Source organism: Stylophora pistillata, chromosome 13 (genome assembly GCF_964205215.1).
Source record: "Stylophora pistillata chromosome 13, jaStyPist1.2, whole genome shotgun sequence".
In the NCBI taxonomy this organism is placed as follows: Eukaryota; Metazoa; Cnidaria; class Anthozoa; order Scleractinia; family Pocilloporidae; genus Stylophora; species Stylophora pistillata.
Window position 1 is genome coordinate 2,843,423 of NC_142531.1, and position 278,902 is coordinate 3,122,324.

Consider the following 278,902-nt stretch of genomic DNA (forward strand, 5'->3'; position numbering starts at 1 on the left):
AAAAACAAACTTAAAACGTTTCTTTTTAAAAAAGCGTTTTTCTAATTTTACAATTGTGTCAATCTTGTTAAGCGCTTTTGAACTTTGAGGAAACTAGCGCTATATGAATACTTTATTATCATTATTTTCGCAGAGAAATCAACTGAATGCTACATTCTAATCAGGCAGCACAGGGCGAAAACTGTAACCTGTGAGCCATGGAGTAAAAAATAAATGTACATTAACTAATCCTAAAAAGCTTTTCTGTTATGTCTACGGTCCTCCTTCTAACAGGAACTCAAACTGCCACCTTGAAAGTCCGGGCAATATTCAGCGTGCCCGAGAACACTGCCCTCTGCATCTTTCGCAGTACGTTTGTGCTTCTGCCTCCCACCAGCTCGCGCATCATGACATCCAGCTCCCGTGACCACCCCCCGAGGGCATCCATAATGATGTTATATTGCTTCACCTCGTAGCCTGAGAACTGCTGCCTTAGTTCGCAGCGAAGGGGTCCATACTTCAGTGTCTTCTCTTCATCCTTTCTTGTCCGATTGTTGACCCATGGGCAGCTCATTTCCAGCGTCACAACTCTCTTGCAAATATGATTTACAATGCGTGCATCCACCCTATTGCATCTGACCTCTTGTTGATCAGCATCATAGTTAGTATGTCAGCATATATAGGGACATCCCAATAAGCTTTAACATTCTCTGACTCTTACACGGGCTTCGGCTTGTCGGGTGAGTACCAGGGTGGTATCTCGTCTATAAATCCCTTATCATACAACAGTTCGTAAAACAGTACCTTCAGTGCTGCGTCGTGTCTAGAGAGATACTTGCTCTGGGCCAGCGCACTGCATCCTGACAAGATATGAGCCACACTCTCTGGAGCCTTGCCGCATAATCTGCACCTATTATTATTATTATTATTATTATTATTATTATTATTATTATTATTATTATTATGGACAAGTGTAAGGAAAATGTTCGTCAGAATTCAATTTTTTAATCTTTCATCGGATGTTTCAGTGCGACGTTTCTTGCGTGCTATGTTAATGTTATAGTTCAGCCACAATGCTCGAAGACTTTGAGTGAAGATTTTGTTGCACACACAAAATGTTCACGTTTGTTATCTATTGATATTTTCTAAGACCTTGAGCAGAGTACGTCTGACGGCAAAGAAATCCTGGTGAATCAAAAGATTCAAGAGGCAAAACAATAGCTCCGCGCGTGTTTAAGACTCAAACGTGAAATAAAAGCATTTTGCACGTTCAAATGACGAGAACCCCAACACGGCACTACCACCGCGTGCCCCCCCCCCCCCCTGTTGATCGGAGAAAATCTGAAACTGGCGTCTTTGTTGGTGTTGCCGTCACGATTACTTAAGCTTACTGAATTATCCTCTTTGGAGGCACTTGTGTACTATTTCATCTCTAGCTATGGGAGGCAACTCATTCTTTTCCTTGCAAAATCTGATGAGAGTTGTAATATATTCCGTATAGCTAAAAGCGGACCAGGAGATCTTTAAAAGAATTAGTTGTATCGGGCATTTTCGGGCAAGATTAAAACGGGATGTTCCTGAGAATAGAGACCCTATACCCGGTCTCCTTCTTCCGCTTCCTCCTTCTCTTTGTCGGGAGGATCGAAGACCGGACCCGAGAAATTGGCGGAAATAAGGAACTGCGTCGCTAACTACCCAATGAAAACGCTGAGGGAAACTACTTTTAAGAGCAAATCCGTGCTAGAATCAAACAAATCGCAAATCTTTGGCAAAGCTTTTCTTTTGCATATAGATAGCCTTTTCAATTTTCTGTTGCATATAGATAGCCTTTAGTGAGCATATGAATGCCATGCAGTTTTTTCCTTGAATTATCTGTTAATTCTTGAGAAAAACGATAGAAGCTTTTTTCAGCTTAGGCACAATTTGGCGATCCCAAAAACGTGCAAACAGGAGGAAAATTAGTCATGATTCACTTGACTCGCTTGTCAAAACTGCTTCGCCAGAAAAAGCCGTCATAGTTCCACTTTACGTATGATGCACGATCCTTCGCAGTAGATAGCGCTATTTATGCGATAGCGAAAATCAGACCTGAAAAAAATCAGGCCTTTACGGGATTCGAACCACTGACCTCTGCGATACTAGTGCAGCGCTCTACCAATTGAGCTAACAAGCCAACTGGGAGCAAGCCGTTAAGTTGATTCGTAATAAACCCGTGATGATAAATCAGATACAATGAATATATGAAGTTCATATATTTTGAACTTCATAATATTCATTGTATCTGCGATACTAGTGCGCTGCACTAGTATCGCAGAGGTCAGTGGTTCGAATCCCGTACAGGCCTGATTTTTTGCAGGTCTGATTTTCGCTATTGCATAAATGGCGCTATCTACTGCGAAGGATCGTGCATCATACGTATTTAATACCGCAGTTCAAAATATATGAACTTCATATATTCATTGTATAGTTCCACTTTGTTGTATAACTTGCCATGGTCTAAACACCACGATTTCATAAGCATTAGATTTATCTGAGTATTCAAGAGAAGTAAATAAGTTATGGCTCTCCAGTTCTTCGTAAAACGGTAGGCGAAAAATAACGATAATTTTGAAACTGTGCCTTTGTTTAGAATTTCGCAAGATTAAGAATGAAAATACCCGAGTTAACGATCTTTCAAAATATGTAAAGTTTACTTTGGTGAAATGAATGTGGGATTTTTAAGAATTTGTTGAAAATCGTCAACGAAATACCTTAAATCACGCCATGTTGTGTCTGCGTGACCATTAACTAAAACAATATCGTTTTTGCTTTAGAAATCATGGCAACTCTAAAAGCGTAAAGAACAATGCAAATATACTGACCCCAACGAGGTCTCGATGGTTTGCAATCAACTGAACTACCCTACGTTATTTGCATAGCGCGACAATATAATATGATAAATTTGCGAACGAGAACTATACTCCCGAAAGAGCAAAAACATCCATCATTTCCCCAAGGCAGGAATACGCAAAGTATAGTCTTTCTTAAATTTAGAATTTTTATTTAGTTCACGAGAGAAATAAACATACACTAATGAGGTTGATTTAATTACATAAAATTGAGGGGAACAAGGAAGATAAATTCTTGGTAAAATAGTTTCTTAGCGATGTAAAGAGAAATCTGCTACCCCAAAGTAACGCATTATAGAGAGAGACCACATACCTCCTTCTCCCCCACCCCTCCCCCCCCCCGATTCCATGAACAACTGTCACGCAACTGTCACGCAAGCTCGTTCGGCCTCTATGCAAATCTGTCAGACAGATAACTGATGAACAGGATCGATGGCAGAAAACTCTGAACATAAGCTTTAAATGGTCGGCTCGATCAGTTTTTTAATCAATTTTGTCGCTAAGAACACCAACGTGTTGTATCAAGCACACAAGCCGGAACACAAATTGCAAAGTTTAGACGTTTTTAATAGCAGCCGTTTTAATCGAGCCGCGACATAAAGCGACGGTACAGATGTCAAACTTACGGAGACCGCAGAATGGAGAAACGGCAAAACAGAAGAACGCTGGACTCATACGAACAGCTAAGAATATAATATTTGAGTTAGGGTTATTATATTTACTTTGCTATATGCATCGGAGTCGTGTTAATTTTTATTCTATCAATTTCTTGATGGTCACATGTACACAACAGGATTGCGTAATATCTTTCTTCACGATTTTCAAAAAGTTTTGAAAAATTCCAAATTCCTTTCCCCAAGCTGAGCTTTACATATTCTGAAAGATGATCAACTCTAGTATTATCGTTCGTAATCTTACGAAATTCTGAGCAAAGGCACATGCTCAAAATTATCGTTGTTTCGCCTACCGTTTAACGCAACACGGGAGAGCCCTAAGCTTTTGACTTCTCTTGAATACTGGAATTAATCTAATCTTTATGAAATCACGGTGTTTAGACTATGAAAAGTTGTACAACAATTGGAACTATGATAGCTTTTTCGAGCGCAGCTTTTTTGATACGCGAGTCGAGTGAATCATGACCTATTTAAAACCTGTTCGGTGTCGCCAAATCGATCTCGGGACTGAAAACGAAACGTTTTCGTTTTTTCGGAAGCAAATAATTTTTTCGAGGAAAAAACTGCACAGCAATTGTATACTTCCTAAAGGGTACTTGTATGCAAAAGAACAGCGAATTTTAATTTTTTTAACTTTGCCGTGCAATGTTTGATTCTTGCACGGATTTGCTCCTAAGTGTCCCTTCGTTATCCACAATCTGAGACATTCATTCCAATAAACTAACCACCTGTTCGATTGAAACGTTTGATACACTTAAAGTGCAATCGCTGACCTGCAGAAATAAGAAGAGGATTCTTGCACTGCGTGCTCAATAGAGTTCGTTACCAAAATAAGAAGAGGATTCTTGCACTGCGTGCCCAATAGAGTTCGTTACCAAAAGGGAAATGACTGAATATCCCATGAAAAATTTTACCTTTCTCAGTTACACAGGTTCATATTGACATCATGATAAAAACCGACTATATCTTGAGATGTTTCTCAAAGTTAAAAAAGTTGGTGAAATGTCAAAATTTGGGGAACCGTTAAAAAAAGCTTTTGACTAGCCAAGTGTGCCTTTCGTCCACACGTACACGGATAGCCGCATGATAGGTGCGAACGTTAGGAAACTTGTCGAAGTTTCTCGTTGGGAGCAAAAACAATAACGAAAACAGCACGAGCTAGGGTAGACATTTAAACACTGTATCTACCAGCCGTTTAACTTCTAATAACAATATCGATACATTATCAAGGAAAAACAATAAGGAGAATAGACAAATTCATCATCAAAAGGGTGTCATCTTGATTAATTTACCAGGAAACGAAGCCATATGTGAGAGTCAGAACTCATCCAGCACTTTGAATTGTTTAAAATCTGTATTCCAAAAGCTGCGTTTCGCGTAACAGCTGATTTGTGATTCTTCGTAAAACTCGATTTGTCCTGTAATGTGAACACTGATATGATATTCTGCACTAATTCCGCTCAAATTATTTTGGTTGTTAAAGAAAACAACTCCTTAGGGTGCCGTGTTGTCTATAGTTGTAAATAATGATTGGAAGACTGAACAAGGTAAATGACGCGTGAATACTCTGCGATAAAAGACGTCGACGTGAATCAGTTTATCGCATTTCTCTTTGCACCTCCGGCTCCACTTCGGACACAAGGAGCGGAACACCAAAAAGAGTTCTTTTTCAAGGTAAAACTCTAATTTCTTAGCAATTTATCGATAGGAAGTGAGTAATTCTATAGGTTAGTGACATTTAATCATTAGCCTGCGTAGCTGACGATGCTGCTCGATTTGAAAATTAGAGTGAACTCTACAGGTATCTGTTCGCATTTGGCTGAAAAGCCGTTGTTCAACTCTTAAAGCTAATGGCAAACACCGAAGAGTAAGCCTTCCAAGTTTAACAGCCTCCCGACTCTGTTTGAAAAACCTAAGTCAAAATCATTTTTATTCGCTGTTTAGAGGCTCCTAGACGATGCCTCATGTTACGGAACACACGTGGCTACATGACTCGCTATTTAAATATGTTAATCGGTGCAGTGATCAGTCATACAACAAGAAAAGCTGGTGCCTGCAGAATCAGTACAAAAAAGTAAAAGGCAAGAGTATCGATTGTGCTTTAGTTTCGCCCCTCAAATCGAAACTGCATGCACATCACCGGATCTTAGTTCTAAGTTTCGAATCACTTGAGCATCCAAAAGAGTTAGTTTCCAATCTTTGCTCACTTATGGTTGGAAATTGTGTCACCAGATATGACTGTCCCACAGCTTTTTATTTCAATTAAATAATTTTCCACCGACGACAGCATAAAAATCGAACCAAGCAATATCTTCGAAAATCGATAAAAATAGATATAATTTTTCAAGAAAAGTTTTGAAACAATTTACTCTCCTAGAGAGATTCGAAACTTTAAGTTTAGTTCTTAAAATCACTCGCTCTTTTATTAAAGATTTTTTTCAGGTGAAGCTAACTATGAACAGTTTTCTGCTGCCTGTTTTCATTTGTGTCAGCTGGATGGCTCTAAGTGTTTTCGCGACCGCAAGTGAGTAAAAACAAATTCCTCTCCATTGGGCCGGTTTCAATTTGAAATTAAATTGAAGGAAAGTGTATGAGAATGAGCTGATAGAAGAATATCCGAACTTAATTGTGCTTTACATTATTCTCTCGAAGTAAAACTTTAAACGTCATTTGTGAAGCCTCGGCTGCTTGTGCTTCTCAAAGCACCACCATATTAAAGTAGCACTCGTCCAACCACGTTACAAGGTCAATACCTAATTTGTAATTTATTCAATTCAAGTGATTTATGATATTTTCATTATATTTCATAGATTCGTGGTCTTATAATGTGACATCCCAAGATGGTAATACTTTTAACATATTCCAAATGACTATAACATTAATTTGTCTAAAAGATTGTATTGCTTCTATACTATATTTCGTCCACTCCAGCGTTATCGCGACTCCTTTTATTTCTGTTCAGAATGATTGTTATTTCACATGAAAATGTCGTCTTTGCAGTCTAAACGCAATTGATGTATTATAGGTCCAAAAAACTGGAAAGGTATCTGCAAATCTGGAACGGAGCAATCGCCCATCAACATAAAAATCTCTGATACTAAGTATGAGAAGATGACCGATTTCATACTCACGAACTACGAAAATCAACCCTCTGAAACTAACTTTACAGCTGTAAACAATGGCAATATTGGTACAATTGTATTTAAATTCAAACCGAAAATCTACTCCGTTCGCGGCGGAGGACTGGATGGTGTTTTCACCACTGTTCAATTCCACTTTCACTGGGGGTCGGATAAAACAAAAGGATCAGAACACACTTTGGACGGAAAGGCGTACGCCGCTGAGGTAAGTAGATGAAGAACGTATTCCTTATGTTACCAATGAGCACATATTTTTCTGTTGTTACGAGGAAGCCTGAGCGAGGTGTGAGCGCGGAGAGAAAACGATTTGGTGTGGTACGTGAGCTGGCTTCTTACATACCACCTCAGCGTGCTTCTCGTCGTTATTGGCTAGCGTCTTGCTCACCAGTGATTCTTTTCAGAGCATTTCAATATGGACTGTGAGCATAAAAATACTGTACTCCAACCAAAACACTGAGTACCATGCTGTTTTACGACTCTGCATGAAATTTTAAACGTATTCTGTTACACCACAGTCCTTCAAAAAATTGGTTCTGGAAAGCCCTTCCTTTGGGGAACATTTAAGACAACTATGGCGGCGATATAAAACTTTTATAACCGAATTTACCGACTTCCGAGGGAGTTTTCCAAACTTAAAGAGGGCCATAGCCCGTTGAATGTTGATCTTTGATCTGTCCCTAAAGTCCTTTAAACAAAAAAGGAAAGCTCCACAACAAGGAAAGTTTTAAACTTACTGATCCAAGTAAGCTCTGGGTCCAATAGCGCTTTACTTCACTGATCTGACGTGCGAGAAGAAATGAACGGGTACCCGGCTTAAAGGATTGGATAACTATACACATTCTCAAAATTGACTGACGTGAAGTTTTCGTTTTGCATGAAAAGTTGCACTTCGTCAGCTACAACACCAGGTACTCAGGATTTGACGTAGCAAAAAACAAATCAGACGGGCTTGCCGTGCTTGGAGTGTTCATCGAGGTAAGGCGAAAAGATCTCCAATTTTATCTGAGTGTATTTTACATTATTGCATTACGATGAAAAGTTATCTCTGTGTTATTTCTTGTTTCAGGTTGGTGGTGAAACCAATCAAGCATTTTCATTTCTGACTGAATATGCCACAAAACTCGCGAACAGTAGTACGTTTTTGTTGTTGTTTTCTTGGTTTGTGCAACAATTAGTTAACTTTAGTCAATACACCAAAAAATCGTTGGAAATTAAACTCTTAACGTGCGACTCCGTCTTATCGGCTGCTCAGAGGTGAAAAGAAAGTACCTGCTAATCATTTCCCAGCTTGCCAATCACCTGTGTGGCGTAAACCAAATGGGGGCCAATCTCACAAGTACAAGCTACTGTTAGGAAACATCAGAAACTTTCGAACTCCCACATGAAGAACTCAGAGACTAATGAGGGGAGGGGAGGGGAGGGAGTTTTGATAAGCATTTGACCACCTCCTTGGCAAACAAATGTGAATAATTTTTCCTAACTACTGAACACGCATTGTAAAGCCAGTACAATGCTAGCGTAGAACCCTTCTTGAAAATCTTGCCTACTGCAAACCCTCTGTACAGTGTTATTCAATTCATTCTCAGTCAAGCTTAACATTCGATCATATTTCCAAGAAAATCCTTCGCACGCTTTAGCGGGAAGCAACGTGAGAGACATTTGTTGGTAGGAGAACAAACACTACTAAATCAACTTTCAGGCTTATTTGTTCGCAATGATATACTTCATGTCTCCCCTGGCGTGTCTTATCTCAATTTCACAGGCTCGTCATGGAGCAACATTCGTCCGTTTGGTCTGGCACCCATGCTGCCCTGGACCACACTTCAAAAGTACTTCCGGTATCATGGCTCATTAACAATTCCTGGCTGTCAAGAGAGTGTCACTTGGACACTTTTCAAGGAGTCCGTAAAGATATCGAGTGAGCAGGTAGATAAGATGGGTCATCTAATCGAATATAAATAGAATACAGCCCACATTCTCTACACTTTTTAAGATGGAAAACTTGAGATGGTTCTCTCTTTGCAGGAGCGAAAACAAAAAATTTCAGGTTCTCCGTCAGTGATGAAACTACTACCTAAGCTATGAGCATGTTGTCAAGTAAATAATTATTGAAAAGGCGTAATAACTAGGTTCTTCATTACAGATGAAAAGTTTACGCAACCTCACAAACGCATCGGGCAAGCAACTGGTTAACAACTATCGTCCAGTCCAGCCGCTCAACAAAAGGACCGTGAAGAACAGTTTTCTACCGCCCTCTTGCCCAGTAATACGTTCTACCAGCATCATCATCGATATAAACGCTGGCCTCTTCTCACTAATGTTGCTCTCTGCACTCTTTGGACACTGATTGTGTTCGCAGTGAACATTTTTTATATGGCCCCATTTTCAAAGAAGCTTAGTTACACAAATGGAGTAGTTTACACGTACGTAAACCATGAAGCCTGATGTATAGTTACCAAATTCTGTCGAAGAACACTCAGACGCAGACATCCATAGTTTCAGCGGAAGATAATCACGCAACTAGAGTTTTTCCTAAATATTTTAAAGTTTTGTTTCCTACTTATGTTAAAGTAAAGAGAAAATAACTCAACAAAAAGCTTTTGCCATCTTAAATAAAGACGTCTTTTGCACTTGCATAATGAAGACAAAAGTGTGATCACTGAAGGGTGGTGTGGGAAGAAGCCTAACAAGAAAGAACATTCACTAGTTTCTATTTATTAAAAACTGTGAAAACTGTTATTTCCGCTGAAGAAAAAAACAAAAAACAAGAACAAAGAAAACAAAAAAAGTCTAAAAAAAAAGGCAATTATCACTGCTACTTTCGCCGTAGTATACTAAGTTTACTTCTATTCATAGCGTCCGCAAGCACAGGACGCTATATCCTGAAACTTTACCAACCCTACCGGTGATATCACAAAAGAAAAAAAAAAAACACTAACACATGGAAGTAACTTTCCCCTTGTCCCTTCATAAAGTGGACATCTATTTCCAAACTGACCAAAAGAAGCCACTTTTGGACAAAAAGTCTTCTTCACAATTCTTAGAAGCGAGGCAGTCATCTACACAATTAACTGCAGTGGTCTTAATGAGGGGAGCATTATCGTCAACTACAAACCGCAAAACCATAGAAAATATTATTCAAGAGCGCAAAACCGCTAAAAAATTCGATCGAAACCGAAAACCCCATGCAAAACCGTACAGTAGTGACAAGTGGAGCATGGAAGAGAAACCGGAACCCAAACCCGAAAACCACATCGGATACCAACTCTGAAAACCCGTTAGTATTTTTAACGAAAACCAAAAACTAAATGCTAAATAACGGAAAATCCTCAAAACGCAATGAACACCAAAACCGAAAAACCGAAGTTTTTCGGCACAGAAACCGAAAAACCCAATACTCCTCCTCCTTAATATTAAAACCCAATCGAGTATTAACTAGAAAGGAAATAAACAAGAATAATTCTCATGGATTTTTCGAGCTGCTATTGGTCAGCTTGTAATTAACTGACTTGTTGTCTGCCCTGTCACTTCTACTGGGTATCCAAGCCCCCTGGGAGAGGTGCAGTGGAAAGGTGTTCAAACCCCGGAGGGGGTTCAGAAATGTTTGTGGATCGCACGCATTCTCCTTCATCGGTCTTCAAATTCTCAAAACCTGGGGGTGGTTTGCAAACTTTGTCTTTGTTGTTTGTCCGTTTTCGTTTGTGGCTTGGATTTTCCTTGACTGGCTTGTGAAGGCTTTTTTTCTCGGGTATAGCCTTGCTGCTTTCCGATGGTGCAGCGTCTTCAGATAGTTTCCCAACCTCTTCTCCGCAAGAGGTCCTATCTGTATCCGCAACCCTTCCACCCTCCGTAGTTCCGTGGGTACTGGCAGTGGAAGACCTGCCTCTATTAACCTTTCCTTTTCCTCGCCTGACAGACCTTGAATTTTCTCCACGGAAATTCTGTGAGGAGCCAATATTTCTGCTCTTGTCACTGACGTCCGTTACAGCACTCTCCAGATTGTCTACTGGGGGGTTTATCTCCGTTTCGAGTCGGGTTTGAGAACTCTCTGATTTATCTTCGCTCCAAAGAGCGAAATCCCCCTCTAGATTTTCAGATGGTTTTACAGATTCTTTTTTGTTTAGCCTCTGTCCGGCAGTGTTAGGTCTATTATTAGTTGATTGGCGTTTTTTCTCGTTTCTTTTTCTGTCGTAATAGTCAGATTTACCTTCGCCCAATCGATTTCTAGTTTTTCGGTCGGAGCGCTGACGAGTCCGAGTGGGTCCTGAGTGCTTCAAGAACTCTTTTTTATCTTCTGATCTGTCTTTACAGATAACGTTATCTAATTGGCTGGTTTCTCTAGCTACGCCTCCCCGCTCGGGAGAATTGGTTTGAGTGAATTCCGCTGAGGAGGTATTTACTTTGTCTGCGGTCTCGGGCCCTGCACAAGGCTCGTTTTCATGTACTGCCTCCTCCTGACGAACCTGCCGACCAAGAGCAATGATAAGCATGAATAACAAGGTTCTTGGAAAAGGAGACATTTCAAGAAATCTTCCCGTAAAGATCTCGATACTCTAAAAGAAAAATTAGCAAGCAGTATTGCTAAATAACCGTGTTACCTCAAAGGCAACCACCACGCTCGACCAATTTAGGGTCATTGATTAGTCTTCATTTAAGGAGGTAGTTAACCCTTATTTTAAGAAAAAAGTCGAACATTTCATAAAAACTTCTTCAAGCCCCCCTATGACCCTTATCTATTCAATTTTTATAATCCACTTTTATTTTTTGAAAAATTTGAAAATCCCGCCTAAAACGGCTAATTAATTGGGAAGAGGTCAATTATTTATGCATAGCAACCGTTTGTTTACACTTTGTTTATTTTGGTTGTCATGGGACTTTCTGCTCCGCGTTGGGTCAAAAGTCCCCTAAAAGTCGTTTCCACAGTCCTTAAAAGCCAAATTTCACAGTGTCCAGTCCAGATTTTCATTTGCAGTAACCATGATGCAGCGCGGTTGTCGAAGATTCGAAGTTGTGATTTTCTCAAAAGCGTGGTGTGGCGAATTTGGATTGTTTTTTCGAATATTTTTACTTGTTGTGCTTCATGAGATGGTCGAACATGGAAAAAGGAAATTTAGATCGGTAAGAAGAAAAAAAAGAAAAGGATTTTGTGGCCACAATGGGGCAAACAAACGGCCAAAGCTGACAAAGAAAGCGCTAGCAGATCAAGATGGCGGCGGCGAAGGTGAAGCCAGAGACGAAAGTGACCTCAGCGAAACCAAAGATTTGCCAGTGAGAGTCAATGTTTCCGCCTCAAAACTTCAAAATTCTTCGTTTTCGAGTTTTGAAGAGCAAGAAGGTACCCTGACCCGAAAGAAGTCGATAAGCGTTGGACTCAGAGTCGCATCAGCAGATGTTGACCAAGTTGCAAGCGGGTTTAAATTGCAAGATGCCACTCTGTTGAGTGAAGGTATTGCCTCAGCTGCAATTTGCAGCTCTTGTCGCAAACCCCAGTCAACTCTCAAACTCTATCAGCGAGATTATCAGAGGGAAGGACTTGCTGAATGTCTTTTTCTGAAATGCTCAATTTGTAATCATGAGACTGACTTGAAAACAAGCAAGAAACTTGGAGGTGTGGGTGGAGGGGCACATGAAGTCAACAGGAGGTCAGTGTTGGCTTCCCAGAAACTTGGCCAGGCTGGATTAACAGATTTTTGTGCCAGGATGAATCTGCCCCCACCAGTAACCAAGAAATCTTTCAATGAACACTTGATTCAAATTGAAAAGGCTGCTGTAGAACATGCTAAAGTTCAAATGCAAGATGCTGCTAGGAGACTGTTTGCAGTTACTAAGGATCGACACCCTGATAGAATTGAAGACGAAAATGCCAAAGCAATGGCCAAGGTAGCAGTAACAGTTGATGGAACATGGCAGAAAAGGGGCCATTCCTCAAAGATCGGTGTTGTGTTTGTGATTTCAGTGGCTACTGGAGAGATTCTTGATTATGAGGTAAAGTCTCTTATTTGCCACGAGTGTCGAGCTCGTGCGAATATGGACAAAGACACCGAAGAATTTAAAGCTTGGAAAGCTGGCCATACAAATTGCCAAATTAACCATTCCACCAGCTCTGAGGACATGGAGGCTTCTGCAGCAGTTGAAATGTTTGGTAGAAGTAAAGAAAACTACAGCCTGAAGTATACAACCTTTGTGGGTGATGGTGACAGTAGTTGTTTTGGCCGCGTGCGAGAGGCCATGGCTGCAAAATATGGAGACAAGTACACTGTAGTCAAGGAGGAGTGTGTTGGACATGTCCAAAAGAGAATGGGCACAGCTCTTCGGAAGTATAAAAAGGACATGAAGGGAAGAAAACTAGCTGACGGAAAAGGTGTTGCTGGAAAAGGGCGGCTAACAGACAAACTTATTGACCGCATTCAGAACTATTATGGCAATGCTATAAGAGAAAATTCAGGCAACCTTCAAGGAATGAGAGAGAGTATCAAGGCCATTCAGTGCCACATGATAGAGGATACGAGCATGCCTCTGGAAAAGCAGCATAGACACTGCCCAAAGGGGAAAAGCACTTGGTGTAAATTCTGGGCAGACAAGCAAAACAAGACAAACACTTACGACAACAGCAAGCGTCTACCAGAAGTTTTCATGAAAGAGTTAGATCCCATTTTTGAGAGATTGTCTGATGAATCTCTTTTGACAAGGTGCCTCCAGGGACTCACTCAAAATCAGAATGAGAGTGTTAATGCTCAGTTGTGGTCCAAGTGTTCAAAAACAACCTTTGTTGGTGTGCGAAGAGTACGAATAGCTGTTTGCGAAACTGTGGCTGTGTTTAACACTGGGACAGCTAATAAAGCAGTCATTATGGATCTTTCTGGAGTGAATCCTGGTGCAAGCATGCTGAAAGCTTTGAGGGAACAAGACAAAAAAAGGATAAAAAGTGCAGGACAAAAAGTTTCATTGAAATATAGGAAACAAAGGAAAAATTTGCGTGCAAAGCGGAAGTCGAAAGGAGAGGAATCATACTCTTCAGGGGCCTTTGGCCTTGATTCAAAGCCTGAAACAACAGTAAAGCAAGGAAAGAAAGTTGAGTCCAGGAAAGACATTCAGGTGTTACCATCCACAAGCAGAGAGGAACATGTGGAGATCACAGTTGCAGAATCCACAAGCAGAGAGGAACATGTGGAGATCACATTCGCAGAACCTATTTTTGAAGTTGTGGCCCCTTCAAAAGAGCAGCGTATTCATGAAGAGAACTAAACTAAACTGACTTTTTTTTGCCATCCAGCCATGTACTTTGGCTGGAGAAAAACTTTTCAGTTATACTTAATGTTCTCAGTTGATAAAAACTAAAAAAGCCTCTTGACTGCCAAAATGGAAGGGAATTACGGTGAACTACATTCACAGCTCATGTCTTAAATTTTCAAAGCATTTTTCTTAAAATCTCATTTACACACTTGTGGCAGTTATATCTTTGCCAATTTTCAATGGATTTTTACCATTTTTTCACAGGATGTGTAGTTTTAGTAGTATTGTGCAATGAGTGAAATAGTTTTAGCCCTTTACGGCAGCTTAGTTGGTTGCTATGGAAACATGCTACTTTAATCAAGTGCAACTTCGAATTGGCGACACTCAAAAACTATTTCACTCATTGCACAATTTGCATCCATATAAGTGTCCTTGTAGAGTTTCATTGCTTCATTGTATGTATTTGCTAAGATAGGTTTGCCATAAAATAGAGAGTGAACCGCAGTTTTCTGAGGTTGCCATGGCAACTGGTGGGCGTGGCACCTTATATGTCATGTCAATCTTTCGAACTCAATAAGTTCTATCTTCTGTCCAAATTTCATGGAGTTTGGTTGAATCATTAAAAAAATATGCCACTGTTTTATTGAATACCAAATAAGGGTTAACTACCTCCTTAAGCCGCAGATCAGAAATCATCTTATCAGAAAGAGACATAACACATTCAGCACAAGACAAAAATCGTTCAAATACTTTTCATGCCGACGTAATCTTTGAAGCCTTAGTAAATAAGGTTGATGATGTCAATGCTGATGAAAAAGGCGATAGTTATGACAATGACAACAATTAGAACAGTTTTCAGTTAAGCATCGAAAGCGATCCTGGATTGTTTTGGTTTCGTTCGGATTAGTCGTTGTGATTACTGGGTTGGGGGTTTTCAACACTCATCTGAAAACTGCTCTACGATAATAATGACGGCTAAAACCGATGGGGGAAAAGAGTGGTGCGAACTGAGTCCACTTGTCCACTGTGGCAATTGCAATACATACCGACGTTATATCGATCAAATATCTGTTTCTTTCTTTATCCAAGTCAATCACTCCTCCTTTTCTCTTCTGTTTTTCATAAAGGGAGGTCATTTCTTTCTGGAGTTTCTTAATTTCTTCACTGGGTTTGTAAACAAACTAAAAAAAAAATAAACTTTAAGAAAGCTTCGTATCATCTATCTTTTCACTGGTTATGTTATCGGGGAGGAAAGTGTTTGGAGATTTGTCATTCCAGTTATCTCTTGACTGAGGGGGAATCAGTTTAAAAAAGGCACAACAAAACTACCTTCTGCAGAAAATGGTTTGAACCTGGGGGTAAATAAGAGAAAGCGTAGAGCGATCGTCCGGACGATTGCTGTACACTTTCAAAAAACTACCTTAGCATGTGAAACATGAAAAGAAAGATAGAATTGGTCAAAGGGATCTAATCTTATCACTGAATCACTCAGAACGACAAAGGTGTTTACAGTTCTATAACTGAATTATGAAAATCAAATGGAATTGCTACATTAAATAAGGATACATGAATTTGGAGATAAAAAGTTGGACAAAATACAATCTACAGTTTGATGACCAATGATATGACAGAGTAATTGGTTACTGTCAACAAACCTCCTCATCCACGTCATCAGAAGCAAAAGCCTCCAGTTCATCAAGGTTGAAAGCAATCTCCATGCGGCACATAGGACATTCTACCTACATATTTGACAATACATTTACCAATTTGTTGTTTACCTGACTAGTGTAACAATGAGCAATAATTGGAAGAGGATGAGCCTGATATCATGAATTATCAATACCAAGGTCTGAGTTATCTACTGAGGCAAAAGGCTAAGGCTGATAACACACTCAGATATTTATTTGTCTTTGCAAACATGGTCTCTAAGAGGATACAGAACATTGACCTGTTCTGCTGCAGTGTACTCTTAATTAAAATATTATTGACACACACTTGTGGGATATTTTGTCACCTATAAGGCCCGCTAGTACTTTGAGTACTTGTGGCCACATACGTAACTGGAGAGTTGTTAAGTTTTTGCTTGTGTTAAGTCATTGGAAAACTTTGGACAGCACCACTTGGAGTAACAAATGAGCTAAGTTTCTTTCACATGAATTATCCCAAATGCTGTATTAAATAATTTGTGAGATACACAACAATCACCTTGAATACTTAGATTATTTGCTACCTTTCTATAACATCAAGAAATGGTTAGATATTCTAGTCTTCTCGGATAGGGACGAATAAATGGAGGTCCCGTCTCCTGCAGGGTTGGGGTAGGAGACGTTAATTTCCCACACACGAGATTACTGTGTGATGGATGTCCTCCCCTGGGGTGGGATGGGTGGGATATAGGGCGCACTTAATTTGGAGCCTCGCTCTGTTGTGCGACCCTCACCACACTCTGGTGAAAGTGATTAAATAAATAAATTTTCCTTCCGTAAGTTGCTACAAGTTATTACTTTAAGTTGCTTCAAGCACAAGCTAACGGGTCTGCTCATTGTATGCAAATTGCCCAAAAAAATGGACCCTCCATGGCCTGAGCTCCAGTAAGTGAACACCACCTATAAGCAACCACCTGGACTTGACATTTTGGGTGCTGGCTTACGGGAGGTTCAACTGTATTTAAAAATATAATAATTTGATAAACTCACCTTTGTGTCATCTTCAGTTTCCTTTTCTAGTTGGAGAGAAAATTTGATGTATCTTGCTAAACAGCCACTGTGAAAGTAATGGTAACACTCTGTCTTTGTAAATTCATGTGTATCCTGTATACATTGAGGAAGGAAAATAAAAATGTTAAAAGTGTTGTCACTGTGATCAAACTTCAGTATGAAAGCTACCTTAAAAGTGACAAAGACCAGGAGAGTCTTCAACACTGACCAAAACAGACAGATGGAAAATAACAGAGATTTTACACACACACTCCATACTCTTGCATCTGCTGAAATTCTGCTTGAGTTTCAGCTTAGTGATTAAATAAAGTTGTCCAACGTGATATTGGATGAATGTAAACATTGTTAGCAGAGCAAAATTGGATGGGGCTTTTTATGTTATTTCAACCATTTTAATGCAACAAACAAAAAAATGGCATTTTTGAGTGCTAAAGTAGATTGTCTTATCTAGAGAACACTTAAATTGTTCTATTTGGTGACCAGGACTTAGGGAATTCTTTTTTACATATTTCCAAGCTGGGGTTGGGGAAGTAGCTTTACTTCCTTCCTCTAATAAATGATTTATGAATAACCTTTGACATCACAATTGGAACCAAAGATTTATGGACAACTGTTAATTAAGGTTTCAGTTTTACAAATATATTCCCCTAAACTCACCTGAAAATGGCAGAGACAAATGGCACAAGCACAGCTAGGCATGTTATTGTCCGTTAAACTGTCCTTAGCATACTACAAAAGAGTTCATGCACAGAAAACTGTTACTTCTCTCTACTTCATGGTGATGACCAAAGTAATTTGTACTTTGTATCAACCACTTCACTAAAACCTAAGCCAAATGACCATTTCAGTTGAATTTACCTCAATAAGTTCATACAACATAGGTCTTCCAAGACAACCCTCTGCAAGTTCCCTAAGGTTGGCCAAAATGCTACAAAATGCACAAAGTAACACATTAGAGTCATTCAATTTTAAAGTAAGAAGTGTGGAATTCACTTACCTACTATGCTACCTTCCAAGTTAAAGACTTGGACAAACACTTGTTCAAGTATATGAATTTAACCTGTTTTCCATCCACGCTTCCAGAAATTGGCATAAAATTAACATGTACTCTCAATTCACAAAAATATTCATACATTTGTGTATTTAGGGTTCCAAAAATGAAAAAAGGGCTTCTTTGATTATCAAAAGGAATTGGTCATCAAATGCTCTTGTATCATGCCTCAAAGGAACTTGAACTAATGATCATTGATTGTCAGCATGCCCTACATTTCTTATAAAGTTTAAGAGCTAAACAACAATTAAATTTTGCTACCTATCAACATGGGCTTCAGATAATCCTCTAGGTGTCTTGATGTGAATGGAAGGTAATTCACATAGATACTGCAAAACATGAAAAGAAATGTCACAGCAAGGTTGACATAAAATTGACTTTTGGATACAACAATTACAGCAAAGAATGTATACGAGGTAAAATAAGAGATAAAATATGTTTGTATAAGAGGTAAAATAAGCAAGAATAAATAAAGGGAAATTTTGAGGTTTGTAAGGTGGAAGGGAAAACTTTACCACAGTTTCAAACTATGGAAAATACAAAGATTTGGGTAAAAAAAAAAGAAAAAAAAAAGAAAATGGGAGGGTATACCATAACCCTCCTGTAAAAATCTGCAAGATAAAACTTGACTGAGTCAGTAAGTGATATTCTACACTATAAAGTTACATACCTTTTTGGGAAGGTGAATAAGTAATGTTAGACATACAAAACGCTTGTCCTCTTCATCTCCTGTGCTTGGATGAAGCAAAACACTAACAGCTGTGGGTCTGAAACAGGGACAACCAACTGAAATAGTATTTTGGACAATTCTTGGCTTTTAGGGTAGAGAAACCAGTCTTCGCTTTACGCTCCACATCATGATAGTATTCATGAGTAAGAGTGCTTGAGAAGAAAAACTAATGGACAACAGGATAATATAATATTTATTACTTCTATTGCGCCTACAGCTACAGTATGAGCAAACTAATAAGGAAAGAGTTAAAAGGAAAATCACTGACCGTTACATTTGATGTTAAGTATTACGAGGCAGGCTTGGTAGACTTGTTTGGAAAAATAATAACACACAAAGATACAACCATGCTCAGTGCGCGCTATTACCAGTATCTAGTAAATAAGAAGAATGCAGGTGTGCCATGCCCCCTTCAGAACTGTGATACTACGCGTATCGTACAGTTATGTTGAGTTTATAGTACTCTCTAACCCTATGCACAGACACAAGTAGCGAAAACTACCTTCTGCTTCCGTAACTATCTATAATTCATCTGCTGCTTACCTCTCCTTTTCTCTTTCCACTGTTAACTCGTGAATGTAAATAGCTGATAATAATTCAATCTCTTCTTCAAGAGAATAGCTGTAAATTTATGGAACAGACTTTAGGCTAATATAAACCATATATAAGGTAAAGGCAGTTATTAAACAGATAAACATATTTTAAACTAGAAATGTCTTCACGTACATTCCATCTCCATCCTCATCGGCAGCCATGTTGCATCACCAGTGTGTTTTCGTACATGATGGGCTACATGACGAACCACCTAATGGTCTCTATATGTGCGGGCTCAGAATTCCCACGAGGGAAGGGCACTGATGAGATCCACTGAGGAAAGTTTTCAAAGTTCAAAAATGTGAGTTTAATTTCGTTTCCTTCTCTTTATCCTTGGTTCTTCCCTTTCTCTCTTCACTGTTTGCCTTGCCTTTCCCTTTCCTTCTTTTGTTCGCATGAATTTTCTACCATATCGCTTTCGTCTTTTGAGAGAGATTCAAAAATTAGCCCGTACACCAATCTAACCGCAATAGCTAAGAACGAGACAGCATCTGGCATAAATTGACTATGCATTATTTTCACTAAGCATATGAGCATTAAACAGCCACAACTTCTGTGCTTTAAAATGTTGAGACTTTTCGATCTTGAAATTGATGAACCTTTACGGGATAAAAACTGTACCTGCGACATGACACGCTACGTTCGCGTTTTAATGATGGTACTGGTGTTTCGACTAAAATCCAGAGTGCAATAACTGAAGTGGACACAATGCCAAAAGATAATCATCTCTAAACGTATGGAAAGTCTTTACATCCAGTCCCAGGGGCTTACCTAGGATTTTTCCAAGGGTACACATAATTTTCCAAAGTCCCCACCCTCGACCCCCCAGTCCCAAATCTTTTCCAGGTGATTTCATGGATTGAAGGCGAGTTTACGCTGTAAGCCTAGCGTTTTTACTGTACATAAAAAAAAGCTCTAATTGGCAGAACAATAGCTCAGCACGTGCGTTTTAAAACTTCGCATATTTCTTAGCCGACCTTTGCAAAACAAACTTGAAATCACGAAAATTTTCGTCGTCTGCGAACGGAAACCGCGACGGCAAATTATTTTAATTTCCATTTTGGGACTACGTTGACACGTTATGCTGAAGTTGAGGCGTGGCGCCGTATGAGACGGTAAACACATGCAGCCACTTTCGAAACTCTAATTAAAAGTAGAAACTCATTTTTCAATCGATATTTTCCTTGGCTTTGCCGTCCTGCCGGATTGCGTTGCCGAGGTGTAGTTCACTATTTCCACAAAGCTCATTATGGGATACAAGCTATGAACACCGCAGTCGGTGGCATGATTAATTATGAAGTACAGAATTTTCTTTCTTCGATTTTTTTTTTTTTTTGGATCGTTTAGATGATAACCATATCTCAGGAACAGCTACACAGTTTTGGCTTTTTCAGTGTTTGGTAGAGCTCGGTTCCTTTTTTTTGTGTGTATCTTTGAAAGTGTGTGTCGGAAAGACAGAAAAATCTTGTGATTAGAGGAATATTAACAGGTTCATTGCAGAGCAGATAAGCCAGTGATTAAGCAATCAATTCTGAAGTTGTTCTTGGGGGAAAACCGCAGGTGTCCGTTGTAATGCAAATCAAAATTCCAAAGTAATTATGCAGACTGTGCGGTTTGCAGAGTCGGGAATGTTTTATGACGGCGCAGAAGCTGCGAAAGTTTTAACGAACCCTCGGGTCGACTCAGCTTCAACTTTTGAGACTCTCAGAGGAAATTCAAAGAATGCTTCATTTTTAAAACTGATCAAATATGCTCCAATGACATAGTTGATTAACTGACGGAATTATTTGTCAATAAACAGGTACTAGTTGACTTGAGTAGGGATTACGCCAAGTAATAATTTGGCATTATTCATTAATCTACCAGTTATACACAAATTATCGGCGAGTTTGAGACAGCTGCAGTGTTGAACGGGAGACTCCACAAAACTACTCAATTTTCTCTTAGCGCCTTTGGCCGCAACACAGAAATGAGTGAGACCGACAATGCCATAAAATTTGAGCCAAAATCGCTGTTGATCAAAATAGTCATCTGTATTCTCGTCTTGCTGGTTGGAGCCGCAGTTTTCATGGAATTAGAGCGAACAAAAGGGGACCAAACTTCGGAAAAATCCGAAGCGACGAAACTAAAGGAGAGCTTAGCAGAAAAATACAATATAAGTGAAACAGATTTGAAACGACTAGAGACTGCCATCGGGCAGGAGGTGGCCGAGAAGGAAGACAGAGAAGGGCCAAGTCGCTGGACTTACAGCAACTCAGTGTTCTTTGCATTTACAATTATGACAACGATTGGTGAGTGCATATTGTCAGGGTTAGAAAATGACTCTACATGTAAGACTACCAGATAAGTTACAATTCATTGAAAGCGATTGTTTAAGCGTTGCAATCGATAAAGATTATCTATAAGACTTAATTGATCTAGATTTATCTCAGTGTTTAGTTTCACATTTCAAATGATATGAATAAAAATACAAGTATCTTTTGTCAACAGAGAGGTGTTTAAAATGCTACCCGTATAACGGGCTGAATAATACTGTCAAACTTCGGAGCTCATTAATCATCGTTCTTCTTTTGCCTGTTGGTAATAGTCCCTATCGAAAACGATGACAATAGTTTTATCGTTCTTTCTTTCAGGCTACGGTCACATGTCCCCACAAACATGGCAGGGTCAGTTATTCTGTATCTTCTACAGCCTCATAGCCATTCCAGTCGCTGGCATCATGTTACTCAGCGTTGGAAACCACGTAAGCTTGGCCATCCGGGTCTTCATCCGCTTTCTGGAGAGAACTTGCCTCAGTAGCGTGAAATCAGGGCGTGCAGAATTGAAAAGCTTCCTTGTCACTTTCCTGCTCATGGTACTGATGATCATTTTTGGCGCCATTCTGACGTCACATACCGATGGCTGGACTTTCATCGAAGGATGTTATTTCACATTTATCAGTGTGTCTACCATCGGGTTTGGGGATTATGTTGTCAATGACGGTGAGCTCAAATCTACAAACCATGCTAAGACGTTTGCTGTTAATTTTACGATTGTGTTGATTACCCTGGGACTGTGCGTTGTTTCGAGTGTCCTTTGCTCGGTCAGTGCTATTATTGAAGAGAGGCAGAAGCGAATGCGAATCCAGTTGCCTGATTCTGCAACCAATGCATTGAACGCCGCTAACCTAGCCTTGAATACAGTCACAAGTAATCTTCCGTTGAGGCTATCTACCAAGACTAAATAAGCGGTTGATGCTACTGTTGTTGAAAAAAGGAACGGAGAAATATAAGTTCATATAAGTCATAAGCTATTTGCTCCTTTCAAGTCACCAACTTTAGTGAATGCATGAGAATACAAAGGCGATGCAGAAAAGTTTATCTGGCGCAGAATTACTTGTTTTCATACTATCAAAATATGAAGGTTTCCTGCTCGAATGACGGCTATTCTCCAGCAGTTTGTCTCAAAATGTATTCACTGAGTTAACTAGTCAGTAAAATTCTCTGTGCTGCCGAAACTAGAGCAAATGGCAACTTTGCCTTGAACATAAAATGAAGAGCAGAAAAATATCAGAATGACAATAGAAAGGAAAGGGACTGGAAGAAGAGGAAGTTTAGAAGAAATGGAGATAAAGTTAGGTTCGTTTGCAGCGCCATTAAATCGCTACGTTAAGTTAATCATTATTAAATCTTATTAATTAAAGCTTGTCCCTGAACATTAACTTTCTCGCCTAAGCCGTGTTGCCCTTTAGTTCATGGTGTACCTCAATTTCACCGGCTCCTGATCGGACCTCCCGTGGTTTGTGTAGTTCAGTTTGCCGTTCCTGTGGTTCTTAAAGTTTCCGTGGTTGTTATCCTATAGTTCCCAATTACCTCACAGTTGCAGTTGGTGGGCTTGGATCGTCGTGCGTTTTTAGCAACCTCTAAATATTCTCACTTTTGTATGAGTATTGTACCCTCTCTAAGCAAAGTCGTAGTTCAAGCGAATCGTACAGTCTACTTTTTATTGTCTTTTGCTAAAGTTCATGCAGTTAAAGGTACCATATGAGAGATACCTCGATATCAGAAAACGTAAGCCACACTGAGTAAAACGAATACTTTGTAGAAAAACGTAGTTACCGCAAGAATATTAATAAATGCCAAAAGAAAATGAGGACCTTTAGAAACTTCAACAAAGAAGACAAAAGACCTGTTTGCGTGATCATATTAAAAGGCTGCTTAATTTACTAGACAAGTAGATTCAAAAAAATTTCATTCTCTTTGCAATACATTTATCTCAAACAAGTTTTATGTTCGTGACAGATGATCAAACCACCAATATGATCCGGCGTTCTTTCATCGTTCCTCACAAACAATATAGCGTAGGTAAGGTCTCGTGAGAACCATCCTTTGTACGATTGTATGTATCTGAATGGTTGTCGTGAGACATCCGCTTTTAAAAAGGCCGAGACTGTCGTCTTTTGTACACAAAAGCAAAGTTATCGACTCCATTGTACATGAAATTTGTTCGCAAAATAAATTTTTGATACAGCTATAGCTCTCTCGTTTTTGTCGGTATCAACAGTATTGTTTATCTTTAAGGACTCTGAAAAATGTAACCCTAAAGCAATACGCAGTGTGACATTCCAAAAACAAACAAACTGATTGCTAATCTTTCACTGTTGAGCGTTTTATACTCCACATCACGAACGAAGAGTAATAAATAACTGATGACAATGATCGAGTTAGAATAATGCGGCGCGTCTCTCGTGAACACAGACACATCTTTGTCATTAATTACCCTTCCATTCACAAGTCATACATTCGCTCTACATTACGTACGAGTCTCCCAATACAATGGCATAGAATTGAACACAATATAACTCGAACTCCTTTCCACATCCTTCGTGTTATAGAAACACATTATTCTGTTCTGCAATTTTAAGACACAAGAAAAACACTGATTTGTGAACTTTTCTCTGTCATGTATTTGTTACTAATCTAAGATCAGAAATTAAGAAATAAAAATAAGCATTTGACTCGTTGGTCTATTTAAGGTGCGTGACGTGTGTAAATAAGTGTGAAACCAATATAAGAGGACACACAAAAAAAGAATTTCTTTTCATTGAGACGGTGGGGTAAGTCCATTGACAAACTCATTTAGAGTTGTTAAACATTATTGATTCATTCATAGATTTTATCCTAGATTGAAAAGGGAACAATTAGCAGTAGTCACGAAGCTAGAGACTGTCAATAAAGACATACCTCAAGCGCCGAAAAAGGAATTTACCGAATTGGTTGAAAGCAGTGATGCAGCAACGAGTCGAACAAAGAATGTAGTGGTTTTGCATAGATAATTGATTTAGGAGTTCGTGATGAAAAGAGTGACAGGGAAGTCAAACTGACACATACCTCAAGGAAGTCTTACTTCAAATCAAAGGTTTAGATTTTAAGTTTTACGAATAATTAACGTAGCAGGGTGGATATAATCGAGATACAATTTGCTGAAAAGATCCTCAAAAGAATCCGGCACAGATCAACGTGACTTAGGTAAGCTCTCTTTCCTATTTCCGACCAAACTTGATTTGTACCTACTGTATGTTTAAACGCCTTTAAATGAGGCAAAAAGTCCGATAACTGCAGAAGACTTGAACATAAACAAGAACGACTGAAATTTTCTAAAATCTGCTCAACTTTTTCAGCGAATCGGATAAACGGTTTCCTACGGTTTAGTTTGATATTAAGTCAACAGCATGAAGCAACGAGTTATACTCGCGAACTTGTCCGAAGAGTTAGCACTCTGTGCTGGTCTGACATAGAAAATGAAGACTTTTGAAACTATGAAGTAGAAACTATAGGAATAACAAAAGCGTCTGTATCCTGGGGTTCGACTTAAAAAGGAAGGACTGTGCGTTATGACTAGGAATGAACTAAAGGACACCACTGACATGAAATAACGAATTTACTTCTCCTAATTTATACAAAAAAAGCCGTTAAAACTCATCACCATCTCAGAAAAATCATGCCCGCACTACATGAATAAACGGTGCAAACAAAAAAAAAACCAAATATCGCAAACGTCACAACAAAACACAGGAATTACGTAACGATAGCCGAAAAGCCTCACGTGTGGACTAGATGACTGCGTTCAACGTGGACTTTAATCAGTCTAAGCAGGGGTCTTAATAAATTTTTCCATGTGCAGCTGTGCCCGGAAAAGGAGCCAAAGAGGCCCTTACGTCAAGGGAGGCTGAGGGTATCTCTTACAGTTTAAAATTTTGAAATCTTGAAAGTCGGAAAAATAATTTTCAGCATCAAAAAGAGTGCTATCTACAAACACTTTTTATGACACCCCTGAAATTTGCCAGTCATTCCTGACTGGGCAGAATACAAGTAATTCGTTTGCGGATAAACGCAGGAATTTCGAAAATCAATCGCTAACGGAGAGACTCTCCTTTCAAGACCACATTGCCGGATCGTAGCACATTCGTGCAAAAGCCAACGTGAAACTCAAGCACGAGAGCCTGTTCCCTTGCCAAAAAGACGGCGGCAAGAAGTCCTATAGGCGGAGGTAGACCGCCGGAGACGGGCTTTTATTGAAACTTCTGCGTTGATGGTTGTTTTCATGAACAGTATTATGGACAGTTCCAAAATAATATCGTAGAAATGGAATCAATCAATCAAATTTGTATTCAACCTTCTCATACAGCCACTTAAATTCTTTAGACCTCACAGCAAATTAGTGCAATACATGCGACAAAAACCAAAATGGCTTCTAACTCTGTAACCGAAAAAAAAAATGGCCATAGAAATTAAAAGAAAAAGGAGAAAGGAGAAAACAAGTTTTGAAAAACGTTAGTTTGTACAAAATAGATCAATTAGAGTCAATCAGCGAAAAATGATAGTTAACTCGAAGTTTGTGTTTTTGTATCGACTACGAAACTGCAATATTTCCTTCACTAATTCATTGTAACGGGAAAGGCATGACTTGTATAGTATTGTATAACTTTAAGGGAAATATCAATTGTAAAGTTTCTGAAAGGCCCTGAGGACATAGGTGTTGCCGTCTTTGACGCACTATTATAACACTCTGATAACAACTGACGTCGTTAAAATTACTCGGGCAAAACTTTTATTCATCTAGGCTAGATTTAGTAGCACCCCCGGTCACAAGCCTTATGAACGATAGAATACAGGACGGCTTTATTGAGACCAACAGAGTTCACATTGATACAGACTTTCGGATATTCGGTTTGGCCTCCATTAATGCAAATGGTTAACAAAATATTGTGACAGTCAAGAAGAATACCGCTATTATGTTGAAATCATAATTCAAATCTTGCTCCTCCAGAAATCAATAGATATGGGGCTGGTAACACTTTTGATTGGCAAAACACGCTCATCAAACAGTCATTGGTTTGGAATATCTTTTGTCTCATGGACAAGCAAACCCCCGGCTCTGATCATAGATAATTTTCTGCTCATCTTTGTTTTTTTTGTTACCTCCATTTTTAAGCATCGAGGTTAAAAACCCTTTAGTGTAACTGAATGATCTCTTACGCCGCCAATCCGCCATTGTTCTTTCACTCGATTTGCCCGCTCTCTCCACCCTTATCTTACGAAGACAACTTTAATGCGTCTGGAGAGTACCAAATTTCGGCTTTAGATTGTCAATTTTATGCCTGTACAGCTCAAATGACGTTGATCCCTGAGGTGATTCAATGCATTGGAAACGATCAGCGAAGCATGCAAACACCTACGTAAACTTGGAGTCAGGCTTGTACTCATGTACATTCATACGTCTCTATCACAGTTTAGCAATTCCGGGTGTATTAGAGACATCGATTCTATGCAAACCTTCCAAATATCAAACCAAAGACTGTCCAAACTGCGATACATTTAGTCTTCACCGAAAAACATTCGCGCCTTAGTCATTCCTTACTCCGCGCGGCCCAAACGTCATAAGTGGCGGGTCAAGTATTTTGAGAGACATTTCCTGTTTTGATTTGACAGTCTCGGGTAGGTTATGCAACAAACCATGACAACTCGCCTACGCATTCCACCCACTCACGCGTCATCACATTAGGCCAAAGAATTCTTGTCTATTCAAACCCTTCTGTTCAAGATATATATATACTGAAGCACTTGAAGTTTTACAAAGAGCCAATTCAATTTACCAATGCTATAATCACATTCTGGATAAACGCTCTGAAGGCGATTTGAGGTAGGGATGAATTGGATAATGTATTGATTAGAATTGCATACTTTTAAAGACGTATTGTAGATGGCTTTAGTTTTCCCGCCAACTGAAGAAAACGTGAAATTCCGACGAGCTACTGTTATAAACAGGCAAAGTTCCTGCGAAAAAATAGAAAATACCGAATTAGGAAGTACGAATTAGGAAGGCACCTTTCAAGCAAGGTCTCTCCAAAAATAACAGGACCGAACTTTTTGCAGTCTGTTTCTTAATCAAATTTTGTTTTCAAATTGATTTATCCTTAAGAAAAATACTTAAGGATAAATCAATTTGAAAACAAAATTTGATTAAGAAACAGACTGCAAAAAGTTCGGTCCTGTTATTTTTGGAGAGACCTTGCTTGAAAGGTGCCTTCCTAATTCGTCCGAGGAGCATTTGGAAAGTTTTAATTTGCGGTGCAAAATTTATTTTGAGAATTGATGCCTGTACTCCAAGAATTGAGGGAGTCTATATCAGCAAGAAAACGATTGATTGAAGTGATTCAACGGGTTAAAAAGAATATTTGGTGTTGCATTAGAAAGACAAGTGATAGTAAATCTAATTCAGTTCGTTTCATAAAATATTGAGGAATTCAAGTTGAAAAAAACAATGAAAAGGATGAGAATTTTTGTGAGATCTCCTTTAGTTACCTCGTTTTTAAAACAATTTATTGTCAGAACAATGTCCCGTACCAATGACTGTTTCATTCATATTTGCAACAAGATCTTAAGATCGTTAAGCCAGCCAAACGCCGACAGAACAAGGTAACAAGTCCCCATAATATATCTAAGAGATAACCAACAATACACTGCATGTATGAGCCATTTCTCAATCGGTAAGAAACTTTAAATTCATCGATTATTATCACTTTTAATTATAGCAGTACATCTAGACCAATAACCTAACGACAGTCTTTTCTGACAGATTATAGTCACAACTGAACACAAAAATCAGTCCACAGGTAAAACAGATGTGTCAAATGAGAAAACTTATTAGGTGTATAAATTTATTGAAGAGACGGAACTATTTTGTCCGACTTTGAGTACGTGGGTGACTATTTAGGTTGAGAAAGAAACTATGTAAATTGTAGTGCATATCAATGAGTAAACAAGTTTAATCGAGAGCTGTTTCTGTCCCAAATTCCAATTTGTGACTCCACAAAGGTTTATATGAAAGGGAGAAGCTGGAATTTTATCGTCTGCTAGAAACAGCTGACGAAGAGTGAGACAAAAGTGATTTTCGTAAAATACATCTTCACTACGTATTATTTAAATTCTTTCGTCATTTCAGTTACCGAATCAGACGTCGAACGATCTCGAAATTTTTCATTCATGAAAACAATAATTTATATTCTCTTTATTGAAAAGCCGAAGAAGTCAAGAATTACTATTCATACATCCTCGTGAATTACAAGATGTGTAATTTGAAGAAAGATAGTGAATCATTGAGGACAGATTTCGTTTTTAGCCTTTCACTTCTAAAAATTTCGAAGACAATCTATACGTATTTACTCTGTCCTCCTACAAATATAAGACGTTACATAAGTACTTAAAAGAAACAGGAAAACCGAACTTACTGAAGCATTGTTTTAATTGGTACAATTTTTTTCTAGAAAAACTTGGTTTGCAGTCAGCCCTCAGAGATTTCCTAACTAGGTTTATTCTGCGACACACTTCAAACTGTGCTTCATACTGCCTCGAGTATTGCTGTAAACTAAGAAAAATCATATCTGTTTATGATATAAGTAAATCCCTACATGTTTAATATCACGCTCATTGTTGAGAGCAACAGAATAAATAACAGATTAAGTGCAGCCCTCAAACAAATATAATCACATTGGCGTTACCTAGAACATTTCGCATGGTGCTTTCCGTGTTAAAATTAATATTTAGAAAGTTGAGACAGTTTCAACGTTCTTACCTTAACGCATCTCTTTACCCTTGGGGATAACTTCTCTCAAATACATACTCCTAATTTTCAACTGCTGAAGATGGCTGAACACAGTTTTCGCGTGCACTTTTGCTGATGCAATTCAGCGCGCGTACAAGGATTGCAAAAAAACAAACATGCCGTCAACAGCACGGTCATTTCATTTTCCCAACACGTTCCCGCACTATCTGTGCTATTTTTCTCTATAGTTGGCGCAGTGTATAGAGGGCTGTAATCTTTTATTACAAAGATATGTTGGAAAAGTCAACGGTGCAAAGAACCCAGCAATTCTCAGCTTTTTCGTCGTTACCGAAAAAAACACCAGTTAAGTGCAGCGCATGCATAGTAAGTAAAAAAATTGCGATTGAATGAAAAATTGCTTTCTCGGAAATATGCCTATTCTTTGAGAACCACTCATTAGAATTTCACGAAATTTGGCACATAAATACTTTAGGAAATAAGTGACTGGAGTATAGAAAAAATATGATTTTAAACAAAGGAAATTCTAGAAAATCGAGTGAACCTTCAACAAGGGATAATCAAAGATCTCTCTGTTAAATTGTTAGCAAAATGGTGTTAACTTGTGAGTATCGTTACAAGCTCGTTGCATGCAAATTATAGAGAAAATCTAATGACTAGATTTTCTTCAAAGAAACAAAGCCAATTTTAATTGCCTATTTATAGCTCTTCATATCGCCATGGCAACGGCACATACGTCAGCTTAACTATCGAAAAACCAAAGTTTGTGTTGTAGACTTGCTTGGTGCCAATTTTGGTGACCGAGAGAGTAAGGATTATAGAGAAAATAGTGAAGGAAACAAAGGTATCAAAAACTGTGTTCAGCCACCTTAATATTTCATGCACAAAGCCACTGGTTAAAGGTCGTTTAAACGAAACGAACTGGGACAGAGACATTGATGCAACCGCGTTTCATTTTAGCACCAAAGTCTGAACGATCTCCATTCAGCCAATCAAATTTTCTCATTTGCGGAAGCAGCCCGGATACCGGGATTTATATAACTTGGGAGGGTGGGGTCGGGTTGGGGAAGACATTAAAAGTGGTTAGCGTTGATCAGTGGGAAGTTCAGTTTGATTTTCGTTTGAAACTCTTCATATCTATTAGTTTAAAATATGTTTTATGGAATATTTTCTCAACACCTTCTCCCACTCAGTTTGCAGCCAGATTCGTGTCCCTTTGATCTTAACTAGGTCAATTCTTTATTGTCCCGGTGGGTTAAATTGTCTATCTAACATTGCTGTAATATCTCTTTCTTACAGACAAGTGTTTGAAAAAAATTACCTATGGCTGATGAGCCTTGGGGCGTCAAGATGCCATCTAGCGAAACACCGGCTGCTGCTGAGCCCATCCCAGACTGGGACCCTGCTCTGCAAACCTGGAAATGGGCCTGGGGCTTACACTGGATTGGTTTTGGTTCCCTTTTTACCCTGTTCGCTGTATACTCTTTGATTACTTTGATTGAAGTTATCGCTACATATAGACGAACAAAACGAGGGAAACTGTCGCTTGTTATCACAAGTCTCTTGGTCATCTTTGGCTCAGTGCGTGGTTTATTTTTGTTTATCAATCCATACGAGACTAAACAATGCAACTTACTTCCGACGTGCCCGACAATAGTGTCTCGGATTTTGTTCGGAATCGCGCTGCCGTGCATTACGGCGTCGTTTTCACTTGTTCACTTCGCGTTCCTTCAAGTGATAAAGCTCAAGCTTTACCCAGAAAGACTTCAGAGTGGAAAATTCCTCACTGGCGTCATTGTGTTCCATTTCAGCCTCGCTATCTTCGCGGAGACAATGGTTTCCCTTTTTGCGGACTGGAAGGCACTTGGCATCTTTTGCCAATCATTTTATATCGTTTTCTACTTCTGCCTGTCTTTTAGCTTCATATACAGTGGTGGAAGGATTGTCAAGTACGTGCAAAGGAACCACGCCCACGTGAACCGTCTTGGTGAAACAAGCTTCCGCGCAGGCACGGATGGAAAGGCAGCAGTCTATCGGCCCAACGTGTCAAAACTCGTCAAGATTACTTACCTCACGGTTTTCTTGGGATTTGCCAGCTGTGCACTACAGCTGTACTCGATTATAGGTGTCAACAACTTGTACTTGGACAAAGCTAAGCCCCCAGAACCTTGGCCTTGGTTGATATTTCAAACATTATATCGAGCAGTGGAGTTCGCCGCAGCTTGTACTTTGGCTTATGTGGGCCCGAGACAAGAAGCCCAAAAACGTTTCCAGCTCATACGCTGTCCTGTTTTCAACCGGCCCAAAGAGAATCTGAAGTCATCAACTGGCTCCAACAGTAGCAATCAGAAGTACTTAACTCATCTTGTAAGTGGAAATGGTTCTTTACCAGTGTAACAGTTTCCCAATGGGCGTCAAAGAAAAGTGGATTTTCTTCGATTTGCCGGCCACACTCTGGCCTTTACGTTGTACTTTTACCCCACTATTAGCATTGCATCCCTGATGATATCTTGCTGTGAGCAACTTTCTCTTCGTGATTTCAAAAGAAAAGCGCCCCCTTGTAATGGAATTACGAAAACACTATAGCTGACTCATCTAGGAGAGAGACAACATATTTGAAAGGGTCCGTTAACAAATCAAATAGGAGAATATACATATAGATTCACAAACGATAAAATATATGAAGAGGATTTTACAACTCTTAGAATATAATAATGAAATAACTCAACTCAGTCTGGAGTAACGCAAGTTTTCAGCTATTATTTTTAATTTTTTTTCAATAAAACCCCCATTAAAGGGATAAAATTCACTCATAACTTTATGTAGCATAAGTGGTGAACTTTCTAGAGAGATGTCTTCTTTGAACTACAGGAACAAAATATTTGAAACACAACGGTCTTGCTCTTAACTTTCCAAGGTAGTCCTCAGTGACTCATGCCAATTATTTTCATCCTTAACTATCCCTTCAAGGACGATTAAGGATGAAGCCTGAGAAAAATGGCATTAGTGGCCGATGAAAAACTTAGGAACGGTTCATTTTCTGCAAATGCTTAGCCCCTTCAGCGTTTGTTCTTCCTGCAGCCCTTTACGTCAGTTTCAATGATTTTAATTCAGAATATGTTGCAGCTACTTTAAGTAAATTGTTTTGCGATCATTTTTTTCTGTAAGACATCTGTTCAAGAGCGTCACTCATATAGAGTAACGTCGCTTTTAGTTGTCACCACCGTCCTTTTTGCTGCGCATATATCGTTCACGGTGCGGTAGGTGACTTACGATGGAACATGAATAGCCCCTCAGTCGTCTAAAATGAGTTACACAGTAGGACCACTCACTAGTCCACATCGGATACGTCCAAACGCGATTAAGTTCTCAACAGCGCAGCATTTTGGTTGTGCGACGAGGCTTTGTAAAAACAGTCGCGCCGTTACGAGAGGGAAGTTTAGCCTCGACAAAGTGTACTCGACCCAGTTTTCGGCGCAGACGCCCTAACATTTTGGGAAATCACTCTATCCCGAAGAGAGACAACAATCTCACTGGACGAGAAAACCTTTCTCTTCTCGGAAAACCAATCTCTCCCGAAGAGGCGTCTAATGCGCAGATATCAACGAGGACTTCGTAGACCTTATCACTCGATGATAAGTTTAAGTTTCATTTGCACATGTTATGATCTGTTCAGCTGTTCTGTTCTGTACAGCTGTTTAAGTTTCATTTGCACATGTTATGATCTGTACAGCTGTTCTGCTAGTAACGAAGGATAATCAGCCTCCAGGAAATCTTCGGCATCACCTGGTCGCCACCATAACGAGTCCTCGGCCATCCAAGTCTCCTCATCGTCAACAATGTTATGAAAATGTTCATGTTCTTCTTCATCATCATCATCGAACTCATCGTCAAATTCATCAAACTCTTCATCGTCTTCTTCGCGTAAGAAAGCTCCTGAGAACAGACCAAAAAGATATTGGCTTGTCGCTAGAGAAAGAAAGGGAGGTCTCTTTCCACTTCTTTCCCCTCTTGCCTAAATTCCCCACCTCGGTAGAATCATTTTCTTCTCCCCAACCTTCCCCTAATCCTAAAATATTACAAGATGATGGCCAAACTTTTGATGATGTAATACTGATCGTTGGCTCACCTAAATGATTACGCTGACACTAAAAGCTAGTCATACCTGAACCATGAGATGGGACAGCATCAATCCTTGTGCTGATGGAATAGTCATTGTAAAACAAAGCGCATCCACAAGATATCTCTCGAAATCGAGTTACTGCTTTTTCGTCTATGGCTGTACCTAGAGGTTTCATTTAACAACTTTAGTGAGTCTTCAGCGTGAAGGGACAAAGAATTGAATACTCCTTTAAGAACCGAAAGTACAACGGAATTGTATCGGTCTTTGTTGACTTAACTTTGTTATTGAACTAGAAAAATTTCCCCATAATTTCAACCGATTAGATTCAAAGCTTAAAAACCAATCCCGACTCGGTCGCTTAGGTTTCAGTGCTTCCGCTGGTTTGTTTGTTTTTGCATTGAGTTCTCATTGGCTCTGCGTTACGATTTTCTCTGAACTGATTGGCCGATGCGATTAGTTTGGTTTTGACCTTAACAACAATTAAAATGCGCGATATTTCACTTTTTGGTGGCTCAGTATCCATCTCCCGCCCTTGGAATGCAGCAATGCAGAGAGTTGGTCGAAAGAGGAGACGAAAACTTTCTACTGCTTTGAACACTTTGCCTTGAAGACGGATTCCTTGGGGTCCATCACAATTGCAGCTTGAGAGTTCAACACAGCTGTACATCATATATTCCACACACCTGTCTGGCAAACCATAATGCTCAAGTTTGCTACCAATGATTTGAGCTTTGTCAATTTGAATACCTCCAGGTTCGAGGCTAGCTCTACTATTTCCGAATTTGAATTTTTAATCCAACAGTCAAAACAAACAAACAAACAAACACACTAGAAAAAAAAAAAAAAACTCACAGCCACAATGCTACCACAATCCTCAATCCTCACCTCCAACAGTGCAGTTGAGAACTGGTCGGTCGTCTGATGTGCACTGCTGACCCAACAGCTCAAGAGAGGCGTTGGTGATTCTACTACAGCCACAAACGTCCAGAAGAGTCAATTGGCCACAGTGCTGTAACAGACTCTCGATGGCTGTGAAAACAAAAAACCAAAAAAAAAAAACCAAAATGAAAAAAACAGAGGAAAACGTGTTACATAAACTGCAAAACATTTACACTAATTTAACATCTTTACCCTTGCTACAAAGTTTTCGATTTCGAATGGTTCTGCACCATTCTGCGGATGTGCATTCACAATTCGCCAATAACAGTTTTCTGTCATTTTGTACTTGTTATTAGTCACCTGGCTCTAAGAGACTTCGAGTCAATTAAGGTACTATATCAGTTTAATCATCGAATGGGAGTCAAACTTATGGTATAAAACAAGAAAGGTGAAATGTTAGAATGAAGACCAAGTGGACCCTGTGTTAATAGAACAAAAGGTTAATTGAAAAACGTTCACGATTTCTTAGTCAAAGCTGGGCGGCCTAAGATGATCTTGGATATACAGAAGCCTCAAAACTGACAAAACCCAACTCCAAATATTTTTATGTGGCCATACTGTAGGTGATGTTCAAGGCGCCATTAGTTACTCGATTTCGATCATTTTGGAATCTTTTATTCTGGTTTTCTAATTGTGATCTTCGCTTTCTCTCTACGTAAAAATCGTTCTCAAAGCCCATATCTATTTACATTTGTCAGTGAGTCCTGTACATGCTCTAGCCACCAGCTTCTCGAGAGTTCCATTAAAGGCCAAGCGTATTACACTCTCGTCAGTAATCTAAAGAGGAAAATAACTAAATCAGCTAAAAAATAAGGTTATTTTAATGTTTGTTTAAATAGTTTCATGCCAGAGTGTAATTGTACAACTTCTTTGTCTGGCTGATACACACTTCCACAGAGAAGCACTTCTTGTTATCTTAGGGTAGGTTTAAATTGTCAAACACCATGACAAAAGTCGGAATCAACCTACATCACATATCTCACAACACAACTGAAAATACTGGAGTTATGAGCAAAATTAATGCTCATGATACCCATTAATGGTATACTATTTTTCTCCCACGTTAGGCAGCTTGTGTCACAGGGAAACTTACCCGGGGTAGGTATACTATTTTTCTCCCACGTTAGGCAGCTTGTGTCACAGGGAAACTTACCCGGGGTAGGTATACTATTTTTCTCCCACGTTAGGCAGCTTGTGTCACGGGGAAACTTACCCGGGGTAGGTATACTATTTTTCTCCCACGTTAGGCAGCTTGTGTCACGGGGAAACTTACCCGGGGTAGGTATACTATTTTTCTCCCACGTTAGGCAGCTTGTGTCACAGGGAAACTTACCCGGGGTAGGTATACTATTTTTCTCCCCCGTTAGGCAGCTTGTGTCACAGGGAAACTTACCCGGGGTAGGTATACTATTTTTCTCCCATGTTAGGCAGCTTGTGTCACAGGGAAACTTACCCGGGGTAGGTATACTATTTTTCTCCCATGTTAGGCAGCTTGTGTCACAGGGAAACTTACCCGGGGTAGGTATACTATTTTTCTCCCATGTTAGGCAGCTTGTGTCACAGGGAAACTTACCCGGGGTAGGTATACTATTTTTCTCCCGTGTTAGGCAGCTTGTGTCGCAGGGAAACTTACCCGGGGTAGGTATACTACTTTTCTCCCATGTTAGGCAGCTTGTGTCACGGGGAAACTTACCCGGGGTAGGTATACTATTTTTCTCCCATGTTAGGCAGCTTGTGTCACGGGAAAACTTACCCGGGGTAGGTATACTATTTTTCTCCCATGTTAGGCAGCTTGTGTCACGGGGAAACTTACCCAGGGTAGGTATACTATTTTTCTCCCATGTTAGGCAGCTTGTGTCACGGGGAAACTTACCCGGGGTGGGTATACTATTTTTCTCCCATGTTAGGCAGCTTGTGTCACTGGGAAACGTACCCGGGGTAGGTATACTATTTTTCTCCCATATTAGGCAGCTTGTGTCTCGGGGAAACTTACCCGGGGTAGGTAACTGATGACAAGAGAAGACAGCTGATAACAAGAGACTAAGCACTGCAATCCTGCATCCGTAATGTCTCCTTCACAGGAGTCCAAGTTGAGAAACCTGTAAACAAAACAATCAGAACTGCTGCTTGGCAACTGGCACTCTCTGATACAGACAACTCAAGGACAACTCAAGAATCTGGATGGTGACACAGTGCCAGGCACAAATACAATTGAGTGCTGATTGTAATATGAGATTGCACTGAGTTTGCTTTAACAAGCTCTTTCATTGACTAGTTCACTCGTGCCATCATCCTCTCGACCAATCAAAAACCAAGCCTGTCCTGGTCAAGCGCGTTTTCCCGAGTTCTTATTGGCTCATTATAACATTCATCTTTGTTCAGATTGGCTGTTGTGATAAGTTTGCTCATTCCAGTGATACTCAATCTTCAGCTCCCTGCTACGCTGTTATCATACCTACTGACATTTACCATACAAACTTTTCACATCAAAGGAAAACAAGAACACTTACTTTAAATGAATGCAACTTCTTCCAATGCTAAATAGCAACTCATCATTGACAACAGTATTCTTTGATAGATCCAACTCTTTCTGAAAGAATTAAACAACATGATGATTCTAGGGGGTATGCATCTTCATAAAATTTGGCACCAACTGTTGGCAACAGCTTGTACATAATAAGGGAAAATGTGGATTGCATAAAGCGGTAAAGTAAAAACTCTGATGGTAGACAATAATGTTTGATTTTTTAACCATTGACTGAAGTTTAAGATTTAGTTGAGTAAAAAAAATATCAGGGGTAGTTCTACATCACTGCTTATCATCTTCCAAACTTACCAGCAATGACAAATTAGCAATATTCTGCAGCCCTTGACTAGTCACTGTTTAAAGCAAAAATATAATTGGAGTGCATTAGTTAAACCTTTTTGAGGTGGTTGTGGAAATCACCTTCAATCCAAACTTTTTCAAGTAACATGGCCATGAGAAGTCAGAGTCCCTTAGAAAGAAATAGATAATTGAAAGTCACTGTTAAAAAAAAAAAAAAAAAAAAAAAAAAAAAAAACAACAACAACAACAACAACAACAACTTCTGGACAATTTACTTAACCTTCAAATTATATTGCAGCAGAATCTCCACCTGAGGTCACGAGTAATACTATCACCTCTTTGTATGACCACAGCAAAATAAATGAAGAACAGCAGAGACAGAAATACGTCTTTGTCACTTACCATTGTGTCCAGCTTTTGAGAAAACTAATGACTCAGTCATACAACAGTGCTGCAAAAAATATCATATAACACAGTACTTAGTCGAATAAAATAAAACAAGAGAACTTCTAAGCAACAAATCCTATCTGTCACTCTGTGCACTTAGCCTGCAAATAGGCTCTAGTTGGTACTGTTGTACAAGTGCCTGTAGGAGAGCAAGTGCAAGACCACTGGCTGGCTTGTCTCCTAAGGCTTGGTTGGTCACACTACAGTGCCAAAATTAGAGATTGCTTGTAGGCTATAATGTAACTGATAATTGTCAGTGCAAAGGTACAAAGAGGAATGAAAAAATATTCTCTGTTGTATACATCTATAATTGATTAATGAGGAAATAACCTGTGTCAGCTGAAGGATGCCCTCATCAGTCAGAGTGATACAGCCTGATATACTGATACTTCTCAAGTTTTTACATTTATCTCCAATGTAAATCATTCCTTTGTCTGTCAACTACCAAGATATAAAAACACACACCTTAAGTCCTACACAGAATGTACACTCTGGTATAACCTGTTCCCATACACATGTAATAACTAAACAAAAGATTATAATAAGCAGCCATATTATCCAACTACACTACAAATAGCACGCAGTATTTGTACTCCAGTGAACCAGTTCGTTAGACAGGTTTTCTCACATCGTGCAAGTGAAGAATTGGATTGAAGTTACAAAAAAAAAAAAAAAATGGTGGACAATTTGAATCATATTTCTGACAACAAAGAGTCAGAATGGCTGGCAAATTAAATATAGATACATGTACAAGTCTATTGGACAGATTGAACAAAGGAAAATAACTAGATAACCAGGAAATTTCTTCATTTATTGAAGAAAATAAAAACAACACAACAACCCATCAATTCTGTTCCGCTTTGCATACTTCTGTCACGCACTCCTCGTAAATAAATACCCATGAAATTTGCCTGCACTGAAACTGAACAATTTGGCGTGTTGGTTAATAAATAGCTTATTAGACATTTTGTTGCGTTGTATCACTGAGTATTTTAACTCGTTATTTGTATTTTGACTCGCCCTACCCTACTTGTAAAAATACTCAGTGATACTACACAAAAAAACGTCTAATAAGATATATGTATCTAGAAAAATAAAAAAGTTGATAATTAAGAGAATCTACAATTTTCTTAAGAGAACTAAACCTGTTGCTTAAGATGATACAAATGTTTAATGGATTAAAAAATGAGCATCATTCAGTACTTTACCTGGGTACAATCCTCAAGATACAAATTTTCACAAGATGGTGGTAGCATAAAGAAACACTACGGAAAGAAAGAATAATCATAGTTGTTTTGATACTCCAAGAATCACCTGCCCCTGTTTGCTGTAACTAATTACCAAACATTTACCTGTCCCCTCACACTTTTGCTTCCTTCCAAATTGACATGACGTAGTTTTTGACAATTCTTGAAGAGCCACCAGAGTCTGAAATATGAGAAAAATGCACTGAGAATGTTCACTGTACAATTGATTGTGTCCTTATGCAACAATGCTACATTTTGAAGCCTACAGATTAAGTACAAAAATGAAAAACATGACACAGCCAAGACTTGAGCCAGGACCTCTTATTTGATAATTATTCTGAAGGGAAAATTCCCCACTGTTGAGCCATTACATCTACCACCCAGCAGACAGGAAAATAGAACAAAGAAAATCAATGACTAGCTTCTTGACAGAAACATTTGAAAATTTTAGCTGATACTCAAATTTCTTCTTGCAATTGCTTGTTTGTGAAGACACTTATTTTCAATGATACCTAGTATACATTTGCATATAAAAAATTATACCACCAAATATGAGTGCTCGCTATATAGGCAAGCTAAGAAACAAGACAAGAAAATTATATTAATAATGAAATGGCAAACAAATGCCGACAAAGCCAAGACTACATTCTGTTCCCTGTTTCATTCAATCAAACTCCTTTGCTGATCTAAGAGATTGTATTCTTGCTAGGTAACAGACGTGAAATTTAGACATCACATTTTAGGAGACTTACGCTTTTTCGCCAACTCTGTGACACCTATGAAGGGTAATTTTCTGGAGGTAAAAGCTTTCTATAAGTTACAGCAATACCGTCATTTAATTTAATAATCAGCCCATAAAAACTGTATGGTGTCGAGTGAGTAACTAAATTACAAAAAAAAGCTGACAGAAAGCAAGTGATCAAATAATTTGATTAACTTAATAATTGGTTGATTGATTACTTGATTAATCAATTTCAAAACCAATTGAAAACCCGCATGAATTGTTTTTAATATGACAGCAGGATAGTCAAAATCTATGAAAAAGTAATGATCTTTGTTATGTGACAAGACAAGACAGTCTTCACCAAAAGGATATATCCAGAAAATAACAAATTCAAATAAACAAGAGAATATGAGGAATGAGTTTATGTACCTCCAATTGTTTACAGCTTTGGGACAAGTTCTTTAGTGATGATGTACTAACTTTAACTCCACTTAAATCAAGTTCTTTCAACAACTTGCATTGTTTGCCTGTTTGGTAAAATAAACAAATAAATAGATACTTACTAGATAAATTACTGTGGATAAATAAAGAAAAAGCATTACCCACCAGCATCTTTGCTGATTTAGGCAATATATATAGTTATGTTGTTTTTGCTCAGGCTTTTGAAAGTATCAATTAGTTATTTGCCTGCAGCAAGATTTGAAGAATGCTTACAACTGAATATGAAAAACAATCTGCCTTTGCAGTCATTTGGTTTTGCTTTATTTTGCTTTGTGATTGGTATGGCACACTACAAAGGAGATGTGGTGGCCAATGGTAAGTGGCTGAATCCTACATTGAAAGGTCTAAGTCTAAACCCTTGTGGGGTTATTGTACAAAGGTTTGGGACAAAGGTTTGTTGCCAAGAAATTAGGCTGCCAGCTGAGATTTCAAGTGAGGTGGCTCAAAGGTAGTGAATGATTGTAAGATTGTAACCTCAGAAGTGCCTATTGTACTTTACCAAGCGATTACCAGCCAAAAGTCCAGCCAGCAATCACTGCATTTAGGCACTTAACAAAAACCCAGAGGACATGCAGAAAAATACCAGGCAAAGAAACTCTTGCTTTCCTGAAGTAAATGAGAACTGTGGGAGGAGGATATCATGGCACCTACCAATACAAAGCACTGCAAATTCTGTCAAGAAGTGGGGTGATTGGGACAAATCAAGAGATGTAATATTCTGGCATCCTCGTCTTAAAATGGACCACAGAACTTCATCAGTAAGGCCTGAAAAACATAGTGCACCAGCAATCAATGAACAAAGGACAGATGAGTTGAAAACAACATGCTGGTGAGTTAAAAACAACAAGAAAATGAGAGAGAGCCTAATAGTTGTACCTCCTACACCTTTAAATGATGTGAATACTCCTTGAAAGTCCAGATGGGTTATACGATGCCATGACTTAATAGCCAGTAACCTCCATCTTCTGCATACTGAAATACGGCAAGACATAAACAAATGGAAACTACCTGAAAATACTGAACTAGTCTACTTCTTTGTCAGTAACCTTGATGATGGCCTACAGAATTTCATTTTATTGCTTGACAAGTCTTTTGGTCCACTAAGTCTTGGACATTTCCAATCCAATTTGCCCTTGGCTATCCTTTTCCTTGTATCACCATAGCCCTCAGGAATACAGTCATAATTAGCCAATTACAGGGTGTCCAATGTAATTTTCTTTTACATTAAAAGTGTATCTGAGTGAGTAAGTGAGTCAGACTGGACCTTTGCATGATTTGGGACCATGAATAGGGTTAGACTGGCTCACACAGATACAACATTCCACACCCTTCTTCATTCAAAACTTCCAAGGTATGGCTAGGGAGAAATAAAGAATTCTATGATAACAAATCACAAGAAAGGGGTAGAAGCCCATGGCCAATATCAAGAGAACAGCTACTTGTTCCTAATGGCTGAGTGAGAAGCTATCAACAATTCAACAGCTACAAGTACCATAAATCTTGACTGAAAAACAAAACTGAACATATAAACAGTATTGGGACTGATCTTAAGCAGGGCAAGATCTTTGATTTACTGTAGGTAGATACCTCTTTCAACCCTGATCCTATCCTTAGGACTTAAATATAAGAAGATGTGGAGCATGGTGTACTCATTCAATTGGAAGATTTCTGGCCTGTGGAAGAAAGACAAAAACTTCTTCAATCTGTTAGAGATGACCTTGCAGGGATCGACACCAACTTTTCAACTTACTGGCCAAGTGGCTATATAGTGACATCTTAGATGTTACGACAATTTCAGTTTGTTTACTACGCAAACTGGCCAGTGGAAATCAAAAACCATTAGCCAAAACTGAATTTCTACTGGTCTGTGACCAGTTAACTACCATTAGTGTTGAACCCCGCCTCGTAACCCTCATGGCAGTTTGATATAAACTGTGTCGTGATATATCATTCTGTTATTTCCACTTTTTCAATCATTATTTTAATAACTAAAAAGTGAATTTTCTACTAAGAATGCTACTTTTGGAGGGTTCCTATTTATAACTTTTACTTTTCAGATACCTACATTAAATTAAGAAATATTACTACAGTAACTGCTCTCCCAGAACGGATTCTAATCAGGACTTGTTACCTAAAAACCTTAAACTTTTAACTCCTAGGAGAAACCAAGACAGAATTTCGTGTTACAAAGTCAATATTCAACATTAAGGAGACACGTGATGAGAATAAAGAAAAATATTATCAAGGGGATTATAAGTTGTTGCCATACCAAATTCCCCCAATTAGCATCATAAAAATAATATGGCAGTCAGTAAGGAGAATTGCTAAATTAATCAGATCTTGGGTGTGAAAGGATTAATAGTTATTATTAAAAGTTAAGGACAAATTTTTTTTTTACATACAAAAATTGGGGTTCTTTAGATCCAAAGGTATTGCATCCGCAAGATACCATTGCCTCTTCACTGGCTTCATTTGTGTTGTTTCCATTCTCACGATAACATTCCAGTGCCTCCTTGAAACAAAGTCACAGATCAAGTGTCATTTCTACAGAAACCTGCTCTGTCAATAATCTCACACTACAAAGCACACAAAGAATGAAATACAAATGGAAAATTAAATCCAGAATTGATGCACACCCTCAGCAAGACAACCTCCAGTTCCCATTATCTAACAGGATTCTTACATCAAAAAAGGTTTTTTTCTGGGCTCTTGCATTTCCCTTTCTCTCCAAAAATCAGCATTCCACATGCTTATTCCAAATGTTATCTTTAAATATAAGTACGTCTAGACAGATTTTTAAGTAATTAGCCTGCCAATAACACATCATGCTATAAATACAGAAACCAAGATAAGCAACTTCTACCTTGAACAGCAGTTTTTGTGAGTCTGTCTCACTAGAAGAATTTACCACATATTAAAGATGTTAAATGGTCATTAAAATGAACACATATTCTCACCTCAATAGTGCTTTCTTGAATAAAATTTTTGGAACCTGCCACAAGAAAATGGGCCGAAGAAAAATTTTAACACATAGCAGGGCTTGACACTAACTTTTCAACTTACTAGCCAAGTGGCTGGTGTAATCTTAGATGGTACGACAATTTCAGTTTTTTTACTAGCCAAACCGAAAATCAATCAAAGACCACTAGCCAAAACCGAATTTCTACTAGTCTGTGGCTAGTGGGCTACTGTTAGTGTCGAGCCCTGACATAGAGATTCTTATTGTGTAGCATTTCAGTGTAATCTATTCACATTCCATCTAGATTATAAACACATTATTTTCTACATCTATAAAGAGTAACCAAAAATAGTGTTATAACTTACTTCTTTTCACAAAGGAGCAGTGTAGTCTATTAAATTCAAAGCCCCATAAAACACAATTACTGAATACTTTAAATTTATAAACACTTACTATTTATCAAATAATTCAAGGGTGACCTTGATAGTGTTTTTATTTGATAAAATGGCCTGGCTAATTATTAAATTTTTGGACCTTGAGAGTGAGCACTTACTCAATCCTTGCCATTTTCAGCAAGAATATATGAATATAAGCAAAGTAAAATTATCATGCAACAAAACAATAAATAATAACAAAACTGTCATAGACTATGAATTCATAGATTGCTAAATTGTAACTGGTAAAGAAATTATAATCAACAATTAATCTATCGCGTATTCGTGATAGCTTTTCTCTACTGCACCTAAACATTTATAGCCTACAATGTAATGCTAGTAAATTAACAGTTCTTTTGTTAAACATGAATTTAAAATTCTCTTTAATTGGTATTTCTGAAACTTGGTTAAATGATTCATCGCCATCAGTTGACATTGACGGTTACAGTTTTGTTCATAACGGTAGGGAAAGTAGATCTGGTGGTGGAGTTGGTTTGTACGTTTCTAGTAATTTGAATTTTAAATTTCGTTGCGATCTTTATTTCTCAGAGCCAAGCATCACAGAATCTTTTTTTATTGAAATTACTCAGCCCCAGGGAAAGAACATTGTTACTGGTGTGACTTACAGGCCGCCAAATCAAAATGTTGTTGAATTTCTAACAATGACCAATGAGCTATTAAGTAAGATTTCAAACAAAAAAAAGATATGTTATTTAATGGGTGACTTTAATTTAAATCTAATGAACCACCAAAGTCATTCTGTTACTGGTGAATTTTTAGATGCGCTATATTCAAATATGTTCTTCCCATTGATTACACGCCCAACAAGAATAACTTGTCAATTGGCATCTTTAATTGACAACATTTTCGTCAATTAATTTTTTGATAGATCTAGAAGTGGTCTGTTCTTCACTGATATTTCTGACCATCTGCCTATTTTTCCTATTCATTTCGACACACGTGCGAAATTTGCAAGAGGGTATCGCGCTTCATACATTCCTCATACAACACACCTAGTCGGTATATTTCAGACAATACCGACGACAATCTTCCCAAACAAGTGAAAATGTGTGAAATGCAGACTTTCTTGTTCTCGATTTGACGTCAAATTACCCGCTAGAGCCATTCCTCTTTAAACTCGGTCCTGGGGCAAGATGGCGGCTGATTTTCCGTAATTTGACTGGGCACAGAAAATTAAAGATTTGAGCAAATTAAATAATTTTTGAACAGAAATACTCCAAAAAATAAGCTTATTTCATTGAGCAAAAAAAATTTTTGGGTTTGGGTGCACAAGGTGGATGCTTTTTTTAAGTTGGGTACTCAATCAAATAAACACGTGTGGTGTATAACATTTAATAATAAAAAACATCATCCATTAATATAATTTCTAAAATAAGAACAATCTATTAGCATAAAACATTTCCAAAAACGATTCTACACCCACCTTTCTTCCTTCGCTCTGGAGCGCAAACTTTCATGACTCTAAAGCCATACAAAAAAACATGCAGACAATCATTATTATAAGTAGGAGAGAATAATTACTGATTTGTGACTGATTTATGACTAATACACTAAGAAGATATCCCAAAAGAAGCATTTGAGCTGATTGTTCAGCAGGACAGTAATATTATGTAGATATCAGAGACACTCAAAACAAAAAAAAAGACAACACACTTTGTTGATAATCTATGCAATAAATAATGGCACTCTTATGGGCATAATATAAAAACTCCTTATTAAGCCGATTGTAATTGTTCTATGTGGCTAGAAATGTGTGTTTCTGATAGATGTTGACCTTTTGTAGCCACTTCTCTTATTACATCAAAATCAGTACTGTCAGTAATACCTTCCTTCTAAAGTTCTCTCATCATCTGAGGAATCTTTAGCTTTCTGTGCTTCCCATTCATTACTAAAGGTCACAAATCCAAACCTAAACAAACAAACAAACAAACAATAAGAAACTGAACAAACAAACCAATTAACATCAAAAAGAAAAAACCTTCAGTTGGGAAATATTTGAATACAGTTTACAATTTAGTCTTTGAAATAATTGTTCTTCTGTTCTATCATAAAGTTATGCATGAGAAGCAGAGTAATGATCATTTCAGGATAGTTGCAATTTTAGCAGTGGCAGAAAAGAAGCCTGAGACAATTCAGGTCACAAAAGGATTCAAACCTGTGCCTTCCAGATAATAGATTGGCACCACTACCAACTGTGCAACATATACCTTGGGAGCAAGGTAAATTTTAGAGGGTTCTTCTTTCAGATAATAGATGCATTTTGTATTAATGCCTTCCAGATAATAGATCGGCACCACTACAAACTGTGCAACATATACCTTGGAAGCAAGGTAAATTTTAGAGGGTTTTTCTTTCCCATCAAGGAATCTGATCACAACTGTTAATAATAAAATTTCATCCGACCTGCCCATGATATTCAAGTAAAGCAATGATTCTTGCAGGTGAGTGGCAACAATAGCAGTTGTAGAAAAGAAGCCTTATGGTGTTTCTTTATTAGCTTGTCATGGGAATTTGATGTTCCAGATAATACCCAGACAATAATGCCCCAATAGTTTGTGCAAGTTACAACATAAGTAACAGAATTGTAAAAATACAGATCACTCTTGTGATTTAAGGGGTTCGTAAGATTTATCAAACATGGAATTGCATCTTAATGAAACATTGAATTCTCTGACCAGCCAGCAAGCAAATGTAAAATAACCAAATAACAGTTAATAAAATAACAAATAACACAAACAACCAAAAAATTAAACAAATAAAACAAAAATTAAAAAAAAACCTAATTATCCTGCCCTCCTTAGAGGGTCATTTGTTAGGGTGAACAATTTAAGTCAATTCCTCACCCTCGAGAACGTTTTTTCATACGATCCGTGATGATTTGTGCACAAATAACTTTACCAAAAGAGGTGAAAAATTCCTTCAGTTCTCTTGATTTTACTCTGTAGCTAACGTTACCAACAAAAACCTTGCACTTGTTGGCAACTACACGGGTTTTTCTGCAGAATTCCTCGGCTTTTTGTATCAACGTTGCTGAACTTGTAGGTTTTGTGTCTTTTTTCGGTATTACTTGGTCTGAGCTATCTAGTAAAGAGGAGACATTAGCCACAACAGCTATTTCCGATAAACCACAGTTAAGTTTCTCGTGATGAAGAAGTTTGAGTTTTTGTACGTTTGAAGATTGTTTGCTCATCTGCGTATTTGTCACTTTTCATCGAGAAGAACTGTCTATCAGTGAAATTCGAGTGTACAACCTCGTAATTCCTCATGAGATTGTTCGGAGCTACAAAATTACCAAGAAGTATCCTTGCGTGCCCTTGAGGTTTCTGGCAAGCAGTGCAAAGATGAGCAATTGGTACGTCATATATAGTTAACACGCAAAGTCATTCGAAGATGAGAGATTAATTTACTTATTTTCAGCTTTTAAAAGTTTGTGTTCCTTAGCAGAAAAATCGTATTTTCTAAGATCGTTTCCACATATTTGTATTTAATAAAAATCCTTTTGATTGATTCTCCGACTGGATGCAGATATTGATTAGTTTTCAAGAGCACAGGAAAAGTAGGCTACTTCCGGTTGCGAAAGGCGTGAAAACGAGGTAGAACGAGCGAAAATTTTCACCGAGTATGCGTGAGAACTCGAAAAGTTTTGAGAGATCCACTTGCATTGCTGTCTCATTCTCGTTCTGACCATCTAAATGAACTCAGACCAAGGTTCCCTTCTTCTCAAAAAACAGCTTGCAGGTATACGATCTATTTTAGTTCTTGCCCTCAAAACCCCGGCCTTTTAGTTTGATGTTTCTACCAATCCAATTGTACATGGCGTCGTTTCCTCCCTGTAGACCTCACGAAGAACCCGTCAGAGGGATTTTCTGCTGGCCTTATAGATGACGAGAATCTGTTCAAATGGGAAGTATTGGTGGTAGGACCCCCTGATACTTTCTAGTAAGTCTTAGTTTTATAATTCTGGAACTTTTGATGTGGGATACATACATTTTGTTGGTCAACACGCAATTACCGATTCATCATCTCCATAATGTGATGCGTAAAACTAAAATTTGTCGTTTTGTTTACTGTTTATTGTAGCGAGGGAGGTCTGTTCAAGGCACATTTGTATTTTCCTAAAGAATATCCACAAAAACCGCCAAAAATGAGATTTATATCAGAATTCTGGCACCCAAATGGTAAGAACGTAGGTAGGCTAGGTACGAATTGAAGTACGACTTCCAGGGACACGTTGTTTTGCTCTTTGTTTTGTGTTGTAATATTGTTTGTGAAAGCCTTCTTGTCATCGTCATATTGAAAATAATTTCTTAAGGTGAGGTAGTGACAGAGGAAGCTTTTTGATGGTAAATACCAACAACGGAGGGCTTCACCTTGGGTAGAATCAACTTGATTGAGCAATGACGACACAATGCTCTTCAACTTGAAAGTTTTCTCTTATCTTTGATTTAGTCTTTTCTATCTTTATTATTGAAGAAGATCAGGAGAGAGATTCATACGTTAATCACAAGTTTTCTCACGTCATTTCTCCTTAGAAGTAGCTCCAATTTACGTTTTGTACTTAATAATTCCCCACATCAGTAGAGAAGAACTGACAAAATTAGTTAATAACTTCAAGAAGAACAATCTTATTGATTAACAAGAATTGGACATTAAAATGCGAATTGAAATGCAGTAACCTGTAATTTTTTTCTCTTTGTAGTTCACAAGGATGGTGAAGTTTGCATTTCTATTCTTCATGAACCTGGTGAAGACAAGTATGGCTATGAGAGGGCATCAGAACGTTGGCTTCCAGTCCATACTGTTGAAACAATCTTGATAAGTGTTATTTCCATGATTTCAGAGCCTAATGATGAATCTCCTGCAAATGTAGATGCTGCAGTAAGTATTACTCCTTCATCTGTTCTCAAATTGTAGCTTTTATTGTGGACTTTGTTATAGTATGTGTTTTTTTTTTGAAAAAGATAATCGATAGGCAATTGAAATTATAACATTATGAGGTTAGGAAAGGCTGGCAGTTTCCTGCATTAAATTATGTGGGTTATTCCCTGGGCTCCATCACTTTCAGGGCTCCTAAGCAATTTTTTTTTTCACATTGCTGATTGTGACCATTTGTGAAAAACATTTTGCTCCCATCCCTCCCCTCTATTAAGGTCATAATTTCTTTAATTTTTGTATCACTGAGTGTGATGGTGCCTGCCGAGGGTCATTCAGAAAGTTTTTATGGTTATCCTTTGCACTTGGAACATCTATAGGCACTTTTAATCAGGGATATTCCCCACAAGCATTTAAAGTTGATGAGTTCTAATTCTGTATGATGGTTTATCATAGTAGATTACCACTATGAAAGACATTGTCTTCATACTTAAAATTTTCTATGTTATTTGTCTGCCACTGAGTCATTTTACTAAATGAAGTAATAAGAGTGTGCAAAATATGCCACAATTTTACTCTATAAAAAAGGGCAAAAATGCAGAGCAACAAAATGGCTACACTGAATAGGGCTTGACTTTTAAAGAAAATTCAGGCACAACAAATTTTTTATTGGTCACAAATAACACTTAATGGTGTCATTTGTGTTGTTTTTGTCTTTCATGTACTTTGCATGTGGCTAATGGGATGTACAGATCAGGTCATAGGATGTACTAAAAATTAATGTGAAATAATAGTGGAATAGTAAATCCCTTTTTCAATGGTTTATCATTTACTATGAGCAGACATTTTGCTCATTGCTTAGAAAATATCACGCAACCAGAAAAATATCTGCATGTATTTTATGTGAAACCACTGAATAAAGTGGATATATTTAATCATACTCGTACAATTCTTTGAATTAAGGTTAGACCATCAACACCTTTTTGGCCTGTATCCCACACTCAGACTGTTTAGATAAAAATGTTAGCTGTAACCTACCCCAGAGGACATGCCACACTCCTGATTTATAGGGAAGCAAACCTTGAAGTTTTCCATAGAAAGCAAGCAAGTTCAGGTTTAAAACTTAGAGTGCTACAGTGTAGTAATGTTTTTGCTGATGTCTGCTTGGAAGTTTTATTCTGTCTCTATTGTATTTTGCAGAAAGATTGGAGGGAAGATTATAATGGAGTTTTCAAAAAGAAAGTGAAACTGTGTGTACGGAAAAGTCAAGAAGAATGTTGACTTTTGAAGAGTTTTTAGTATGTTATCGCTTCTGGAGACAACTCAAAAATAGATTAGTTATTCCAATATTATCTGTTAAAGTACAAGTTAGCAGTACTTTAACATTACCAGGGTTTTAAATGGCCACATATCTACAAGCACTCTTGCAAGCTCATTATTGCTGTTAAAAAAATTGAAAAATATCTTGAATTTGATAAGAAATTTATGATAAGGCATTAAGTTTGTAACTCTCCTGTAAATTTATTTACCATGGGGTGTGGATCAGAGGTTATGCAGTATTAATGTTTGCATGTACATTGTATCTGTTGCATGTTGATATACATTTTTTCCTGCTCATTGTATATTCATTGTCATGAAGAGGCCAGAACATGTAGCACACCAGCTTGGGACTTGTTTACAGCATATCATGATGCAAACAAGTGATCCATATTCACACCTCCAGACCTATAGTAACAAGATGGTGAAGCTACATGAATAAATAACCCCTAAAATTTTGTATTGATCTAAATTTAAACAATATAATGTTAACTGTGGAATATAATGACATGGGAAGGCTTGATTCCATTCTGCGTCATGTTCACTATTTCATATTTATTTTGTTTTTGCAAGATCAACCTGGCTTTATGTTTAGAAGGATAGAAATTGTGGGGATATATTGAAATTAGATTGAAGCCAAAAATCAAGCAAAAATTTAGGACACTGTTAACAAAAAGAACCTTGACACCAATGACATCTACTACTTGGTGCCCCCTTTTTTACAATCTGTAAAATAACCTTTTTCAAATGTTAATATAATGATCCACAACACAGTTCTTGCAATAAACAAAGAATAGTAGGGCAACTTAACTTAAACTCTTAAACATAATATTGATTTGTTAGCCACTTCTAACAAAAACTTGTAGCCCTTTTGACTTTTCCTACAAGTGATCTGACTATTGCAAAGATATTATATTACAAAATTTGATTAACTTGAATTCAGTTTCAGAATAATACTACAATGTAATTAAAAATAAGTGTTTTTTTTGTAAGGTTGATATGTATATTTTAAATGAAGCTTTATTGTTGTCGTACAAATCCAAGTACTTAGTTATTTACAAGTTTTGTCTGTGCTGTTGTGATTATTATTATTTTTGAATCTGTGGCTGGTTTTCCATAGTGATAGCTCAGCTCAGCTCACATTTTCTTATTTCATATCATTTTTTTTTATTCAATTTGTTTTTGGTATACCATATAAATGACTTTTTTCTGCAAGTTTGATGCATTGCTTAAACTTTCCAGTGAAGTAAAAACTCTTGAGACAGCTTTGCAAAAACTGTTAAAAAAACCCTTCCTTATGTGAAGTCACCAGCTTCACTTTCTATGCTTATCTGAACACAAATTTATGAAATCTGAGTTAAGCTTTCTAGGAGGTGTAACCTGGTCTGCAGGGTGGGTATTCTTGATTTTTAAAACTGCTTCACTTTAATATACTGGTAGTACTCACAACTGTACTGCTCCCATACTCCCTTGATGGAAAAAAGTATTCCTTTAACATACCTACTATGAAACACCATTGAAATTGCTTTAACATCTTCATCTTGTATCAGGACCAAAGAAGTGTTGCTTTAAAGCACAGCAACAGATGTACTCTCTTTACTAGTGTAACTGCCAGTAGACTTTATATTAAGGGTGTCCCTTTTCCTTTTCCCTACCTGGTTTTATATGTCAACATTATACCAGTCTTCTTTTAATAAACTCTCATCTAAATATGATTCCTACTTCAACTTGCATCCTTATACTTTCTTTCTTTGCTATTAAGAATAGTCATAATAAGGGCTAACCTTGTAGCCACTTTATTCACAGTATAACTAAGCAGAGATGATTTCTTGTTATATAGTACTGTAAATGGGTTATTGCTATCACTGGTAGAAAACTTACAGTCCATTTACTGATTCCAGGACTACCCAGACAATGAAATATAATTGGAAAGTAGAACAGTAACAACAATTGTCCAACTTTTCAAAACTAGTGGATAGATTGTACAAAATGTCCACATTTGGTATCAGTAAAGGAGCTGTAATAATAGTGTTCAGGTGAGTCTGCACCAGAAACAGCCTAAGCTAGATGGCTGTATATTTGATTTTCTTATGCTGAAATGCAGAGTATGTCTGCCGCACAAATAAAGAAATTTATAGGGAAATGCTGGTTGATGTTTGCTTATAAAGGTAAATGTGTTTTTGTCTGAAATAAGATGTAGGGAAATAAATAACAGATGTAGGGTAACCTACATCAGTATGCATTATTCTCCAAACTTTTCATTATACATTTCCTATGGTGCTTACAAGGAGAATATGTTTAACAATCAGGAGCTTTTTTACTTGGTGCTCATCGACATTTTCTCACGACCTAAGTGTTTGATTCAGGGGTGATAATGTAAGGAGAATTTAGATGTTAGTCACCCTTGGGAGTCAAAGTATACTTCGTTGTAATATTGTTTCTCTTTTCCCTCTGTGAACAAAAACCTCAAAATAAAAACACTGGTTACAGCTATAAAGCTTTTGGAAGATGGTTATATCATGGTAATGCAATACATGTTCAAAATTCATTAAAGCTGGGCAAGGGTTCAAAGGAAAAGCAATGACACACTGAGTTTTTCAAGTTTAAAGCCTTGGTGCATTCTTGGGTCAAGTTTTTGTTGATCAAAGTTACTTGTTCAAGAATAATTGCAGTAAACAATGGGAATTACATAGATTTAGAACTTTTGACAAAAATCTTTAGGCCATAAGGGAATAATTCTTTAAATAATCATATATAAGTATGAGACATCAAAGTGGCAGAAGTAGCTTTTAATTAGCAAATTGATAATGTGAACGAAAGAGAAACAATTGTATGTTTAAAAATATAAGTTTAGGAAATGCACTGTTTGATCAATGATGTTCACTTGTAATTTCTCTTCTTGTCCTATCAACAGGCCAGTGATGACTGAGAGCTGTGTTCATTCATATTAAATTTGAAAGATTAACATTGAAATATTAAATTTTTTCTGCATAATAAAAAGTTTTGCTTTCAATTAGTCACTGTCACTGCCACTGCTGAGGAACAGCACCTTCTTTGGTTGTTTCCTCCTCCTGATAGCAGGAGAGATTTTGACTTTGACAGGACTCTTCTGTTGTAATTTACCTTCTGTTCTAGTTGCATCACTCTGATAGTCAGTTATTTCATGTCTATGTCGTGTCTGATTTTGTGAATGTGGTAGTCTATTAGTAATAACATCCAGGTTATTAAATGATGTACTGGGAGACCTGTGTTGCCTTCTGGTGAATATTGATCGTTTTACTACAGGTTGAGGAGTGGGGTGTACAAATGTAACATCTGAATAATCTTCGTCATCAACAGAGTTGATTTTGCTTTTATCATCATGTGTCATATTGGATGATGGTGTTAAAACAGAAGGGATGGATTCCCGCTGTGGTTTTGGCCTGGAGTGCAACTTGTTGGTCTGTTTGTTCTTGACATGCTTTATTCTTGACACCATGCCATCATGAGCTGCACTTTTAGCTTTTCTTTTATGCCAGTCATTCCTAGAAGTCTTCATTTTCTTTCGTTTGTTGATTTGAGTACTCAAAATCTCATCCTCAGAATCACTGCTACTGTCACACACCTCACTGTTATTTGAGTTATCTTCATTTTTGATGACCTTCTTTCCTTTGCAAGTCCTTTTCCTGCAAGATAAAAATTCAAATAGATTTCAGAATACATAAACAGTTATTAATAGTTATGATAAAAATCCCATGACTTTTCAGGTTTAAGATGATCTGTACAAAGTACAAGAAAGTTATGTCTACATATCAGCTTTTCAAAATTTTGTTCAAAATCATCTTTTTCTTTTAAATGTATCCTTCAGAGTAGTTTTCCCACATTTTAAGTGGAGATGTACTGTAATCAATCTTTGCCTTACTTAGGAGTCCTCAGATTAGTTGACAATGAGGATGAAGGAAGCCGTCCTCCATTTCTTGTGGCCATGCTGATCCAGCCTTCCACAGAATGCTGGCCAGGTTCTCCATGACTTGAAGATGTCCTTTCATTCCCAGTTGTATATGGCTGTTAAATAAAATAAAGTGGAAATACTGACATTTGTTGGCACACTTTCAAAACATAGTAACACCACCTGTTGGCACCCTGCAAAATGTCAAATGCAACATTTGGGCAAGCACTTCAAGGAAAAAAGGATAACTGAAAGCAAAAATGCAATGATAAATCTTCCTTTCCCCTGCATGGTATATTTCGAAGCCAGTTCATCTAAAATAAGTGTACTGAGAATAATACTAGCCACTACTTACAACATACAAAGGTGTCTATTTGGTCCCACTGCCAAAGGTAAGATTATGACAAGCCAGTCAATTGATAAGTGCAGTAAAGTTGCACCCAGTAACATTTCAGGTACAGATAAATGCTTATGATTGACTATCAAGATAACTGGTCTCTAATCATGTCTATTCCCAATTGTTAGAGGAGAAGTTGTGTGAATTTGTTTAAATAGAACTTGTGGGATTTAAAGACTTAAATTGCCATTGGATGTTCACTATTTTGGGAAAACAAACATTGCTATAGTACTGTCCTAACCTGTTTTTCCTTTTTATCACTGCTATGTTTCTGCTTGTGGCCTTTTTGTTTCTTGGGGCTTTTTGCTCTGGACTTCCTTGAGCTTCTTGTTCTCTTGGGACAGCATTCCTTTGCTTTCACCTTGTCAGACTTGCCTTTAGTCCTTGAATTTTTTCCATTATTTCTAAATGGTACCCAGTCACTGTCCAGCTCATCTAACCAAAAAGAAAAAATTAAAGTACAATCAAATCACTAAATAAACATGATAGAAAATGTTTCATGGTCTAATTTTAAATAATGGTTGTCAACAATGGCCAGAAACAAAACAATGCAGCTGCAGCAAAGTAATCCTTATCACCACCCTTTTTAACAAAAGAACAAGTTGCAAATTGATGCGAAAATGATATGGGAAAAGGATCTATCCAAAACTACTGAGACTGAAATATTAAATATTTTTCTTTTACATACATGAAAATATTGCTTTATTGATTCTAATGACTGTAAACTTAGCAATTATTGTTTCTGACACTTAATGGATCAAAAAATAAAGTAATCTCCTCCCTCCACCTGTGGGGGAGAGAAGCTTGTCAAGAGCAGGGGTTTCATTAAGGGCCAGGCACTGAGCAAATTGACCGGTGGTGTGAGGATGGTTTTGCCCACCTGGTTTGACAATGTGGAGGAAAGTTGATCTTATACAGAAGTTCACTTCAAAAAGTTTTGCCCGCCTATGAAAACCAGTTGCCCTCCTAGGCCTGCTGAAAACGAGATCATCTGCCTTACTCTATCTCCAAAAAGGAACCACATTAAACAATGCAGATCCTAACAGTATACAGGATAATTTCTAAATGAATCAACGCGTATGACCTAATTGGCTCATTCATCGCCATAACTTAGTTAAGAGATTGCCTGATGATGACTAAGGTTCTATAACTTGTAGGGATACATTTTTTTTCTGTGTTGTACCCCAAAAGGAAACCTTGATATCTCAAAGGGGAAGCTCTAATAGAGTTAGAGCAGCTTTAGAGGAGGTCAAGCAAAGACAATTTTTCATACTTATTACTTTGGTGTGCACTTACTTTGTGAATCATCATCGCTGACTAGAAAACTTTGGAGACTTGCTTGGGATGAACATGCCTCTTCAATTTCGGGAAAACTTAAGATGTAAACATTATTTTGAAACAGTTAGGTGTACTATGACACATATTTTGATGAAATAAAAATAAAATTACATAAAAGAGTATGGATGGTTAAACAGAAAATCAATCCAGCTTCTTGTCATGGATCTGAAAATTGCCTGATCTGTTTCTTGGGTATATTTGAAAACATTTAATGCATTGTGAACAAAAAGGTTTGAAATGTAATTAACTCCTTCATGAATTTCAAAATAATCTTATGGGTAATTGTAAAAGTATGACAATAATTATTGAGGTCTGACAAAGCTAAATGTTGTGAACTCTTCACCTAACAAGGAACAGCTTTTTGTAGCTCTCAGACAAATATATCACACTTTAATACCTGCTAATAATGTTATTTGTATTTCTTGAAAATCTTGTTCTAAGATTGTGCCTGTTTTGGAACTGATGTGGGCTGGTTCTTTCAGATTCTGTTGATGAACTTGTAACATTGCTCTCTTCAGAATCACTATTATTGGTGGCTTTCAAGGATTTTCTGTCATATACTTCAATCAGGGGCTCGTCATCATCAAAGTCATCATTTATAAAGGAATCTTCCAAGTCATACTCATCAAGATGCAGCTGATGTGAAGTCAATACACTAATTCCTCCTGCATTCTGTATATTAGTATTCATATTAGAGCCACAAATGAAGAGAAATTTAACAAATCTAATAAGCTGGTTCATAAACAGAAATTCTGCTTTATTACCTTAATTTTACATCAGAACTCTCAAAAGTTGAAGTTTAACATTTAAAATGCAACTTTCAGTAATCACTGTTCAAATAAATTTATTTAATTTCATGGCATAACAGATATTGCCAGAGAGAGAAAATTAAATCAGCTCCATCATTTAAAATTTAAAATGTCAACTTCAGGCAATTAGGCGGAAACATCTGTCAAATCAAGCAAATGACAGAATGAAGTATCAATTTCTCTTGAAGGTATCATGTTTACAAACCTGTCGCCTGGATTGTCTTGTCCAAGGGTTATGGAAGTGAGAAGAAGGTTCATAATCATCATCAAAATCATCTGAATCAACTGCCCCAAGAATATCTTCCTCTACTAACTCATCATCATCATTCCAAACTCTTTGATCCTTGTCTCCTATGCGGACCTTCGTTGGTGGAGATCTGAAAGGGCTCAGATGAACCTGAAATGCATTATGAAACATTTTAGTGTGATGCAATTTTTAGCAAATCCTCTTTTTAAGAGTTAACTATGAACAAACCCAAGGATTATGTCTAACTACAGTTGTGGTAACAAAATGGTGTCGGCTAAAACCTCAAAAAAAAAAGCATTGCTCCTAAAAATTCCAGTATTTTTTTTATAATGAATATATTCACAAGCAAAAGTGGCACTTCTAGCATCTGCTCGCTTCAAAACTCATTTAATATACATAAGCTTTTCGCTTTGGGATTAATTTTCCATCACATTTTAATTGGCAACAAAAAGGAAAGTGTTTAAAAGCATGCGCTTACAACAAGCAACGGCTTTGACCACTAATAATCACGGAAATCTTAAGTCCACGTCAAAGTAAAATACTAAACTTGAGATATTAATGGCTTTTGAAGTAAAACTGACTCAAAGGTATTCCCACTAATTAACTATATGCTCTCATTTCAATCATTCCCTGTGGGTAACACCTGCATCGGCCCACATCTGTTACAGATCTTAAATCGCTTCTTCGACACGTTCGTCATTAGTGTTAACTTATCAGAACAACTACCTCGTTCACACAAGAAACAAAATGCCCTAACAAATTTCCATTACGTGCCGCAAGCTTAATGCGATTTAAAAGATCCGATCGAAAAGCCGTTTGCTCCTGGATCACGATAACTTCACCATTGTGTACAATCTTGATAGAACAAACATTTATTTTTAATCGAATCATGATTCTTGCATGTCCAGTGGTATTACCTTTGTTATGCATCGAAATCGGGCCTTGCATATCGGACAGGTATTTGTATTCTAGAAATAAAAACATACTCGGCATCAGCAAAAGCTTAAATAATTGATTTGCATTTATCCATGAATCCAATAACTCAGATATCATTCTCCGGACATTTCAGAGCATCACAATGAATAAATTTAAAGACCTCTGACCACTCCAGTATGCATGGAAAACAGAACCAGTGATTACAAACGCTTAATTTTCCGCGACAGACAACTTTCTCCAAACAAATTATACAATTAGATGGCTCATCAGTGTGTTTGGAGTCTTCATTTGCAGTTTCCGCGTTTCTCCAGGCCTTCGAAGGACGAGACATCACGTATTATACGAATTTGTCTTTTCAAAATTGCGCGTTTTTCGTGCGAGCAAAATGGCTGGCTATTGCTTTCGTAAATCATCGCTTCTCATTGGTTAATATTCTCGCGCAATTTTAAGCCAATCACAATCTTTGCAGCGAACAGATGTGCGGGCCTGGAACGAGACATTTTTGTTGTTATTACCCGCTGACTCGAGAAACTGCTGGCATTAGAAGGAAACTTTTCTGTGAAAACATGGCTGACATTGGAGCCATGATAGCGACTCCAGGCATCGAAAGTCCGAACAAACGGGCGAAAATGGATAGTGGACTAACAGCAACGAACTTTGATGAATCAAAATTCGCTAGATATTACAGAACAGACACAGTGAGCTCTCCCGTAAGCTCACATTCCGGACCAGTTGTCAGTGATACATCAGCATATTATTCATACCCCTACACGTTTTCGAATTCTTTCTCATCATACACGTATCCTTGTGGACAAACGGACGCAGCAGCTTTGTACACATATCCCGCATCTTATGGCATTCCTTACACCGCACTGAATGGCTTCAGCACAGAATATTCTTCGACGTCAGGTAGCGGTATGCGACTTTCCTTTTAGCTTTTGCGCTTCTGATATCGCTTAATGCGTTACTCGAGAAATCATAAATATTTCAGATGGCGTACTCAGTTTCATCGTAAAAGGAGGGTAATCTGTTTTGTAGCGTCACTTTGGCGGCTGAACATACAGGCCATTAGGCGCAAGAATGAATTCGTGAGAGGAAATCAGCTCTGAATTGTGTTCTTGAGTAAGGGCGTGCACGAGATGGTTTTAATGTTCTTAGGACACTATTACCTTTGAGCGCGTCTGCTTCTCCCAGTCTGTTGTCTTAATATTGTTGTTAAACTTTGAAATTCATCCATTTTTAAATGACTGTCACGATTAGTCAATAAACTATGAATGCTGTACCGCTTGGGCTGGGAAACAAGCAAAAGCTTGCTCTCGCACCCGCCGCAGTCGAACCTTTAGCGGTGCGTGTGTCATTCGTGAGGAAATGTCACTATTGAAGGCTGTTACTGTGCCTTGTCATTTATTACGGACTCAATGGCTAGGCTATGTCTGGTACGGCTTTTCTTGAGAGGATGAAAGAAGGATATATTTCACTGATACGTGGATTGAAAACCAGCTGTACAACGAATCGTGGAATGGGTCTGTTTATTTTCTAATAATCTGCTTTTGTCAAAAGAAATCGCCGGTCGCCTGATGTGCGAATTGTACACGGTACACTTCTTTAGCCCAGTTGATATGAATGGAAATGATAATGAGCGAGCTTTAAGGCAATATCGTGTTTACTTTCATGCAGGAGTCGTGCAGGCTTTTCTCGCTGTGTAATCGGGGTTTTTAATCTACTAGTAGAAATTTACGGGCCGCTGTTCTGGCTCGTAACCACTGTAACTCTACCTTTTTCTAAGACGCATATCATTGATAACCGTTATTTTTCTCTATTGACGATGGTGTTTCCTTTCTTGTTACTTTGATTAGAATATAAAAGAAATCCACTTCTTTAGCCATTGAACGCAATTATTGCTCGAGCAGATAATTGTTGGCACTTGTGTTGTCGTTTCCAACTCCGTCGAAGACAACAGCTAAAGCGTGAAATTATTGGCTAACTATGTCCGGTTAGAAATAATAAAACTCTTTCATCCACATCGACGAGTATATATTTAGAATATGGGCCCGGAATGTGCATGTACTTGACTTCATGAATATGGAAATTATTCAAATCGCGAATGGAAAGAGATTTACTATAATGTCAGTTGTCTTCGCTTCTGTTATGGCTCCAAAATACCACATCAATATAAATTGACTTTGATTAGAGACTTTATAAAAATCTATCCTGTCTGTGTGTGAAATGGTTGATTCTCCCTTGCTTAAAAAAAAATCAAATAAAAAAAATCAAAATTCAGCAGTTAAGGAAAGTTTTCAGTTTTTGTCTTATAAAGAATTATTAGAATGTTTTATTTTTACCTTGAATGACTTCTAGAAATCAAAACATGCATAAGTATTCTTGAAATGGTTTTGTTAATTAAGGACTCTGCGATGAGATAAGGGGAAATATTGGGCACTTCCCCAGAGAACCAAGATGTTGTGTCTTGTTTCTCTCTAAGAATGTCTCTTTTTGGTGTTTCAATCAGGTTTTTCAATCAGGCCTTTCCTAATCCCGATTTCATTTTCTGTTTTGTGTTTTCTTTTTTTTGTGATGAACTGGTAGGCACCTTTAGTTGGTAACAGCAGATAGCATAGAGGTACATATGTTTTAGTCAGGTAATATTTCCTAATATTTAATCCCCAATATAGTTTTGACCACAAGGAATGCAATCTGGAAACAATGTTGTATTGAAATAAGTAGGGAAGACTTCCTTTAAGATAATGTATAATCAAGCTAGGGGCAAACTCTACTGTAGTCATTCAGTCCAAGAATTGCTTGCTGTGAGTAGGATGCTGGGACAAATGGCATTACACAAACATCAGAATCCTTCAACCAATGGAAAGTCTGTTTATTTCAGACTGTTGTAAATTTGCATTTGTCTCAGACTCTCATTTGTTCAGAAATTTTGTTTGCTTATACTTCTAACATAGAAAATCAATATTCTGTCATTCAGAAGGATCTATTAGGTAAACTTAAAAATGCAGTGGTTCTCTCAGTAATTATAGCCCCCCTAGTTAGAAATAGTGAACAAGAGAAACTGAAATTATACACATTTGTCATGGCCAACACTTAAATGGCCTTTAACTCTTCCAACTTATTCAAAACCAATATTTTGGTTATGAACAGCAATAAAATTTGTGACAGTCCATTCATTATGTAGTATTTTACTTGGGAAGTTGGCTCCTTTAGTGAATAGTGCAGGTGTTACTAATTTTGCTCAATTATTTTTATCACACTTTTTTTGTATACCATCCAGCCATTAGTTTGAATCTCTTTTAGTCTGTTACATAATGAAGAACATGTTTAAGGGAAATGTACATTCTATGAGTGCCACAAATCTGGTAGAATTATCAATTCTGTGCATAATTTTATCATTATTATTTTCATCTCTCATACCTAGTATATAATTTTTATGAAAGACCTGCAGAACTTTTCATAAAAAATTATTTTTAATACGTAATCAATGTTACTGACATGTATCTGAATTCTAAATTAAAGGAAGCTATATGTCACTAGATTTTGTGCTAAACACTTTGCAAATGTGCCAGTTAAAAAAATAATAATTGCAAGTTATGTCTTGATTTTGCTTCAAGACATATCACTGTTTAGACAAAACTTTGGCTGTAGAAATTGCTTTTTAGGCAGATGTTTCTGAAGGGATGGTTTGATTTGTAGCTCTCTGATTGTTCACGCGCCCATTCAACTTTCACTTACTGAATAAAAATGAATACTTAGTGTTTGTATACTTAAGTGCTGAATGCTTGCCTCAGGCGGGAAAATGTTTTTTAAGCAAAAGTGGATTTTTCCTTTAGTGTATACAGTGCTTAAATTTTAATGTTCTTGAGTTGCCTGCAGAGAAACTAGATGCTATGTACAGCTGTAGGCTTGTTGTGGTGGATTTTTGCTGAAATTGCAGTGCAAGTCCTTAGCTATGAATATTATTGAAACCAGAAATAGGTTTAATTACCAAATCCTGTTATTCAGAAATGTTGTTGACTATTTCTTAGCTAAAAAAAGCCTAATGCTCAGCCTTCTTTTCAGAAATAACAAATTGTTAATAAATATGTCTTGCTCTTGATCACTGCAAAGACTTTCACTTCTCCCTGCACTGGTTACATGTTCGTTACAGATTTGTGTGGATATGTTCACAGTATATTTAAATGTGGCAGGCAAGATCTGCATCTATTTAGTTTTTTATGGTTTGAGCTCTTGAGTTCATAATTAATTATTGCACTCATTTCTTTTTCAGACTATTCATTATCTCCAAGCTCATCTGTTTCTGCGCTGACATCAACTTCAAGTCTCAATATTCCACAATCATTGACACTAAATTCTACTGCACATCACAATACACCTCCTTCTCGTGTTATTCACTGTAGAGCAGTTGCTGATGGTTGTAAAGAAACAGACTTGATAAATGTTCTTCAGCCATTTGGGAAAATTACGTAAGTATGAATCAAATGTTTGATCCACTAGATGTTCTTTTTATACCTGGATTTTCCAACAGTGAATTATTTTCATGGTACAGAAATGTTTCAAATTGATGATATGATAAAAATTACTTTTTGGCAATTTTATATTTGAGTGTATTTGAATCATGGTTTGTTATAAATGTTTACTCAAAGTTTGAGTCGTACTCCACAGAATATTTTTGCTTTTCACCTACCTGTAGGAGGTAGATTTTTTCAATGAATGAGAGGTCATTGAATCTGTTCTTAATTTATTTTTTACTGAATGATGATTCTTGAATTTCTTGCCTTGCAAAACATATGTCTCGTCCCTTTGATTGCACAATAATTTTCCTGATGTTGCATAGATATCACCTTAACATTCTAAATTTAGCTTTCAATAGAGGTTACATTGTTGTTTTCAAGTGAGGCTTCATACTCATTCATATGTTTTGTAGCAAAAATGTCTGATTTTTTGTTGATGTATGGAATTTTCAGGAATGGGAGGTCTTGTGCTATAGAGCCATTTATGATGGGGTGGGGAGAGGGGGTAGGGATATTTATATTTCTTATACCCGATGATGCTGTGTACTGGGCAGCGCTCAACAAATGAACTGAACAAAACAGTGTAGTTTTGGGTCTCACTTGAATAAATTTTTTAATAAATAATTACAGTTAAGCACTTTTTATTACTGGGAAGCATCTAATTTGTCACCAGTGGAAAGAAAATGTAGATTTTGATATCAGTTTGGGGCTGAAAAATGAAACAGGTCTGAACTGAAAGGGAAAAAAGGTTCAAAGATCAGACATAAAACACTCTTCGGAAAAAAATTCATTCACGTCTTCAGAAATGCATTGGACTGATTAGTTCTGAAAAGTAATTTTACATGTAACTTCCCCTTACATTGTAAATGAATTGTCCAGCAAAAAGGGATGAGTATGGATAAATTAATCATCAAGTTTTCTAATGAAGATGTAGTACCAAATTCTCATGACTAAAATACAAGGAAATGTGTTAAATTTAGACTGGAGAATTGCTGATAAGGGATAAGATCTTTGAAGTTAAAGGGTCAAAGATTACTCATTCTCTGGGTAAATGTTAAAAGTAAAATTTATTATTATAATAGCAGTGCAGCCTGAAAGAGTTTTCAGGTTTATTATATAATAGTGCTTATTATGAATAGATATTCTTTGAAAAAGGTGTGTTTTGTGATCAAATCTACTACCAAACTAAACGAAATTTTGCAAAATCCGGAAATTCCTCATCCAAGGCTTTAAAATGGCAGGGGTTGGTTCACTTTGTGAACATTAATTTTTAACACAGCATGGTCCTTATTATGGACCAAAATACCAATTTTCTGGACTTTGCTAAAATGAGAACTCAAATCACTTCTAAAAGTATATTTTGTTGCTACTCTTCAGACTTCTGTCTCAACATATAGCGCACGTAACATCCATTTTGTGCCAGATGAGTTTTTGAAATGGCACCAAATTGTCTTTGAGAAAGTATTATGCTTTAATTGTCATATCAGCGTGAGCCTCAAGGTAAATATGAGTTTTTCTTTATGTTAATTGCATGAAAAATGCAAAACTCTTCTGTTATGCCTTAATCTTCCAAAGTTGCTTCCCCTCTGCCTGTTCATTCCATGGCATAGAGCTATACTCTGAGTATAATGAAAGTTTTGCTAAAAAATATAGCAGCTAAAGGATAATCTAGAAAGCTTTTAAAGTGGTATTGGTCTTTCTGAAAGCTTTTTGTATTAGTCATAGATTCAAAATAGCAATCTTGAAATTGGAATGAGTCAACATTTTCAGCTATTAGCCAAGAATAAAAATGCTGGCATTTCTCCAAGAAAGGCCTTAACCACTCCTTGAGCTCCTCAAATAAGTTCAGTCACACCTCCAAGATTTGATTATATACAGCTGTCTGTTCCAGTGCTAGCTGTTTTTTTTTTTTTCTGCAATTTAAGTTCATCTTAATCTTTTAAATACCTAAAATTGTCTGAAAATTGCGTGAGACTTGTGACAGATCCTAATGGTTTTCTTATTACCCTGCCTCTCTGGGGATTAAAAACAGATCATTATCTCACTGTCAAGCCAGTATTTGCTTCCACAAGATTATTGTTGGAATATCATCAATGGATTTTGGTCAACTGAAAAGGGATCAAATATTTTCAAAATACAACTGCAATTTCAAACTTTTTGGTGTTAATGCAAGACACTTCCAGAATCTCAGTACATATGTGTGTTTGCTTTTTTCCCACACTAGGGCAGCTCTTTTTGTTCCAAAAGCTTGAGTGTCAATCATCACAAAAAGTATAGCAGACTAAGTACTTTGATATTTGTTCTTCTGACCTTTGATATCAACAGAATATTATTGTAAGTGGCCATACTGACCCACAGAAAATTTAGTAGCTATATCTCATTTTTTATTTGTCAGGTTTTATATGGCTGCAATACTTAAATCTGCTAGAACTTTTGTAATATGTGAACTTTTGTTCATTCAACATATTATAGTTTGTGAATTCAGTAACAGAATCTGACATGCAGATGTTGTGTTGATTATAAGATAAAATGCATATGTCATGTATTTTTTCATTTGCATGTAAAAGGTCATGCCACTCCTTTACATACATCTGTATATTTAGACTGATGAATATTTTTTGCCACCTTCAGGGTTGTAAACACAATGATTTAAAGAGTATTAAGCAATTAGATTCTTTAAGCAGCCTTTATTTTCCTCATGGTGGCAATTTTAGGGGTGGTATTCTAGTATTTGTCTTGTTCTTCATGCCTTTTTCAAGTACACTTTTGTACTATAATAGTGTAACATAATGCATGACACTGAAAGTAAATACATAGTAGACATACTGTAGCCACTGCTGTTCTCTGATGTGATGTAAGCTAAGAAGTTCAATTGTCTATTTATTTTTAAATTGATGTTTTAAATAGTCAACCTATCCCAATTAGGAAAAAATTGTTCGGTGTAAAGATATTACATTGTTCTCTGCTGTTGACCTCAGATGTTGTGCTCAAACAGTCGGTTTCATTGTCTTTCATCTCAACCGGAAACCATAAGGTGCTAGTGGGAATGAGAGAATTGCTGATGCCTTGGAGAATGTCACCTTTTAGGGGTGGGTAAAATAATCTCCAAGTTATATTTGATTAGCTGAAAGTGCCAGAATCTTCCTCCCTTAACAACAGATCTACCGTATGATGAGAATTGCCAAACTTCATGTTTTCGTTACTTTGTTCTTCCATATGTAGCTTCTCTTTGTTTGCAGTTTAAGTGTGTTCTTTTTTCTCACCCAAGAATATGTTCTGAGAATAAAGCACCAGTGGACTTGGTTGGTAGTCTGACATTGGGGCCATAATGTTTTTTTCACAAACTGAGAGTATGAGCTGGTGAACCTATGTGTTATGTGCACATACTGTTTACAAATTTTGGTCAAAGATCAAATTCTATTTTTGCTGCAATTTTTGGTGTTGATGTAAGATCCTGCTTGATTTAAAAGTATTAGTACAGGATTATTTTGTGTCTGAAATTGGTTGTTTGTTGTTAATGAGAAATTTCCGCTTGGGCGCCAGTTCAAAAGCTTAGTAATTAGCAACTGTGATTAATCGCATTGTATAGGAGTCTCCTGCTGTAAAGATTGCTTATTATGTGCAATTAAGCATAAAGTCCAAGGATTCCACAGTAACAATATTTATTTTTTCTGTAACTGTTTTGTAACCATTCTCAAGAAATGGCAGAGAAGAAGAATGCTTCATACTGACATATTTAGCATGACCTGGACTCAATTTACACAGTAGAAGGAAAATAGTTTCCATGTCTGAATGAATAATAACTCTACACACTGAAATTTAGAGATTTAATTTTGTGAATTAGCAGGTGGAGAATTACTGGATCTCCACTGCCCATTAGGAACACCTTGCCTTACTGTCAAAATTACAACTTGCATTATTAGCCTCGTCCCTCTATTAGTACAGGAGTTTCAATAAAAGCTGCATGTTTGCAGTCAACTTCCCTACAAGACCCACTTGAAAAATTTTTAATTTGGTACTTCCTAACTTCATAACTGACATAACTGGAATTTTTTCCCACGAAAATTTTGGAGGTGAAGGATTCATTCAAATAATAGTTTTAAGTGACTGCCTGTCGCAACTTGCTTTTGATCATTACTGTCAGGTGTAAAAAGTTTTACCCTGAATGTCCCTAAAACAGTTTTCCTTTGTGAAAAAGGCTGAATCCCTTTACAGCATGTATTGTGCAACCCACCCCCCCCCCCCTAGCATAATGGTCTACTTTATTTTCATCACATTTTGTTTGGGGGGGGGGCATGGTATCTGAACAATTATTGGTGTGAACTCTGCTCTGAAGACAACATACGCCATAGATATAATAACAGGAAAGGTTACTTTATCCTTTGGGTAGATGGCACCATCTACTTGGAATGGAGTGGCTGTATGTTCTTGACAAAAGGCAGGGGATTGCTTACAAATTACAAGGGGTACATCCAGGGTATAAATGAGCCTTGTGAAGATATTTTTAGTCACTCTGAGTTATCTTTAATGGTGTTATATTTATTCAGCTAAGTGTCACCCCAATATAACTACTGGGGTGATGCTATTAATAATCCATACATCAGGAAAGTGGGTTTGGGAGAATTTTAGGAACATTGTGGGGCAAGGTTGCCAAAGAGATATGAGTAAACCATGAAAGAACTGGTATCATGTCTTCTCTAAATGATACTCTCATCTCCAGAGGTGTGTATCTCAACTATGACAGCCTCTTTCTCCTAACTTATGCATTACAAGCAGATTGTGTTTGGTCATGAACTTGACAGTTGGCTTCAGAATTTCTTGTAAAAGTTGAATATAATGTCAACAGTTTTTTTCCTCTCCAGTCTCCTTTTAAGAGGAGACTTTTGGTTCTTGAGCCAGGAATCTTTTCTCAAGAGATGCATATGTATGCTACTTTCTCAGGACATGATTCACCCACAAGATTGATTCGTAACTAATTTTGTGGAACATTTTATCTTCCCATGAATTCCCACAAGATTTCTTTTTTCTTCATAAAAAGAAAAACTTTTAGGGTGAGAGCCTTACAGAGGGCATGTTAGTTTGAAACTGGAGTCAGCAATCATTTGGTCAAAAGTAGTGGATTGTAATTAACCAAAAATCTTAACTGAAACTAAAATGGCATGATTGAGAAAATTTCATTTTGATTTTTAAATTTATTTCTGTTGAATAATCTCAATGTTGCCTTCCATATAACAATTTCAATCTTCATCATTGGCTTACATACCACAGGTAAGTAAAACTTCCTGTGGTCCATGATGTCCAGGTTTTTGAAATGTTGGTCTTAGGCCAGGGGTGGTGGGAGCCTTAGGAGTGGTATGGCTGTTGAAGTTGAGTGACTTTGTAGTGATAAAGGGTAGGAGAAAAGGTGCCTATTTTCTTGACATCTGAGATGATGTTTGGGAATTCTCCTTCCTTACTACTTTAAATGTACTTGCTTTTAAGGTTGGAGAATTTGGTGACAGTGGTATCACTAGTCAGTAATGTTATTCTTTGCTTGCTGATACGTTCACGTCAGTAACTAAAGGGAAATTTACATGCACCCTTAACCTCATCCCTTAACCATATTTAATAACATCCAAGAATTTCTCTATAGTGCTCACAAGCTTTTTGTTAATTTTTTTTCATGCATTACATTATCTGGTGACACATATCATCTGACAATGCCTGTTTTTCTTTTTCTATACAGATATGTGACTTTATTGCCAAAAATTAGACAAGCACTGGTGGAATTTGAAGTAAGTTGGCAATGCCAAGTAATGGGTAATTTAGAACTTTATTTAAGGCCTAAGACACTAGGGTTTCCCCTTACCTCCTAAGGTAATGCTGCATTGCATTAAAGAAGTGTAAGTGCGACAAGTTAAATATTTATACTTATTCTGCATATTTGTTGAGAATTTCATTTAAAATACAAATGAGCAGCAAATTATTTAAAATGCAAATGAAACCTTCTTTAGCTTGTGCAAATGAAACAAATTACCAATTTGGCATAAAAAGCGACAGCACTGTTGCCAAAATGGGAAACTGAAATCTTCGATGTCTAGTATTGGTTGTGAAACGGCTGAACTTGCGATAAAAATAATTGTGTGCATGGAACTTCCAAAGGTGGGACTGATAAATAGGTATTATCTTAAAGAGCAATTGTTTGCAAGTCCAAAAAACAATACTGGTATGCCAGCTTTAAAAGTGAAGATATCTAAGAAATGCAGATTAAGCAGTGTGTTATGTAGATATGATGATGGGAAATTTTTTCCATATTTTGACTTCCTCTTGATGGAAAAATAGGGATGTGGTTCGAAATGTTTGCATTTGTTTTTCATTAGTTATTGGCAGCTGACATGTTCCTGGTCTAAGATGTATTTTAAATTTAATTTTTATTTCTTCAAAATTCATGCAAAATTTAGGAAATTAACAGTGAACATCATTTGAGGCAGATTTATTTCTGTTATGAATTTCCATTCTTGTGAAAATCAGAGTAGAACATGTAAGAGGGCAAAACTAAGTTTATTCCAGTATGACTACAGTCTACGTAGTAAACATAATTCAAACAATAACAAAAGAAGTTTTCATATTTACTCCATTTTGAGCCACTTGCTCTTGCATCTAATTATGTTCCCTGATGTCTAAGAAATTGCATGACCAAAACTGGCTTCCTGTTTATGACAAATACACCACACCTTGTAATTAAGCAGTTCGGAGAAAACACAGGTAGGTATGTACCTACACTTGCTGAATTTGAAATGCTGGCATGTACAATGTACATGTCTGGCACTAACCCAAGGATACCAGTGTAGAAATCTTAATACCTGTCAAGAGATATTTATTTTATAAGCAGTCACTCCTCGGCTTGTTATAACGTTCGTCTTTCATATCACTCGGCATCAAAAGAAGCACTGAGAAGTGGTAATCAATTCTATGGTCAAGTTTATTTCTAGGTTTATTTTACAAGGAAAAAAAGAAGCATTTTTCCTACTTGTTTGGTTAAAATTCGAATAAATCTATTGTGGGTTGAAAAATTATTTTTGGTTGAAAATTTTTCAAACCAGTTTGATTTTGCTCTCTTTCATTTGAAATTGTGATAATGAATTGAATTCATTTGGTTTGAACCACAAAATATATGCTTCATTGCCTAAATTTATAGAGTTAGTGTGTGAGATTTAGGTAAGAGATGTTTTTGTAAAAAGTTTCCTGTAATAACTTGTTTCAAATATTTGTATTAAATAATTATTTTCACAGGATATTGATTCTGCTGTAGCTCTAGTTTCATTTTCACAGGTAAGATGTATGTGCTTGTGTACATTTTCAAGGAGGCAATTTAACAACATGCAGCAATTTCTTTAGAATACATCATTAGTTGTGTTTCTATCATGTTAACTTTAGTAAGATACCCCAGGTTGATGCATGCAAAGAGACAATTCCATGCTATATTCCATGTAGCTCAATTTGGCAGTTCAAAGAAAAAGACACCTATAACTGGGAAGGACTTCTTTGACAGATTTACTAAAAATTAGGCTGAGATATTGTACAAGATGTAGGGAACAAGTTTCTGCCAACTGACAGGAGTGTGTCAATTGAGTGTTAAAGAAAGGAGTTGCTTGCAAGGATTATGCTTCTCCCTGTGTTTGTGGGTGATTGTTGCCAAATACATTTTGTGTAAACCATAATAATTTTCAGTATGAATATTTCTTTCTTGTACAGTCAAGTACTCTCACTGTACTTGGTAGACAAATGTTTGTGAATTACTCCAAAAGTCAAGAAATAAAAAGGTAAATGGGTATTTTTTCAATTATTGCAATCAATAACATTTAATATATAAAAGGGATATCAGAGAATCACAGGCTACATTCTATCCAAAACATGCAACCAAAACACAGGAAAGGAAGTCGGCACCTTTCCCTTGTTGACCAAGTGGTCTCTTGTACTCTCAGTTTTTAATTTGTTACTTTTTCTCATGGATAACAGAAGGCAAAGTGGCTGATATTGACAGATTTGGTGGCTTAATGCTTTGGGTGGTGGCTTAGTCTAGTTGTGTTTTTGGACAAGACACTTTACTCCATCTGTGCCTCTCTCCACTCATGGGTGCAAATAGGTACTGGTGAACCATCAGGGAAGCCTGTTGAAATGTTAGGGGGAAGGGGGGAGGGGAGGGGAGGGAGGATGGTAACCTGGGAGGGAAATGTATTTCATCCAGTGGCAATAGCAATACTCCTTGTTACCTACTCCATGTAAAAATGTGGATGAGCCATATGCAGACCCCTCCCTTTTTTTTATACTGTGGCTGAATGGTTAGGTTGGGCTTTGGCTTCCAACCTTAGATTGAGAGGTGTGGGTGTGGTCTGAAGCTACAGCTCTAGTGTTTGGTTTTTTTTTGATACTTTCTAAATACTACTCAAACTGTGGCTAGCCTTGCCAACTGTGTGTGCATACCGTGCCTGTGACTTATCAGGAACCTTTTGTCATTTTACAGGGATAAAGTTCTTAATGGTGAAAGTAATGGAGCCTCTTCAGAAGCTAGTAATATTCTTCTTCTCACAATAATCAATCCCTTACATGCAATCACAGTGGTAAGTATAATAAAAATCCAAAGAAAAAAAATTGAAGTTCCCAAAGTCACATAAATTCAAAAATTTTACTTTTGCAAGAGAATGATTTGACTTTTAGAATGTGTTGGTATCACTAACCTTAAGTTTGTGTGTATGTGATCACTGTCTCAAATGCCTGGTAAATATTACTTACGTCTATTATTAAAAATAAAACTGCCCCCTCCTGAGCATGAGGGAAGATAAATTTCAATTCGCTCTTATTTCATGGACTTTGTATATACTGCCATACAAGAGGAAACTGAATTGCGTAGACTACTTGTCTTCATATTAACATAGTCAAGCAAGAAAGTGTTTCATACAAATTACTTTTTAACAGGCAAAAATGTGCTCCAAATTAACCTTCCTAGCCTTTCAGGCTGGTAAGGTGATATTCCTTCAGTAATGGGATCTTCAGAATTAGAAACTTTTTTAAGGCACTTACATGTGTGAGCTCATAAACACCTAGACAATTGGCAATCTCTGAAGGCTAATAGTTTCATATTTCAAGTAGTCGAGAGGAGAAGATAAAGATTTCATGGACTGTAGTCTGTCAAACTCATGTAGCATGGTTGTAACTTCATAGGTCTTTGGAATAAAATTGAATTTCACCAATTATGTCAGTATACTTAAAACAATAGAATTCATGGAAACAAAAAGTTTGAATTTTGTTACAAATGGAAGCTACACTGAGTACAATATAACCATCCAATTTTTGTCATTTTTACATGAAACACCCAAAGAAGGTAAAGCAGCTTTGAGTCTCTGTCTTTCTCCTCGAAGAGATAGTGAGATGGGATTTTCTTCAACTGGCATCTGGAATAGACTTGAATTCATGGAACGCACAGTTGATTTTCGTGGTTCCAAATTTCTTCCCTCACTGACGATGAACAGAATTGATTCCAATTCATCAATAATTGATCTAGCACATTTAATTAAAATTCTCATTGACAGATGGTGGTCATTTGAATAATTAAATCTGTTTACTAGGTATTTTAATCATAATACCTCTAGTTATCACAGGTTTTATGATGAAAACACCTTGAGCAAAATAGTTTGAATTAATTTCTTCCACAAGAAAGCGTCTGTGTAAGTTTTCTCAGTGTGAGGTTCAACAGTGACAAGCGTATTTTTTTTCTAATTATATTTCTAACTGTTCATTGCAACAACAAAAAGTGTGCAGCTTTGAAGAATGACACAAATGATTTGCCTTTCATGAGTGTTTGTGGATTGCAGTTAAATTTGGAATTATTGTAATGAGATTTTTGACAAAGACTTCCCATGACAATTCCAAGACAGATTTATATCTTATCGGAACTGGCCTAGTGGAAATGAATCCTTTAATATTATTATATTTTTTTCATAATCCAGGCAAAAGATTTTCTGATCAAAGTTAACAATAAGTTAATTAAATTGAACACAGATTTGAAGAATTATCTTTATCAAAGAAACCTTTGTGTGAAATTATTAGATATTTTTTTTCATGCCCTACAGAAAAGCAATTTAAAAACTTCTCCAATCAGTGCTCTAGGAATGCTAGACATTCCTCAGATTATGACCCATGGAAACAAAACTTGCAGAAGTTTTTATATCTGATTAGCTGTTGAACTTTTATCAAACATGACGTAGAGAATATCCAAGGTGATAACTTGACAGGGCCAGAAAATGTTAATGAGATGTTAGTGTTCTAATAGATTTTTGAAGATGGAGGTACATGCTTGAAAAGCAAATTATATTCAAAATGATTTCCATATTTTCAGAAGTTAAGAAGATTTCTATTTATCATAATTATTTAATTTTTTCTCAAAGCTGGTAGAGTTTTTTTTATATATTATTGTTTTTCAGAAGTTGAAACAACATTTTCACAAGCATAGCATATGTTAGGGTGATCTTTTTATTGTTCTGTTACAAAAATACTGGTGGCAGCAAGTTAGCTTAGAGACACTCCATCACACAAAAACTCCCCTTGTTCAGTTTCTCTTAAATGACATTAAATTTAAGGAAATGAACGATCCACTTTTCAGATGTGACATACTGCCTGACAGCTGCCAGCTGATTGATGGATTTTTTAACAAAATTTTTGCTCCTTCATTTTTTGTTTTTAGAAAGTACTTCACAAAATATGCAGCCCTCATGGAAAAGTTTTAAGAATTGTGATCTTTCACAAGAACGGATTGCAAGCTTTGGTTGAATATCCTTTGAAGAGGAAGTTGTTTTATGTAAAGGAAAAAAAATCTTCCTAAACTTCCCAATAAAGGGGCTGCATTAAAGAGTGGCTGACAAGGCAAAGTGTTGCTCTCTAAGTGTTTTAGGAGGGAGAAATTTCACCATTATTGATAGTGACCCATTTCTTTACACCCATTATTACACCCATTTCTTTTGGTTCTTACGTATGATCCATTATGAGATTTTTCACTTCTTTATTATTTAAAACAAGTTTATTATCTGTTGTATGGTGCATCTGTTCAATAACAGATCACAGGATAAGCCCTGCTCAGCAAAACTATGGTTTCTGCACTATGACTGAGCACACTGAGTGCTGTTGAAGTGATTTTGCGGGTTAGAATGCTGTTGTGCAGCCAAATTGATAGAACAGATGGAAAAAAATCTCCCTTGTGGAGGATAAGTGAGGTGATGGCTTGTTATGCGAAGGCACTACAATGTTGTATGTATTTGTTAAATGAACAGTCTTTCCTTGACCATTTACACATTTGACAATGTTGAGGCAGCTCAGCGAGCTCTTGCAACTCTCAATGGACAAGATATTTATGCTGGATGCTGTACACTGAAGATTGATTATTCAAAGGTAATTAGATTTGGGTCCTGGGTCCTTCAGGGCAGTTCGTCTAATCTCATTGTACATCCATGAGTCATGTAAGAAAATAAAACCAACTGTTTTTCTGAAATGGATTCTCAGTCAGTTCAAATGATGCAAGGATGGCTTGGGTAAACTGGATAAGAAATTTTCAAAAACCATTGTTCAGGCTTTTCATGCCAACGTTTTATTGTGGAATTTGCACGTGCTAGATGAAGACAACTTTCTTTGATGACACCTATGATCTTTTTCGTTTCTCAACAGAAAGCTAAAAAATTAAACGTTTTTAAAAATGATGATGAAACATGGGATTACACTGGGACACTGAACAATAACTCAGGTTTGCAGAACTTTAACTTTTGGCCTGTATCCTGAATCTACTTCTCTAAGAACCCAAATGGTTGTAAGATTTTAACTTAGACAAGTACTCAACAGGTAATGCCTTGCAGAGAGATCTACTTGACCCATGTAAATCATTTTCCAGCAAGCAGCTGCTTCCTTAAGGATCTTGTAACAGTAAATTTAGAAGTGAACACAATTAATAGGCAAACAACGGTAGAACTTCATACAAAGACAAGTTATAGAAAATTTGCCACGACTGGTATGGATAATTTTTTTTCCTTCTTTGTTCTTTGAAAATAATTTTTCCTGGAAAGAAGAAGCACAAGTTCAGAAAGGATATGTACAGCATGGTCTGTTGCAGTGGCTTAATGCTTAGTGTGGTCACCTTATTACAAGCACACATTTTTATTTGAAGTGATTGGTAGGATAAGAAATGATTTAAAATTGTTCCAATAACTGCTGATCAGATAGAGGGAAAGGATTTTCATTCACTCTGATACTGACGTACTATTTTTCTGCACTTACAAGGGATCCCAAGCAAGACAGCTCTTTTGGGGTCCGGGCTCTTATCTGCAATTTCAGGTAAGCACTGGTAACTGCATTCAAGAAAGGAGGGAAAAGGGAAATGTTGAGTTGAAAGGAAATCTTGGGATGAAAAGGAGAAAAGGATATTCTTTTACCTGTTTTTATGACTGCCCTTGTTGTAGCATGGTAAGACTGTGGACCAGAACACTGTTCATAAGGAAGGGGTTATTAAATGGTGACAGGGATGGGCCCTCCCCTGTTTAAGTACACAGCTTACATCATGGTTTTGCCCACCTGTGGTAATTATGATAACAGGCATCATTTTTCGATACCAACAAACATGCCAACAAAATATGCATAGGTGCAATTTGTCTTTAATAAATTGATAAGCTTCTGGTACCTGAATCTCTTAGTTTTAAATTGAAAATTTCACTCATTTTATGATTCCAGGAAATGATGCGAGTGAGCCGCAGTTGTCAAGTTCACCACCAAACACAGTCACCCTTAATGGTAATGCGACTGACTAACTAATAATTGTACACGTGTCATATGTCTTGTTAAGTGGTTTGCTAGTATATCAGGGTTCTCACAGTCTTGCAAATGTCAAAAAATTATAATTCAATATTTCAATTTCCTGGCCTTAATAAAAGACATGTTACTGGGTCATGGATTCAAGTCATGGAATATGATATCAATATGATTTTAAGGGAAAAAGTGAGAGAAACAGTATATGTACATCATACTCAGTGGTCTCTTGTTATTTAATTTCTCTGTTAGGTGTGAATGGATCTCCAATTTCCATCAGTAATGAGGCCATCGCGAGAGCAGCACAGTTTCCTACTGTACAGAGTGAGATTCATTCATTCATTTTATATGCCATTACCAAAAAAAAAAAATTAAATGAATACAAAATGTAGGTTACCTCAAAGATAAAAAGAACTATTCTAACTAAATTAACTTCAAAATCAAAGGAACTGAAGAGGTAACAGCAAGGAAGCCTATTAGAAGCCAGGGGCTTATAAAGTATAGGCTTCCTTAAACTATAGGATAAACCATAGAAATCAAAGGTGCTGAATGAAAATTTAGATTAAGTTAAAAAAAAAAGAAAAGAAAAAAAAAAGAAAAGGTGTGTAGCTTGACAAAGAATATATTTAACTAAGAAAGAAGAATTTTTTTAAGCCTTTTGCTAAACAGATTGATTTAGTTATATTTTATTATTAGTTGCATATTTTGATAGAGTAATTAAAACACTCCTCACAGTGGAACAATGGTTAAGGAATTTTGGCATGTCTCAGTAGAGCATCTAAAACAATGCTGCCCAAATGTCTCAAGTAATTCCTGGGTGGTCTGTGTACCCTTCTTTACCCAAACGCAGACTTGTATTTTTTATTCTGTTTCAATACAATTTTATGCGTCATTAAAAGCTCTTTGAAATGTGTCGACAGAGCATCCTTAAATCCATACCTCTAATTCTAAAAGAATCTTCTTAGCAGTCATTTTGGTGTATGCTCTTCTGTCTCTGAGGTAAATTGACAGATACTGTTACATATTTACTACAGTTAGGAACTTCGTCAACAAAAGAGGCAACTCACTGAAATTAACTGTCTTCTCATTTCTTAGGTATTCTAGCCAAAGTTGCATCTTTTCATGGGAACCCGCCTAAGAGTCCAACGTCAGGTATGAAGATAGCAGACAGCATTTTTTCACGCGAATCTTTTCTTATTATTGTTATAGCGTAGTCTCAATTAAAACAACCGAATACGAAGATTGATGGGAGTAAAAGGATTACCATTAAAGGGTGCTCAGAATAAAACGACATCTAGATAATGATGATTTAAATGTTACCTTTCCTTCTCCATATGAAGATGGATATCTGTGTGCAACTGAATCCTAAGAATTCTGTGATCAGTGGTCACAGTGAACCGTTGAAAACAGCAACGACGAGATCTCTTAATCTTGATTCGTAGAATAAGACTACACTTAGCTACGTTCTTGCTGAAGCTGCGTTTGCTTTCTCTCTGTTATCAGGTAGCACCTCACCAGTGGAGAATGTAGTGAAAAAGTTGGGTATTCTTGGAAGCTCACCATACCAGTTACCTCAGGGTGGACTCTTAGGAGCTCTACCTGGACTGACACAACAGCAGCATCAGATGAATGGCATTTCTAACGCTTTGAACGCAGGTTTGTCTAACGCTTCCCGTCAACTTTCGATTTTCAAATGAAACCCTCTTATCAGTTAAATCTATCTCAGTCTACATACTACAGGTCGCTATTTTTTAATGTTGTTTAGGGTTTTTTAAATTATTCATTTAACTATCAATTATCCAGACTGACGAATTCTAACTTTTTTAAGGTGGCACTGGCTGTGTGTTGATGGTTTACGGACTGAATGCTGAAAAAATGAACTGTGAGAGAATTTTCAACTTGTTTTGTCTATATGGCAACGTTGTCAAGGTAAATAAATGAGAAATGAAGTTATAAAATTTTGGGAAATTTGGCTCAAAACATTTGTCTAATGGTTAAAGTCAGATTTCTCATTGAAACCCTGGGACATGACAAGTCTGGTAATCTGGGTAACCCTGGTGGTACCACTGTATCTTCAAATCTTGGTTTAGGCACTCATTCAGAGTGCTTAGTGAACACACCCGACAAACATTGCCATGTTGTTATTGTAGTTGAACAAAACTAAAGATAAAGTTTGGAATTGAGGGAAAAGTCCGCTTACTCCATAACTGAAAAGCACCCAAATGTCGTGGTTGAATGTTTTCCAGAAAGGCGGTTTGTCTGCATGTGTGGTAGAATTTTCAGAACGTTCTCCGCCCTGGTAGGTGCTATCGTAGGGTGGCATTTCTCCGATGTTGGTTACGTTATGTTCGCGATGAAACTCGGTTAAATTTTAAGTCTGGAAAAGTAGATTTATTGAATGGCAAAAATCGTCAATTTTGGGTTCAAAACCAGGCAATACCAACCCTTTAAACTAAACTGAAGGTTCTATTTATCAGGTTAAATTCCTCACCAACAAACTTGGAGCAGCCATGGTACAAATGTCAGACAAAGTTGCTTCGGAAATGATCATCCGAAACTTGAGTGGTGCTGTGCTTTTCGATTCCAAGATCAACATCATGTAAGCTTATTGTGAAACTTTTCTATCACAAATGCTTTCCAACACGATCAACGACACAATTAGAATTGTGTATCAGTCTCTTCATTGTGCAAAATTCCTCATAAAGAACCTTGCCTGGAGTGTACTACATACGAACTTTCGTTCTACTTCCAGATTTTCCAAGCATCCTTTCATAGCAGATTCATCGGTAGTAACAGCTTTACCCGATGGTACGCCTTCCTCCATGAATTTTGCTGACAACCGAAACAACCGGTTCAAATAGTAAGTTATCTTTTTTTCCGGAATACTTGAGATAAAAATTCCTCTCTGCAAGTTGAGTTTTCACATCATATCTTTCCAAGCACGACAGTTGTTGTTAAATTTTCATCTGAGGCTGCAGTGCGTAAAGTGGAGAACTTGATTTGATATTCGACATCGGAGCGAGTAGTTGATACGATTACAAAAGTCTCTTTTGTCCTCGTTACAGTGTAGTGGAGACGCGGTTTGCTAACGATGAGCATGCTAGACTCCGGGGTGAGAAGCCTGGGTTCTAGACCTGGTCGGGTCTTGGTGTAATATTCCTGGGCAAGACACTTAACTTTACTATGTCCCTCTCTATCCAGGGGTGTAAATGGGTACCGGCGAACTGTCGGGAAACTTGATAAAATCCTAGGGGTAGCCTCATCCAGGGCGAGTAGCATTACACTTAACTGCTTTATGCTGTGGAGACTGCGATATGTAAGTTGTTACGCCTTGTTGGCCACTTGATTCGAGTGGCGATTTCACTTTAACTTTCTTTAATTTTGTCTGTTTGTTTACATTTGCAGTCTTCCCGAGGGTCAGAGTCTCAAGAATAGTATCTTTTTCAAACTTTCTTTTGCTTCTTTTCAAACCGATCAGATAATCGCGGTAAAGTTACGGCTCGTTTCTGCGCGTGGCACTGCGCGTACCAGTGAACAAGCGCCCTAAAATCTCTTCTCCGCGGAACGTACTCAAAGCAAATTGGCTTTTGCAGGGCGGTAGTCAAGCAGCGCCCAATGGCCCCCTGGCGCCTTATTTTTGCTCTTGGGCGACTCAGGAATCTTAATTTTTTCATAAGAAGCACATGCTGGGCACCCTGGATTTCACAGTTTCAAAGCACTGGGCTCACTTCAGTTTTTCTTAGAGCACAGCCTTGTTTTGATATTATATGTCGTTTGTTTGGGATGTGAAAAGTTTCTTTTTCCTTGAGACAAAAATGTTGTTCATTGGTAAATTCCTTAACTTGTAATTAGGATACCAACCACCAACAAGAATGCTTCACTTCTTTAATGCCCCACCAAACTGTACTGTGGAAACGCTTAAGGAGGTTAGTCAGCAGAGATAATTTGCGAATGATGCACGATCCTCGCAGTAGAGAGCGCTATTTATGCAATAGCGAAAATCAGACCTGAAAAAAATCAGGCCTGTACGGGATTCAAACCACTGACCTCTGCGATACTAGTGCAGTACTCTACCAATTGAGCTAACAAGCCAACTGGGAGCAGGCCGTTATCATTACGGGTTTATTACGAGTCGACTTAACGACCTGCTCCCAGTTGGCTTGTTAGCTCAATTGGTAGAGCGCTGCACTAGTATCGCAGAGGTCAGTGGTTCGAATCCCGTACAGGTCTGATTTTTTTCAGGTCTAATTTTCGCTATTGCATAAATGGCGCTCTCTACTGCGAGGATCGTGCATCATTCGTATCTATAACCGCAGTTCAAAATATATGAACTTCATATATTCACCGTATCAGAGATAATTTGCCAGTTATTTGAGAACCAGCGATAACGTTTATTAATGCCCAGATTTTCCCGAGAATTTCCCACACCCCAAAGCGTGAGTGGACCTCGAAATGGTAATGAGTGTCAAGTATCGGGTGTAAACTGCATTGTGCTGTTTCGTTGCGATGTACCTGATGAGATGACAGGGAGAGATTAGAAGAAACCTCACCTGTCATCCGGAAAGGGGCCATGTTTCATTCACTTTCTTCATGCGCTTTGTCCTTTTCCTCAAGCCAGTCTTTGGGAATCAAATTGATTAGTTTCTTTATTCTGCAGGTCTTCATCACTGCCGGATCTTTGTCTCCGTTGAAAGGAACTTTCTTTTCAAAAGGCAAGTATTGACATCGTATTTAGACATGCTGTCTTGAGCTTTGTCTTCTTCTCAGGAACAAAGTTTTACCCTGACCTTGCCACACCTGCATTCTGAAAAACAATTTGGTGGAAAATTCATAGAAACGTCCAATTTGACAGGAAACCTTCACAGTAACCTTCAGCGCCTGAATCCCTTCTGTCAGTGCTGGTCATCACATTATTGTAAAATTACATCACTTGAAGATTGCTCTTTAAACTGGGAAGGGGTTTGGGAAGAATCTGGAATGACAACATTTTTCAAGTCTCGTTTCCAAGGTTTTATTCCCAATCGTTCATTAAATAGAAAATTGAGTAGTCACGGCAATCATTCCTTGTATTTGTAGTGACAGACTCCACCAGAGCAACAACTTACAAATGTTTCTGTTTCTCTCTCTCTTTTTTTTTTTTTTTTTTTATAATGGTACAAATTTCAGCAAACGCCAAGTCATCAGCAGGGTTATTGGAGATGCCCGATATCCGTTCAGCCATGGAAGCGTTAACTCTTACCAACCACTTTACCATTAATCCTCCAGGTAACAAACTTAAAGTCGCCCTTTAGTTTGAAATGCACCATTACGACACCCCCTCCCCCTCCTGAAACGATCTTACTTTGAGTGGGGATACTGTATTTTGAGTGGTAATTCTGAGGGCTTTGGCTCAAACTTTCTGCCCTCACCTCCGCGATGTGGGTTTCAATAGTGTTTGTGGTTAGTGGTTTGATTTTTGCTGTCGCCGTCATGACAGATGGTCATAACGGTAGTTTATTTCAAAATGTCAAATAGAGGTCAGTTAGGTCCTTGTCCCATCCGGATTAGATAAGAAAATAAAGTTCTTTGTTTATTATTTATACGATTCTATGGGGATATTTTATGCAGTATTATGGGATGGAACTGTTCACTCCAGGGAATGGTTGCCTTAATCGAGGAAAAATGTTGTTCACGCAAGAATAGAACATCATTTACAGTACCATGCCTTAAATAGGGCGGGAAAAACTTTGTAAATGTAAAACAGAATTTCGATATAAGCCTCATGCGCCTGATTGTTTTCAAGGAGGGGGTTTTCCCAGGGGTATTTTGTTTCAAATTTTTGGTAGTGTTGCAAAACTGTACGGTACAAAACTCATCCAAAGATGTGTGATTGTGTTGTTAGGTGGCGGATCCTACACCCTGAAATTGGCCTTCTCCCCAAGCTCCTCAATCTCTCCAACGGCTCCAACCGTTGCTCCGGCAGTTGCTGCGGCAGCGGTTGCCGTCAGCAATGGCGCTAATCCCTTGGGACCTATCGGCTCGCCGGTGCATCCGGTGCACCGATGTATGGCTGGAAGCCCGATCAGCATTGTGACGAATGGTGTCAAGGAATTGAACGGTGACTCCGAGAGGAATGGGCTGAGTCCAGAGCATTTGTCAAGCTGCAGTCCTTAGGAGGGAGACTGGCACACAAGTTACAGTGGTAACTTCCAATATTTGAAAAGACTTCAAATTAAGTCACTGATTGAACTTCGAATGAAGAGAAATCTCCCAGGTAAATGAATTATTAATCAATGGGAAGAGTGGAACATCAAAAAAAATATATTAGGTCGTTATATAAGTCAACAAAAATGTTGTATTGTCGTTCGCCGACTGCTTTGTTTTCGCTCTCTTAGAACAGTACGGAATGAGCGTGCGTAGAGGTTCAAAAGTTAGAGTAACAATGCTCGGTGAACGCACCTTTTTCATGCGTTAGGTTTATGGTTCAAATTTGTAGTTAAAGGTTAACAATTTTCCCTCGTTAGATTAAGAATTTATTAAATGCAATGAGGCGATGGAGGCCTCGGTTAAAACCAGCGGTTAATAACCCTGGGTTGAGCAGTTGAATTGCCTTCCAAAAATATATAAATATATTACATAAATATTTACACCACGAATATTAGAGTAATTTTTCCAAAACTCGTATGCACAGTGAGTCTAAACTAAGATTCCTTTTGTTTACATATACAAAGTTTTCCTACATCATAGATTTATTAGATCTTGACTCGTGGGGAGAAGTCAAACTTCACAGGCTCCCGAGGAAATGATATCATTAATAAACAAGATATCTATCACTTATAATAACTTTTTTTCATCTAATTTACATTTTTTCATTGACTGTCATCGCCACCGTAAATGCTTCCCAAAACTGTTGATACATTGTTGACAATTGTTCAAGGAAATGTTTGTTTTTAAGGGAGAAGAATAAGTTGTGTTCCTGTTGTTGTTGTTGTTGTTGTTGTTGTTGACGTTGTTGTTTTTTCAATTTCGAGTTTTGACCCGTCTTCACGATCTATTTTTTCGGTTGAAATTTGGTATCCTCATCTTAAAACTAAAACTTAACTACCTCCTTGACATGTTCGTCAACAGTTGTCATCAGGTTTTAAGGTAGCAAAGACGACGCGTTGTTTACTAAAAAATGTTAATGTCTTATACAATACACGTAAATGGTTTCTTAATTTACATTTAATAGTAAGCTTAAAACACACCGAGTCGGTATTTATAATTCAAGATGTTTTCCACAGCGTACGCACCTCTTTGTTAAATACTTTTACCGTATTATCGATACGGAAATTCTCCTGACCTTACCGCATACACGTGCTCTTCAATGAGTGGGAAGAATTTCTTTACCAGTACAAGAGTTCTGTTCTCTGTTAATGATTATGGGCGTAATTCCTGTCACTTGATTCCAAAATTTAAAGTTTTCTTTTTTTTCTGAGGTAGATTTAGTTTTTAAATGGCTATCGAGAGTTAGTCAAGGTAAGGCTGGGATGTTAAGAATTTTTTGTTGGAGCTTTTTTCTTTGCAGTTCTGTCTAGCAACTACCTTGCAGGAAGCAACAGGGAACATCAGGTCGTTAAGGGAAAATATCAAAATTTTATTCACATTCAATTGAAAAATGACGAATGAATTTTATAGAAATTTAGACTTATTGAAATTGCTTTTATATTTGCCTTATTTTTTCAAATAATTTGTACTTATTAGCGGAAAAATATATTGTTATAACATGCAGTTATTTTTTTCGGTCAGACTCTCATCAGTTGTGTTTCCTAGCAACGGTGGTTTGTCATAAAACTGTAAAGAGCCACCTTGAAATCTTTTACGCTCGAGAAATTATGAAAATTCTTCCTATCCGCGAATCGAAACTATTAATTAATTTCCTAAGGAAAAAGAGGACACACATTTTTTGTGTGGACCGACAGAAAAAGAATTGTTCCAAGTTAAAAGAGAGAGAGTAAGAGTTTAGGAAATATTTCAAATAATCGAATTCACGCATGTGCGAACAAACCACAAAACAGAGACAGATTCAGAATTGTTAAAACTTACGTCGAATTTTTGTTCTTTCGGACTTTTGTACGGGGTCCCGATTGCATAATTTTTAATTGGAAATAATTTAATTACATGGTCTGAGTCAAAGAGGTTTTTAATATAAATCGTCGCACATGTTCAATTACTCATAGAGGTCAACTTTCAATAACGTTGTACATATTATAGGTTATAGAATTTAAGAAAAGAGAGAGGCTAATTCAGTATCTCCATTTAACACTTCAAAGTAGAAAACAAATATTATGAACTTAAAAATTACCAAAACATATTTTAGTGGAATTTGGTATAGCGAATTATTAGTTGATTCATTTATAAACGAATGCTAAGACAGCCAAACCGCTGAGTTAAGCTCGTTCCCAGACTTACTCTTCCTTTCGACCTTCAAGGCGTGTGTTGAAGGAAATGGGAGGTTCGGTTGGTCACTTGTATCTAAGGGGAATGAGAAGAAGAGATGGTTTGGAAACGAGACTGCCACCAAAGTACTTAAAATGTCGCCAGCAACAACTATTACATCTGCTTTGATTAGCTAATTTTTCCAGAAAAAGTATACAATTATAAGTCGCAACGTTCATGTTGAAATGGCTATGCCACGATTTAGTTGAGTTTATTATGATTTATTCGGAATTTCTGCACTCGTTAAATTTTATTCTTTATTGTTCGCAAGTGCTATTTTAAGATTTGACATCTTTTTCCTCTTAGAGTTCTTATAAATGGGGTTTCAATTTTTGGCGTCATTAGTTTTCATTCCTGGTAAACGTGATTCACCCTTTAGGTGTTTCTTTGACAGCCTAAACTGACAGAAAGAGAGAGAGAGAGATTGAAACGTGAATGGCATTGTTCAAATTTTTTTCAACCTTATTTCATTCGAAAAGCTCTCAAGTTGTGAGGGACAATATGTGAAGTCTTTTTGGATAACTTTTTGCAAGCATTGGGTTAGAATAAACTTTTTTATCTTATTTTTGGTATTTTTTTTTTCTGTCCTCTTTTTCGTAACTGTTGTAGTTATAGTTCAGAGCATTTTTCATTGGCGTTACACGGAGCAGAGATTCATATTGATCAGTTTTAATTTTTGCCCCTCTGATTGGTAAGGGCTTGTTAAATGAAAAACCACGTCATTCTGGTACAGGGTCGTTGAAGTAGTCGCTCTTTCTGTAACTTTAATGTTAGTTTTGGTTAAAACTGGAAACTTTTTCCAGACTCTGGTAAGGCGTTGTCGAAAATAAGTGGGTGGCTTAAAAAAACGTTTAAAATAAGATTAACCCACGTAAAACTGCACGCACACGTTTTTATGTAAAATGAAAAGTTAGGTTAATGAGCTAAATATTGCAAGGCCTGTTTGTTTTATTCTTTGCAAAATTTGTTGCATTTTAAACAACTGTTACCTCAATCCGGTTATCAAAGCACTGCTATACTACAAAAAGAAAAAATGGAAAAGTACTCCACATTAAAGCTGCATTAATTTTGATTTTGTTGTATTTTGTGGTTGTTTGTGGGTTTGTTCCTCTTTTAGAGCAGTGCCGCCTGTCGCATCAACCCTGAGAGTGACCAGTCGCCTAGGCAGCAGCTTTTGGAGATATTACGCGACGCTCTCAATTAAGGGCGGTGTCTAAAATGACTGCGAAAGAGGCTTACTTTTATGAATCGGCACGTTTCTCACAAGTGATACCTGTTATGATCACATCTGACAGTCGAGAGTCCAATTATTGTCACAGGAGATTGGAGTCGAGTTTTGACCCTTTCACTCCCGTGATTAGTTACTCTCATTAGTTACTCTCCTTACTGTCTGTCATACAATTCTTATAACGCTACTCTGGAGAATTTGATATCTGATCAACTAATAATTCCCAAGGGTTAGGGTTATAATCAGGCTACCCCCATCCACCCCCACGTTTTAGGGCTTCAAGTTACTAGTGACGCGTGTATTTGAAAGCCTTAAATGATCTCTTCCCAATGAACGGAGACGGTATTTCTTGATGCCGGGCGACAGATTGAACAATTTCTTCTGTCACAGCTTTAGTGTGAGAGCCTCTAAGAAACGATGAGACGATTGAAAAACAGGTCGGGTGAAAGGAACAGAAAATTGATCAATCTGCATCTTGCATTGTTAACCCTTCAAGTTCAGCCAATCACAGGCGTTCAACCCCGCCCCTTCTGTACTCAGCCGTATTTTATACGATTCCTTTTCCCCCTCCACCTCTGGATGAAGTTTGCAGTGAGTTTACTACGGGTTTGCAAGTGATTGGAGAAACCCTCGCACTTTTTTTTTTATTTGACAACACTCTGGGTCTTAATAAATCTTTGCTCGCATCTTAACCGCCACCTGGTTAGCTCAATTGGGAGAGCGCCGGACTGTTGTGCGGGAGGTCGAGAGTTCAATACCGGCCGGACCAACACTCAGGGTCTTAAAATTAATTGAGAAGAATATGCTTCCTTTCTTTAAAATCAAGAAATGGGTTAGATATTCTAGTCTTCTCGGATAGGGACGAATAAATGGAGGTCCCGTCTCCTGCAGGGTCGGGGTAGGAGACGTTAATTTCCCACGCACGAGATTACTGTGTGATGGATGTCCTCCCTGGGGTGGGTTGGGTGGGTAGGTGAAATCGCTACGGACTAAACACGGCTGCCAGAGGCGCCTGTCTGATTTCAACCTTAAAATTGTGACTAAACACGTATGTTGTTTGGAGAAATAGAGACCTTTACCTTTACCTTTAAACTACCATTATTTCGCTGCGGGGGAATCCCTAAGATCTTGCACATACGGTGGATACAGGCTGACAGATTCAAACGGTTTGCCTTTAAAATTGACCTTGAATGCAGGCCCATGCGCAATAAAGGCAGTAGATATTGACTTGCATTTGCAACTTAAACCGTGTGACAACTTTTTCCAGTGTCTGTTCTCTTTGAGATTTTTATAAGCCTGCCCTTTTTGGAACTCACAAGCCAGCCCTCTGATGGAATGAGCACAAGTGGTGAAATGCGTTGATTATTTCTGCAGTGTAAATCCTTGGGAACCTCTTTTTTGTGATAAACGTGCAAATGTGGAATATTTTTTAACCGTTCATACACCTCTGTCTTGCCAGCTTTCGGTGCAAGCATAATATTAAACCAGGAATCCCAAAACTCAAAGTCATCTGGGTTGACGTACTTGTCGAGATCAATCCCTTTGTCGCAAGACGTGTTAGACATACCATAATCCGCCGTGATTATAATGTTAAGTTTATCGAAGAGATGATGTTTTTTTAAGCCTTGTACGACCAAGCCGATGATTTTATCCATTCGCTGCATAGCACGAGGCAAATCAGGCCACCCTTGATGATGACAGGTTTTGTCTGGTTCTTCAAAATAAACAGCCACAAAATTTGGCGGTTTTGGACCAATCAACCAGCTAATGACGTTCTCCATGCGTTTCTCAAAGCTCATTACCCTCCCTGTGCTGTTGGTGAGGTCAATATGTGAAGCGTAATTAATTTTGTATTTAGGATACATATATCTTATTAGACGTTTTGTTGTTTAGTATCGCTGAGTATTTTTACGAGTTGTGCCGTATTTTGACGAGCCCGTAGGGCGAGTCAAAATACAAATAACGAGTTATTTGTTATCCAACACGCCAAACTGTTATTTTAGTGCGGGCGAATTTCGCGGATATTTATTGACGGGGAGTGCGTGACAGAAGTAGGCGAAGCGGAACGGAATTGGCGCGTTGTCGTGTTGCTATTGTTTCGTTGATCAAAAGTCAATAATATTTTAATTTATTAATCCGTTTGTTAACATTTAATCAGTAATTGGCCACGTGATTTACAGCCCATTGCGTAATTGCTTAAGGCTGACCTTGGAGTTAATGTGACATTTTGCCGTAACACGCGCTCGATAGCGATCAGTCCCCTTTCTACCTCGCTAACTGAAGTGTCCTGAGGGAGTTTTGCTAACGTATTTCTTGGTACTGGAGTTTTGATTGGATTGTGCCACAGAAATGAGTAGTGTGTTTGTAATCAGTTGGCATTTTAGTATCATCATTTCGTTTCCCAGCGTGAAATTGTCAGGAATCGCTTGCTGTTAGATCGCTCAGAAATTATGTATTATTTTTTGTAGATCGAATAAAAACCAATTAAAAGGATTATACGATTCCGTGTCCAATCAATTACTCGCGGGCCATTTTCCTCCACGATCCAACTGTTTAACAAATGGCAAACACCACAGCGCACACTATTGAGTTATGGATGCACGCGGGAGGTTGCTAAGCACGAAAGAAGCGTAAGAGTCGCTCGAGGCGATAGCCGAGAGCGACTTTAGCTTCTTGAGTGCTTAGCAAACCTCCCAAGTGCATCCATAACTCAATAGTGTACGCTGTGGTGTTTACCATTTGTTTTATAACATAACATTGATACATTGTAGCTAAAGAGTTCCCTTTTATTTAACAAATCTTACGCGACCAGAAAAAACAAGCGCGCGCGGAAAAATAGCCTTTGCTCACGTCAGCAGCGTACACCCATGGGCAAATGGGGGACGCTAAATTGACCAATCAGAGCGCGCGCTTTATTTTGGTTATGTTATAATTCTATTTTCTTCAATAAATGAAGAAATTTCCAGGTCGTCTAGCTGTTTTTCTTCGTACGATTCATGTAATAAACTTGGAAGTATATTTGCCAGCCATTCTGACTCTTCGTCGTCGGAAATATGATTCAAATTGTCCGCCATTTTTTTTTTCGTAACTACAATTCAATTAGGTCGCAATAATAGCAAGTATGATAGATATTGTAAAGGCTGGTTTTCATTAGCGACGGAGTCGGAGTCGGAGTCGTAAGAGCGCTTATGATCTAGTGAAAATCGAAAAACGGAGTCGTAAGCGGAGTCATAAGTTCAACGGAATCGGAGTCGGAAGAATCAGAACGTTTCCATTTTCTTATGACTCCGTCGCTTACGATCTAGTGAAAACTGCATTGTCAGAGTCGGAAGCGGAAGCGGAAGAATAAACCAATCACAATGCTTTATTCCAGGCCCGCTAAAGTACAAATTTTGGCGCCAAAGACACCATGGCGGACGAAGAGCGACTTTGGCTCCTATTAATCATTATTTTTCGCAGGCAGAGACAATACAGGAATAATATCGTTCGAAAAAGAAAGAAATTTTGGGTTCGTGATATCTATCAACGTCGAGCAGCTTAGGAAGAGTATGCTAACCTCGTCAGCGAACTACGACTTGGTGATCGCGAATTGTCTTCGGTAGGTTTCGAGTATTTTAACTTTTAATTTCGTAATTTTACAGTCAAGCTCACACGTTTAAATTTGTTATGGCTATTTGTACATTTTGGAAAGATGGAATCGAGGATTGTGATTGGTTTATTCTTCCACTTCCGCTTCCGACTGACTCCGACAATGCAGTTTTCACTGGATCGTAAGCGACTGAGTCATAGGCAGAATCGGTGTTCTGCTTCCGACTACGTCGGTTTGATTTTCACCAGATCGTATCGCTCCACGCTTCTGATTACGACTCCGACTAGGACTCCGTCGCAAGTGAAAACCAGCCTTAAGAATATACAACTTTTTTGAAAGACATGTTTCGGCATGTATATGGATGCCATCTTCAGTCAATGAGTAACTGAGTGTGAACAATTATATAGTATACAAGTAGATGAAAAAATTATTTACAATATGATGTAATACAAAAGCGGGTACTAATTCATCTACTTGTGTACTATATAATTATTCACACTCAGTTACTCATTAACTGAAGATGGCATATGCATGCCGAAACACGTCTTTCAAAAAAGTTGTATATTTCTTACAATTCAATTCTTCGCTTGCGCGATGCGAGAGAACCTGTTTAACCGGTACTCTAGAGTACAAATACCGCGTGATATTTGTACTCGTACATGACGTTATTTGTACTCTACGAAGTGTAGTTGGATAATAAATCCCCTTTAGTAAGAACTGGATCGTACATAGTATTGCTGACTATTCCGTGACTTTCTGGGTATAAGCCGGTTACGATACTGTGATGTCCTGCGGTGACCGCCGGAAAAACAGATCTGACATAAGGCCCCGTGACGCCTGTTTACCAGCAAATCCAAGTTCGGAGTTTTAGCCTTGCTGGCAAAATCCCACCGGAACCGTCCCATGAGATCAGAAGAAGCGTTTGAGAATCGTAACCGATCCTTTGAATCATACAAAATAGCCCTGAGAGGATAAACCAAAGCATTGTTCATCCCTAAGAAAACTGATTATGGAAAGCATGTTAAATTGTCGCACGCCAAAAATCAACCTGCCAACAGGTTTACAGATACCATTAATTACCTTTAGAACATAGCTAGCAGAGTCGCGCAATCAAATTCATTATACGTAAGCGTGCTCAAAATCCCGATAGTGCACGCTGATAGCGTCAGCAAATCCGACTTCGCCAGAAATTTTTTTTTCGCGCGAGCGGCCATTGCTAGTGCGGGGAAAAATAATACATTTCGCGACAATAATGGATACAAACAGAAACTCGGCCTGCTAGTCCGAAAACGAAGACAATGTTTCGACCTTTTCCCATGGGCTAGAGTTCTTAAATGAGGCAGAAAAAGAGAAAAACAAAGGAAAAGGAGACTCGGCATCAGCGCCGTCACGATTCGCTTCAACTGATATTGTTATCCGTTTTTCGCGTCGCATTTGATGCACAATTCCACCGGCTATGTTCTAAAACAATTGGTTCATGCTTTCAGCTGTGCACTATCGAGTTATGGAGCACGTGGGAAGTTTGGAGAGCACTCAAGAAGCTAGAGTTGCCCTCGGCTATCGCCTCGGGCAACTCTTACGCTTCTTTCGTGCTCTCCAAACTTCCCGCGTGCTCCATAACTCGATAGTGCATGCTAAAGCATGAACCAATAGTTAAACAAACTTCGTAGCCTTGGACTCACTAGTTTTGTTTACATTTTTCCTTTTTAACTTCTCCGTCGATCTGATGAGAAATAATATCCCAACAAATTATCGAAAACCACTATATTGACGCCTGAACAGGAACAGTTTCAGGGAAAAACTGGCTAATGATACTAATTATGATAATCGTTCCATCTGTCGAAGAACCCCTTGTCTGTATGGCTCGTTAAACCTTAATTCCCTACATTTGAAGGTATTTTTCGAGGAAGAAAAAGACTAGTTCAAAGCTGTCTCTTGTATTAAAAGCTCACATGATCGACCTCTGTATTCATTGTCTTGATTTAGTATCCACGGCGGTTTAATTAACTCATGAGTTTACGGCTTTCGTCTTTCATGAGCGAAAACGCGGTTTCTGTCTTCGGTTTTTAGTGTTTGATAGTCTAGTTCAAGGCCAAGTCGTTTCACTTTCATCAAGATCCTTATTTTCGACAGCATTATTTTGGTTTCAGCGAAAATTTCTTACTGGTTTTTCGGTTTTTGATAGGCCCTAATTATCCCAACATAATATTTATATAAGTAGGGGTTGGAGAGGGGCGGGGTACGCGTCACGAGAAGACACGCGCGTCACGAGAATTGGTGCGGGCTAAGAGTAACTCATAACAGCAGGGAGAGTTGTGAAAAATCCCGAAGAATGGTCGCGAAGTATACGTTCAAAGACCGAGATCTCCTCGTTTAACAGAACAGGTAGAACAACAACACACAACAGTGTGTTTAGAATGAAAGATTTTTTAATTTCATCCGCCTTACAAGTGTTGGTATCTCGATTATTAATTACAGACAGTGCACGACTGGACACTGAGAATGATGAATCTGACTCAGCTTGAAGACAGTTCTAGATTCACCCAAAGACGCAATATGATTGACTCGAAACCAGATGTTTTTGAGGTGATCAAGCAATCTTTTCGAGTGCGTTACTATCCCAAAATGTTTTCTTGCTAGGGAAACTTACACAGTCCTTGTCATCTTGGCAATCGTTCATCAGGATCTCTGCCAGCAGAGGATCCAGTCCATGAAAAAAATTTTTGCCGTCACAGAAGTTTAAGGATTAAATTCTTTTTTTCTTTTTAAGAAGAGGAAACGAAGTGACTTCGTAACCTGATCAGGCTCACAGTTCCATGAAGTTTATATTCCAAAACTACCCTGCTTTTTTGGTTGTGGTTAATTACTTAATTACTTGAAGACAGGTAAGATGTGGTTTGCTCAACAAGAAGTCACGAAAGAGAAAAGAAGTTCGATTGACTTTCTTAAAAGGAAGCATTTCACACCAAACTGTTGTTTCAGCATTGCATCAAAGAATTCTTATCAACAACACAAACAGATATACACTTGAAAATACTTAACTAGGTCACTGAAAGAAAGACCCAAACCAACTGGAAAAAAATAACGAACGATATGGCGTTGATGAGCTACCACCTTTTTGTTCTGTTGCTTTAAAGCTACTTGACTTGGACATCAATCACATCCTCGTGTTCCATGTCCAACTGTTCAGGTGTTTCGCCTCCTTTCAGATCCTCTCCATCAAAGAGGAATTTAATTCTTGAACGTGGAAGTTTTCTGTATTCGCAGTAAGCTGTCATAAGTTTCTCTAACTGGTCGGTCTGAGATACAAAATAAAGGCGTCCCACAGGAAGGTCAGTGATAGGTTGTTACAAGTGAATAATGTCATTGAAATTCCTCGTACCAGTACCACCCATGAATTACACATTAAGGTTACAAGAATAGAAGAAACCCACACCAAATTGAATGCTAAACTATTTTTACCTTGCAGTAATAAACCCTACTGATGTGGTGGTGGAAATGAGGCCTGAAAAAAATTCAGGCCCATTCAGGATTTGAACCCATGACCTCTGCAATACCAGTGCAGTGCTCTACCAACTAAGCTAACAAGTCAACAGGGAACTGGTCATTATGTTGGTTTGTATTAATTAAACCCATCCAAGTGATATAAATCAATGAATTTTGAATACATGAAATTCATATATGTGTACTGCAGTTTCATGAAATACGCGAAAGCGATCCTTGCATTAATAAACCCTACTTAAATATGTAGTAGTGGAAATAAGGCCTGAAAAAATACAGGCCTGCGACTACATAAGTCAGGGTTTATTACCGCAAGCATCACTGCTACTACACTACTACACAAGGAATAGTCATAGTAATAGTAAGGACTTTATTTATAGAGGGGGAGGAGGACTTTATTTATAGAGGATAAGGACTTTATTTAGAGGATAAGGACTTTATTTATAGAGGTTTATTACTAACTTTACTTATAGAGGGAGACACGTAACAGCTGTATAGCTGACAAACCTGTGGCCCTCTAACTAGATTATAAAACATTACAAAAAACTGACAAATAAATAAATATATAAATAATTACAAAATTCTATAAAAGAAATAGCAGGATAGATAAAAAATATTGAGGAGGGTTTATTACTGCGAGGATTGCTTTCATACATTTCATGAAACCGCAGTACACAAATATGATTTTCATATAATTTATTCAGAATTTCTCTGTTGGACCATAGGAAATGCACAGAGAGCAGTATGGAGTATGGAGAATATGCATACTGATCATAGGGTGTAAAGGGTTAAGATAATCGTTAAATTGGCATCAAAGTTGATCCAAAATTGTGCTGGGTGTCTTGTTATACGCTCTATTATTGGCCCAGAAATATCTCACTATCCCCTCACACACACACACACACACACACACACACACTTTATTTTCTTTTTCTTACAAAATGATTTAGATTATGTTGACCCGCAGATAGCAAATTTGCTATTCGAGGTGGGTCAATCATCAACAAACATTATTTACAATATATAAAGAAAATTAAAAACTAAATAATTAGATATTGTTAAATTATAAAAAGAAGCATAGCTGGCAAATACATCAATAGTTGTTCAATAAAGTATAGAAGCAAGTACATTAGTACTGAAAGCAATCGGATCAATTTGTTTTAATTATGCAGTCCTTAAGTTTAGAGGAGATCTTTTCAACATCAAGATAAGAATCTTCATTATCTAGTATCTGAAATAAAGACGTTTTAATTTGTTTATTAAAGGAATGTTTTGATAACGTTTTGAATTCTTTCGGTATCTTATTCCAAATTTTGACACCAACACGCGAGAAAGCCTTTTTTTGTAGGTTAAGTCTAGAGTACTTTGTAAACATAAAACCAACCTTGCCTTGGAAAGTATTGTACCCATTTTTTTCTTTCTTTTTTTATTTGTTTGCAGTTATGCCAGATATGCTTATTTTCTCTCATACAAGTTATCATTTTACTAAAGTGCATCATTCGTCTTTGTTCTCATGAGCCGTTGAGTCAAAATGGTTTGGATCTGGTCACCTGCAAACTATCATCACAGAAAGAAAAAAAAAAACCTCATCTCCTGGGTTTTTATTACAACAGTTCAAAGTTCCTAAATTAAATTCTTTCTCTACACACACCTTTAATATTCTAAATGTTTTCTTTGAGTCAGGTTCTTTGCCTTGAACTTTGATCTCAATTGAATTTTCATCTTCTTCCACACTGTCTGGCAGTATTGGTTTATCTATAACTACACATTCTAGAAAGAGAAAAACTGATGTTTACACTAAGCTGTAAATCTCCTCTTGTAAGTCATTACTCGTAGTAAATCATGTCAGGCTTGCTGGCAAGCTTCTCCATGAGGAGTTACCACACAAGTGTTCTATTTGCTAGCAAAAGGGGAAAGTCAGATTGTTTTGTAGTAAATTATCACTTTTCCTTGGTGAGGGAGGGGGGGAAGATGGGATACTGATGTGCCTTAAGATTCCACACCCACCCTCCCCATCCATATCCTCACTAGTCATCCATTCATGGCAGGCCTCTAAATCTAGAGTTTGTGCACCAACCAGAAGGCCTGTGGAACAAATAACTGAATGGACACACATACCATGCATTGCATAAGTGGTGACATAGACTTACCAATGATGTCTGCTACACTGAGGTGAATGGAAATGGGTGTATCATAACCCAAGATGTTGATATCTGCCAGACTTAACATGATTTTATCTTCTGATACACCTTCCAGTTGAGCAAGCTGAGATATGATCTTACCAAATGGTTCTGCCTGAGAAAATGATGAATAATTTCTGGATATCTATACAAAAGCTTCTCCTACCAAAAAATAACTGAGATTCTTTAGAATAGTTTTGAATACCATGTTAGCTGAAAGGACAGATTACGTTAAGTGTTCAACTTAAAAGCCCTGAACACTGACTTTAAAATAGACAATAAAGCATTTGGTTGGGTGTTATAAGATTATTATTTTGGTTTCATCACCTTAGTTGATAATGTTGATTGGTCACCCTTGAAGAAATTTTAAAGCTGATGCTTCAAGTGTTAGCTCTTTGTTGGAGTGAATCAAGGAATCATGGGTTGTTTACATAATTTTCATTGAAATAATTTATTCTTGTCTTTGTCTTTCATGTTGCAATGTTCCCATCAACAATAGAGGTTCATCTTTATGTATATAAACAACACCTTAATTCCTCTGTTTGCTCTGATGAAGGGCTAACATTCGAAATGTCAGCTCTGGAATCTCTTCACAGTAGCAAATTCACATTCTGAACTCAGTTGATGAAACCAAATTATCTTATTATATCCCCCACAGTTGCAGCATCAGTTTCTTTAATACCTTTCCCGCTTTACTCTATGACAAATCTTTTTAATACTATTTGTCTTAAAGCCTATTTAAGATCATGAGAGGTTCTAAATAAAAGCAGAAAAGTTGGACACATTTTTTTCTTAAGTAGAAATTAATATGTTAGAAAAAAAAAATGTTATCCATCTCTTAGACAGCACGCCATGTTGCAAAGGTTTGATTACCATGGCAATTGTAAAAAAATTTTGGCAAAGAAATTTACCACGAAAGTTATATATTTTGTGACTTGTTGAGCCTCTTGGAACAAAATAAATAACTCTGCTTACAGCCTTTGTGGTGAATCTTTTTATTCCTGATCTTGTTCTAACTTTAACAGCAACATCCCGTTCTGATGGACTTGGAAACCCATCACTGTCACTTTCACAAATCACACTGCTTGACAGTTGACTGTCAGGTGACGCCCAGTTTGTCTTGGTTGATCTTTTGAGTGAGTCTAATACAATGTCAAGTTCCCTGAGAAAATAATTAAAAAAAAGAGAAAAAAACAGACAAAGGATTGGAAATTTTCTTGGCTGTTTATATACATACAAATACTCCAAAACATTTTTGTCGACCATCACCTTCAAGTTTTGTGTCGTTTTTAAGGAATATTCAAATATTTAGTCTTAGTGTGGGTCGAATGAAGAACATGGACCTTTTTCTATCCTCATCAGAGAAAACTTCTCCAAATACTTTGGAGAAGTTTTCTCTGATGATTTTTGTTTCTTTTTATGGTAGTATCAACAAAATCCTCCATCAGTCATATCGGCTGACCTACTTTTGAACCAAAAAAGAAATTGTATTTATTTGAGGTAGAATTCTCAGACTTTCGGCATTCCATCTGAGATTAAAACTGCCCAAGATATTTACAAACTCTCCAAAAAAAAGTTGGCATAATCAACCCACAATACTCTCTTACTTACTTAAGCTTCTTATTTTGACGCAAGTTAATCCTCATCTTTGTGGCCTCAGAAAGTTCCGGAGACCATGCAGGGGGCGGTGTTGGTGATCTTCTGAAATATGTTTCCTTGATGTCATTTTCTGAGCTGTTTATTTCTTCAACAGACATGTCCTTTGTAACCCACCTAAGCAACAGCACATTTAAGTATCCCTAAATAAACTTACTGAATAAAGTCTGTGACATAAATTTAAGACTTTGTTTCTGACTCACATTGTCTGAACCTCTTTGTAAAGTATTGTAAGTCATACCCGTCATAGTTTCCCTGTGTTTCAGCCGTCTCAAGCAATTTGCCATTGGGAGTTCCGGGTTTGATGTTCGCTCTCAACAAGGACTAGCGTTTGTAACGTCATCCTCGGAAACTCGGAGTTGGATTTAAGAATTGAATTTATATTGTGGACCTTCACAACAGAGGGCCTAAATATGGATTAATGTTTTTGTTTACAATAAGAGCCGCATATATACCTTTCATTTAAACTTGGTATGTTTAGGTTAAAAAATGGGCTCTTATGGATAAACCTTGTTCACACAGTCCATCTAAGGAAGTACCCCCCTTGCCACAGACCTCCTCTTCTATTCACAATTCAACTTACGAGTCATCTTCGCTGTCACTGTTCTTTAAATCAGAAGAATCGCTTTTGGTGTATTGTGCTGTGTGCACTCTGTGAAAAGCTTCGTCATCATCTGACCCGGAGCTGTCAGAGTCTTGCAATTTCACTTGTTTTGCTTTAAATGTCAATGCCATTTTCCCTCTGTAGGAAAAAATATCATCGCGACTTTGTCTTTTCCTCAGTACTTTTCGTGGACGACTAACGGCCGAATTTGAGGTCTGATCTTCATTTCCAGACATCGTAGATCGCGATAAACAAAAACTTTTTAAAGTTATTCTTCAGACAGACACAACTCAAACTCCGCGCGGTACTTTTACCCCCTGTAATCGCCCCCGTTTTCCCAGCTTTTGTCTTCATTACTTGGTGACCAAGCAAACATTAGTAACCACGCGATTGCAAAGCGACCAAAGTTTTAAAGATACGAGGTAGTATAACGAGCTTCGTGATCAGGCCTCTAAAAGGTATCGATTACGTAGAGCTACGTTTCAGTCTTGATTTGTTTTCGAAGTACTGGTAAGTGACTAGAGACACTAGAACCCACCATCGTAGTCGTGATTTAATTTAGAACCACAAATCGAATATATTTAATTATTATTATTCGTAACATATATCAACCTTTGTTCAGCTGTTTGTAATGAGGATCTTAATTAAAACCTTAATTTATAAAGTGTTCTAGTACAGTGATGAAATCTTCTTAATTTCATTGGGTTTTATTGAAAAGATAGGGGGGAATAGAACACTTTGTAGGGTTGGAACATCAAAGTTTATTAGACCGAGGCTTGCATGATCAAAATGGGTAAGATTGTTAGATGGAGTTTTCAAAAACTGTATTCTTTCAGCAGTAAGATTTTCTATACATACGATATCAGGCCAAAATTTAAAAGAGAATTCGAGTTGCATGACTAAATTTCTTCTTTTCATCCTTTTCAGGAGAACGGTCTGGTTGAATTTTATCAGCCATGGTAAGCTATCTGGGGGTGTTTCGTTTCCTGGCCTGTGTTGCTGGTATAGCTTTGTCAGTTTATGCTCTTCATGTGGAGATGTCAAAGGAACACAACAAAGAATACAAAGCTCTCTGTGACATCAATGAACATATGAGCTGCTCAAAAGTATTTTCGTCAAAGTATGTGACTTTGCTTGTGTTAATTTTTTTTTTCTGTAATTCGTCTTCTACAGAGTGCATGCATTCTATATCACTGAAATATTGTATGGTATTATTGATGATGGGATCTCATTAAGGATGTTTATTTCTCATCAGGTATGGAACTGGTTTTGGCTTGGTTGAGCCACTTATGGGCAAAGATTCACCTCTCAATGTTCCCAACAGTATATTTGGGATTATTTTCTACAGTTTGATGTTACTTCTTGGTAAGGATGGTTATGATGGTCATGTTTTATTCCTTTAACTCCAAGATCCCATCAGTAATTCTCCTGACTGGTTACCATAAGTTCCATAGGAAAGCCTTTAACTGCAGTACTGATTAAACAATATGTGGAATGAAAAAAAGGAAATTTATTATAACCAAAAAGGAAGATGTCGACCTTCTTTCACTGGATTACTTTATTTCAAGACAAGACAAGACAACTTTATTTAGCCGGGGTGGCCCAGTCAGCTTTGAGGCTGGTATCCTTAAGGGCCCTGGTTTCTATAAAATTTACATATGCACATTTCCAATAAAATTACAAAGTTGAATAAAATTTGCTGAGATTAAAAGAGGAGATAAAATCAGATAAAATGTCCTTAAAGAAAGCGTTTAAAAATTTCTAGAGAACTTGCCTCTTTGATTTTGCTTGGCAGTGAATTAAAGGCTAAATGTCCTGAATTTTTAAAAGTTCGCCCTCCAAGAACAAGATTTGTTTTATTTAGGTGAATATTTCTCCTCTGCCTAGTGTTATAATTGTGTATGTCACTGTTAACTTTAAAATAGTTTTTTAAGTATGTAGGAACGAGATTCCATAAACATTTATATACTAAAATACATTTGTGTATTTTTCGCAGTGTTTCTAAATCTGGCCAATTTACAATATTTCGGGCTGTCCTTGTACTTTTCTGACAGGTGACGATTTTCGCGGCTCGATTTTGTAATCATTGCAGACTAGTGATGCTGCACTCGGGTAGTTCACCCCAGGCTGTGTCTGCGTAGCTAAAAATTGGTTCAATAATGCATTTGTATATTTATTTAGGAAAAGAGAAACTGCAGCATTCTTAGTCCTTAATCTGTAAAGCAGTTGAGTGATATGAAGAAAGTTAGGAATGTCACATATGATTTAACTTCTTTGATAAGTTCTCTGAAGTTGCACAATGCTGGTAGCAAAAATATGTTACTAGTGTAACACATAGTACTATTACATTAGGTTCATTCTCTAAAACTTATAATTTTCTACATTCTTATTACTTTTTGTTTGATACTGTATTGTCGTTACTAGGAGAAATTTCTTTTGATTAGTCTCAGTACTGAGAAGGTTGTTTTTTATTTATTGGGTCTTTTATTCAGGTCTGACCTCCAACAAGTTTGCAGCTTGGCTGATGTTCCTATTTTCACTGATGTCCTGTGCAGGATCGATATATCTGGGTTACATTCTGTTCTACATCTTACATGACACATGTGTTGTGTGTATTTCAACATATGTGGTGAATGCAGTCCTATTGGTCATTAGCTTGATTACACTTAGATCTGCAGGTGAAAGTGGAGATAGAAAAAAGAAAAGAGAATAAATGTTATTGACAGTAGTTTTTTTTTAACATTGATCAATTTGATGAAATGATACTTACTTTACAAGAGATAATGTGTATGATCCATAACAATATTGATTTTAAATAAAAAATTTTTAAAATTCTCAGTAGTGTCTTGTAGCGTGTTACTTATGAGAATATTGTGGTGGTCATCTAGATGAAGCCCCAGTTAACTGTGCGTCACAACAACTCACCACTGACCTTCCTGTTGGACGCTTTTATTTCGTATCTCAGATCAGTCTGTTAGGAAAGCTAATGGCAGCATACTGTAAATACAGAAAACTTCCATGCTCACAAGACAAATTCCTCATATTTTTCCTTTTTGTTTTTGAAATTAACCACCAGACAGCTCCCTCGACTGAATGAAACCTATTCAGCAAATTGACACCAAATAATATTTTGATTTAGATGGGAAATGTTGTCTCTACTACCCATTCATATCTTTTTGCATATGATATGTTTCTTAGGCATTGACATTACCTGTTAGACAACCTTTATTAGATGCTTGATGCAAGTGTAATTGCAAGAAAGCTAATCCAATTGATTATTACCGACAACAGTGATGAGCATTTTAAATATCAGGGAAAGTATCTATGATATCTCTAGTTACAATATTTTTCCGGCTTTTCCAACTGTATGGGAGACGATGAAGTTTTGTGGGGTTTTCCCATAGATTTGATTCTTTTCCGGTCATATTTTGATTGGTAGCTGGCGACGTAATGTGTTACTATATTTAACGTCATCCGCCTACGGTATAAATGAGGAACACGTAGCTTGGTAACCGCCCGTTGTTCCTTTCTCTTCTATGAGTGTTTTATATCTCAAACATGTTCAAAGATGCGTTAGTTTTGTGGAGTTCAGCAAAAGATGACCACCGAAACACGCACCTACAAGATCAAGGACAAAAATTTCGAAGTTAAGTTTGAACTTGATACTCGCTACAAGCTGTTGGAGAATATAGGCAATGGAGCTTATGGGGTTGTGTGTTCCGCCGTTGACACCAAGAATGATAGCAAAGTTGCAATTAAGAAAATTCCCAGAGCATTCGACGTGGTGACCACAGCAAAACGAACGTATCGAGAGCTCAAGATCTTGAAGCATTTTAAGCATGATAATATCATCTCCATAAAGAATATTCTTAAACCTCCTGACGATCTGGAGCAGTTTAACGATGTTTACGTAGTTCTCGATTTGATGGAAACTGATTTACACCATATAATTCATTCTCAACAACAGCTGACAGACGAACACGTTCGCTATTTTCTGTATCAGATTCTTCGTGGATTGAAGTACATTCACTCTGCAAAAGTCCTGCATCGAGATCTTAAACCTAGCAATTTGCTGGTTAACCAGGATTGTGAGTTAAAGATTGGAGACTTTGGAATGGCCAGAGGTCTATCTTCCTCTCCTTCAGAACAAAAGAGGGTGATGACAGAGTATGTAGCTACCAGATGGTACAGAGCTCCTGAATTGATGCTGTCGCTAAGTGAATATTCGGAAGCAATCGATATGTGGTCTGTGGGTTGTATTTTTGCAGAAATGCTTGGAAGGAAACATTTATTTCCAGGGACAAACTATCTCAACCAGTTGCAGGTAATTAGCACTTTCGGGTTTCTTTACAAGGTTTTATTTCCTTTTTAGATTCACCCAATGCGGAAAATGGCTGTATGGAAAAACGAAATAAAAAACAGAGATTTAAAGAATTTCCATTTTTAGAAACAGAAGGGGCTGTTAATAATGAAATCATTTCAGGAACTAATGTTTGTCTTAAGGGTGGGGAGGGTAAGAGATAAGTGTCTTTGACGTTGAAACCTGATAAGTCTCTTGACGTCAGAGAAGGAATAAGTCCACCCCTAGCTGGATAGCAAAGTTATCAGGAGAAAAGTGGGAACAAATGAAACAAACAAGTAAAACCAAAGGAACATGCACAAACTTCCCTTTCTTTTCTCAATTAAGAAGACAAGGTGACACTTGACAAATATTTATCATTCAAGTAATTTTGTTGTCGCATGATGTGACAGCTAAATTTTATGTTAGACTCAACAGTTAAAAAAAATCCCATGATATTACTGCTTATCATAATTTTTCTTTTGAATTACCTGTACTTCAGCTGATCCTCAGTGTTGTTGGCACTCCATCAGAGAGTTTCATTGAGCGAATGGGGGCAGAACGAGTGAAAACTTATCTTCAGCGACTACCAAGGAAAGAACCAGTCCCACTGGAAAAGCTTTACCCTGAAGATAAATGCCACCCTGAAGCACTGGATTTGCTGGGGAAAATGTTAAAACTTGACCCAAATGAGAGAATTTCAGTGGGTGATGCACTAGCTCACAAGTATTTGATAGAATACCACTGCGTAGATGATGAACCTATGTGTTTTCCACCTTTTGAATTTGACTTTGAGGACATTCCTTTTACTAAAGATGATCTTAAAGCAAGGATACTTAAAGAAATTGAACAGTTTCATAAAGAGAAATCATTGATTTTGTCTCCTGTGTCAAGCTTTCCTAAAGAAGTACAGTCAAGCCAAGTTTCATCAACACAGTCAAGAAATGGAAATGGTAGTGGTGCACCAAAGAAAGGTAATCTATTACTGAGATACAAATCTTTATTTTCTTGGATACTTTTTAACCCTATACACTCCAACATCAGTATGCATATTCTCCATACTGTTTTCATATACATTTCCCAAGGTCATAGCAAGGAGAGTCTGTTTAACAATTAGGAGCTTCTCTAGTTAGAGATCATTTGCTTTATTCTTGTAAGCCCAATATACAATTCAGGGGTGATAAGGGGATAATTCAGGGGTGTAAGGAGAAATTACATCCTATTCTTTCTTAGGGATTAAGTAACTTTTATTTCCATGCAAAAATTAAAGATGGCAAGCAAGCAATCCTCTTTATTGTTTTTTCCATCTGAAAACCTGGCTTTTATGATGGTTGACTTAAGCACTTCATGTTTTGAAGTCCACAGGGAATTTTCAATTCATGTAGACTTATCACTATTGTTTTATAGGAATTTTCCCTTCTAGCTGCTCTGTATTGTCTTGTTGGTTGGTCAAATTAATTTTCAGCAGATTACTTATTTTCAATTGTCTTTTGTCATTTTTTCTTTGCTGGATAATGTATGGGTGTTGCAAGGAGAGGTTACATGTTTGTTTCATGGGAGAGTTTGTTGAATAACTTACACTTCCTCTGGGTTGATTTTAGGCAATGGCCCAGTTTCCTCTTTGACTTTGGTGGATGTCAAACAGAAGATGGAGCAAAACCTCAAAAGGAAAAAGGAGAAAGAAGAGAGTAAAAATAAGAAGGCTAAAGCAGCTAGAAGGAAATCAGAAAACAAAGAAACCAGGTCAGATGACTCCACAGGGCTCAGTGACAAAGATAAAGAAATGTTAGCTAGATGGGAAAGCATGAGAAAACAAACCAAACCATTTATACACCCAATCAGAAAATACATGCAGGACCTCAAAGAATTAAAAGAGGAGGTTTCAGGTGGAGATATTCAACCAGGTACAGCAGTCACTTCACAGCCAGTTGTGCCACCTGGGAGCCATGCTCAGCAGCAGTTTCAGTTCACACAGTTTGTACCTCAGAACCAAAATGGCAGTGTGACAGGATTAAAAGCTGTTAAGGTCCCAAATCAAGCAGTGTCAAATGTGATGCAAACTCTACCAGGAAGTGGAATGGCTGTACCAGGGGGTAAGTCTGACCTTATACACATATATTCTTTTTATCCATTGCTAATAGGTTGGAGAAGGGGCAGGGTTATGGTTTGTGCTCTTGTTTCATGATTGCACAGTCTGAGTGGACTCCTTGGTTGGGTCAATGTATTTTTTCTTTTTTTAGTACTGTAACAATACTTGACTCTCACATGTCTTTCTTTACTTATGAGTATCAGAAAAATAAAATAGAAACTGTAAAAAAGCTGGTCAAGTGAGCTTGCAATGGACTGGCATCCTGTATAGGGGGAGGGGGGGCGGAAAAGACCCCCAGTCAGACCATGCTAATGAAACAACAGGAAGCTCCAGCAGGAAGGATTGTTTTGCTCACAAGCAGACATTTTTGTAATTTTAAGTGATGTGAAAACTAAACTTTGCAGAAATTAGCTCAGAATTTAGACATAGTTTGGTAAATAAAAAAATTAATGTACAGTATAGTTTATAAAACTTTCACAATTTATAAAAGATAGTATTTGTCTTATGATTAATTCTGTCTTTAATATAGGAAGTTCATGTATTTTGTTACAGGAAAGATTGTTCTTATAGCACCCTGTCAAGTAGCTTCTTTATCACAGTCCATGCTGATGAACCTTCCTGTTCCAATGGCAACTGAACAATTATACCCTGCTTCTCAGAAAGCTGCAGCCCAAGGTCCATCAAAACAAGTTGCTGTTTCTAGTGTAAGCAGTCATGAAAGAGTGGCTAGTTTGCAGAATAACAGCACAACAAATTCCATCGGCATTCCACTTCAGGCTAAGTCTGTTCTCACTTGTACAGGTGGTGCAGTTACTGGAAAAGCTGTTTGTAACAATGCAGACAATCAGACAAACAATACTGCTGTTTCATCTGCATTAGAAATGTCAAGTTCAGTGACTGGTATCTTGTCAATGACTCTGCCAAATGATATGACAACTGCTGTGTCATCCACCCCACTGTTGCCAAGTTTGTCATCTTCTGTTCCAGTTCTTTTGCAACAGTCATCCAAGAACACAGAGTCATTTTCCACTTCCACTGTAGTTATTCAGCCTGGATTACCCTTAGGGGCCAAAGTCAGTAACCAAGTGGCAAATATGTCTACAGCTGGAGATAAACCTGGAAATAATGCAATGAGTACTCCCTCAAGAAACAGTTCTTTTGTTCAAAACAACATAGCAAATGCAGCTACTCTTGGTCAACAACAACCATCAACGGCTTCACAAACCTCACTGATAAATAATCCACATGTTAAAGTTACTACCAACCAAAGTGATACCATGTCAAAAGCTCCTCCTCAATTTTTGTCCACTGTAAATAACCATTCTCTACAAACACTTGAACCTGCACACTCAGCAAGTAGCAGTGCTCTTTCATCCATGATCAGTAACTCTTGGAACAGTGTTGTGCAAACTTGTACAGGCCAAACAGTTCATGCTTCCTCCATAACACAGACCACAAATGCTTTCCAGTCAAATCCAATTTTGTCACAATATGATTCGTCATTTCCCTTGAATGATTCAGCTGTATCAAATGCAGTACCTTTAGAAACTGCGTTAAATGTGTGCAGCATGCCAGGACCTTCTCTCATGAGTCCAAGAAGCCTTCAAACCATTTTACAAACTATGCTGAGTACCTCAGATGCACAGCTACTCTGGAGTTCAATGCTTAACCCTTCAGTGATTCCATCCCCCATATTTAAACAAGCTGATACTGCAAACAATACAGCAACAATGACCTCCACAGCTACAGAATCCTTCTCGAGGACATCACCTCTTGAACAAGGATCAGAGCAGTCCACATCACAGCAGACTGATTTCAATACTCAGGCAACTGAAGCATCTCAAGAGGACAGTGAGCTTATTCCAGAAAGCATCCAGGATGCATTCAGCGACCTTAATGTTCAAGGGATCACTGAACAAGAAGGGTTATCAGAGGAGGTCATCTTTTCCAGCATGCTGTCTTCCAAAGCAAAAGGAACCGGAAATGGCTATGGTTTAGGAATTGATATTGAAGAACTTCTTGATCAAGCTGGAATTGTTCAGGATCCAGTACTCCACAACCTGTAAGTATCTCGTTCACAAGTCACTCTACTAAAGGATATGTCCTTGACTTCAGATAGACTCACTGGGTTTGTCATTTCATTGTCCAAGGGGTTTATTTTGTAACAGTGGAAAAGGGGGAGGGGGGGTTAGAGGGAGCATGGAATGCTTCATTGTATAAATCAACAGTCTCAAAGAATGGAATTGCAATAAAATAAGGAAATAATATATAATTCATTGGCAAAATTAAATTAAAAGAAGCCATTTAACCACTATTGGAGCCTTATGTTTTTTTTAGTAGAGAATAGATGGCTAGAGGAACAGTGAGGTTCTTGAGCTAGCCCCTACAAGTTGTTATCATTATAATTACTATAATTGTTATCATCATTATCATTATTATATTATTATAAATTATTATTATTATTATTATTTGTTACCATTTAATTATTGGTGGTTGATTGTCAACTAGTCACTATATTCTTGAATCATTTTTCTCTTGTGGAACAAGGTACTTATAAATAGGTGGGACGTGACAGCAGTAGCCATGTGCATTCTTAACTGCCAATTTTTTTCTTATTATTGCAGTATCAATATCAAGAGATTCTTCATTTTCTCTTTGTAGATCGAGCCCCTATAAAGAATCCTGCCTGATGCTTCCAGGCAGCTTACCGAACAGTCCATCACTATCAGCTTCTTTGTTATCTGACTGGTTGGATGGCAAGGATATGCTTCCTGTTGATATGGATGAGATTCAAAAAGAGCTTGAATCAAACTCAGTGCTGGCACTGTTCCAAGAAATGGATGATTCTTGATGGCTCTAAATATGTACCATAATTGTAATAAATGTAATATCGTGCTTTAAGCAATAATTTGCTGAACAGTTGAATGGTTATCGTGATTGTTCCTTTGGTCCTTATGTTCAAAACATGTCCAAATCATGGTACTCAATTGATATGTTCCTTTGATCAAGAGCGGCCATTCTCTTGTTCAAAACATGTCCAAATCATGGTACTCAGTTGATATGTTCCTTTGATCAAGAGCGGCCATTCTCATATTCAAAACATGTCCATTGATATGTTCCTTTGATCAAGAGCGGCCATTCTCATGTTCAAGACATGTCCAAATCATGGTACTCAATTGATATGTTCCTTTGATCAAGAGTGGCCATTCTCTTGTTCAAAACATGTCCAAATCATGGTACTCAATTGATATGTTCCTTTGATCAAGAGTGGCCATCCTCATGTTCAAAATGTGTCCAAATAATGGTACTCAATTGACGTGTTCCTTTGATCAAGAATGGCCAACCTCTAAATTATGCTGTTATTTTCAAGAGCATGATTGGCATCATCAATTTTCAGATATTCCTTAACTTCCACTGTCCTTACATTGCTTTATTGTTTTAAAGCCATTAATTTTTTAATTATTAGAAGCATTTATATTTCCCAATGTACCTTTCAAGGGAGTTATAACATTTATGGGATAAATAGTTTTTTCTATTCTTACTTGCTTCATCAGTGAAAAAGGAAAAGTGATGTGTTCAAAAGTGACATGTTTCACTTCAGTTTCTCACTATAATTATTGATCAAGATATCAGGGGGTAGGAGAAATTTCCTGACTTGGAGGGAGGGGGTCATGCATTAGGGTCTTACTTGCATCAGATGACTGACAAGGAAGGGGGTCACATGCACCCTTGAACCACCCCTCCCCATTAGATGCCTTTTTGAATCCTGGACTTAGGCCTCTGAAAGTCAGGAGTCAAACTTTACTTTAGTGGATTGTGATACAAATGAGTTGCAACAAAGGATTTTTCAAATTTGAAATTATAATATTTTCACAATTTGTCAAGTCTGAAGTTTGATCTGGGACCTAAATTCACTCATTTCAATGAAAAATACAGAATTCTATTTTTCATAGTTCAAAGAACACTTTTTATTATAAAAACATCTGACTAAATAATTTGTACAAGAATTAAAAGACAAAGGACAATAAATCTCATTTCCCAGGAGCTGTGTTTTCTTTCTTTTTCTTCTTTGGTCTTGCTAAAGGAAGTGCAGGAAGTTTGAATCTTGTTCTGCAAAAGAAATGAGAATAAAGGGTAGAGTAAACAAACATAAAAATCACGAAGAAATTCCTCAGGAGGTGTCACCTCTGATAGCAGAGCTCCTGTGGAGTTTCCACACTCAGGAGTATTGCAAGAAATGAAAATTGGCTCTCTGTCCATGTGCAAAAATTGCACTGTCCCGTGATACCGCCTTTAGAGTAATAGTTTCTGAAATACTTTTTCAGCAGCCACTCAAAAGTTGGTTTTAGCTTTGCTTCTGAATTGTTGAGAAGATAGAAAATGTTTACTGGACCAATCACAGAGCACATCAAAGCAAAACCATTGCAATACTTGTAACCATTTTTCTCACTTTCATACCACATTTACTACGTTTTTCTACAACTTTATTCACAAGGAACATTAATCAAGAATTCAGACAAACTTACTGGCAAGTGAGACAGACAGGAATAAACTGGCAATAAACTGCAACACAAGCCAAATATAGTAAAGTTAAAAAAGCTCTCACATACACCTGTAACAGTATAATTATAATTACAACTAGTTCCCACCCATGGAGGCTGCTGCATTGTCCCCTTTGCAGCTGTTCCTTTGGGAATCATGAAATGCTCACCTGAGCAGTGTCTGACATTACAAAGAGCGCTTGGTCAAAAGACCAATATTTTTATGGAAAACTGAAACATCATTAATTATAACATAACCAAAGTAAAGCGTGCGTTCTGATTGGTCAATTTAGCGTCGCCCATTTGCCCATGGGTGTACACTGCTGATGTTACAAATGCAAAGACTATTTTTCCGCGCGCGCTTGTTTTTTTCTGGTCACGTAAGATTTGTTAAATAAAAGAGAACTCTTTAGCTACAATGTGTTAATGTTATGTCATAAAACAAATGGTAAACACCACAGCATACACTACTGAGTTATGGATGCACTTGGGAGGTTTGCTAAGCACTCAAGAAGCTAGAGTCGCTCTCGGCTATCGCCTCGAGCAACTCTTATGCTTCTTTCGTGCTTAGCAACCTCCCACATACATCCATAACTCAATAGTGTACACTGTGGTGTTTACCATTTGTTAAATAGGCTAGATGAAAGTTGTAACCAGTTTTTTCTATGGGTTTACTGGGGTAATTACTTATTTAGGGTCATAGGAGGTCCCACTAAGTAAAAAAGTTCAAGTGATCTTTTCCAAAAATCCTGCATAGATTTTTCTCCCACCAAACCCATGGGAAATGTGCAAATATTTCGTTTTCAGACCTTTTAAAGACATAGATTTGTAAATGAAGTGCTACAGAAAAAAAAAAAAAAAATGACAGATGAATATGTAAATTACTTAGTCTTACTTGATAAACACACCGAACAAACAAATCCAATATCAACGAGTCGTCTGTGGCAGAAACAAGCGGCTCTGTAGTCAATGTGCATCGATGAAGGAAGGATTAACTGATTACGGACTGTTGGCTCTGGAAGGAACACCCACTGAAATGAAATAAGCATGCATGTATATTAAGAATAGAGCATTTGGATTTAACATGATATTTCAAGAGAGACACTCTGAGTTGTTAGTAAAGTTTTTACAATTTACCAGAGCAATAATCTCTCCGCTGACTGAAAATGTGCCAATGTCATTAGTGCCATTATAATTAGATTAAATCAAAACCTCACCAGGAGGTATTGAAGCAATGCAAGAGTCTGTGGCACTTTAAGGTACATTCCACCGGTAATGTCAGCAGCCTACAAAAACAAAATAACCATTTCTGAAAATTCATATTAAGTAACAGTAATATTATTAGCTCAAAAAACACATCTATTAATTCATTGTCAGTGCTGCACTGCACACCTGCTGCAAGAATCCTGAGTGTTCATCCACCACACAAGCATCAATCATTGTATTCTGGAAAAATCAATAAATGATTTCAAACAAACTGAAATTAAGGTTGAAAATATGCACTCTCATTCTTAGCAGTCCCACTTGGATATTTTAAAAAATCTCAAAACAGATCATTTTAGTCAAACATCCCAGGTTTTGATCAATGGATTCGAAGTATGTTGATGATTCTACGATCTCTAAAATAATACCTAAGACACAAGCAAGCAACATCCAAACCGCTGTGGATGCCTTTGCTTCGTGTGCTGCATTGGACAAGTTCCAGCTAAACGAGACAAAGTGTAAGGAAATGAGGATTTGTTTGAGTACAAAGGAGACTCTTGATCTCGATCCTATTGTTATTAATGACAAGCAAATTTATATTGTTTCTCATGCTAAGATCCTTGGTGTAAATGTTTCGAGCGACTTAAAATGGAACCATCATATTGCTGAAGTTGTTAAGAAGGCTAGCAAACGCCTGTTTTGTCTCTCTCAGTTAAACGGCTCAGATCTAGGTTCTGATGAATTAGTACAGTTCTATCATAGCAGCATTCACCCTATTACTGAACATGCCTGCCCAGTCTTTCATGACAGTCTGCCTGTGTATCTTTCTTGTCAGTTAGAGGCAGTGCAAAAGAGGGCCATGCATATTATTTTTCCACGTTTTCCTTACGACGAAGCACTAGTTAATGCAGGACTTGTATCTCTGTCAGGCAGAAGACAAGCCCTGATGGACAAACTTTTTAAGAACATTTTGGAAAACAAAGACAGTAAGCTTAAGAATTTACTTCCCCCACAAAATACCAAGTGTTATAACCTCAGGAAGTCACACATGAGAAACAATCACTTCACAAGCTTTACTTTTACTAGTTTATCAGGTTTGACGGCTAGGAATAGATTAACTGATTACAAGTACTTTTAAGTTTAGAGGAAACTGAATGTTTTATTGTATTATAGTTTCTTATTTAGTTTGAAATGTGTCGTAGTATAATCATAACGTATATATGTTTCATATGTTTGTTGTTGTTCGAGTATAATCATAAGTTGGCTAGATACTATTTTGTTAAGTACACGCCCCACAAGCTTTTTAGCTTTAATTCTTATCGTGTATAAATAAAGAATCTACTACTACTACTACTACATGTTCAATGCGGTTTTCAAGACTGTGAGATTTCGCAAAAGTTTCATGATTGTTTCAAATTTCTGATCCCATATTTTAATAGTTTGCACTTGTAGATATAGTTTTAATCCCTTTAATTATGTAGGGATTTATATATATATATATATAAATGTGAGGGTAGAGCCTACCTTGGCATAAAGTGCTCAATGCTGCATTAGCAGAGCTGGGTATACATTTATTTTAGTCGTTTTTTTTTACCATGTAAATATGATGTAATTCAACTTTTGGGTTGCAAAGTTATATATTAAATAAACTATTTATCTATCTATCTGTCTATCTATCTCTCTATCTCTCTATCTATCTATCTATCTATCTATCTATCTCTCTATCAGTTTATCTCTCTATCTCTCTATCTATCTCTCTATCTATCTATCTCTCTATCTAAAGAAAGATAAGAATTTCTACTTACACTTTTTTGAGCAGCAAATATGCAGTTCATTATCGGCATATACTGTGTAGAGACATCTGGTGCAGCTTTGAGAACCTAGAGGTCATGAAAGATTAGAGCACTTGACTGTCAACCTTTCACTTGAATTGCACAACCTGATTGATAATTTGTCTTTGTAGCTGCTATGCCTTTCCTGGTAAATTATTTTGGGGCCACATCAAGACAACAATCAATAGCAATCTATCCCCATTGCCCTAGCAGATTGAAGTACATTTTTCTCACTTCTGGGAGTGCTGTAACAGTGTAAATGTTAATGAAAACTTGAGTACTGAAAAATGTAAATATGTTTGGTACAGTATAGGTACAAACAGCATCTAACAATAAGTATTTTCACTTACGTGTAGAGCTTATTCATTTTTTTTAAACTTTGGTAATCTCTTTATTGTGCTTACCAAAATGCGAGACTTGATCTTCTGTCCAACTAATTGAAGCATAAGATTTTTAGAAAAAAGTAATTAGTACCAATTAACTAAACATACTAAAACTAACAATATTGCTTGCAATGGGTAATCACAGACTTAAGTTTGAGAAGTGGGTGTCTAAAATATAGTTTAAGAAGTAGCAGCTATGATGTTTCCAAGCAAGTGTATTTATTTGGATAAGGATTGGGTGGAAGTTTGCATCAAGGATAAAGGGTAACAGTTCATGGAGCACTACAAGTAGCTCCCAACTGTGCACAGGTACAATGGATAGCTGAGAGACTTGGTGGCCTCATGGTTAGTGGTTAGTGCACTTGACCTCAGATCAAGTGGTCAGGGTTGGAGCCCTAGGACATTGTGTTGCGTTCTTAGACAAGACACTTTACTCTCACAGAGCCTCTCTTCACCCAGGGGTTTAAATACTGGGGGTAACCCTGCAATGGACTTGTCTAGCACCCCATTCTGGGAGAGTAGAATACTCCTAGTCACTTAATATATGCTCTAAAAGCCAGGGCTAAGCACAGGTCTGATGGGCCACTTGGTTCGTAAAAAGACTTTTACAATGTAGAGCCAAGGTAAGCATAAGGGAAGACCTGGCAAGGAGCCTTTGGTTTGTATCCCCTGACAAAGTTGGCTACATTTCCAATAACAGGCCTGCCTTCAGGCCAGAGTACTGCATAAAATAAAAAATTACAAATCAAAGAAAGTCATTGACTGTAATAAAATTACATGACTTGTATACCTGTGCTGTCCATCAAGTTCTTAAACTTTATATAATGGTACATAAAATATAAATTGTTACCTGGGCATTCTTTTTCAGCTCTGTGAATGTCTAATTTCTGTTAAGATTTAAAATAAGTAATTTTTTTTTCTCCACTGAAACACTCAATAAAAGGTTCTGATTCTTATAGGCCACTTTAAGAAGGGTCTACAGACATTATTCATAGTACCCCAAAATTTGTTGAGCATTTAAGATATATTTCATTGTAAATTAGTTATTATATAAGAGAATAAGAGAACTGCCTTCCGGTTAGCTCAATTGGTTAGAGCGCCAGATTGTGTTGTGCGGGAGGTCGAGGGTTCAAGCCCCGGCCAGACCGATACTCATGGTCTTAAAATAAGTGAGGAGAATTTGCTACCTTTCTATACTTCTCGGATAAGGATGAATAAACCGTAGGCCCCATCTCCTGCAGAGTATGTGTGTGTGTGTGTGTGTGTGTGTGTGTGTGTGTGTGTGTGTGTGTGTGTGTGTATGTGTGTAGAATTCCTTTTGGTGTTGTACCAAGTTAACACCAGCTGATAAGCTTGTCTCTTCTTATTACCTGTTAGCAGATAAATGGAGTAAATGTGTTTATAATAAGGATAAATAATGTTGCGATCACTTCTTGGAATTAAATGCTTAATCCCTGTTAATAAAAGGATACAGCACAAGGCCATTGTTAAGGCATTGGCAAGAAGTGTTGGAGGCAATTCTGTGCTTTGGCTATCTGTTGGACAACAATAGAATATCTTCTTAAAACTGCTAATTTAAACACATTTTACATTGTTAAACAAAAATACAGGGGAGTAGACAAGGACTGTGAGTGTATCAGGTATTATGACCTTAAAAACTTATCCATGAGTGATGTGTGATAAACAGATCAAAAGAACTTTGAGCTTTGAACTTGAACTTTATTTTTATTTTAGACACGGTAAATCTATCAGATAAAATAATAATATTATTACAATCTATTATTACAATTACAATCTACTTTAATCTATGTAAACATGATCTAAAATTTAAAAGTGAAATAGAAAAAATAAAGAAATTCTGCTTTACATAGATGCTGTGTGCGTTTTGTCGATTCAGACGAAGAAATTGCGACAACCATTTCAAAAAGATTGAAGTGATTTTGCTTGCCGCAATTCAGGGGAAAAGCTATTCCAGATAACCGCACCGTTATAGCTAAAGCTATTTTTCAGGAAATTGGTGCGGGGCAATGGAACAGCTAGTTTGTTTTCAGAGTTCCTTAGGTTATAAGGAGGATCATATTTAGTGAAAAGAGAACCAAGATAGTCGGGCGCAAGACCATGTATAGATTTATAGACCATGGTGGCCACTTGTATTTGTTGCTGAGTATCTAACCGTCTCCAGTTAAGTTGCCCAAAAAGAATATAAAATAATATAATTATGTACATGCTCTTATTGAAAACGATTTTAGGCTAGAACAAGTTAAGACAAGTTTGATCTTATTTAATCATTTTGACCAAGACAGATAATAACTTTCATCAACATGCTGGGTTTTTTACCTGTTAAATCTTCTGTAGACAACAGACTCTTCATTTCTGTAATGATTGCATCATTTACTTCAGCAAAGCCTTCATATTTCCCATCTGTTAGAAGCTCTTTTTGACCATTACCACTGATATCCTCACCAGAGTCTTCTTTTGGAAACACAAACTTACTATTTGAAATACAAAATTTTTCTCATTATTAAATCTTTGATGGGTCTTTGACAATCTTCAATGATCCTTTAAGATCCTGTGAGGTTTTTCACCAGGGATGACCCAGTTACACCCAAAACATGGGAGTTGGTAATGACAGACTGACACTACATATGCACCTGGCCCTGGTTGTTCGAAGGTTATAAATAAATAAAATACAATCCAGTGGATAGCACAGCATGTTTTGCTCTAATTACTTATCCACTGGATAGCGATTTATCTGTTGGAAAGCATTATCTGCCCCTTTATATAACTGGGCCTTGCACATTACATCATCTGCTAATAGATTAAGAAACTGACTTATGCCTGACCAAACCTTGTATTGGTGTGTGAAATGATAAAAGAAAGGCAGTTGCTGTGCTGCATCATCAAATGTGCATTACAAAACACCATGAGACTGTCCACACAGTGTGTCAAACTGATCTGAAATGCAAAATAAAAATCACCTTCACCATACCTGAAAAATAAGACCTAGGTCATGAAAAAAAAAAACTTGACTGTCTCATTTCAAACTAGACAGACCATCAAATCTCCGGAACTTGCCAAAGGCATTCCTAAATTATGTCAGCTTAACCCCCTAGCTCCCATGAGGGATCAATACATGTCAATTCTCCCTACAATTTCAAAACAGTGTAAAGCAAACGGGTTGTGAGAATTAAACAAAACATCAACTAGAAGATTTTGTTTGGGTATATCATCAAATTTTCTGGAGCAGCTCAAGGAAGCTAAGAAATTCACGATCGATAGTTAAGAGAACTCGTTCCATCGTTGATCTTGGGACTTAAAACTACAGTATAAAAGATTGCAATAAATTCAAAAGTTACCTATCAGATATTTGATAGAGTGGGTTTTCTACACTTATATGTTTCTCTCAAATTAGTTGCTGGCACAAAACTCAACCTGTTCTAAAATAAAAAAATATTAACTGGGCAGTCTAACCCGTTGTTGCTCTTCGTTACTAGTTCTTCCCCACCACACTGGATTGGCGTCAAGAATAACCACCAAAAGATTTGAAATATTTTCTGAAAAAAAAAACCTTTCATTTAGAATCATAATCTTTAAATATATATATAAATTTGGCATATAATTTGGGGAGTCTGAGTCTCACCATCCGCCATCTTGAAACTTTGATTTAGTCACTCATGTAAAGAATCACGCTTTCTCTATCGTGGTCAACAATTTGCGTGACCACAGCGTCACCATAGGAGCATTGAAGCGAGGCAAATTCAAAGATCAAGAAAAGTGTCGCGCCATGTTGATCACCGCTTTCTTTTCCGGAATCGAAATGAATGAAACATGACAAATACCGTTACAACTGACTCTGATGCCTGGTCTTCTGTCACTGAACAAAGTATTTTTCTTGACGATGGCCTTAAATTTCTTGTGGGGGTTCTCCAACCGCCTGCTATGTCTACAGAGTGCTCCACATTCGTGCAGCGCATTTCGGAGCACGAGTTTGAAACTTCTTCAAACACGGAACTTTGCCGACGCCTTCTGGATACATGTGCTCTACAACACAGCTCTTACTACAAGCTTTTTGATTATCGTCAGCGTGCTTTGCTGGGCCTCTGGCAGTCACAGAACTCCAAGTTAACAACATCATCGAAAAATTCTCGCCCTCCTGCTGTTGATCCATATCCCAAAGACGCAAAACCGAAAGTTCCTTTGCAGGATGTTTCTTTTTCGTCCCATGTTAGCCTTCTCCTTCTAGTTCCTATTTTAGAATCTCAAAGTCGGACAGATCCTTCTCTAGCTGGACAGTGTTCAGAATTGCTACTACATTGTCTTCAAAATTGTGCTCCAAACTCTCTCGCAGCTGAGCCTACAAGCTGCATCAAAGGTTTGGCTGATTTGTTGTGCAGTTGGCTCCAACAAGCCAACGATGAAGAGGATGTCAATAGACAGGAAGAACTGGCTCGGTGTGGAGTAAAGCGAGAGAGTCTAGTTGCGGCTCTTGTCGCTTTAGCTTGCGCGAGGTAACAAATGCATGTATTATGAAATAGCAATAATTGACAGTTGACATGTTATTGATTAAATAAGTGTAGTTTGTTATTATCGGCTCAAGTTTCATCATTGCCGACCACTTGACCCACTCACACATAGGGGATTGAGTCCTCTTTTAGGGATTCACATGATATATGTAAATTCACCACCATAGTAATACTAGTCAGTACTTGAGCCTTGATTGTAACAGGTGTTTTTCATTCTAAGACATTTTCAATTATACACAGGAAGGATGCTTATACGGGAAAGTAAGAGGGGTATATTAAAAGATAGCATCTTTCAGAATGGGATCTTTCTTTTTCTCTGTCAAAACTTATTTATCCTTATCCATTAAAGCTGTCAATTTAGTTCTTGTGGGAAGTTACGCAAACAAATAAAGCAAACAAATAAAGCATAGAAGTCTTAACCTGAAAACGTTTTTCTAGCTCTAAAAAAATGAGAATTTATGAAGTATTCGATATTGCAGTAGTGGTGGATCAGAAAGGAACTCAGTAATGAAATATGTCCATACCAAAATTGTTTTGGGTCACCAAAACTTAATTGGTCAGGTTCCCTTCACCTTAAGTTCTGGGTCAGCCACTTTTATTATTATCATGATAATTATTTTATTACACCTTTTATCAGTATCAGTATGAATGGTAGTACTAACCTTTATGAAGACTGAAAAAGAATTATTTTGCCAAATTTATGCAAGCTATGGTGAACAAAGCCTTTGATGTACAATATACATTGCACGCCATAATTAACAAACCATGTTACTCATTGAATTGATATAGCACTAATCATTTGCAGGCTGTCTGGGCACCTATTTATTCAAGTACTTGATGTCCTTCTGCAGCAGAGGACTCCACTGGCTAAACTACCTGTTGGTGCCGTACTGAAGAGAATGGCAGAATATGAAAGGAAAGGTTCATTCAGTGAACTTAGTGTGATACAAACTTCTCGGTTTATCTCTAGCTGGCAATTTCACACAAGTTTAACTGAATTTGATGATTCAATATACAACAGTGACCAGATTAATACTCTTGCTTGTGATGGAAAGTTCTTGTACCTTGTAAGCAGGGAAAGTAAAGGGCTTGTCAAGATTGGTACTGGAAAGTTGGGAACTTTCAGGTGAATGTAATATGCAGGGTTATTCTGCACCATGATAATTAGTTCTTTTAATAATGATGTTTTTATCTAAATGTAAATGTATAGCTGCATTTACTAGTCAGGTTTGCTTCTAAATTATTCGCATGCCCATAGGGTGAAGTTAGCTGATGAACCTGTTGATGCAACTGGTCAGATCCTATTTTGGTTTCAATAGCATGATGCAACCACACTCCCATCCATAATTAGTTGGAATACTTCTCCATGGTGTTCTTTTGTCCCTCACTTCCTTCTAATACTGTTTGTTCCCAATTGTTGTGGCCATCTTGCAGACCAACACTAAGAGGTGTGGCAGGCTGTTTGGGGTCAAATAGTTGAATTAGGGTTGAATAGTTGAATAGATTCTTGAATGGTTGAATGGGGGTGTTGAATGGTTGAATTGGGATTGAATTGAACGGTTGAATTGCAGTTGAATGGTTGAATGAAAGAATTTTTTAATATTGCTACAAACAGCCTGCAATAAAGAGGGGCTAGGAAGTAGGTGTCCCAACAAATTTGTCTGGAAGTGTGGGAGTGTTACCACTTCCCCTGGATGGATAAATATTCCTTTACCAGTAACTCCAGCTATTGCCAGGTTTCTCTGACAGTTAGCTGTGGGGTGTACATGTATGTACTCCTGGGTAGAACGAGGTACTATGAGAGTCCAGTGTCCTTCCCCTTGAACTCTACAGACCTGATCAGGGCTCAAATGTGGAGCTTGTAACCCTGAGAGCATGGCATGCCAACTGTACGTTAGGCCTCTGTATTGCTTACACTTCCTGAGGGAGTTTACTGAAAGTAGCTTTGTACAGGAATAATCTACTCCTGGATTGATATATTAAATAAATTCTTAAAATTACATACAGCACTTGTAAACTATCATGGAAACCTGAAAATCACTGAGGGTAGCTTACACAAACTTTTTACTGAGATGGGACATATATCAACTCAGTCTCTGATTTGATCTTGATGTGTTTTTTGTTTTTGGTTCCTATAGGGGGGCTATATATGCCCGAAATACTGATCTAAAGAACGGATGGCTAACTTTTGTACAACAGTGGTTGTTATTTCGACCAAAGCAATTTGATAACCAACCTGCAAACTTATGTTATGTTCTGGATGTAGTGTCCCTGAAGGTAATTTAATCAAACTTAAATTCAGGACATTTTCAGTGTATCCTGTAATCAGTTTTGAAGAAGGTAAAAAGCTTGAGGTGAATTCCTCCTTGCAATGATGAGGCCAATGGACTTGATAAGGAAATCAAAGGCCAACTAAACACATTTTTTTATAAGATAAGAAAACTCAAAGTGAAAATTAAAATAAATTCAAGAAATGACCATAACCTAAAATCTGAAAAAGCCATTCTCCCCTCCTGAGTTTGGTTTTCTTTTTTATTAGGTCTTACAGACAATAGCATTTAGGGATGCAGGTGAAGCAGGAGATGATGAAACCCAAGCTCTGCAATGCAAAACAATACAATTACTGAGTGATCAGGTTCATTTATTTTGGCTGTGGTGTTCAAAACCATCAGAATCTGCCCGTCAAGAGAGTAGAAAAGTGGATTTGTGGCTACAAGAATTCAAATTAGAAGCATGTGATGATAGCTTAAAAGCCTCTCCTTGTAAAGAACCAGTTGTTGTGTCAAAGAGGGAAGAACCTCCTTCTTGTTTGTCATCACCATTGCCTGTCAGACATTCACCTACAACACCTACTGGACAAAAAGATACTGATGGTAACTCATTACCTTCTTTGGGGGTGGGGTTTCAATGCAGTCAATATCAATGATACATTTTGAACTACAGCTGAATGTCACTTTTACTTGCAATGAGTTCTCACCACTAACAAAAACACTTATCTTGGGATCTGTTGTTACAATATAGGGTACTGAATGATAGAACAAACTGTAAATATTATTTCTAAAAGGATTTTTTAATTCATTCATTTTCTCACCATGCTACATGTATCTCACTTCCTCTTTCAAGGCCCCAAATAATTTTTGAGCTCACCAAGAAAGTTACCCATTACCCTTACAATTCTTCAAATTTTATTTTTATAAACATACCAGGCAAAAAAGAGATAAAATTCAAGTTTTCAAGATTGTTGTGTTCTAATATTTAAAGTGTGTGACATCTCTGACATTAAATTTGTTTGGTTATCGATGGATTTTAGATATTGTCAGCTGCGGTGTATCAATGACTACTCTGAAGCAGTCAGCCATGTTCATCAGTGGTGAAACATTGGTCATGGTAGTTCCACATCTTACCAGTCCATCTGGTCCCATACTGCTGTCACTTAGGGGACAAAAAAGTAGGGCATATAAATTATTTTGTTAACACACATGTGGACATTGATCTATTTTTTTTAGATATTAGATCTCTTTATGTAATATCTGCAAGGCTGTGCTCTAAGGAAAATTGAATGGAGCCTATTGCTCTGAAACTGTGAAATCCAGGGTGCCCTGCATATACTTTTTATGAAAAAACTAAAATTCCTGAGTCGCCCAAGAACAAAAGTAAGGCGCCAGGGGCCACCGGGCGCTGCTAGACCACAGCTTTGATCTGTGAGTACTGATACAGTATTTCTCAGTTCTTTCTAGTGAGTCCTCTTTAACTTTTAAAAAGTAGTAATGATATTAAAGATGATAATGATAATGATTTTAGTAATAATAATTATGAGATAAAAATATAACAAAGTAAGCTCTCTGTATAATGACATGACCATCTTATTTCTTTTTGAGAGGGAGTTGAATGAGAAACCCAATGCTTTAGACATTTTTTTTAGATCTGAATTTGTCTGGGTTTTCTTTCTTTTCTAGATCCAACGAATTATTGTTTCTCAACTGTGGATGGTTCTTGTGTTAAGCATGAGATTGTTGTTAACTCAGCTTCACCAAAGTGGCAAGATTTAATAGCACCAGGACTAAGTAAGTACACTTCTAATAACAATAAACTTTGTAAGCAGACCTTCTATTATGCATTAGGCAGGCATCAGCTTAAGTCCTGATTTTGTTTGTAACCCCATCTTGACCAGACTATAAAATTGACCTCTTTTCAGTGGAAAGTTCTATTAAGTGGACATGGATATTCTGATCGAATCATGTTGTAACCCAAATTCTGTATTAGGAAGACATTTGAAGACATTTTATTCACACTTTAAACTTGTTGGTGAACTCACCAGAGTTAATAATGGACTCACCTATCAGGAAGTTGTCATTGACAGAAGTCATCTAAGTTTTTGGGAAACTAACATAAGTTGTTAGTAAACTTACCTAAAGAAGGTTGTTAGGAAACCAACACTGTTGTTAGGAAGCTTACTTAATTTGTTAGCAAACCAACACTGTTGTTAGGAAGCTTGCTTAATTTGTTAGCAAACCAACACTGCTGTTAGGAAGCCTACTTAATTTGTTAGCAAACCAACACTGTTGTTAGGAAGCTTACTTAATTTGTTAGCAAACCAACACTGTTGTTAGGAAGCTTACTTAATTTATTAGCAAACCAACCTAAGTTGTTGGAAAACTCATCTGAGTTGTTTGCAGACCAACCAAAAGCTTACCCAACCAATAAGCAACGTTTATTTAGGGAACGATCCCTTAGCACATCAAAACTTGAAAGATACTAGTTGTAATGTAGACTCAAAAAAATCAATTCACAGGTGTCTGTCATGATGCAGTTAACAGTAGGCTGTGGAGTTATTGCTGCAGTCATATTGGTGAATGGGTGGCTGGTGGACTTCCATCCTGCAGTCAAATATCTCAGCTACTGGGAACTTCAAGCTCTCAAAGTGCAGGTTAGGAAATAACCTTAATTTCATTTTTGGAGATTCTTTCTTGTGAGACCTGTTTAATGGACAACAACAGAAACAAGTTCAAAAAGCCAGAAGAAGAATATCATTCACTGTCATGATTTTTGTTTTTAGTAAATTATATTTTGTTTCGTTTTTATTATTTTTTTTACCAATAGCAGTAACTACACAAGATTCAGTTGACCCAATGGAGGCTTCTTCGCTACTAGCACATCACATAACATACCTCTGTAGACGACAAAATGCTAAGACAAAAGTGGCTGTAATAGAAAATGAGGAGATTTATTTTGGTGATACTTCTGACTTTTGTAGCATAAGGCATATCTGCAATGTTTTAAATGCTGCCATCACCAATGGCCAACATGATGTCACAATAGCCATGCTAGTTGCACTACAAACTCTTTTGATACAAGTTAGTAAAAGCACAATCAAGCTTGATGACAACTCTGTTAAAGAAGTAAAGCATCTTGTTTGGAAACTGGTTCAGTCTCCTTCTGATTCCATCGGAGCTGAAATCAAGCTCGAAGCTTCTAAGGTGTTGACAGTTGGCATGGAAGTGTTTTATTCCACTCCACTGGAGAGGAGTGCTCTGCTAATGCTTCTATTGTCCGAGGGAGAGTCTTCTTCAGACATGGCAATACTATTGAATTTTTTACTCACAAATTTAACTGAGAACTTAATGAGTCATAAACCTGAGGCATCATCTAAGGCAAGGTAAAGTCCAAAGTTATATGTGATAGCCATAAATGATAAATAGTGTAAGGATCAAACATTTTAGAAATGAATTATTATTGAGGAGTGTAGCCAAAGACAATGACCTCATGATTTCACTTGATGACATTTGTCAGTTTTCTACTGTCTGAGAATGCTTAATTTTAAAGAGAGAAAGGGAGTGGCAAGAATCTTCTCATCCCCCCTCCCCCTTCCTTGATTTGGGCATGGCTGGATTAAATTTTATAATGTTTGTGTGGATGAAGGTGGTAGAAAAGGGCAGGACTTTTGAAATTGAGATGAGTCTTGAAGAGTCATTGTCAGATTTACCAGTAGATGATATTTGGTTTATAGCAGCTATTACAGAATGGTAATTGAACTGAGTGGAGTGCAATTTGGGCTGAAATCATACACGTGATTCAAAATCGAACGAGCACGCAGCACAAGTTCGATTTGAAATCACAAGTATCATTTCAGACCAAAATTGCACAACACGAGGTTCAATTACTGCTTTATTACATCCATTTTGAAATCATCCAAATACAGGACTTGGTCAATTCAATTATTTTGTTGATGCAGTACTGAGCCGGTTTTTTCAACAAAAAGCGGAACCGGAAATGCTTTTACATCTTATTTTTTATGCAAAACAGAAAGACTGATGTCATGTGTCAAAAACTCAGTCAAGCATAAAATGATGCAATTTAGAGCAAAAAATGGTGCGATTGGTGAATAAATTACATCAATTAGAGCCAATCAGATTACAGGGACCACCAGTGATTTCAAAATGGATGTAATAAATATATTTATCTTGCATAGCTTAAATTTTGAGAGAGAGAGCCATATGGAAATCCTGCATTGCACTCTAGAACCTGTTTCTGTATTGGTCGTGAACCAGCCAGATATATTTTGGGGTTATATAAAAAGTTGTACTGTTTCCTTAGATTTGCAGAAGATGTTGTGTTTGCTGCTCTGAGAGTATCTGTCAAAGAGTCATGTAACATGATCAGGCAGTGTAGTCATCTGGAGGATGAACCATTTTGTGCTCTGGTCACCAAACATCCAGTTAGTCAATTATAATCTATGTTACATAATTTGTAAATAACATCTCTATAATGTCCAGCCTTTTAATGAAGATCATCTGCCTGGAGAGACAACTTGATTGAGGATACGATTCCCTTTGAAAGAGGTGGATATTTCTAAAAATTTGGATCTGACTTTTGTAAGTTGTCTCATGGAAGTATTTTTTAGCATTCCTTGAGAGTCTGGCTGGGAGTCAAGACTGAGGAAATCAAGTTGGATCGAAGTCCAAATGTCTAAAGAAATACATAGCAAAAGTAAAATTTCAAACATTACTTGTGATTGACAGTTAAATTTTAATTGAATTAGTTATCAGTATGCGGTAAAAAGAAAACATTATCATCAAAACATTAATGGAAATGAAACCAATATATGGCATTAAATCCTCCAGATAACAAGCCTACTATGTACTATGTACTCTTGAAAGTTTGGCAATAGCTTTGGGCTTTGGCAGTTAATAAGTTTTGTGGGGCTCTTCAGACCTTTAACTCTATGAATTGTTTAAACTGACCTGTTTTGTTTTGTATACAGGAACTTTCTCCTGTTCTGCACTATGTCACAGCTGTCTTTATTAGAAACTGGAGAGCTTTTGTGCTCTCTGAGGAGCAGGAATCAGATCTCAAGGTTAAACATGTTTGTTTCACATTTCTGTTTCTATCAGCGAACATAAGTGTGAGTTGAGGTGCATGTTCTCTTTGGTAATGTTTCAGATGTCTTTGTAGCAAGGAATAATGATATTACTGATACTGACAGTGTCTGAATAGTCAAAGAGTTGTGATAGTTTCATAGTTAATTTTGTGTTTCAATTATTCATCAGGTTTCTGATGATGCTGTAAAACTACATGTAGCTGAATGCCAGGAGCTCTCATTAAAAATTCTAGAAGCTTGTCAACAGGTCAGTAAGTCCACCAACACTGTCTGATTAAAGCTCAAGTTATACGAGTTAGATCCTGTGAAGGTATTAGAGGGATTTAATACTGCGTTTACAGTACGTAAAACGTGAATGGCAAGAGTGACCACGTGACCTTATGTTTCCCTGCTGTTTCTACTTGAAAGTAATCTGTTGGCGTTTGCCGTGTACGTAAGATTTTCTTTACTTTTTCTCTTACAAAGTAGAAGTTAGTTGGCGGGAAAGGGCACAAAAACTATTTCTTGTAAGTCATACAAGGGCGCCTTCAAATCCACTTTGACGTGAGTTCACGCGAAGCTAAAGCAACAAGGTGAAAGGTCCAAGGTGAAACGTGAAAGGGCCAGCTCACGTTTGCTGTTCCACGTAACCGTGGTGCTAAATCTCCCTATTGTCAGGAAAACCTGACAAAATTAGGTTGGGGGAGGGGGGGGGTGGTAACTTGCCATGGACTAGCATCTCATATAAAGGAAGTAGTGGTACCCCTTTGTTACTTTATTTCCATAAAACCAAGATTTGTTGCGCCAGTACTTTTGGCCAGTAGGGTTGTATAACATGGATGTAGAATAGTTCATTTTCCCCACGGATAGATGTATTATTTGCAGTGATAGCTCAAATCTTATTCCAAACTGATTTTCCCCCTTTATTTCCCATTATTTTTAAGTTGTTAGTATAAGGTTCTCTTCATTTAGATTGAGATTGTTTCAGTAATATTTATATGTATGATCTTTGTTTTCTTTAGATTCTTGATGTTGTTCTAGAAGTTCTCTCCAAGCTGTCAGAGGAGTGCAAAGGAAATGTAAAATCTAGAGTTGAGGGACTCGAGCATGTGATGAAGGCCACCCTTGTGGGACAGACTCTCCCTGTCCTGGCATCAGTCGTGTCCTCTGAGAGATGTCTCACACTGTCCATGGCTAAGATCTTTGTACAAAGTGTGACCAACTTAACAGTGACTGCAGCAAGGGTCAGAAAATGAATTATAACATAAGCAAAGTAAAGCGCGCGCTCTGATTGGTCAATTTAGCGTCCCCCATTTGCCCATGGGTGTACGCTGCTGACGTGAGCAAATGCAAAGACTATTTTTCCGCGCGCGCTTGTTTTTTCTGGTCGCGTAAGATTTGTTAAATAAAAGGGAACTCTTTAGCTACAATGTATCAATGTTATGTTATAAAACAAATGGTAAACACCACAGCGTACACTATTGAGTTATGGATGCACTTGGGAGGTTTGCTAAGCACTCAAGAAGCTAGAGTCGCTCTCGGCTATCGCCTCGAGCGACTCTTACGCTTCTTTCGTGCTTAGCAACCTCCCGCGTGCATCCATAACTCAATAGTGTACGCTGTGGTGTTTACCATTTGTTAATTAATGCTATCTGTTTGGCTTTGTCAGTGGTCTCATCAATTTTTATTCAAAACGTAGCAACAGCAACAACATCTTACCACATGTTCGTAGAATCAAAGGTGTGGTCAGAAAGTAGGGGTTAGGAAACATCTGCTTCCCATCTTTGATGAAAGAAAGCAATTTCTTTCATGGGTTGTCAGGGAATTCAGTTACGTCCTATAACAATTTTCTCAAGCGAGGTGTATTTTTCCCAGGTTGCTTACTTCGTATCAGAGTTGAAATCGAAGGATGAAGCAAAGGATGAATGTTGGGACCCTTCCCTGGTATCCAGTGCTTTTTTATCACCATGGTTACGCCCCCGTAAAGTAGAGAGTCCCCACCCAGTTAGAGATGACTACCAGTGCTTTAAAACAGTGGTGTTACCAGGCGCTTCATGTCTGTATCTTAACTTTGATCCGAGATGTGCCACTCAGTATGACTATGATAAGGTAGGACAAATCACAGTGGTCTGTTACCGCGGACAACGCTGTTGAAATCCTTACAATGGTTCCTTCGCCTCACGTCAGCAAATTTTCGTGAATTTTTTTGTTGGTATGTTGCTCTTCAAAAGTTTTTGCTTTCGGATCGCGTTCGGCCGATAGACAGTTGACGATAAATGTCATCTTAGCTTACAGTCCTACAGAGTCAAAGTGTTTAATATTCTTGTATTCCTCCACGTTTTATGATACAATACTTTTAGATTCAATTCAAGAATGTCGAGAGAGTCGTTTTTGTAAAAAAAGATAAAGATTGTTAACCGTCCTTCCACCAGGTAGTTGTGTACGCTGGCAACAACACAAATGGTCGCAAAGTTGCTGAGTTTGGTGGTAACTCGCATGGCGCAGGCAGCAGAAGTGTTGTACGGATGGGATGGCCCAAGGAACCTATCAAGGTGGAAGGTGACGCAGTCACCATCTCATTCCAAGTGAAGAGTTCACGGGAGCGTAACACCCCTGATATTGCTGTGTGGGGATTCAGTTGCATTATTAGCACCAAGGTAGGTCAGTTTTTCTGATATCTATTGACATAGTAAAGCGAGGGCCCCGAAGGAACTTAGAGACTCAGGGACTGACGCAAAGGACCCGGGAAGCTACTATTGAAAATCTCCCCCCCCCCCCCCCCCTTTTCCAATCTCTCTGGTGCTTTCAAGTTACACCAGCTACATAATGGTTGAATCACGAGGAGCTATTCGAGTTACGAACAGGTAATTGATTCTAGTTTTGCATCTGATTAGTGGAGAGGGTGGTACGAGTTTCCTTGACTAATGGAATATGTCTTCCAAATCATTGTCCTTTGTTTTTCAGGAGCACGAGGAAAAACCTCCTAACCTGTGCTTCTTTGCTTTTCAGGAGCACGAGGAAAATTCTTCTAACCTATCGTTCTTTGCTTTTCAGGAGCACGAGGAAAAACCTTCTAACCTGCCGTTCTTTGACGACTTGTACCTAAACCTCTCGGTACTCACCCACAGCCTGCTGATGGTTAGGTACCAGGGCCCTGCAAACACGGAGGCCGAAGATGCTTGCCAGCATTTACTCGACTCTAAACTATTACAAAGGTGAGAAGACTATTTGAAAAGTACTTTACTCCGTGTTAAAGGCGTGTTACCTTGATGGAGAAAGTTAAAAAGTGGTATAAGCCTGACTGAATATGATTCGATGTGTTATCGTCCACTTTTCTTTATATGCAAATATAGCATACTTCTTTTTCTTGTGCTTCTTGGAAGGGCCCACTCGAAATCCTCTTTAAAAAGTTTTTTTCCTCAAGATTTCCATACCTCCTTGTGTTGAAGTAATAGGGACCTTAAGCAGTCAGGACGGCAACGCCATGGAAGACGTCAATTAAAAAATGAATTTCTACTTTTAATTAGAATTTAGAAAATGGCTGCATGTGTTTACCATCTCATACGGCGCCACAACTCAGACTCAACATAACGTATTAAAGTAGCGTTGAGTTGTAAATGGAAATTGAAATAATTTGCCGTTGCGGTTTCGGTTCGCAGACGACGCAAATTTTGCTGATTTTACGTTATCGTTTCGCAAAGGACGGCTGAGAAATGTACTAAGTTTTAAAATGCACGTGCTGAGCTATTGTTCTGCTAATTAGATCTATTGTTTTTCCACGTTCTCGTTGCCGTGCCGTCGTGGTTTGCTTAAGGTCCCTAATATATCTCACAACGCCGTACATTACAAATCAACACAGTATTTCTATCCTCACATCACAATTAATGTGATGTAACTGCGGATGTAACTGCATCTTCGGAGCCCCTGGTATACCCAATCCCCACATTACCCCAGAACCTTGATAGTTGGGAGATACTCAGGGGTTTGGAGCTTTGACACCGACCTTGTTAACCTCGGTGACCGCGGTACGGGACTCCCCTTTTACCCCTGAAACTTGAAGTTACACCCAGAGACTGATAGCTTGGAGGTTGTAGATTTGACGCCAGCCCTGTTACCCTCAGTAAACACAGTACCCCCTGTACCCTCAGTAATCACAGTACCCCCTGTACCCTCAGTAATCATGGTACCCCCTGTACCCTCAGTAATCACAGTACCCCTTGTACCCTCAGTAATCACAGTACCCCCTGTACCCTCAGTAATCACAGTACCCCCTGTACCCTCAGTAATCATAGTACCCCCTGTACCCTCAGTAATCACAGTACCCCTTGTACCCTCAGTAATCACAGTACCCCCTGTACCCTCAGTAATCACAGTACCCCCTGTACCCTCAGTAATCATGGTACCCCCTGTACCCTCAGTAATCACAGTACCCCTTGTACCCTCAGTAATCACAGTACCCCTTGTACCCTCAGTAATCACAGTACCCCCTGTACCCTAAGTAATCACAGTACCCCCTGTACCCTCAGTAATCACAGTACCCCCTGCACCCTCAGTAATCACAGTACCCCCTGTACCCCAGAAACTTGAAGATACGACCGGGCTTTGCTAGCTGGGCGGTAACCCAGAGTTCCACTAAGAGCTAGAGGTACGCTTTACACCAACGTTGTTACTCCCGGTATCCCCAATACACACCGTGCCCAGCGGCTTAGACGTAATGGAACCCCTTCGGTTATACTTGTATGCTTTTTCCTGTCAGGTGTGTGTGGCCGACCTCAGCCGACGCATCAACAGCATCAGGAACGTGCGGTATCACCATCACTGTTGAATCAGAGAAGGGTTCATCTTTGAGTCTTGACAGTATTTCATCGAAACCGAGCGTCAAATTATCTCCAGAGCTTTTGAAACGGCTGCGAGTTGCGTCAGGTAAAAGTTATCAGCCTTGAATTTTGCTAAAAATCAATTCCAAGATCTCATTCATCGAGGTAGCTTTTTTCAAAATATATTTCCTTGTCTGATTTGTGATTTCATTTGTAAGTCAATTTTGCTGGGAAAATCGATTTATTCAGGCAACCTTTCGAGTCTCTGATGTGGGCTTAAAGTCCAGGAGGTTTTATGTCTTGTCTTGAGCACGTATTCAATAGTATCTTAAGTCAAAAGCAAATAACCGCAAAATGAGCTAAAAGCAGAACTCAGAACGTTACAGAGCGAAGATCAAGTTTCACCTTACAGCAAACAATTTATTACCAATCTTCCATTCAGGTATTCTGGCCCCCACCCTCCGCCCCAGCTTGCGGCAAGCCACACAGCCTGAAGCCATCGAGGAATTAGTGGTTCGGTGTGTGATTAACCATTTAGGACTCACTAAGACTGTTCATGGTCTGGAGCTTCTTCAGGCGACGGAGACAGATGGTGAGGAGTACAGGTACCTATGTAGCGTGATGCGGGAGGTATACAATCGGCTGAATGGTCTGATCAGACAACTGCAGACCATGGCAGAGATGGAGCAGAAATGGGCTCACGAGATAGAAGATGTGCGCAGTGGAGTCTTACAGCCGAGTGCTGCCTTCTTCAATGACTTTCACCTGCAAGAGGTACAGTATCATGCTTGGTGCATCTTAGTTCTTTTAAACAACAAACATATGAAATACATATATATGAACTGCGGTTATGAAACGTATATGTGCACGATCCTTCGCAGTAAAGCACTATTTAAGCAATAGTGAAAATCAGACCTGAAAAAAATTCAGGCCTGTACGGGATTCGAACCACTGACCTGAATTAATTTGATGGCCTGCTCCCAGTTGGCTTGTTAGCTCAATTGGTAGAGCGCTGCACTAGTATCGCAGAGGTCAGTGGTTCGAATCCCGTACAGGCCTGAATTTTTTTCAGGTCTGATTTTCACTATTGATTAAATAGTGCTTTACTGCGAAGGATCGTGCACATATACGTTAGTTCTTTTATTTTGGTTTTTATAGGAGTAGGCGGCTCTTCCAGATAAGCGTGAGGGCTTACTATCAATGGATAAAGTACTTAGTATCCATCTCACTGTTTTTAAGTGTGGTGCATTTCTCTATTTTTGTTTCACAGGCCAAGAGTAAGGAGCTTGAGTTGTTGTGTTCACTTAAGAATGTTGAGTTTGATCCCATAGAGCAGGAAAAATCGGTGGGCAAACTGATGTGAGTAGAAGAATGTGATCTAAGATAACAATTTGTTATTCCTGTTTTAGATCTTGAAGATAATTAGTAAATTAAGGAGAAAGACACCAAAAGGATTTGTGACAGGTCCCTACACTGTGACACGAACTTTTGTATCTCCTCTGTCCCACAAGAAACAGATGAGCATCCTGAGCATGCTTCTCGCACCTGACAGTTGTCTTAGATGGCTGTTAGGCCTACGAAGTGTGCCAAAGCAAACCAGGATCTAAGTGAAGTTTTATAGCGTCTTGCCATGAGAAGACTTTAATTTAGACCTGGAACAATTCATCACGTTGATCTAATGCTAATTCTAACCCCCACCCCCACCCCCACGTCAATAACATAACTTTTAACCCTTGAACTCCTTAGAGTGACTGGTTTTTAAAGTCCCCTTACATGTAACGGTCACGAGAATAGAAAGTCACTGATTGTCAAACAAATTCTCCCGGTCAGTACCAGAGGAAATGTAGAGAGGACAGTGTGGAGAATATCAATGCCATTGTAACGGTTATCTCTTGTTTGGAGAGATGCGGCCTAATGATGTTCCCTTGTCGGCCGAGTCACTGTGTTGACAGGCAGTAAAGGTACCGTGGGCGCTTAACTCTTCACTGTTGTTTTGTATTTCTTAACGTCTTCTTCTCAGAGAGTGGCTGGATACAGAAGCAAAAGCAGAGCCCCAAAAAGCTAAGAGTTGTCTGGACGGGATGCCAGTCACCAAGAAGTTTCTGTTTTCTATTATGGAGTGTGCAGAGCTGCTTTGCAATGTGACTATTGAGGCGAGCGGCAAGAAACCTCTACCAGAGAGAAGTATCTCGCACTATAGCGTTGCATCGCATCACGATCAACAATCCAAACAAGGTGCGTTTTTTATCCGTTGTAATCGTCCTTGTCCTTAACTCTCATCGGTATTTTATGTTTTCTTTTTATACTAGTCACCTCCAAGGGCGAGAACCTTGCTCCTTCTTCGCCACTTCTCAGTCGGTCATTTTCAGAGCCATCCACCTTGGATCAATCCACGTCACTTCAGGAAGGCATACATGACGTACGTAGATTGCAGCGCTGGAGAACGAACGTTCAAAAGAAGCACAGTCGGGCTTCATTTGAAAATCAGACGCATTCTGATGCAAGAACTTTTGTTTCAACTGTGGCCGAGATTTTCACTTTTATTGGCAGCGATCCAGATAAAGCTGTAAGTAGGGGATTTCCTTGTGAACACCAAGGGTACTGCATTCGTTGATAAACTGTTGTAACAGTTGAAAAGCATTTTGTTTGTGTTGTAAAGTGAATTTTAGTTAAAACAAGCAAACTTCATGACGTTGGCGGAAGCTCTATAGACTGATCACTGTTTACAGCGAAGTGAAACTACTGCTGTCTTCAGTTACTTTAGACATTCAGTTGGAAATTGTGAGAACAGTAAGCGTATTCATTCGCGAGCATTTATGATCGGGTAATAATGGACACTAAGTGTTTTGGCACAGTAAAGAAGGGCAATAGTTCATTGATCCCTGCCGACAGACTAAGCCACATCTACTCATAGGCCATTCTGATTTCAATTTTTTTTCCTGGTATTTACGGAACTTATTTTCCTTACTCTTTGTCAGGTGACCTGTTCCAGTTTTCTCGCTGCAGCTCGCGTCCGTAATAAACGAGGGTTAGACCGTGTACAGGCTCTCCAATTTATGATAGAACTGGTTACAGTTTGCTCCCGACTTGGTTTGCATTTGCCTTATGTAATGTCTGCCGTGGCCTCCATTCTTGGTCTAGGTCCAAGGTGAGCTTCGTTATATTTCCATTTACCGACTAAGGGCTCAGTGAGTCTTGAAGCATGACTCGTGACACTTTCTCAGCCCTCAGTTGAAGACCTTACCGAACCTTATTATCATTTGAAGGGGTCCTTCTGTAGGCGTTAACTTCGCATTTGTTTAAAAAAACAAGATCTGCCCATTCTGACTCTGCAAACCCTCTTGATGAAGTCAAAGTTGTCTTGCATGAATCCACTGCACACTTTCCTTAATATTTCTTGAAACCATGCCTACGAAGTGTGCATCCTTATACATCCGTGTTTTTTTTTTTTTTTTTTTTCGTTTCAGGACTGAAGAGCTTAAATGCGGAGGCATGGTGCGAGAGGTTCGCGACATGTTCTCTGCTGCGGTCCAAGCCGTGGTCCAGGGGGCGTCTTCTGAGCCTGCAGTGTATCGTGACAGCGTATTAGTGCTCTCTGTCTGTCCGTTCTCGTGGCACGAGGAGCGCTGTGTAATGAGGAGCGGCTTGGTGTATCTACTGGATAAACTGTGTTCTATGAGAAGCAAAAAGACTGACATAGCAGTGAATCTGTCCGCTATGGCTTGGGCGGGTTTTCAGGTGCTTTTGGATCGGATAGTTCAGTGGGAGAATGGTAAAGGTGAGAAGTTAAACTTCACTTATGCTGCGAATATGCCTCCGATGGCTATAGTTTCCTCTGCAGCCATTATTTGGGCTCGTCGTGTACCACGCTTTCTCTCCTTCTCCCCCTCCCCCCCCCCTACACCCCCTACACCCCCTTTCAGCTTTAGCACTTGGAGAACAATGTTGGCGACATCTTTCGGCTCAAACAATTATCGTGAGGCAATGCCACCATACATTTGCTGAAGATACCTTGTATAGGATCGGATAAGAAATTTACAGTCTTGGGGTACTATTAGTGGTAATGAACTTTGACATGGAATGAAAAGGGATGGAGGGAAGGTTAAACCACCCATATCTTGCCAATCAGCTGCAAATTTTGTGTTAAACTGCACAGTGGTTTCCATTTCTCTGTTTAGATTTCCGCCCTGGTGCTATAGAATGGTCTGGCTTAGCCCATCAAGTTTCTAGTTTGTTGTCAAACTACCTCAGCTGTGTACTGGAGGAGAGCCGTAAGGACAGTGCCGCTGCTAGAGACGCTCTGCAATATGTCATGGAACTGTTACACGGAATTAGCAGGTTCAGTTGATTACTCGGTTAATTACTCAAAACCTGAGGTTACAGCAAGTGTCAGTTGAGTCTCGTTAGTATTCCGGTACTGCGATGGTTTTTGTTTATCACGTATGATGGGTGGTCTCGAAAACTCGCGCCACTTTACCAGCGATCGCGCTCTCCTTTCGCGGAGGGAGCGTCAAAAGTAAACAAACTAATCGCAGGTTGTTTTCTACCCTCTTAGCTGATCAAAGGCAACAAGATAAAAGATTGGCCTTGCGAAATTCCATCGAACGTACCTTTATGACCAAATATGTAACCACTCCCCCCCAAAGACACATTTTAAAACTATTTTAACTCTTAGATTCACACATCCCGATATAAATACTTTATCCAGGGAACACGTGGGGTTAATAAAAGAACTTCTCATCAAATGAATGTTCTCATGAAATGATAACAGATGATAATATACAAGGAATAAGAACCTACGGATTAAGCTGACTGAAGTATCACAAAGTGATTAAGATCACTCATTGTGTTTTTTCTTCTGGGAATTAGGAGTAAACTTGGAGAAGGAATTCTTCGTGAGCCACGCACCATCTCCACCCTCCTATCGCTCCTACTGGATCGCCAAGCGCCTCCTAAACTAATATTAATCGTGCTCAAACTCTGTTGCTCGGCCTTGCCACTAATGAGCGCCAAGACCTGCGAGGAAGTGGAGTTACCCTCCTCTGCCAAGCTCTATTTTGGAGGGAAACATGAAGAGAGCCTAGAAGGGAGCTCAGTGTTCAGAGTAGCTAAACTGCTTCTTGCTAAGCTGGGTGACTTTGTACTGCCTTCACTGAATCCGGGAAGCGGAGAAGATCAGGAGGAAGATATGGACGAATATGACGACAGTGAGATCGCAGACAAGGATGGAGACCGCATGTGTTTGTATGTACATAAAAGAGATGACCAGCCGGCGCATGAAGTGGTTCAAAAGTTTCTCAGGTACAGTTTGAAAATTAAGTGTCAAAAGAAATCCAGGATTCTAATAGAAAATGTGTTGATGCAACGAAACATTCTCAATTTCAACAATGGCCTTGGAAGAGTTACTAACTAGTTACTAACTAGATTGCCTGCCTAACAACATTTGTATTTCCCATTCAGTACGAGCAGTATGGGCTTTATCTTTATCGTTGGACAAGGTTCGGAGTTAGAACGCGCGGTCAAGCTCGACCAAGAGCTGACTGAGTTCGGTCGCGGCGTTCTTCTCACCGACACTTTGTCAGCGTGCTTAAAGAAGGCGGCTGAATGGGCTCAGACAGGACTTGTGGTCAGTGTTGGTCCTGCTGCCCTGTTGGAAAGAGGTGGAGGGCAAAGGAAACCTTCAGAGGGTTCCGGAGACCCGGAAAGAGTCTGTAAAGCCAGAAACAGCCGTCTGTCAAGGTTTGTCTGATTTACTTTGCAGTCCAGGAGTCATTACTCGCCAACCCACACATTGACAATTTATCCATTCTTAAAGGAGGCATGGCGGCAGAATGCAATATGAAGAATTTCTAGGTCACTTTACAGCCAGATAAAGCGTTTATCAACCGTTAAGATACCTCCGTTCTGTTGCATTTCCTTTCTCAGTCGAATTAGTAACACTCGCACATCAACGCCGAAAGCGAAATCCGTTGCTTTTTATTTTCCTTCCAAACACTGTAATATTTCCATGTTCGCATTTTCACTTCCTGCAGGGTTCTGCAAAATAAAAAAAAATTTTGTAATTGGCTTCCTTTTATTACCTGCCAATGGCTTTATTTGTTAAAATGTTTGTTTTTTTACAGGACCGAAACCAGCCGTCCATTCATGAGTGGTCAAGTAGCTCACAGCATGGCTTCTGAGGTAATCTCTCTGTTGCACAGCTTACTAACGCATTCCACTTCTGAGACCGCTAAGATATGGGCTTCTTCCGTGCGGGATGTGTTGTGTGAGGCGCTTAATTATGTGCCCGGCTTGGTTAGGACTCTGGAAGCGGAAGGAAGGATCTTATCAGATGGCGTCCAAGCGGCCTCCCAAGAACTGGAGCCTGAAGTTGATGGGAAGACTGGTCATGAACAAGAGTGGTTTTTCAAAGCTAGGAATATTATGGCGTCTCTCTGTGCTCTGGGTGGTTTTGGCCAAAGTGTCCACTCAGGGTGCACAGTTCAGGTAAAGAATTCAGATTGGAGCCGTAACTCTCCCTTCTAGCTTTTATATATTTCGATCAAAGGTAGACATGAGAATTTAGCGTTTTATTAGGATAGCACCAGTGTACTGGATAGAGTATCGCTCCACCTCACTCTTGGATTTGAAGATGAAGGGGTTATGATGTTACGAGATTATCTCATTTAACTGAGACGTCAATAAAAGATAACACAAAACTGAGTAGGCGGATAATGCTGTGATGTGCTTCCAAGCTGTTTGCAGAAGCGTTTTAAAATTGTCCCCCGCTAATGCTAAAGAGTTGGAGTCGTGATGGCGTAAAAGTTAGCGCGCTGAGTCCGGTTGTTCAAAGAGCGAATAACGCTATCCAACGGCTAAATCGCTAACCAGCGGATAAGTGTTACCAAAATGTACTGCGCTATCCACCGGTTAGAGATTTATCCAGCAGATAGTGCTATCCATCCTTTGAAAAACCGGGCCTGGACTCTAAAGGTCCGTAAGGTCTGAGCTTAGGCCTGGGACTTTGTGTCACGTTCTTGTTCATTTCCACAATGACTCTCTCCACCCAGGAGTTTAAATGGATACCAATGAAGTGTCATTACTCTCCTTGTTAGCCCAATCAAGTTTGAATACTAATGAATCTATTGTAGTTTGATTTCTTGTCAATGCCTTGAGCATGCGATTTACCGGCTGTTAGTCTCTTACAGATAACTGGAGAAGATATGGTGCGTACACCAGGTGAAGTTGTCAGTGTGTCCGAAAGGCAGGGTGTGGCTACGGTACTTCTGGACAAGGGAGGGGAAACCTACAGCGATAGGGTACAGGAGATACCACTGGCAAGGCTTAAAGTTGCGAACGCTCAGGTATAGCTCCTTTGTTTGAAGACTTTCCTAGCATTTAAACTTTCTTGCTTCACAAGGCCTTAATTCAAAGCGATTTGATAGAGTTTCCTACTTTTTACTGCGCAGCTTTTTTCCAAAGTTATCAATAGTTTAACGGTCTTCTTGATCCGCGCGCTTTCAAGCTTTTAGTAAAAAAGTTCCTTTCCATCACTAGGTTGTGTTTCTTAGCGAATTGTCTATGGAAGAACAAACTGTTGCTGCTTTACTTACTATTTTAAATTCGAAAGAAGTGATTCTTGATAAGCTTTTGGAATCGGATCAGAGTGAGAAAGTTGTCCTCACCTCACCTGCAGCAAGAATACTGGCGGAAATGAAAACAAGGTAAGTGAAGAAGTTTTCTTCATTTCGTGTTTAAGGTGTTTGTAGTTGTGCTGGGCCCAGTCAACTAGGATACAAGAAATTGTACATAGAGTAGTCCTCTATTCGTTGGCTGTATGTAACTACATTCCGTGTATTAATATGGCCATCCGTTATTGATAACCATGATGTATCGCATCTGCCAAACATGTAATTTAATATTTGCTTTTCCACCAAGGGGTTCCGCATGCGTCAACTTTTAATTGTTTTTCTACCATACTGCACCAATTAGAGTTCTTTTAAATCGTGAACTCGTTACTCGTGTGTGTGAAACGAATTTCTTGCTTAAATTGCTTCTATGTGATATAAAGACCAATTATTGAGTGACGCTACTTAGGCAGAGACTTCTTTTCAGTGCTACGTATTAACTACTTCTATTTGATCTTGTAATTTACAGAGCAAGTATGGTGTTATCTTGCCAGATACATGACTCATCCTTTATCACGGCCATTTTAAAAAACCCGTCACTCGAACTCATCTCTAGATTATCAGGGGAGTGCGATCCAGGCTTAAGACTCCCTGTAATACAGAAGCACTGCCAGCAGCTGCGAAAACTCTTCAAAGACTTCGTCAAACCTTCCGAGCCACCCAAGAAAGTAACTAGGAGCGAAAAACAGATAGTGCTCGACGGAAGTCGGGTCTTCCCTCCCGTGCGGGGATGCGTTTTTACCGAGGGGCACACCTGTGTCCACTTCATGGCCGACCCTACGGCAGGTTTCGGACTTCCAAGGGGGACGTTTGTGTATGCAAGTTCTCCATTACCTCAAAAGGTCTGTTAGATTATAAATTGCGTGCATGTCTGTATTATCCAATGTGCTTGCATTTACTTTGAGTCCTCACTGTCCCTTGGTCGTATTTTGCCTTTGTTTTGTGGTTAGTGTGGTTATGGTGTTGCGTCATGGTAATCATTCATTAACCTCTACGCCGAAGCCATCATCTTCCGTTCCGTTACACCGCGCATATGTTTATTATCACGAGCCTCTCGTGTGAACGAATTTCAAACGATGAAGTTCTACGTGTGAAGTACAATTGTTAACCTAGCTAAGTACATAAAGTACTTTTGAAGTTATGTACACTATAGAGAGCAGAATGGAAAATCGCCGTTCAATTGAAGTGGAATATTTCCTCGTTTTTCGTCAGCAGTTCTGTTGAACCGCCCGGCTAACTTCAGCTTTTTTTTAAAGGCACCATCCTTTTACTGGGAAGTCGAACTTTGCTCCCTGGGAGACAAGGAAGATCAAGAACCGGGACCTTGTATTTCTGTGGGATTTGCCCCCAGGACAGATGTGCTTGCCAGTGGCTGGGTAAACCCTGTGGGCTCATGCCTCCTACACAGGTTTGCTCCATTTTAATTACTTTTACGTCTCGTGGGGTGCTGTTACCTAAAGCAACCTTTCGACGCAGTTCGAAAGAAACAAGAGTACATAACTCTTCATAGTAAACAAAGGTTCCTCCTAAGAACAGACAACGAAGGAACCTTGATATGTTTGACTTAACAGGGGGGCGCAGGCACCTTATAACCCCCTCCCCTCTTAGCGACGCCTTTGTTCAGCTACAAGTGGGTTTCGCTTCTTCTTTTACTTAAACAAAGGTTCCTCCTAAGGACAGACAACGAAGGAACCTTGATATATTTGATTTAACAGGGGACACAGGCACCTTATGACCCCCTCCCCTCTTAACGACGCCTTTGTTCAGCTACACGTGGGTTTCGCTTCTTTTACATTTTTTAAATGTTTTTCCTTTGACCTATCATACTTGTGAAAACTGAATGTTAACAGCAATGGCCGTGCAGTGCTCTACAGAACAGGTGGGCTTCTACAATGGAAAACTGTCTCGTTGAATATTGTGATGAAAGAAAAAGACGTTATAGGGTGCGGATATAAGAGAGCTGAAGATCAGGCCGATAAAGGAACGGTGTATTTCACCTGCAATGGCGAACGGTTAGCTGAAAGCCTAGACGGGGTGCAGAGTGGTCTGTGGCCTGTACTTCACATTCAGAAGAAGGTAACACATCTTAAACCACTAAAATCACTTGCTTCTAATTTCTTCCTCAAAGTATCACCCTCAAATCAAGTGGAAAGGTCACCAGAGTGAAGCAAATAATCACCAATGTAAGAAGTTCCCCATTATTAAACAAATTCTCTTTCTTAGAACCATAGGAAAGCTTCTGTACGATTCGTTCATATATGCTCCGACTGGGCCCAAAGGGTATCTTTCCTAGTTCTAAAATATTTTCTGGAAGGATAAGAGCAAACCCGTTCTTGTGCAAATAAGTTTTAATGCGCTGGAGTGGTGAATTAGTATTTATATATATATATATATATATTGTAGGTTTCGCACATACTCTATTTGAAAGAGGCAGGCTTTGGGCGTCTCGAAAATGGTCTATTTGTATACAGTTTGCAGAAAATGAAACTTGGATTTAGATATGAATTTCATACGTAACCTTATGATCCCTGAAGAGAATATCCTTCGAGGTCTAAGGACAATCGTCGAGGCACGCTCCCAGCTGAGCCGGATAATCAGAAATCATTTGGAGTAAATTCGGGAAATAATTACAAAGCCGTTCTGTTAGACTCTCATTGCCAGGTTCTTGATGCAATTTTAATCAGATCGACTACTTTACTGATTGTTTTCAACCCTGGGTTATGCAAATGCCTTACTTTACTCTCTATTCCCCCAGAACGTGCGTGTTCGCGTGAACTTTGGTGCTCGGTCGTTCTTCTACGCAGAGGGTTCCAAACACCGTTTGGCGGCCGACTTGTGGAGTGACTCGCTAGTGGATGTCAGACAGGGATTCACTGAGCTTCCATTTGCTCTCGAACCTGATCAGGATGAGGATATGAAAGGAAAAGAGCCTCCTAAAGTTTGTAAACCCTCTCCGCCTAAACCTGCACCTCTAAATATCCCGAATGACTCAGCTAAAGGTTAGTTAATGGTTCGTGGAGTTCGCATCTCTGTTTTTTATGCAGTGCCCGAGTATATAGGACAAGCGTGTACAGTTCCCTTCGAAGCTCTTACATAGCCTGTGTGTAGTTGCATTCTTAACCAATGCTTTACTGTCAGTAGTGAAATGTTTATCTCTTCAACTGGCTCAGTTTTAGCCATAATTAACAGCATTGTGTTGATGTAGTCTATGACGATGACGACGATGACGACGGCGACATCAAAATATTCGAAAGCGACCAGAACAAACACGAGGACGTGATAAAGATGGCATTTACGATATCAAATGGGGTGGCGGGGATGATTAAAACTTAAATCAAAGAAAGACGATCAAGATAAGTTATGGTTACGAAACGGCTCATTCTTCTCATGCTTATTAAGAAGTGTAACACCAAAACAAACGTATTTGCATGAAGTCCCAGTTCTAATACCTCTATCGAATCCTGTTATCAAGTTTTCAACGAATACCTTAACTTCCTAAATATATATTATTACACGACTCGGGCAGTCAGAGGGCCAATAACTAAAATCAACTAGTCAAAATACTCTATTGCCGGTCAATATTCTCTCAGTATTGGACCGGGCACTGTCCCTAATGGTCCCGAATGATACCCCTCTTGTGTCCCTTTGAACTTCAGTCGTATAATAAATCTCTTATTAACCAAGCTTGCTCGGGACCGTACTGGAAGAATATCGGCCCTCGGTTTTTTTTGTACGGACCTTGCTGCGCTCGGTCTGTACTGTCAAGACGTCTGACCGATATTCTCCCAGTACGGCCCTCGCGCTTGGTTAACAAGATATACGTATTTCAGGGCCACTTCAGAGATTGATTCAAACTGTGCCTCTTGACAATTGCAGAATATGACCCACTGTCCTGCCTTCAATACAAACTGACAAGTAGTTACCACAGAATGACGGATGTGGGACCGGTAACACCTCTCCGCGCTAGTGAGGAGGGGAACAGCCGGTGGGGAGAAGCCCCGCCAGTAGATCCCGCTCGTTTGTTGGTGAAAGCTTGGGAGGAAAAGGTGTTTCCCGTCATTAGAAGACGATTTCGTTCAAACACTGACCGCCAGTCGGGGCTTGAGCAAATTAAGGGAGCTCTGCTTGCAGGTATGGGTAGACCTATATTGCATCTCGTCATATTGATGTGAATATATTATTTTTGGGGAGCCATTGTTAATAATAATTTTTCAAAGTCTACTTACCATTTGACGCGTACTCAATAATTCTGGCTCCTTATTTCAGGAATGATAGAGATCGCCATAGCAACAGTAGCTGATTTGTACGAAGATAATGGCGGTATCCCTACAACCCTTCAATTTCCCACCCTCGATGACGTCAAGGCCGACGTCAACAAGGTGAGCGCGGGGGGACTGAGGCCAGGTCAGGCTGTATTCATAAACAGCCCTACTCTGAACCAGGCCGCCTCTCTACCTGGCTTTGCAGTCCCGGATATGAAAAAGACGTTCGGACTTACAGGGGTTGTGAAGAATGTTGATAAGGTAAGTCTTTATAACATGCGTTTAGCTTTATTCCACAATTGAGCTTAGATTTAACATTTTTACCACACACCACGCTTTCAGCATTGCTGATTCTAACAGTATGCAGTCCGTATGTCACATAACAGACTTAAACAAAATAATTTGCCTTTCCACTTGTCTCTACGGACTTAGTCTTTGTGATTACGTAATAAGTATGGTTGAAGTTGAAGTCGTTATTACTTCACTTGTTTTTCTTAAGTACTTTTTCAAACAATAGCTCATAGAAATCGAGAGGTTTGAAAATATCGACGTATGAATCCTGTTTTTGTTCCAAGCTCATGTCAGCCATGGCTCTCCTTGCATATCTTTGGTGACAAATTTTTTTCATATTTTCCTCCAACAAGGTTTCTAGATTAGACTTGCTTGACTCTCGTGTTCCATTTTCCTTTCCGTGTTTCTCCTTTGTGAAGCTTGACCGCCTTCTCTTCTCTTCATTTTCAGTGTGACCATTAAACCATCCATCACTAGAAAGTAATACTTGTTGAAGTTATAGCACTAACTCATTCACCCTATTTTGAATATGAACTTGAGGTTAATGCACAGTTTATATAACATCAGTGAGTTGTTATGACGTTTGGAGTTAGGGCGAGATGGGTTCAAAAATCAGAAACTGTTTTCTGCTTGATTTCCTTTTAAGGAAGAGTGGGTGTTGAGCTACGGTGTTGAGAACAAAAGACTAACTAGCTGTAGGCGGTGTGTACAAAAGTACTATGTCGTATATGAGAACGATCCTTCGCAGTAAAGCACTATTTGAGCAATAGTGAAAATCAGACCTGAAAAAAATTTTAGTGCTTTACTGCGAAGGATCGTTCTCATATACGTCTCATAACCGCAGTTCACACATATGTTTCATATGTTTGTTGTTGTTTGATTTATCATCCACGGGTTTATATCGAATTAATTTGATGGCCTGCTCCCAGTTGGCTTGTTAGCTCAATTGGTAGAGCGCTGCACTAGTATCGCAGAGGTCAGTGGTTCGAGTCCCGTACAGGCCAAAAAAAAAAAAAAAAAATTTTTTTCAGGTCTGATTTCCACTGTTGCTCAAATAGTGCTTTACTGCGAAGGATCGTGCTCATATACGTCTCATAACCGCAGTACACTCATATGTTTCATATGTTTGTTGTTGTTAAAAGTACTATGTCTTTGCAACTTGGGCGAGGTGACACACGTCAGGTCAATTATTTGGTTTCCTCTCCTTGTAAGAAAGGAGTGCGGCACTGTTTGAAACACTAAGGACAAAAGGAGTGAAAAACTGAAAAACAAGCGGCTTTCGTTTGTTATCCACGAACTTGCCATTAGGGCCAGGGAAGTCGAAACGAGTTACGTTGTTTTTTTATTCTCTTTAAGTTGAGAATTTCGACTCCATTTCAATCTTCTTCGTTCTCTACTCTCGCCTTCACCGTTTATCTGTTTATTCTTTCATTTCTGGTGTTTAACCATCTTACGAAACTAATATTTTGAAATGATTCAAAACACCATTTCGGATTTCTGCATTCTCCTGCTACAGGAAAAATATTACGTCGTCTTTAGTGTTGAGAACAAGGACAAGATGAAAAACAGCCTTGATTTTTGCGTCTTACTGAAATGATGTTGTCCACCCAAAAACCGTGATAAAGCAACGAAGCGAAAAGTAACAAAACAAAAAGCCAAATATGGTGTGTGGTATTTTTCGCCGCACTACATCAACCCCAAGTCACTGATGTGATCTTTGGTTCAGAAAGATAAAAAAGGAAAGGAAACGCTCGTAAATAGATTTGAATCATATTAAGCACACGTTTTGGTAATTCGTGGTAAGATCATGAAAAGGTGATTTACACGCTGCATCCATATGTTCAGCAGTCGAGCACGATCTTGAATGAACCAGTGGAGCTAAATGCCTGGAAGTCACTGAACGGTTCTTTCAACCGTCTAGAGAATATTACGTATTTGTCTAGAAATGTGATGCTACAATAAATGACTGAGAGTGAGTTTTTTCGCAGCCAAAGCTACAGTACGGCTCACTCCTACTGCAGTAATTCTTCACAAGCCGCTCTCGTTCTGTAAAAAATCGCATTCACAAAAGCGGTGATGCTGGTTGAAAAAAAGGCCCTTATGGACTGTTGCGAGATACGAAGCATCAACGACGAAATAAAACTCTCATCGTGTCAAGATTAGGTCTGTTGCTTGCGTCAATGTTCCGTTAGCAGCAAAAAGAAATTATAGATTTTTTCTCTTTTCGGGGAATAAAACTCCGGGCCTTACGATGTCGTGGTTGAATGGTCTCTCACTAGACTACACACGCGTTGGTAAGCTATCCGTTACGAGGCTCGAATGTGACAAGCGTTTTTCGTAATGTTATCAGCAGTTATGTCTAAAACGTCGTGAATGTAGAAAGATTGAGAAAGGTGGTACAATTTGAGTAACTAACAACGAAAGTTGTTTGAAACGTCGTTAAGGTTCATTTTCTTGATGCAGCCTCAAGGATTAGCAGAAGTAGAGACGTACAACAGAGAAGAAGGAACACTAATGAGATTCTGGTATCCTATCAATGCTCTTGAGCGGCCAACCGCTGGTCTGGCACGTTCGTCATCGCTGGCTTTGTGCAGCGAAGACCGCACCCGCGCGGATCTTTATTGTGAGCTGCTCCGAAATGAGGCTAGTATGACCCGGATGTACTGTAGAGAGGCGCATTCCAGGTTGCTTTCAAAGCTGGCGGAGAATCATAACCAAATGTCAGGTAAAATAGGTTGGGTGTGGGGTAAGGTGGATATCGTTTGGTTCGCCCCCAGGGTTCTCGGTTGTTCCGTTTGTTTGCCCCAAGGGTACTCGGTTGTTCCGTTTTTTCAGGTCAGCTTTAATGACGAAAACAGTCAGTTCTATGGCTGGTGGAAGTCTTGAGCAGGTCTACGTTTCTTCTCGATATCTTGTTTAGTTAACAGAGATATTTCGTTTAATTAACATTTTTTTTTTTGCCTGAGCTGTTAATATGCCAATACACGTGTATTTTGATATTAAGTTTAACAATATAAAAAATATTCGACTACCTTTACCTGCTTAAGGGAGCTTGTTTCTAGCCGATCTCGGCATATCCGTCTAGGTATGAAGAGTATTGACCTCCATGTTTTAAATTCCTAGATATTTTATCACTCCTCCAAGCCCTCGCTGTCCAATTATTGGCTGTGCCTCAGTCCAATGGCACCATCATTATGACGTCACCTCACTCAGCCTCAGACCCCCGTCACTGCCTCACAGCCAACACTTTGCAACCAAGCACTGTATTCTTCAGTGAACCTGCGATGCTGATTTCTGAGGTTCGTAAGCTACTGTGTTTGGCAGTCGATCAGGACGAAGAAGAGGTCCTAAGGATGGTGAATACTATGTGTGAAGTGCTGAAGTGTCCTTCCTTAGGAGTCCACCACCGTGAAATGTCAGTCATGGCGGGAAAAGAGGACGAAGTGGTGTACTTTCCTGGCGCGGCGGTGACAGTGGTTTCGTGTCGAGAAGATCCCGGATGTTTAAATGCAGGGTACGTATGTGCCTATGGCTTAATAGTGTGACGCGAAAAAATTGAAACACAAACGGTCGAGGCAAGAAAAGAAGGGGCGCACATCCTAATCGTCCTCTTACACACTGACAGATTTTGCACCTAATAGCTCCTCACAGAAAAAGATGATGCAACGCTATTTCCTGTAGCTTTCTGTAATAATTTATTGCTCGATTGATTGATTTCTTTCAGGGGCTTGTCAAACCCTAAATCACCGTGTGTGTCCATTTCATGTTATCATGGAAACCAGAAAGTCAACAAAGATGGCCAAGTAGCTCGGTACAAGGTTGTTGAATATCCTAACACAGCCGAACCAAACTGTTCAGCACCAGCGGGAGCGCATCTTTATCCAGATGTTATTCTTCCATGCAATCGTCTTGATGTTCGCTGCTCAAGCTCCGCTACCGAAGGACTCGTGCTCCATTTAAACGCTTTTCCTGCGGAGTTCTTTTTGTCACTTGTCTTCATTGAAGTCTTTATTTCATTTTACGAGGAAAATTCCGTGGAGGGTTTTCGAAATTCGAAGAACACCAACACGAGTGGCGTCGAAGATACAAGTAGCCGGAGAAGTTTGAATCAGAAGACCGTTGTGCACAACTTGATTGAGATTCTCAGTTCTTTTCTGATGAAGTCGGATTTGCCTGCGGTTGTCAAGGAGATTATCTATCACTTACTGGGACAACTCATCAGAGTATGTCACTTTGTGGAGTCACAGGAAAACCAACCTCATAATGCCGATCACTTAAGCGCATTGGACCACGCCATGTCGCGATTGAGTCCTCTACGAGTTGAGCTGCAGAAATTGTTAGAAAAAGAACTTTCGGCTACGAACACTGCAGCGCTGGATTTCATTCTGAATTGTAACTTCGAACACAGTGAGTTCTCGTCTTACCTGCAGGCTCTTCTTGGGTTGGTTTCAGCAACCAATGAAGTATCATCAAGCCAAAGAAAATCAGGCAGAGGTTTGTCCATAAAGGAGGTTCGCGAGGCGTTACAGGTGAGTACAGCGACTGATCGGGTTAAAAGCGCGCAATAACGATATTCATCCCGTCCCCTGGGTGTAAAACATACGTAGTTTGCCGGTTTTTTTTTTTTTTTTTTTTTTTTTAATGCTTTATTTCCTATTTTCTTTTTGTCTCGAAGCAAATTATGATGTAAGCAAACTTATAAGCCACAAGAAAAATAGAGGTAACACAGACCTTAACCTTGGTTCCGTTTTGTTTAGGATGCGGTCTCTTCGGATAAGACTGACAATGTAGTGAGGTCTGCTCCACCAACAAGTGTCGACAACATGTTTAACTTTGAAGCGGAAGCTGCTATTCCTCCTTCGGCCACGGAGACTGCGGCCACGGAGACTGCGGCATCGTCCGGTCCTCCTTCCCCAAAGGTTAAGGCGAGCGAAAGGCGTGGCAGCGTGCGTCGGCGAAAAAGAGGCTTCGGACACGGCGTCACGTCTCCCACAGAGAGCATGCCTTGGTTTGATAAGGTCGTCAGCACCACACTGCTATTGAGAAATCTCATTCATAAAGATTCAAGGGGATTGTCCCAACTCTCTGATAGTTTGGCTGCGGTCATTGCTGCCAAAAGTACAGCACTGCAACGCCTTCTTGTCATCACTAACATTGCCACCACCTTGAGTAAGAAAGAAGCTGTGGAGGCTATTAAGAAAGCTTGCAGAGCGAGCGGAGGTATTCACGAAAGTGTGGTGTACATCCCAGAGGTCGAGTCGCGGGGTAAAACAGAGGAGCCAGGCAGTGAGAAGGATGGCGAAAGAGTGGATTCCAGGGTAAAGTCAATGACGGAACTCTTACCCAGTGCCCAGAGAGAAAAGTCCGACAAGATACTGGGTTATGCTGTCGTAGAGTTGAAGAGTTCAAGTCAGCTTGACCTAGTGTGTCAAACCTTGATGTCTAGTAAGACGTTAAAGGATCCGTCTTCGACAGACTCCAGCGTTGGTGTTGCCAAGGTCAACTCTGAACTTCTTATGGAAGGGACTAACGAGCTCACCGCGTTTGCAGTTTTTGACGAGTTTTTAAACGCTAGATTGTTTACTGATGATACAGCCAAATTGCTGTCTGAATTGGCCAAGACAGCTCTGGCTGAAATTTTCTCGAGTTGTGCCCGCGTTTCTAATGAGGATTCCTCACATGCCACAGAGGCTAGATCCATTAGTGTGGACAGTGTAACTGACACAGCCCTCCAAACTGCTGCTGTAGATCTACGGAGAGCTGACACCGCTAGTATGGGCAGCACAAACAAGGCAGAAGATACTGAATCTCAAGTTCGAGCAGAGATGGAATCAAGGTCACAGGAAATTCCTCGCCAAGATATAGATTTGTTCAGTAGCAATAGTGTACAGGGCGAAACGAAGTCTAACCAGATCAACCTTACTTCCATAACGGAAGTATTGCTGGCTAACGATCAAATTTGTAGGGTTACACCCGGGAACTTGCTGCTATCATTTTTCAACGCCGTGCGTCACGCCAAAGAATCAACCATACAACTTGTTACCCAGATCTTAAGGAATCACGGAAACCTTGTTGAAGGAACCGATGAAAGAGTGCTTGGACTTGATGGGTTTCTTAACTGGGCGTTGTCTCGTAGTAGTCAAGGTGTTCGATCGATATGGAGAGGGCTTATAGCTTGTGGTTATGATCTACAATTCAAACGGTAAAGTCTCATTTCTCGCTTTTATGACATCAGTGGAACGCCCCTAGCTCATTAGTTTGGAATTCTCCTTACACTGTTGGCTTACTGAATTGTTAATGTCGTGAGGAAAATTGATTATTTAATTACGTATAGGTTGTAAAGAATGAAATTAGAAGTGAACGACTAAATCTTGACCTTGAACTTACGACCACAATTTCTCAAGTTTGAAATGATGTTACTGTGCCATTATTAAAATCCAATTGTCTCTAGAGTTAATGGGCACTTAAAGTCACTTGCTAAAACAGCACAAATGATATTGCAACGAACCTATTTGAAGTAAACATAGCAAGGGCCGAATCTGCCGCCGGATTCAGGACATTTTCTACCTTTACGTGTTCCAGTTGTAAGATGTTTCAGGTCGTTTTTGGATTTTTTTTTTCCCACAAAACATTAAAGAAACCTATCATTTCTGCAGCAGCTTGGAAGGCTTGTGCTGTGGTCCATTGCTTAATTTACAGTGATAGATAGCAGTTTCGTGGATTTGATTTATTCTTAGGTGTTATCGCATGATCTAACTGCTTGCACCATGTTTATTGATAGGTGCACACACTTCCTTCCGTCAGAGATGGAATCAGATCATGCTAACTGGCCTGTAGCACGTGACCACGCCCTTGTTCTATACGTGGATACCTTGTGTCGGGCCTGGTCCACCACTCCGTCCCGTCTGATGCCAGATGAACTCCTTCTCTCTGAGGTGGACCTGACAGGAGAAGATTTCCATCAACTACAAGGTGAGTTTTATCTCTATGCAATCCTCTTCTCGAGAAAAAAACATGATTATCCTTTCCAAAAGTTGGTGAACTCGCCAAAAAATGCAGCTAGGTTAATAGTGTTCTCCAGAAGCACCCTAGGCACTTCTACTACAATATGATGAAAAGAAGACACAAAATTGTCAGCCAGAGGGTGTAATCTTGACATAGCACCGAATTCTGTCCACCTTTTTCCATAGGAAAGCGACATAGCACCGAATTCTGTCCACCTATTTCCATAGGAAAGCGACATAGCACCGAATTTCGTCCACCTATTTCCATAAGAAAGCGACATAGCACTGAATTCTGTCTACCTATTTCCATAGGAAAGTGTAGTAGCTAGAAGGCAGAAGTACGAATCAACTATTAGTAGTTAAAGAATTGTTTCATTGTGTCCCAGGTGTGTCCCTAAGAAGCCTGAGAAGTCGTTTTGCGTTCCTCAAGTCATTAAACGCAGACGTAGAACGCCTATTGTTGCCTGTGACCGACTTTAGAGCCGCTGACTCTTACAACCTGAGCACCGCTGCCCTTCTGAGAGATGCTCGCGGCCTCCTTTTCTATTACACTAAGGTGGCGCTGTTGAATCACGTGCTCAACCACACTGCCCATCGCGAAGCTGATGATCCGCCGCCTGAAGTCTCCATAGATCCACTGCAGTCCTTGGAAGGTTTGTTTCATTGCCATGGCATGAGGTCGTAACTAGAGCTGCACTAGAACTATCAAGCAATTTCTATCCTGACTAGATTTCTTTCCTAACATTGCGCGTGGGAACACTGTCTCCTTGAAAAGTTAACTTGCCAGGTGTACATCCCAGCTTTTAGTTTAATCGCCACTTTAAACACTTAGTACTGGCGCGTTCCATGCAACACCGGTTTTTGGCGAAGTATGCAAGTTTTGTAGGCGCAAAACCTGAAAAAGAGGTTTAAACCTCAGAGGAGTAGATGTAGGGTCATCTATTGCCTGGCAAAGAAAACTTGTCCCCCCACTTCTTTCCCCTCCCCCTCCCCCTGTGATTCTGCAGTGTCCCGGATGGCACTGAGCGTTGAAATCAGTCAAACAGTTGCTCAAGAATTCTCAAGAATGACTCATGATGCAACTCGGCCAACTCCCCAACATTCCTAATGATATACAGAGTCTCTAAATCCTTTTTACTCTGCTTATTGTTTCAGCGGATAAGGTGTCTTCAGCCGGGCCGCAGTTTTGTCAGGCCGCTCACAACATTACTGCCATTCCTTCCAGTGGACTCAGAGTCAAGGTCGCCACCGGTGGAGACCCAGTCTTCCCTCTGAAAGTTGTACTCCAGGGAGAGCAGGTCCTGGGGTCAGGTAATGCTAAGGAACATTTCGTAGCGCGATATGCGTCATTATTTCATACCTTCTATCCATTAACCTGGGTTTAGATATGTACAGTGTTCCATGTGAAAACTTTAGATGCTTTATTGGCTATGTGATCAATTCTAAGTTTGAAGTGACATTCTATCTTTTTGATATTGGTACAATATTTAACAATTATCCTTTGAAATCGAGGTGAATAGTGGCTAAATATTCCCGAAAGCCACTATTCACCGAGATTGAAAAGAATAATTGTTTGAGTATATACACACGAAGTGATCTCGACAAAATTAAAAGGAAGCCATTTAAAGGCAATTTCTGCTTCTGAAACTTTAACGAAACGCGAGTTTACCCCCGCTATTTTGTTTTTCACATAATCCACTCGCTCGGAGGTGTACATTGTTGATTAGCCCGAGATGGCGAACCAATCAGATTGCTTGAAACGCCAAGATCACTGAGTGTGTATATACTAATTATGTTTGTACGTCTGCGTGCCTGCCACACATTTTGTGCCTCATCTTGCTAGGTTTTGACCTCTTTATACTCAGGATCGTGCGACTGAGTAATTCTCCCTTTTTAGCCGCCAGTCATTTCCCTGTAAATTGACGAGGGAAATTGTTTTTACATCAGGATAACACCCATAGGTTAAAACGTCTATCAGTTTTTATTGCTTATGTGTTAGAAAGGGTAAAAATTACACAACGTTTATTGCACATCAAACTAATTACGTACGTGTCTTTTTTTTGTCTAGCTTCACTTTGCATTCCATATCTGATATGATCTCCGCGGTGGCGATTACCGCACTGGCTGACTTTCTGATTGCATGCCACAGGATTTACATCTTTTTTGCTTCTTTTATTTCAGGCGGCTCATTCCGTCACTTCATGTGGCTGATGGCGCGTGAACTCCAGGGTACCCATGTGGGGCTTTTAGTACCATGCCCTAGCTCTGCTGCTAACAAGAACAAGGTGTGTCATCTGAAGTGAAATTACTTAAATCAGCATACGAGGGAACCCCTCCAAGGGGACTCAATGAAGGAGCCAATTACGTAGGAATTTTCAAGGCTTTGCCGTTCGTTACACTTCTTTCTTTCACATTTTTTTCTTCTTTCCTCAGTTATATGACATAGTAACTCTTAGTATAGATAGGCTGTTGAAATTGAAATTTGATGGCTTTTGTTTTTCCTTTATGCTTATTATAGGGAAAGTTTATTTTGAAGCCGGGTCCCATGACTTATACGGAGGAGGAATTACTTATCTTTTTTGGACAGGTAAAGTTGAACTTTTTATGTATTTTTAGTTGAGAAAACCACACTTCTGTTAATCTTGAACATGGAAGTCCTTAGCCACTTGTTGCGAGGAAAAATATGATATCGCAATTTGTTCTGTTTGACTTTTAAATCTATTTTTCATAACTGTGTTGCCACTCCTTAAAGGGTTGTAGAATTCCTGAAACAAGGCTGTGCTCTAAGAAAAATTGAAGGGAGCCCAGTGCTCTGAAACTGTGAAATCCAGGGTGCCCGGCATATGCTTTCTATTAAAAAGCTAAGATTCCTGAGTCGCCCAAGAGCAAAAATAATAATAATAATAATAATAGTACAGTATTTATATAGCGCTATTTCTATCACTATCCAATAGCGTTGTACAATAATTTTATAAATCGGACCGATAAGATTAAAAAACCATAAAAATCTCTAAAACATGAGTAAAAGAAACTAGCTAATAAGGTAGTCTGTAATAATGAGAGTAAAAACTTGAAACTTATATTGAAATTAACTAATTTCCTAGCCAATTAACTAGCTCACCAACTAATCAACTAATTTACTAGCTAACTATCTAGCGGCCTAACTTACTACTTATATAATTAAATAGCTCAGTAAGGAGTAGTCTAATTATAAAATTTGTTAAAAAGGTATGTCTTTATACAGGTCTTAAAATGTGATAGCGAGCCGCTCACTCTTATGTTGTTTGGAAGAGAGTTCCATAGAGTCGGTGCTACAAAAGAGAAACACCTATGGCCATAACTTGCTAGCTTAACAGATGGTACTTTAAGTAAATTTTTAGAGGAGGACCTCAGATTTCTGGTCGTTACATAAGGCTTCAACAGTTCAGTGATGTAACTAGGGGCCTGGCCGTTGAGCGCTTTGTAGGTCAGAAGTAGTATCTTGTAATCTATGCGCTGGCTAACTGGGAGCCAGTGCAGCTGCTTTAAAATAGGTTTGATATGGTCGTACTTTCTTGTATGAGTGACGACACGAGCTGCGGCATTCTGGACATTTTGTAAGCGATCTATCAGGAATTTGGGCAGTCTGTATAGTAGCGAGTTGGTGTTATCTAGCTTAGATGTAATGAATGCATGAACTAGCTTTTCAGTATCTGCTAGAGATAGGCAGTCCCTTATCTTGCTAATGTTTCTAAGGTGGAAGAAGCAGGCTTTGCAGGTACTGGTGACATGCTTATCTAATGACATGTGCTCATCGAAGGTAACTCCAATGTTTCTTGCAGAGGGAGATGGCTCGATCCGCTCACCAGACACCTCAACATACTCTACTAATGGGGGTGGACGGTGTCGTGCCGTCAAGATCAATAGCTCCGTCTTTTCTCTGTTTAGTTTCAGTTTGTTGCACACCATCCATGAGTCTATCTCAGAAACACATGCCTCTATTTTTGCTATAGAACTGGGTTGTTCGGCTGGGTTGGGCTTGAAAGGGAGATAGAGCTGGGTGTCGTCGGCGTAGAGATGGTAGTTTAGTCCGTGCCGTCTGATGATGTCCCCAATGGGTGAAGTGTATAATACGTATAAAATCGGACCCAGTACTGATCCCTGGGGAACACCGTACCGAAGTTCTTTCGTCTTTGACTTGTTTCCATCAATTATTACAAACTGTTTTCGGTCTTGGAGATAGGATCGAAACCATTTTAGCACATTTCCTTTTACTCCATAGCGTTTTTCCATTCGTTCTAGTAGTAGATCGTGGTCGACTGTATCAAACGCCGCAGACATGTCCAACAATAGCATGGCAACACATTTTTGATTGTCTATTTCTAAGAGAACGTCATTTTGCACCCTCAAGAGGGTGCAAAATAACGCGCCAAGGGCCACCGGGCGCTGCTAGGCTACAGCCCTGCTGAAAGTTTACTTATTTAATATGTTAGCCTATCTTTTTGTTGTGCTATAAGTGTCCTTGTATCAATAAATGAGATAAATTTGTAGAATAGTAATATAACACTTTCCAGCCGATTGGCTTGTCTCTGACCTCATCTGGGTGACGTATTGATACTATAGGAAGGAATTATGTGTTATTCACTTTTTTCTACACAGCTACTGGGGATTGCACTAAGAGCTGATATTCCACTCGCACTGGATTTGTTACCTTGCTTCTGGAAAAGCTTGTTGAACCTGCCGTTGGACCCGCAGGACGACCTCAGAGAAACTGACATTCTCAGTTATAACTACTTACGACGATTTTCAGAGGTAACGTATACGTTTTGGGTGTATTTCTGGCATTAGGAGGCATGCTAAGTTGTTTTTACACCCGATGATTACTTGATTGTGCATTCCTGACAGACACGGAGGCTGCATGCTGCTTTGATGCCCTAATTTTCCCTAGTCGGCCACACCCTTGCTAGTTGTTCATCGTGGGTTGTCATTGTTGTCTCTGTTTGTAGACAGTTTCTCTTGGAGTCTTTCGATACATAGTTTTTGCTGGACGCTAACGGCGAATGTCTCTTCCTGGTCGTTTCTGCTCTTGATTTAAAAACTATCTGAATTTAAGTAAAAGTAAAGTAAAAGCTTTATTAATGTGTCGATGTATTTAGTTTTCACAACTAATTGGGGACATTATTTACTGTTAAACGATCTTTTTGCGATTTGAGTAAAGGACATTTTAACCAGATCAAACCCAGTTTTTTTTTGGTTTTTTTTTTTTTTTTTTTTTTGCGCTATTTGATTGGAAGTGCCGTTGTACTCTTTCCACGGTAGATCCTTTCTAATAAAGATTTTTAAGCCGTTAAAAATTGTGTAGTGTCAATATCAACTACAAACCAATGTATTTAAAACGAGACAGGCGACCTTGGATGGCATACGTGATGTATGTTTATTCTTTTTTAGGTGGAAAGCGCGGAGGAATTTCAAATGTTGTGTTTTGAAGCTGATCTGTGTCCATATCGATTTGTTTACACCTCCCTCGACGGCGAAGAAGTAGAACTGTGTGAAAATGGAGCTGATGTAGCCGTTACGTAAGTAAAAGGTCTACTGTGGGGATCTGTATCCAACAACGTGCAGAGTAGACTGAGCACAGGAGAAAACCAATCGATAATATATATTTTTTTTACCAGGACAAATTCATGAAAAGTATATGTTAAGTTTGAAACCCAGGTAAGACAGAAGTTATGAATCCATCAGGTCCTTAAATGGAGTGTTAGAGGACGAATAGTTGTTGAGAATTCAATCGATCGAGCTAAAATAAGGTTTTTGTAGATTATGAACATTAAGTGAAAAATAATTTACTTTTCGTGGATAAGATAACCCAACTTACGCCCTTTCTTATTAGTAGAAAAAGAATTGTTGTCTCTCTCTGCCGTAGATGGGAGAATCACAGATCATACGTACAAGCAATTAGAGATTTACGACTCAAGGAGCTGCGATGTGAGTCACGTATGGCGGCTGTTCGTTGTGGTCTGTCCTCAGTGGTCCCTCTGCACGTACTCACAGTCATGACTCCGCTGGACATGGAGATTCGAACGTGCGGGCAACCCTCTCTTGACCTAGGATTTCTCAAGGTTTATCACTCTATTCCATCATTTTACATGATTTATAGTCGTACTGATACTTTGGCACAGTATGGAAGTAGAATTCGAGGGATTTTCTTGTGATTTTCATGTTTTTCACGAGCATTTTTTATTATTACGATGCCCCTAGGTGCCTCATGGAGAAACAAACCCATTTAGACTAGACAAACTAGAGACAAAGCTATCTTGGCTGGTCAACGAAATTGGAACAGAATGCTTTTTTGGTCGCCGGTCGTAAACCGACAGCAAAATTATCAATACAGCCAATCAGGAAAAAGGTTAACATTGTGAGGAGCCAATCAGAACTTGACAAAATACGTGCAAAATACAGATTAAGGCGCCGCCCAAGTGCTTGTAAGGAACGAATTTGTAGACTGACAAATGTTTTTTTTTTCCTTTTCTTTTTTGCCAGGCCCACACTTGCTATGTAGCAGGGGTGAAAGATACTGATGTGCACATTGAATACTTCTGGAACTCAATGGAAAGTTTTTCTCAGGTTTGTGATTCAACCCTTAAACTTTTAAGTTGTGATTAATAAATCTTTCTCTTAGCTGCTTCATGCTAACTTACAAATCAGTTCAGAGAATTGTTAGTTACATCATCATCTACCCTTTTACCACGAGATTACTTGAGGACATGTCAAAACTGCGATAGAGGCTACATGTTGATCGGTTATTGGAGTTATAACTAGAAATGTGGCATTTGTACGTACAATTTTGTGCCGTACTTGGGTGAATATCTTTTGGCTAGGGTAAACTTTACCCGGCGGTAAACTGAAACAAACAAAGCACTCTGATTGGTCAATTCGGGTAAAAATTACCCTCATCTGGTAAATGTTTTTAGTGCACATTGTTTTTCATAGCGGCACAATGTTTTAGACATGTGTTTTCAAGAACTTGTTTCAAAAGTTTCTCCACAGCATTCTCACTTCTGAAAAACAGAACTGATTTACTAAGTCTGTCACCATAATGTTCAACAAACTAGTTTATAAGTCGGCTTTGTGATGGACCCCGAGAAGGAGAAGCAGAGAGAAGATTGGCAGAAATGATTTCGGTCTTTTTGTGAGAAAATCAAACAAATGAAAGGAAGCCAAACTCAAGTCTCTCTTTTTCAACCTCGTTTAGCCAAGAAACAAAAAGCCAAGTAACTATAAAACTAGAACAGAAAGACAAAAATCAGATGGCATTAAGAATGTCATCACATAGACCGCATTCAATTCACAGCTCTTCACTTTAGTTTGGTCTCTTCTTCGCTCTCAGGACCAGCTGCGAAAATTTGTGAAGTTTGCATGTAATCAAGAAAGGTTACCAAGCCGATGCACTTGTCAGGACGGCAATCCTAACACAGCTGATGTACACGTCCCGCCATACCCCATGAAAATTGGTCCCCCTGACGGGAGAGGTGAGTTGCAACTTTTTGTAACAGTGTACATTGTTGCTCTTGTGAGTGAATAACAGTGTTATTGCTTGACAGTGGCTAGCGGAATTTCCAGGTTTTTTTTAATTGTATACATTAATTGGTTGTACAGTAATAATTGCCCCCCACAAGTTTTCCAGCCCAGAGGCCAGTAATTAGTAAATTGTAGTAGTACATGGTAAATTTTCTTACTTCTATTAGTTTTCTGGAGAAGAAGAGAGAGGGAATTATGAATAATCCAAGTTATAGTGCTTTTGTGGAGCACCTGGATTGATTAACAACGTACTGATGGATATGATTCGAGCTGAGCTTGTAGGGGCGTCGTGGGGGGGGGGGAAATTTTGGAAGTAGAGATACTCTTTAGGGAACATTTGCAATGATGGCTGTCTCTGTTTTAAGTTTGTCCGATCAAGGCTACAGTTACAGCGAAGTTTCTTCCCAAATCGAGTGTAGGGTAAAGCTATTTTTGATTGTTTGTCTGTAGATTTTTTATCACTTTCAATTCCGGGTTGATTGACATTTCAGGTCCTTCAGACGCGCGGTACATACGGGTAGAAACATGTATGTTTATGGTGAAACTACCTCAATACTCGACCCAAGAAATTATGACTGAGAAGTTGTTATATGCTATAAACTGCCGTGAAGACCCACTGACGGATATCACGTAACGCTGTTCAAAGGAAACTCTGAAAATGAAAACAAAAACAAAAAAACAGAAAAAAAACCATCATCAACTGATCAGAAGGATTAAAAAAACAAATGGAGCGAAAACTGTAGGTGTTGTTCATTTGGTGGTTTTTTGCGCAGAGTAGCCGCGGAAGGCATTGGAAGGAAAAGACAATGACTTTGCATTCTGTTTCTTTGGCGGATTAACTGCACCTACCTGCTCATGATATAATGTCCTAAAGACAAGTGCGTGCAGTATTTTCTACAAAATGACTTATAAGCAGTAATTATTACACAATTCAAGTTTCCACGATGATTTAAAACGAATTTGAAGCTCTTTTGGATCAGATATTTATGCTTGGCGTTAGAAAGATCGAAAATGTTGGTGTTTTTTAACGGACCTTATTTGATATATTAATACATTTCCATTCCTGTGTGTAATGATTTCATTATGCATGTGGTTAGAACTAATGAAGTAATTTTAAACCAAGTTTTTCCAAGCAAAAAATAGTAAAAGATTGCAAAGAGTAAGAAGTATTTTAAGATCATTGTGAACCTTGCCTCGAAGTGATTATTTTCTGCAAGAAAAACAAAGTGGATATTTTTCAAGTATTACGATGATAGAAAAATAAACTTGATAATTTAAAGTTCCTTCTCTTGTTTATCTCTCATCTTATTCTGTTGTAACTAAATTTTGATTTTCTGGGCCACTTTTTCTTTGTTATTTCCTTTTCCTGTATTGACTGTCAGTGTAAACGAAATTTTACTGGGAGAAGGACTCAAATAATGATCGTCAGCTTGTAAACAGGATTATGTCAATAAAACAAGACATTTTATGGCGCTGTTTACGTGAAAATGGCCATTTAACCAGGGAGCTGTTCACAAAAGAATCTTTCGCGTTCCATAATGCATTCACCTGAAGCAGCAAAAAAAAATACTTGAATTGCAAATTACAACATGAATATTCAATTTTTCCCTCCGCAAGACCCAAACGGATCGCTCAGGAGGCCATCTTCGAACCCAACAATGGAAAAAAAAAGTTTCAAAGTCGACGTTGCCATCGTCACCAGTGGCGTATATCGTCGTGCTTCGAAGAATAAAGAGGTGGGCCATCAACTAGTAGCGTACAAGAACTCCACGTTAAAGTAATGGCCTCAGACACGTGCTTAGCATGTAAAATGTCTTCAAGAAATTGTTCGTGGAAACATTTGAAGGAAGGTAAGAAAACAACCTATTTTTTTCCTTGTAGATATTATTTTAGCGATATTAGATCAACATTTAGAATAAATGTGCTCAAACGTTTACCAAATACAAGTTGACTAACGGTCGTGTCATCATAATATTGATGAGGACTGAGAGGGTGGAGTGGAATAATTCTGGGGGAGAGGGCGTCTTCGTTTGCACAAGGTTTCCATAGCCGTAAGAAATAAAATTCTTAATTGAATACTGTTACTAACCCAGTACAGTACATGGTGCTGGGCGAACAAACTATGTCCACTATGTGGTCTACCCTATTCGCTTTATGAAAGAAAACTTTCTCGAGACTCTCGTCGACTAAAATTTGTTAAAAAATAATTTTTCCTAAAGCGGTAATCTTCCTACGGCAAAGTTCAATGTTGTGCCAACTACACTTAAGTATCATGTTTTGATAGGTCGCAAATATGTTCTAAGTTGATATTAGTTTTAGTCAGACAAAAAATAAATTTTTGTGGCCACTGCCTCCTATTGAATAGTAGTAGCATCACTATAGAATAGCAGTAGCATCACTAGTAGATGTAAAGCAAACAAGCTCCGCGTCCCCAAGAGCAAGCTGAAGAACTATGGTGATCGAGCGTTTGCGGTCGCAGCTCCTGTCCTGTGGAACAATCTCTCTCCACAAATAAGATCAGTAGAAACCTTGTTCAAATTTGGTAAGATTTCCGTATAACCCCATACTCATTATGCATTCATTCTTGGATTAAGGAAGCAGAGGCAAAACAATAGATTTCCTTTGGGACTACGGCTTTGTTTTTGATTGGTATGGGGTTATAGGCGGATTCATGCTGACGTCATTGTTTACATTTTTGCTCATTTGCATACGGCTTTGCGTAAAGAAGGAAGCATGTTAGATACAAATTGACTTCAGGCAGCTAAAGAGCTAGAAAACCTCAGTACATGGTGAAATTTTTAGCTCTTTGGGTGTAATATTCAAGGAGAAATGGTCCATCAAAAACTGCAAAATTTCTCGGTGGCAAAAGCGCTAATGAGCTCATACATTCTATGTAAAATTTTGAGTTTTTAAACCCGTGTTGCACAAAAAGTATTCAATGCATCAGGCTCGTTTTCATTGGCCGAGTTAATCGTACTTTGACCTTTCGATATTCCGAACTGATTTATTTTTAGCTCCATCAGAAACTGAATTGCTTATGCCAATGAGGCAAATATTGTAAACAAGGATTCCCCTATACGGAAATCTTTCCGTTTTCTGATGGTAATATTTTATTTCTGAGGGTGTCAACTATTATAATTTTATATGATAGGTAATAATGTAAATGTATTATCATCGTTAGACGTTTGTAAAGCGCCTAGAACTTTAGGATTAGGCGCTGTGCAAGTAATTGAATTATTATTAAGAGGAGGCCAGTAGCCAAATATGTCGAGGAAATGTACGAGGGTATCGATAGAATGCCGAACTTCACCCGATTTTAACCCGATGTCACTTATTGTTTGTTTCGGAGTAATTGTGTCATATCAGTAGCCACATGCAGTATCAGACAGCCCATTTTTCTATCTATCATCTTGAGTAGATATGTGAAAGGAGACATGCATAACGAAAATGGAACTTATTGCTTGTGAAATAGACGATCACTTTGCTAATACATTATGGTTTAAGTCGTTGAATTTATCTTGGTTCTCATATTTTTCAATATACTCAATTTTCCTTCATCTTTCATCGGGCAGATTTTGAATTCAAGAAAAACAAAGGAAAAAAATCAGCAGTAAATGAGAAAGGAATTGAAGAGAATCACAAGAGAGACGAGAGAGAAGAGACGGGAGAGAAAACGTGAGTTAATTGCTTTATATGATGTAATTTTTGTAACACCAATTTGATATTTGGTTACAGTCGGTGTATGCAGATTGCCGTATCAGTGTAAGGTTTTTAAGCAATATTTTAACATCTGTTTTTGTCTTGAAGATTTCTTAAAATAAAGTGGTGAAAATTCGAAAAAATCAGTGCATTAAAATTCCACAATAAGAAAACAACCAGAACGAAGCGGAGACCAGTTGCACGAGCTTTTGATTAACAATTCTTGGCCATTTTTGGCATATGTCATTTACCATAAAATTGTTTTCCGATTAGAATTTTCCTACATTTTTTTTTTATCTCTGGGATATGGCTGTTAGACTGTAGCTTTTTCCTTATTTGCATCCATTTACAATTCATGAAAATGCATATCGTAGTAGTTTGAGTTGTAAAGGCAGTAAGGCATTCAAGATTCAATTAACACTCAAATCTTTTTTTATGCTATCGTTTAAATTTGTTGTTAAACATCGAAGCAGAGCAGACCGCGCAAAACTCGTTTAATAGGTCATGGATAAGCAGTCTGAGTTTTGGCCAACGAGTTTTTCTGATTTCTCAAAAATTCTTTGAATAACTTTACCATTCCGTCTGAGTTATTAGTGAAGTCAAACGGATGTGTCTAAATCATTGCAATGTTTTTCACATGTCGGTTTTGTTCGTACCATTATTCGGCATTTAATATTCAAGACTGTTTCCAACGTTATTTGCTGGCAAGCTTCAGGATGGTAACTTCACTGATTTTATAGAGATGTGTTGATGTTTCCTTTCTGTCTTGAAAAAATGAGAATTTCAATCGACCCGATACACGCAAAATAATTATTATTGAGATTCCATGACACATACTTTTAGCGCCTTCTAATTTACATGTTTACAATTCGTTGCTCGTGAAAGTTTGCCTTTTCGCGAATTCCAAGGTTTTTTTGCAAAATCACAAAACTACATGTTGCACTCGGGTCAGTGTTACACAACAACTAATATGTCAGTGAACGATACAGAAACATGTTCGAATTTTGCTTTGTTTTGTGTCAAAAAATACTCTAATTGATAAGAGGCAAAGAAAGTCGTTCACGAGTTCTTTTTGGCTCGTGCATTTGTTGTAATGCGAAGACAATTTCACAGTCGTCTTGGAATAAGTTAATTATTTTACTAGACTCACGGCAATCTGCTTGTATCGGTTATAGTTGTTTATCTTTGGATATCTAAATCAACCGTGAGAAGATGAAACGAACAAGAATATTATGAAGAGCTACATGACATTAACAGCCAGTTTGCATGGGATTCTTTAATTTGAGGTTCGAGCGAATTCGAGTAATGATAAAGTTTGCTAGTTGGTTTGCCGTTGGAAGGATTCAATATAAATTTGAAATGGTGGATGTATTCATTAATTCTGTAGTTCCTCTCTCTCTCTCTCAGGTACTGAATTATCGACAACTGGAGTCAAACTCAAGCAAGAGGTAAAAAGAAACTCTAGAGAAGAGTTCCAATTTATCAAGGAGATTCTAAGCTGAATCCATTGCGTTTGATTTCCAAAAACCTTCATTTCGACTATTCTTTTTCCAACGTACAATTTCTTTGCGACTAGGACTGTCAGAAACTTACAGCTCAGTGCTTGGTAAACTTGATGTCGTTTATATTTGTTTCTTTTTTATTAACATCTGTTTAAAAATTATAATTTTCCCGCCAAAAAACTTAGAAAAATACAGGCGCCCAAAATACGCATGCGCCGTTTTTTTTTTTCTATGCTGAATGTTTAGGATTCTGTATATTATTGAATATAATTCAATAACCTCAACAATATTGTTTGCTGTTTTATAGTGATCTTTATTTTCTTCCTAAAAACATTTCAGACAATAAACAGTAATACAAGTATTTTGTTTTTCAATTACTTTATTCTCTTCTAATATTATTTAATTAGTTGAGTGAATTTCCATTAAGTAGTCAAGAAAAATTCGTTCGAATATATACTAAGACTTTTGGCGGGAAAATTTGGAGCAATTTGCGCAGAATTTCCCCTGACAACATTTTCAACAAAAAATTCTAAATAGCTTCCCTTAATTTTTTCGCCAAAAGATGTGATCACCTTGTGCAAAAAATTTTTCCTAAACACTTTTGAACAGCTTAAGTGTCAATTTTTTTCGTAGAGAAATTCATCTTTCTTTCTCTAAAAGTTTGGTGTTTGAATTTGTTTTCTTTTGCATAAGGTGATATATATACTTTACTACTCTAGAAATAAGATGGCAACTACTAACTATGATGGCAAGCTACAATCAGCTGCTTTATAACAACATAAAAGATACTTGCTATGCCGCTGCTCACAAGACCTTTTTCAGCCGTCGGATTATTTTTATTTGTTACACAGGAAATACTTTGACTCTAACTGATCAACATTTGTGATTAAACTTCAATCTTTCTTAGGAGCCAAGTCAGTTGTATTGTTTTAGTCCCGACAATCTGGATAATTGCTTGGCTCCCCGTATCTTTGAAAAATTTTGGCTCAGTTCATTTACTATAACCAAAATAATCTTAAAATTATCTTTTTCATGGGCCGAATTGAGCACAAACTTTTTGTTGAGTTACCTTTCATTTTTTTATCGGTGAATTCAGATTTCAATCTTCAAAATTTCCTGTGTTACTTTAAGTTCGGGGTGAAAAAGGTCTTTCTACGTTATAAATACGATAAAACCCAATGTCTGGTTCAAAAAATATTTGTAAAGTTCAGCGAAAAACCTTAAAACAAGTTGTACAGACCAAAAACAAGGAAAAATCCTGAATCAGTCCTTTTGTTCACTTGTTTTTCTTCAAGGCAGGAACATTTAAACACAAAAATCTCTTCCACGTTATAGTTTCTGGCATATTTCTTGAGGAAATTCTCTTTTAATTTGTTATAACAACGAGGAATTGCATTTAATGACAATAACTTATTTGAACAGATGCTATTTCAAAAACGGAAAAAAAAACAAAAATCTTTAAGTTCGTTGTTAACCGAGCTCATCTTGAATTCCTGTCTAATTCTTGTAAACTCGAAAGTTGTGCAAGACAAAATTAGTTTAACGCGACTTCCACTTTATCATTTCGCTTTGGTTTGTCAGACAATTCTATTTTCTCATAGCTGGAACTGGGATTTGAAAGATCGATATTGATCTAAACCCTTCGAAGTCTCCTTAATTGAGTTCAAGGCAAGAAGTGTTTGATTTGTGATCATGTGTCCAGGTCCTCTAGTCCAATTGCCCTGCCTGTAAGATTTTAATTTCTAAATGCCTCTAGCTTTTTGACGTATTTTATTTGCAGACAGGATAAATTCTTGTAGTCTGAATAACTATCAAAACAATACCTTTCAAGAAAATTAATTGGAGTCCCCTGAACCAGACATTTTGGTTTTATATACTTAACTTGCTAAGAGACGCGAGAACGTTGGCATGTAAGTTTTCTCTGAGGCTTTTGTTTTTCAAGGAAATGACATTATTTCTCAATTTGGTTTTTTTTATAGTCAATGCAAGAGTAAAAGTGAACAGTTTGTCGCCAAAATCAAGGTCAATTTCTCCGAGATATGATTGGCTGTAAGAATTACCGGTCGTTACCATTTGTCATTGGTCAATTGAAGTCGTTCCGTTTGTATCATTCGTTATGTTATGTCGTCCACAGGCATTTTTTAAAGATGTCGGTACTTGTTGATCGAAATCATCCGTGGTCTGCTGCTGTTCAAATTAACTCCATAAAAAAGCCAGAGCTATGGTCTAACGTCAAGCAGTGGCCGTGGGTCGTAATTCGAAGTGTTTTGACTTAGTCGAGTTGGCTTGCGTTTCGGTTCTTACCGAAGGTCGTAGCGAGCTTTATTTTTGTCTAAGTCAAACTTGCATTTTTTTTTCTTTAAAGATCGTTTACTTGTAAATTATTTAGTTTTATGTCAGAGAAAATTCTCAGGCGTATCACCAACTTTACAAATTCGTCTATCCGTCTCTTCAAATCTTAATATTCGTAACTTGTTGTGATTTCGGATTATAGAATAATATTTGTCTGATTAATCTCTCGGTTTCAGAAAGGTTTGGAATTTTCCAAGGAACTTAATGTCAGCTAGGTGTTCTCCTCGTCAATTTCGTCATTGTTTAGGGCGGCGAATGTATCGTTAACGTAGTATCACCAAAGTGGGATTGTTTCATAACAAACGAATAGGACAAAGGTATTCTTTTGTACTAGTCAGACAAAACGTATTTCAATAATTTTCCCGTAAAGCGTTATATGTTGCCAACGTTCTCTTGTCCATTGCAATAAAACTACAAAGAAAATATGTGAATCTTCTAAGGCGGCACTGATTATTGCATTGACAAAATTGTAGACGAATTACCCTTAAGAAATCGTATTTTTCCAGAATTAAAAAAAATTGCTTAAAACAAGAACAATGATTTTTTTCCTGAAAAAGTTTGTTGTGATATAAATAATGAAAGCATTTTCTCGGAAAAACCTCGATCAATTTGTTTCTCGGTTCTAATTTCACAACAATGACTGGATAATCTGTGCCTGTTTTAATTTTCACATTTCTTCTTTCAAAAGCCATTTGCCTTGCAGTGCCATCTTACAAAGTTTAGAATATCCAACTAAAAATGGTGGCTGCCATCACCTGAAGCAAGTCTTACATAAAGAATCCCTCCTCACCTTCTTTTACTCCTCCAACTCCCATTCGTATTTGATGATTCAATCAGCCGAGGTTCACAAGCCAATTTAGAAATTTAGGCAGCCACCATTTTTATATAATAATAATATAATTAATTTCAAAGTTCTTCTTATCTTTGTAGAATTTCTTTTGGATTCGTTGATTTCAGTTTTTTTTCTTGAATTCTTCGTTTTGCGGTCATCTTTATCACCTCATTCATCCTGTAAGCAGAGATGAATAAAACAAAGTTTAATGTTTGGCTAATTTACAAGCAACTTTTGATAAAAAATTTGAAGAGAAAAGGAGAGCTCAGAAAATTAAAGTCGAACGAATAATTTGAGTTGCAAAACGTGTTTTCAAAAAGAAGTTCATTTTAACAAGGTTACTGGTTTATGTTAAAAAGTTTTTGCCCCAATTTCTCCGCGCGTTCAGAAGGACAACCACCGAAGAGATAAAGTGCACGTGGCTTTGCTGTGCTCGCACTTCATGCTCCTTTGCAATTCATCGACATTTGTCTCAGTCGAAGGCGAAGCATGAAGCGAACTAAAAACCTGTCTTCTTCCTTACTTAACAAGTTTATTATCCCTTCGGAAAGAACGATAAGATTATTCTGGCTTGTTCTCTAACACCATTGCTTACCTTCAAACAACTTTCAAGCAGATTCTTCATTTTATTGGCACAAACACAGAAACTTCACAGTGACACGTCCTCACTCGTTCATGACCTGTTTGCTTTGAGAAAACTTCACAAATTGTCATGAATATGGAATGAGAAGACTGACCAATTACTAATGAACAGTCACCGTTATGACGCCTGGTTTTTTTTTCCTCGCCTTTCGGGAATGCATTAGGAAAGCCCCTGGAGAAATAGAGTTTTCACGTGTTACTCCACGAGTTACCATGGTAGTAGCAAAATGTTTCATTGAATAATTACGAGGAGAAATACTATTGATTAAAGTACGAAATCCAACAAAAACGCTTTCTGGTGAAAAGAGAAACACGGTTTTAACATTGGCATAAAAGTAAAGAGATGTATTAGATATCGTAATATAAATATTGCATGAGAGCATAAAATAGAAAAACAAATAAATAAATACACAGAATACAAAATGAAATTCGATGTCACGTTCCCCTGACGATGATTTGTACCCTGACTAGGCGCGCTAATCGCGGTCCACCAGTCTCCCCACTGAGCTGCGGAGAACTTGATATACACATATATATATATATATACGCAGAATAAAAAGGTACACCAAACGATGAGCTCCCAGTAGAAGGATCCAAGGAGGATACAGTGCTTCAATGTAAATTTTAAGTAAGTGTAAAACGATGAAACATGAAGCAAACTTCTAACTGTTCCAGCTTTAATGTGGCGACGTTTCGGCCTTCGGCCTTCTTCAGGTGGAACGTATTTACATAAAAACTAAAAACTAGAAAAAAGTTATATATATATATATATATATGTATATAGAAAGTTTAAAAATTGCAAGGATGGACAACTTCTGACGCAAAAAATATAAACAATTTTAATAAAAGACCTTCAGTTATTTACAACTTTTGAAATAAAAAAAGAGCATTAAATAGGATCGAAGTGCTAATGATTACGTAATTACAGATAATGACTAATGAACTGGTGCTAATAAAAAGATAACAAAAAACCTGCTTACAAAGAAAGCAATGGACAAAATACAAGAAACAAACCCTAAAAACGAAGAGATAAGAGTACTAAATATATTAATATGAGTGACGTAACCAATTGCAAAGAAGTAATGCGGCAAGCATTAAAAAAGGGAAAGCCCACTTTTAACTACAACTGTAAACCGTAACAAAATCCCAAAACAAGGCCTTTGGAGCCCGAAAGGGCAAATTAGCAACAAAATCTTTGGAAGGGCCCTTAAATGATACTAATCAAAATAAGATCCCTTGGCAGAGCCTCTGAGTCCAGTCCATACCTAAAGGGCCGACAAAATCCAAGAAAAGGGCCTTTGAACGATCAATTAGTAGCGCCTAATATAAGATGGAAAATTAATTATAGCAAATTCTATTTTTCGAATGAAATTCCTTTCTTTTATTCGAACCATGGGGTGCCAAAGAGAACAACTGAGCACTCCAATAAGCCTCTTTTGTGATTAAAAGCCCATCGATCTCTACAGAGCCACTAGGGGCCTGTACCTGATCAATGCATTGGAACGAAAAATCGTCCAGGATGTGTGGGGTTTTGTTAAAGTGTATTGCTACTTCACAACTTGTTTTGTTTGTGAGCATAGCAGATTTGTGATTTCGAAATCTCACTTTAAAGTCGGTAGTAGTAGATCCCAAGTATTGCAGGAGACATTTCTTGCAGGAAGCCAAGTAAATCACATTTTTAGAGTCACAGGAAAGTCTAAAAGTCTTGCAAACTTCTAGCTGTTCCAGCTTTAATGTGGCGACGTCCTTTTATTTACGATAAATGAATCAGCATACAAACACATTTGTAGATAATCTTTATCAACGAAGTAAAAAATGAGAAACAAACGAACACTAAAAAAATAAAATCATGAATGTAAAATCATAAACTATAACCTCCCTGACCAGGATTTGAACCCTGGCGTTGGCCGCTTTCGTTGTGTCTGTATATAATACATCAACCACCGACTGCAGAGACCAACTCCAGAAACATGTGAAAGTAGGAGTGATTTACCTTAGATATGAGGTTTTAATGTTAACCACACAATTTTATCCCATTGTGGCGAAATGCATATCCTCGGTTGAAGGATGTACAAAAAAGTAAACTTGCGATTAACTGGGTAAATAAGTCTGTTCATTTACGAAAAAAAAAGCATACAGAACACTATTTATCAACGGGTTATGAAATGGGAAAACAAACGAACACACAAAATAGAATTAAAAATAAAATATCACAGACAAGTTCCCCGTAAACCCTGACTGGGTCCACTTTAGCGATACAATTCTCTACATATTGTCTTGCACGCGAATTTCACCAAATTTTCATCATTTATCCAACAAGTTGCTTGAGTACTGGGATCGACAAAAGCGGAATCAATGTCCACCCCCGTCCCCCCCAGGCCCAGGACGAGTAAGGAGATTCAGGATTTCCGCAGACCTCAGTTAGTTGGATAGAAGTTTATGACTTATTGTGGCGTTTTTGCAAGAATAGTCCCTTTTACAGTTGTAGGCTTGGTGGCCAAGCCTTTGAACTGGAGTGAGGCTAAGGGTGACCCTGTTGTGATAGAGACCTGTATCTAGTTAGCATGATAACAAGGTAATTTGCATTTGAAAAGCAGCAACATATTTATCATAACAAGGTCACCCTAAGCCTCATTCCTGTTCAAAGGCTTGGCCACCAAGCCCACAACTTTAAAAAGGACTATTGGCCATTTTCTTTCAAGTTTGGAGAAAAGCTTAACATGCCTTCAATTTGATAACTATAAATTTTTCGATTTTGAGGGAAAAACAAAAAAAAAAACTGGAAAAAATTGTAAAACAATATTCGAATATATAAAAAATAAGAGAAAACAAAACAAAACAAAACAACAACACAACCGCAAAAAATTTGACTAGTTTCCCGCGCTTGGGTTTGGACTTTATTGGGGCGTCACGATGCTTCTCCAGTGAGCGGCGGGGGATATCGACTTTACGTCAATCAAGGAAAGTTGCCTGTTCATTGCCAGAACTTACTCCCGCATCATAAATATATCAGCCCATAGGACGAACAAAGCAATTTTACCAGATATCTAGGTAGAAAACTATCAATTTTTCAAATGAATAAAGGCTGATAGTTTCGAAAGAAAGTGTTTGGGGCTGCGTCGGTGGGAGTAACGAAATAATTTGGATATATCAACAAAGTTGAAATGGTAAATTGGCCACCGTAACGATTACAAAAGCTGACGTTTCGAAGGGCTAACGCTCGAAACATCAGCTTTTGTAATCGTTACGGTGGCCAATTTATCATTTCGACTTTGTTGATATATCCAAATTATCAATTTTTCAGTTAACTTTACAGGAGCAGCAGGCATATGGCATCTATGGCTTTCAAGTACATGTACATCATTCGTTTCCGACCGGTGTTAATTAGTTAGATATAAGTCTGTTGACTCAAATATGAACCAGGCATTTTCTTTATTCAACTTAAAAAGCTACTAATCCTTTTTTTTTCTTTTTTCTTTTCTTTTTCTTTTTTTTTTCACGCAGACGCGGATATCTTCTTGGTCCTATTTGTGCCTGCCTAACCACGCCGCCAGGGTCTGGGACCCACTGGTAATGTGATATGGAACGGATTAACCTCTGCACTTCCTCTAGAACATATGCTTTTTGTCGGCGCACTCGAAAATAGAATCTGAAGAGACACGCTTTTTATCAGATCATATAACTGTGAAGAAGAATTTTTCGCAATCATGAACTTCCAACTGTTGACGATCCTAGTGATTGCTGCCCTTTTCTCTCAAGCCAGAGGATATTGCGGTAAGAAATGTGTGGGGCTATTCCTTATACGAATCATTTAAGCAGAACATTTAAATTATACAAGCTATGTTACAGGAATGCTAAATTAACCCAGCATATTTCATCACATCTGACGTGCGCAGTTTTCAAGGCAGCGACTTTTTCTACCTTTCCTTCGCTCTTTAAGCCTTACAGCTAAACATCTTACGCTCTGCACATTTGACGACGCGATACGCAGAGCTAAAGTATAAAGAAAGATCTCGGTATTACTTGCGTACATGGTTTTTAACTTTCGCACAGTAACAATGCTTTCAAATCGGCTGATGTTGTTCACGCGAACGACTTAAGAAGCATGTCTTCGACTCTGTTTTCCTGGGTATTGATCGCTGGGATACAATTTTTACAGGAACGTGATAACTAAAAGATCAATCTCGGGCTTATAACGTTACCTTCCTCACGTCTATTAATTTACAGCAAATCAATTTACAAGTCTTATACATTTCACCGTTTACCGAGTAACTTCTGATTCACCCTGATGCAGATGAAAGACCACATATGAAACAATGATACCCAACTACTCGTATATGTGCAAAATAAATTTTGTTGCCAAATCTCATTATCACTTGCGTCATATTGGTAAACTTAAGTTATTTTCCATCTCTGCGTGTGGCAGTAACCTTTGTTCTGTCATTCTGCTTAAAAAAAAGGAGGAAAAAACATTTGAAAGCGAAAATGAAACATGGATTTTAAATTGAGAGAAAAATATAAATTTAAAAAAGGGAGAACAGACCAGACTCCGAACTGACTATACTAGGTGCGAAGTTGGGCTGTTGGACTCATTATACAAATTTGCCCATCGTTTTAGCAATATGATTAACATGCTTTTTATGTAAGTGTTAAATGAGTTAAGTCACAGCTTTCGCATCTGGAAGATTCAAGAACCACAACTCAGCACATTGTTAGGTGTCCCCTTACGATTTCCTTACCTTGCTAGCTTGAGGTAGACTCCTTCAGGGCTGTTTTTTTTTTTTTTTTTTTTCTTTTTTCATTTCATCATTTTCACAGTGTATTTTTGAGTGATAATAGGCCTTAGTCCTCAATGCCTGTCTGAAGTTTCAAAAGCGAAAGCTGTAGCTCATTGTCCACAATTGACGCGTTTCAGGTGCCAGACTTCTGCGAACAAGCATCACGCGCGCAGCCATCAGAGCTGCCGAATGGTTAAAGAATCAACAAAACAAAAATGGAAGTTACGGGTTGGGTCACGTGAGTGCGTTTGCATTCAACTCTCTACGTCTTACTGGTCACTCTGTGAGCACTGGTGCTAAGCATCTGAATGCGGAGCTCACTAAAGCTGACATCGGTTCACTGACCGGGGGAAGGGTAGCACTTTATATACTTGGAGCCTTGGCCACGTGCAAAGACCCCAGCCGCTTTTATGATGTTAATTTGGTTAGAAGCCTGAGAGACAAACTAAACAAGTTCCCTCAGTTGGGATTTAATCACTCTTTTCAATACAGCCTGGCTGTAATGGCTCTCTGTAGCAGCAACACAACTCTGAACAGGCAAATGCTTGGCTATGTGGATGAAATCCGTAAGAAGGTGGTAATTGAATCGAGCGTTGCCAGTTACCATGTATCCGAGACGCTTGCAATGCAAATAATGGCGTTGACCTGTGTTAAGAATTCCATAAAAGGACTGAACAAGAAGATACTTGAAAAGAAAATCCATAGAGCTGTTCATTTGGGAGGTAGAAAATTTCTCAAGGCTCAAATCAACGACAGCACGTTTGGGGGAAACGAAGTCACAGCAGCTCTTGCTTCTCAGGTACGTTACCAATTCTCTGTCACGGAAATTTTCTTTATCTTTGTCACGCAATCCATCTTGTGTGATTTTAAAGGGGAATGTCAAGAAAATTTTAAGAATTTTGAGCGTCTTAAGGAATTGCTTACTAAAAAATTATAATTACAGGTTTTAAAAACGCAAATTAAATTGGAAAATATCAATGAAAAAACCGACTTGAGAGGGCAACCCTAAATCGTAAAGAAGGAATTTCGCTACAGCTTACATGTACAGCAATGACGTTACACATACAACAAAACCGATAAGTCTCCTCTCAATTTTCTGCTGATTTCAAATCTGATTCTCCTTTCTGATTACCATACATATCATCATTGGTTTGTCGTAGGAATTTAGCGTTTTATATAAATAACATCATATGCCAAATAATTTCCTTCCATTTGACCTATCAAGCTTGTAACGTATCGAATCTGTAGAGTGATTTTCTGCACTGATCACATTTCTGCATGTCCAGGCTCTTTTAGCAGCCAAAGGGAAGACAAAAAAGTGTTCTGAGACTTTACGCTGGCTGGTGTCTCGTCAAAAACCTGATGGATCCTTCATTAACTTGCTCAGCACACTATATGTCACACCGGCCTTGATCGGAGCGCTACCCTACGATGTCAAAGACATAGTGTGTCTTAAAACTACAGGTAATTGAAAACAGTCTTTTACAGGAAAAGTTGTGACCACTTTCCTACACTAGCTAACGACTTTAACCGAATCCGCTGCATGTGCAGGCGCGTTGGCCTATTGTCCACCTGTGCTTGTCCCTTCTCTGACGCAAGAGCTGGTCTGCTGTGAGAGTAACAAAACTTTACCGGAGTTCTTTTCTTTAATTTGAATGGGTTTGTTGTGTGAATTCCTCAAGTTTCAGTTTCTAACGCGATTGAATTTTCCCTTTCAGATGAAAGAGAACAACAGGTGAGATTAGCAAGAAACAATTCATTTGATTTTTACTAGTTTGAGAGGCATAGAAAGTCATGAGAGGAGGTGGGCGGGGGCTATCTTCGTTATGCCCCCCACCATACCCCTCCCCCCCTTCATCGTGACAAGGCGACAGCTCCGGACTGAATTTTAATTGAGACTTATCGCGACTTATTCGCTCGAAATTATGATTAAACATTTGTAGAATAGTAAAAAAAAAAACAAAAAAAAAACGATCTTTTCCCTTTTATTGCCTTAGAATATAACCGTCTGCGTTGAGCTCAGGTTCGTCGACACTAACAAAGACACCGAAGGAAAAACTCCTCCACCCACCAAGTGCGTGACAGTAGCAAATGGCACTAATGCTCACAACATCCTGAAAGAAGCCGCTAAAAAACATCCATGTTATGCATTCACCACCCAAACCTCCACATACGGCCATTCGGTGACATCCATCTGTGGCGTCCAACGCAGACCTGTCGATAAATTCTATTGGATGATCTACATAGACGAAGAAACAGCCCCTGTGGGAGTGGATGAACTGAAGCCTGCTCATGGATCCACTCTCAGTTTTCGGTATAAACAACTGCACTGGCGGTAGTCAAGTTAAGCTCTGTGGACGCCCTGATGTGTTTCAAGTTCTTCCGAAATATAGAGTTCTTTCATCGGCAGAAGATAATAAACATTTAGATATATTTTGATCTGATTTTTTTTTTTTTAAGGTGGGTGCTGGTTTTAAATAGGGTTGTTAAACACCAAATCTTTAGTTGCCACCTTAATTCTTGGATGAGTGGTAGCTCTGAACCTATCCTAGGGAGCTAAAGGTACACGAAGCTAAAATAAAAGATATTTTAAAGAGTTTGTAGAATGAAGGTCTGACGTTCGTCGGAAACTTTTAATACATTAACAATTTTATGAAAATTTTCTTATGTCTTGATTTCCTTGAAAACAGCATAGTTTAAGTTAGAAGCTTTTGATGAACTGTTCTTAACACTAAACAAACCACACAAACAAAGAGATAACCAAGCAAAGAGATTAATTCGAGAAATAACCCGCGCAATTTATTTTTATTTGTTATTTACACCTAATATCTTAACGAATTTTAGTATCGATCAAAACTTAGAGAAATGAACACTTCTTATCGTGATTGTGAGTCCTCCTCAATGAAGTGTTTACTGTGCGAATTTTTGCCCTAACACGCTAGTATTACAGCAGGAAACATTTAAAGCGTCCCTTTCCTGTCTTGAATGCTGGTAAATTCAGTGGTTACTATTTCATGATCGTGTGACAACAGATAGTGACCAAAAGCTGTCGCGCGACGAACTGTGAAGAAGTCGGCGACCTGCTTCACAAAACTTTCTTGCAACCATATGTGCGCAGTTACCTCAGAGTGGTAAAGTTAACAATCCACTTGATGCGATGGAAGTTATTCTATTCAAATGCTGTTCTCCTCCTCGGAACAAACTACGGATGCAAATTGCCGTTGTCAAATTAAAGATAAGGCTTGAGGTGACTCTGTTTAAACTCGCAAGGTAACCCGATAAAAGACAGGGCAGAATGCCATCCAAGGTTGTAAAAATATTCCTATCGCCTCATGCCAGAGAAAACGGGGTAAATTTCGGCACAAATGAGCCTCTTTTTTTTTTTTTTTTTTTTTTTTTCAGACAATGCCAACACACTATCCTTCAAACAGACGATAATAACAGCCCACTACGTTTCTCGATTCTTGCCACCCATTTGTTGGATAATGCACATATATGTATGAATAAAAAAAATTACACGAAGCAAGCAAACTTTGAGTAAAGAAACAGTTCAAAATGTAGATGTTGCACTAACCCTTGCATGAGGTCCTCTCGCTTTCATATGATCTGCTTCATGTCTCAACATCCTATCATATCCCTCTTTCTCTCGCCTTCAACAAAATGTGTAATTTACACGCACATTGAGTCTATGTGTAAAACCAGTAAACTACTTAAACTACCTTACCAAAAACGTTTGAAAGTCGCTGAAAGGCATAAGGCAACTGCCATTTCAACTACAAGCAGCTTCCATGAGTTTCATGGAAACAGAGTTTCACCATCACTCAAAGTCATAAATATTTTATTGATGATAAAAGCATTGTTACCTTTCCCGTTCTAGCTCTTCTCTCTCAATTTGTTGCATTTCTTTGGCCTTTTCTCTGCGTGAAGTTATCTGTTCAAGTTCGATAGATAAAAAAAGATAGTGTTGGAAGGGAAAAATCAGTAAGAGACGGGTTTCTACGGATGAAAGTAAAAGTTGAAGGGTAACGAGCGAAGTTGAATGAACGGGTTTTTTATTTTTTCAGATTCTAACCTGTGCTTGAATTTCTTCTTCTCGCTCCTTCCGTAATCTTGCCTCTTCACTCTTCTCCCTTGCTGTCATTCTCTGAACTTCTTCTAATTCTCGCAACAGTTGTTCACGACTTTCGATTGACTCCTGTTGCCGGCGTTTATTTTCCTCCATTTTGTTATCCAGCTGTTTTCTCCGAACGTCTAAGACCTAGCAGAGGACAAGACAAGCTGTTAAAAAAAATATAACTTTATGAAGAAATCTCAAAAAACAGATGTAAACAACAATGCGCTCTCCTTACTTCAGCCATCAGTCTCTCTCGGGCCAGTCTTTCCCGTTCCCACTCTGCTTCTCTCTTGGTCCACATTCGAGCTGCTTCATCTCTATGTATCACAAATTTACGACAAATAACCCTTACATCTTTGAGAGTGACTAGCATCTAATTTCCCCTTACAACATCACCCCTAAACCACATAATATGGTCACGTGAATAAAGAAAATGATCACCAACTACAGATGCTCAGGATTGTTCAACAAATTCTCCTTGTCAGCACTTTAGACAATGTAGAGTAAACAGTATCAGGGCTTAAAATAACAGCCGGTTAACGGCCAAAGTCCGGTCAAATAAACGCTTGGTCCGGTCATCTCTGAGAAAGGGTGGACATTGTGTCCGGTTCATCACGCATGAAAAGAAGAATTTAAACCCGATCTAAGTTGGAGTTTTAAATGCTTTAAAGGTTCAAAATTATTGGCACTCTTAGGAAAAAAGAGGGAAAAGATAGATACTAGACCAGACCAAGAACTTTTGACAACTTTTTAATAACGGATCACAACGACTGTACAGTAAAAAGGTATTGCAAATTTTCACTTTATCATTCATCTATTTGTCGCGACATTCAGCGAGTTTTCCGGATACAAGTGTCTATAATCGGATACTTATGTCTGAATCGGACACTAGTGCCTAAAATCGGACACTAGTGTCTGAAATCTGTATTTGCGCCTGAAATCGGACACTAGCGTCTGAAATCTGTATTTGTGCCTGAAATCGGACACTAGTGCCTAAAATCGGACATTAGTGTCTGAAATCTGTATTTGTGCCTGAAATCGGACACTAGTGTCTAAAATTGGAAACTGGTGACCACAATCAGACGCAAGTGTGTAAACTTAGTTAAGATTTTTTCCAACGAGTTGATAGAAGGGTGGAAGTTTGCTGTATGAACCTCTATCATAAACCAAAGTTAAGCAAACGCATCGCAACCTAGCATTAGTCTCCAAACTTGGTCACAACTGCTATGAATGTTATATTAAGGCTTGTCAATAGTTACAAACTACAGTTGCAATATTGTTACCATTACCTGTAGAGCATGTCTAACTCTGCTTCCCTTTGTTGTTCAAGTTTAAGTTGTTGTTCAACAACCTTCAAAAGAAACATAATAAGTATATGTATCTCAAACTTCTTCCCAGAGAAAAACATTTTGAAATAAATTTCAAAAACTGTTACCTGTCTCATGTATTCTGCGTCAGCGCGGGCTTTCTCTCGTCTTGAAGTCTCGATTATTTTATCTTGATCTTCCTATTCATTAAAAGAATTGAGACAAAGAAAACCAGCTTTCCACTTGCAAGGTTAGTAAACGAGTCTAACCATTTAATTTCTGGTCAATCTGTATAAGACCATATTCATCCTTAGATCTGTCATACCAAGGATATAAGCTAGAATGACGATCTTCTTTGGAACTGTCTTATAACCTTTTAAGCCTACAATACAACAGTTGCGTGTTGTTTACAAATTTTCATAAATCTGATCTCCACATGATTTCTGTTAACACTGGTTGAGAAAGTTTTTCCTCATAGATATAGATTTCTTTTAAGAAAAATCTCGTATTTCTCGTATTTGGTAAATTGGGAGGAGAAAATAAGTTCTCTTCATCGGGTTGTGGCTTAAATGGTATGATCCTTTTCAAGCAGAAACTTTTAAATGCCCATAATTGGATTTATTAGTAATTTTCTGAGCTGAGAACTTGGTTGTTTTCTTGAAAGCCACTGTAACGTAAATTGCAAGTCTACAAGCAGTGTACGCAGTGTGCACCTATACTTTTGAATCACAATAAACAACTAAAATGTATAATTTAAATTGAGCTAACTCTATTTAACAGAAGCCTCTTTGATAAATACAAACGATGTCTACCTTCTTGGCCAATGCTTCTAAAATCTTCAAATCCAGCTCCTGAAAAAATTCAAGGGTTATAAATTGTACTTACGCAAAGAATCTAGAAATTCTTGTCCTAGAATTCATTCTCAGAGTAGTCATTGAAATTTCATTTCGGAGTAAAGGATGAACGTTTAAAATTTAAACATGAAGATAACTTTTTGTACTGGATATTTAAATCAAACATTTATTGTGAGCAGTCACCTCTTACCAAAGCCTCTTGTATCTCTTTACTCTTTCTTTTCATCTGAGCTTTATGTTGACGGATAAGGACACGCCTAAAAAACAGTCACAAGAATATGACTGAAACATCATCTTCACAAAATTGCAAGACATCGAGAGTGATTCACTTAGGTTAATCCAGTGCCTTGTTTCCAGTGACTTAGATCCTTAAAATTGGCTGACTGACTGACTGACTGACTGTCCCACTTACTGATCAATTGAACACCTGACTGTCTTACTTATTGACTGACCAAATAGCTGAATGACTGACCAATTGACTGACTGAGTCACTAGCTGACTGAATGATTGATTGCATGATTGACTCAGTGACTGAGCTAACCGCCTCCTGCTTAGCTCAATGGATAGAGCGCTGGACTGTCGTGCAGGAGGTCGAGGGTTCGAGCTCCGGCCGGACCAACACTCAGGGTCTTAAAATAATTGAGAAGAATTTGCTGCCTTTCTATAACATCAAGAAATGGTTAGATATTTAGTCTTCTCGGATAGGGATGATAAATGGAGGTCCCGTCTCCTGCAGGGTTGGGGTAGGAGACGTTAATTTCCCACACACGAGATTACTGTGTGATGGATGTCCTCCCCTGTGGTGGGAGAGGTGGGTTTACAGAGGGTCATGTGTTAGAAAACTCTTTACTGGGTTAATCATGTATTTACCCTCTTGAAATAATGAACATTGTATTGTATTGTGTTGTACTGATTGACTCAGTGACTGATTGACTCACCGACTGATTGACTCAGTGACTGATTGACTCACTGACTGATTGACTCAGTGACTGATTGACTCACTGACTGATTGACTCAGTGACTGATTGACTCAGTGACTGATTGACTCACTGACTGATTGACTCACTGACTGATTGACTCACTGACTGATTGACTCACTGACTGACTGACTCACTGACTGACTGACTCACTGACTGATTGACTCAGTGACTGATTGACTCAGTGACTGGTTGACTCAGTGACTGGTTGACTCAGTGACTGGTTGACTCAGTGACTGGTTGACTCAGTGACTGATTGACTCAGTGACTGATTGACACAGTGACTGATTGACTCACTGATTGACTCACTGACTGATTGACTCACTGACTGATTGACTCACTGACTGATTGACTCACTGACTGATTGACTCACTGACTGACTGACTCACTGACTGATTGACTCAGTGACTGATTGACTCACTGACTGGTTGACTCAGTGACTGGTTGACTCAGTGACTGGTTGACTCAGTGACTGGTTGACTCAGTGACTGGTTGACTCAGTGACTGATAGACTCAGTGACTGATTGACACAGTGACTGATTGACTCAGTGACTGATTGACTCACTGACTGATTGACTCACTGACTGATTGACTCAGTGACTGATTGACTCTCTGACTGATTGACTCAGTGACTGATTGACTCACTGACTGATTGACTCAGTGACTGATTGACTCACTGACTGATTGACTCAGTGACTGATTGACTCACTGACTGATTGACTCAGTGACTGATTGACTCAGTGACTGATTGACTCAGTGACTGATTGACTCAGTGACTGATTGACTGAGTGACTGATTGACTGTGACTGATTGACTCACTGACTGATTGACTCACTGACTGATTGACTCACTGACTGATTGACTCAGTGACTGATTGACTCACTGACTGATTGACTCACTGACTGATTGACTCAGTGACTGATTGACTCACTGACAGATTGATTCAGTGACTGAATAACTCAGTGACTGAATGAGTGGTGGACCGACTTGTTGATTTACAGAGTCATAAACCAAATGATTGACAAACTGACAGACTAATCGTACAATTCATTAATGAACTAACCCAAACTCTCGTTTTCTTCTTGCTTCATCCAGCAGCCTTCGATCTTCCTCCTAGGATCAAATCACAAGTTGTAGTAATCCTGACCACATTCAAAGATTATTACAGATGTGAATGTAAGTAGATCTATGAAATTAAACAATTGTCACTCAACCACATACACATACATGTTACAACATTGCAAGGAAAGGACCATCAAGTTAGGGCTGGTAAAAAGGCAAAAGTGAACAGCCACAAAATCTGACCATGAAATTCCACTTCGTATTTCAGTGTTCATTTTAACACCAAACAGTCTTCATAAAAACAGTCTGATTAAAAGAATCTCACTATGACTGTGAAAACTTACGGCTTGTTCTAGCCTTCTTTGTGCTTTGAGCAAATCTTCTTGCTCCTGTTTCAGCATTTGAGCCTGCCAATAAACACAACAACATTTACATAGTTACAGACTGTTTACCTAGTTCAAGAATAAATTCCCAGTCACAGACCACATCTCTTTTTTCTGGACAATGAAACATGAAATCATATCTTCTCCTTCAAAGAGTTTAAATTTTGGCAACATTTACAAGTGATACAGCTAATCATCTTTAGCTTGCATATTTGGTTTATTAGCTTGATCCAGCTTTAAAGATGTATTTATTGTTTCAGTGACCTTTTCATAGTTATTTTAGATACGGAGAAAAAAGCATTTAAATCTTGGGTTATCAGTCATTCACCTGGAGTAATATTGTCACTCTGAGGAAAGTGCAAGGCCAGTAGGGTATTACAGCAGGGTTGTCATGGAAAAAGGAAAAATCCAAGGAAAAATCCAAGGAAAAATCCACCTACCCCCAAAAAAATATTGTAGGATGGCTACCCTCACTACACTGAAGACATGACAAAGAGTACAGTTTACAAACTATTAATACCTCTTCATCTCTCAGTTTAAGTTCTTTCATTTGTTTTCTCAGATCTGCAGCAAGATTTTCTTGTTCCCTAATATGGTTAGGGAAGGAAATAAAGATATTGTCAAACATTTCTAACTAAAATGTAAGAAAAGTGATCAAACATTTGGTTATGTAGAATTGAAGTGTTTTGTATCCAAGCTCATGGCATAGGAAGCATTAATCTATGTTACATTTTATTTATTTATTTAATCTTTATTTAAACACAATCAATTCATCAGCCTATAAAAATACATATCACATACGCTAAGATATTTAAAATTAAAACTACATACTATTACACTAAAGCTGTTTTCCCTGAATGCCATACGTTAGACTTAAAGAATGTCATTGATCTTACGTTTAAATAACCCTAGAGACTCTGTGTTCCTTATATCGCGCCATTGTAGCTAAAGCTTTTTCTGTAATAATTAGAGCGCGGTAGTGGAACATTAAGCTTATTTTCAGAGTCCCTGAGGTCATAAGCAGAGTCACGCCACGTAAACTTTGAATATAGATACCTTGGAGCTAGCCCGTGCAGACATCTAAACATCATGGTGGCTTACATAAGAGAGGCTTACGTGTGATATTTCTCCTCAAGACTAACATAAAGGGGGTGGGGGCGGGATGGTGGGGTAAAGCTTAATTTTAGAGAAAGTTTTAAAGTGCCACTTCTGTTACCTAGGTCACTAAAAATAATTGGTTGTTTGGAGCAGACTTACAAAGTGCATAATTTTTGGAAAATGTCAGTGATGGATTTGCACAAAGCAGTAGTAGACAGTCAAAACAAGAAAACATAAACAACTCTTTTGGATTTATTGTGCTATAACCACAGTGGTCTTTCTTTCCCGGTTCTCAAAATAAACAAGTCATTCCTTATTCTTAAAAAAGAGAAATCACTTTGCTAAGTGTATATATTAATAAATCCTTGATTGACCAAGCTTGTTTGGTCAAGATGGCTGGATGTTAGTGTCGTTCTTTGGGCCCTTTTTATGGCCCACGACTTTGTCTTGGCTCATAAAAAAAACGCAACAAAAGAACTCTACCAATATCCAGCCATCTTCTTCTCAATGAGGCATATGTACCATGGATTCACAAGATTACTGGACCCCACTCAAAAGGCAAGGCAGTCCATCAGTCCATAATCTTTGCATGGAGTTTCCTGGAGAGAACAGTATTTCCCACTAATAATTTTGGCTCTATGTTACCCCTCAATGATTTGAACAGCCAATGGAACAAAATCACCCTTCAAGAGTTCAATTTCTGACCATTTAGCAGTATATTGAAAGAAATAATTTTTGGGGGGGATATCTGTGTGGTAGACACTAAAACAATTATTCACCTCAGTGTTGGTAAAAGTAGTGGATATTTACCTCCACGTTGGTGAACAATTGTTAACTACAGTGTAAATAGATTGGTGGTCAGCACCACATTTAAACAAACCTCTTCTTTTCTTCCTCTTTAGCTCTTTCTTTCTCAAGAGCAAGTAACCTTTCTCTTTCCATAACAGCATCCATTCTGTCCATCAAAGTATGGGAACAAAATTAGTGCACCCTGTACATGAACCTGTTTCTTCGGTGAGTTTTGATTGAGTGTTTTAAAGGTAAATGTAACCCTGGATTCCATGTAAATGCACTTTTGACACTATTGAAAATTGCTTGTGACAACTGAGAATATGATCTGGCCTCAACTTGCCAAACACACAATACACTTTCAAGTACAATGCAGCTGAACTACCTACATGTAGGTAACTTAAGTTACTAGTGCTAACTTAACACAAACCTTCTGTCTTCTTGTCTTGCTGACTTCAGGTTCTAAATTGAAAAAGTGAAGATCCAATCAATGAGAGGAGAATAGAACTAGGCAATTCAGGAATGTCCCTGACCACCAGCTGATTTTTGTCTCCATTCCTCTCAAAGCCAATTTTTCACACTACCATTTCTAGCCTGACAGGCAGGACGTTGCAACTGAGAAACCAAGATGTCATTACTAGGTCCCACCATGACACAAGGTACTGGACGAATGCAACAACCATCGACTGGACATTTTCTCCAGCTCCATCCCTTGCAATTACTTTTAAAAAGATTTCATTTGGAATAGAAACTCAGGCAGAGTTAAATGTAAATCCTTACCTCTTGCCGGTCAGACACTTGATCAGCCCAGCTGTTCACTACATGTTCTCTAAGCTGGTCAGCTTCAATCTACAGTGATAGCAATAAGAAAAAAATCAAATAGCGAGGGTTTTCATTTGGAAATGAAGCACCAGAAGTAATGTGTAAAGTATAAGGAGAAGGCCATCAAGATATAGCCACAGAAATAAATAGCATTACTTGAAAGATCTTTTGTCTACATATGTAGACTACTGCCAGGTGCAATGAAAAAATATCACAATTGAAGTACAAGTTAGTGTTGAATTTCCAATCATGACCCAAATAATTAACTGGGTCATTTTATAAATACTTATTGATTAAATATCCAGAGCATCTAACAATCACTGCAAATGCTTACCTCTCTAAGTTCTACAGCATTTTGTTTCCAATGATCATACAACTTTTGCTCAGCAATCTGAGAAGGTAATTCAATTGGTGCATTGTCAAAAATATATCACACTACATAGTTCCTTAAGACCCTCATTAGTGCACACAATACAATAATGGCAAAGCGTAGCTAAATCACAAAATAAGCATATATATACTGTAACTATCCACAATAAAGTAATCACAGGCAATTTTCGGAGAACAATGGGGGATTTCAAGCTGTTGAATGATGTCTTTTTAGTGACTTTACTCAAGTGTATGACTCACAAAATGAGCTTGCGTTTCTTCCCAAACACTGACATACCCCATTCAAATGATAAAAATGATAAAGCTCAAACCTCCTTTCTTCTGGCTTCCTTGTCAGCTCTTAGCTCATCAGCTCTAGGTAGAAAAGCACACTTCATAAAAATTGAATAGTCAGTTAACAACATCGTAAACAACACAAAACAGAGGAACATGTTTACTCTTAACATTACAGAGTGATCAAAGGAAGCTTTTTAAGTTACAAACCTCTCTTTCATCTGTAACAGTCTACCAGCTCCACCTAGTCTTTTTGCTTTAAGCTCTTCCTAGAGATTCAATTTAAAAGCAAATGGAAAGGTCTATCGTGAATGTCCAATACACAATTGACCTTCAAAACCAATGTGTTCACAGTTTTCCTAGTCGTAAAGTAAATGTTTCCTGTTTTCTTACTCTAAAACTGACCACCAACTACAGTCTTAATAAAATGGGAGTAGCGTTAAAGAAAGATTTATTCAAATATCACTAATTCTCTCCTTTTTTTGTAGTTTTGCCACTGAGGACCGCGGGCTTTGGTACTTGTTTTCCTTTAGTGGCCATCTTTGTTATTATTATTATTATTAATTATTTCATTTGATGACTTCTTACTGATTATTCAACTGTTTTAGGATCAAGAACAAGTACAACGAATTCATTTGGGTTAAAAGCAACTCTGAGTCTCAACTACAGCAACAAACACTAACTTGCACTACAGTCAAATAGTTAACCTTGTTTTACACCTAACCTCATACTCTTTAGTCTCCTTTAACAACATTTCAGACAGTCTTTTTCTCCTCTCTTCTAATCTTTGCTGTTTATCTTGTTTCATGTTCTTCTTGTATAAACCATCCAGTGCTTGCATGCTGTTAAAAATAAAATATCTTACAGCCACGTGGCAAAGTCTGACATTTCATTTAATTTAACGACCACAAAGATGACTTCACTAGTTCATTCTACCTTAAGTAGTGTCTCGTGATCAACTGGAAAGCATTCCCTCATTGGCACAAAGAAAATTATGTGGTAGGTATACGACCCAAAAACTACCAATTGTATGTAACCTGTATTTTGAGCTGAAGTAAATTCCGTAAGAGCATAATTCTTCTGAGGATAGTTTGGCATAGCATGAAATTGATTATTGTAACAGTCTTTTGTATGGGCTGCCCAACTACCAGCTTAACAAATTGCAGAGAGTTTTGAATGCCTCAGCCAGGCTAGTTTGTAATGCATCTAGGTTTTGTCATGTCTCAACCCTTCTTCGTGGTCTGCATTGGCTTCCTGTTAAAGCCCAGATAGAAATTAAGATTCTGCTTATTATGTTCAAAGCAATTCACAGCCTTGTTCCTAAATATCTATGTGATTTACTAACATTTAAATTGTCTTTATATAACCTCAGATCTTCAGATAGTATTTTACTTTCTATGCCAGCTACTCGATCCAAGATGTTAGGTGATCGAGCTTTTATGGTAGCAGCGCCAAGGCTCTGGAACTCTCTTCCAAAAATAACTTCGTGCGATTACTAATGTGAACAGTTTTAGGGCACATATTTAACAATTATTCGCCGAAGGCGAGGTGAATATCGTCAAATAATCCCAGAGAGGAAGTCGAGGGGATTATTCGACAATATTAACTGAACCTGGGGCGAATAATTGTTTTAGTATAATTTCAGAGCTGAACCACAGAGAAATTTCTAAAATCATAACATTTTAGTAACATTTATTAACATTTTAGTTAAACATTTTATATAAACCGCGCGGAGCGGTTTATATAGCGTCATATAAGGAGCTCGACCAATCAGATTGCTGGAAACTCTTTGTTCAGCTCTGAAATTATACTAATAAGACTTATCTTTTGAAAAATTTTTATCGATGAGCAATTTTATATTCAGTTCTATTCTCAATTTGAGATATTATATCGTTTAAGTTAATTTTTAATTTAATCAAAAGTATAGTGCGCTTTTGATCATTGTATGTAAAAAGCGCACTATAAATTGATAAATTATTATTATTATTATAAATAAATGTTACCAAGGAGACAAAATTTTTATGGTCATGATCGACACATACCAATTCTCAAATCAGTAGCTGTAGAGCTTTAGAGTAGAGGAAATAAAGGGAAAAAGACTAAACTAACTAAACTATGACTATTGACATTAGTTAGGCTGGGTAAAAATGATAAGACAAGCTCAGCATTTCCGCATTTAAGTAGTAAAACCTACAATATCCCGTCTGATCTCACCTGTCTTCGTACGATTCTCTTGATCCCCACACTCGTTGTTTGGTAGTTTCCACGTTAGATCTATTGAAATATCGTGCGTTGTTATCCCAAGCTTCCCTTCTTTCCGCTTCGAATTGTGTTCTTCGAACAAGGTGTCCTTCATTCCTGTTTTTGTAGTTTTTCAGCCAGTACGGCTGTAAAGTCGGAAGCGCCATTTTTGTTTTGTGTTCGTTACATCAAAGCGAGGCATCACGAAACGCAGCCGCAGTAGAGACAATATTATTTGTTTTAGGTTTATTTAACCAAATAGTGACCACACACTTTAAGCGCCGAGATAGCTCAGTTGGGAGAGCGTCAGACTGAAGATCTGAAGGTCCCTGGTTCAAAACCGGAGGGTTCGTATGAGCCCTGAACAATCCCGGGTCTCGGCAGATATTTTTTTTCTTATTTTTTGTTTGTGTCATTGGAAATAAGATACTCAGCAATTTCAGAAATTCGAATAAGCTCAGTTAATGACTAAACTTGTTACAGATAAAATTGGGAAAAACTTTCTGATCTCGAGTCACTAGTAAATGAACTACTTACGATAGCAGAATACCAAAAGAATCGTTTAATATAATCAAGGATCCTGGCATTGCCTATTACAGTTCAAATAAAATGTAAATGGCCCCGTGAACCTCGAGGGAAGGGGAACAGTCAGTGAAAGAGGAAGAACAGCTCAAAGTATTAATGGCTGTGGAAATATCTAGTAAACGGAGAGAAGAAAAATAGAGTGGGGCACTAGCTGAATAAACGAAACATCCCTTTGAAGGAGAAAAGTCTGGTTTCACTTTTGAAGTGCTCTTTCAACAAGCTTTTTCTTCCCTCAGCATGTTTTATTTGTAAAAATACAGTGTAGATACTGGTCACGCTGAAATAGTTTCTGCGCAAAAGCCTGCGTATGCTGGATCCCTAGGTGGGACAAAAAAGAGGGGAGCCCCTCCTTCCAATCCCACGCTGGCCTCTTTACTTACGGACATTTCAGTTATAGTATAAATCAGGATACTCGTCCGAAATTGTTTTCACATGAGTGAGAAACATTTGTAACATACATGACCCCCTCCTGTCAAGAAATCAAGAAAGGATTGTACAAAAGCTGTTGGGAGAAACCTTAAGCTCGAGTTGATCCTCTGGTAAACTTTCCCCCGAGGGGTAGGAGGCAATGATTCCTGACTATCCTTCAGATTTGTCGAGTAAATCCTTATTAGAGTAAGAGGGAAGGTCATCATCATTCTCGTCTTTATTTAGGTCCTCCCTTGATGCACGCAAAGCCTTCTTAGAGGGTTGGCGCCGTAAGGATCCTGATGTGCTGGGAGCAGAGGAACGTCGACGGCCCTTATTCGATGAGCTCGACGACAGCTGATCATCTGGCTCCTCTCCCTTTAGAGCGTCCTTAGGACTGAGTCCCCGTGCGGCATTGAAACAGAAGCAGAATATGATGCAGCATAGTAGGGCGAACAAGTTCAGAAAACCGAGAGCTAAACCTACCCCTCCCACTACTTTGAGTTTGTCATCGTAGGCGAAATTTAGTCCCGTACATCCTAATATATTGATGAAATCCATGGGGTTCTTTAAGTCCAAATCATTGCCACAAGTGGTTGTCGGGAACTTACAGCATGACGTTGGTACCCTGTTGTTCACCCCCTGGGGACAAATTAGTCTCCGGTTAGAATGCTCACAATTAACCGGCACACATACGTATGTTACTTTTCGGAAAGAAGAGTATCGGCATCTCTCTTCTCATAAACCGTTATGATTTGTTTGCTTTCCATCAAAGCGGCGCTCCATGGCTTGGCTAAATCAGGAACATGCAGAAATTGACGGAAAGGATGACTCGAGTCTAGACAACAATCACTCCACATCTCAGAAATATTAAACTGTTTAAATTGGCCTATTGACAGAAGCTTCACTGATGGACATATTTCGGACGACAGAGCACACTTTAAAGGAGGAAAATACCAAGGGCTTCTTTCAGGATGTGGTAAATAGTTACTTGAAGTTACAATTTAAGGAGAGAAAAAACGCTAAATTTCGTCTTAGAACAAGACATATTTTTAGCTTAAGACGCTTAGCTTAAGAGATAAAAAACAAATTTTTCCACCAACCTGAGCTGCTGCCCATTTTGAAGTAAACCAATCACGATAGTCAACAATTCCACAGCAGGCGTAAGTCCGCTGGATTTGATCGAAGGCTTGGGTGACTTTCTCGTCACTTCCATACTGGGCCAGCATTTGCTGACCGTTGCTTAATTTCTTTTTACCGACAATAATTTCACTCTTCAACGTAAAATACACTATCCCCATGATGAACTCGACGAGAAACAAAATGATAAACATGATGGCCAGTAATGTTAGAAGTCTGTTATTTTCTTTAACTACTGCAAAGATAAACAGCCCAGAAATGAAAAGTAAGAATACTAGCAGGCCAATTCTGAGTCCATAATTCACCGGGAACGCAGCGGCTTTCATCGTTAGATAATCTCCGAATGGTGTTGGTGAGGTGACAGCAAAAATGATCAGAGAGAGGCCAGTCAAAAAGAAGAGGATGAAAAATCCGAGGATGGACCATTTTAGAGTATCTTTTGCCTCCATGTTACTTTAATGATCTCCTTGATATCTGCAAGAAATAGGAGAAAACGAACACATGAAAGGTGAAAATCAGTTAAAGGAGCCACAGGACACCTCCGATGAAAAATGCATTTTGTCGGTAAAATCACCATAATGGTGTTCGAAAGCATTGCTAAGTGTGACTTCTTTGGCATGGGTTTAGTTCCAATGTTGTACAAAATTTCTGCAAAAGATGAGCTCGCTCTCTGGAGGCACCATTCCATCTTGACTACAGACAAAGCCATAACGACTCTTTCAAAGCCGCATAAGTAACCTAACTGTTGCAATATATATTTCCATTCCTATAACTGCCTCTTATGTCAAGTGTGTCTGTAATACTTTACCCTCTCTATATCAGGGCAATGGTCACACTTAAAACAGTACTTTACAAAACTTCGGTTTCACGTTCACGTGTTTTCAGCCACAACTCGTTTTGTTCCCAAACTTTAAACTAACAGTATAGTAGCGAGCCTAACAAACAAACACCCTCCTTACCTAGGTGAACCAAAGAGAATTAAATCATTGTTAAGCAAGCCACACCTCACCCACCAAAAAAAAAAAGCCTCACTTCATCTAGTCCGTGAACCATATCAAGTTAACGCCCACTCCTTTGAATTGCGAGTTGAAAATCGAGAACTAGTCCTCTACTATAAGACCGACGAGTACGTAAATGGATTGATATCAAAAGATACAGTAAACATTGCAGTAAAATGGACACCTGCCGCGAGGCACTTTGTTCTTCCTCTTATCTACCCCTGATCAGTCGATGGAAGTTAAATAATTCACCACAACTTTAAAATTTCTCGGAAGTGTTGCTCCTGCTAAGGACTTTGGTTTTAAAAGCAATTCAGTGAATTCATCCGAGGTTGAATCTCCTTCACGAACGTTAATTGTTTGGCATGGAAACATTAGTTAATTACATTGATTCTTAGCTCAAGTTGAAGTCCCATTCATTCATTCTTGATTCGCGATCAAAACCCAAATCTGTTGGGGAGAAACTCCATCCATTCCAATAATCCCAAAATAGACGACTTAGCCAGAGCCAGACGAATATTCGTTGTGACAGTCAATATAATGCGATGTCAATCCGCCATTTTCTAGAAATCATTTAATTTTAATGTTGGCTAGAAGTTTCGGAGCAGGGAACAGGTTGCAGAAATCTCTTTGTGATTACTCGAGCGTAACATATGTTTATAAATCAATTTGCTAAGTAAAACAATTGTTGACAATAGTCGTCATCTTAGTCTATAAAAAGATTTTAGAAACAAGCAACGGGTACCCGAGTTTACAACACAAGTCAAGATTGTGTTCTTCACATAACATGGCAAAATCGTTCAATTCTTGAAAAGATTTCAGGAGCCGTTTTCCAAACATGTTGAATAAAAGTTTGTGGTCAGGGAATGTATCCGAACAGCTTTTAGCCTTCTGTGCTATAGTCAACCATATTCCACGGAACTTGCAATTTGGAAACTCCTTGCAAAGATGGCCTTTCCTGCTAATTTTTGTGTAGCAATTGTTAAATATTCTTTAAGATGACATATGAAACGTCACTATACGAAGTTGCTGTTAAAAAATTCAATTTAATTGACCAACCTCGGATTGTATTTGTGTAAGGCACCCTAATCTTTGGTTAGCACAATTTCTCAAGAAGAGAAAAGGAAAAGCAAAACTAAACAAAACAACAACAAATTGCGTTTTCCCGCGCAAAAGAAGTTAACCAGTTTTAACTTGAGTTGTGATTGGTCTATTTGATTAATACTTCTGGTTTTCCGACACTGGTGAAAAAAGGAGAAAAAAATTAAAAGTATCCTATTTCACAGCTACAAAAGTAATTGCCAAAAGGCTTGCGGGCTCTTTATCTCGTCATATTCTCGTACCAGGGTTTTTCTCAAACACGGTGGAAAACACCTTGCCTGACTAGGAGTTGTAAGCCCCCCACCCCCCCCCCCTCCCACCACCACTGGTTTAACAAACACACTGCGACGGGGAAACTAACAATCATAGGTAGATGTTATAACTCTTGATTTTATTAACCTTCGGTGACACACGACCGGTCATTGTGACCGGTGGAAAAGTAAATAACAAAATTCTCAGACGATTGGTTATCCCACGTCAGAAAATTGACGCGGTATCACAATTGTTGATAGTCAGTGCGTGCTTCTGTAAAAGGAGAATGAAAAAAATAAACCCAATTACAATTTAGCGGTGTAGGACAATGTGCTCTGTTCGAATATCAAATTCATTTATTTTTCCGGAATTACCCATCTAGTTCTCAGAGCCACGGGAACCAGTTTGAGGAATGTCCATCTCAGTTTGAGCCGCAACTCGTTCGTTTTGTCGATATCGTGAAGTGTTTTCTTTCAACCGGCCGATCAAGTGACAAGAATCATCCATTTCTCACACACCCTTGTCATTCAATTTACAATCCAAGGAGTTCACGACTTTAAGAATGCGACTAGAGACGTAGAAACTGAGAAAAACGACTGTAGTTACGCGCATTGTTTTGTCTCTTTCAGTGTCAACGATCAAGCTACTTTCCTTTAAAAGGGAACAGCACGTGCGAACGTCACATTCGTACATTTCACCCAAGAGGGTGATGGTGATGGTGAGGGTGAGGGCAAACAGACAGAAGCCTCAAAACTAGCAGAGATTGTAATCTCTGCTAGTTTTGAGGAATCCACCAAGGTATATTCACATTAAGTAGAATCCACCAAGGTATATTCACAGGACAGTTAAGCTCGCCACAGGAAGCCCAGTAGGATAGGCTGAATATGGGTCGGTCGAATCCTTTCCAAACTTCGTAAATGGTAAAGTTGTCGAGAGGGAAGGAATCCAAGCTGCTGCAGTGCTCTGAAAATTTCCCAAAGACAAGCTTCGGCAGAGGCAAACGATTGTCGTTTTGTGCAATCCATCTTTTCCTGAAAGCTTTGGCTACGATTGAGGAACGGCCTCGTTCATGTCTTCTCACTTCTTTCGTTACTTTCACTGATTTTTCTCATGAGAGTGGCGGGTAGAAGAGTGAACTTCATGTCAGATGGTAAAGGTAAACCAACTTCTATATGAAGTAGTAAGGACTCGAACCACTTCTCCAGATCACAAAACTCGGGTCTGTTAGACAAAGACACAAATACTTCAAAAACACGCAAACATATCGTCGCCATCCAAGGAGGTCGAGAAAATCTCAGTCAAAAAATGCCCACATAATTTCTTTTATTTCTCTGCTTCCCAGAAAGCGCATAGGTGTTTTGGTCACACCAGACCCTAGGTGCGAACATCCGCCTTGATTCAAGCTCTGGATTGACCCCAACACTCAAGTTACAACTGTATTCCGCTTTGGTTGAAGAAAAGGTAATTTTTTTGGACTGAGTGAGGTAAAATTCAAGACTATTTCACCTGACCAACGAGCCTAGGGCCGAAAGAAATCTTGTGTAACAGGAATGTCTTAGGCAAACTACCCAAGATATATTGGCTTAAAAGTTGTAATATACAGAGTTGATTCAATCTGTGGTTTGACCAGCATCGGAAGAAATATGATTGGGTACTTCGCCACAACGGGTGATTTTATAGCTTAATATCGTGAACCCCGTTGTTATTTGCAACACAAAGAATTACGTACTTTAAGTCTGTAATTCCAAGTAAGGAAACATTTCTCTTACCTCTTGTCTGAGTCCAGATCGCAGCAAAGGAAAGCTATTTTGTAAAATAACTCGGGACATCCCTCGCAAAACTCTTTACAGAATTTCTCTTCGTCAATTCCAAAATTCTGTGGACGCAGAAGCGAGAAAGTTGAAACCATGATCGAATTTTTTAAGAAAGCATTGACACTGACCAGATGATATTTCTCCACATTACCCACAATCCCATCCTGCAAAATCTTAATTTTCGTTACTCCCTGGAGCTAATTGTTTATTCTCCCATGTAATACAGCTAAAAGGACGTCGAAATTATTTCAATATATCCAGCTTGTAACTATGTCTACTATCACCACCTTTTTACTGGATATTGTAGTGAAATTTGGAGTAGATCTGTGCCAATCGCTTCGAGGATGAAACAGCTAATTCCAAGCGTTTTCTTTAAGTGTGTAAATTGGAAATACAAGATTAACCAGGCGTAATCAAACTAAAGCAACCAGAATTATGAAACCGAGAGGTTCAAGAAACTACTTACTGATAATCGAGGGAGGTAGTCTGGATCAGCCTTTACTCGGCCAATTATCTGAAATAAAAAAGGAAGGAGGTGATAGTGGACCCTCTAGAATAAAGAAATATGGAGTTCATATGGAATTTGAACAGGAATGACACGAAATGACATAACAAATTAATGGATGGAAGTAACAATCATACCTCGCATGTTAAAACCCCAAATGAGAAGACGTCGACCTTTTCATTGTACGTCATTCCTAAAGAGATAAATGAGACAGGTGATGAAAAAGGGCGCTTTGTAACAAGCAAGGCAACACTCGACCTAAGACGTCCATCTTGCCGGAGCACATTCCCCTTGAAAAGACAAGAAGCGACTAGAAGTATTGCTACTCCCCCAAGGCGGATGCCGGTTCGAAGATGGGCTGCCCCCACTTCCCCCTCCCCCCGCCCCCTTTCAGCGAGGTGGGAGTAACCCAGCAATTTCAGTGAAGCAATCCTTTTCTTACTCACCCCTCCATCGGAGCATTTCTTCACCAATTAACTCCCAGAATTAACAAACGTGTAACTTCTCCCTATCATATCCATGCATTATCCAGTAAACAGGTAACGAGAATACTCAAACTTATAAGGTAGAAGTTGTTATCTTAATCTAGCCCCCAAATCTCACCACCATTTTACAAGGAAATGTGTAGCAGCTAGAGGAGAGAATCTAACATTTAGATCTTGGGAGTTAGAAGTTTAAGGTTTTCCCGACAACACACCAGAGTCCATTGATACTCATAGGAGGAGAGAGGTCTTGTGTGGAATGTAGAATGTACTGCTCACACACACACACACACACACAGACACACACACACACACACACACACACACACACACACACACACACACACACACACACACACAAGTAAGAAGTAAACTCACCCAACAACATCTCAGGAGCCATCCAGTACGGGGAACCCACCACTGTGTACCTGAGAATCGATAGTGATTTACAACGTTATAGTTGGATTCAGGAGGTAAATATAATAGTTCGCCTTTCGAACTACTTACAAATTTTAAGTATGGCCGATGAAACCTAAAGTTGCGAATCCTCTGACGCAAATAAAGACCTCAAAAGAACTTAAAGGATATGTCAATACACAATGGAAAAGACATTCAGAACAAGAAGAACAAGCTTATTTCGTCTCCATGTACCAACTACTCGCATCTAAGAAGCTTGCCACTGGGCTACGATCATTTTCTCCAGATGAGAACCATTGTAAAAGCATCACACCTTTTCTTCGGAGGAGGCGGTCTGTTGCCGGTAGAGCTAAGTGATTTTTGTCCAGGGGAGGGAGGCATGGTCGATGATATCCGATCAAGAGGCGATAAGGGTCTGTCTCTAACCACACGAGCCAAGCCAAAGTCGGCCACAACCACTGACATATCACCTGACTCCTACACATCATGAAAGAAGGAGGACTATAGTAAACCTAACACATGGAACCAGCGCAAACTCGATCTAAGTCACTGCCAAACACAGTCGAAAAAGCGGGCCTTAAACCTGTTCTAATATCATGTGCGTTTGAGAGATAAGGATACTTCGGTTGTGTGACTCCTGTAAACGCTATGTAACCAAAGCAATCTCGGATTGCCCTGTTATTTCCTGATTACGCTTTGTGATTTATCCAGAAAAATCGCGCTACCTTTTAAACCAATCAGATCCAAAAATAAATTCGATAATCACTTTACCAGTTACGTTTTACGCGCTTCCGTCACTGGCTTTTGTTTTCTTTCTTCTGATTTCCCGCCGTAATGACTATGGTTTAGGTTGTACGACACTCATTCTGAGTGCGTTCTGAAGGGTCCTCGATATTTTTTTTCTCGGCAATCAGTATATTTTTTCTCCCAAGCCAATCACCAGCCCATGATTCCGGTTGCAGAGTTGCTTCGTTTTGTCTGGCCGAGCGACACAGCTTCGGTTTTTGTATAAAAGATTTCATTTATGTAGGCCAGACCCGTTTAAGGAGGAAAAGGGTAACAAAAGATCACCTTCACAAAAAAATCATCAAAATAGACATTATACCTTGTCGGTTTCAACCAGACAATTCTTTGAGGTTAAGTCTCTGTGCATGACGTTCATTGAATGGAGGTAAGCCTAGGAAAAGGATTGAAAAAGATTAGTTAAAAAAATTATACAATTAAATAACAAATGCACCAGAGATGAATTATTCTGACACAAGACCTTTGGTGAAAGTACAATATCGAGTATACCACAAGAAATTTTCTAAGATTTAAAATCTCCCGATAGTAAAAGTAAATTCTTTGAAACTTTATTTTTGTACTTGTAAATTTAAGAAGAATCTATTTTATTTCTATGGGTTTTTTAACCTTCTACTCCTTGATCTGAAAGCTTATTCTCCCAACTGATGAGCTGGAAATTCTCTGCTCACTAGTTGTGGGAATTCAGCGTTATATCATTTCTTTTATTCTCATTACTTAACATCTTGACAGTGTATCCGGATACCAAGGAGAAATTATATATTAGAACTTCTCCAACTCACCATTCCTGCCGCTATGTCTTTTGCAAACCTAATCCTCTGTAACCATGGCAGTTGTTTACCCTTGAAGGAAAGCAAACTTCTGAAATAAGTTTGAGTACTGTCAATACAAAACTATGATCTTACGAAAAGAGTTATCCATGACAAGCATTCAGATTATGTGTTGACTGCTCCATGTAGAGATGGGAACATAAGCAAATACACATTTTCACAGTAGTTCACAAGTCCCATGCACATCTTGCAAAATCCCATGTAGCTCCAACTTTCTTAGAGTTAGTAGAGCAAAAAAAAATCATTTCATACCTTATCCTTTAGGACTTGACGCACTGTACCACCACATATATACTCTGCAAAACATCAATGTTTTAATCAACAAAGATAAACAATCTTATCATTTCCTTCAGTCTTTGCAAACACAATACATCCACTTAGCATAAGGCTTACCAGTAATCAAGTTCAAGGTCTGGTCTCTGTACAAAATCCCTATAAACCGCAGTACATTAGGATGATTTAAACTCTTTAGCAAAGCAACCTAAAAAAAATTCAAAATTTTCTTTTAAGAGCTAACAAACAAACCCCTCTCGATAAAAAGTCTCTTCTTCTCACTAATAAGCCAGCCCCCTCTCTCACAACACTCCCCCCCCCTCCCCATCTTAGGTGGTTTTCTACAGTTTTTTCTCAAAATTTGACGGCATTGGGCATCAAGTTTCTCAGTAGTCCTACATATGCTGTGCAGTTAATAGTCCTTAGTCCTTGTCCAATCATGATTTTTAAGGAAAATGTAACTTACCTCTTTTAAAAAGCTGACTTTAGCTGTCTCATCATAATTGAGAAGCTCTTTCATCACCATAACCTCTCCACTCTGACTCTGTGTCACCTTGAAAAAAAAAATCGTATTCCTGAAACTTGAAACTAAAAAAAACGGCACAATTATTTAGCACACATGAAAGAATGCAGACGAGATGTTGATTTAAGACAAACTATGATTAACTTCCTGGTTGATCTTAAGGTTTGATCGCATGAGTAGTCCTAAAAAGGACCCTTATTGGCAACAGTAACTGACATTTCAACTTGCCAAGCAGAAGCCATTTTCAAAGTCAAGTTACCTGAATTAAGAAAATGGTAGTCCCTTGCAGAATTACCTTTATTCAGACTATCACACCAAAGGTCTGATCAATTGTCCCCCCTGGGTTGAGTCATTTGCTGCATACCTTTCTAACTTGTCCAAAAAAGCCTTTTCCAATCACATCTCCAATGATCAGATCACAAGGCCTGAAGACCCTTTATAAGAAGTCAATTACATAGCATCAATTAACTGACTCAGAGGTTAAATATACCCCCCAATGTAACCAGCAAATTCTGAGTTGGACTAAAACGTTTTGAGGAATTTTTTGGCAAATAAATGATTAGATAAGTAAACAAACACAATATTGCCGAGTCTTACCTGTTAGCAGCAGTCTCTGACTTGAATGACTGAGCTCTGTGAATTGCAGATCGTAACTTGAAATTGTCAGACAATGAATTGCTGTTGAAGAAAACAAAAACACATTTAAAAGCTTAAAGAATTTACCAGTATCTTGTCATCATCAGATTTTTGTGACTAGTTTTCGCAGAAAAGCGAATCAAAGAATTACCTTCTAGGAAGTGAATTTGATCGCATAGCAGGCTTCGATGTCTTCTTTCCACTAGCATCTTTCAAAGAATCTCCCTCCCCATTAATCAGAGGGGGGTTTTCTGAGGATGCTGATGTTTGACAGCGCCGTAGTTCCCTTCTGGAAAACAGAGATATGGACCTATTACGAAAGCTTTTATCTTCAGCAGCTGCCTCAGATTCAAAGTCAGAATCAACACTGAGCAGTCTGCACTGTTTGGGTTTCAGGTCCAGTCCACTTGCATTTCGTTCAAGTGTAATTTCAGTAATCTCATTTGATTGGGACATCAGGAGAGTAGCAACCTATGGGGGTAAAAAAAATGCATAAAACACTTTTTAACTATGATTGACATTTGTATCTTAAAGGATACCAAACTGCAAAACCAGAAGATGCTTAATTTTTTTAAGTCTTTTACAGTGTCAGCTATATACATGACTCAGGCTACCTCCATAAATCAGTCATTCTCAGCCTCTTTCTTCTTCACAAAACAAGTAACTATCTTGGCACATATTCAGTGCAACACACATGCTTAGTATGGAGTCCCTAAGACTAGGTCTCACTATATTTTTAAAGTAAATAGCTTATTCTGAACCACCTTGGATTTTCAAAGGATTTCTCCACATTTCCTAATTACCCCAATTACTACACAGATTGATTACCCATTCTTTGATTACCTTGTCAATAGTAGAGGGAGACACAAAAACTTTGTTGACCTCCAGTACCACATCTCCAATCAGGATATTTAATGTATCACAACTCTGTGACTTTGTGGTTGTTCTAATCCTTATGACAAGGAAAACATTTCTCATATCACATACAAAGTACAGGTATGCCACCAAAATTAAAGTAAATTCCATATAATAATTAATAAACTTGAAGTACCAGTACTTTAGACATCCACATTTTGTTTTGCAATTGTAAATACCACAAAGGGTACTAAAAGAGTAGACAGACCATCTACCATTAAAATTTATTTACTGCACATACAACAAAGATATTTGAGATCACAATCAAGTGAAAATTTATATGTTCAAAGAAGATGACACTGAGACAAAATAAGAGTACCCGTTGATCACAAGAGACATCTCAGGTTCTTTCTCCAAACCTCTAGACTTTAGAGACCTCTTTCTTTCTCTCTTCAAAATTTCTACTTCAATTTTATGCTTGCTCAAAGCTCCAGGATTCAGATTTAAGTGATGAACAGCATGCAAAGAAGGGTCCCACCAAGACTCTTCTTGTCCTTTTGTGAAGCACATACAGCTAGGGTTAAATATATTTCAAATATCATAAGAAAAAAATTGCGGATTATTGTTGCAATGCAATTCATTTATCAAAAGATACAATGACATGTAATTGTTGTTCATCTTGCAAGGTACTAAAAGCCAAAGTGTAACTTCTACCATATACCACCCCCAGGGAATGATCAAGAAGTCATTTCTCCTTACAGTATTGGTACAATATTGAGAAGGAAGATAACGAGAAAATAGAAAAACATCTTTTGGAACTTAAAATTGTAACAAAGATACATACATACATACATACATACCTACCTACCTACCTACCTACCTACATACATACATAGGGTAATTGACCACTCCTCATAGGGGCTTTTCAGGACCAACACCCACCCATCCCACCCAGGGGAGGATATCCACCACACAGTAATCTCATGCGTGGGAAATTAACATCTCCTACTCCTAACCCTGCAGGAGACGGGGCCTACGGTTTATTCGTCCTTATCTGAGAAGACTAGAATATCTATCCATTTCTTGATTATAGAAAGGTAGCAAATTATCCTCACTTATTTTAAGACCATGAGTATTGGTCTGGCCAGGGTTCAAACCCTCGACCTCCCGCACCACACAATCAGGCGCTCTAACCAATTGAGCTAATGGGGAGGCAGCGTAGATCAAATAAATGCAAGATCAGATAAATGCAAGATTTGCTAATAAGACTTGGGAGTACAAAGGTAAAGTGAACCACCACCCTGCAATTTCTGATTCAGCTTCAAAATCTAGTCTTTAAAATTCAGCTGCTGGTAGAAACTTTTTACTTTTAGTGCATTATGTCCACTAATAACGTGAGTGAGTATTGATCCCCATATTAAGCCAAGGAATAATGTTCTTATACTGCTGGAAAATCCTGTGGTATATATCCCTTCATGAGCTAAATATCAATGAGCTTATCAATTTCCAGGACTTTCAGATCCCAAGGTTTATTTATAATTGATAAGGGTGGGAGGGGAGGGTAGGGGGAGAGGTATTACAAACTTATTGAGGACCACAATGTAAACTTTGTGTCTCTTCTGATTTCTTACTCATGTGTTATGAAAATTGTAAATAGTAAAAAGTTCTTTACTGTGAAGAAAATCCTATATCTAAAAAGGAAACTAATCCCAGTTCCTACTTGCTTATCTCTCATTACATATAAAGTCTTAAAAAAAGGAAATTAAGAAAAGCTTCCAAATAGTACTACATACCTGTGTTTTTTAAGTAAACTAACTCTTTTTGTTTAATGGAGAGAGTTATTGGTACATGGTCATATGGAGCATGATCTTTGAATCATATTTCATGTATATCTTTGCAATATTACTAAACTACCATGATGCTGACTAAATTATTTGAAGCATAATACCATGTCAGTCTATGTCGTTCAACAAGAATGTAATCGTCTTCTTCTCCCAAAAATTGCTGACAGTTTCCACATGAAAAACATTCAGTGTGGAATTTATGATCAGCTACAACCTGATGGGGAAAATTTAGAAGAAACAGATTCAATACAAGAAGTTTGTTTTGTTTTCCCAGATGTGTAATCCCATGTTCCCATGTTTGTATACCCAGGCTTTGTGGCCCTTACTGTATGAGGTAATAGTGTGCCTGGATGCAACAGGGATGGAGAAAATTGCAAATCACCAAGTTCAAAATTTCTGGTTCAATTTTTCAAGTTTTCAATGTTTGGTAGAGCCTTTCAATTACCAGTAACAAAATGACTAATTTTTGTTCCTTATCAATATTGACACTAAACAAAATAATGCAAATTACATCAAAATCTACTTTTAATTCAGCAGGTGACGAAGTTATAATTTCCTGTTACTGTTACAAGAAATTTATTTTAATTCAAATTTGGGAAAGTTGCTGAAAGCTGAAATGGCCCATTTTGTAGCATTCCTGGACACAATAAGAATTTGATGTACACTCGCTCTATGATGCGGAAAATTGAAAAGATTAAAAAGTTTTAAATCGGTAGATGAAGAAATACAACCAACATTAAGCGTAAAATATCACGCGCAATAAATTACAATGGAAGAGTTGGATCAGTGAATGAGGCTCATGTAAAGTATTCGCCCCTCTAAAACTAAGGAAACTATTCCCAACAACAAATCAAGATCGATTCAGTAGATGAACAGGTTTCATCAAAACCACAAAACCACAAAAGAATTCTGCGAGTACAAGATTTATACGTAGACATACTCAGACATACTTAGAGAACGAGATGTAACACGATAGATTATAGCATAATCCATACCATAACAAGTCCACTAATTTTTTGCTCGCAGACGTGACACTTCGATCGGAATTTTTCCGTGTAGTCTTTTCTGCAATAAAGCGTCTTGCCACGAGCATAATAGACAGACGACAGTTGCCGTTTACACTCTGAGCACCTAAAAGAAAGATTGTGTTAGGGAAAAGGCATCCGGACATAAAGGAATTCAGTTTCCTGACAAAAGGAACTTACTTGAAACAGTTGCGGTGCCATTTGCTGCATAGCGCCTCTATGGGAATCTCATCCTTTTGTAGCGGATTGCCACAACTTATGCACACTACGCCTTCCATGCGAAGCAAAGCGAAAGATATAGGACAGACTTGAGCGAAGAGTAAATGCGTCAATGAATAATATTGACTAACCTGCCATTTTTTTATATCCCAAACTACCCCCTACATTTTGTCGACGGGTGATATTTTCCGCACTGTAAACTGCAGCCTGGCCTAAAATCCGCAGGCCTGGCCGCTAAATGTTCCTCAATCATCTATTCCTAGCTAGGTCCTCAAAAGCTAAAATAAGATGAAATCAAAACGAAACAACAACCACTCAGCCGTAAGCCGGTAGTTTCATGTATAGTGGAGATGAAAAAAAATTGGCCATTTAGAAAACTAACTGCTTTTGATCGGAAAACTTGCGGCAGTGATGGGTACGAGAACAGTAATCGTACACCTGAAAAATAGTAGTGTGGGACTAAGGGACGGGATCATAGTAAGTTATTCTTAAAGACCAGCTGTAGCGTGCGGGTGCAACTGCACTTTCCACTCAAAACCAAGATCTACAAACAAACGTGAAAACGTCAAGTTTCTACAGATATCACAGCTGCCCAGTGCGCTATTTCCATTCCATTCTGATCTTTGTTCCTCCGCTCAATTCCCAAAACAATTATCAAGCCTGAGGCTACAAAGAAAGGAAGTTTTTATGAATTTCTCACCAGAATCACCACAAGTTTTTTTTTAAGGCGATGCAGACCTTTATAAGAAGGAAAAATGTATCACTTGGAAGGCCAAACATGGAATTGATACAAACCTTTTGTCGGCTAAACCGATCGGATTGACACCTTAAGAAAAACGCCGATTTACATGTAAAATGCTGCAGTTGGCAAAAGAAAAGTAAAATGCTCATAGCGTATCTGTTTCCTAAAGGTAAAGGGAATATTTCTCAAACGTCAACTGTAAAGAACGGAAAAAATAAGAAACAAAACCAAACTTGATTGTTGTTCCTTCAATGTCTCTAATTGTACTTGAAAGCTGAAAAGTCACAGAGAAACTGGAAGAAGCCGCAAGTTGCAAAATGTGTAATGAGTTCACAAGCATCCCTCGAAGAACGGTCTTCATCCCAGGGACAAATGCGTTCCTGGTAAAATTTAAAACTGTTTATTACCAGGGAACGAAGGATATTCCGGGGCACCTTGGTTGATTCGCTGCATCGCCCCTCCGGAAGGCTCCACAACAACAACTGTAGTCGCCTGTTATGGCAATAAAAAAAAAAAGAAAAAAAAAGAAAAAAAACAATTACAAAATTTGTCCGGTAACAGATATGGACGATATGCAAAGAGCTTTCGTATCCAGCGGTCTCGGATTGTCAACTGAAGAATGCAGGACAGAGCGTGACATGTTTTGCAAGTTCACTCGTCCGCTGTATGGTCTACTTCACAGCTGTTCGTGACATGTCACGCAACATAACTCCCAACCACACCCCACACCGCAAAAAGCTTTTTTTTTTTGTTTTTGTTCTTGTTTTTTTTGTTTGGCGCGGGGGTGGGGGGAGAGGGGTGTATGACATCCTAAGGAACGGCTCTATGGGAAATGTGTCACTTACGACTTGTCCAGTGCAACAGACTCCTATGCAACCAATGATAGAACCGCCCAGCGCAAGGAGGGCTCCCACACCGTCCAAAATGAAGATACCAAACATACAGCGCTGGGCTACTATTATGTCGTCGCAGGTATCCACTGTACATTAAATGGCAATGTAGAATGAGGCTAATCAGTTATTTTAATGTATTTACTATCGCAAAAAGGTTAGAATGCGTTTTATGTTTCATAACGGCACTGGCCATAATGAGATCCGTGGCGTTCGTCGACATATTGGTCAGCCTTGCAATTTAGTCGTGGCTTATTGACTCCTCGCTAAAATAGTGGCAAAATGTTTTGATTATTTCTCTTCGACGTGCAAACTCTCCTCAAAATGGAAGAAAAAAAACAAAACATCATTTGGTAGATGAACAAAATATCAAAATGAGATGATTACTCTTAAAAGTAGGCGGCTTTGTCGAGGAAGGCGAAGACTGATTCAGATTACAAGCGATCGCATTAAAAACTCATGTTATATTTTTAAGTGAAATTAAAGAAACCAAGACCCATCGAGTTACATAAGGCCTATAATGTACATATTCCACTCATGAGAAGACTACAAATGGCAACCTCCTTCAAAAAGACTCGAATACGTTATGTATTAGAGGCTTACAGTTCATTGGGATATCGTTTTCTCCACTGCAGTGACATGATCCCTCCGCGCTGATGCTGCATTCGTCTTCCAGTGTCGCCCTTATAATGCTGAGTAAGGCATAGAGCCCAAATGAGATTACGGCTCCGACCGCACACGCAACAAACCACAGGATGTCCAAGACAAGAAAGAACATCATCTGAAAAAAATCCCGAGTAACTCTCTTTCTTTTTATAGCGATTATCAAAGAAGTTATTCTTTGTATTAGCTCTCAGCACTGCCATTGATTCGCCCGTGATCGCCCCACTTTATTTTTTAATGGCATCTGTTTTCAACAAATGAGATAACCACCCATTCAAAGAAGCCAGTGAGACACCGTAAAATTTCCAGGGGGACAGTATAAAAAAAAAATCATGTCAGCTCCCGTCAAGTGTCTCGATGATGAAGAGAAAGATTGAGAAAAACCTTATAGTTGTTAAAAATGGTAAGGCTGGTCAATCAAACATATTTCATAGCAATCTTAGTAGCTTTTTAGTTTCTTTCTCTTTCCCAGAAAGTCTTCCTTTGACATATGGCCTCTTGTAACTGCTTCAGACATTCTAAGCCGTCTTCGGCCGCAGAACCTTTGTTAAAACAATTTCCCTCGTTATTGTTTCAGCTAAACACTTCATTTTCAAAACAGAAAAAAGGAAAAAGTAGGCATGACTGATATAAATTATAAGAAACAATTCCAGAGAGCGTGGGATCTACAAATAGTGACATTATTGAGAAAAAAAAAGACAATCAGAAAGAGATTGATTCATTTAATTTTGAAGAGGTTTGGATAAGCAAGTTTTCCCTGTTTCGTTTCTGGACGGCAAATAGGCATTTTTTTATTATTTACTGTAAATTACTCACAGCTGTTTTGCTTTTTCTCAGCCACGTTATGAGACCAAACACTGCACAAAGCAGCAACTAAATAGAAAGAGAAAAATATGTTAATACAGCTTCACTTACTAATGATTTAAAATGGCGGTGCTAGTAACAATACATACCTGAGCAGGCTGAGCAAAGTTATAGACTTCAATTCGTTGAACTGAACTTAGAATTTAATTGGAAGTAAATGTATCTTGTTGATATTTTTCTGGTATGGTTCAAAATAAATGAGAATTCTTTAAGTAACCAACGTTTCTTGTTGTAGCTTTCTTGTGAAAGGATTGCGCAAGGTCTTTAATTAACGTGGCAAAATGTAGGAAAATTTGTTGAGAGACAGCTAATTCTCAACTTTACTTCGACTCGCCAGCCCTCTTTGATCAATGAAAGTTGGGATGAATGCACATTCATCTCCCCATACGAACGATTTTAGATTAGAAAACATTCTAGTTGAGGTTAATTGGCGTCCAGTACTGAAAACGTAAAGCAGACTTAAGCCCTAAATCATGTCATTTTGCCAATTTCAGTTGACGTTTTACAATTCGTTTTCATTAGATAATCAAAACACACATTAACATATGCCATACCCCGAATCCTGTCCAAAGTCCAGATCCCTGCACACCTCCTATTGAGGCATAAATCGCTCCACATATCAAGTCGACGACCGCGGTAATTAAAATGAAAATTGACAAGATGCCAGCCGCCATCGCCTTGCTATTCTCGACAAGATCAGTCATTTTCGCCCTTAAGAAATTCTCGTCAAATGAGCTTGGCACTAAAGCACAAAATGACAAGACCACTGTGAACTTAAAGAAAATAGTTCAAGTTCATTACTAGAATCGCTTCAGTGATAAATAAGTGCCGAAGTTAGGAAACTTTCTGTGAGTTGTATCAGACTGCTTCGCAATTTCTCACAACGGAATGAGTAGTCTCATGTCAACCGCAGGACGCCCAGGCCCCCTAAAGGCCGTAGATGTATTGTTGATTATTGAAATCATCCAACACCAAAATGTTTCCTAAGAAAAAAATCCAGGTAAGAATGACGTTTTTATGTGTGTCTTTAGCGGTAGTGTTCGACTACTTTGAAGTCGTTTGGCTTCTTAGAGTGATACTTCAAAATTCAAACAGCCCTCATACAGCCTATGTTGCCCGTGTCTTTACTTTGGCGCCTTGTTTTAGGGTCAATATATCTCTGTGAGGGGAGAAGTAGGGGGAAATTGGTACTTTCAAAGCTTCATGTGATGTCTGTGTGACAAGAGAATACATCGCGCTCAACAAATTCTTTCAGAGTGCGCTTTTTGAAGTAGACAAAGAAACAAGGAGGGTTGGAGTTCGTATGATATTAGGTGTAGTTGCGAAAAGATTACCTCTCGTACAGAACCAACAATCGTATATGTTTTTGTTGTCTTGATACCGAAAGAGTACGAGAGAAAAGCTATAGGCAAGCTGAGATCTTTCAATTTCTTCATGGCTTTCAAATGATCTGACCTTTTTTCCACTTATACAATCTAGATATAGTTCTCGTTTGATTAGGCGTAAGACTGCAGCGTTTTCCTGTTCACAAGTAGGAGAAGTTCTTTATTTAACACAATTCACACCTTTTTACAGCGTTCGGGGACTCACGATGCCTTTAACTCAAAAGACCTAAACTTCATTTTATCTAAGAGACAGCAAAAGACTCATAACATTGAATTGTTGATTTGTAATCTATTACGCCTCAGAAAAAAAGTCACACCGATGTAAACTCGTATAATGTTTATTATTATTATTATTATAATGTAAAATTATTATTATTATTAAAAGTTACATCATTGGATAATGCAATTCAAGACTTTTTATTGGCTTAGCCATTATGGTATATCAGCCAATATACCCTAATCTACAAATATGGCAAGCGTAGTGTCAGCTTAAAATTAGAAGGGAGCTAAAAATTTAAAAAAAATTTGATGATTTAATTTAACGTTTTTAATAAAACAATTATTCCACTCGCGCTTGTTGGATATGAGATGATAGATAGCCAACGAGGCGCTACGCGCCTCGTTGGCTATCTATCATCTCATATCCAACGCGCGCTTGTGGAATAATTGTTCATTATTATTACTATTATTATTATTATTATTATTACTAGGTCTAGGTGATACAAACCCCCCTAAAAATCTCGTTCCTAGGTCATCCCTCTCCCTCCATGGAGGAAGGAAGAGAGAAAGCCTTGAGATCGAAGTTGTACAACCAAGCCCTGAGACAAAAACGAAAAGTGCAACTTGCGCAGCAGCTGTTCATTGTGAAAGCACGCTGACCAAAACATTTGCTGTGTTCAGAATGGTTATCCATCGAATACACTGAATTTTAGGCTACCACAAGTATGATATATATTACAAGTTAACTGGTGAAATTTTGTTTACTTTATGCATTGAACTTTTAAGCGCTTCGTATTTTTCCTCTCCTCTCCCCGTTTCCTTTTTTTCGACTGGTCTTGATCCGCTGTTAACGGAGACAAGATCCCTTAGTAACCTGGCTTTTCGGGGTATTCTGGTGGAGCTTGACCTTGCTGTTGAGTCGTCACGGTCGTCATCACCATCGCAGGCTGTTGCACCACAACCACATTAGTTTCCTGCGTAAATGAAAATGTTATATAATCGGATAAGTACAATAGGTGTACCAGTTTTCCCGTCAAGTGGAGGGCCACAGGTTTGTCAGCTATACAGCTGTTACGTGTCCCCCTCTATAAATAAAGTCCTTACTTACTTACTTACTTACTTACAGATACAGTGTGAGATTTTGGTATCCTATAAACGAAACCGCATAGATAACGAAACAAATTTGTGCCTCGCATTATTGATCAGTTGACAAGGAAATGATGTTTCACAACCAAAGATTAAATCAAACTTAGGTCCAAAAAAGTAAACACTATAGTTGCGTGACTTACAGATTTGGCGCAGCAAGTTCCCATACAGCCAATGATAGAGGAAGCAAGAAGCAAAATGACTCCGAGGATGTTAACGAACGTCATGCAAGCAAAACAGCTTTCAATTGTTTTGATGTGACTGCACTTGTCAACTGTGGGAAAAAGAGATCACAGTTAGAGTACGCAAGGATATGACGGTCATTATGCATTATTTAGAGAGCGGGTTAAAATCTTGACGAACTTGAGAAAACAAGGTCAGAAAACTTTTCAAGATTGAAGGAATACAAGCGAAATTTGATACTAAGACATACAAAAAACTGCTAATCACAGATGGCAGCTATTTTTTTATTTAAGCGCTGAATCGTCACTGTAAATGAAGTTCTATCATGCCTACGGTCCGAGTGCCAATTCCCCTTCTTGAAATCAATTCCTAGTTTCAGCTTCCAGAAATTAAAGTTATATCCAAACATTGACAACGTTAGCTTCTGTATTCTTCAATTACCTGCTTAAAAACTTACTAAAAGTGTTATACGCTTAGAGAAGGGATGCCTTAATAGCATGAGAAAACAGCAAGAGTTATCGCTTGATACCAAGAGTATTTGAAGTTTCCTTTCCACTGACCTGGGATTGGGACTTTCTTCTCAGCGTTGCAAATGCACTGAGATCCTACCTGTTCGCATTCTGACTCCACTACCTTTCGGATTAGGTGCCAGATAAGCCACGCAATTAGACAGATAATCACGAAAACAGTGGTCACAATATCCATGAGAATGCTCAGTACCAGGTAAGCGATGAACTGCGAAAAAAAAAAGAAAATCCATAATGGATTTAAAACAAAGAATGAATTGTTCGTAAGAACGACTTTTTGACGTCACAAGCCCTCACTTTCCCGAAGGGACTTGGAAGCACACGACCGGAATAGTATCGATATTATCCCATCTAGTAACGTGGGCGAAAAAGGGCGTGAGTAAGGATGGGGGGGGGGGGAGGGGATTGAAGGAAGATTCGCTCTACGGGGGGAAGCATCACGCTAATTTAAAAGCGGCTTCACACCATTTACAACACTCTCCCCTCCCATATGAAAAACAATCATTTCCAGAGAAGATTGCATAACAGAAATGTAAACATGCTCCACTACCCATAATTATAAATTTCGTTTTTACTGTTAAAAAACCGAGGGAAAAAAAAGAACTAACGAAGTAGTATTAAAATTTACACTAAATCGGAAGAATAATCAAAGAATAGAAGCAATGAATAATGATAAAGTGGAAAAATCAATACAATCATTCTGAAATGCTCTCTTACCGCCCCTTTGCTCAGAAGAAGCCATGTCACCAGCCCCAGGACAAAAATGATCATATGCTGTAGGTTAAAAATTGAATGAAATTATCAGAAAGATGAAGGAAAAATTATAAAAGTTTGATCTCTAATTGAGTTTTTATGGGAAAGAAAAGAAACTTCTTGAAAAGTGTAATTTATCTAGGAACAACATTTCCGTTTTTTTCTTCATTCAAGTTTAGCAAACGTTTACCGTACCCAGGTCTGTCTTTGTCTTTGGAACAGGGTAGCAGTTGTTTTAACAATTCCGAATCGCAAATTTAGGCTAATCAACAAAATGAAAACTCATGCTACAACAATCCATTTTCGGCTTTCATCGAAAAAGCGTCTCTGAAACGAACGCCATTCCTTTTATTTTCAACAAAAAAGGCATTAAACATTACACATCAAGTGCTGACTGAACCCGTAAATGAGGTACATTGAGGTCTAATTTGAATGACAGTTCAGGTGTATATACACTATGTCCTTAGCGATCACCAAATCCAATGAAAATCCCTCTACACTGGACAAAATACCTTGATTTTCGGAGATTTGCTTTATCTATTTTTGCCAACCCAATTGGTATCTGACACATGATTATACGACAGCCTTCCACTGGCCTAGAAAATTTTACCATAGCTATGATATTACTTAACAGCCGAGAACAGAAGAAAGAATTATTAGCATCCGCTAATGATCACATGACTAGCAAGGAAACTGTCCATCTATTCATAGTTAGTAGAGCGCTATGTTGGTGCTCAACTGCAAAAAGAAAGACACCAACACAGCGCTAACTCGCCGAAAACGCTTCAAAATGGCCTGAGACGCTCGGAATCAAAAAAGAAAACAACAAAGCAATAAGGTAAGCCCATTTTATTTCAAAACAAGACATTTTTTCCTCTCTTTTAAGGCAAACCGATAACATCCTATACAAACCTTTATAAATATAAAACGTTGCGAAACACGTTAAGAGTCACGTCCGCTTTTCTAGTAGTGAGCTTGGGCTGCCTGTGAGCCAATGAGTCGATATTTGGATAAAGTTGAGGACAACAATGTGTTGCAATGAGGTTATGCTCTTTGATTTACAATGAGGGGCTGACCATTTAACTTTTGAGGGGGGGTGGGTGGGTGATTTTGAAAAAGAATTTCCTGCAAGCACTTGTTGGAAGAAAAAAATTGCATGGAGCCCAAATGAAACAGAAAATATGTACCAAAATATCGGAAAAAAATATCCTGCACAGCAGATTGCTAGAAAAAAATTTCTTGATGACCAGAAATCACCCACCCCTCCCCCTCAAAAGTTAAATGGTCGGCCCCTAACAAACAAGGAATCAATATTCTGCTAATGATCTCGTGTCAATAATGAATATTGGAAATCAGTTGTATTCAAGGTTGTCTCAGTTAACCAGACAATCATTTTTAATACAGACAAAATTACCCACACTTTTAAATGTGTTCGAGACTGACTATGAACTTCGATACAGTGAAAGCTACACTGGTACTATTCATCAAGAAGCTACAATAGAAGGATATCAGTACTGTACCTCCTTAGATAGAGCCTTTCAATCACTTATATCTGAAAATTTCAACAATTTTGTCTTGACAACAGGATATGCTGTAGTTTCTATCTATTGTAGAGGTAATGTGGGCTTGAAAATATTTGATTCTCATGCAAGGGTTATTTATGGTAGAAGCCATCCTCAAGGTACATGTGCGCAGCTTGAAGCATCATCACTGAATAGCTGAGTACATTATTTTCAGAGTATACATAACAATGATATATTTGAGTTGAAAGGATTAAAATTAATAAAGTTCAAAATAGTACCCTTTTTCAGAGTCATGCCTGTGAAACCAGAAAGTTCAATGTGAGTTGTGCTGTGGCTGTCTATTCACTCAGCTACTCTGTAATAAAATCATGTAGTTATCGGAATTCAAGCACCTTATCTAATGTTATTCAGTGTGGCAAAAGATTATATGAAAATTCATCTTTAAACAAGTATTTACCATCAGATGATTTGCCAAAAACTGTTGATGTTTGTGGAACTGAAGGGAGTTTAGATCCTAAAAGTGATTACAGTGAAGGAATACTGTCTGATTCAGTTGACAGCAAATCAATTCTTAAGAAATCTTGTAAGAAATAATAGTGAATGTACAGGGTTTTTGATGTGGTTTTCAGTTTTTTGTATGACATTTTTAAACCCACAAAAAGGTCAAAATATGTGTATTCCCTTTTGGTATTTAATGAAAGTTAAATGCCATTAATTGAATATACTAAAACTGTAAACACCACTGCTTCTCTTGTTGCAGCCATCAGCAATATTCAATATTCAGAGATTTTTATATTAAAAACTATGAACTATTGAGCAGTAGTACTGCCTCAATCTACTGATTTCTGACAAATGCCCTTGGGTGTGAACATTTGGCAATAAACTATGACTCAGTACCAATAATAGATGAAAAATTCCCTTCTTGTGGTTAAAGGCAAATACATCACCTACTCAGGGTTTGTAAAAGCCTTGAAAATGCTTAAATTTAAAAATAAAAAATTCAAGGCCTTGTAAGTAGTGAAATTTGGGGACTAGGGCTTCATTTTTGCTGTGCTTTTTCTTTAACAATTTTCAAGTTGAAAATTACATTACTTTCATGGAAAAGCTGAGAAGTAATATTAAATAATTTTTAAAACGCTTATGCAAACCTTTCCAAAAGTGGTCCTTCAATTTTCTAAAAACTTGGCCTTCAAAGTCATTATATAGTCAATGCAGATGATACTATTTTCCATGTCACTAGGTACATGTAGTCCATCCTCGGAGACCCAGGGGCTGAGTCGATTTAAAGTTAGAGCATGAAGAGCCCCTAGGGACATTGTCTTACAAGACTAGTTCCAAACAGTCGCAGTCGTTCTGCCATCTCATTGGTGCCAGAAAATCTTTGTGTTTTTCTGCCCTATCAGAGTAAAGTGTACTTTAGAAACCTTTCGTGTGTTTCAACACGGAGATATATCCTGGTAGCTCAGTTGCTTGCTATGTTTGATTGGACCGTGGGAAGGAGATTTGCTTGAGGTGAAAAGTTTCAGTCTCAGCAGACAATGTGAGAGAAATCGATCAGATTGTCCGCGAAAATTTTACCAGAAATTATACTGAATATTTTCACAGGTATCACTAGAGAACGTGTTTTCAAGTTTGCGAGGTTTGTATACAACGCGATGGTTGCAGTCATTGATATGTCGCTTTAAACGTTGAACGAGATTTAAGCTTAAATCTTTCTAGATTTTTTGCATAATTTGCTATGACTGAAACTTTGCCAATCCCGTGAACTTATTTCGTCGCACGGGCCACGCAGGTATGTCGAGCAACTGGTACTTGCGTATCTTTCTGTGCGTGCCAAAATCTAATCTAATATTCGCTTGAAGAAAAAGTAAAGCTAAGCGTGGAAACTTTTGTTTATTGGATGTGGGTAGATGACCCTGTACTACTAAGCTGACATTTGCAATAAAGCAAACCCGCCCTTTCCATCCAATATTTGTTGGTCTTTGGTTTTGTTTTTCTCATTGAAAGCAGCATCGGATCGATTCCCAATGATCAAAGGTATTTAACTTGGTCTTCAACAATCGACAGAAGAGGTGAAATGACAATGACCAAAGGACTAGAAGAGAATCCGTGGCCTTCCCAGCTCAAGAATTTCAACACTCTAGGCAGCAGTTGAAAGATTAAACTCTTTCCAAACCACTTCGGTAACTGCCCGAAACATCTCTCCTCACGATGTACTCGTTAATAAGTTTTTGTTCAGATTTTAATTAGCTAACCGGAAACACAGCTAAGCTTTCTCTTAACGCTTGCTGGAGGTCGTCCACGAACTTAACGTTCTCTGCAACCTTGGCCCTCTTGTGAACGACTTTACTACAAAGCGAAGATTAGATTTTGGCGCCACAGAAAGCAGAAAGCTACGTAGGCGAAAGCGCCAGTTGCTTGACCTACCTGCATGGCCCGTGCGACGAAATAACTTCACGGGATTGGCAAAGTTTCAGTCACAGCAAATTAAGCTATCAACGACTTCAACCATCGTGTTGTAAACAAAACTCACAAACTTTAAAACACGTTCTCTAGTGATAACTGCGAAAGTATTCAGTATAATTTCCGGTAAAATTTTCGCGGACAATCTGATCGATCTCTCTTGTGTGCTGAGACTGAAACTTTTCACCTCAAGCAAATCTCCGTCGCACGGTCCAAACAATCACAGCAAGAAACTGAGCTACTAGCATATACGTCCGTGATAAAACACACGAAAGGTTTCTAAAGTACACTTCACTCTGATTGGGCAGAAAAACACAAAGATTTTCTGGCACCAATGAGATGGTAGAACGACTGCGACCGTTTGGAACTAGTCCTGTAAGACAATGTCCCTAGGGGCTCTTCATGCCCAAACTTGAAATGGACTCAGCCCCTGGGTCTTCGAGGATGCATGTAGTCATGACTGCGTATTTTTTTAGAAAGCAATCAACACGCAAGGACGTGATTTAATTAGCATGACCTAAAAGGGGGATTTTGCATAGATACGAGTAATTTTGCATATACGTTAGTGAAGAAAATTGTTTGAAGCATTCCATTTTAAATTTACCTTAATGTTTGAAGAGAACAATTAATGGTGAGTTTAGGATAAACGACCTATACATTCGCGATTACTTCGTGGGTGGAAAAGGAAGAGAAGAAAAACAGAATTCAAAGCGAGCCCACTCAGCGCGCCGTTTTGTGTTTTGTGATTCCTGTTAAGGGCGTTGCTATGCAATCTTTGAATCGCTTCACGGGTAAAGGGGAAAAAAAGCAATCGCGAGAGCAATTCCTGAGCAAATCTGCAAATCTAGCAATGATGCTATTCATGTTTGGTTGTACCAAAATAGTTTCGAAATTTATAAATTCATTTCCAGGAAAATCAAAGGAAAACACTTACATGGAAAAATAGATTACAAATGCCTCTCGGCTTCTATAAAATTTCAGGGATCGATCTTAATATCCTGTGATCGAGATTGCGTCTTGTTTGCGGTCGAATTATTTACTCAAAAGAGATTCTCATTAATAAGCTTTCAATCAAGCAAGCGGCCCAGTATTCGAGGTAAAACGGCTTTTATGTTCTCTGGAATATCAAACACCGTTGTCAAGGCCCTAAGCCACAACAAAGTCCCATTCAGAAAACAATATGGTTGCCATATTCGTTTTATCGTTTCATGTAAAACCCATGCTAAATCGGCGTAATCTGAGGTAATCGTCGTTCAACTTACCGGGAATCCTACCCACAGACCAGCACCATCCTTTCCACCGAGTGCAATATAGATGAAACCACATACGAGATTGCAAAGACCCACTATTCCTATAAGTATGCCCACAATTCCAGCTGCCCTAGCCTTGCCTGGTTCGGCTTCACCTGCCATGATTCCTCAGGACTTCAGCAGAGAAAAAAAAAACGGGTTGAAAAAATCTGGAAAGGCGTGCGACACTCAGTGAATCCACAACCGATTTACGAGGCCTCAATGCCAAGGGAAGTGGCCACAAAAGACTCTCTGCGGCCAATGTCGTCCTGTGAGATTCTAATGAGAGCTTGTTTCCTACAGGAACGAACGTAAATAATCGTCCAAACAAACCATCGTAACCAATGATACCGCACTAAGGTCCACAAACGTTAATGAAGGCCGATTGTCAATAGTGAAAGGAACAAATGCTGGTAGACGAACAAAAGAAGCTAATGAGATATCTATTGTTTACGTCCACCAACATTGCGGCAATGACGTAAAGTGCAAACCACCTATTTTGTTTGATAAAAAGAAAGCTAGTAATATTGTTTCAAAAATGATTATCGCTTCCTGTTTATGCCCTGTTTTCATGGTTACAAGGCAAAAACAGATGGAACGATTTACGATTTCATTTGATCGTTTGGTGAAACATTCTTTCCAGGAGTCCAAAGTTAATTTTAAGGATAAATTAACGTCGCTGTAAATCTCGGAACCTGCAAAGCTCTGTGAGTACAATTACTAAAAGCAGCAAGATATATGCAAAGCCTCTGTTACAACTACTTAAATATTGAAAATCAAAGAAATTAAGATGTGCATGATTTCTTTGACATGATGTAAAATCAACTCAAAGAAAGACTTTCTTTTATGCATTACATTAACGACGAACTCGGACTTTTTCAAAATCGCTAAAAAAAAAATTTTAGAGGCAAAAAGGACGACTATACACCACAGGTAAAGTAATTCAACGGTTAGTTATCAATGATTTATGGACATAGTCAGCAATATATATTAATATAGGTGAGGCAAACGGTAAATCTCCTACATTCACTATAAAACAACAGTCTGCTACACAAACAGATTGTATGGGCTCCTTGTGGTTGTGCGCAGCAGTGGTCATCTATTTTTTATTTCCATGAACAATCATGAAAAAAAGTTCCGAGCGATTAGCAACAGTCGAGGTGCGCTGGATGTTTTGAAAATATCCTAGGAAACCCGTGGTGGTGATTTGTTTTGCACTCATTGTTCTAAACCCTTATCAACCTTCAAGTTTCCGCAATATACAAAGAAGTTGTCTGAAAAATGAACGAAAAAAACAGAAAAAATCTGGCGTTTTCAATCGTTTGAAAGTCGACTACGAAAAGATAGCTATTCACACAGAAAAGAGAAAATATTCATCTTAGTTTAAAGACAACGGTGCATGTAAGATCCTATTGAACTCCGACCATCATGATGATGGCGCAATATACTTTTTTCGTGGAGATATGAAAACTGTTAGAGAGCGAGTCACGTAGCCAGTCCCTTTACATCTGTTAGAGAGCGAGTCACGTAGCCAGTCCCTTTACATCTTTTGACAGATCAGTAGTTGCACCAATAGTTGATGTTGCTATCTGAGTATCTCCGGATTCTTTGCAACGTGCAGTTTTGTTATAAGGCTAGGGGCTTCATCGGAACAAACGGCCGCCGCAAAGCTCAAGTCTATTTCTCCCAACCGAATTAAGCAGTTATGGAAACATTTCAGGTTTCACTGCCAATATTTATAGTCATTGTATCTTTAGATATGATAGTTAATCAATTGGCGCTTCCCTTGAATAAGCACCGTATTCCGATTGCAAAGAATGTGCGAAACGCCGCTAGTGCTTAAACATGGGAGAAGCTCACAGATGAAAAACCACTTTCTGATTTGGTAATTCTAGCTTGTTTGATCTTACGTTTTACCAATTGGACTACAAACGTCAAAGTGGGATCAAAGGGCCTTTTAATTGCAATTCCTATATTCATCTTACTAACAGTTATAATTTGGTTTGCTGATGCCACACTGAGCATAACATTCGTTTAAAACTTATACTCCGTCATCTAAGTGGGTCGTGATATATTCAGAATTTGCAGAAACGTCGTTCACAAGTGCCAAACCGAATCATATTGACAGAGATTAGATCCGTCGCCAGGTTTGATACCCTAGTGTGGATTACTTGTGGATTTTTGAAAGTTTTCTCAAGGCTGTAGGCGGGTAAAATTGGAGAACCTTTTAAAGCATCGAAAGGGACTATCAATCGTAAAATGTAACTAAATGTGTGAGCAATTTATGCGGGTTTTAGTCTTTTATACTCTCAACAAAATCTCTTGGTACACGTCTTGGTGTGTCCTGCATGGACGCTCGAAATACTTATCAACTGTAGTTCTAATAGATGAATCTTTTATAATAATTGTGTGAGATAAACCGTGCATAAAATTTTCCTTTCCACGTCACTCTACAAGGAGAGGGCGCGTTAGCCAATCAAAACTAAGATATTTTGTTGGGTGATAAGAATTCATATCAAGCACGCGTAAGGAAGCTTTCTCTAATGCCAGAATGTGATGCTTTGAACCACTTGATGAACCAACTTATCTCCCACGTATTCTAACCGAATTTTAAGCGCTTTAAAAACTAGATTATGGATTACTTATGGTACCACAGACCACGACATTAGTGAATTTTTTTAATCGAACCATACAATGACAACTTTGCGAGGTGAAAGCCTCGATGGTCTGGTTAACTAAAGAAAACGAGTAAGACACAAGTTGGAAAAAACTTAACAACCGTCTTAAGCTGACCAACATAGCAATGGTTTCTGTAAATAACAATATAAATGAATTCACCATCTCTGATAGCGCTAGTATCTATCTACTTTTAGAAATTTTAAGCGCACTTCAAATGAATATTGTAAAACCAAACCGAAGATATAACAGAGATTTCAAAGTGATCAGAAGCTCACTAACTGAAGTTAAAGGGTGACGCAAACGACCCTGACGCAATTTTGCATCTATTTGGTCAAGAGGTAATTAGCATAATCAATAAAAGACCGAGTCTCCTACCCAGATCTTCTACGGCTAAGCGGGTGTACATTTCAGTTACGCGGCAGGATCTAGGTACGAAATACTTAGAAGACCATACTGAAGACAAACGGAATCCTGGATTAGTTTTTCACACAGAAGAATGCATTAAACAAAAGCAGTCCAACTAAAATATGCTATAGGATGGTGAATTTAACACTTGATTTTTACTGCTTCGGTGGCAACCCATAATCAGGTGGGGGACCCCCGGCACCGGCTGGTTGCATCATCATACCCTGCTGTTGACCTGGGTATGGCTGCTGACCTGGGTATGGCTGCTGACCTGGGTATGGCTGCTGAGCCGCATAGCCCTGAGTTGTGGTTTGCTGTACTACCATAGGATACCCAGCAGGTTGCTGTACCACTACCACGTTGGCTGTCTGTAAAAATAAGTCGCGCATTAAGTTAGAAACGTATGGCCTCGGTAGGCTTCCAGTATGATTTGCTAAGGAGCGGAGAAGGGGGGAGGCGTTGACAGCATATCTCCTTTGACGAGAAAAGAAGTTATTCATCATGACATTCCTGACACTCCCTCGTATGTGAGTTGGACTCTAGCATGGAAACATTTTACCAAAGAAGCGATCTTTTTCTTTCTCTCCCTCCTTTTGGAAGTGGGATGAATGTTTTTTTTTTAAGTCAAACCTTTTACTCTGTCTTTGGTCAACACATTTGCTTTTTTTGGAAGAACACTTATTGATTTTCCTTTTATTCAAGACATGTGGGACATACCAGATTGATGATCCAGCATGATAACGAATAAAGGTCACACATCGGTTAGTAACCTTCCAATGTGAAATTCTAGGTCTCAGTGTTTTCTCAGTAAGTGAGATTTAACTTTTCGACGGTGAGAAAATGCGAACCTCAAATTCTTATTTCTTAAGATTAATATCGTTAGTATCTCTAAATATCGTGACCCAAAATTACTGTCATGATAAGATTTGGCGACTTTCATTCCGAGATTACGTGACTTACAGCTGGTTTGGCACAACATGTGCCCATGCAACCGATGATGGAACCTGACAGAGTCATAATGGCACCAAACGCACTCATGATCAGGATTGCCAAGAAGCAGCTCTCGATGACCCTGATGTCATCGCAATTGTGCACTGCAAAAGGAAAAATAATGGTTGTATTTAACGGACAGTGCCTCTCTGGCCCACAAGCAATATGCTTAGGTGCTTTTAAATCATGCAAAACGAATCGAAACAGTAGCATTCGCAAAGCAGTTGCAATAGTCGTGGCAAAAGTAACAGCAAAGCTATAAAAACACTTTCTATATACAGTCGAACCTCCACTAACGACCACCCCTCTACAATGGCCACCTCTTTGCAACGGCCACAATCTTGTGTCCTAAAGGTGGCATTGGGAAGAGGTTCAACTGTATCCCCTAACCGGCACGACCAATCATCTAGCTTCACTCTAGATATTTACCCGGCCATGGCTCTTCCTTATCGGTGCTACAATGGCATGTGTCTCCACGTTGAGAGCAGTTCGTCTCAACCAACTTCCTTATGAAGTGCCAAATCACCCAGGCGATGAACGCGATGATGACTTGGATAAGGCTCACAATAAACCACAGGATGTTCATCACCAAGTAAAACACCATCTGGAAGGCATAAAATCACCCTAAATTTAAGTTTAAGTTTGAGTTTAAGTTTAATTCATTCGCCACAGGAATGGCAGGAGAAAGGAACGGAACTTTCGTTCCAATTGACACCTAATCACCTTTTTACCCACCCATCCCGCCCCGGGGAGGACATCCATCACACAGTAATCTCGTGTGAGAGAAATTAACGTCTCCTACCCCAACCCTGCAGGAGACGGGACCTCCATTTATCGTCCCTATCCGAGAAGACTAGAAAATCTAACCATTTGCAGATATTGTTACAAAGGCAGCACTTTCTTCTCGGTTAATTAAAGACCCTGAGTGTTGGTCCGGCCGGATTTGAACTCACGACCTCCCGCACAACAGTCCGGCGCTCTACCAATTGAGCTAACCGGGAGGCGGTTAGCTCAATTATCGCCTAAATGTTATCGCCTAAATGCTGTAGACTGCTGCTTTTCTTTTTTTCCTGAAATGAGGGAGAATGTGGGGGTAGGGGGGGTGGGAACTTGAACCAACATTTGCGCCTCTCACGGGAGGGGGTTAGTTGAAGGGAAATCGTGGGTGGGTGTGTGCCACCGATGCTTTCAAAGCCTGTTGATTCTGCTACCTTGTTAGAGGAAAAGACTGTTTCGTCACTTTCTAAGGAAAATGTCTGTACATAGATGCATTCATTGTTTTTCTACTCACCGCTGTTTTATTTCTCTTCAACCAAACGAGGATTCCGAGACCACAAATAATGGCAAGCTGCAGTCAGAGAAAAATGCGCAAAAATGAAAATACTTAGCAAAGCACATCAAAATTAATATATTACATTAACTAATCACTGATCTGATCAACTGAAAAACTGATCAAACGAACCGGTGAACTAAAAAACTTATGAATAAATGAATAAAGTGATTTTTTCCTGTCTGTTTGGAGCTATTAGGGACTTTAAACAAACCACGACGGCGACGGCAACGAGGACGTGAAAAAAACAAAAGATCTAATCGGCAGAACGATAGCTTAGCGAGTGCATTTTAAAACTTGGTTCATCTTTTAGCCGTCCTTTGCAAAACAACAACGTGTTTTCACCAAAATTTCCGTCGTCTGCAGACCGAAACCGCGACGGCAAATTATTTTAATTGGTGGTTTGCACCTTACGTCATTGCCGCCATGTTGGTGGACGTAAACAATAGATATCTCAACAACAAACATATGAAACATATGTATGAACTGCGGTTATGAAACGTTTATGTGCACGATCCTTCGCAGTAAAGCACTATTTGAGCAATAGTGAAAATCAGACCTGAAAAAAATTTCAGGCCTGTACGGGATTCGAACCACTGACCTCTGCGATACTAGTGCAGCGCTCTACCAATTGAGCTAACAAGCCAACTGGGAGCAGGCCATCAAATTAATTCGACAATTTTTTTTTTTTTTTTTTTTTCAGGTCTGATTTTCACTATTGCTCAAATAGTGCTTTACTGCGAAGGATCGTGCACATATACGTTTCATAACCGCAGTTCATACATATGTTTCATATGTTTGTTGTTGTTTGATTTATCATCTACGGGTTTATGTCGAATTAATTTGATGGCCTGCTCCCAGTTGGCTTGTTAGCTCAATTGGTAGAGCGCTGCACTAGTATCGCAGAGGTCAGTGGTTCGAATCCCGTACAGGCCTGAAATTTTTTTCAGGTCTGATTTTCACTATTGCTCAAATAGTGCTTTACTGCGAAGGATCGTGCACATATAAATAGATATCTCATTAGCTCCTTTTGTTCTATACATTATGTTGAGGTTGAGTTGTGGCGCTGTATTGACCACCTTCAAAATTTGCTGCCGGATTAATATTCTTTTGTTTAAATTTAAATTAGCCTTTCCTGCCTCGCTTGAGATGATGTCTTCTTTTGAATTTTGTGCTGGAGAACGAGGCCAGGAAGGGTAATTTAAATTTAAACAAAAGAATATTAATCCGGCAGCCATTTATGAAAGTGGTCTATGAGATGGCAAAACACATGCAGCCATTTTCGAAATTCTAATTAAAGGTAGAAATTCAATTTTTAATCGACGTCTTCCTTGGCGTTGCCACCCTGATTGCTGATGGTCCCTATTTAAGACTCTGACAACAGTATCAGTTTCAATTCAGAACCTGGCGCGCTGGTTCGTGCGCTAATCAGCTCCTTACAATATGTTGTTGTCAGTTATAAACCGACAATTGCGATCAACGACCAATCAAACGTCCCCCCGAACTCTTCCTCATGAGTACATGCACGTAAAAGGAATATAAACCCAGCCGCCGTAACGAGTTTTAAAAAGTTGACTACTTTTGACAGAGAACTTCCCTTGATAACGGTAGCGCATTGATCTGAAGAAGAGCCTTGAACCGGTTTAAACTCCACCTTTTCACAAATTGTAATAGACCTACACTGCAGCGCCGTTTTTTTTCGTGGATCGCCGACTGGTTTCTCTACCGCTGAAGTCAATATCTAGTTGGTGACCAGCTAAATTTTTCCCTTGCCTAACGAGGCCAACATCACAGATTCGTAGAAACTAACGACTTGGCAGAGGTGAACTCATCCTCGGAGACCCAGGGGCATTGAGTCGATTTCAAGTAAAGGGCAGAAGAGCCCCTGGGGACATTGTCTTACAAGACTAGTTCCAAACGGTCGCAGTCGTTCTGGCATCTGATTGGTGCCAGAAAATCTTTGTGTTTTTCTGCCCAATCAGAGTGAAGTGTCGTTTGGAGTCCTTTCGTGTGTTTTAACACGCACATATACAACAAGCTCTGTTGCTCGCTCTGTTTGTTTCGGCCGTGCGACGAAGCTTTGCCCAAGGTGAAAAGTTTCAGTCTCAGCACACAATGTAAGAGAAATCGATCAGATTGTCCGCGAAATCTTACCGGAAATTATACTGAATACTTTCGCAGGTATCACAAGAGAACGTGTTCAAAAGTTTGCGAGGTTCGTATAAAACATAATGGTTGCAGGCATTGATATGTCGCTTTAAACGTTAGATGAGATGCAAGCTTAAAGCTTTCAAGATTTTTTGAACAATTTGTTGTGACTGAAACTTTTCCAATCCCGTGAAGTTGTTTCGTCGCACGGGCCACGCAGGTATGTCAAGCATTTGGCGCTTATGCTTGCGTAGCTTTCTGTGCGCGCCAAATTCTAATCATTGCCTTGTGGTTAAGTCTTAACAATATGGCCAAACTTGGAGATAATGTCAAGTACGTGGAAGACCTCCAGCAAGCGCTTAAAGAAAGCTTAGCTGTGTTTCCGGTTATCTAAAACCTGAACAAAAACTAATCATCGAGAACATCGTGGAAAGGAGATGTGTTTTCGGACAGTTACTGAAGGGGTTTGGAGAAAGTTTCATCTTTCAACTGCTGCGTTGAGTGTTCAAATTCTTGAGCTCGAAAGGCCACGGATTCTCTTCTAGTCCCTTGGTCATTGTCATTTCACCTCTTTTGTCGATTGTTGAAGACCAAGTTAATTACCTTTGATCATTTGGAATCGATGCCGCTTTCATCGGGGAAAACAAAACCAAAGACCAAGAAATATTGGATGGAAAGGGCGGGCTTGCTTTATTGTAAATGTCAGCTTAGTACAGGGTTATCTACCCACATCTAATAAACAAAAGTTTCCACGTTTAGCTTTTACTTTTAATTTTTCAAGCGAAGATTAGATTAGTTATTGGCCGGGCGACCACAAAAAAATGCGTAAGCGCCAGTTGCTCGACATACCTGCGTGGCCCGTGCGACGAAATAGCTTCACGGGATTGGAAAAGTTTCAGTGACAGCAAATTATACAAAAAATCTTGAAAGCTTTAAGCTTCCATCTCATCTAACGTTTAAAGCGACATATCAATACCTGCAACCATTATATTTTATACGAACCTCGCAAACTTTTGAACACGTTCTCTTGTGATACCTGCGAAAGTATTCAGTATAATTTTCGGTAAGATTTCGCGGGCAATCTGATCGATTTCTCTTACATTGTGTGCTGAGACTGAAACTTTTCACCTTGGGCAAAGCTTCGTCGCACGGCCGAGAAAAACAGCGAGCAACAGAGCTTGTTGTCTATGTGCGTGTTAAAACACACGAAAGGACTCCAAACGACACTTCACTCTGATTGGGCAGAAAAACACAAAGATTTTCTGGCACCAATCAGATGCCAAAACGACTGCGACCGTTTGGAACTAGTCTTGTAAGACAATGTCCCCAGGGGCTCTTCTGCCCTAAACTTGAAATCGACTCACTGCCCCTGGGTCTCCGAGGATGAGGTGAACTTGACATTTCAGAAACGGCGATTAATTCGCTGAGAAACTGAAATCTGAAACGACCTCGCTGCGTCATCGTTTCAATCACGAATCCTGCAAGCAGATTTATCGATCCTTTACAACTGTCCACATTGCTGTATTTGGCGTAATGCCAAATGTATTTATGACGCAACGTTCGACGTCATGATCAGAGACTTTGTTTGCTCAAGCGAAGCGATGACTTAGCAGATCTACCACATTTTACTTTAGGTTTAGCTTTTATTAAAAAAAAGATTAAAAACAACAACACCTGTCGAGCAGTTATCTGGATACCTTAACCGTCACAGGTATAAGATATTTGCTGAAAATGAAACTTTGCTTAAAATTCCTGGTATAATCAGCGGTGCGAATTATGACGGCAAATGTTTGCCCTAATCGTCGCATTTAAAACTCAATACAAAAAAATATCTATTTCGAAGGGTTTCGACCAGCTACGACGTGCTATTTATTATTCAAATGAATAAGGGCTGATAGTTTCAAAAGAAACTGTTTGGGGCCGCGTCGGTGGGAGTAACGAAATCGAAGGGCTCCGACGAAGGGCTAACAATCGAAACGTCAACTTTTGTAATCTTTACGGTGGTCAATTTACCATTTCAACTTTGTTGATATGTCCAAATTATTTATTATTCAGTTCTTCGCATTACGGCGTGGTAAACGGGTTGTTATTTTGGAATGATTGTCAGTACTTTCTTATGGACGTAGCACTAGCGTGATCAAACCTATTATGCCTTTGATATTCCCAAATTCAAGATCTGCTGACTGTAAAGTCACTGCTGTCAAAGTTGACATCAGAAGAGATTATGAAAGGCAAATAAAATCCTCCGTATGGGGTTGGCTCCAAGCATGAATACATTTGCATATGATACTGCTTAATAAGTTGCAAAGAGTGAAACATCATGGTTTAAAGTTCACTTGGTTTTAAAACAACATTGGCCAAAAAGATGTATCATTTTCCGCTGAGAAATATGGTTGGGGAGATACGACTTCGATTTGAAAGGAAAGTGCCTAACCTCAAAATGGTTCACGAAAATAAATTTTTCCGGGTTGGTCGAAACGTCGCCTGAAACTGCTCAAATCACATCATGCCTTTTCTGCCGGAATAGGTTTCGTTTAAAGGAAAACTGCTTAAAATTAGTCAGCAAGGGTCACTGTTTGGCTAACATCTTTTAAATCAACACTAATCATGATATACGAAGAGTTATTTACCCCGATTCCAGACCACAGACCAGAACCTTCGGGTCCACCTTTGCTCACATAGATAAATCCACATATTAACTGGATAAACGCTGATATTCCAATCAGAATGGAAATTATTCCCGCAGCCTTTGCCTTTCCTTCCTCCACAAGATCGCCGTTCATTGTTGAAATTTTTCAAACGAGTACCTTTTCAAAACAGGAGCAGAGGGCGCGAGCACTGTGCCTTGAAACAAGATACGAATACATTACGATCTCTTTGTTTCTGATACTGTTTTGCATGTAACTAGGACAACATGAACATGTCACCTTCTTCTTTTGAAACGATGTGCCGCACGCAATAACAAACATTGCGAAGATTTCGACTCAAACGCTTTCTAAAAGACGCAATAAACATGATATGAAACATCAGTTTGTAAACTTGACCGAACATTGATATCCTCAAAGTTCAATATTGGGACATTCATCACAAAATGAAAGTGTCAAAAAAGATAAAAATTTGGGCATTGTGAAAAACATTGCTTTTCTGACGTAACAAGAATTAGGTCATATGGTCGAGCGAATCTCTTTCTCGTTCCCAGATCCTTTCGTTAACTCTAGCCTCAATAAGCCTAGAAAATTTTAAAAACGTTTCTGGTCAATACATCTGTAGCCTTCCTAACTTCATCTTTACTAAGGAAAGAAAATGTTTAGGACCATAAACGCTCTGACTTAAAATCTTTTCAATACGGCTATCCTTCACCCAATCTCCCCCGGCTCTTTCGTAGCCTGTAGCTGTGTATTCTGATTTTTTAAAAATGATTGAAGTCTGTCGAAATCCTTAATATTCACGCCGTTCTCTGATTTACATACAATCTTACAACCCTGGGATCCCGGGGTGAAATTGTTGGAGCGCTTTAAGGTAACATGAACGTGACTCCAGCCAAGCGGGTTACTCCACTTTGAGACGTTTGCATCGTAGACCGGGCAATCAGTCTGGGCGTATTACCCCACCTATCATATCATCTAATCTAAACGTAATCAGACAAAATGAGAGATTATATGGAAAGGCAGTTTACCCCACCTGGGTTATCACCTCACTTACCTGAGGTCCCTTAGCTCCATGTAAACAGACCTTTACTTTCCTTTCCCGATTCATTCCACGCTAGCTAGTCCAAAAACTACCTGATTACTCGCAATCACTACATTGCTAACGTAGAGATTTCATCAGATCTTATTCACCATGGTGGGTATACTTGTGTTACTATAAAAGGTTATAGAATTAGCCATAGAACTAAGAGATTCATCGTCTCCCTCACGGTCATCATGCAAAAGAATCTTTCCACATGTTGCTAGAGGTTTGGACTGTTCGTAATCGCAAACTATCCATTCTTTCGCGATAACTTCCCTTTCTTTGGCAATTGTCTCAGAAGGCAGAAATTCCTAATAATGAACAAACTGGAAATGCATACTAGACTGGGGCACTGAGTATTGTCATTATTATTATTATTATTATCATTATTATTATTATTATCATTATTATTATTATTATCATTATTATTATTATTATTATTATAACCGCAGAGAAATCAACTGAATGCTACATTCTAATCAGGCAGCACAGGGCGAAAACCGTAACCTGTGAGCCATGGAGTAAAAAATAAATGTACATTAACTAATCCTAAAAAGCTTTTCCGTTGTGTCTACAGTCCTACCTCTAACGGGAACTCAAACTGCCACCTTGAAAGTCCGGGCAATATTCAGCGTGCCCGAGAGCGCTGCCCTCTGCATCTTTCGCAGTACGTCTGTGCTTCTGCCTCCCACCAGCTCGCGCATCATGACATCCAGCTCCCGTGACCACCCCCCGAGGGCATCCATAATGATGTTATATTGCTTCACCTCGTAGCCTGGGAACTTCTGCCTTAGTTCCCAGCGAGGGGGTCCGTACTTCAGTGTCTTCTCTTCATCCTTTCTTGTTCGATTGTTAACCCACGGGCAGCTCATTTCTAGCGTCACAACTCTCTTGCACATATGATTTACAATGCGTGCATCCACCCTATTGCATCTGACCTCTTGTTGATCAGCATATATAGGGACATCCCAATAAGCTTTAACATTCTCTGACTCATACACGGGCTTCGGCTTGTCGGCTGAGTACCAGGGTGGTATCTCGTCTATAAATCCCTCATCATACAACAGTTCGTAAAACAGTACCTTCAGTGCTGCGTCGTGTCTAGAGAGATACTTGCTCTGGGCCAGTGCACTGCATCCTGACGAGATATGTGCCACACTCTCTGGAGCCTTGCCGCATAATCTGCACCTCACCTCGCCTTCCCCGCTTGTGTGGGTCTTCTGACTCGTGTATACTCGCGTTGGCAATAGCTGCTCGTATAGTTCGACGAGTCCAGCAATTGTGTATGATGGGAAGTTCTTCCACTCTGTGAGCCACCAGAAACACCCATCGGCACTCAGACTCTCATCCTCTAGCCTGGTAGTCACTAGACGCCCTTGCCATCGTTGGTTTCTGATCTCATCCTCTAACTTCTCAATTTGGCACCTCCGCACCTCTTTCTTGATCCCTTGCGCGTGTTCCAAATCCAACTCCAGCCCCAACTCCTCCGCGCACTTAGCCGCTTCTTTAAAAATTGACCAACGCCCCATCCTTGCCGCTTGCTCTTCAAACTCCATTACCATTCCCAGTGCACGATCTCCATTACCATGGAGTCTGACTGCACCCTTGATTTTTGTGGCTTTGTACTCCATTTCAACAGAGCGCAATCCCCGCCCTCCCCTACCTCTTGGCATATACAACAATGCATTCGAACTACATGAGTGTCTACCCCCGCTCTCGACAACAGTCTTGCGTGCTTCCCTATCGATCTGCTTAAGTTCCATCACCGGCCACTGTTGTGTCCACATAAGGTATCCAAGAACAGGCAATGCAAACTGATTTGACGTTACCACCCGATTATAATCGGACAGGGGACTTGTCCAAATAACTGACAATCTTCTGAGATACTCTCTTGCTGCACACTCCAGGACCAACTTATCCTCCTGCCTAACACTCTCAAGTACTCCAAGGAGCTTGTACCGCTCACCATCATCAAGACATGGTATTCTAGTCGACTCCACAACTCTCTCCCCTGAGACAACAGTCACTTGTACCCCCCCTTTTCACATGGGCCACCGCACACTTCTTTAGGTTCCATTGAAGCCCCACATCCTCCATAAATGACTTAACCATCTTCATAGCCCGTTCAAGCTTACTCTCCGATGCAGCGAAGATCTTGATATCATCAATATACAAGAGTCCCGTAACCTTGCTGTTAATAGGTTGGGACATCCAGTATCCTTCAGCGGCTCTGATCTTCCATGCCACTGGGTTCAAGCATACGGTGAACAGCCTCGGGCACAATGCATCCCCCTGTGGTAACCCTCTGTTGAACTTAATCCTTTCGGGGGTCTGTCTCCCTTCCCTTGCGATCGCCACTACCTTTGTGTTCCAACTCTTACACAGTTTAGCAATGACTTTACACAACCATGTGGGAAACCTGTGTAACGTCATCACCCCATTGAACCAACTATGATCTACAGAATCGTAGGCCTTTTTAACATCAATCTAGGCCCCGCTCAAATTCCGCCTCCTCCTATGACAATCCAACGCAACTGTTCGGTCGATCAATAAGTTTTCTGTTGTTCCACTGCACCCTGCACGTGCCCCCCTCTGCACGCCCTCCATTAGATCGTTCTCCTCAAGATGCTGGTTTGTTGTGACAAGCAGACACGAAGTGAATCACTTATAAAGCGTGTTTAGACATGTGATGGGTCGTTGGTTGTCGCTGGTAAACTCTCCGGGTTTTGGGATTAACGTTGTTTTCGCTTCACAAAACCATGCTGGATACTCTTCCTCATACTCGGAGATCACACGGAATGACGAAATAACACCCTCATGCAGCGCTTGGGCGCGTTTCCACCAAAAATTGGCGATACGATCCGGTCCAGGTGCGCTCCAATTCTTCTTCCGCGCTAAAACGTTTACAGCCTCACTTGTAACTATGTCCCAGGCCTCCTCCACCGAAGGAGGGACGCGATCGTGAATAATAGCTCACAAATCATGCAGCCATTCCGCTTCCGATTCCCGTTCCGTTCCCTTCCCATAATTCCTTCCAAAAGCTACTTGCTTCTTCGATATTAACAAACACCTTCTCCTCTATTTGCTCATCCCGTTTCCCAGGGTCTACATATTTAAGACGCTCACTCTCTTGGTCGTTAGCCAACACTCTTCTCATGCCCGCATATACCCGGCTAGTATCATCTTTAAATTGTTGATTAATCAACCTTGCTTCCTCTAGCTTGTTGCCTCGCACAAAGCCTTTCTTCAGTTTTCGTAAAGAGGATTTCTTCTTCTCAATATACCCAACAAGTGATGTTATTGATAACGTGCGGCATTCTTTGTGCAAAATCTCCCGGTTCCTTCTCCCTCTCTTGGTGAGCTTTCGGTTTTCTTTCAAGCGATCCACTTCCGCTTTGGCAATTGAAATCTGTTTCCTTATTTCACATACTTTTTCTACGTACAAACGGCGCCGTTTCTGTTGCTTACTCTCCCCAGCTGATGGTCTTTTCGGGCCTTTCTTTTTCCAACGTTTGTACAACAAAAATGCAATGACAACACAGTACAGCACGCAGCTTGCGATCCAAAGATACGTGAACGGGTTGTCCGTAGGGAGTACTTTCTGTTGTCTCATCAGCTCTGCTAAGGCTTGATTGATGTTCTCGAGGTCGCGCTTTGTTGGCTTCTCCTTAATAAGGGTGTCAAACTCGCGAGCTTTGTACTGACCTAGGCAGGTGTTAATTTGGCGTAAGATGGTAATTGATGATTCAAGCAAAGTGCGTGCCATTTCACTGATGGTACTTGTCACTCCCTCGGGACTAACTCGTTCTCTCATATGCAAATCCAAAACTTCCCGCACAGCGCACGAATTAGCATTTTGCAACCCGTTAAGATCTTCACCCAATTCTTCGCAAACACTCTCTCCCTCCTTCCTTCTTTCACTTTCCCCCAATCCCTGCACTCAAACTCTCTGCAACACTACCGAAAGTCTTCTCTAGTCTGGCGGCTTGATCCCGCAGGTTTTGACTCGTCAGTGCGAAGTCACCATATCCTTTCTCTTCCCACAATTCTTTCATCACCTGCATATAACCCATCTTTCGTCCATTATTCAACCGCGGGGGATTATCTGATTTCACCCTTTCCAAAGCTCTCTTCTTGCACTCCAACAAGTTATTGTTCATCCTAACATTCCATCGTATCCCCCTTCGCCTGTTGTCGTCGTCCATCCGCCATGACACAAATCGCTCGCACATCCAAACAAAATCAAAATCAACTCAGCTAAAACTCCCGCTCAGAGATGCCAAATAGTCTCGCAAAGCTGCTGAACAATCTGCAAAGTATACTAGATACTTCTTTAAGGATGCTCTGGCGCTCTAAACTTGGCCTGCTTTCGATGGGAACGGATTTTTATGAGAACACTCTAAAACACGTCCACACTACTTGCCGCCATATCATTATTATTATTATTATTATTATTATTATTATCATTATTATTATCATTATTATTATTATCATTATTATTATTATTATTATTATTATTATTATTATTATAGTATTAGGGTCTACTAGGAAGCAGGGTGAATTTAGCACTTTGTCGTCCACTATGTGGTCCGCTTAAGAGACTTATTTGAGATACTACCCGCAAAGTCCATCAGTTGCAGGACGCTGAAGGTTTCATGTTTAAAACGTGAAACGGCGTGGAAGTTTACTGATATTATAAGTAGAAAGAGCTGGAGCTCATATGAGCCGAGCCCAAATTTGTTAGGCTAGTCCTTGATCCCTGAGAAATCATTGATATGTTGCCGAAGACTTCCAATGCATTTTTCGCAACAGGAAATCTTGAATCGCTCAAAAGCTTTATCTTCTCTTTTACGATAGAAGCTCTCGACGGTTTTCAACACACTCGACATGAGGTAAACTTGTCTTGCCTCGGCCGAAAGGCAGGAATAATGCTGGGTGGCGCGGTCATTGGCCAGCAAAAAGTTACCAAGAAGTTAGCCCTTTTTAATATTAACTATCAAAACTAAATATCAGAATGTTTTCAAACTGTCAGTTTAGGCGAAAATCAGTAAACATGACCATAAAGGGAGCATATATGGAAAGATGGAAGCTGGTTTACCAGTTTAAAGATCCTTCAAGACCTTCAACTGTTCGTGGTAAGCAGCGAAAATGGGGGAAATAGCGAGACCCAAGACACCTTTAAAGCGTCTGACGGTTAATATTGAGCAGCTTTTTTGACGATTGGCGGTAAAAATTTATCCTTTTTGACGGCTGATGGTTAAATTTTAGGCTCTTCGACGGCTCACGGTTAAGCCCCATTGAGACCTGCGGATAACAAAAACAATATATAGCAAAAAAGAAAAAAAAAAAAAAACAGAAAGACAAAGAAATGGAAGGGGAAAATTTGAGAAGACAGATTTACCCACCGCAATCATAGTTGATATAGCTATGCAGCAATTCAAATGAAACGACTTCGCCATTTTTGAATAGGGGGACTTTTATACTTACACATGTGGCGAAATGTTTGTATCCCCTTAACCCAAGAGACTAGCCTAGTCTTTCTTGACCGCGAAATAAGATATAGACTGAAGTCCTTTTTAAGTGTTGGATGTCGGCGTCGATCGTATCCCATACAGTTTCCGCGCGTGGTCTTCACGAAGTATAGCTTCGCTACGAACTATGGGAACTCTAGTTGTCAGAGGCGAATCGGAAATCCACACATGAAGTCATTCTTTTAGTCTTGGAACAGGCCTCACCCCAGTTCAAACCGACACGTACAAAATTCTACGTTCTGTTGAGCACAAGGTAAGGAAATGAAGCAATTTAGTCGGATCAGAATCATAGGATATTGATGGATTGTCTGATAACATTTTCGAATGAATGCACACAACATGCATCGATCGCGCGCGGGAAATCTGAAAACTGGAATAATTTCAATCGAACTAAGAGTGCAAAATCTAGCTAACGCGATTTTAAGTCAGAATGGGTGATTTAATTGGTTCTGTTAACTTATAATTATCTAGGAATGTGCAGATCGATATCCGTAATGGTTTGAAGTACCTTACAGAATCTTGTCTTTATTTGCAGTATTTCACTATTACAGAAGTTTGTGATTTCGTGTTTGCTAGTCTTTCATGCTTTTCGCACCTAATTTATAGATTGAGGAGTGTTGATAATTTGAAATCGATACAGTCGGCGGTTTTTTTTTGTGTGTAAAAGTTCTCGACTGTCAGCGATTTGATCATTAGAACGATGCAAAGCTGTCATCTGTTATGTACTTGGTGTCATTACCAAATCAAACTTTAAACCGACCCCCGCTGTCGTTGTATGTTTAAATTATAACTTTGATTGAAATTTTTAAAAACACCTTTTAAAAAGCTATCAGGGAAAATGCTGTGTAAGGTTGAAAATGGGCTGGATGCAGCAATTGATAATCGATATAATTTATAGTGTTCTAATGGTTCTTTGTACAATTACAACTTACATGCAGTTCTCAAATCCAGTATGTATTTAATAATTAATTATTGTTTTTATGATTATTGAAAAATTATTCTTTCAGCTGATAAGACTCTTGTATGAGGAACGTTTGAACAAATTTACCCATAATTTTGATCCATAATCTATGTAATTTTGTAACATGTGCCAGAAAATATGACAATATTCATCATTATTGAACAATATTGATTTAAAGGAATATTGCCTGTTTGAATTTAGCTCAAGCAATTGTTGAGAATACTTTGTGTTGTATTTATTTTTAATGATATGGAGTATATTGTGGAAAAGTTTAGGAAATGATACGAATTTCAGGTCACATGTGGAATGGAGAACAAATGTGATAAACAGCTAAAAGTTTTGGGAATTATGCATATCAAGTTTCTTTTGCAAGAACATTTAAATAAGTTGCTATGCATGTGATCTGTTGACATTGTGGACTGTCACATATTCAATGGTTTCCATTGATTGTAAATCTCTCAACCATGCTATTTGAATAATGCAAGTATAAGCCTTTTCTTTTACATGACACTAGACAATTGTGTCTAAAATTACTTTGCTTTCATTAATGTAGAGGTATATGTGAGAGAAAAATTCTTTAACCCATAAATGGCCACAGCTTTTGTGAAAAACTGTGTTTTGAAGCTAGTCGAGCAGATTTCGGGTCACTGTTGTGGTTTTAAAACCTCAAACTTACCAAAAACCCATTAACAGCTCATACACTCGAGGGCCTTTCAATCCAAATGCAAAATAGCGGCCTGAAAATCTCTGGCACGTGCAGAAAGCAAAATTTCAAGATAGTTTTTGGGTTGAAAAGTAATGCCCCACTTACGACTTTTACTTTTCTCTCTTTCTCCTGCCCTTTTTTTCCCCTCTCCTTACCTGAAGTTTCTCCTCACTTGCTAGAAATTTAGTAGGCTTCATTTTGGTGTAGAGATTTTTCAGGAAACTACTCATTATTTTCAAACCACATGCTCAGAAAGGTAGGTGGGTAATGGAACAAGATTTTCGTGCAGATTTTCAGGTCAAAGTTACATGGTTTTTTGGCTATTTCTCCAATCTCCCTCACTCAATTGCACTCATTCTGGTATTGTTTGTAAGATATTTTCAACCTGTTCAAGTACATGCTCAAAGTGGTGCTCCAGGGTTAAAAGTGATGATGTCACAAGGCGTAGAAAGGGTGTGGGTCCACATGGGCGCATACGGGCGCACTGGACGTCAATAGGTTAATTTGTTCAATTACATAACTCTGTGTTTAGTGTAATGTTCTGGAGTTCGCTTATACAGTTCGCTTACAGTTTGCTCACAGCTCCTTTAGTTGTTCGTTATCCTAGATTGTATCACCTCCGTTCTCACTTTACCGTGCATAATAAATACTCCAGTAAATGTCTCCTGGGGCCTTGGGCGTGAACTTGGAGGCCTGGACACTACATTTAGTATAAGAAGTTTAAAAATATATTAATAGACATTTTTGTGATATTGGCTTGATGTTATTACCCACCATGTAAGACTAAATTGAAAGTTTAAAATTAAAAAAATATTTCCATATATCGGTTTCTTAGATGCATTGCCAAAAATTACTTTGTAGATTTTGGCATCAGTTTCTTGATTCCTGTTTTTAAAGTAGGTCTATCAACATCCAAAACTGTTTCCCTCTGTGAATTTTGAGAGTTTTTTTTTGTTAGCCCATTTTATTCCTGTGAAAGGTAATGCAGTTTCTTATTTCACTTTCTTAAATGGCTCCTGTAGATGCTAAAGAACAACAAGATTAAATCTTCAAGAATGTTGACCTTTTGGAAGGTTACACTTCAAGATGAACATTACAATATATATATGATCCATTGAGGCCATTGCACAGCAGGCTAGAGTAAACAGACTCTTCTGATACAATTGTCATGTGACTCATATCTTGTTGTGTTCAGTTTGCCATGTAGTAGGGAAGATTTTTGCTTGATGACCTAAATCATGGTAGGAGCTCAGCTTTACTCTGTTGGCAACCTCTCTTTTAATAAATGCATGAGAGTTGAGTATTTATGCTGTTGACATGATCAAATTAGAAATGTTGTCTTTTGTGCAATTTTCATAGTGAAGAATTCATTCATTCACTTCCTGTAGATGGACATTTGGACATAGGGCTTTTGGGTTCTATAAAAGGAATTTCAGTGACAATCTTTCTGAAGTTGCTCTTATATTTTTTGTTAAAAGGAACCTAAAGCCATGGCAAACTATGTAGGTTTTGCTAATTTACCGAACCAAGTCCACAGAAAATCTGTCAAGAAAGGATTTGAATTTACCTTGATGGTTGTGGGTAAGTGTTTCATTCACTTGTTGAACAAAAAGGATTTGTTCTCTTCTTATAACCTGATACAAGTGTTACTGTTCAATCCCTATAAATAAAGCTTTGAACAGGATTGCTTAAATATTATCTTTGTGGCTCTGCAGATGAAGCAAACTGAAATTTTTGAATTGCTGGAATTTTTATGGACATTTTCAGTTTTATTGACCTTAAGGGAACAACTTTCATTTTGTCACCAAAAAAAGGTATCATAATAAAGGAAATAATGTCAGCAAATTGTATGTTATTTAATCTGTTGTTAGAAGGAAATTATTGGAGGTTACTTAACATGTCATTTATGAAAAATACTTCATACACAAAGTGTGGGATTGAATAAAGACTGATGTAATATGATGAGACTGATGTGTCATTATTATAAACTAGTTAGAAGTTATTTATTCATTTTGCACACTAAGAGTGTCCCTACATGAGCAAGGTCTGGGTGAGACCTAAAGTTACATGCTGGGCAAATAATGGTTTAGTTTTCTTTTTCTCCTGCAGTACACAATTTATGCTTGAATATGGTAAAACAGCTTCATAGTAGTCTATTGCTAATAACATTTTCATGGAAGTAATTGTTATTAAACTGAGGCTAAAATCTTACAACCCGTCCTACCCCTCTGGTAGTTGTCTAATTTGTTACCCTTGCATTACAGGTGAATCAGGGCTGGGAAAGTCAACTCTCATCAACAGTTTGTTTTTAACAGACCTTTATGCAGACAGAAAACTACCCAAAGCTGCTGGTGAGGCCTTTTTAATAAAGATTAAATTTTTTACTCCCAATTTCATAATATTATTAGGGATCTTGAGCAAATGACAATGACAACAGCAATGAGAAAATGGCAAAACAAAAGATCTCCTGAGCAGAACAATAGCTCAAAGTGTGCATTTTGAAACCTTGTCTATTTCTTAGCCATCCCCTGCAAAACAGCAATGTGAAAATCACCTTAAGTTGTGGGGTCTGAGAATGGAAATCTGTATGGAAAATTATTCAAGTATCCATTTGGAACTCAATGCTGTTCACATGCTGAGTTGTTCACATGTTGCAGTTGAAGTTTGTCGCCGTAAGAGACAGTAAACACATCCAGCCATTCAGGAAATTCTTAATTAAAAATAAAAACTTATTGTTTAATGGATGCCTTTGTGTTGTTGCTCTGACTGCTCAAGGTCCATGCGGACTTATTTAGCACTCAAACCCATTAATTTACAGATTGTGTAAAGAGGACAGTAAAGATTGAGACATCAACAGTTGAAATAGAAGAAAGAGGGGTGAAATTACGTCTGACTGTTGTAGACACTCCTGGCTATGGTGATGGCATGGACAATAAAGACAGGTTAAATTTTTTTTTCTTTTACAAAGTTATACCTTACAAAAGCCACATTAGGGGTAGGCGAGTGTGGGCAACATAGAGAGGTGACTGTAATATGGAGAAGGAGGGGTATAAATCATCAACAGTTTTTTCAGGTGTTCATTATAATTGTGATTATTGAGAAGAATGATGCTTTCTCTGGCAATTGAATATGAAAAATAATCAAGATATGAATTAAAAGACAGTTGAGGTATATCTATGCCAGAGGGTCACAGGGAGTAGAGAAGGACAGGGCTGTTTATCTTTTGTTTTATACTAGGTTAAAGTTAGAAAATAGGACATTCTTGAATTTCCTTGCATGAAAATACTTGACTATATGATGCATCCTAAATCTGAGACAATTCAAAGTTGATAAGGCAAAATTTCTTTGCAAAAATGCTGTGCCTTATAACAGAAAAAATACGGCATGTTGGTTCGATTTTTATGAAATAGGTATTTGTAGTTTTGATGACTCTGTTCTATAAAAAAACTGAATTATTCTAACCAATAATCCTGTTTACAAAACCTGGATGCCTTTGCTTGTTAAACAAATATGGGTCGTATATAGTTATAGGTCTTCTAAAATATACTATATATATATATATATATATGTATGTGTGTGTGTTTTCTTTAGGGTTGTTTTGTTTTTTTACTGTTGTTATTTTTCTTAAAGCTTCCCTGAAATTCAAGAGTAAATAAAGGTTATTTATGTCTGTATGTATTCATCAGTGTTAATTTTTATCACTCACAGTTTCAAACCCATTCTGGATTATGTGAAAGAACAGTTTGAAAGTTACCTCAAAGACGAATCAGGACTCAACCGACGGCACATCGTGGACACAAGAGTACATTGTTGTTTTTACTTTATAGCTCCAACAGGACATGGGTTAGTTATGTTCTTAGCAACAATTTTTTAAAGATAAATAGAATTGTTTTTGTGGCAGTTATGTCAGCTTGAGTATGCCAAGTTTCATTTTGAATTTTGTTTCAGGCTCAAGCCTCTTGATATCGAGTTTATGAAACAGCTACATGACAAAGTCAACATTGTTCCCGTCATTGGAAAGGCTGACACCCTGACCCCAGCTGAACTGAACAGCATGAAACGAAGGGTAGGTCCAAGGTCCGGTGGGTTTAGGGACAATGAAGGATCATTTACTAACATTACTATTACAAGTACACTGTACCTAACAGTTGGTGCTATCTCTAAAAAAGAAATTGTGATGGGGTTCTAAATAGGAGCAGTGAATGACAAAGAAGTTAAATGTTCTGTTACCTTTGACTGTTTTTTTTTTCTTCAACTTTTGAACTTCATAGGTGTTATTTTACTCTCATTGCCTTTCATCAATTTTTCTCCCATTTAGGTTTTAGATGAAATTGACGAACAAGGTATCAAGATTTATGAACTCCCAGACTGTGAAAGTGATGAGGATGAAGAATATGTGGAGCAAACAAAACAACTTAAGGTGATATATTGAGATAAATTAACCATAATTTGCAAAAATAGTATGGCATCCTCTTTGTTAGGTAAGGTCCCAAGCATACAGTGGTAAGAGAATCACACAACCTCCCAACCTGACTCAAGGGTGTGGCCACAAGGTTGGTCTAAGGATGCAGGCACATGACCCCCCTCTTGATAAAATTAAATTGAAATCTGTCCATATTAGAACAATTGGCTTACCCTAAAATGCCTGTAAGATGCTTGTGCAGGATCTCCCTTTTAAAACCTTGAATAAACTCCAGTGGCCAACAAGATAACTAGATTGGCCAGGGACAAAAGATGAGATAAGGCTCCAGGAACCACACAGTCCAAACTTTAAGCTTGCCCCTTTAGTTTGTTGTATGCAGACTTCTGCATAGAGGATATTGCTTACACACATACATTTTTACACTTCAGAACATCAAACCTGACATGCAACTAAAGAAGGCTTTTTTTCATTATCATAATTGAATTTCTGCATTTTTAATTATCAGGCTAGTATGCCATTTGCTGTGGTAGGAAGTAATACTTTGATAGAAGTCTGTGGCAAGAAGGTGCGAGGGCGGCTCTATCCTTGGGGAGTGGTTGAAGGTAGGACATATTTGTGACGTTAGTGTAGTCAAGTACCACAGTGCTTGTAGGTAACGATAGGAAAGCTTTTGTTGGTGACAGTGCTTTTTCCCTTTTCTTTCAGTTGAAAACCCAAAGCACTGTGACTTTGTGAAGTTACGTACCATGCTTGTGTAAGTGTCTCTGAAACTTTTTCTTTATAAGTGGTCCATTGGTAAACAGTACAACAAACATACACTATAAGCTGACAATTGCTTAAAAACGAGTCTTCCTTTACAAGCCATATTAACCTGCTGTGTGTTTTTATTATGTGTAGTAACTGGACTTGGGTATCTGTGTGATGGATTTGCTTCTCATGGGGGGTTAATGTTAATGGGACCAGGGTGGTGGGGTGATGAGTAGCAACACTTGTGGTTACTTCATGCTACTAAAATTGGGCCAGTCTCTGGCAGGATGGACCACCTGGGTCTGAAACTGACCTTACCAAATAGCTAAGTTACAACGTGTGCAAAATGCTGCTGCCAGACTAATTATGGATATCAGGAAGTATTCTCACATTACTCCAGCACTTTATGAGTTACACTGGTTACTAGTACTAGCGCGTATACACTTTAAGATCCTATTATTAACTTTTAAAGCCATCCATGGCCTCACACCTGCATATATTAGCAATCTTTTAGTTATCAAATGCAAGTCCTTGTACAATCTTAGATCTAACTCAGGTATTTTATTAGAGCCACCTAGAGGTAAAATGCTGGCAACCCTGGGTAATCGTGCATTTCAGGCAGCTGCACTGCATCTATGGAATGAGCTACCATTGCAATTATGCAATATTCGATCTGTAGAAATTTTTAAGAATTCAATTAAGACTTTTCTTTTTAGGCAAACCTTTTAATAGTAGTTAAATTATGAATCCTATACAGCCAATTTAACTGTAATATGTAATTATTATTTTTTTTTTTTAATTAGATGAGATTTTAATATTTAGAGATATCAATTGTAAAGCGCTATTGATCTGTTATTGTAAATAGTGCTATATAAGAAATAAATTATTATTATTATTATTATTATATTACCATTGATCATTTCTTGCAGTACTCACATGCAGGACCTCAAGGAGGTGACACAAGAGAGTCATTATGAGAACTTCCGAGCAGCTCAGCTGTCAGGTGAAACTGAGCTCTCAAATGGGGACATTGAAGATGCTCCAAGGAATGGCAAAAGGTGAAGTGACATGTTTGAAATGTGGAGTCATGTGGCATCTCATTGAAACGTGAGATCTCTCTAAATAAATACTCTCTCAAGTCTTACTTGTCTTATTTACAGAGCTCATAACGTTACAAATGCCATCATCGAGAAAGACCGTGCCTTGATGGAGAAAGAGGAGGAGGTTAGTACTCAGCCAAGCAAGACAAAAATATAATGGAAAACATGTTTTGATTAAGTAATTGACCCATTGAATGTATGTCTACCTCTCTGTTTGTTGGTTTGTCAGGCAGTTTGATTGAATTAATTGATTGATTGATTGATTGATTGGCAGATTGATGCACTGGCTACCTACTTGACTGACGTATGGACTGACTGTCAGACATGCTGACAGATTAATGATTTTTTTTTATTGAGCAAATGAGTGATTAACTTGTTGATGGGATGATTGATTTTCAGCTTCGGCGAATGCAGGAGATGATTGCAAAGATGCAGCAACAGATGAAAAGTCAGAGCTAGTGAGCCTAAGGCGATTTGGAACCACTGTGAAATAACTCCCAAGTGATCAGTATTATGGACTAGAAACAAGAAAGTAATTGCGTGATAATCTCATGGTGACATCTGTAGGATTACATGGGGCTAGCATTAATGTGGCCATTTGACAGTGGCAACATGGACAAAGAAAACAAAATAGGTTACATAAATTAGGCAATTATTTGATGCTATCAAATTAAGATGTTTTTACTAAATTTATAGAATGAAGATAACTTTTAGACCCCTTCCCCTCCTGCATTGTTAAATCTTAAGATTTTACTGAAATATTCATAATTACATCTGTTTTATAACAATGCACAATTTTCCTTTTTTATCGTTTTTATCTTTTGCAAACAGTGAGAAGCATTTATACTGTCATATTTTATTGGTAAATTTCTACTACTGCACATGTTTTGTTGCTATTTTGCTTATATCTTTTGAAGTAGAAGTTTACGAAGATGTGAATGTATGAATGTATTATCCTTAAAGCACAATATTTTTGCCAAAGAGGCACAGGGGATTCCCATTTCTAATTTTAAATGTTGTTCTTGCAGTTTTTATCAAGTATCCCATGGTAGGTAGTGTTATTAAATAGCTGTTAACTATCACACAGGTCTAATGGAAAATTGTTGTATAAAAATCTAGGCAATATATTTATTAACAGCTTTAATTATATTTCGTTAGATGTAGCTCTCTATCGTAATGGTTTATAATATAAAACATTTTTTCAAGTGAATGGTGTAGTAGGTTAATGCATGTTTATAGTATTGTAGTCCGATCTCTACCAATTTTTCACATAGATGGCGTTAACAGAATTTGCAATGAAGTAGTTCATTAAAATTGAAAAGCTGTCGTTCTGTGTTGGTTTCCTGCGTTTATAGCCGAAGTAAATTATAAGCTCTAACAAAGAAAGGTATCATACAGAGTCTTGTACTCTGGTAAAAGTATTAAAAATTTGTGAACTTATTAACAAGACTTGGGGAAAAGAATGGAAAAGGAAAGGTAAACTATGTGAAAAACCAAGAAGTCATCTAAAATTTCTGAACTCTTGTAAATTACCTCGAGCTAGGGTGAATGCAAGCAAAACAAGGGAAAGGCTCTGTTTGGGTTAACATCCTGTCTAGAGTGAATAGCAACGATCCTTTACTTTATGCTGTGGACACAGAGATGAACTCTGATGCTATGAGCCACCACTAGTTTTGTGTGCAGTATCTTTTTTCCACTGTCCAACAGCCTACACGGAAAAACAAAGGGAAAAGGAAGAAGATTGAATTAGGTGGACATTTCCCCTAAATCTGGTGTTTTTTTGTAAATGTACTTTATTTGTTCGCGCTTTGAAATTTCTTTGATGAATTTTGTTAATTTTTTTGTTTTGTAAGCGGGGGATAAGAATAAGAAAGAGTTCATTCAAGGAGACATTCAGGTAGAGTTCAGATTCTACTCTAAGCTTACAGAAAATTATATTTAAATTGCTCTTTAAATTCGTCGAAAACTATATTTTCCTTATATGGTCAGTTCCTCCATCTCCTCTTCGATTACTTAGAATTGCTGAATGACCTCCTGTATCTGAAAATATTTTTTATAATCTACTTCAAAGTTTTACAACTGTTCCTCCGATTAAAACTACGAACACTAATTTTCTAGAAGGAATATGCAATGTAGAACTATACTTCCTCGTAGTCTTAGAGAAATAATATTTAACTTATATACATGTTGTGAACATATTGGGTAATTTTAAATGACTGCCGATGTTAATCAACACCAAGCAAAAACGCGATCAGGCTTCTTCACGAGTTCCAGCTAATCCATTGGTACATAAGAACCGAGTACGAACAGACAGAGCACATAACTGTTGAATAAAAGTCCACAAAGCGATTCTTTAGTTTTCTCGTCATCTTTAGAATCGTGAGTTTTTTCATGCGTGGTCCAGTGAGCCAAATGCGTCAAACATCTTCTGCATTCCAAACCACTTTGCGCCTGTGCGGAAAACTGGTCTTTGGATCTCAGCGAGTGTGCAGAAGGCAAATCTGCCATTGACATAATTCCTGTTGGTTGAGAAAATTCTGCTTCATGAATATCTTTAGAAGATAAATTGTTCAGTATGTGATTCCTTTTCTATCTTTTCATTTTAAAAACACGTTCTAGCACGTTGCATGAACATCGGCGCAGAAATTGATGACATTTTCATTACAAAATGTTGAGAATATCATGGCTAAGGCTAAGATTTTCTTTCATTCAGTGTGTGTTGATGGAAAGTAAACGCGACAGAAGTCTCACAAAGTGTATTTTAGCCCAACCTTTTTCAAGATAGGCTAACATAATTGCGTGACGAAGACACCCACTCATTACGTGACAATTACGAGCGACGTGTTAGGATCAAAAGGAAGTAAAATGTATCTCAGTGTGGCTGTTACGCTCCTACAAAGTAAACGTGATTCAGCAGGTAAATTTGTTTACTTCCTTGGCTCTGATTCACCATTCTTTCGGCATTTTATTACATTACTTACAACACTCATAACCCTTTGTCTATTTGAATTAACAAAAAAAAAAAAAAAAAAAAAAAACAGATAAACACTTCAACTTTGCGATTAGAACCCGTCAGAGAAGTATTGTTAACAATACTTCTCTGGCAGGTTCTAATCGCAAAGTTGAAGTGTTTATCTGATTTGGATATCTGTTTATCCCATCAGGGGAGGCGACGGCAGTGAACGCTCGATTTTAATATTTATGATCAAACTAATGGAGATCTTTACAGATAACATGTGCGAAATTGTATAACACCAAAAGTATATTCTGTAAGAATAGTATGCAAAGATAAATTCTGTCAAGCTCATATACCTCACTAAAAGGACTCAGATCTGATCATTTTACCTGTATTTATAAATTCAGTCCTATGCAAGTCCTCTCCAGGTTTATTAATTTCCATTTTCTGGAATCCTGTATCAGTAACCTTCGCGTTTTGAGAAAGTGTTCTTGAATTTATTGAGGCAGTTAAATTGTTTCTACCCTGCATCACAGACAAGTATCTTTGTTTGTTCATTTTCAAAATCGCTCCGCGTAACAACGTCCAGGTCTTAGTAGCCATGGAGTCCGGTGAAAACCTTGAAAATAACGACTTATTTTTCCTTGCTTTCTGTGCCTTGATCTCTGGAAAATCGGCTGAGGACGAGTAACTGTCGAGACCACAGTTGGTTTGCGGAGTTGAAATCAGTCGCTGCAAACGAAAGGCGAATAAGTTAAGTAATAAACTTGCTATCCTATCCTTTGTGTTTGCTTCATCGGATTATGTGACGTCACAGTCCTGTCGCAAGTCACGTTTTTCTAGGGGTCGCCAACACGTACCAAATATTTGATGTGTTGCTCTGTGACTGTTTTCCTGAAATTTGAACAAAGAACACTTGACTTCGCCAGCTTTGAACCCTTATCATTGCCTGGCTAGACAAATTTATCTATCAGACAAAATGTACGCTACTGATTAAGCCGGCAGAGATTTGCGTGCTTTGTCTACAGTCTCAATAGACAAATTTATCTATCAGACAAAATGTACGCTACTGATTAAGCCGGCAGAGATTTGCGTGCTTTGTCTACAGTCTCAATACGCTGTTATTTATTGATCTGTTTTGTCAACAAACTTTCTTCTTACATCTTTCACTTGAAATTCTACTTGTTTCGATGAAATTCTTTGGTTGTTACAAAACTTCGTAGCACTCACTTAGTCTTCCTGTTTGTTCTGTGTTTATTTTTTGAAGGAATTGAGTATAACAAGAACCATGTAGAAAATAGAATCTGGAGTTAACTGATTATTTGCCCCACGTAATCTGTATCATGTCTCTGCTTCGAAAGGAGCCAATGAAGCTAAACGGGTAACACCTCGGCTTAAAATACGACTTTTCGCTTCTTTTGCTTGACCTAGCGAGTCAATTGGATTCCTCGGAAAAAAATACTTTTTACCTTGTGATTTTTTTGCGATGTCGGCCCAATTCTTCTCAAATTGCCCTTTATTATGGAGAACGTTTTCGTAATCTCTCTACCGTTTCCCGGCTGACAAACGTTTGAAGCTAATTTGCTCTCTTGCACTGAGCGATCAAAGTGAATTATAACGTAGAGAGTGAAAAAGTACTTTTAAACATAAAGTAGCAGTGTGCACTTTTTGCTCCCCTTAGAGAACTCGTGTCCGTGAAACAGTAACCCAACTGGACCAATAAATGGGAAGGTTTCAAAGTACTTGTCCAAATTATTATTTTGATCCTCCGTTGTATTTCATTTGTTTAGACAATAAGCTATCCGACTGAAGTTTGCCGCATTTCGTTACCAGTCCGCTCTACTAACTATATGTTTAGACCCAAGCCAAAACGTGAGGCTCATCATGACCAGACATAAAAATGTGACTTCTTTCGTAGAAGTCCTAAACGACCCGATATTATCAAATTTCAGTATTTTTTCCAGAAATTTTAGGTTTCTACGCAAAAATTACCATTTATGCTTTTGTCTTTAAAATAAAATGATCATCACTGATGCTTTGGATTAAATTTGCATAGTCATTTTGTTCTTACTCGACACATCACGTTCGCTAACATCACCCTTGTGCGTCACGCATTCCTAAGTTACTAACGAAGAAAGGGTGAGACCAAGCTAGTCACGTTTAAATTCTAATCAACTTCTATTAATGTTTTTGCAATCTTTGTCAGGCAGATCACGTGCCTGAGCACATGGTTTGAAGAAATGGCTGCCTTTGTGGACAATTCCTTGCAAAGTCACACCATTCGCGGTAGACCCACACTAAAACTTGTGGAGCGTTTTGTGATTAAAATTAAAACTAAAATTGTGGATTTATCTTGCGCCGTTTCCATGACGGGATGATCAGCTACGAAAGTGAGATAGAATGAATATATGAAGTTCATATATTTTGAACTGCGGTATTAGATACGTATGATGCACGATCCTCGCAGTAGATAGCGCTATTTATGCAATAGCGAAAATCAGACCTGAAAAAAAAAAAAAAAAAAAAAAATCAGGCCTGTACGGGACTCGAACCACTGACCTTTGCGATACTGGTGCAGCGCTCTACCAATTGAGCTAACAAGCCAACTGGCAGCAGGCCGTTAAGTTGATTCGTAATAAATCCGTGAAAGTGATAAATGAGATAGAATGAATATATGAAGTTCATATATTTTGAACTGCGGTATTAGATACGTATGATGCACGATCCTCGCAGTAGATAGCGCTATTTATGCAATAGCGAAAATCAGACCTAGTATCGCAGAGGTCAGTGGTTAGAGTCCCGTACAGGCCTGATTATTTTTTTCAGGTCTGATTTTCGCTATTGCATAAATAGCGCTATCTACTGCGAGGATCGTGCATCGTACGTAACTGCGAAAGTGTTAAGGATGATGTAGATGTAGATGTAGATGTAGAACGGGTCGGTCCGTGAACTTTAAGGGAGATGAATTTACGAGCGATCCTATACGAGTGAACCTTCTATCGAGAATTATCAAGCGAAACCTGCTATATCAAACGAGCTACCTCATATTATGTTTACAAGTAAACACCACCGTGTATATAGACGCGATCGAGAATCCAGTAGAATACCAAAAAGCTACTCTGAAACGTCTCAGAAGAAAGGGCAGAAAACTGAAGGAATTTATTTATGAGCATATTCGTCCAAGCATACGGAACAACATTCATTACACTCCAGCAGACAAAAATAAAGCTGACGTTTCGAGCGTTAGCTCTTCGCCCTTCGCTCTGACGGGTAGTTACGAAAGCGAAGAGCCATACGAAAACGAAGATCCATTACGAAAACGAAGATCCATTACGAAAACGAAGACCCCCTACGAAAACGAAGACCCTCTACGAAAACGAAGACCCTCTACGAAAACGAAGACCATTACGAAAGCGAAGACCCCCTACGAAAACGAAGACCCATCACGAAAACGAAGACACATTACTAAAACAAATTCAAAAGAGATTGATATTACCTTGTGGACAAAGATTACCGGTTTTCGTTTTCGTAGGGAGTCTTCGTTTTCGTAATGGATCTTCGTTTTCGTAGGGGGTCTTCATTTTCGTAATGGGTCTTCGTTTTCGTAATAGGTCTTCGTTTTCGTAACTACCCGCTCTGGCGAAGGGCTAACGCTCAAAACGTCAGCTTTTTAACTCTTTACGGTGGCCAATTTACAATTTCAACTTAATTGATATAACCAAATGAACTTGTTACTCCCACCGACGCAGCACCACAGTTTCTTTAGAAACTTACCCTTTAGACAAAAATAAACACAAGTAGACTTATTCATGACCGGCAATTACGAAATTGCGTGATGACAGTAACAATGGCAATATGGCAGTCCCCTAAGGATAACTCCAGATGTGCGATATTGAAAGCCCGAGTTCATGCAGCTATGCGTCTAGTTCACCCTTAATAAGACGAAGATGTGTTGTAGCTATAGGAACTGTAAAAACGTGCCGGAAAATATTAGATGACCGTTCCTTTACCGGAAATAAGTGTTTATAGAACACCCAGCGTTCACGTTTTCCTACTTAGTTCTTAGATAGCAACTTTATGACACGTGTCCCGGTGGCTAATAACGTCAATAACCAACTAACAACTGCAAGTTTAGATTCCACCCCGTTCCCCTGAACCCAAACTGACTTGCACTTGCTCAATTATAGGGGTCTAGTAAATTGGGCCGAAGAGGGTCCACTTGTAGAATTATACGTGAATTCCTTTCCTAATGTCACTGATATGCGACAGCGAATTGTCACAGGTAAATCCATTTCATGAAGTGATGTGTTTATTGACTATGAAACTTGTGTTCTTTTTTCAAGTCCATCAAATTAAAATTCTACGCCGTACTGAACGATTTCGAGGAAGAGTGTGTTCTTCAATGGCGCCCTGTGTTGGAGTTTTTATCATACTGCTTGGTCATTGGCTCATATTAACCGGATGTCAATACCTTTTGATAGGGAAATTGTTAATTCCTCTCGGATATGCCGGACAAAAATGAATAGGTCACGATCACAGTTCCATCACCCAACACGCACTGTACAACACCATACTCCAACCTCATTATTTATCCCTAAGATATGAAGGTGAAGGAAATTTTCAAAATGCAATCATACGAAGCTAAAATCGGAAGTTTTAAGCGTCATCATACTCCTTGGTGATAAGGTCCCCGAACGGGTCAAAAGTGTACTCAATGATTTAGCTCACTACGTATTGCACCACCAAGTGTTTGATTGACAACGTGACGTCAAAAAGATGACGTCCACGTACTTCCAAATAAGCGGAGTTTTTCACGTGCGACTTAGGTCTTTTGAAGAGTATAAAACGAGGAAAAAATCCTCTTCTGTTCAGTATTGCCAACTTCAATTTCAGAACCTTTTTCCAGATTAAATAATCTTCTTCCATTCAGCAACAATGGCTCTGTGTAAAGGTCTCCAGATGAACACAGTGATGAGAATTTGCATCCGAAATTACGGATTTACTGCTATTCAACGAGACTATGGACCAGAAGCGGTGAAAAATCTCCGCGGTTCTCTAAAGATAGAGTACACCTTAGCCACACGAGGGGCACAGCGGCTTTGGGAACTGATAAATCGTGGAGAAAAGTCGTATGTCAACGCTCTTGGCGCCATGACAGGTAGTCACGGAAAATATTCCTTTAAGTTCTTTACAAAGTAAAAGTGCGCTAAATTTGCTTTAAAGCATTTTTACTTTGGTTCTTTCTCATGAGTACAACTTACTAATGATCTCATCATAATAAGCAATCTTACAACAGTTGATGAAGCTTGTGTTATTTCTTTTCAATGTATCCTTCTCAGAGCGGTCAGAATAGGAAGTTTTTTCATCGCTTTTAGCAATGATCTTGAATATTTTCATGCAAGTTACTTAGCGACTTGTGCTATTTTCCCTTTTAGCTCGTACAAGCGATGAAACTCTCTTCTTAATAATAATAATAATAATAATAATAATATCAATTTCTATTGCGCATTTCCATGCAATGTTCTAATGCGCTTTACAACACTGTGCGAGGGACTTTTCCAGACTACCAGCGGCAGTTTACAATTAATAAAGAAGGAATTTTACAGATGCCCCCTCCCCCCAATTCCTAATAAACAGGCCAGACCACCTCACAGTAATCTCGTGAAGTGGTTCTTTCACGTCCCCTGCCTAACCAAATTAACTTCATCAGAGTTAGAAATGAAAGTGATTTTTTTTCTTTAAAGAAAAAAAAGAACATGCACCCAACCATGTAGCTGATACAATAATGACAGATTTAAAACGGATTAGTCATATTTTTCCTCTAGTCATACACATTGTGTTCATTGTGCTTTACATCGTAGCCTTCCAAGGTAATCATCCATGAAACAATAATCAATCGATCGATAAACTCAGCTCCACATTAGAAACATCTGGGCACACTAAATACCGCCTCCTGGTTAACTCAATTGGTAGAGTGCCGGACGGTTTTGCAGGAGGTCGTGGGTTCAAGTTCCGGCCGGACCAACACTCAGGGTCTTAAAATAACTGAGGAGAATTTGCTACCTTTCTATAATATCAAGAAATGGATAGATATTCTAGTCTTCTCGGAGAAGAACGAATAAACCGTAGGCCCCGTCTCCTGCAGGGTTAGGGGTAGGAGACTTTAATTTCCCACGCACGAGATTACTGTGTAGTGGATTTCCTCCCCTGGGGTGGGATGGGTGGGTTAACTGGGCCCGCAGTAATTGGCGCAAGCTGTTGCGGTGTCCTTGCCTGTCGGCGAATATAATAAGTAACCGTAATATAAAAAGAAACATTCTTGATCATGACAGATATATTTTGCCCGTTCCGAGTCCCTAAGCTCTAATTGCGTACGTTTTGCAATTAAACATTGTATCACGGAATCTGACCGCAGTTATGACTTTCTGCAGGTGGCCAAGCTGTTCAGATGGCTAAGGCCGGTTTACAATCCATTTATCTGAGTGGCTGGCAAGTAGCGGCAGACAGTAACATGGCGAGCCAAACCTACCCTGATCAGAGTTTGTATCCCGCAAACTCGGCAGCAAAGCTTGTTGAACGAATCAACAATGCCTTCATCAGAGCAGATCAGATTGCACACATGGAAGGAAATGATCAGCATATTGATTTCTTTTTGCCAATTGTGGCTGATTGTGAGGCTGGGTTTGGTGGCCCGTTGAATGCCTTCGAAATCACGAAATCCATGGTAAGTGTTACAAAAGTTTCATTTTGTAAATACGAGTCGCTAATGAACAGAACCCTGAGTAAACTAAACTCTAGTAGCAAAAACATCAAGCTGAACTTAAGAGTCCACAATCAAGAGAAATGAAATCTAAGATTCAAGCAATAACAGAAATTTCTCATTTTTCCAAATTCAAACCAAGTATCCGTCCCATAGAGCGCGAGAAGACCTAAAGTTAAAAAATCTCCTTCCTAAGAAAAAAGACCCTTTGCGAAGGACAAAGAAATCTCCGAAAGTTCTAATATTCATAATCAAATAGCCGATAAGATAATTGGCTCAAACTTAGCTGGGATTCCATTTTTTTTTATCAACTCAAACAGATTACAGCCGGTGCTGCAGGCGTCCATTTTGAAGATCAGTTGGCATCAGAGAAGAAATGCGGCCACATGGGAGGAAAGGTTCTTCTACCGACACAACAGTTTATCAAAGTCTTAAACGCTGCTCGCCTTGCTACTGACGTTATGGGTGTTCCCACTGTTATCATTGGACGAACAGATGCCGAGTCAGCAGCGCTTGTGACGTCAGATATCGACCCACGTGACCAGCCATTCTTGACTAGCGAAAGAACAGCCGAGGGATTCTATCGATCGACCGCTGGCTTACAGCAGGCCATTGCTCGCGGACTGAGTTATGCTCCATATTGTGATGTGATTTGGTGTGAGACAGGTAAACCTAACTTGGACGAGGCACACATGTTCTCTGATGCAATCCATTCCATGTTTCCAGGAAAACCACTCGCATACAACTGCTCGCCTTCCTTCAACTGGAAAGCCAACCTCAGCGATAAAGAGATAGCTGAGTTTCAGAAAGAACTCGGTAAAATGGGCTACAGATATCAGTTTATTACCTTAGCCGGTTTCCACTCGCTTAATCACGCTATGTTCAAGTTAGCACGTGACTACAGAGATCACGGCATGTCTGCCTACACCAAGATTCAAGAAGACGAGTTTGCGCAAGCGCAATTCGGCTTCACAGCACATAAACATCAAAGGGAGGTAGGGACGGGATATTTTGACCAAGTGAGTATGGCGGTCAGCGGAGGAACGAGTTCAACGACAGCTTTAGAAGGATCAACCGAAACAGAACAGTTTACTAACGACGACTTGGACTTAGGAAAGATCAGTGCTAATCAGTGAGAAACTGAGATCGTTCCAATATGATCTGATAAAGTAACTAGAGAAAATCTAACTAGTGTACATAGGAACAAAATGACGGAAATTTTGATTAATATTTGACTGCGTTCCTTGATCACTGATACGAATAATATTATTTATAATTTATTGAGAGCATATAACAAAGTATTCTTACACGTTAATTTCTTAACTAGACGCCTAAATTTTTCCATCAACAAAATGTGTATACATCACTGTACATATGGTGCGTAAAGAGAATAAAGAGTTCTTAAACAAGCCGAAGGAAGGTTTGCTATTTCAAGGCTTTACGAACCCGTATGTTGAAGCAGTAAGTGGTTTCCGTCACGCTTTTAACATTAATTGACTAGGTTTTAAAATCAAGTTGTGTTTAATCATGTCAATTATGCTACCCCTCCATCTTTGTTCGCGAAAATAACAAATTACTTCAAAATTTTACATAGTTGTTATTTCACAAAGTGAAAGTTTATTTCACATAAAAGGCTTAAACTCAGCCTTTACAACTGCATGATATGTATACTGATAAACCTTTGCTAGAAAATTTAATCTAGGTTAATCTAAAGCTGCTGTCTTCATCGTGAAGTCACAATATGACACCTGCTGAGGCCTAGCGGCCAGCAAATATCCATATGAAGGAAAACAACTTACTGTTATAAAGATCAATGACCAAGAAAAAAACCGTGACCACTTGTGTGAAATAGGAATAAAGATATACAAGAACTGGTTAAGGGACATTTAAAATAATGAACTATTGAGTTTTCATCAGGAGCGCATATACACTCATATCACGACAGGCAATCACAGCAAAGAAAAACATCACAACAGATCAGTGGGTAATGAAGATCAGCCGAAGCCATGAATTGTTTACATTTCCCAAATTCATCAGCGTTAACATTATCGGTGACTTCATGACGTCAAACGTAATTCAAATTTAACATCATCTTCAAGCAAAATTGTCGGATGAAAACTTTTCTCGAACAGTACTGACGTCCTTGAGTTAATTGGTCCTCGTGATCTCTTACCGACACGTATTTATTTCTAGAAGTCTCTGATTTCTCCAGGCTTTTTTTCTCGTGTGGGTTTCTTGGTAGTCACGTTCCTCTGGTGTCTTTGTTAATATCAACTTCACTTCACGGAGGCGGTTAATCAAGGAGGCGCTTGTTTGAAATTTTGGCCTGGGGGGAGAGTGGGGTGGCCTCGGAGTGGAGAGCACGTATTAGAGCGCTGCCGCTTATTCGAGAAAATACGGTATTTAGGTTTCATAATCTTAGGTAACCACTAGGGCGTATCTGGCTCTTTGACTCATTCTGAGAAATCGCACGATCGACCCGTAAGATAAGGACGCTGAGGTAATAGCTCGCGTTTTGTTAAGACGGCTATCTAAATATATTAATTCAAAATGTAACATCAGGTGCACACTTACAATCGGTAGAAGTTTTGATGCTGAATTTAAGACGATCTTGTCACGTCTTTCTCTTTTGTCGCTTTAACTGGCCAAGGGGTGATAATAAGGTTCAAATTCGCCCCATCAATTTGTCTAATTGTCGTATTCCTGTAAATCGTATTGGTTTCTATTAGTCAACCTTAAGTAAAGGGCGTTTGCTCATCATTTTCCACCCTTCAACTCCTGTGACACGTTTTCTAAGGAGGCGCCAACATCAAGTCCACCACCAGCAGATACAGTCGAAATGTCGGGTCATTTTTTTTTTATTTTCACCTAAATATTTTTGTCATGTAGTAATTTTCCCATCAATAGTGCTCTGCCGCTACTTTTGTTATGTAAATATCGCAAGAGTACGAGGCTTTTAAATCACCGCCATTTCAATTTAAAATCACGTTTACTTTAACCCTTCAACTGGCTGCCATGTTTTCCTTTCAAATTAACATCGAAAATTTGGTTTTAGATCAAAAAAATAACTTCTACCTGATAAGTTTGAATATTCTTATCATCTGTTTGCTGGACCGGATAATATAGAGGGAGAAGTTACATGTTAATCACCTCAGGGAGTTAAAGAGTTAAAGATATACACTCTCTATTTTTAATTCCTTGATTTATGTACTCAAGAACTTTGGTTTGAATAAAGGTCACGAGCCGTTACTGTCGAACTTAATCTGGACACTTATTTAACAAAAACAGGTGCACTTTCTGATCGTTCTTACTTCATGGTGCCAGAGCATAACTCTGCTTAGGTATTTTCAACAAATAACATCCACAAATAGATGAAAATAGCTAACTGTTTTATGGCGGATATCGTAATTTGTCCTTTCAATTTATATGATTACGAAATATAAAGTGTTGTATTGACCCAAGCGTGAGATAAGGAAAACTTACTACACCAAATGAGATTCTGCAGTGGACTTGTATGCAGTTGTCGCTGCTTCACTCATTCTGATGCAACATTCAGTTCATAAGACGAGTCAATGGAGGAAACAGTTCACATTATCTTAGGAAGGCCCACCCACCTTTTGTATCCGAAGAAGAATTTTCTGGAAAAATATCTAAAGCGGCTGAGCAAAAGTATAAGTTGGCAGATACAAAACCTATTAATGGCAACATCATTATTCATGAGCAGTCGCGAACTTTCAGCCATGAATTATTTGCATGTGTTAATTTGGCTCAACTCATCAGCACTGGTATCATCGGGGAAATGAAAGTACTCAAGATATTCAGTTAGTGATTCAAATCTAACTTTAAGCCTGCCATGAGCGGATAAGATTTTTTACTTGCTCTAAATGAATTGAGCAGTAGTTCCTTTTGCGTTTATCTCTATTGTCACTTGAATTTATCAGTATGAACACTTATCACCGGAGGATAAACTAAAATAATTGATTCTAAACTAACATAATTTTTGCCATTTACTCATGGAGTTTATATTCAAAATTTCGTCCAAAATTTACTTAGCTAAACTTACCAACCCCAAGTTGATGGTGTCTTGCCGCCATGTCCCTTAATCTGTAATGCGAATTCGAAGTCCTGAGGGTTTGTGTGACATCATCGTGCTACTCTGGCTTCTTTGTTATATAAAAAATCCCCTTGAAGTGCAGTGATTTTACATAATTGTCATTTTAATTCAGTCTACTCAAGGTCAGACTTCCGTAAACCGCTATACTTCTAATAGCCCTTATCGCATTTGTGTCTGCAATGCAAAGGGTCCGCGGAGTTACAGTTTCAGGACGAGGCTAGGCTATCGGGTCAACGTTTCTCGAGAAACACCAGAAACACTCCATGTCTGACCATATAACTCTGGAGTCTGCGTTTTTTCTGCCGAGGAAAAGGTTAAAATTCTTAGTGGTAATTGTCCTGGCATCACGAAAGGAAAATTGAAAGAATGGCTGTCATTTCGGAAAGGAACGGCGAAAGTTTGTCGTGTTTGTTCATGACTACGGTTGTTGTTCCTTTGTCGACCTTTTCGAGGTTTAACTCAGAGTCACGTTTCAAGGCTCTCAGCGCCTTGCGTTCGGCCGGAAGCAAATTATCGTTTGGCTCTGTAATTTCTATTTCTGAAAGGTCACTTTTAACCTCTTCTAAATAGCTTTCAAGGGCTATTGATTTTTGTATTGGTGCTATCCATGTAGATTTGACGAGGTAGGGATGGGTTTTTTGTCCTCCCCTCGGAATATGTAAAATCAGACGCATTCTCCTTGCGAACTGATCAAAGTGACACAATAGTTGTTGTCTGATCTGTTTTTGTTTTGTAGCGGGTGTTGGAATGAATTTAAGCCCTTTTGCCAGTAAATTAATCTGGTCGTTTGTAAGTTCTTTATTTGAGAGGTTTTTTTGTGTGCGTTTTGTTCGCCTTTAGTTTCATAGTTGAACGTGTTTGGCAAGACCGCGGTTTCGATCCTAATCTTGTGGATCTCGTCAGTTGCTGATTCACTGAATAGACTGTTACACCCGTACGCAACACAATGTCTAACCACGACGAGAACACGCTGTATCCTCAAGAAAATAAATAAAAATACCTCCAAACGTAGCCGTTTGCTTCGATTTTACTTGAAAGTTTTACCTGTGTGACCCGATAGCCTCGTTTCGAAACTTCAAAGTCCACTGAGCTCTCGTGCAGTGGGCGTAAATGCGATAAGGGCTATTGCGCAAACCGCTACAATTAAAAATAATAATAATTATAATTATAATAATAATGATAATTGCGGTTCTGACATCCTGTTTCGTGACCTTGGCCTGTAATGTAAATGAACGCAGCTAACTGCTATAAATATGAAAAGGACCACTTAACATTAAGTACAAACAGTGACTTTACTGGAATTGGTTACTTAGTTCGCGATCGCAGTATGCAGTTTTTGAGGCAACCGTTGGCTGTCAACAAGTTAAACAGAAGGTTATTTCCGAGACTTAGCACCCGAAAAAAATATCATATCGTATCAGCTCTACGAGACTATGGACCAGAAGTTGTAGAGAAACTCCGTGGGACTATAAAAGTAGAGTACACTTTGGCGAGGCGAGGAGCTGATCGGCTTTGGGAAATGATTTATCGAGGAGAGGGCTCGTACGTAAACGCTCTTGGCGCTATGACAGGTAGGGTCAGTCGGAGTAAAGCATGTTATGATAAATATATTTCCTTCCTTCTTGGAGGGTAATTAACAGATAATTTTGGTTTTATCAGTTGGGTTGATGATGAAAAATTGGCCACCAGAAAGAGTTTCAAAACTGACGTTTCGAGCGCTAGCCTTTCGTCAGAGCGAAGGAGGAATTGTGGGTTGCGTATGTGTTTATCTGCAGAAAATAGAGCTATGCTTGGTGGTCACATGGTAACGAGAAAAACAAGAACAAATTAATTGAATGAAAAGCGTTCGTTTGGGGATTAAGAGTGTCACATCAGCCTTTGGCTGCCCTATTTTAACCTACTCAAATAAAGTATGTACAATATGTATGTATGTATTTGAAAAATGATTTTTTGTTTTAGAGTTTTGTGGCTTACCGAACTGCCTAGATGTAAGGAAAGGCCGCAGACTGCCATATGCTGTTTAGAATGATTAGGCAGATTAGCAGCTGGTTTGGATGCGTCCTAGTCGTTCCTCTCTACGTCGCGAAGGTGTTCTCTGAATCGGTCACCGAGTCGTCTTCCTATTTCAGTAATGTGTACCTACAAAACTCTAAAACAAAAATTGATCTTTCAAATCGGCACTCTTAATCCCCTCGGTATGAACGAACGTGTCTCATTCAATCATTTGCTCTTAGCTAGTTTTTCTCGTTACCATGTTCCCACCAATAGCGTAGCTCCATTTTCTACATATAAACGCACACACAACCCACAATGAATGAGTTGCCAAAAACAGGATCCTTGCGCTTGCGCAAAGATTTCTGTGATCGCCACGGGGCAAACATTGCAGCCCGCAAAAAAGAAAGATATGGCGAAAGACAGTTTCGATGTTCAAAAACAACAATTTTTGAGAGAGATCAACGCTTTTTCGCCGCAGTTTTATCATAGATGGATTAAGATAATTTTGATAAAAGGTACTGAGGTGTAAGTTTTGGTGGAATTACCCCGAAATGTGTTATAAAATATACCGATAAACTTCTCTCCTTGCGTAAGGTCTATTGTGAAATAGTCGTCGCGTAATGGTCTCGACGTATTACAATATTAGCCATAAATCTCTAGGAAGCAACCCATTTACCAGTTGTACTTATGTATATAGAGCCTGTCTCCATATTTGTCGACGTATCAAATAAACAACTTACGACGTCTGAAAATATACCTCCTCAAAGGAGAGAAGTCGTCGTCAGCGTGATGGAAATGTTTTTTAACCGAGCTGTTGCTCTTTGAAAGGATATAATAAGTGATGAAAAACACGAGGAACCCCTGGGTCAAGCGATAGTTTATTTGGGCAAAATCCAAACGTTTTTGAGCTGCCACTTTTTCCCTCGAACTCCTTAGAGGATCTGTCTGGAAAGGCAAGATCACAGGAAGCCGGCAGAAACTGTAGACATACATTCAGATGCGCATCGCTCCTTACGCGACCCATGATGAGTCGCGTATGAATCGCCAAGAAATAATTCATTAAAGCCTTTTCAGTTTTATTTAACCGTGTTAAGTGTACCTCTAGCTATTTTATTGGCTTTGTATTACAAAGGAGCGCTGAAACAGCCACCTCGAAACAGCACAAGATTCAGTTGAAATGGTGTGCTTGAGCATTAAATATTACCGTGATACATTAAAGTGATTTAACACCTACATTGCTTATTTATTGTAATCCGGCTATGAGAACGAACCAGCGTTGATAATCGGCTTAAAACTAAACCTTTTCTTCTGCGATGATGAGTAGTAGCTCGGCTAAAAAACATTTCTGCTGATCACGCTAACAACAACTTCTCTCCCTTGAGGGGGACCGGTATATTTTCAGACGTCATAAGTTGTTTATTTAATGCGTCGACAAATATGGAGACAGGCTCTACATACATAAATATAACTGATAAGAATTAAATGAGTTGTTTCCTAGAGATTTATTGTAATACGTCGAGACCATTAGGCGATGGCTATTTTACCGGTAATAGACCTTACGCAAGGAGAGAAGTTTTCGTGTATATTTTATCACATATTACGGGGTAATTCCCACCAAAACTTACACCTACCTTTTATTAAAATTATATTAATCCATCTATGATAAAATTGCGGCGAAAAAGCGTTGATCTCTCCCAAAAATCGTTTATTGAACATCGAAACTGCTTTTCGCCATACATTACGCTCGAAACGTCAGCTTTGAACTCTTAACGGTGGCCAATTTACATTTGTTTATCAACTCAGTTGATAAAAGAAAAATTACCTTGTTATATTCCCTGACCGACGCTGCACCACAGTCTTTAGAAACTTACCCCCCCCCCCCTTAATTAAAAGATTTAGGAATGCTTATGATATGGAATACGTGCGACAGTTTGAAATATCCATTCGTTTCTTGCCTTGGATGAGTCAATACCCATGTGGGCGTGATATGAAGATAACCTTTGTAAGAAAAAAAGAAACATCCTGGTTTCTAACTTACGAAAACGTTTTTTGAAAAATATCAATAGAGGATTTAAGGCTGTTTTTATACCGACACAACTCTAGGAAATTAACCACTTCTTAATAAACTTTAAAAGATCCTTCAAATTTTGCAAAAATACTTTTATTTGCTTGGTAAGCGTGTCCAATCATGAAGCTCATAAAATTAATTTTTTTCTCGGGAATCTTAAATTGCTTAACCAATTTGTCTTTGTATGTTATTGGAGATCAATCCCAGCAGAAAAATTGTAATAGCTGTTTCCCTTCAGGTGGTCAAGCAGTTCAAATGGCTAAAGCCGGTTTACAATCCATTTACCTGAGTGGCTGGCAGGTAGCTGCAGACAGTAACATGGCGAGTCAAACCTATCCCGATCAGAGTTTGTACCCCGTAAACTCAGCAGCAAAGCTTGTTGAACGAATCAACAACGCCTTCATCAGAGCAGATCAGATTGCACACATGGAAGGAAAAGATCATCACATTGATTTCTTTTTGCCAATTGTGGCTGATTGCGAGGCTGGATTTGGTGGCCCGTTGAATGCCTTCGAAATCACGAAATCTATGGTAAGTGTGCTTTAGCTGGATTTGATAAAAAGAGAACCTTTGTTAAAATATTTTTCTTTTCATCTTGAGGCTAATTTACTCAGTATATCGATAAGTTCAATTGCGAATGAAGAGCTTATTTTGACAGGAAGCAAACCAATCCAGTGAAAAGGGGCTACGAAATAATTCGTTCTCCTCCACTTTATTCCGAGACATTTTCACACTCTTTTACTTTCGCTTGTGTAATTCTAGCACTTGTATTTATTGTCAAGCAGGGAATTTCAAATGTGACACGCCTTTGGTTTAAACATAGCTAAGCCGCAGAGATATGATTGCTAGTTCTATTTCACTGGAGTGATGAGTCTGTTTTTGACAACAGATTACAGCCGGTGCTGCAGGCGTCCATTTTGAAGATCAGCTGGCATCAGAGAAGAAATGCGGCCACATGGGAGGAAAGGTTCTTCTACCGACACAACAGTTTATCAAAGTCTTAAACGCTGCTCGCCTTGCTACTGACGTTATGGGTGTTCCCACTGTTATCATTGGACGAACAGATGCCGAGTCAGCAGCGCTTGTGACGTCAGATATCGACCCACGTGACCAGCCATTCTTGACTAGCGAAAGAACAGCCGAGGGATTCTATCGATCAACCGCTGGCTTACAGCAGGCCATTGCTCGTGGACTGAGTTATGCTCCATATTGTGATGTGATTTGGTGTGAGACAGGTAAACCTAACTTGGACGAGGCACACATGTTCTCTGATGCAATCCATTCCATGTTTCCAGGAAAACCACTCGCATACAACTGCTCGCCTTCCTTCAACTGGAAAGCCAACCTCAGCGATAAAGAGATAGCTGAGTTTCAGAAAGAACTCGGTAAAATGGGCTACAGATATCAGTTTATTACCTTAGCCGGTTTCCACTCGCTTAATCACGCTATGTTCAAGTTAGCACGTGACTACAGAGATCACGGCATGTCTGCCTACACCAAGATTCAAGAAGACGAGTTTGCGCAAGCGCAATTCGGCTTCACAGCACATAAACATCAAAGAGAGGTGGGGACGGGATATTTTGACCAAGTGAGTATGGCGATCAGCGGAGGAACAAGTTCAACGACAGCTTTAGAAGGATCAACCGAAACGGAACAATTTTGCAACAAAAAATCAGTACTAATCAATGAGAAACAAAGTTTTGGGCGATAAAAGAAAACTCAATTCTTTTTTCATAGTTTTTTTTTTATGAAAATTGAGAATTTACTCGTAGACAAATTTATAGACTGACGGGAAAATAACTTTATTCTTTGCTTGATTTAGCTGTTTATCAAGATGCTTTTTCACTATTTAATTGAAGTGCAGAGTGACGTCCATCTTATTTCTGCAGCGATTTTCAGTGAGACTCTGGTATGGCCTTTTAGTGATGTTAATTTCATGGTGTTATAGATGTGAAAGTTTGAGAATAATTTATCATTGGTTTGGATATGTTCAATCTGGAGAGAAGCTTGCTATTAAAAATCTCTAACTTGGTAAAATGGCCATTGTGATACAATCAGTGCCAAGTTAAACAGTCCTGCAATCATACTATCGTTGGACGTAATGCGCCATCCAATGCTGACTTGCAATAGTACTCTTAAATGTGTGTACATGTTATGTGCGCTGTATTTGCTCTAATCGTTCGTTGCAGCTGCATTAAAACTGACACATTTCCCTCTATTAACATAATAAAAAGAATATTTCTCCAGTATAGAGCAATTGAAAAATACACTTGTTCTTGGTTGGAAAAAGATGATCAAAGCGCATCTCGTTTTCTTATCCACAAGACTTTTCGATGAGCGTAAAAACCTTAAGGAAATTGCTATCTTTCCCCCGCAGTCTGTTATAGGAGAAATATATAGCTTTTCAATGGTATGCGGCGCCTCAGCACTTCACTCAAAGAGAGCAACCTACTGTTCAAAGTCTCCCCATTCTAAAATGCATCATAATGTAGACGAGGATAACAACTATCAGCGGTCAATGAATGTCTTCACAGACGGTTGAAAGGGAAATCTAACAAGAAGGAGAGGTGTCAGTGCCTGTGATCCCACGCCACCTTCCCCTCCGCCCCCTCCCCCTTCCCCACTGCCCCTTCCCCTCCGCCCCCTCCCCCTTCCCCTCTGCCCCCTCCCCCTTCCCCTCCGCCCCCTCCCCCTTCCCCTCCGCCCCCTCCCCCCCGCCCCCTATTTTGGTATGAAAAAAAGATGATTCTTAACAATGAAATGTTACTTAATATCAACAAAACACTTGAGTGATCATCCCAAGCCCTCAGGAATTAAAAGAGGTGGAGTAGAATACAAACTTAGATAAGGAAGTTGACACTATGAAGCCATTTTAATTTGTGCATTAGTATTTTCAGGAACAGGTTCGAGAAATCTTCTGGGAGCAAAGAAAAAAAAAAACCACTAAGAGTTTATACACATCAAATGCATGCAAGGATGTGAATGACATCAGCCATTAGTCAAATTCTTAAAACCAAACGATATATCCCCATAATAAATAAATAAACGCAACTTCCTATTTTCAACGTCAATTAGATTAGACTGCAATAAGCGCAATACACTCTTTAAAAATAGAAATAAGATAAAAATTATAAACTTTTGTAAAACCCTTAAACATTTGTTACCTCCAGCTATCAGCAATTTAAAAAATAAAAATATTTCATATGTCGTATTTTCCACGGCCAGTTATAATAATAACTTATTTGCCTTTTGCCAGTTAAATTGTGAACTTGTTTTTTGATTATTAAAACAAATTATTAGCATGATGCAATGTTGAATTCGTTCAAAAAAGTTCGGAGTTGAATCGTACATTTTCTCTGAATGCCGAAAATTACTTTAGTCGCCAGTTTTTTTTACTAGGGTACTCTGAAGGCGCGGCTAGGTAAGTGGGGGGAGGGGGTGAGTCTCTGCTATGGCCAAGAAATAATCTATGATGATAAAAATACTGTCTTGTTCCTAAATTACCATACGAAGCAGCTTATAGAGGACCCACACCTCTGCTTATGCCTTTAAAATTAAGATCTCAAGCCTTTCCCAAACCTAGAGAATAATAATGGGCAATTCATGCAAATTCAGACAAGATTAGAAACTGACAAGAAGAGACTAAAACTCTTCCGTTCCCTCATTCCTCACGAAAAAAGAAAACGAGAATTTCTTGGTATTGTCAGGCTTACAGTTGTGTGCGCAAAGCCAACAGCATCTGTACCAAATAGTTTTAAAAGTAAGCTTTGGCCCACCACCTGTTGAAAAGATCCTTTTGGAAATAACTTTATAGTAAACATAGCTATAACCAAGCTTGAAACTGGGGCTCAGGTGACAACACACGCTGGTCCCCAGCCTCCTTTGTCTCTCCGTCAGCGGGAAGCATATCTGCGATCATTTCCTCGAGAGTAAACTGACGCTGAGGTCGTGGAAACGTATCCATCTCTTTATCCTTTCCTCTCTTCTCCCGCGACGATGATGTCGATGACGACTTTCTCGTTTTGACACTGAAATTCTCGAATGGTTTCTCTCTCGGAATCTGTCCTGGATTTGTAAAGATGTTCTTGCTTCCGTGGGAGTTTGAGTTCGAGAAATTTTTGTTGACGTCATACACTAGTGGATCACGGGGAGAAATGTTTTCCCCATCAGGTGTGGGGATGCAATTTTCAGTTTCTATTTCATCTTTTCCAGTAGAACCGCCCTATAATAACAGTTTTGTAACAAGATTAGATATTAATTGATGCTCAAAACAAAACTTTGTTTAACCGATGTTTAAAACAAAACTTTGTTTAACCACAAATGCAGGCGCAATAAATTGGTAGAGCTGATCATGAGGAAATGAATTATTCTTCTCCCAATGTTTCTGGACTGTACGAAAATATTTTCCTTGCTTTTTGCTTCCGCTAAAAGCGGCAGCAAAGGGTACGATCAAAGATCCAGAATATTGAAAGGAGTAAAAATGTACACAACAACCAGCTGTCCTAGGCTGACCCATTTTCTTGTAGAAAATCATGACCTCCTTTATAACATAGAAGGTCTACAGCAGTTCAGGGATATCATAAACTCGGTGACTGAATCAACAACTTGATTGTTAATTACCTTGATAAGCTCGTCAGATGATGGGGGTCTAGCAAGAGGGACCTGGCAATTGCTCATGTCCGTCTGCACGTCGACCTTTGATTCGTCTAGTTTGTGTTTGCCAGCACTGATGACGTAAGAAGTTTTGCCAGCCGCTACAAAACTTCTTTTACCTCTGGGAGAATTATTTTTGTCACAACCTCGTTTTTCAATACTACTTATAAGGGACTGGACAAGTGACCACCGTCTTGGAGATCCACTAGTCGAGTCTTCTTCATCTGGAGACCGGTCATTGCGTGATTTCTCAACATCAAAGAACATGGCTTTGTCCTGAGGTTTTGACAACGGTTCTTCCACTTTGTCTGGAGGCTTTTCGTTGGCATTTTTTGCAGAAGCAACCTCAAAAATGCGCCTTTTCATTGTGGGAGTCACCGAGCCTTCCAGATTCAAATTCAACAGACAGTCTCTCAGTGATTGCTGCGAGCTTCCTAAGCGCGTGTTCTGTGGCTCCATAGTGGTTTCTACCGTATTTCGTTCCAGGTCTACAGAGTGAAATAATTTCGAGGTAGGACTAGCCCCAAATGAGAGGTCACTTGACGCTTCAGAGAGACCTGAGTACCGCTGACTCCTCAGATCGTAATCAGCGTCTGTCAAGTCGCTTAAAAGATCACTAGCGACATCACTGTCGGTCTCGAAAGAACATTCCGAAATTTTCCGTCTTCCATTCATGGAAGGCTTTTCAGGAGACCTTTCATCCTGCGAAGAGATATCGATTGAAAGAGAACTTTCATCGATCGCCTCGAAATTTTCATTGGAATTATCACCTTGTCCATCTAGTTCACCATTATTAACAACTAGGGCGTTACCCTTAAATACTGTAATACTCAGCTGGTCGTCCTTAATTCCATCGTTCTCATCTCGTGCATCTTCAACTTCCCTTTCCTTTTTATCCTCTCGTTTCCTTTCCGTGATCTTTTTCGTCGCCCTTCCGTCTTTATAATCTTTAATGGCTGGTGCATTTGTAAGCTTCTTTCGAGGAGAAGGCGATGTTGAGTGAAGTTTTCCTTTGTCTTTCACCTGCCCACCTTTTGGATTCGCTCTAATGCCATTAGTTTGAAGGCCACTCTCGCGCCCCGTTGAAGGCTTCCTTTCTCTTGGTGTGGATGGTAAAGTCCTATGTGTACTTCCTGTCGATATTTTCCTGGTGGCCTGTTGATCTGGTTTGTGCTGGGAGCTGGGTATCTTCGTCACACTAAGCTTCCTAGTCCTCTCCTGTTTTTCTTCTACTGACCCCTGAGGAAGCTTAGGTGAGCTAGGTGACCGAGCCTTTCCATCGGTTGCAACTGAAGATGATCGGCGCTTGGCACTAGGCTCCCTCTTTCGTGTTTCCTCTGTGTAATGAAAGTAGCAATGTGAGTTATCTGGGAATCAGGAACCTTTCTCTAAGCGACCTTTTTTGATCTCAATGTGTGAGACCAATAACTGCGTGAGGAGAGAAACCTATTAAGCATGTTTTCATTCCCCATACTTCAAAACATTAACTCACCCCTATTCTCAGCTTTCCCAATTACGGCAGAGGACCCCCGTCGCTGTGTTTCTCTCGCTGGCTGTGAGCTAACCATAGTTTTAGAGCGAGGTTCCATTACAGGTATCAAGGTGCGCGGTGTGGAGCCGAAGGAGGCGCTCCTAGACACTCCCACCCCAGCAGACCTCGGCCTTTGAGAGCCAACGGGGCCACTCTGGCTAAGGCGACTTCTGGTACTAGGAGATTCACCTTGTGCCCCGGCAATGGATGATTTTCGGGAAGTGGTCGTAACACTTTTTCTGCGAGATTGTTCAGAAGCACTTGCCCCCTTGAATGCGTTGTCACTTGCTGTTACACTCTGCCTTCGAATAGATGACGAAGTTGGTTTGTAATAAGAAGGACTAAGGCTTAATTCTTGCATGCTTTTGCTTTTTCTTGTCAGCCGCCCACGGGCCTGTGTATCGATAGTTCTCGGCGGTGTGTCACGTGATATTGTGCCTCGTCTTTGACGCGGCTGTAGCCTTGGAGAACTTGAAGGTGAAGGGCTTCTGGAGGGAGACCTACTGGCAATGTGTCTCATGGGGTCTCGTGGACTCTTGAGCTGTTAATAAATCACAGCCTTGGTAAGAACCTCAACGCCGTTACGCATCATACAAATTTAAGGTGCCTCCTCAGTATTGCACTGCGCATCCTGTACTTTCCATGAAAATCACGTTTTCAGGCGAATATGCGCGGCATTCCGAGAAAATGGTATTGTTTCTCAATCAGTGGACGAGGCAAACAGTTACGATGGTTTTTTGCTCTTGAACAAGCACATTGACTTGTATTTTCTTTAACTGCAATATCTGAGGAATCACCTTTAAGATGCTATCTGTACCTAATAGGAGCAATCTTCCCTTTCAATGGCCATTGGGGCTTAAATTGATGATTGCTCAAAATTCAAGGAAGATTCTCGTGAAACAAAAGCAATAATAATATATTATAATCACGAATAATATAATGACAAGAAAATAAATGTTATTACTATTATCATTATAAGCACTGAAAGTATTTACAAAAATTATGATAAAAATTAGCCCGCTTCGTTTAATAATAGTGATAGCAATTATTTACAATTTTAAACCATATATCTAATTATTTACAAATTTTTAAAATAATTAATTTTAATGTTCACAATAGAGGACTGATTACAATATATGAGAAAAGAAAAAATTTAGCATTACTAAATAGGAAAAACTATTAAGATAATAAAGACCTAAAAATTATGAGTGCAGATATAGACCAGCTACAGCTAGGGTGAAGTCTTCTGCGACCTTGCGTGATTTAAACGGAACTCTAGAACCTCTTACGCATCTGTGTACAGTTCTTAATATGGCAAATGAAAGTTGTATTCGTAGCCAGGAAATGACGCTGGCATAGGGTTTATTATTCTTGTTCGAAAGCTTATTTGCGAGGGTTCTTAAATTATTGAATGTCGAATGTTCTTTCGAAACCTCACAGAGAAGCTATGCAGTAGTGATCACACGGCTATGGACACTTAAATCCTTATTAGTTTGAGATCTGTTCATGTGATTGTCAAAGGCTCTAGATTCTGGAGCGCCATTTCTGAACGCAAACAAAGTCTTAAAGGATTTTATATAAAAGCTGCTGGAGTTTGTCTGATTTTGTCCCGCCTCCCTTTTTATTCGATGTTTCATCGCAAGCCATCGGAGAGTTTGTTTTTTTTTTTTTTATAATAGGTCACGTTACATTCTCACCTTCTAGGGACAGCTTTTGAACGATTTTCAAGCATTAGATTTTCAAATGGAAACAATCTTAGCTATAGAATATGATCGCATCTTAGAACCTCGTAGTAAAATGATCTGTAGGAAATATTATTTCATTGCGTTTTGCGTTATTTGTACATGGATGGATATGAAATATGCTCATAAAGTTCTTATCATTTGTTAAAACTTATCCTTTTGATGTTTACAATCTTCAGTACTATTTACATCGCCGCCAAATCGAGATTTCTTTAATTTGAGAGTTGAGAAGTAAGGATTTTTTTCCCACACCCCCACGTCTACTAACACGAGGACATTGACATAAAATCATGCGAATGGCTTCGCTACTGAAATCATATTTCAAACTCACGGAATGTTGTAGTTCAACCGATATGATGTAGTTCAACCCACGTGGACGCTAGAAGTCGATTCGTACAGAAAAAAGGAAATTTCTTGCCTCTTCTGATGCAATTTTTTTGCGTTCAAGCAGAGAAACAAAATAAAATTTCTCAAGATGGAGCTCAGAAACAAAATAAATAGAGCTGTAGATAATTACGAAAAATCGACCCTGCCAGGACTCGAACCTGGAATCCCCTGATTCGTAGTCAGATGCCTTATCCATTGGGCCACAGGGCCAACCGCTACCTTACGGAGTTAATTATTATATATATAGCATTTTAAATAAATTATTACCCTTGATTGCCCGAAGAGCCAAACTTTTTCCGTTTAAAATGCTCTGTCATCTAAGAGTACGATATAGAATTGCTCGAATACATTTTTAAGAGAAACAGGTTATTTCAGTGGAATTTTTGCACAAGACATTCCAGATTTTGTTTCTACGATCGCGATCCAAAAACTGTAACGACTTGCACAGCCGTAAATTCATTACCGCGTCGTTGGAATACCCTTTCCAAAGCTCAGAGAATGACGGTTAATAAGATTTTTTGTCATTCTTAGATACTATTATTAATTTTTCCATCACAATATGGGAATTTTAATGCACCGGCGCCAAGCGCTATATAAGCGACCGTGAAATTTTTTTTTTCTCCCTTCAGCAAAAGATATCAAATTAAGATTGAAAAACAAGTTTAACTATTGACATTCCATCGCCATCTGAGAACAGATTTAAAAAAAAAAAAAAAGGGAAAAAAAAAAATAAAGAAGTCTTAAGGAAAAAAAAAAAGGAGGAAAAAAAGAGGCCGTCCCCGGGTGGGCTTGAACCACCAACCTTTCGGTTAACAGCCGAACGCGCTAACCGATTGCGCCACGGAGACCCACTACGCTAACCTAGTGTTAATTTTAACTATATATTTATGATAGAAGCAATTGGCTTGTATTTCCCTTCCGAGTGCCTTCGAGTTGATGACTACCATCATTTCTTCGTTTTTTATGAACGGTTTTAAGGTCTTTGATCTCATCATTTACTAGTTTATGATTTACCATTAAACAAAAGAAAGGAGATTTTATCATATTCATCACGGTATCAAGACACTCACTGGGCACCAAAGTTTCCTTATTTTTGTTTAACTACTCAGTGTACAAGCATGAATAGGTCTTAATCGGAATCGAACGCTATCGCACGCTCTTAAAAAAAACGCCAAAGCGCCCTAATTATCGCCGTACAGCCAAGGTGAGACCAAAATCCATGATTTACAAGCGAGAAGCTAGGCCTCTATTTCGTTTTAGCACCAGTTTCCCCCGTTCTCCTCCCCATTCCTTGGATGTAATCTCAGCTACCATATCTATGATATAGGCCTCTACTGCGAAAAGAATATAAGTTTGAGATCTAACCATGGAAGAATTCAAACCGAAAGCATGTGTGAAGAAAATTTACAATTGGATGGATCGACCCTGAGATCCAACCCAACTTCAGCTTGCAAAATTGGATTCGCTGGTGGTCTTTCCTCTCCGTTTTCTTTAAGTCAGCTCAAAGTACGACGATGGTCTGTTGAGCTTCACCTCAGGCGCTTGTAATACTGTACAACGAGTAAAACTTTACTGATGATTTTCGAGACAAACCTGTGAGGAAGAATTCTGGGGAGAACTCCATGACTGGGCGCGTCCGTGGGACACAGGCAGGCCACACGAATCGTGGCTGTCTGAACTGGATAAACTCATCGAGCTTGGCGATCTGCCCATCACATCGCTTCCACTACGCGGCGATCGGGGAGATCTGACGGAGTTTCTCCGCTGTCTTTCTATAGTTTGAAAGTAAAAGAAAAGGGGGAACAAGAAATTATTCGGGGAAATTGAACAGTTTGTGACCGTGAGTTTCCACACAGTTTAGGACAATTGATCTGACCCTGCGATGGCCGGGAAACAGATGAAAGCATTGAGGGATAAAGACCACGCGATCTTACAGAGATGATAACTCAAAAGGGAATTTAAGGGAGAGTCCAAAAATCAGATCTTAAATAAAATGAAATTTCTTCAGTATCGAATTCCTGTGTCAAATAGATTCCTTGAAAGGAGAATCAGAGCTTGGCCGTGTTTCCTGAGTATTTCTTCGTTCTTCATTATTGAGTGATACCACTGGACACTCGTAAAGTAGCCGAAATGATATTCCAACATTGTTTCCATTGCAATTTTTCTTAATCGCCCTACCTGTTATTTTACATGGATCATGTTTCTCGAAATATCTCTCCAGTGTATCCCAACCTCCGCCAACGCGAACCATCACGTGCTTGCGCATGACCTGACAAAACATAAAATCGCAACGCTCGAACAGCGGCTAGCTGTCGGAGCACTAATACGTGCTCTTAAAATTCAGTTGTATTAGACACACGCCAGGAACCAGGGTTGCTTTTGAGATCTGAGAAACTCAGGTGGCTCATGTTTTTTCGATGAGGTAGAATACACAATGACAGAAAAAAGTTCAACTAAAACAGAAACATTTTAAATCTTGAAATTCCTATTAGCAGTTTTCCAAATTAGGGTCTCTGCTTCGCAAAGTAGGGCCTGGCCTGAGCTATGATGGTTAGTCCAGCTCTAAATGTGTATATACGAAATCTTTTTTAAAGTTTGCCGATCATATTCCAGTCGTTCCTTACCCTGACGAATATGAGTGACTTTGCCTCGCCCACTCTGTATTTTCCTTCCCCGACACGGAACACCGGGTACCGCACAGGGCATGTGCACTGCTCTAAAACTTGGTAAACCTGTTCAGTGAAAAGAGACCGAAAACGAAGTACATCAATTTTGTGCACATATAAAGGCACTTTTCATTGGTCTTGTTATCAACTAAACTGACGGGACTAGAGCAATTTAGTGATATAATATCATAAAACATGTATCGCCAACAACATTCGTGACCGAGACTTTTTCTCACTGTCGGGAATTAATCGAAAACATAGGTGAAAATGTGCAATTGACAATTAAATACAATGTTTGTGCTTTGCGCATCTATGTTTGGATCAGTCTCATCTCCTCAGAAAAATACTGCAAACTTGGCCTTCAAGAGATGCTTTTATAAAGCAGACAAAAAAAACGCCATTGACACTACAACGGCCCTTTAAGAGACGCTTTTAAAAAGCAGACAAAAAAAACGCCATTGACACTACAAATTTGCTCTACGAGATGCTTTTATAAAGCAGAAAAAAAAACGCCACTGAGACTTCAAATTTGCCCTAGGAGATGCTTTTATAAAGCAGAAAAAAAAAACGCCATTGAGACTTCAAATTTTCCCTTCAAGAGATGCTTTTATAAAGCAGAAAACAAAAACGCCATCAAGACTAAATATAACAATTTAAATAACAAATTAAAATTGCAAATAGATATTGAATTAAAAGGTAATCAATCCATGGCTGATAAATATTGCGAGAATAAACAAGTATGATCGCTTGATCGATTCTCGTTAAGTTATACTGAAGGATTTTAGATCAGGGCTGAACAAAATATTGGCATTTTATCAAAGGCTCTTGAACCTCTCTTTCTTTTCTGGAATATCAAGTGCAAAGTCTTGATTCAACTCGTTTCAATTTATCTACTAACATGATTTTACAGGTGAAGTTTAATGCTTCTTATCCCCTTCTAGCAAGTGTGCAAAATATACCTTACTGTTACTGAAAGATTAAACAAAGCAAGCTAACACAGGTTAGCATGACTAACAAAGTTGAGAAAAAGGAAATCGTTCGCCATTTAGGCTTAGATGTAAAAAAATGCGTTTGCTTATCGTAGCTGCGATGATATATAACCATTTACTAGTTCGTCTCATAGATCAAAAGATAGTAGTTGAGTGTGTAATAGATCGAGACTCGACGGCGTCGTTATACAGACAATTACGTGTTAAATTAGCTTGAATACACAAAAAGTCAGGATTATTTAGCAAGTTTCGTCTCCCTTCTTTTTTCAGCAGGATGGTGCAAATTCTATAGACAGAAGTACAAACTCTACTCTGACGCAAATTTTTATTCTCACGCAAAAAAATGAGGATTCGTCACGACTGACAGTATGTGGTGAAAATAATGTGAACTTTACCACAGTAAATAAAGTTCAAGATGTTATTATCAGTTAAGAGGCTTTACAAAACAGAAAGGCATCTCATTTCTGTTTCGACTAGGATATGTCTTTGGAAAAACAGCAATTTATGAAAATGAAACATGTCAAACATGTAAAACACTGGCGAGTTTTAAATGTCCGCTTTCCTAGATAGGTAACCTAAAACGAGAGAGAGCGATTTAAAACGACTTAATTTTTTTTTGCGACTTTTCGTAAATATGTTCTTCTCCTTTTTTATGAATTCTGTTTGGTTAGTTGCTAAAAACATTTATAATTGTTTAATTTTTTTTCGGAATAGTCCTGATGTTTTCTGCACGCAAAAAAAAAAAAAAAAAACACTCATAAGAGTTTGTTAATTGACATCAACTCAGACACCTGCAGGACAACTCATTCTACAAGTTACCCAAGTCAGGAACGAAGTTCCCAAGCAACGCTATTTACGATTCGGCATGAAAATTTACCACAAGAAATAAACTATTTTTTCAACTCATGTTTCTGTTTCAGTGGTTAAAAATGATTTGGAGGAAGTTCTGGCTAAATTAAACAGATTAAATTTCATTTTCGCTCGCTAGAGTTCCAAAGTAACACGTTTTTCGGCACATGTGTGTCAAAAGGACCTTAAAACCGCATATGAAAAAGCTTAAGATTCGCAAAAGATAAAGGCAATAGCCAGTGTAAACAACAAAGGATGCATGTGTTAAGAATGAAGTGAGTGCGAAATTGGTCATCTAGAATTTAAGAACGTGTTTGTCAACGAAAGAAAATGTTTTTGAGTGGAAAAATTATGAAAATGATTTTCCCACTCCATAATTAATAGCGATTCCTATCGAATTTCAGTCAAGTTATCTGCGGAATTCAAATGATAGAGACGCACCCCAAGACTAACTAATTCAATTTGCGTTTAAAACTGGTGTTGAAAAACCTGTAAAGGGATCAATGGATTAGCAAAAACGGATTTTAACGACCTTAAATGTCAACACTGATTGAGGAAGCGGATTATTCCATTGTAGTCTGTCAAGCAAGAATTTTGTTCCTCAGTGAAATCCAGAAAACCAAGATCGGTTCCAATACCGTTTTTCAGCAATAACTCGTCATACAAAACACAATGCCCATTGATTAGTTATTGCTGAGAATTATAAAGAAGTAGGTATGGTTGTATTATCGAGGATGTTTTAATACATTAGAGCTATCATGTGAAGTGTCAGTAAAAACATTGGATGTTTGGACCCGCAAACACGCCATAGAAACAAAACATTAAACGCAGAATTTGTACCCGGGCTCTTCTTTCTTCTCCTGTTTAAGACAATTTACCGTAACTATGAGGATGTTGTTATTCCTTCGCATTCAGATCAGGCAAAAGGAGCTATTATTACTCGGTTTCCAGTGAAGCAAATTTACATACAAAAACATGACAGCAAAATAAAATCATTACTGTTTCCTACAAACTTTCGGATTCAATTCCACATTTCATCCAACTTGAAAGCATCAGAAATTTCGAAAATAGCTTAATGGTGATCTTTCAAAAGCATTTCAGTTTCTTTGAAAAAAAGATTGGAATTATCAACAATGTTACGCATTATGAAAGATATGCTCTGAATTTTCAATAGAAAGTGTATGAATGGTCAAGCCCATTTACAGCTTGAAATATGGTATATTTGTCCAATATCTAATGAATTTTTTCGGTTCAGAGTTTTTCAATAGCCGCCTATTTTTCTAGCCCTAAAGAAAAATGATATAAATAAAGGAACTTTGCCCATTCACGTCTCGCTAAAATTAGCGTGTTACTCCCTGCCTGGTGTTACGATAAATTAAGGACCTGCGCATGTTCTCTATAATAAGCTTAAAACGGTTCAGCTACGATTTTCACCTTCGCAGTTAAAATCGCAAGGACCTTATCTTACTTTTTGCAAGGATTAAACAGAAAAAGATCATGGTCTTAAAACTACAACTTCAGCAGTTACTTAACTCCCCAGTAAAAATGAAAGAAAAGTTTGAAACAAAAAACACATGCAACGTTCTTGAGGTAAAATTAATATTCGACCTTCAAAGTAATTCAATTTTTTATGACAAGATTACAGCGTATTTAAATATGATCTGATGTAAACCTGTGCCCTTTTCATTTCGTCGATCACAACTCACTTTATCACTTTCCTATTTCGGTAAATATAGTTTGTTAGCTTATTTTTTTCGGATGAATGATTCGGATCCTTTCGTACTGTAGTTACAAACGTATTAATACAAGAAAAATAAAACAATGTTACGGATTCTTGAAATATTACGGATAGGACCTTGGAAAGCCATCGACTACTCTTTACGTCGGTTTTCTTTTTGGTAATAGCTCGAGGTGGTGTGGCACACAGTTATATAAAGGAAAAATCAGAAACATTAAGGGCTGGCTGTGTAGTTACTTGTTTTGTAATGCAAACAAGGAGAGTAAGCAAAAGACAATATGACTATAATGAAAACTCTTTGAAATAGGAAAAAAAATCAATCTGTCAGACGTGCCTAATTTGAATAATGGTAGTATAGCAAATGTTGCATAGATCTTCGACCATGGGGGTATAGCATTTCATACTGCGCGATTTTTTCGTCGTGTGTATGTTTCACTTCATCATCCAACACGGGCGAGATAATCTATTGACATTTTATTTTCGAACTAATCGATAGACGTCCTTTCACTCACCAAATCATCTAGGCTGTGCGATTTATTCTTTCTCTGTAACCGAATCACCGGCTCCGCTGTAATCTCCTCTGGTTGCTGTTTTATTTCTTCATCTATCTCGTTTTCCATTCGGACCAAATCCGGCGGTTCAAGTCCGAATTTTACGCTCAAGCGCGCCATTTCCATAAGGGTTAAAATAACAGATTTTTCGTTCTTGTGAAGAACAAGGTCTTCCGTCTCAAACATTATTACATCCGATACTCCCAACTCTCGACACCAGCGAATAAAATTCGCCACATTATCCCTGGCAATAAATGAGCCGTGGAAACCTGTTCTCTCTTTGAACGTTACTCCGCAAGGGGGAAAGGTATTACGAGGAATAAACGGGTGCCGGTAAAGGAATTCTTCTCCTGTGTACTGAATCACGTTAGCTAGCCTACACAAAACCACTCCTGTGTCGAGATCTTCCATTAGCGTCTCTACCGTTATCTCCGAGCCAGATATACGCGACATCCACGGAGCCAAATCCTCCTTCATCGCCAACATACATTTATCCAACGATTCTGTTTTATCCCTATTCCAATCCGCCATGTTTCTAGCCCAGCTGTAGTCCTTAATAAGCGAGGAATTACGTGAAAATGTTTTTTTCCAATTGGTCCGTTCCTATTGGCTTTGATTGCTATTCGCCGGCAACGTGGTAATTCGGTTGATGCATAGCGTCGAATTAGAACAACCCGACTGATCCCCTCACGACAGTGTTTAGAAACGGCGTTCCAGACATAGACCCGTGTAATTTAAAGCGCGCGCACGCTATCTCGGTGACTGGATGTCAACATCGTCTACGAAATATTCATAACAAATCTCTAATCTCCGTCCGCTTTTGTTTACACTTCGCGTCTGATCGCTCCGGCTGAACTAGCATCAATAGTTAATGACACATGGCTTAAAATTCCATTCATCCGAGGATATCGAGGCTTTGTAGGACAATCAAATTCTGTGGTGTAATTGCACACTAGTTTTGTGTGTCCGCTACTTTTGAAGTCTTTTGAAAGACGAAAGCCGAGCGGGAAAAACCAATACTACACAAAAGTTTCGTGAACAAAACGGTGTTGCGCATAAAGTCCACACGCTGCGCAAAATTCGTTCTTTAAATGATTTCCTCAGGGGTGGTCGCTTTATTGTGTGTTTGTTTGCTTGTTATTGCGTTATTGGAAAGTACTTTATTATATAGACAAACAGATTTGAAAACAGATTTGAAAACACTGTGACATCTCCAAGATTTGAAACAACAAATTGATTGAACGGACAGGGTCACGTTTGGTGTCTTGAATTTCGAGTGAGTACTTTGCTAATTGCCGGAAGTTACAATAGAGCGTGAAGTTAGACTGCCTACTTCCGGCAGTTGAGTGGCTGCAATATTTCGCTTTTCATCCCGTCAGCGGTTATAGAACGCGGCACACAAAATGCTGGCATACTACAATAAGTTACTGACGAGGGGCTAACGCTGGAAACGTCAGCTTAGAAACACTAACGGTGGCCAATTTACATTATCCACTCAGTTGATAAAACCAAATTGCATGAGTTGCTGTTTGATCCTTTTTTTTGTTTTCGAAACATAGTGGATTTGTCAGTTTTGTGTTTTTGTGCTTCCGGAATTCTTAGAATATGATGCATATCGCCCACTCAATCAAATTCTCCATTTAGAAGAAAGGGAGTCATTTTATTCTTGATAAACCTGTAGAATCCATTTCCATAGTCCAATCTATCCATGAGTACATTTTAGCTCTATACCTACGCCAAAGGATCAACGTTTGTGTCATGTAAAGAATAATCACTGATTCGAGAAATAGTAGAAGCCAAACTAGCTTACGAATGGTCTGAAATACACTTTGACTCGGCTAAGTTCTAAAATTACCGAGCGGCGAGGCAAGCCAAAGCTATTTAAAGTTACCCACGCCGATGAAAACCTTAGCAACATCTTTATTGTACTTAAAATGATGTCTAACCGCGAACTTATAATCACGTTTATCGACACATTTAGGGTACCATCTGTCATAGCTTTTGAACAAAATTTGTTACCCAGGCCTGTTTATTACCGCTACGTGACGATGACACGTATTTCCAAAGTAAAAAACAAAAGAGTATTTGTCCTTTTTGGGTCGGTTAGAACCACATTCGATTACTTTTCATTTTCTCAAAGTCTACCTGCCCCTTAAAGTTGACGAACTTATTCAAAACCATAAGTGGCTATTTCTAAAAATAAATTCAGGAACTAAAATTCAAAGCCAATATTTACTAGATGACATTCAATCGAAGTTAAAACTGAAAATGTATGATGTGCTGTGAACACGTTATTAAAGGAAAGCCTTAAAGTGTGACGTCATTTTAAGATCTGACTGAAGCATTTACGTTATCAGCAGGAGCCCATTACTTAGAAATAGCCCAGAGGGGAAGATGCGTTCCAGTTTGGACTTCCGCCACAATTCGTATTTAGTTTGCTCAAGCGGCAGGAGTTCATTAATGATTATCAGTATTCGTTGGTGAATGCAACTCCTGAAATATGGGCAACTTTTTAATTAAGTGGGCGATCGGAGGGATTGAAGAGGAACACACCATTGGAGAAACTTTGGAAGATGGCAGACTTCAAAAGGAAGTAAAGATTGGTACGTTTTACGTTCCATTCACAACCGTGATTTTTCATCATTAGAATCCTAGAGGATTTAGGAATCTGATCATGAAAAATGACCAATTGCGTGCCACTCCATTGAATTAGGCAATGTATCCAGCCCTGATGATCACAATATTTTTAATGACAAATTTGTTTTGACTTGAACCCAGAGCTCCAACGCGCACGAAAACGAAGGATTGTACCTAGTCAGGAATCTCCCAACCTAAACTTCAGCACTGATGCTCAGTTGCATCTTTGTTTCTTACCGGCTACCCTTTGATCTCTATCAGACAATAATCGATTAACGTTTCAGCTGTTAGTAATAGGGACCTTAAGAAACCACGACGACGACGGCAACGAGGACGTGGAAAAACAAGAGATCTTATTGGCAGAACAATAGCTCAGCACGTGCGTTTTGAAACTTTGTACATTTCTTAGCCTTCCCTAGACACTGACAACAACTTTAAATCGCCAAAATTTGCGTCGTCTGCGAACCGAAACCGCGACGGCAAATTATTTTAATTTCCATTTGGAACTCAACAGCGCTACTTTATACGTCATGTTAAAGTTGAGTTGTGGCGCTGTATGAGACAGTAAGCTCCTGCAGCCATTTTTGAAATTCTGACTAAGAGTAGAATTTCATTTTTTAATCGAAATCTTCCTTGGCGTCACCGTCGTGGTTTCTTAAAGTCCCTATTAACAAATGAATGAAGGAAGTAAGTTTCCAAAGAAATCATGGTGCTGCGTCGATGGGAGGTAATAGCCATCGTAGAGAGTTTCTACTTCAGTTGACGTATCGAGCGTCAATCCTTCGTTAGAGGATTAACAGGAATGGAAGCTTCGATGGAGGCACATGACCTCTTCCATGGATACAATTAGATTTTATTCTATCGAAAAAGTTTTGGTTTCAGTTTTCGAGGCTACATGAAATTATGCAAAGAATTATTTTGTGAGCCAAATATTTCGTATCGCAATCTTATAAAGAATGATTCTTGAAGTAGATCTTGAATATGTATTTTCCATATTTCACTAAAGGTTCGCTACACAATCAAAGACAAGTACATGTAATTCAAACCTCGGACTCCGTCAAATGGACAGCTACTCCTCAAATGGCAGATACACATCGAAACGACGCTAAAGCCAGAAATCAGCAGAACGATCACGTGTACGAAGGATTACGGGATCCATACGTGTTGGTAATAAACAACGTAAATTTTATCAAAAACCCAGTTCCAAGAAACGGAGCTGAATTCGATCTCAAAAAAGTGGAAACATTTGCTAAAGAAGCTGGTTTCCAAGCTGTGAAGCAGCACAAGGACCTAACAAAACAAGAGATGGTGCGCATCCTTGACGAAACTCGCAAAAAGAGAGAATTAGGTAAGTTCTACACAGACCTTAAACAGGCTTAATTACCAGCGAATGCCAAGTCTACCAACTCTTCTTTGTATCCGTAATATGTATTTAGTCTTGCTGCGCAATGCTCTGTCTTCCAACCAAGGGAATGATCGCGCTTTGCATGACCGAAAGGGACATAGAACACTACCTAATGGAGATACCGACCAAAAAATGAATTACTATTCTTAGAGCGCGTTTCCATCGAGTATCCTAAAGGTAAACTGATCAAGGTAACAAAAAGGCCAATCAGGAGAGAGGAAAATACAAGCCAACTGCCAAGAGCGCGAGAAACGCACGGTCACCAAGTCATGATTGGTTTCAGTTCTGAATCTGATTGGTCGATAGAGTGGCGCGAGTTTCCTAGACCAAAGCAATCCTGTGTTACTTTCGACACTTAAACTGCTCTGAACACTGCGTGAGCGATAGCTGGTTTGGGTTCAGTATTAAAGACACTTTGTTCTTAGTACTTGTGCGCTAAAAAGAGGGTGACCTCTTCTTAAATACCACCCCTTTGATTCATGAACAGGATCCATGGATGTAACCAAACGACTATTGAAAATTTGTTATTTGTCTGATCATTATTTTGCAGATAAACATGATGGTTTCATCTGCATTATTATGAGCCATGGCGATGAGACAGGAATTTTATGCAAGCACGGTGAAACCATTCCAGTGGAGGAAATAACGGCTAAATTTCGTGGTGGCAACAAATCGTGTCCCCAATTGGTCGGTAAACCCAAACTGTTCTTCATTCAAGCCTGCAGGGGTAAATTTGACGACAAAGGGTATGGGCTCGAATCAGACAATGTTGTTGCTGATAACGCCCAGTATGAAGAGATGCCTGTAAAACTTCCTTCTGAAGCAGATTTTCTGATCAGCTACTCGACCACCGTGGGATGTATTTCTCATAGGAGGTTCACAGATTCTACGGTGTACGGAGAAAGACACAGGGAAAAACTGGGTTCTTGGTTCATCTCCTGCTTGGTTAAGGTTCTTCATGAAAATTCACACACTGACGACTTAATGACAATGCTGACTAAAGTGAATCAAGAAATGACCAAATATAAGACAGATGGTGGAAGCAAACAGATTTCATGCCATCTCACCATGCTCACGAGAAAGGTCTACTTCGCAAATTTTTTTGATAAGAACTTTTAACTTGCCATCGAACCAGAGACATCTGACTAATAATCGTTTCTTTTAGTAGCGATAAACATTCTTGTAAATGACATATTTTGGCTGATAGAATTGTTATATTCTACTGTTAGCAGGGAAAGGTAACATTTAGGAGAAAAACAAACCACAAATTACCCCCACCCTCTCCCGCTTAGTAGGAATTGTCATCCAAACATTGCGCTTTTTTGACTTCCGAAACAAGTAGACTGTTTTTTTGGAGACGCGCGAAGCAGTTTCCGCTGGAGAGAAACGTATTTAAATAATATAATTATATAATTACATAAAATACCTGGGAGTCTATATCGATAAGCACCTAAATTTGTCAGCCACAGATACAACATATAAACAACAAAATGACAAAATTGCTGGAATACTCACTAAATTATAAGATATCACATAGGTTTTAATATGCTAAAACAAATATACTATGCTTTGATATATCCCTATTTAAGCTATAGTATTATTGCCTGGGGCTGTGGCACCAATACTGAACTAAATTGTCTTTGTATTAAGCAGAATAAATGTCTCCGAAGCATCTTCTTTGCGCGTGCTAGGTAGAGTGTTAGTCCTTATCATAAACTGTTGGGAATTTTAAAATTAGATGGGATATATAAATTCAGAATATGCTGCCTTGCACATAAGATTAAGAATAGAACTGATAGCGTTCCAGATGTCTTCCTTGATGTCCTGACCCCAACATGCGAAAAACATAATTATAATACAAGATTTGCTAGTAATTTCAATTTTTTTAGACCAAGAGTATCCACCAACACGGGAAAATCATTATTCAAATTCTCTGGTTCAAAGATCTGGGAAACCGTACCCACCAATCTTAAATATATATTCCCGACAGTATCTTTAAGAGAGAATGAAAACGTCAACTTTTGCTTAATCAAACTTGATAATTTTGCTTCACTTCAGTTTACTGCTGATTTATTCTTAGTGTAGGCTGCTATTTATATGATCATTACAGTGTCCAACTAGAAAGCTCTTGCTACCTTGGACACCGTGCACATGTCAACCTTATATTTATGGCCAAATAATACCTTCATTTTTTTCTCTGTCTCTTATCTTTAATATAAACCTTGTAAATGTCATTTATAGTGTGAAATAAAGAACTGAGTTGAATTAAGCCCACGTGATCTATCCCTGACGTAAGCGCTGAAAATCGCTGAAAAAAACGATGGCGAGCTTTTACATAAACAAACAAGGAAGGTCTTATATCTGTGGTAAAAGCGTAGACGATAGCCTTAGATGTGTGATAATCGATTCGATTTTAGCTGAAAGGAACTATTATAGAACGCTTTCATCTGGATCATGTTGTATTACTAAACGAAAGCGGATAAACGACGACAGACAGCAAAAGCGCAGGCAAAGAAATACGAAGGAATGTTATCATGTGCGTTGCCTTTTGCGCTAACATGAATTTGGTCACGTGACCAAAACGATCACCTTTGTCGCTAACAGCAACTGTTACGCAAGTCTCCGGAAAACAGTCTACTTGTTTCGGAAGTGATACTTTGAGGGACGGGTTCATGTAACGAAACTCGGAATATTTAACTCCGACAAAGATAATTCTTTCCTATCCAGCGTGAGCGATCCAAGGCGTTGTGACATTCTGTCATTTAAGCATAAGTAAATGTCATGATTACAAATTGGTAAATTTTGTTTTTACATGTACAGTTTTTAAGATAAGTTTACTGTCGAGGACACTTCAGCAGGATCATTTGTATTGACGTTGTTCGAGAAGCAGGCTCTGTAAATCTGTTTATTCAAGTTTAAAGCGATCCACGTTTGGAAATATCAACAAAATCCATTTTTCAAAAATATTTTGTTCTGATTTTGAACCAAAATTGTGTGCGTGACAATGACTGACGCACTTTCTAAACAGTTTTAGAAAACGAGGAAAATAGACCCTTCCACGGTTTTATCGGCCATATTGGTTGGGGTCAAACAAAATCTCGTTGCGTAGCAACGAGCCATAGAATCTCTTATGATAAAAAGACGCGCATCGCTACCCTCGTTTAAATTTTCGCTTTGTTCAGGAACAAAAATTATTATTCATCGCTGAAAAAGAGGAGACATCAATAAAGGCGGGTGACTTTTTCTCCTCTCGACGAAAAACCTTTCCTTCTCTGCGTTTTATGGGAACATTGAGATCGTTTTTCTTTGGACGTGACCTCGCGGTCGACATTATGCCAGAAGGTCAGAGTACAGCTTTTCCGAATGACTTTTTGTATTTAAATAACTTAATTGTGCAGAGGAAAAATTGAAATAAATGTGTTTACGTGCTCTTTAAACCTTTTCGTCCAGATAGGCTAACATACTCTTGAAAAACCAATAACTCGGCAAAGAGAAACCCTTGGTTTAATGGATTTTGGAGATAGGTGTTCTGTTGGCGGCTGTAACAACGATAGAGGAAATCCGAAAAAATGGGTCATCCACTCACATGCACAGAAGTTATCGTTCCACAAGCCCAAGCAATCATTAATTGAAGCATGGTCTCGACAGGTTCAGAAGGGAAGAAACGAGGTTTTGTTTGACCCCCAAACAAAATGGCCGTAAAAACCGTGGAAGGGTCTATTCAGTGACACCTTTAGGTAATTATGTAATTTTGATCTTTGTCAACTCGCTATCCTGAGGCCGCTGAGGAGTCTTTTACAACCGACTGATCAGTGAACTATTTGAAAAATCATGACTACAGAACAAAAGAACAAAAGATGTCAAACACTTAACACTAGAAACTGAAATCTTGTTACACTGAATCTGAAACACATGTGTTTACCAAATTCAGCACTGAACACTTTCTCGGAAAGTCAAACGCAATGAATCGCTCTGAAACAGGAAAGGTGCTTGCACTGAGTAATATCGGAGAAAATGACGAACCTCTCGAAGGTAAGAGCATTCAGTTAAGATATAATACTCATGTGATGTTAACCTGAATTAAACTATTTGTTTTAGATGATACAGTTTCAGGTAGGTTTGAGTCCTAATGCATTTGGACTTCCGGTAGAGTTACTTCCCCCGATAAGGACTTGCGTAACTTGAGAACCCAAGCCTTTAAACGCGAACCAAGGCTACTTTGAAAGTTAAAATCATCGACGGGGCAGCAGGAGAGTGATGGAGAGCACTCAGGTGAGGTTGCTTTCGAAGGAATTAGGCGTAAAATATTTACGTTCTCAAATTGAAAGAATTCAACGTCTTCTCGAGCGATGTCGTCGATGTGATTGCCCAGAGTTGGGTGGTAAAGGTTGCAACTGCGTGAAAGAAGATGACAAGGAGGTCTTTAACAGATGTGAGGGATTCCTTCATGATAACAGTTCTCAAACGGAAGTGATACATGGTAAGTGTCTTATTCTTAAGTAAAGTAAAAAAAAAAGGAATTATGTTCGCGTCATTCTTTAGAAATTCTTGGAGGCTTTTCCCTCCGTCCACGAAGGGTGCAAAAGTCGAAATGAGGGATCAATCGATATTACATCATATTCCGTTACAAGTCTGACTGAAGAAGCTCCATGTTACTTCCATGTATGAAGTTAAAAAATAACAGTTGAGAAGAATGACACAATCTTTACGTATAATCATTTGTAATCTTTTTAACAGCTTCGCCTGCGAATTCTCGAGGGTTGATCTATCAGCGATCAGATTCGTCTGTACCACGAGATTTGGCGGATGTATCTCAAATACTTGGTACAAGTCCAAGCAACGTTCGCCTCTCAAAAGGCGCTTTACCTAAAGATCAAGAGTATGAAGGAGTACGGAATCCATATGTGCTGGTGATAAACAATGTTAACTTTAACAGGGACCCACGACCAAGGAATGGGGCTAAACACGATCAAGAAAACGTGGAGAGGTTTGTCAGAGAAGCTGGTTTCAGTTGTGTTCTGAGGCATTTTGACTTGGCCAGACGCGAGATGCTGAATCTTCTTGAGGAAATTCGTAAAAGTGAAGCTTTGTGTAAGTAGCTGTACATGCTGTCTTTAGTTTTGTTCCATCCATGTACGTTCTTGCATTGCAAGTTTCGATTAGACCGGAAGTTGATTTCTGTGGCAAAGTAACATACTCTTAAATGTTGTCAGAAAAAAAAGTCTTCGCCACACGTACTTGCCATGTTTCGTACTCTAACTCCCAAACTTCCATGGTATTCAGAAGAGATTTCACTCAAATCTCGAGTTGTCTTAGATGAGTATGTAATTCTGAAAATTTTCTTCATTCATTGTCAAAAACACATACAGGATGGAGTGGTATTAAAACTTAATTAAAAAATTGCAACTGTTACAAAGTTGATTACCTTCTTTATTCTATTACAGTTGAAAATGACGGTTTCATATGTATTATCATGAGCCATGGCAATGAAGAAGGTATTTTATGCAGTGATCATAAAGCTATTCCAGTGGAGGAAATAATGGAGAAATTCAGAGGAGGTATGGATGCTTGTCCCCAGCTTGCAAAGAAACCAAAATTGTTCTTCATCCAAGCATGCAGAGGAGAAGTTGAGGACAAAGGATACTTTGTACCAAGAGGACCAAAAGATGTTTATTCTGATACAGCTGATAGTGAGATGCCAGTAAAACTTCCTTCCGATGCAGATTTTTTGATCGCCTACTCTACCACTAAAGGAACACTCTCTCACAGACGCTTCACAGTTGACAGAAAATATGCCGAGGCACATAAAGCAAGTTTGGGCTCTTGGTTCATTTCATGCTTGGTGCAGGTTTTATGTGAGAACTCTGACAAGGAGGACTTAATGACAATGCTCACAAGAGTGAACAGAGCCATGTGCGAATGTTACTCAGAAGCTGGAAGCAAACAGATTTCATGCCAACTTTCTATGCTCACAAGAAAGGTCTACTTTTCAAACTTCCTTAACAAGAAAAGCCGCTCTCGCAGCAACACAGATTAGGCAAGGTTTGATTTGTTACTCTTCCCTTTGATTACTAATTTCAACCTCTTCTAGATTAATTTGGTATTTAAAAAAAATAACATCCTCAACTGACTGGTTTGTGATGGCTTCATGTTCTCTTGGATGTTTTGTTATTATGAGAAAATTCCACACATTATGGAAAGAGAATGAAAGAAGTTCAATCAACAAACAAGTACTTGCAACCTTCACCACTGTTTGGGCCTTGTCCACAATTTTTAGCTTGCCTGTAGTTGTCCGTACCAAAACTTTACCAGTTTTACAGAAACAAGTTCAATGAACTTAAGATACCAGGAAGTAAGCATAACATGCAACATTATATTACCTCTACAAAACTCGCTTAGTAAGAGCCAAGGCTCAGACACCCTGAAATATATCAAATTGATAAAAATGGAGCATACTCTACAGAATAACTGCAGTAGCACAATTAACTGTTTAATAGTTGTACTAGTGTTCAGTGAAAATGATAGCCATGCAAAGATTAGTTCTTTACAGTAATAATAAACTTTATTAATGTGTCAAATCAATAGCAGTTTCCCACTAATTAAGGACACCTAAACTATACTAATCTATGATATCTAAAATGCATAACACTATATGCAATCCTGCCCTGTATAGTTAACCCTATATATGTATGTACTACCCTTCCCTGTGTAATTAAAATTACCTAAAAGATGTTGTAAAGTTGTTGTTACTAACTGTATGCAGTGTGTGAACAAATTAAACATCTTGGTGCAGAATCGTTTGACTTTATTTGGGGTAAAGGCCATGAAGAATGCCATGAATATGAAGTTAGGCTTGCCATAAGAGACACTCCCAGCAGAAGGTGGTCATATAAGCAATGGGATTAGCCAGTACTGCCAAAGCAATCGAGGAGTAGCTTCCCAATAATTAACCAGCAGCCAAGGCTGCAAATAACTAATGGGAAGTCACCAGTCACGTTGTCCAGTCAAACATGCTTTTGCTTGGACACTACCCATATTTTGGCCGGTCAAATTTTAACAGTCTGAACTCTTGCGATAGTGAACCCAGATTGCACAGTAATCCTTTTACAACTAAAAAACAATTGAATCCAAGTCGGTCTGGCAATAAAAATCACAAGTTAATAATTTTACTACTCTTTACTGCAGAAGCAGCCTCACATTGAGTACGTGAAATGGTCACACAAGATACAACCGCAATTGTCCGTTTTACTTTACATCTGGCAAAATCACTTATAATTAGATATTACACTTTGGCAACAGGACTTGGTGACATCGTGGAAATTTGCAACTGTCGGGAATTTCTCGACCACTAATTAATTTTGTCTACTTTTATAATGGTTTTTTTTGTTTTCTTTCGGAAATATGACTGTTATCCCTTGTGACTATCAAACAATTAAAAATTAAAATTTCTTTGAACGAGTCAGTAAAGGACCAGACAAGATGTCCAGCAATCCAAGGATTTGTCCGGTCAGTACCCAATTTTGACCGGCCGTTATTTGCAGCCCTGGCCATAAGGAAGTGATTCCCAAGGATTTCAAAGGAGTTTACAAAATGCAGCCATGGTACAGTGCAAGGTAAATCCCATTCACAGAACAACTTATCAAAGACCTCAACCTTATTGCAAAATGATGTTACTCTTTAAAAAAAAAAATTCCCTCTTTTACCCCTCCCTCTAAACAAATCCTTGAATAATTTTAATTGGCACTGATTTAATATTTGAGCTTAGAGGGGTACTTCTAGGAAGGAGGCAGCTTAGTCAAGCAGAATTGCTTACTAAGAACTTTTTAACCTGTACTGATTAGTTATAATTAATGCAGCAATGGAAATAGATTTTCTTGTATCTCAACAATTTAAGTGAGAGAGGGAGGAAGAGCACACTTGTTTAAATTACCAGCCCAGGTGGTAGGTACTAATTAATGCATGGACATGTATTCAAGGAGATTATGGGCTTATAGAAACATTTAAGTATTTGGTTGGAAGCTATTCAAGATTGTATTTGGAATTGGTGTAT

The 278,902-nt window shown here is 38.6% G+C and overlaps 28 protein-coding genes, 1 long non-coding RNA gene, 3 other non-coding genes and 2 pseudogenes across 50 annotated transcripts; 17 read left to right on the forward strand and 17 right to left on the reverse strand.

Annotated features, from left to right (window-relative positions):
- The first annotated feature begins 3,259 nt into the window (after window positions 1-3,259).
- LOC111331272 (carbonic anhydrase 2) lies at window positions 3,260-9,331 on the forward strand. Its single transcript, XM_022936345.2, has 8 exons — window positions 3,260-5,215; window positions 5,973-6,065; window positions 6,352-6,384; window positions 6,567-6,886; window positions 7,564-7,656; window positions 7,748-7,814; window positions 8,444-8,607; window positions 8,825-9,331. The coding sequence occupies exons 2-8, from the start codon at window positions 5,996-5,998 to the stop codon at window positions 9,026-9,028; spliced, it is 951 nt and encodes a 316-aa protein (XP_022792080.1). The 5' UTR covers window positions 3,260-5,215; window positions 5,973-5,995; the 3' UTR covers window positions 9,029-9,331.
- On the reverse strand, window positions 8,768-19,528 carry LOC111331271 (uncharacterized). The gene is made up of 10 exons (XM_022936344.2): window positions 19,139-19,528; window positions 18,956-19,033; window positions 18,353-18,449; window positions 17,944-18,011; window positions 17,490-17,559; window positions 17,289-17,360; window positions 16,611-16,724; window positions 15,570-15,653; window positions 14,961-15,095; window positions 8,768-11,144 (listed from the first exon to the last, which is right to left on the reverse strand). The coding sequence occupies exons 1-10, from the start codon at window positions 19,165-19,167 to the stop codon at window positions 10,212-10,214; spliced, it is 1,680 nt and encodes a 559-aa protein (XP_022792079.2). The 5' UTR covers window positions 19,168-19,528; the 3' UTR covers window positions 8,768-10,211.
- LOC148717281 (uncharacterized) lies at window positions 11,336-14,562 on the forward strand. The gene has a single exon (XM_088743243.1). It carries the CDS (start codon window positions 11,659-11,661, stop codon window positions 13,924-13,926), a length of 2,268 nt encoding a protein of 755 aa, XP_088599369.1. The 5' UTR covers window positions 11,336-11,658; the 3' UTR covers window positions 13,927-14,562.
- Window positions 19,529-20,040: 512 nt separating the features above from the next.
- Window positions 20,041-22,687, forward strand: LOC111331260 (potassium channel subfamily K member 9). Its single transcript, XM_022936330.2, has 2 exons — window positions 20,041-21,297; window positions 21,640-22,687. Exons 1-2 carry the CDS (start codon window positions 20,976-20,978, stop codon window positions 22,230-22,232), a joined length of 915 nt encoding a protein of 304 aa, XP_022792065.1. The 5' UTR covers window positions 20,041-20,975; the 3' UTR covers window positions 22,233-22,687.
- Window positions 22,688-24,103: 1,416 nt separating this feature from the next.
- LOC111331259 (uncharacterized) lies at window positions 24,104-31,923 on the forward strand. 2 transcript variants are annotated; one of them, XM_022936328.2, is made up of 2 exons: window positions 24,104-24,513; window positions 30,407-31,923. In XM_022936328.2, the coding sequence occupies exon 2, from the start codon at window positions 30,431-30,433 to the stop codon at window positions 31,502-31,504; it is 1,074 nt and encodes a 357-aa protein (XP_022792063.2). In that variant the 5' UTR covers window positions 24,104-24,513; window positions 30,407-30,430; the 3' UTR covers window positions 31,505-31,923. The 2 variants fall into 2 exon arrangements, with proteins under 2 accessions (XP_022792063.2, XP_022792064.2); XM_022936329.2 differs by lacking the exon at window positions 24,104-24,513 and adding an exon at window positions 27,039-27,187.
- Window positions 31,843-46,659, reverse strand: LOC111331258 (putative RNA-binding protein EEED8.10). The gene is made up of 21 exons (XM_022936327.2): window positions 46,173-46,659; window positions 45,155-45,238; window positions 44,753-44,790; window positions 42,873-42,907; window positions 42,318-42,427; window positions 41,503-41,588; window positions 40,792-40,887; window positions 40,567-40,680; window positions 39,844-39,941; window positions 39,443-39,483; window positions 38,796-38,871; window positions 38,652-38,708; window positions 37,774-37,884; window positions 37,399-37,447; window positions 37,006-37,049; window positions 36,680-36,759; window positions 36,163-36,268; window positions 34,859-34,946; window positions 34,116-34,259; window positions 33,273-33,392; window positions 31,843-33,043 (listed from the first exon to the last, which is right to left on the reverse strand). The coding sequence occupies exons 1-21, from the start codon at window positions 46,517-46,519 to the stop codon at window positions 32,826-32,828; spliced, it is 2,142 nt and encodes a 713-aa protein (XP_022792062.2). The 5' UTR covers window positions 46,520-46,659; the 3' UTR covers window positions 31,843-32,825.
- Window positions 46,660-46,914: 255 nt separating this feature from the next.
- On the forward strand, window positions 46,915-51,661 carry LOC111331264 (ubiquitin-conjugating enzyme E2 G1). Its single transcript, XM_022936334.2, has 5 exons — window positions 46,915-47,067; window positions 47,166-47,268; window positions 47,410-47,507; window positions 48,029-48,207; window positions 49,402-51,661. Exons 1-5 carry the CDS (start codon window positions 47,022-47,024, stop codon window positions 49,480-49,482), a joined length of 507 nt encoding a protein of 168 aa, XP_022792069.1. The 5' UTR covers window positions 46,915-47,021; the 3' UTR covers window positions 49,483-51,661.
- A 631-nt stretch (window positions 51,662-52,292) lies between these two features.
- Window positions 52,293-57,593, reverse strand: LOC111331263 (uncharacterized). Its single transcript, XM_022936332.2, has 8 exons — window positions 57,334-57,593; window positions 57,155-57,205; window positions 56,196-56,387; window positions 55,579-55,853; window positions 55,140-55,216; window positions 54,085-54,278; window positions 53,420-53,562; window positions 52,293-53,183 (listed from the first exon to the last, which is right to left on the reverse strand). The coding sequence occupies exons 1-8, from the start codon at window positions 57,502-57,504 to the stop codon at window positions 52,532-52,534; spliced, it is 1,755 nt and encodes a 584-aa protein (XP_022792067.2). The 5' UTR covers window positions 57,505-57,593; the 3' UTR covers window positions 52,293-52,531.
- A 109-nt stretch (window positions 57,594-57,702) lies between these two features.
- LOC111331305 (heterogeneous nuclear ribonucleoprotein L-like) lies at window positions 57,703-84,041 on the forward strand. 3 transcript variants are annotated; one of them, XM_022936388.2, is made up of 22 exons: window positions 57,703-58,088; window positions 61,447-61,642; window positions 67,416-67,464; window positions 68,963-69,001; window positions 69,425-69,492; window positions 70,194-70,290; window positions 72,411-72,496; window positions 73,015-73,111; window positions 73,385-73,460; window positions 73,991-74,044; window positions 74,438-74,497; window positions 74,765-74,836; window positions 75,608-75,664; window positions 76,016-76,168; window positions 76,341-76,441; window positions 76,990-77,111; window positions 77,265-77,372; window positions 77,918-77,946; window positions 78,365-78,438; window positions 79,170-79,224; window positions 79,679-79,777; window positions 80,394-84,041. In XM_022936388.2, the coding sequence occupies exons 1-22, from the start codon at window positions 57,740-57,742 to the stop codon at window positions 80,663-80,665; spliced, it is 2,313 nt and encodes a 770-aa protein (XP_022792123.1). In that variant the 5' UTR covers window positions 57,703-57,739; the 3' UTR covers window positions 80,666-84,041. The 3 variants fall into 3 exon arrangements, with proteins under 3 accessions (XP_022792123.1, XP_022792124.1, XP_088598812.1); XM_022936389.2 differs by having other exon boundaries at window positions 57,704-58,082; XM_088742686.1 differs by lacking the exon at window positions 57,703-58,088 and adding an exon at window positions 58,588-58,696.
- Window positions 83,464-89,417, reverse strand: LOC148717282 (bis(5'-adenosyl)-triphosphatase enpp4-like; annotated as a pseudogene).
- Window positions 89,418-90,197: 780 nt separating this feature from the next.
- On the reverse strand, window positions 90,198-95,986 carry LOC111331306 (NFATC2-interacting protein). Its single transcript, XM_022936392.2, has 6 exons — window positions 95,707-95,986; window positions 95,079-95,240; window positions 94,443-94,629; window positions 93,438-93,582; window positions 92,939-93,057; window positions 90,198-91,085 (listed from the first exon to the last, which is right to left on the reverse strand). The coding sequence occupies exons 1-6, from the start codon at window positions 95,961-95,963 to the stop codon at window positions 90,924-90,926; spliced, it is 1,032 nt and encodes a 343-aa protein (XP_022792127.2). The 5' UTR covers window positions 95,964-95,986; the 3' UTR covers window positions 90,198-90,923.
- A 95-nt stretch (window positions 95,987-96,081) lies between these two features.
- LOC111331307 (vitamin K epoxide reductase complex subunit 1) lies at window positions 96,082-98,565 on the forward strand. Of its 2 annotated transcripts, XM_088743941.1 has the most exons (5): window positions 96,082-96,237; window positions 96,655-96,847; window positions 96,983-97,092; window positions 97,724-97,781; window positions 98,220-98,565. In XM_088743941.1, the coding sequence occupies exons 2-5, from the start codon at window positions 96,684-96,686 to the stop codon at window positions 98,323-98,325; spliced, it is 438 nt and encodes a 145-aa protein (XP_088600067.1). In that variant the 5' UTR covers window positions 96,082-96,237; window positions 96,655-96,683; the 3' UTR covers window positions 98,326-98,565. The 2 variants fall into 2 exon arrangements, with proteins under 2 accessions (XP_088600067.1, XP_022792128.2); XM_022936393.2 differs by lacking the exon at window positions 97,724-97,781 and having other exon boundaries at window positions 96,083-96,237.
- A 666-nt stretch (window positions 98,566-99,231) lies between these two features.
- Window positions 99,232-106,199, forward strand: LOC111331308 (uncharacterized). The gene is made up of 5 exons (XM_022936394.2): window positions 99,232-100,051; window positions 100,569-101,040; window positions 101,668-102,159; window positions 102,708-104,217; window positions 104,817-106,199. Exons 1-5 carry the CDS (start codon window positions 99,326-99,328, stop codon window positions 105,004-105,006), a joined length of 3,390 nt encoding a protein of 1,129 aa, XP_022792129.2. The 5' UTR covers window positions 99,232-99,325; the 3' UTR covers window positions 105,007-106,199.
- On the reverse strand, window positions 106,094-113,866 carry LOC111331309 (general transcription factor IIH subunit 3). The gene is made up of 13 exons (XM_022936395.2): window positions 113,755-113,866; window positions 113,586-113,668; window positions 112,963-113,069; window positions 112,452-112,606; window positions 111,587-111,649; window positions 110,965-110,994; window positions 110,136-110,164; window positions 109,705-109,779; window positions 108,089-108,142; window positions 107,914-107,982; window positions 107,592-107,727; window positions 106,682-106,718; window positions 106,094-106,265 (listed from the first exon to the last, which is right to left on the reverse strand). The coding sequence occupies exons 1-13, from the start codon at window positions 113,762-113,764 to the stop codon at window positions 106,187-106,189; spliced, it is 927 nt and encodes a 308-aa protein (XP_022792130.1). The 5' UTR covers window positions 113,765-113,866; the 3' UTR covers window positions 106,094-106,186.
- A 13-nt stretch (window positions 113,867-113,879) lies between these two features.
- LOC111331256 (putative E3 ubiquitin-protein ligase HECTD4) lies at window positions 113,880-154,875 on the forward strand. 2 transcript variants are annotated; one of them, XM_088743935.1, is made up of 49 exons: window positions 113,880-114,622; window positions 115,443-115,763; window positions 116,776-116,914; window positions 117,177-117,510; window positions 117,948-118,085; window positions 118,594-118,701; window positions 119,430-119,564; window positions 119,738-120,293; window positions 121,232-121,352; window positions 121,899-121,991; window positions 122,185-122,262; window positions 123,017-123,238; window positions 123,870-124,103; window positions 124,427-124,651; window positions 125,049-125,209; window positions 126,751-126,917; window positions 127,254-127,585; window positions 128,082-128,170; window positions 128,832-129,046; window positions 129,121-129,377; window positions 129,790-129,959; window positions 130,279-130,589; window positions 130,990-131,149; window positions 131,681-132,112; window positions 132,272-132,550; window positions 132,934-133,297; window positions 133,999-134,154; window positions 134,348-134,514; window positions 134,948-135,320; window positions 135,735-135,886; window positions 136,329-136,554; window positions 137,234-137,477; window positions 138,355-138,609; window positions 138,745-139,001; window positions 141,495-141,756; window positions 142,155-142,545; window positions 142,756-143,560; window positions 143,789-145,233; window positions 145,813-146,003; window positions 146,422-146,688; window positions 147,191-147,346; window positions 148,217-148,320; window positions 148,554-148,622; window positions 150,674-150,826; window positions 151,463-151,590; window positions 151,938-152,133; window positions 152,555-152,638; window positions 153,402-153,543; window positions 154,084-154,875. In XM_088743935.1, exons 1-49 carry the CDS (start codon window positions 113,943-113,945, stop codon window positions 154,224-154,226), a joined length of 12,687 nt encoding a protein of 4,228 aa, XP_088600061.1. In that variant the 5' UTR covers window positions 113,880-113,942; the 3' UTR covers window positions 154,227-154,875. The 2 variants fall into 2 exon arrangements, with proteins under 2 accessions (XP_088600061.1, XP_088600062.1); XM_088743936.1 differs by having other exon boundaries at window positions 119,741-120,293.
- Window positions 154,876-155,010: 135 nt separating this feature from the next.
- On the forward strand, window positions 155,011-159,085 carry LOC148717283 (uncharacterized). Its single transcript, XR_015994934.1, has 3 exons — window positions 155,011-155,442; window positions 157,165-157,267; window positions 158,699-159,085. It is a non-coding gene; the product is annotated as an uncharacterized LOC148717283 (long non-coding RNA).
- Window positions 159,086-166,235: 7,150 nt separating this feature from the next.
- Window positions 166,236-169,994, forward strand: LOC111331279 (cobalamin binding intrinsic factor). The gene is made up of 5 exons (XM_022936350.2): window positions 166,236-166,393; window positions 167,535-168,196; window positions 168,684-168,861; window positions 169,116-169,132; window positions 169,395-169,994. Exons 1-5 carry the CDS (start codon window positions 166,327-166,329, stop codon window positions 169,734-169,736), a joined length of 1,266 nt encoding a protein of 421 aa, XP_022792085.1. The 5' UTR covers window positions 166,236-166,326; the 3' UTR covers window positions 169,737-169,994.
- Window positions 169,995-170,174: 180 nt separating this feature from the next.
- Window positions 170,175-181,900, reverse strand: LOC111331278 (trichoplein keratin filament-binding protein). Its single transcript, XM_022936349.2, has 20 exons — window positions 181,681-181,900; window positions 180,191-180,308; window positions 179,677-179,735; window positions 179,505-179,547; window positions 179,138-179,194; window positions 178,762-178,830; window positions 178,412-178,443; window positions 178,073-178,147; window positions 176,615-176,681; window positions 176,056-176,118; window positions 175,713-175,762; window positions 173,863-173,929; window positions 173,631-173,669; window positions 172,947-173,018; window positions 172,801-172,862; window positions 171,747-171,828; window positions 171,470-171,655; window positions 171,261-171,328; window positions 170,972-171,047; window positions 170,175-170,599 (listed from the first exon to the last, which is right to left on the reverse strand). Exons 1-20 carry the CDS (start codon window positions 181,872-181,874, stop codon window positions 170,567-170,569), a joined length of 1,512 nt encoding a protein of 503 aa, XP_022792084.1. The 5' UTR covers window positions 181,875-181,900; the 3' UTR covers window positions 170,175-170,566.
- Window positions 181,901-181,987: 87 nt separating this feature from the next.
- On the forward strand, window positions 181,988-182,090 carry Trnaf-gaa (transfer RNA phenylalanine (anticodon GAA)). The gene has a single exon. It is a non-coding gene; the product is annotated as a tRNA-Phe (tRNA).
- A 161-nt stretch (window positions 182,091-182,251) lies between these two features.
- LOC111331270 (CD151 antigen-like) lies at window positions 182,252-185,476 on the reverse strand. Of its 4 annotated transcripts, none has more exons than XM_022936342.2 (3): window positions 185,225-185,476; window positions 183,804-184,314; window positions 182,252-183,342 (listed from the first exon to the last, which is right to left on the reverse strand). In XM_022936342.2, the coding sequence occupies exons 2-3, from the start codon at window positions 184,287-184,289 to the stop codon at window positions 182,872-182,874; spliced, it is 957 nt and encodes a 318-aa protein (XP_022792077.2). In that variant the 5' UTR covers window positions 184,290-184,314; window positions 185,225-185,476; the 3' UTR covers window positions 182,252-182,871. The 4 variants fall into 4 exon arrangements, with proteins under 4 accessions (XP_022792077.2, XP_088600065.1, XP_088600064.1 ...); XM_088743939.1 differs by lacking the exon at window positions 185,225-185,476 and adding an exon at window positions 185,023-185,204; XM_088743938.1 differs by lacking the exon at window positions 185,225-185,476 and adding an exon at window positions 184,800-184,946.
- An 833-nt stretch (window positions 185,477-186,309) lies between these two features.
- LOC111331269 (LIM domain kinase 1) lies at window positions 186,310-196,654 on the reverse strand. 3 transcript variants are annotated; one of them, XM_088743435.1, is made up of 20 exons: window positions 196,547-196,609; window positions 196,377-196,467; window positions 196,167-196,302; window positions 195,276-195,385; window positions 193,707-193,901; window positions 193,316-193,424; window positions 192,624-192,943; window positions 192,434-192,514; window positions 192,201-192,270; window positions 191,780-191,866; window positions 191,434-191,521; window positions 191,293-191,336; window positions 190,993-191,052; window positions 190,515-190,586; window positions 189,723-189,886; window positions 189,371-189,420; window positions 188,648-188,703; window positions 188,472-188,519; window positions 187,961-188,067; window positions 186,310-187,412 (listed from the first exon to the last, which is right to left on the reverse strand). In XM_088743435.1, the coding sequence occupies exons 1-20, from the start codon at window positions 196,551-196,553 to the stop codon at window positions 187,259-187,261; spliced, it is 2,049 nt and encodes a 682-aa protein (XP_088599561.1). In that variant the 5' UTR covers window positions 196,554-196,609; the 3' UTR covers window positions 186,310-187,258. The 3 variants fall into 3 exon arrangements, with proteins under 3 accessions (XP_088599561.1, XP_022792076.1, XP_022792074.1); XM_022936341.2 differs by lacking the exon at window positions 196,377-196,467 and having other exon boundaries at window positions 196,547-196,654; XM_022936339.2 differs by having other exon boundaries at window positions 196,377-196,623.
- Window positions 196,655-197,082: 428 nt separating this feature from the next.
- LOC111331311 (uncharacterized) lies at window positions 197,083-200,485 on the reverse strand. The gene is made up of 5 exons (XM_022936396.2): window positions 200,129-200,485; window positions 199,527-199,583; window positions 198,651-198,828; window positions 198,003-198,136; window positions 197,083-197,649 (listed from the first exon to the last, which is right to left on the reverse strand). The coding sequence occupies exons 1-5, from the start codon at window positions 200,276-200,278 to the stop codon at window positions 197,548-197,550; spliced, it is 621 nt and encodes a 206-aa protein (XP_022792131.1). The 5' UTR covers window positions 200,279-200,485; the 3' UTR covers window positions 197,083-197,547.
- A 743-nt stretch (window positions 200,486-201,228) lies between these two features.
- Window positions 201,229-209,480, reverse strand: LOC111331313 (uncharacterized). Its single transcript, XM_022936398.2, has 5 exons — window positions 209,036-209,480; window positions 203,752-203,808; window positions 203,068-203,242; window positions 202,468-202,598; window positions 201,229-202,152 (listed from the first exon to the last, which is right to left on the reverse strand). The coding sequence occupies exons 1-5, from the start codon at window positions 209,183-209,185 to the stop codon at window positions 202,045-202,047; spliced, it is 621 nt and encodes a 206-aa protein (XP_022792133.2). The 5' UTR covers window positions 209,186-209,480; the 3' UTR covers window positions 201,229-202,044.
- A 2,247-nt stretch (window positions 209,481-211,727) lies between these two features.
- On the reverse strand, window positions 211,728-219,397 carry LOC111331281 (uncharacterized). The gene is made up of 5 exons (XM_022936354.2): window positions 219,245-219,397; window positions 214,428-214,484; window positions 213,566-213,740; window positions 213,107-213,240; window positions 211,728-212,514 (listed from the first exon to the last, which is right to left on the reverse strand). Exons 1-5 carry the CDS (start codon window positions 219,395-219,397, stop codon window positions 212,302-212,304), a joined length of 732 nt encoding a protein of 243 aa, XP_022792089.2. The 3' UTR covers window positions 211,728-212,301.
- On the reverse strand, window positions 219,296-223,334 carry LOC148717285 (uncharacterized; annotated as a pseudogene).
- A 2,644-nt stretch (window positions 223,335-225,978) lies between these two features.
- LOC111331266 (septin-2) lies at window positions 225,979-235,138 on the forward strand. Of its 2 annotated transcripts, none has more exons than XM_022936337.2 (12): window positions 225,979-226,127; window positions 229,020-229,122; window positions 229,806-229,892; window positions 230,360-230,483; window positions 231,250-231,384; window positions 231,490-231,607; window positions 231,860-231,961; window positions 232,470-232,566; window positions 232,670-232,718; window positions 233,641-233,769; window positions 233,872-233,935; window positions 234,211-235,138. In XM_022936337.2, exons 2-12 carry the CDS (start codon window positions 229,032-229,034, stop codon window positions 234,268-234,270), a joined length of 1,056 nt encoding a protein of 351 aa, XP_022792072.1. In that variant the 5' UTR covers window positions 225,979-226,127; window positions 229,020-229,031; the 3' UTR covers window positions 234,271-235,138. The 2 variants fall into 2 exon arrangements, with proteins under 2 accessions (XP_022792072.1, XP_022792071.1); XM_022936336.2 differs by lacking the exon at window positions 225,979-226,127 and adding an exon at window positions 228,282-228,782.
- Window positions 235,139-235,709: 571 nt separating this feature from the next.
- Window positions 235,710-247,724, reverse strand: LOC111331267 (uncharacterized). 4 transcript variants are annotated; one of them, XM_088742993.1, is made up of 3 exons: window positions 247,591-247,724; window positions 237,157-237,499; window positions 235,710-236,330 (listed from the first exon to the last, which is right to left on the reverse strand). In XM_088742993.1, exons 2-3 carry the CDS (start codon window positions 237,368-237,370, stop codon window positions 236,086-236,088), a joined length of 459 nt encoding a protein of 152 aa, XP_088599119.1. In that variant the 5' UTR covers window positions 237,371-237,499; window positions 247,591-247,724; the 3' UTR covers window positions 235,710-236,085. The 4 variants fall into 4 exon arrangements, with proteins under 4 accessions (XP_088599119.1, XP_088599117.1, XP_088599118.1 ...); XM_088742991.1 differs by having other exon boundaries at window positions 247,595-247,618; XM_088742992.1 differs by lacking the exon at window positions 247,591-247,724 and adding an exon at window positions 246,102-246,362.
- LOC111331265 (uncharacterized) lies at window positions 241,620-244,936 on the forward strand. Its single transcript, XM_022936335.2, has 3 exons — window positions 241,620-241,925; window positions 243,199-243,491; window positions 243,848-244,936. The coding sequence occupies exons 1-3, from the start codon at window positions 241,703-241,705 to the stop codon at window positions 244,661-244,663; spliced, it is 1,332 nt and encodes a 443-aa protein (XP_022792070.1). The 5' UTR covers window positions 241,620-241,702; the 3' UTR covers window positions 244,664-244,936.
- Window positions 247,725-248,921: 1,197 nt separating the features above from the next.
- On the forward strand, window positions 248,922-253,788 carry LOC111331283 (uncharacterized). Its single transcript, XM_022936355.2, has 3 exons — window positions 248,922-249,212; window positions 251,943-252,235; window positions 252,594-253,788. The coding sequence occupies exons 1-3, from the start codon at window positions 248,969-248,971 to the stop codon at window positions 253,413-253,415; spliced, it is 1,359 nt and encodes a 452-aa protein (XP_022792090.2). The 5' UTR covers window positions 248,922-248,968; the 3' UTR covers window positions 253,416-253,788.
- A 763-nt stretch (window positions 253,789-254,551) lies between these two features.
- LOC111331312 (uncharacterized) lies at window positions 254,552-267,827 on the reverse strand. The gene is made up of 7 exons (XM_022936397.2): window positions 266,772-267,827; window positions 262,642-262,749; window positions 262,196-262,286; window positions 261,611-261,789; window positions 257,850-258,429; window positions 256,325-257,694; window positions 254,552-255,926 (listed from the first exon to the last, which is right to left on the reverse strand). Exons 1-7 carry the CDS (start codon window positions 267,339-267,341, stop codon window positions 255,528-255,530), a joined length of 3,297 nt encoding a protein of 1,098 aa, XP_022792132.1. The 5' UTR covers window positions 267,342-267,827; the 3' UTR covers window positions 254,552-255,527.
- Window positions 260,155-260,227, reverse strand: Trnar-acg (transfer RNA arginine (anticodon ACG)). Its single transcript has one exon. It is a non-coding gene; the product is annotated as a tRNA-Arg (tRNA).
- On the reverse strand, window positions 260,792-260,865 carry Trnan-guu (transfer RNA asparagine (anticodon GUU)). The gene has a single exon. It is a non-coding gene; the product is annotated as a tRNA-Asn (tRNA).
- Window positions 267,828-269,144: 1,317 nt separating the features above from the next.
- Window positions 269,145-273,121, forward strand: LOC111331297 (caspase-3). Its single transcript, XM_022936380.2, has 3 exons — window positions 269,145-269,413; window positions 270,454-270,795; window positions 271,403-273,121. Exons 1-3 carry the CDS (start codon window positions 269,311-269,313, stop codon window positions 271,969-271,971), a joined length of 1,014 nt encoding a protein of 337 aa, XP_022792115.1. The 5' UTR covers window positions 269,145-269,310; the 3' UTR covers window positions 271,972-273,121.
- Window positions 273,122-273,609: 488 nt separating this feature from the next.
- On the forward strand, window positions 273,610-278,301 carry LOC111331296 (caspase-3). 5 transcript variants are annotated; one of them, XM_022936379.2, is made up of 5 exons: window positions 273,968-274,194; window positions 274,303-275,332; window positions 275,590-275,943; window positions 276,297-276,889; window positions 278,038-278,301. In XM_022936379.2, exons 2-4 carry the CDS (start codon window positions 275,110-275,112, stop codon window positions 276,887-276,889), a joined length of 1,170 nt encoding a protein of 389 aa, XP_022792114.2. In that variant the 5' UTR covers window positions 273,968-274,194; window positions 274,303-275,109; the 3' UTR covers window positions 278,038-278,301. The 5 variants fall into 5 exon arrangements, with proteins under 5 accessions (XP_088599897.1, XP_022792114.2, XP_022792112.2 ...); XM_022936377.2 differs by lacking the exon at window positions 278,038-278,301 and having other exon boundaries at window positions 273,969-274,194; window positions 274,303-274,884; window positions 274,951-275,332; window positions 276,297-277,647; XM_022936378.2 differs by lacking the exon at window positions 278,038-278,301 and having other exon boundaries at window positions 273,969-274,194; window positions 274,303-274,589; window positions 274,951-275,332; window positions 276,297-277,647.
- The last annotated feature ends 601 nt before the right edge of the window (window positions 278,302-278,902 follow it).

Excerpts from the sequence above, each read along its gene's own strand:
- LOC111331279 (XM_022936350.2), top strand. The coding sequence starts at position 166,327 with ATGAACTTCCAACTGTTGACGATCCTAGTGATTGCTGCCCTTTTCTCT. Across the intron at positions 166,394-167,534 it reads TCAAGCCAGAGGATATTGCG|GTGCCAGACTTCTGCGAACA; the intron begins GTAAGAAATGTG and ends GACGCGTTTCAG. Across the intron at positions 168,197-168,683 it reads CAGCAGCTCTTGCTTCTCAG|GCTCTTTTAGCAGCCAAAGG; the intron begins GTACGTTACCAA and ends CTGCATGTCCAG.
- LOC148717281 (XM_088743243.1), top strand. The coding sequence starts at position 11,659 with ATGATGCAGCGCGGTTGTCGAAGATTCGAAGTTGTGATTTTCTCAAAA.
- LOC111331281 (XM_022936354.2), bottom strand. The coding sequence starts at position 219,397 with ATGAACGGCGATCTTGTGGAGGAAGGAAAGGCAAAGGCTGCGGGAATA. Across the intron at positions 213,241-213,565 it reads TAAGGAAGAGCCATGGCCGG|TGCACAATTGCGATGACATC; the intron begins GTAAATATCTAG and ends TTCCTTTTGCAG. Across the intron at positions 212,515-213,106 it reads CATGTTGTGCCAAACCAGCT|ACAGCCAACGTGGTAGTGGT; the intron begins GTAAGTCACGTA and ends TTATTTTTACAG.
- LOC111331263 (XM_022936332.2), bottom strand. The coding sequence starts at position 57,504 with ATGTCTCGTCCTTCGAAGGCCTGGAGAAACGCGGAAACTGCAAATGAA. Across the intron at positions 57,206-57,333 it reads GCATACTGGAGTGGTCAGAG|AATACAAATACCTGTCCGAT; the intron begins GTCTTTAAATTT and ends TTTTATTTCTAG. Across the intron at positions 55,217-55,578 it reads ACAAATAACATTATTAGCAG|TTTTCCCGAAATTGAAGAGG; the intron begins GTATTAAAGTGT and ends TTACATCTTAAG.
- LOC111331297 (XM_022936380.2), top strand. The coding sequence starts at position 269,311 with ATGGGCAACTTTTTAATTAAGTGGGCGATCGGAGGGATTGAAGAGGAA. Across the intron at positions 269,414-270,453 it reads TCAAAAGGAAGTAAAGATTG|GTTCGCTACACAATCAAAGA; the intron begins GTACGTTTTACG and ends ATTTCACTAAAG. Across the intron at positions 270,796-271,402 it reads TCGCAAAAAGAGAGAATTAG|ATAAACATGATGGTTTCATC; the intron begins GTAAGTTCTACA and ends ATTATTTTGCAG.
- LOC111331306 (XM_022936392.2), bottom strand. The coding sequence starts at position 95,963 with ATGTCTGGAAATGAAGATCAGACCTCAAATTCGGCCGTTAGTCGTCCA. Across the intron at positions 93,058-93,437 it reads CAGTGTAGCAGACATCATTG|AATGTGTAGTTATAGATAAA; the intron begins GTAAGTCTATGT and ends TTCTCTTTCTAG. Across the intron at positions 91,086-92,938 it reads AAACATTTAGAATATTAAAG|ACCGACCAGTTAGAGAAACT; the intron begins GTGTGTGTAGAG and ends TTTGTATCTCAG.
- LOC111331266 (XM_022936336.2), top strand. Across the intron at positions 230,484-231,249 it reads GGCATGGACAATAAAGACAG|TTTCAAACCCATTCTGGATT; the intron begins GTTAAATTTTTT and ends TATCACTCACAG. Across the intron at positions 233,770-233,871 it reads GCTCCAAGGAATGGCAAAAG|AGCTCATAACGTTACAAATG; the intron begins GTGAAGTGACAT and ends TCTTATTTACAG.
- LOC111331265 (XM_022936335.2), top strand. The coding sequence starts at position 241,703 with ATGGCTCTGTGTAAAGGTCTCCAGATGAACACAGTGATGAGAATTTGC. Across the intron at positions 241,926-243,198 it reads CGCTCTTGGCGCCATGACAG|GTGGCCAAGCTGTTCAGATG; the intron begins GTAGTCACGGAA and ends GACTTTCTGCAG. Across the intron at positions 243,492-243,847 it reads TCGAAATCACGAAATCCATG|ATTACAGCCGGTGCTGCAGG; the intron begins GTAAGTGTTACA and ends CAACTCAAACAG.
- LOC111331283 (XM_022936355.2), top strand. The coding sequence starts at position 248,969 with ATGCAGTTTTTGAGGCAACCGTTGGCTGTCAACAAGTTAAACAGAAGG. Across the intron at positions 249,213-251,942 it reads CGCTCTTGGCGCTATGACAG|GTGGTCAAGCAGTTCAAATG; the intron begins GTAGGGTCAGTC and ends GTTTCCCTTCAG. Across the intron at positions 252,236-252,593 it reads TCGAAATCACGAAATCTATG|ATTACAGCCGGTGCTGCAGG; the intron begins GTAAGTGTGCTT and ends TTTTGACAACAG.
- LOC111331256 (XM_088743935.1), top strand. The coding sequence starts at position 113,943 with ATGACAAATACCGTTACAACTGACTCTGATGCCTGGTCTTCTGTCACT. Across the intron at positions 143,561-143,788 it reads AGGTTCGCGAGGCGTTACAG|GATGCGGTCTCTTCGGATAA; the intron begins GTGAGTACAGCG and ends CGTTTTGTTTAG. Across the intron at positions 148,321-148,553 it reads CTGCTGCTAACAAGAACAAG|GGAAAGTTTATTTTGAAGCC; the intron begins GTGTGTCATCTG and ends TGCTTATTATAG.
- LOC111331271 (XM_022936344.2), bottom strand. The coding sequence starts at position 19,167 with ATGGCTGCCGATGAGGATGGAGATGGAAT. Across the intron at positions 19,034-19,138 it reads GATGAGGATGGAGATGGAAT|CTATTCTCTTGAAGAAGAGA; the intron begins GTACGTGAAGAC and ends ATAAATTTACAG. Across the intron at positions 16,725-17,288 it reads TTTGTCTCTGCCATTTTCAG|GATACACATGAATTTACAAA; the intron begins GTGAGTTTAGGG and ends CAATGTATACAG.
- LOC111331269 (XM_022936339.2), bottom strand. The coding sequence starts at position 196,474 with ATGGAAGGCGTAGTGTGCATAAGTTGTGGCAATCCGCTACAAAAGGAT. Across the intron at positions 195,386-196,166 it reads AAATTAGTGGACTTGTTATG|GTTGTAGCTGATCATAAATT; the intron begins GTATGGATTATG and ends TTTCCCCATCAG. Across the intron at positions 188,704-189,370 it reads GGCTCCTGAGATGTTGTTGG|GAATGACGTACAATGAAAAG; the intron begins GTGAGTTTACTT and ends TTATCTCTTTAG.
- LOC111331264 (XM_022936334.2), top strand. The coding sequence starts at position 47,022 with ATGAACTCAGACCAAGGTTCCCTTCTTCTCAAAAAACAGCTTGCAG. Across the intron at positions 47,508-48,028 it reads AGAATTCTGGCACCCAAATG|TTCACAAGGATGGTGAAGTT; the intron begins GTAAGAACGTAG and ends TTCTCTTTGTAG. Across the intron at positions 48,208-49,401 it reads CTGCAAATGTAGATGCTGCA|AAAGATTGGAGGGAAGATTA; the intron begins GTAAGTATTACT and ends TGTATTTTGCAG.
- LOC111331278 (XM_022936349.2), bottom strand. The coding sequence starts at position 181,874 with ATGGCGCTTCCGACTTTACAGCCGTACTGGCTGAAAAACTACAAAAAC. Across the intron at positions 178,831-179,137 it reads ATGCTGTAGAACTTAGAGAG|ATTGAAGCTGACCAGCTTAG; the intron begins GTAAGCATTTGC and ends CTATCACTGTAG. Across the intron at positions 173,019-173,630 it reads TAGAAGCATTGGCCAAGAAG|GAAGATCAAGATAAAATAAT; the intron begins GTAGACATCGTT and ends TTTAATGAATAG.
- LOC111331270 (XM_022936342.2), bottom strand. The coding sequence starts at position 184,289 with ATGGAGGCAAAAGATACTCTAAAATGGTCCATCCTCGGATTTTTCATC. Across the intron at positions 183,343-183,803 it reads CAAAATGGGCAGCAGCTCAG|GGGGTGAACAACAGGGTACC; the intron begins GTTGGTGGAAAA and ends ATTTGTCCCCAG.
- LOC111331267 (XM_088742993.1), bottom strand. The coding sequence starts at position 237,370 with ATGGCTACTAAGACCTGGACGTTGTTACGCGGAGCGATTTTGAAAATG. Across the intron at positions 236,331-237,156 it reads GACTGAATTTATAAATACAG|GAATTATGTCAATGGCAGAT; the intron begins GTAAAATGATCA and ends CTCAACCAACAG.
- LOC111331272 (XM_022936345.2), top strand. The coding sequence starts at position 5,996 with ATGAACAGTTTTCTGCTGCCTGTTTTCATTTGTGTCAGCTGGATGGCT. Across the intron at positions 6,887-7,563 it reads GAAAGGCGTACGCCGCTGAG|TTGCACTTCGTCAGCTACAA; the intron begins GTAAGTAGATGA and ends TTGCATGAAAAG. Across the intron at positions 7,815-8,443 it reads CACAAAACTCGCGAACAGTA|GCTCGTCATGGAGCAACATT; the intron begins GTACGTTTTTGT and ends TCAATTTCACAG.
- LOC111331296 (XM_088743771.1), top strand. The coding sequence starts at position 275,110 with ATGGAGAGCACTCAGGTGAGGTTGCTTTCGAAGGAATTAGGCGTAAAA. Across the intron at positions 275,333-275,589 it reads TCAAACGGAAGTGATACATG|CTTCGCCTGCGAATTCTCGA; the intron begins GTAAGTGTCTTA and ends TCTTTTTAACAG. Across the intron at positions 275,944-276,296 it reads TCGTAAAAGTGAAGCTTTGT|TTGAAAATGACGGTTTCATA; the intron begins GTAAGTAGCTGT and ends ATTCTATTACAG.
- LOC111331307 (XM_022936393.2), top strand. The coding sequence starts at position 96,684 with ATGGTAAGCTATCTGGGGGTGTTTCGTTTCCTGGCCTGTGTTGCTGGT. Across the intron at positions 96,848-96,982 it reads TCAAAAGTATTTTCGTCAAA|GTATGGAACTGGTTTTGGCT; the intron begins GTATGTGACTTT and ends ATTTCTCATCAG. Across the intron at positions 97,093-98,219 it reads CAGTTTGATGTTACTTCTTG|GTCTGACCTCCAACAAGTTT; the intron begins GTAAGGATGGTT and ends TCTTTTATTCAG.
- LOC111331309 (XM_022936395.2), bottom strand. Across the intron at positions 110,165-110,964 it reads AGCTGAAAAAGAATGCCCAG|TTGGACAGAAGATCAAGTCT; the intron begins GTAACAATTTAT and ends TGCTTCAATTAG. Across the intron at positions 107,728-107,913 it reads CATTGCTTCAATACCTCCTG|TGGGTGTTCCTTCCAGAGCC; the intron begins GTGAGGTTTTGA and ends ATTTCATTTCAG.
- LOC111331258 (XM_022936327.2), bottom strand. The coding sequence starts at position 46,519 with ATGAGCAAACAATCTTCAAACGTACAAAAACTCAAACTTCTTCATCAC. Across the intron at positions 41,589-42,317 it reads TCTAAAGAACCCCAATTTTT|GCCAGAAATCTTCCAATTGA; the intron begins GTATGTAAAAAA and ends TTTCTTCCACAG. Across the intron at positions 36,269-36,679 it reads AGAAGTTGCATTCATTTAAA|GTTTCTCAACTTGGACTCCT; the intron begins GTAAGTGTTCTT and ends TTTTGTTTACAG.
- LOC111331308 (XM_022936394.2), top strand. The coding sequence starts at position 99,326 with ATGACCACCGAAACACGCACCTACAAGATCAAGGACAAAAATTTCGAA. Across the intron at positions 101,041-101,667 it reads TAGTGGTGCACCAAAGAAAG|GCAATGGCCCAGTTTCCTCT; the intron begins GTAATCTATTAC and ends GGTTGATTTTAG. Across the intron at positions 104,218-104,816 it reads GATCCAGTACTCCACAACCT|ATCGAGCCCCTATAAAGAAT; the intron begins GTAAGTATCTCG and ends TTCTCTTTGTAG.
- LOC111331313 (XM_022936398.2), bottom strand. The coding sequence starts at position 209,185 with ATGGCAGGTGAAGCCGAACCAGGCAAGGCTAGGGCAGCTGGAATTGTG. Across the intron at positions 203,809-209,035 it reads GTCTGTGGGTAGGATTCCCG|CATATGATCATTTTTGTCCT; the intron begins GTAAGTTGAACG and ends TTTAACCTACAG. Across the intron at positions 203,243-203,751 it reads TTCTTCTGAGCAAAGGGGCG|TTCATCGCTTACCTGGTACT; the intron begins GTAAGAGAGCAT and ends TTTTTTTCGCAG.
- LOC111331259 (XM_022936328.2), top strand. The coding sequence starts at position 30,431 with ATGGCTGATGAGCCTTGGGGCGTCAAGATGCCATCTAGCGAAACACCG.
- LOC111331260 (XM_022936330.2), top strand. The coding sequence starts at position 20,976 with ATGAGTGAGACCGACAATGCCATAAAATTTGAGCCAAAATCGCTGTTG. Across the intron at positions 21,298-21,639 it reads TACAATTATGACAACGATTG|GCTACGGTCACATGTCCCCA; the intron begins GTGAGTGCATAT and ends TCTTTCTTTCAG.
- LOC111331312 (XM_022936397.2), bottom strand. The coding sequence starts at position 267,341 with ATGGCGGATTGGAATAGGGATAAAACAGAATCGTTGGATAAATGTATG. Across the intron at positions 258,430-261,610 it reads CCCAGAATTCTTCCTCACAG|CTCAAGAGTCCACGAGACCC; the intron begins GTTTGTCTCGAA and ends ATTTATTAACAG. Across the intron at positions 257,695-257,849 it reads TGGGAAAGCTGAGAATAGGG|AGGAAACACGAAAGAGGGAG; the intron begins GTGAGTTAATGT and ends TTCATTACACAG.
- LOC111331305 (XM_022936388.2), top strand. The coding sequence starts at position 57,740 with ATGGCTGACATTGGAGCCATGATAGCGACTCCAGGCATCGAAAGTCCG. Across the intron at positions 70,291-72,410 it reads CCTTACATGCAATCACAGTG|AAAGTACTTCACAAAATATG; the intron begins GTAAGTATAATA and ends TTTTGTTTTTAG. Across the intron at positions 76,442-76,989 it reads TATATGGCAACGTTGTCAAG|GTTAAATTCCTCACCAACAA; the intron begins GTAAATAAATGA and ends TCTATTTATCAG.
- LOC111331311 (XM_022936396.2), bottom strand. The coding sequence starts at position 200,278 with ATGACTGATCTTGTCGAGAATAGCAAGGCGATGGCGGCTGGCATCTTG. Across the intron at positions 199,584-200,128 it reads GACTTTGGACAGGATTCGGG|TTGCTGCTTTGTGCAGTGTT; the intron begins GTATGGCATATG and ends CTTTCTATTTAG. Across the intron at positions 198,137-198,650 it reads AAACGATATCCCAATGAACT|TGGATACCTGCGACGACATA; the intron begins GTAAGCCTCTAA and ends TTTAATGTACAG.